We start from the raw sequence: 288,358 nt of genomic DNA, 5'->3' as shown, positions 1-288,358 counted from the left end.
TCATTATGAGGCGGAGGAGGAACTTCTGGAGGATCAATTGGAGGTAAAAGAACTTCCTTTGCAGGGGCAGCATGTAGCAAGAAGACATAGAGGAAGGATCCAAATGTAACATTAGTCACATTTCCTCGAGTAGCTCGGATAAAGTGGTGATCCATCTTGGAGAGGAGGTAAGTACTCCAATCAATAGTTATGCCTTTCAAAATCATTCGTGAAGCTGTAAACAACTCCTTGGAAAGATAATGAGATGGGGATTTTGCAGGCATGAACCTGTCTTGAAGGAATTGGCATAGCTGTTTCCATAGGGGATTGGAAATCATGGAGACACCGACTCCTGACGTGGTAATGACCTTCTTCGGATCAAGAACATCTTGAGTCTGCTTCTGCAACAGCTTCAAAATATCGTCATTGGCGAACAACTGTCTGGCAGCAGGGACAGACTCCCCACGATATGGCAGACCAAGAGCCTTGCCTAGACTCTTCGGTGTCAGAAGAATAGTAGTGCCACGGACTGGACCAAACCTCTTACTGTAAGAGGTTAAAAACTCATCACAAATGGTAGGATCATCTGGAACCAGTGGGAAAGAAAGGCTCACGAACTTGGACAAGCCCGCTTTAGCGACAACGTCCGAATCCAGTAACAAAGAATAATCATGTAAAGCCAAAGGAACATACTGGATCGGGGGAGGAGTACGAAAGGGCACCATTTAGATTGTTACACACACACACCACAAACACAGACAAACAAACAGGATGCCTGCAAAGCAACAGACGAAAACCAAGGATAAGATATCAACCAAGGTGGTAAAACATGACTCGACCAACTATCCCCAAGCAAACCACAGCCTAGAAAAAATTCGACATGACCTCTACACATATGCGACCGAAAGCTTCATGTGATGCAACATTCAAATACCCAAATCCCCGTATCAGGCAATAAAGAAAAGAACTTCACACCGTACCCTTAACAGTATCAAATGGACAAATCAAACTACCAAAAAAACAAACATCAAGACTGAACCATAACTTGACCATCAGTGGCAACTAATAGATTTATACGCGCCCATCCTACGAAGCGAGTTCATTAAAAAGGGGAAATAAGTGCAGTGAGGGGGAAGTAGTTTAATGAATGGTTCATTTTATGAATTATTAAAAAATGGGTGAATTTTTAATTAAGTGTTAAACCTTAACAAGAAAATGGTGGTTCCTTCTTAAAATTTTAATTACAAATTATTAGGTTGGAGCGGTGCATTAATCCGAATCCTGGACTTCGATACCAGACTGAGGTCTCTCAATGCAAATTCATTTATTAAAAATTAAGGTGATGTGGAGCGCTTTTTTGCTAGCGCGTGCTCTTATGACGGCTGGTTCATTGTTATTAAAAATATTAAGGTGCCTCTGAAGCGCACGTAGCGCGTGCTAAGTGAACGGCGGGTTGATTTTAATTAGAAAAAGGTGTGTTTGGCGCGAGCGCACGTGCCATGGTGGTGTTTAGGATTCATGTTAAAAATTAAGCGTGAATTTTGGGGTAGCGAAAAAAATAAAAAATATAAAAGGAAAAATACCTGAAAGTGGGTGTATGTGTATTCAATGAATGCGCATGTCTCAATCCCCAATATGTAGGTCAGCAATCCAAAAAGAAAAACCACGGACTGAAAATAATTGGACACACGACATAGCAAGATTAGTGTATATGAATTTGTTTAGATGACTGATGGCTTATATGTTGTTGTTTTTTTTTTGTTAAAATGTTGTGTATTGTTGATTGTGTATTTTGGTTTTTATGTGTTTTATTTTGTTGTAATGTTTTTTTTCAGTGTTTTTGTTGATCTTTGTGGCAAAATTTTGACAATGAAACACATATAAAAATGTTGAAGATTTTCAGCATCAATCCACCACGTGTGACCAAGGTATCTGGATTTTTCCAGATTTTTCAGCTTGTGTTTGGAATTAAAGAGGATTTTTCATGAATTTAGGCATTTAATGAAGCATTTTTGCCATAAAATAATAATGGAATAAATTGGCACAGCATTTCCAACTTAGGAAATATTCCAAAAATAAGCAAAGAAGTTGATGGATTTTTCAAGAATTTTTCTGCAATTAAATTGGTATTTTTACCAATTTTAATGAATTTTTGCTCATTTTGTATGTATTTTTGAAAGAATTTTTACTTTTGAAATTTTTTTCTGAGATTTTTAGGTTTGAAAAATATTTCAATTGACTACAAAAATATTGGGAAATTTTTAAGGAATTTTTTATAATTTTTTTGGATTTTAATTGATTTTTAATGAATTTTTAAATTTTTAAAAGTATTTTTAGGGTTTTTCGAGTTTGGAAATTAAAAATTTGGTAATATATACTAGGGAATGGATTGCGTGTCAGCTGCGTGTGAACAGCTGGCTGGTGCACACCACCGTACGGACAAGCTAACGCGCGTCCCCACGCGTGAACGGCCCCTAAGCGTGCACAAACCCACGATCACAAACACACACTAATAACTCCGCACACACACACACCTTGCGTGTGACAGGGGATCAGGGCTTAAGAGGGGTTTCTGCGGATTTCTTCTTTGTTTTTTGGTTTGTAGGTCTCCTGCGGGGGGGGGTAGGGGAAAGAGGGTGAGAAGGGGGGCTTATGGGGGGGTGAGTGGGTGGTGTGAGTGGGGTAATGTGTGTTGGTGTGCCTGGGGGGGGAATGGGGGCCTGTGGGGGGTTGTGGGGTGGATTGGATGGGTGGGGGGGAATGGGGGCTTGTGGGAGGGAGGTGTGTGACTGGGGGGGTGTGGGGAATTGGGGGGGGAATGTGGGCTTGTGGGAGGGAGGTGTGGGGTGGGTGGGGAGTGGGGGGAGGAATGAGGGCGGAGACTGGCGTGAAGGGCGGGTGGCAAGGAAGCGACGGGGTAGGCTGGCGTGGCGAAGGCCCAGGCGGATTGGCATGGGCATGCCAGGCGGGAGTGGCGGGGAGGGCGTCCACAGGAGCGGCGGGCGGCGGGGGTCCACAGGACCGGGGGGGGGGGGGGGGGGGGGGGGGGGTTCCACAGGAGCGACGGCCAGGCGAGGGGAGAGGAGGGAGGGAGGAGAAGAGGAGGAGGAGGATGGAGATGAGGAGGAGGAAGGAGAATGGAGGGTACGGGGAGAGAGAGAGAGGGGGAGGAGAGAGAAAAGAAAGAAGGAGAGAGAGAGGGGGTGGTTGGGAAGGGACGCGGGAGGGGGAAATGGTAAAAAAATTTACCGTGACGAGATCGGAATGGCGCCGGGATGTCGGTACAGGGCACGCGTATGCGACCGGGGCATGTGAAGACGTGTAAAATCGAAAACGGGCGCGTTCACGCGCGAAACACGTATAAACAAGGAAAAATTAATATCTCACAAGTCGGCGTCGAAACGAAATGTCGTAAAAACAAAAAGTGTGCAGGACAGCAGGAGCAAGACAAGAAATGTGCAACGAGGGTTCCGGGGGGGTAAAGGGCATTCACATGCAAAAAACGGGTCCAAAAACGCAAACGAAAATTAATATCGAAAGATCCGTGCCTCGGAACGAGGTGCAGGAAAAAGGAAAAATGTGCAGAAGCACGTGCCTGACAATCCTATCACGTCAAAACATGGTTTTGACTGAGATAAGACGTGTTCACATGGGAAAAACCCAAAAAATCGATCTAAAAATGGAATCGAAAATTAATATTGGACGAGCCCCTTGCTGGATTTACATGCAATAAAAATGAAAAATGTCCGCAAGAAGGGGTGGCACAGGGTGGTCATGTTAAAATGCAGTTCCGGCAGAAGTAGGAGTGGTTCACATGCGAAAAATACCAAAAAGACACTCAAAAACACATTTAAAAATTAATAACTAAAAATTCAAAAGTCAAAATAGGGGGAGAAAAAAGGAAAAAGGTGGAGGAAGGCGCGATGGACACGGGTGTCAAATCAAATTGGAATTCCGATGCAAACAGGGCAGGTTCACATGGAAAAATATCAAAAAGACGCACGAAAAAGGTCCCGAAAACCGCAAAATTTAATATTGGACAAACCGTGCATCAAAAGGACACAGAGTAAAAAGGAAAAATGGCAGGGAGAAAGTGGTTGGCAGGGCTATGATGTCAAATCACGGTTCCGAAAGAAGAAAAGCGCATTCACATGGAAAACTGACCAATTTACGCAAAATCCGTCAAAAATTAATAACTCAAAAACCGTACATCGGAACAGGGGTAGGTAAAGAGGAAAATTGGACAGTTCAAAGGGACGAAGAGGGCTATAAAGGTAAATGGGGATGCCGCTGAACGTAGGATACGTTCACGAGGAAACACAGCAAAATGAGAGAGAAAGAAAAATGGAGGAGGAACAGCCCCAAGGGAGGGGTGACAGTGGACGGGTGGGTGGGGAAGGGACCCAAGAGTGTAACAGAAAGTCATGGCATACATGCATGAGCAAAGTGAGGCATATGCAGGGCAGTATGCAATGTAGACACGCAGGGATGCATCCCCACACTTAAAACCTTATCGGACAGGGTGAACTAAGCAACATGGACCTAATACCACATGAAAGACCAACCGCTAATGTCCCCACACTTAAAACATGAACATCACTGACAACACAAGATATAGGGTTAGAAAAACTTGGCCCATGTTGTTGAGAATCAAGATTGACTGTCGATGGCACGTCCACTGTCATTGTCGGCTGCAGTAAGTACCAAGGTTCGCTCCAGCACACGTCCTTCGTGGCAAGGACCACGCGGCAGCACCCAGGGAGGTAGCTGGTTGAATCGCGTCGAGTCGGTGTCGTTGACGAAGGAGAGTCACTCAGCTTACAGCACTCAAATGGGATGAGAGAACAGTCACTCGCCCCATTACTAATATCTCTCGATGAAATCAGGACGAAAACCTATATCTCACACCCGGTTTAGGAAGCGACAAAGAAATGGTGCAGAGGGAGTATGCCAGGGTGCATAGTTGATGGTGCATCAGTGTGTCCAACCCGTCTGGCATAGATGCAAGTAGGAAGGCAAGGGAGCCTTACAGTGCAGTGTACAGAATAGGGTGGCATGTCCTGTGATGATGGCAGAAACCCACCCCGCAGGTGCATAGGAAAAAGAGAACATACCTTGCGCCAAGGGTCATAACGTCCCTCAAATCTCGCCTCTCGGTAATTGATTGAAGAAACTCCAGTCACACTTAGCCCACCCTCTGTCTCACGCTCTGTTGAAAGATACAGAAGGGCAGCCCTTTCCTGAAACCCATTGATGTAATCCTCACGGTCACTTGTGCACAGGTTGTATGCCTTGTGCGCATTTGATGGTGCAACTGTGCATCCCGCTCTGTGCCGACATACGGTGTGAGAAGGAAGGCCAGGGAGCCTTATGGTGCAATGCACAAAAACAAATTGTGCTTTGTGCATTGAGAGGCCCATCCCGTGCGTGCAACGCTTCATTCACACTTCTCACCTCTCATTTGATTTAAAGGGAAAAGACTGGTCTCTCGCCCCACCCTCTGTCTCACTCTCTACTAGATACAGAGGGCAACCATACTCACTTCCCCATCCTATTAGGATGAAAGCTCGCGTCACTCGATTATTTGTCGATAAAGATCGCGTTGTTAGTTGTTGTCATCAGGGTGTTGAAGATGAGGCATACCCAGGGAGGCAGCCAACAAATCTGGTACTTCAATTGTTTGTAGAAAAGATCGTCTGCGAAAGGGGACAGACAGATTGATGAAGTTGCAAAGACAGCGCACCAAGGGAGGTGGCTTCAAATTTCTTTTGGACAATTTTCTGATGGTTAGTTATCCTGAACTGCGGGGTGTTACCACCTTTTCCACAGCCAGCTTCCCGCCCAAGGGTGTTAAACACCTTTTCTTGGAATGAGGCCTGCTATGACAGGGAATTTCTTTCTTTTCTCCCATAACAGTTTTGTTTTTCTTTTTTTTCTTTTTTTCTTATTTTGTTGTTTTTTTTCTCTTTTTCTCCTATTCCCGAGGCTGTCGCCACCTTTTCTCGAAGAATAGGTCGGCATGACAGGGACTGAAGTCCTTTTCTCCCATGACCGATATGTATATTTTTTTTATGTTTCGAATTAGACAAGGAAATGGTAGAAATACCATTTGTCAGAACCAACATCGCCATTGCCGCTGATGGAAAATAGAGGAGAAGAGATCAGGGCTGGAAGGTGGGGTTGAGGAGACAGAGGGTTGCATCCACCTCATCAGGAGTGGCTGAAGAACGGCTATCAGAAGTAGCATCATAAGAGTTACAGTGCCACGCCAACGGGGGAAAGGATCAGGTGACCGTGATTGTCAAGATCCCCAAGGAGGGAAGTACTTCTTCAGGCGATATCCATTGATCAGGAAGGGATCATCAGAGGCATCAACAGTCTGCACTTGGACAGAGCCATTAGGGTTGACAGCAAGTACCTTATATGGGCCCATCCACCGCTGTTGAAGCTTACCAGGAAACTTGCCAAATCGTGAATCATAGGCTAGGACCAAATCACCTTCTTTGAACTCCTTGTGCTTGATGAAGCTGTCATGGTAAGCCTTACGTCGAGCTTGCATGGCTTCCATGCACTGTAGAGCCATCCTGCGAGTTTCGTCCAAACATTCCAAGTGCAGGAGATGGCATTGCAGTGAATGATCGTCCCCCAAACGCTCTTTGATAGCCACTCGCAAAGAGGGCAATTCCAGTTCCACAGGGAAAACAGATTCTGTACCATACACCAGTTGGAAGGGTGTCTGTCCTGTTGCTGCTTTATGGGAGGTTCTGTACGCCCAGAGGGCCTCTGTAAGTCGATCATCCCAATTAGGCAATTGTTCTTGTCAGAATCGAGTAGAGGATGCGATTCATGACTTTGACTTGGCCATTGGCTCTGGGGTAATAAGGAGTGGACTTGCGATGGCGGATCTTATACAGCTCTGTCAACTCTTCCATGACTTTATTAATGAAATGAGTGCCTCTGTCACTTACTAGCTCTAGGGGACTGCCAAAATGGGTGATGATATTCTCGTACATGAATAGGGCCACGCCGTTACCATCATCCCTCTTTAGGGCTTTAGCTTCACACCACTTTGTGACATAATCCGTATATACCAAGATGTATCTGTTCTGTTTTCTTCTGGTGGGTGGATCGATTGGGCCGACGAAGTCGATGCCCCACTTCTCAAACGGCTTCAAAGGAAGAATAGGTTGCAGTGGCATAGCGCTTGTTTTGGTGGGTTTCCCCATTCGCTGACAAGCATCACATCGCTTGCAGTAATCATAGGCATCCACCAGTAACCTGCTAGCAGAGCTTTCCTAGCTGTAGCTTCTCCTGCAAAGTGGCCTCCACATGGCTCGTCATGGCAAGCCTTCAGAACAATCCCAATCTCATCTCCTGCAACACATCTTCTGAGCACTTCATCTTCGCCTTTCTTGTATAGTGCACCACCTAACAGGGTGTAGGGGGCTAATTCTAACATAAGCTTCTTCCTTTCCCAACTAGAAATACGAGGAGGATACTATTGGGTTGCCAGTAGATTGACAATGTCTGCATACCAGGGAGTTACAGTTTCGACCAGGAATAGGGAAGCATTAGGGAGGTTTGGATCATCTTGCTCCTCGTTTGCAGTCTGTGGGATATGCGACAGATGATCAGCCAAAACATGGGAACGACCAGGTTTGGTAATTACCTCAAAGTCGAACTCCTGGAATAGAAGGAGCCATCTCATCATTCGTCCTTTCACGTCTTCTTTATTCATCAAGAAGGACAGGGCCTCATGATCCACATAAAATTTAAAGTGGGTAGACAATAGATAGTAGTGGCGAAACTTCTCTAGGGCAAACACCATTGCCAAGCACTCCAGCTCTGTCATTGTATAGTTCCGTTCCCTATCCGTGACTCTTCAGCTTGCGTAGTAGATGGGTTGATCTAATTTGGAGGGGCCCTTTTGACATAGGACAGCACCTAGCCCTTCAACTGATGCATCAGTGTGTACATGAAACTCCTTCGTCCAATCAGGAGGTTGCAGAATGGGTGCCTCAATCAGACACTGCTTCAGAGTGTTGAAGGCTGTGTCACATTCTTCCGTCCAAATAAATGCTGCATCTTTCCTCAGAAGCTTGTGCAAGGAGGTTTCCTTTGTTGCAAAATGGGCTATGAACCTTCTGTAGTAACCCACGTGGCCTAGGAATCCCCTCAACTGTTTAAGGTTGGTGGGTGATGTCAGAGCTACAATCTTTTCGATCTTTGCAGGGTCTGTTGATATCCCTTGTGCAGAGACAATGTGGCCCACCAGAACTCCAGAAGAGACCCCAAAGATGCATTTGTTGGGGTTGAGGGAAATCCCATACTCCCGGCATCGGTCAAAGCATTGTTCCAAATGTCCCCAGTGTTCACGGATCAAACTATTAACACAGAAGTCATCCAAATATACCTCAATAAAGTCGTGCACATGATTTTGGAATGCGGCCATCGTGACTCGTTGGAAGGTAGCAGGGGCATTGCAGAGCCCAAACGGCATCACTCGGTAAGCGTAGGTCCCCCATTCTATGGTGAAGGTTGTTTTGGATTGGTCTTCTTCTGCTATCTGCACTTGGTTATATCCACTGAATCCATCCAGAAGGGAATAAAGCTCATGTCCTTCCACTGTGTCCAATAGTTGGTCTGTGAAAGGGATAGGAAAGTGATCCTTCTTGGTCTTGGAATTCAACTTGCGAAAATCCACACATATACGAAGCTTGCCATTCTTCTTGGGTACAACCACGATGGGTGAGACCCATTCACTATTTTCCACTGGATAGATGAACTCGGCTTCCAGAAGCTTCAGCAGCTCTGTTTTCACCAATGTGGAATAATTCGGGTTCATTCGCCTCTGTCGTTGCCGTACTGGCTTGGCATCAGGCTCCAAGTCAATATGATGCTAACATATTGTGGGATCAATCCCCTTCAGGTCTTTGTAGGACTACGCAAACACGTCCAAATTCTCTTTCAACAAGTTATACAAAGTTGACAACTCCTCATCTGGTAGGCTGCTACCCACCTTCAAATGGCATTCAGTGCCATCTGCATCCACAAAAGTTAACTGCCTTTCACCTTCTACTTCACGGATGAAGGTCCCACGGACTGCTTCTAGATACAGATCCGACTCCTTCAATGGAGTCGTGTCCTCATCTGATGTCCCACTAGACCCAACTTCTTCTTTTGGTGGAGACTTAGGTTGCCCCTTGAGATGTTGAAATGGGATTAGAGCCGTTTTGGGTTTGGTTTCAAGATTAATTACCTCTTGGCTTGAAGAGTCATCTTCTGATGACGCGTCCAGAAATATCACATAACAGGGACCCTCTGATGCCTGTTGAAATCGTGAGACTGGTGCTTGTTGGCACGGTGCATCATCATCATCTTTTCTTGGCAAAGGTGGGTGAGGGCGGCATGAGCCACTGCTGAAAGACGGCTTGGTCTTCTTTAACCATTTCTTATAAAGATTTTGCATATGAGAAAATCCATTTACCAGACCAAATGGTACCATCGTCATTCTGTCCCACAGCATGAGCTCGTCTGCTTCTGATGCTTTTGGAACTTCTTCTTCATATATATCTTCTTCGGGTGGAATAGACTCTTCCGTCTCGCTTTCATAACCTGCTTCTTCAATATCATCTCCATCCTCTTCGGTCTCTGTCTTTGTCTCTGTCTCTGTAGGAGCTCTGTAAGAGAAGAACAGGTTCTCTGTTTCATCTTCTGCCTCTGTCTTTGGCTCTGTTATGGCCATGTAATAGGGAGAGTAGTACATCCATGCTTCTATCTCACTGTCAGAAGTCATTTCGGAAATCGTTCCAAGTTCAGGCAGGAAGTATTCACCCATTGATAATGGCTTTGCATCTTTTGGGAGTTGGCTTACCGTACCCACTGTTAAGGAACGTGCCACTGTTTTCTTGGGAAGGATCTGTTTGACAGCATCTTCTTCTGCTAATGTTCCATCTGTAGCCTCATTAGGGGAGTCAGAAGATAATTCCAAGGAGGTGGATCCATGTCCTTTTTGAGCACCATATAGCTTCAGCACCACTTTATTGGGTCCTCTACCCAAGGTCAAGGTTCCTTTGAACCAATCCATCCTTGCTCTGGCTTCAAAAAGCCATGGTCTGCCCAGTAATAGGGGGTAGGATGTGCCATAAGAATCTGGCTTCAACACCAGATAGGTTAGCCAATAATCTTTTCTAGCCACTGTAGTCTTCACATATGGGAGAATGCCCAAAGGCTTGATTCTGCTCTGATCCGCCAGTCTGATGAGCCATTGGGTTGGTTGCACACCTTGTAGGCCTAGATCCTTCATTGTCACATCCGTCATAATGTTCACTGATGAACCACTATCAATCAGTGCATTTGCAATAAAGAAGCCTTCTATCCACACGCCAATCTCTGGGGTACCCGGATCTAGGAAGACGTTAGCCACGTCCACTTCTTTTACAGGCTTTGGAGCTTTGTTGGACTTTGTTGCTGTTGAGGGAGCAATCCTTAATCCACGTCTTCTTATCAGTATACTTTTGAACATTTTTCGGCAACTGGGAGACAATATCAATAATTGTCGGAATGTGAGGTTTGGTTTAAAGGTATCTAGATCTCTAACCAGATCGTATTCCTTAATAGGATCCACTGGCTTCTCTAACCGGTTAGGGAATGGGGCGACACCCATTTTTATTTTCCTTTTTTCTTCCAACAGGGACATCATGGGGACTTCTTCTGCCACTTGTGGCACTTCCTCCTTTTCTATCTCCTGGACCTCTGGTCCTGTCTCTGGAATTGTGTCTGTGACTCTCTGTGGCACTGTAGTGCTCTGTACGGCACTGTAAGGCTTTGTTCTGTTCTGTTCTTCTGGTGGAAGATTGAACTTCACTATTCTGGCAAGAGGATTATTTTCTTTTTGGATAGATGGTTCCTTCTTCTTTGCACGCCTGATGGCAGCAACTTCCAATTGCACTAAATTGGAGGTAAGCTCTTGGGCCTTGGCCGGACTATCAGTAGCACTTTTTTTCACTGGGACTGGGCTTGGACAGTCTTTTGCAGTGTGGCCTTCTCCTTTGCATCGACCGCATAAGGGCTTGTAATCTACTGACCTTCTGGGATTTGGATAATTTGGTGAAATGTGTCCCTTTTCTCTGCATATGTAACACTCCACTTATGATCTCTGACCACCGCCAGACTGTCTTCCTCTGTAACTTTGAGAGGGAAACCTCCTTGGACCAAAATTAGGACCAAACTCTCTAGGCTTGGGTCCAATATCCTGTGTTGTCATTTTGGATTCTAGCAAGTTGAATCTTGCGCCTTCTTCCTTCCTTCTCCTATCATGCATCTCCTTTAGAGAGCAAATATCCTCTGTATGGTTCTTCCGCAAACAGTAGGAACAGAAAGCTCTAGGGACTGTTGGCTTTCGTGTACATTCAGTGGCTAAATGGCCTGCTTGATGACACTTACCACACCAAGTATTTGACCGCATCACATCTCTTCCTGCTCCTGCAACGTTGGATATGCTAGTGGTATTCACTTTCAGTGTCTGTAGCTGCTCTATAATCACATCCATCAACTCCTTTTTTATATTTGCAACTGAGTTGGATAAATAATCCTTCAAGCTTTCTCCTCCTGAGGCACTGGCAATAGGGTTTTGAGGAGTCTTTGTAATCACTGCATAAACAGGTTGGGCTGGTGTAGAGGGGTCTCTGTTCTGATTCTGATTTAGAGCTCCTATTTGAACTGTTGGCTGTTGGCTCCAGTTGGTAGGGTTCCACTGTTGATGCTGATTTGGCATTGGAAAATTTGGTTGGGACCATTGTTGTTGTGGTTGAACCATCATTTGAGGCATTGATTGTGGCCACTGTGGATTTGGTGCACTGTACTGTGATACTGGGGGCATCTGTTGGTAGGGGTAGGGGACTGTCCCTGGGACTGCATTTGGTGGGTACATCCTTCCTGGCATCAGAGGAGGTAGGACTCCTCTTCCTGGATTCATCGCCAATCTAGCTTCCACTTCATCGTACAGTCTTGCACCTTCTGTTGCAGCTTGCAATGTGGCTGGTCTTTGCAGCTCCACAAACTTACAGACTTCTGGTTGTAATCCTCTGAGAAACACTCCCTTCTGAATGCCATCATCTAGATTATGGTTAGTCCATCTCTTCAGGATGGATTCCATTCGTGAGACATAAGCTTCTACTCTTTCTCCAGAGGACTGACTTAAATTCATAAATTCCTCTCGCATCCGCTCTTCAAAACCTTCACGCCTGAATTTAGTGAGGAAGGCCAACTTCAGGTCGTCCCATGTGCCAAAAGTTCCTGCTGCTTGTCTCTCATACCACTAAAACGCCGCGCCCTTGAAAGTGGCATGGAACATTGCTAACCAATGCTCAGGGGTTCTGGCATTGTTAGCCACACATGCTATCATAAACTCTGCTACATGAAGATCGGGGTCTTCATTGTACTCTTCCTTGAAAACTGGCAATGGGACTACATTCGTTGGCATGTCATCAATATTTCCAAGACGGATCTGGCTTGGAAATGGACCTCCAGCAGGAGGAGGAAGGGCTTGATGTGCCATTGGGACTTCTGCGAAGAGTTCCGCAAGGGCATCAAAGGCAGCTTCTCCTGCGAGCTCGTTCTCGGCTCTGATTCTTACCTTCTCTCTTCTCACGTACCTCTGGACTCGTTCTAACGCTTGCCTCTTTATTGTGTCATTCATCAGGGGGTTGGCTCCACTATGTTGTTAGTGCTCCACAGAGGGATAACAGAAGGCTTCAGTCTCTGGAGGACTCTCTTGCCAACATTTCTTCTACTTCTTTCTTTTCAACATCTCTGAATTTTGCTTTCATGCCACTGCACAGAGGAAGGTATTCGGTCCTGAAGGTGTCAAAATGCATACGTCTAAGCATTGTGGTGGTGCCATCATCATAGTAATGCCAGCTTCTGATGGTTTCAACAGTGTATGTTGTGAAAAACACTCTGTCTACCAACTTCTAGTGGGTTGCCAATTGAACAAACAGAAGATTATCAGTGCACCAAGCATCCCATGTATCTTGCTGTTGAGCATCCACGAACACATTCCAACTCTTTTCCTTCTTATTTTTGTGAACCTCCACAGACCAAGACTCCTGAAGCTTCTTCACAATCTCCCACTTGATGATGTCTGGAAACTTCTCAATGAATGTCAAATCTTTCATGGATAGTCATTCTCTCTGTTTCTGCTCTTCAGTTCATTCCCAAACAGTTTGCCACCAAGATGCAAGTTTCTGCTGCTTCAACAGGAAGAGGAAACTGTCCACCACATAGAGCATGCATCATGATGGTGATATGTTTCCGTCATTGTGGGATGAACTTCTTGTGGAAAGTGGCTTTGATTATGAGAAATTCTAACTCTTCAGTAGAAGAAGGAACTTTACAAACATCCATTGAATTCTTCTCTTCTTGGCAATGCCATTTCCTTCATTTTCAACCTCTTCTGGTGCTTGTTGATGGCAAGTTTCCTCGGCTGCGCACCAAAAACATGGAGTCCCAAGAGGAACACCAAGGAAAAGGAAATTCTCTTGCAAGAAAATCTATCTTATAACATCAACAAGCTTTTATTTCATTCTTTTTATCATCAAAATAAAGAAAACAGCAATTCTTCACGCAGCATCATAGTAGATATCTCCCACGGATTTGATAGAATCAACCATATTCTCCAACATCTTCACAAAATCCATCAATAGAACAAAGAACACAAAGGAATACACCATCTTTGAATGGAAATCAATCACATATTATTCATCTTCAATGTCTTCATAGATCTCTCTCTCAATCTCTCATATACAGCTACACCATTTTGATAGAATTGACCATCTCTGGCTCTCTCTCTCTCTCTCTCTCTCTCTCCATCAATAGTACATCATCTCCTCACTAAAATGCTCTCATAATAACCCTCCATCCTTCCATACAGAGAGAAAACAGAACAAAACAGAAGCTCAACAGAAGCTATCAGGACCAAACAGAACATATCAGAACATCAACAAAACTTCACATCTCTACTAATATACATCATGAGCTTAATAAAACCATTCCAACCTATCCAAAACACTCTCAAACCACTTTCAAACCAACCAATCGTCTCATAAAATCAACCATTCAGCTCTCAAAAACAACAAAAATCAGCCAAAAAATAGGTCATTTCAACACTCAACACTAAGAGATTTTTAGGCTTTCATGGAAAACTTGGTAAGATAAACTATAAACAAGGTGGCTCAACTAATGGAACTCTTCATGTTGCACTTAAAGATCATCCTGATAACAAATAGGTTCATAACAAAAAAGCTAAGTTTAGGAAATGTTAGAAAAAAAAATTATTTATTGCTATAAAACTATATGAAAAAGTGGTGATCTCAAATACTTCAAAGATCAATTTAAATTTTGCGAAAAAGGCAATGATAGAAGCCTAGGGTAATTAACACTTCCCCCACTATATGTCAAGTAACTTACATTATTATCTATCTTTATTGACTAATTCATGTAATGATTTTCAATTACCTTTCATTTTTTGTTAATTGTGTAGCATTTTGATACAACCATACCCTATATTTTGATCAAGCAATATGGAAGTCTCTCTATCTAGTCAACTCAATGCATGGGAAAATCACATTGTTAGGCAAGGACAAAATATTTCAAATGTACAAGATATGGAGATGGAAGAATCAAAGAAAATGACTTGTTGAAGTCCTTCAATGGTTTTATGGATAAATCTTGCACAAAATCAAACTTAAAGCCATAATCACATATTGTCATATATTATTTTTGGCAAAGACTATACAAATAGTAAACCAAAAAAGAAAAGAGAGATATGCAAACTCCTATGCAATGCAAATATTTTTACAATGGCTATAAACAAGGAAGAAAGAAGGCAAAATATGGGTTTCAATGCAACCCTTGACTTCTTTATGGCTCTAATGAATTTGTTGTATAGGAGACTTTAGTCCACTCAATAAGGCTTCAAAGACTCATAATTTCTGTAGCCTTAAGTATGCTTTAGATCTATTGCACTTCCTGAATGAGAGAGCAAGTAGGATCCTAGAACTCCAAAGTATCCTGCTCTTGATCCATTGTAACCAAGCATATAGCTAAATATGTATGGCTTCTTGTTTCTCTACCAAGGTTATATTTTTCACTTATCTATTGAAAGGCTAAGATCCAATCACCTTGGAAATGACTATTCTTCTATGAACAAACCCTTCTTTTCATAGTCCACAATCTAATCAAGTCTAAGACCCAATCACCTTGGAAATGACTATTCTTCTCTATGAGCAGACCCTTCTTTTCATAGTCCACAATTAAATCAAGGCATGAAGATAAAGTTCAGAAACTATCTTGAAAGTTTTCCCCCTCCACATCAAGAGCTACTAAGAGTGAGCACCATTCATAACCAATCAAATCCGTATCATTCTAACGTGACATTGTAAGGATACCCAAGCAATAATGTTCTCTAAGATTGAAAAGATGTTGAATATCATTGAGCAAGATATATCTTATTTTGTTTATAAGGTAGCTTAAAAACATTGAAACGCAAAAAGAGGATATTCTTCAACATGTGCATTCAAATTTATATATTTTTCTTCTACTGTAATTTTCTCACTCTTAAACAAAGTATCATAAAAAACTTGGACCAATTAATTCCCAATCTCCATTTGGAATATCTCTACCTTCTCTTTAACCTCTTCATCTAGACATCCAGCTTCTTCTCCTTTTTTCTCATGCATTTCTTTTAAAGATGAATCTTCCATATATTGAAGGAAGACAAGAAAACCTAAATCCTTCTCAATAAAAAGATATTGTTGTTGTTCATTGTGATATCACAAGGGTATTTGACTTGAAAATTCTTGAACTCTCCATCGATAAGATCCCACCTAGTAAAAATAAGGGTTTTCCTAGGAGCTTTGGTTGGTTGAATAATATCATTGTAATGCACATAATTTCCGATTTCAAAACTCTCTATATGGTTAATATAATCTTCTTTGTGAACTTGAAGCTTCTCAACAAGAGCCTTAAGAAGATCTTTAAGATTGAAGAGAACATTTAACATTGACCTAATATAGTTGAACTTAGAGGAATTGGTTGTTAGTGGAAAAAATCAAATATTTGATCATCTTTTACCAAATCATAAACCAAAACATGTTATGGACTTGCAAAAATACAACTCCTAGAATTCTTCAATCTTTGAGACATGTACAAACTATTGTATTGAATTACATATTTCAAGTTTTGGTGAACCTTTGCTATTAGCTATTCATTAATGAATTGATGTAGAGGATTAAAATCTATAAAGCTTTTTTTCAACCTTAAAAAATTATAGGTTGTTGTAAAAGCTCAACGTTTAATGTACAAATCTCTTTTGTGAACTTTTTGAGATGTGCTCTTCTAGGTGATGGATCCTTACAAATCTCAATGTTCGATAATTTGTTAAAAAGTACCAAATATGAGTAGTTGTTGAATAAAATATGATTTGGGGCTATTTGCAAAAGCTATCAGTAATGTTTTTCATGTTTCAACTAAAACTAATACATGAACAAAACAATCCATTTTTAAAGCATGTTACTTCTTTTCCATGAGTGTGTTGTAAGAAATATGATATTGGCTTCTAAGTGACTAAGCATTCTTCCTCTATTTTCATATTTCATCTAACATAGGTTTTGCATGGTAAGAGATATCAAAATTTTTCTCAAGGTAATAATGTCTTGAGGAAATAAGGAAGGCAATGAAAGTTCTCAACCTTGCAATTCCAAAGTTCTCATTTGAAAGCCTTTGCAAGGGGATCCATGATATTGATAACCTCAATAGTATAAGGTGGACAAGGATACAAAGTCTTTATAGATTTTTTTCAAGATGCCTACATGTTTGTTACTCATGCACATAGATTGACTCTCGTGCATATGGATCTAGTCATTCTCAAAGAAGGCTGAGATACAAATTTTCTAAGATTCTAGAGCTAGTCCTTTTGACAAATGCAAAGGCATACAATATTTTTAATGTGCTGCCATACATCAAGCTAAAGCTAGAAGAATGCCCTAAAATTCAAGACATTACACATGACTGAGATACAAGAGTAGCAAAAAAGGAAGAAAATGATATAGAAGAACAAGGAGAGAACTAGAGTGAGCACAAGAGGATAAAGTAGAAGAAAAAGAAATTACAAAATACGAATATTTAGAAAAGGAGCTCTTTGATCTACTTGCACGTGTGAATCTAGAAGGTTTGCAAGTAATCACTTTCTACCTGGTGATGTAGACAAGAGGAAGGGTTTTGTAATCTTTGACTAAGAGTGTATTGATATCCTTAAGGACCAAATGAGAGAAATCTATTCTATACCATGATTGGTAAGTAGTTTAGCTCTTCTATCTCAATTTCTAAAAATATTTCGTTTTTCCTTTTTTTGTTTAATTATTTTTATATGACTTTGTTTCAAAGCTCTTTAGAGATATATCGCTAAAGATTGCATTGATAATAAGCGGTGTTATTTTATTAGTTCTCCAAAAAAAGCCCATGAGAATGGCAAAATGTAAGTTGAATTAAATTTCATAGTTTTTTATATAAAGGTGCAAGATGATTGATTGAAGTGCTAAAAAAAATGCTTACAATGCCTTTTGATCTTCTTATTAAGATGGAGCACAAGCTTGTTGTAGTAAGTTCTTGATCAAAATATATTAAGATAGTTGATAATACAAATTGACATAAATAACTTGAAATATTCACTCTTTGTTATTAACTTCAGAGTCCTTATCAAAAAGACAACCATTCATGTGGTTGGAGACTAATTGCAAATGCCAGAAGATTAATTCATTTTATTTTTCTTAATGATGACAAACTTAAAAAGGTAACATCAAAGAAAGTAAACTTTAAGCTAGAGTTGTACTCAAAAGCTAGACCATTGCAAAATAATGGTCACATGATACTCTCTTTATTCAAATGTATGCATTGTTACAATAGTGAGCATGTTTGGTATCTAACAGCAAAGCTCTTAAAGTATATGATCACTAGTTACATCAAGAGAAGCATGTAAGTAAGAAGGTTCACAAGAAACCAATGATGAAGAAGGGTAAAACTTGGATGTGAAAACAAATGTTCACAAAAAAGGCAAGGAGGTCAGGGAGAGTGTGAAAGTGGACAAGGAAGAAGAGCCCAAAGGGCATAAAGGACTCCTAGGAAAAACATGCTCCTAGGAAAAATCCTCACACAAAAAAAAAAGCAATAGCTTTTTTGTATCTCTCTATAAAAATCCATGCATGTAATTATGATGAAAGCAAAGAGAGCTTGCTTCAATATCAATGCCTATAACTATGCTAAAAGTAAAGAGATATTTGCCTCAATATCTTTGCATTGTGCACTCCTCTCTTTTTTTTGAAATATGCATAAATTTCAATAAAATTCTTTCTCATGAAAGAAGTTACATCAATTGTACATGTAATTTTGTTCAACACCTTCATTCGACAAGTCCATCCTTAATGCAAGGTACATGATAATCTAAACTTAAGAATTATAATAACTTCCTCATTGAACCATCTATCAAGATCTCATATAGGATCTTGAGTAAACTCATCAAGATTTTGGTCTAAAGCAACCAAATCACCACCAACATAATACCATTTACTATACTAAAATCTAAGGATGAACTTTTGTGTAGCCATCATGTTTTTATAAGAAGCAATAGAGTCATGATCTATCTTACGGGTTATCTTATCTTATATTCTAGTATCCCAATCTTCATCAACACATTGCGAATCATGATCATGTGCCACTCTTTTCATATAGAGTGTGGCCTTTGATCTCCTTATCTCATCATTGGAAAAGAAGTCCACAAATACATCCATAAGGATAAACAAAAGTGATTTTGCATAGCCTACTTGAGATACTAGGTTTCCATCCTCTTTGTATTGCAAAAAATATTTTGCAAGTATAGTCTTCACTAGTGGTTGGGCTTGGAAAAGACTATTCAAAGCTTGAAATTTTAGGGAAAGAAAATGGGATATTGCATCCCAGTGGCTTTGTACATTTCTTCTCCCCAATAAAACTATTACAAAGCATCAATAACATCAACGATAGACTCAATCGACTGCAATCCCCTAGATGGTAGACATTTACAAAACAAATAAAATTTATCATATTTCAAGCTAGTAGCAAGTTTGAAAAAAAATAAACATGAAGGATCAAGCACTTACAATTAGATCTATGCATTGGAAGTTTGAGGTTCTAGGTTGTAAATATAGCTCTCTATGTATAAACACATGCTATACTAGTGCATTGTTTACATTGCTCTTGCTTGCTCCAAGTCTGAAATCTTTTATTATACCTTTCCAAGTAGAGATAAATGAGCTCTCACAACTTTTCTTTTCCAACATCTTGCCTATCACATGGTGTTGTAGCTATCTTTGCCAATAAAAGTAGAATTCCATTTTTTCATTGTTTTGAAATGATTTAAACCTCAATATGGATGTAATGTGAGAGCTTGGGCACCTTGTTGAAGGTCAATTTTTGTATTAATGGCTAAGAGAGACGGAGGAAAAGGAACAAGACAAAGGAGGAAACTTTGAAGCACCAAACATTTTTATGATTTGAATTTAGATTCAATCATAATTATCATGCAATCATGATTATGACATTAATGTAAAGTGGATTAGACCTATGCCATTAACGTAAAGAGTGTCATTACTATGGTCACATGAGTTTAAAAATAGATATTTTAAATAAAAAATACATAATTATACATGTTTATATGTTTTTAGAAAATCATGTTTTAATTTTTCAATAGAAGTTCCATTATAGATGCTTTACTCATATTGGTCCAAAGCACTCCTCTTTACATCCTAAAAGGCGATTTTAAGACCTCAAACTCCCCTAATGGTCTGGCCTCATGTTGTCTTCTTGTAAAATCAAAGAGCTCTTCTACTTACTCTACAGAAACTCTATGACTAGCTCTACTTTTGGCTTGGTCTGCAGGTCTTCCTCCTAGTCCATTGAGGGACCTTTGATACTTATTGTATTGAGTTTGCAAGTGCTTAGGAATGTGCTTGATCCTTTGGTCCTTCATCATGACTTGTTGTTCATGATTAGTGAGGTAGTCAATCAAATTTTAGATGAGATGTATGGGAGTGCCTTAGAAAGTCTTACCTCTTGTGAATCATTTTGAGTGATTTCATTGCCATTTTTGGATAGGTGAGACTCTAGCGGACCTATCTTATGAGATTGTCTCTAAAATTCATACTGAGTGTTTGATCAAAGAGTTGCCTAAACTTGATGGGCAGAGCAATCTAATCTTGATGGGCTAGGTTGTAGCTAGACATGTCCATAACATCAAACTTTGAAATGGAATTAAGTATAGTTGCAAGAGGTAGTTTTTTGTCACATTGATTGCTTTTTTTATCACTTTGAGTGAATAGACGTGTCTCAATAAATTCTTTAGTTTTTAGATAGTGTTTGGTTTTAGCACAATCTAATTGTGGACAATCTACACTATCTAGTACTACCTTGCATAGCCCAACCATTTGGATGGATCATATGTACAGTGCATGAGACAAATTATTCTACATCACCTTGAGTGGTCTCACAGTCACATTTGGGTTATGAGACAATTTTTAAACCATCTTATTGTCTAATTGAGGCTTCAATTAATACTAATTAGACTAGAATATAAATGGTATGTTTCCACAACGCTAAGTTGCAAAAGTAGAAATACAACTAACTATAGGATGAGACAATTTTTCAATCATGTCAACTAGTTTTGATGACCACCTTGAGCAAATGGACCTATCTCTAGAAATTGTCTCTAACTTTCACATTGTTAGTTAGAAATGATCTTCGTGTAAACTAGAGCAAGCCAATTCTACCTAGCACTATCATGAAATCTCAAACACCAAAATTGGGACCCACATTTGCTAGAAATCCCAATGTGATTACCTTGACAAGTGTGTTGATCACAGTGACTCAAAAAAGTTGATCATTTGAACATCACATTTTTTTAAGATTTTCAAACTCCACACATTGCCTATAAGCTATGGGACAACCCTTGAAAATAATATCTGCCTCTTTTACTCTAGCGGCACACTTGTACAAAATCTAATTTTAGCCAACAAAAATGGGTTTGAACTACAATATCTAGTGAGTTGGGATTGAAGATTAACTAATTGAAAGTGTTTCAAAGAAGTTGTGCTTAGAGTAATGAAATAGTCTTACCTCGAATGTATTCGAATTGAAATTTTTGTTAAAAGGAAAGAAAAACTCAAATAAATTTGTAAGAAATGCACTTTTGGAAACATACATTCAAGTACCAAGATTCCCTAAGATAACTAACCAAGAAACAAAAGGGGATAGAAAAGATTAAATCTCAAAATATAAAGAGAGTTAAGGAAAGAAAGGGAGAGCTAAATAGAACTTAGGAAGCTTAAGAGAGGATAAGACATAGAAGCTAAAAGATACAAAATCAAGAAGATGAAAGCAAATAATAGTAATTGCAACTACCACAATTGTTGGAGAGAATCAGAGTAAGTCTAGAGCTTACTAGTTATACCCTTATGCATACAATCCAAAGATGCCTATTAAGAAAGCTAAGGGTGAAAATGCATACTTGTAACATAATAGTGTACATTTGGCTCTCTATAGAAGCATCTATAGATCCAAAAGTGTATCCTAGAAAGGAAGACCTTCTAAGGCACTCCCATCCCTCTCATGCACATGTATAGATCTAAAAATTTCTCATACAAGAGGGAAAGGATAATTTGCAAGTAAATTTGGCAACAACTATAGGTACTTTTAATGTAGTTAAGGTGTAGACTCCATATATTCAAGCATATTGAAAAAGTAGTTAAGGTGATGCAGAAGACTAGAAAGATGCATGCACTTGTGGTTTTTGGTCCACACATATGCAATAGATTCTCAATAGCTAGACCAATTACTCCAATTACTTTCTTTTCTTTGAGTCATCTCTATTCTCTATACTGAAAGTTCTATGATTGGACATACATGTCAAGAATAGATACTATGCTGATAATCTATGCATGTGGATGTGGTTAGGCAGATGATTCAAAATTTCTAGGATTGCTAGATTATGCTTCTTCTACCTCCCTTAATGCAACTGTGAGTATCTTAGAGATCTTGTTGATGATTTTTTGTAGTTCTCTATCTATGGAAGCCATGGTTCACAAGAGAGGGTTTGCTGCACACAATTTTTGTTCTTTTGAATTGTCTTAACTTTTTTTTAAATAATTTTTTTGCAATCAAGAGTGATGATATGGAAGTTGAGGTGATGATTAGTTGGTTTTGGGTACTCTTCTAACCTTTTTGCAATTAGGCCCCTTTCCAATTGGCAATGCAGACGTTAAGTCCTATCCTAGGTCACTAGGCCTTTCTCTCTATGGATGTATTAGACATGATGTTTCTAACCTGGTGATGGTGAACTTAATATTTTTTAGATCATTTTTAGCACTGAGGTGATTATTTGGCCTTGATAGCCACAAAAGAGCATCTATTCAAAGAGCAAAGTCTCCATTATTTTGATTAAGTTCAATATCCTAATCCACCACTATATTTGTCCTAAACTAGACATGCATGTTCTAATTAGCCATGTCTTCTCTTATTGAAGACCAAAACGGCTTTGTCCTTTTTAAGCTATATTCCTAAACTTAGTGAGAGTTCGGGAAACCAATCAAGAGAGGATTATGTCCTTTATCCTAGCAAAGAAAACAAAATTTTCAACTTATCTACAACAAATGGGACTTTAGATAGACTCTTATGCACATCAACACCCAGTACCTCACTTGGGAAAGTAGGAATTAGATGGACATGGGAGTTTTGATTCTATTTTGTGGGGGAAGTGTTGGATGGTCACCCTAACAATAGTCTAAAGCCCATCTAACAAGGGTCACAACCACCAATTTGGAAAATAATAAATATATGCAATCAACTACTTCACAAAAATTTCACTCCCCACTTAAGAGTAGTCAAAACAACCCCACCTAGAATGGGACCCTCTAGCCCCTCAAGGTTAATTCATATATGATCACACTCCTTCCTACCGCACTCCTTTGTCCTACAAGGTAAGTGAGAAGTCTCTTATTCACTCTTACACCCCTAAAGGTGGAGTATCTCATCCCACACTATGAGTAGCTAGCATCCTTTGAGATGCTCATGACTTGTTGGCTTAGGGGCTCCAACTATCCCTTAAATTAAATCCTTTTCTTGTGTGGCTATAAGAAGCATGTAAAGGTCAATCACACAATTCAAAGACAAGAATAGTCATTCTAAAATATATTCTAATTATTTATAATACTTTTTAAAAAAAACATAACATACACCCTTCTACCTTTGCTTTTTTCTTCATTTTTCCCCCTAATCCTCTTTAGCTATCTAGGGTTTCTTTGTAAGAGTTTTGATTTCCATTGTTCAATTCTAGACAAAAGCTATTTATTAACAACTACTTATTAGTGTATGAAAAGGTAAAACTTAATAATAACAATAGCCATTTTATACCTCGTTAACTTGGTTTAGCCATCCTTTGTCTTATTGAAAGATTGTGACACCAATTCGAGTTCTACTGCCCCCTTGAGTTTTCCTCTTCAATAGGCCGTTTATCAAGATTATGACATCTATTTGGTGTCATATCAACTTTTTCCCGTTTCATCTGGGCCACAATCTTGTTAGTTGAAGTGCTTATGTCAATCGCTACTCCTCAAGCGTCCTCCCTCTCTGGCCCATTTACTGCTTGCTCACCTTCCCACTCACTTACTCACTTCCAAGCTTGTCTACCCTAGCTTGCTCACCTTCCCATTTGCTTGTTTACTTCCTAGCTTGTTTACTTTGGACTTCTGTCCACCTTGCCACATTACAACTTAAGATCATATATGGGAGAGAGTGCGTGTGTGCGTGTGTGCATGTGTGCACAAATGTCCACATTGCCAGTGTATGGCTCATCATAATGAGAAGACCAAAGAGAAAGGGTGGTACTAGTAGCTTGCTTAACAATGCCTTCTCCAAGTATACCCTTCCTCCCTCACCTGTAGCCCTGGTTTGGAATGTGGCTAGCAATTCAATAAGTCCTCACTCTACATAGGCAAGAACATAATGTAGTATGGATTGACATTTCAAGTATAAATAGATGTTGCAAAGGCCTATTATCTAGTGTATTGGCTAGGGCTATGACACTAAAAACAAAGTTTTGGAGCCATGTCAAATTGACCTATTGTAGCAATTGTGCCACAAGCAACTCTTGCATAGCAAATTCAAGTGTAGATTTGTCATCCCTCCCGTGCTTTGTAAGTTCAAAACCATAATAACACTTCTAATCCATAACCTTCTATTTCAAGGTATATAATATCCTACTTGTGTGTGTGCATGCGTGTGTGCGCGCACGTGTGTGTGTGTGTGTGTGGCTTATATTTATAGCCATTAGGTATCTAATAGATAACTACTTGGCAAACTGATCTACAAAGGATGTGGCAACAATAACTTGAGGTTCAAGGGGTCTTGGATATTTGATCCAAGAAAATATTAAACACCCAACAAAATCCAATTATGACATGCCAACATGTAGGAAAATTTTTTGAACATTGGATTTTATCAACATAATTCAAAAGATCCAAAACTTACTTTATTTTCTTTTAAGATTTTCAAAACAATTTAAAAATATGAGAATGTTTGACCAAAATGCTACACATGAAAACACTTAAAACATAACGATGGTGTCAAAGCCACACAAGCAATCAACATCACTCTTCCACCAAGCAATGCATATCAATGCCACAAAGCACAATAAAGCCAAGTGCAACAAGCCATGTTTCAACACATGGATGACCAAGCAAGCAACACAAGACCGATCAACAATTGAAACGAAGAGCAAATTGACAAACCTCAACATTTCATACTACATCAAAAACAATGCAAAATTGTGATAACAAAACAACAAAATGATACTAATCACACAAAGAAACAAAATGAATACAATGAACTAAGTAAGATAAGGAATCCACTAGGAATAATCAATGAGATACAACCAATGCATAATAAGATACCATGCAAAATGTGCTACACTCCCATCTCCCAAATGCACAACCACCATACAATGAACTCTGCAATATCCTCTTCTATACTTGTAGGCACACACTATTGTTAGGCCTACACTACAACCATTAGAGTAGCATACAAATGATACAAACATGAGCACATATGATATGGCAAATAATAACTGTTAACACTAGGGAAATTTTCATTCACTGCATAAGGAAGCTGACACAAGTGTTGAGGCAAGTTCAGGTAAGTATGTTGTGGTTTGAAGAAGAAGTCCATAACATAAACATTGCCGTATACTACTTTGCACCATCCATAGAAAAACTTGCTCCTATTAGAAAGGAATCCCCATACCTTCAATTATAGACTAGAGACGTGCTCGTAACTAAATTTGTCAATTCATCTAATTGCTTAACACATTGGAGTCAACAAAGACCAAGCAGGTTGAAATCTCAATATACGAAAGGCGACTCTTGAATTTTTGAAGAAGCACATGGTATCGCCATCTTCAATTTATTGTCGCCATCATGAGAGAGGTTCACTTGCTTTTTTTTTAGGGATGGAGCAAGTACAATTGACCATTATATGGAATCTCTATGACCAATGCCCACATCTCACACTTCATTGTAACAAACCGACCCACTAGGATTTGCACAATTCAATTATATTTGGCTGCACTCTAGGTGTACACATCAACATACTTACTTTCCTATCGCAAAGAGCAAGTAAAATTGGCCATCATTCGGGCTCTCTATGACTAATGCCTGAATCTCACACTTCATTGTGAAAACCAACCTTTTACTATTTTTATGTCATTTTTTTCTTGAATTTATACACCACAAGAGATCCATGTATGTATCAATTTTGTTCACATTTTAGTCTTAGGAGTCATATTTTCACATTTTTTTCTTGAATTTATACATGACGAGATCCATGCAACAATTTTGTTCGCATTTTATTCTTAGGTGTTGGTTTGTAGACAATCTCTCTCTCTCTTTCACTGCCGAGACACGCATAAAAATTTGTGATACCAGTACTTTATTAAGATGGTTGCACACAAACCTATAGGTATCACATAAGCGAACTTTTGATGGTTGCACACAAACCTATAGGTATCACATAAGCGAACTTTTGATGGTTGCACACAAACTTGGATACCTATTCTGTTAAAATTACATATGGTTGCACATAAAACAAGCAAATAAACAAAGCTTCAACACCACAATCATGATAGAAGCACAAAAAGATATCATCATCAACCTGTGGGAATCCTTGCATGTGCCAAAAGCAGCAACAATCTACAGCAGGAGCTGAGTTGATACCCTTCAGAGTATCATTCTCAGTAACTATGATCTCAATCACTAAACACTTATGATGGCACCCTGTACCAATTCTATGAATACAAGTATCGTATGTGAAGAATTCAGAAAGTCAACCAACTACATCTCCATTTTTCAACACGTTGATCACTCGTATTTTGATTGACAACCATCCATCTTTGACATGTAACAAAACAACTGTACCCTGAGTCCAGCTTATTGCATGTTACAGATGGTGCAATCAAAAGGCTGATTCTACTGTACTACATCAAGAAAAGGCCAGCCTCACATTGTATACTATAGCATGGACTTCTGGTATCAACCGTCGTAACATTAGTCCCATGTCAACTTGAAATGAATGATTTTGAAAATGATAAATTAGAATCCAGTCTTGCGTCTTCCAGATCTGTCATCAGCCATCTCCTAGATTCATCGTAGGAGGGCCAAAGACAAAAAGCTTGACAAAAGCAATAAAAAGAAAGCTTCATCAAGCATGTGGAAGAGAAGGTTATTCATTCTTATTGATACTCAGCAGGTAGAGAAGCTTCCCTGTGCCAAAAGCAGTTGAAGGATCAAACATCAATAATAATCTAGCAAGCATCCAAGTCCCTGCATGGAGGCGGCTTTGGCTCAGAAAGTAATGTCTTCTGGCCTCCTGCAGGAGCTGAGTTGAATCGGTCTGGATGCTGGGTTCCAGGCTGCACAGCAAGACAGCATTTAGAAAATCATTCCACATAACTTTGGTAAGGTCTCAATTACCATCAATAGCACTACTATGGTAAGTAACATGCTCTTAAAACTGTGGAACATGCATTTCACTTGCAACAGCACATCAAGCAACTGCAAGAATCATCAGACATTAAGAGCTTCAAAAGTGAATTAGCTATATTTGCAACCAGAATCCTTCAAAACGTGTAAGGGGCAATTTCAGTAAGATGGCCTCTTTTATTCCTGTGAAAAAAAAAAAGAGGAGGTACAAGTAGGATGGCCAGAGTGTGATTACAGGGTCTGCAGATTCTAGACGTTTTAAAGTGCTTTTGCAGTCAAAGAGAGAGAAAGCCTAATACAAGAAATACTTTCCATTCATATGGTTTGCCTGCATCAACAAGGACAAAAAGCTCCCTCTATTGCCTTAAGTGAAAACAAAAGCTTGTGTATTCTATTACTGTCGTGACAGATCTTCATTAGACTACTCTTGCTGACTCAAAACTAGCTTGCTAAGATACACATATCTATCATCAGCTATGTCTATGAGCCATCCATCTCAATCTGTCAAGACTCCAGAGTTTTTCATCTTTGAAACATGTGCAGATACAAAACTAAAAGATGGATGAACAAAGGTTTGCTTTGCCTCTAAAAAACGTACTGTAGGGATGTGAGGATCTCAGGAACTTTGCCCTTTCTTCAAATTCCATGCTTCATTCAAAAGATATGCAACATGCACAAGAGCTCAATTCCAACCATCATTTTTTTAAAAAGGCATGGCAAGTAGGAAGCTGATACCACTCAAGTCTCTCTAACAAGCATGGGTGTACTCAAACAAAGCCGTTTTGATATTTCACTCATTTAACAAAAAATCAAATCCTACCCAAAGATGAAAGACACCTAAAAAAAGTAAAACCTATCAAAATATGGAAAACTTCAATAACCATATCAGGTACAGATGTGGCAAGTTTCAGAAGTTTTAGAAGTTTGGATGAGATCAATCTTACAGGAGGAGACTCTCCTCGTCTAAGCATCTCCACAATTTCTATCACCCGTTTTGGTGTGAGATCTTCCTGCAGTGCATAAATTTGTTATGAACATCGAGTCGCTGCACTAGATCCTCAGAATCAACAAGTAAAAGTCTTACATAGTAGTTGTATGAATAGCCCTCAGCACCCTTGGTATAATCTGCTACCACGATCATTGGGGCATTGACACAACAACCCTGCACAGGAAAAGTAAGGACTTCTTGCAAGAACATGACACTTCAAAATAATCAGTGCATTTGGAGTTTTGGGTAATGAGGTGGGTATTGAGTTTCTTTGTGGTTGCAGATGTAAGTACCATGCATTCCATTTCACCAACTGAAAACATCCCATCCTTCGTGACCTCTGCAAGAAGAATAGAACATCATATAGCAAAAAGGAGAAACAAACCAATTTCTACATGCCAACAGGCTTGGACAGTACCATTTCTCTCTACTCCCAGATGCTTAAGCAGTGCTGCTTCAATGTCACAAGAACCACGAAGTCTGCATGGTGTGGTCCCACAAACTAGCAAGTGATATTTGCCTACCTGCAAACATTGAAAAACAGACACTTCATTAGATTATCCTGGAAAACGATACGATATTGAGCTTTGGAAATGACAAAAAGTGGTGTAACAGCTTATGCTACTCATAATTTTTCTTCAGAAGTCTGAAACCATGCAAGTGTATATGCTTGTAAAGGTTTAAGTGCTCAACATATCCATCTTCCCAGATTGGGATCCAGTCTTGTATGTTTGTGCTGCTTGGATACCTTGGACCTTATCATTTCACTAAGGCTCAACCAGAACACCTACTTGACAAAGTAGGATTTGACATACAAGGTCCTTAATTCTCTGTTCATCCATTCTATGATGTCTTGCATTGAGCAAAGGAATCCTGATTTCCTCATTAAAGTAACCGTATGATACAGTTACATGGCAGTACACGGTAGTAGATGAAAACCAAAACGATCATCACCAGCTGCTGTTAGAAAACACGTTTCAAAATGCCAAATTCACTTTTCAACTTACATCCAAAAGGAGCAGCTAGTACAAAATGGTAAAATGACTAAACAAGATAGAGCAACTTTCAAAAAATGTTTTTGAACATTTCCCTAGAACAAAATTTCACCATGTATAAACGTTCATGATGATGATGAAGTATAACTCAAATCTGAAGGAAACGGAAAACAGGCTGACACAACAGCCCTTGCACATGTGGTCTGCCCACATCAATGAGGGCACCAAAGACTACCAAAAGAAGGACAAAGAAATCTGAGTAGGGAGACAATAAAGAGGAGATGATGTGGCTGGAAGTGCTGCAACATCAGATTGAGTGAAGGAGAGACTAATCCCAATAAATGAAGAGCAAATGAGCGCCCCTTTCAGTATTTCTTTATCATTATTGAACAAAGAGTGCACATATCACAAGTGACCCATTGTCACAAACCAGCACTCTCTTAATGCCAATGACTCCCATGTGCCTTGCTCTTGAATCAGCCCAGACTAGTCTCCAGCGTGGTGTTATCAATTGATCTCACCAACCTTGACCAAATGCATGACATATTTGTCCACTCATACTCTAACAAGTGTAATGCATATGAATACATAATGTTCATAGTCCAATGACTTGCAAAAGTGACATTCAAGGTGCAAAGCTGGTCCCACACGGTTGCACATTGCAAACAATGTATAAATTATGTATGTATCAGTTCCAAAGCGATCTAATCTATTGTACAAAACCTCAATCCTATTCATGCATCGCTTTGCCCTCACGTTTGCACATCCTATTCACTGTCAAACTTTAAATCTGCATTGCTGCCACAACAAATCAGCATTTAATTTATGCCCAAAAACAAAGGGCAATTGCTATGATCATTGTAATATGCATTCAATGAGGTACTACCTTGCATTCCCCTAATTTTCCCATGCATTTATTGCAATAGAATGGCCACATCAAAGTCCTTTCACACTGAAAAACTGATCTACAAATGCACAATGACCTTGTTGGCTTCAATCTTGGCTTCCAACCAATTGTAGAGTGTTCAAAAATGCACATGAATACTTCAGCTTGCCAAAACCTAAAACTAATAGCCAATCTTTGATCCCAACTTCATGGAGCATTTGCTTTGACAATTGTCCTATATGATCCCCATGCGACTTAATCTCAAAGCAGAAGAGAGGACCTTAGCCTATAATGCTGTAATAACTTGTTTTAATGAGAATTAGGTCAAAAACAAAGGCATACCCTTTTTTCTGTGTTTTTATAAAGCTACATGATGGATTTCCCAAGCGGAAAGGAGAAGACTAGCTGCTATCTTGACTCCATACACGTCGTCAACTTATGTTGCATGGCTGGAAACTGCAATTTCTGTAGCAAAGAACAAAAGAATGGATGTCTCCAAAACTTGTGATTCTCAAATGAGAGAGAGAGAGAGAGACCCCAAATAGCCAAGATGAGCTTTATGAATGAGTAACTAGCTGCTCCTTAATCCAATCTTGTTTTTTATTAAAGGCTAATTAATGCCTTGGTGTTTTATAGCTTAAGTGGACTACTTACTAGGCAAAACTTTCAAATGATTATTGAACCTAAGTTGCAAACTTTCAATTAATGAAAGTTTCATATTGTATATTATTCCTTTTGCCTTGTCCTTGTACCACATAGCCTATACACTAGTCCACTACATTTCTCTATGTCAAATCTTTTATTGCTAGTGCAATGGCCACCATGCCAATGTTGAGGTAAAACACGGTTTACAACTGATTAGCATCTTTAAACAACCCCAAAACACAATTAATGAAAAATGTAAATTTAGTGCCCTGTTCGAGAGAGTTTCAAATTTTAATAGTCCCCCAAAACCCTAATTTTTTGGAACACCCTTCAAATCTATAAATAGACAAGTCGCCCACCATTCAACCTCATCCTTTTGTGCAAGTTTCTCGCTCTACTGTATAGATTTTAACCATCAGCCACCTACCATCTATTGTCCAACCATCACTGACTCCAATCTATCACTATCCAACCTTAGGTGGCCTATTTTCAACCATTGCCTTGTTGTTTGGATATCTCCATCTATTGCATCATCATAGTACGTGATAAGCTTACGTTTTCAACATCTAATGCCACGCGACAGCCTGCTGCTATCCCTCCCACGGCGCAAGTGTTACAGTACCTACGTTTTTGTTGTCCAACAAGCTACTTGCATCAGTACACACCTCCCTTATTGTTGCTGTCACAACTCTATAGAATCAGAATTTGTATTCTTTTTCATTAATTTGTCTATATAATGATTTATTAAATTTATTTCCTTTGCACTAATTACATATAAAGAAAAGTGCATTGGAGCTGGCCACTGATGAGTGTTCACAGGCTATGGTGGATCCACACGGTGGGTTAGAGAAAAGATAGTTCACACTTCCACCTATATGGCCGATTGGGCGCCTGTGACCAGAACTCACGCATATCACGGTTAGACTTGCACACAGAAAAGATTGATGCCTTGAAGTGTGGGCTAGATCCACCAGAACAGACAGTTACAATCAACAAGATGGAATGATCATGAAATGCTTGTATAATGTGCATGTGTGGGCTGAAAGCTTGAAATGCACATTTCTTTGCATAGGAAAGTCACATGAAGATTCTGATACCGTTTTTGCGATGTACGCAGAAAAAGTTTTCATATGACACCCATATTGGGGGGGTCCCTAAATTTTAGGAGCCTCGAATTAGCCTAAAAATGCTAGTCCTAAAAAATAGGGATGTCATTCTAAAAATAGTAAGTTCTGTACTCTGACTGTGCTTACTAAATTTGGTTGTTTCTATTCTTGACAGTATTCAGCCCAAAAAGGAAGGCCATAGAGAAGAGACAAGTGTCAAAACACTTGTCACACAAGTTTCCAAGTGTCCCACCACTTGTCACATCTCATGACATGTGGCTGGACACTTGTCTTGTGCTACTCTACTTTCCCCTTTTGTACTAGCTCTTCCCTCTCCTATAAATAAGAGCTCGTTTTTCTTCATTCAGCATCATTTTTCTTTGCTGTATACTCATGTACAGCACCCCCAAATAGCCAGAAACTGGCCCCATCCATCCCCATCATCATTTCCCACTTCTCCATTATCAAATTTCTCCATATTCCCTCTTCTATCACTGCTGTTTTACAGGACAGCAAGCCTGTAAATTCATTACAGCACCTCCTTCTCAAGCTCTTTCTTCCATTTTAGCAACAAGAAGCAAGCCCTATCCATGTACTACTATTCAACGATGGAGAAAGGCTGATTTCCCCTCTTTCTTCTCTCATATTGTAAAGAAATCAGTTCTTATCATTGCATAATAGATAATGCATGTGTGTTTGTACATCTTTGCATGATCTTGTGAGAGTGAGAATTACTTCTCCTCACTCTCAGGTTGATTGTAACTGAGCTCTTCCCTAAGGGACTTAGGTTGAGCAGAAATACATTCCTTCGGGGGGGGTTTGCCCATCTTCAACCCTCAATCTTGTCTCCATTACTTTTACATTTTCATGGCTGTAATTTTGTGAGTAATTTTCATTTTCAGCTTTAAGTGTTCATTCTCTTTTATATTAAATCTCAAAAACAAGCGAATATCATAATTGTTAAGCATACTACGTTGTTCGGGGCGTTTACAGTTGCCTGACACAGTTCTTTGCCTCCAATAACCAATTTTCAGCCTTCTCTAATGGTACACTGCTACGTTTACCAAATTTCAGTCTCCAACTCCTGTGTTTTAACTTTTGGCAACCAACCTACTGCCAACCTACTGCCCTTCACTATTCAGCACTCTCTCATCTCCGACAACTGGTGGTTAGAGACTGTAATACTTGGGATCTGTCTCCAGTGGACGTCACTCTCCAACATTGCATTGCTCTACCCTTGGGTATTCTATACACTCTTACATTCATTTACAGCATTCGTTCACTTCAGAGTTTTTTCTCTCTGTGTTTGAGTTTTGCGTTTTGCGTTTAGGGTTTGAGTTTTGCTTGTCTCTGTCTGAGTCTTTGTGTTTCAATCTTGGTTGTACATGTTGTGTTTCCTTGGTGCAAAACCTAACATATCTTCACAGCGAAGAGCTAGGGGTACCAGAATTAGAGTTCATTTTAGTGTCAACTAAGACTATAAATAGCCAAGTGAATCAGTGACTAGCCAATATCCTACAACAGAAACAATTGGTAACTTAGTAAGCTAAAAAATGTACATTACACATTAAACCTTAATTTGCTCATTCAAACAATGCCAAATCATATAATGATATAACAATTTAAGTGTCTCATAAGCAATACACAAATTTTGGTTGGCTCCTCACCTATAAATAGATGGAATGCATAGTCAATTGATATCCCTAATTAGTCTATCGTCAATCATTAGCTAGCATCCACTTCTCCACTATTGCCCACACCTCTACTGCTGGATATCTCAATGTGTGGTATGCTCTAAACATCCATCAGCCAAGCAACCTGTAGCCTTTGGGACAAATCTTTCTTTGTGTCCAAGTGCAAAGGCATTCTAACTCGAATATTTGATTTGCTTTCTTATTGTTGAATTTTTGTTTTTTTAACTCGTGGAACCTTAATTACTAATGAACCTACCTATATCCTGCAAAACTCATGCACATTGATGGACTAACCAGAAGAGAGTTCCAATGATAAATCATATGCCCATGACAAAGACAATCGCATCTCTTTTACGGTCATAAGTCTCAATCAAGGCTTTATCAAAAGCTTTAAGGCTTTCACTGCAATGACGACCCTATCACTTCCACATTAGCATTGGCCTCACAATCCTCATCCACTTAAGTTTAGATCAGCCCCAATTGCAACTTCAGCCACATTGCGATATAAGTCAATCGCATGCTATTATGGTCCACTTACTTAATAGCATACTCATCATGCCTTCATAAGGCTTTACTGGCATGACATCTCTCTCAAAGTCTTGTGGTTTGCTATCATTGCATGCTCCATATAAGCATAAGAATGTGCACATCCACCATGTATTCAATGGAGATTTCACCTCATCCAAGCAAGACACCAAAACATAATAGTCCATAGATAGGACCTCAATGCATCTAGTTGTAATGCCTCCTTGCATTCACCAATGAGCTCACGGCAAAATAGATGTATGTATCCCCATGGAGAGTAGTTCAAACCATAGTAACCACAGAAATTTGCAATGTGTTTCATTAGGGGGTGAAAGACAAAACACATATTACTAATAAAAAGGCTTCAACATGCAATGTTTTGCCTATCACATTACTCCAATAAAAGAAATTATCTATTAAAGAATTACTGAATATATGTATTGTAAATGCACTATAATGTTGTTTCATGCGGTATTTCATTTCAAGAACAATCCAAAGGTGAAAGGTTTCATGCTGAAATGCAACAAGTCAAGGATGAAACATTTCATGTTAAAACAAAATGTTTCACGGGGAAATGTTTCATAGTCACCTCAATCTATGACTACAAAGACATGATCTTTGCTTCTTCCCTAATGATGCTAAGCACCCAAACATTCATAAGCACTATTCTCAAGAGTGCAACTTGACCTAGAGATATGTGCTCAAGGATTCACATTGCAATAAAACATCACATACCATATCTTTAGATCTTTATGCTATGATAATCTATCGAATTCAAATTCGTGATGGTACACATTCTACCAATCCCAAGATATAAACCTCAAACATCTAAATAAACCAAGATCCATCCAACACCTTCAAAACCCAAGCACACTTATATTACTGGTTATATGCCTTTGTATGTTGCTCTAACTAACTGTTTCACGTCTCAAAAGTGCTGCATTTTCTACTGTGAGAGTTGTTGATATTGGGATAAAGGCCTGGTTTAACCTCTATGTATAGTACACGCACATTATTTAGCTTTACATGTGAATGCATCCTTACATGCCCTAAGTATAAATACATTTTATTCTTTGCGTACCAACACAATGTTGGTACACTCATATCGCATCGTACTTTCACTCTGCTCTCTCTTTGACTCTCTCACCAACCATCACACTCTCACGCTCGCTCCTCCAACTTTTGTTGCATCCAGCTCCAACAATTGGTATCAAAGCACAAAGTGCACCCTTCCCGAGATCAAACCTCGAGGCAAAAGTCAGTCGAGCAAGAGTCTCGAGCTCTCAGCTTAGAGTGGGTTGTAGATAGACTACACGACAGTCAATAGATGCTAGTCGCTCCACCAACATGTGACAGGATGCAATAGGGCAACAATTGTGGCATACGGTGACAACGCAGCCGCAGGGACAACGTGTCAAGTAGGACAGGACAGTGCGGGCTGCAAGCACGCGACTGGACAAAGGCGACCGGCCAGGTCGCGTGACTGACGTGACAAGCTAGCGGGTCAACGATATGACCTTGTCTATGCTTGGCAGTGATATTCAGGTCAAAAATTGCAAACACTGCATATGATGACCTCAATTAAATTGCGAATTTTGCCAATTTTGCTCTTTTAAGTAAAATTTCTTAACATTGGATCCTAGAAAATTGGGGCTTTTCATGTATTGGCAAAATTTTGCTCAATTGGGTCAGATTGGCTGACATTTATGCAATTTTGGACCTGAAATTTTGGGGATTTGTGCAAAATTTGGTAAATTTCTGCATTTTTGCATGTGTGGTGGTTGCTTCATGTACAAACAACAGAGACTAATTTCTAGTTGAGGAAGAACAGCAGAGTGTTTGCTAGTTCATCTTGTGCTTTTGCATTTCACGGGCATTTACTCTTGTGTTCGTGATAAAATGGCTGCAACTTCTTTCAATTCAAGCATCAAGAGTTTGATGGAAATCAAACAGTTTGATGGTCATGGCTTTGACCTTTGAAAAGACCATATGCAAGGCATTTTGTTCCTGAAGGATTGTGAGGATGCTTTGCAAGAAGATAAACCTGCACTAATGTCTGATGTAGATTAGGCCAAAGTGAATAAAAAGGCTGTGGCTTACATAAAGATGGGTGTCACTGATGACATCTTGTGTAACTAGCCTGCCTTCCGTGGATGGGTGGTAAATCCCTGATTACAACTTAATTACAGCAGCAAACAATTAATGCAAATCGGGGATTTACCACCCATCCACGAAAGGCAGGCTGGTTATATGGTTCCATTGTCATCTAGTCCAATTAGGATATCTAGCTTTCACCCAGGCGACCAAGGTTCAGATCCCAGATTTTCAGATTTGCATTAATTGTTTTCTGTTGTAATTAAGTTGTAATCAAGGATTTACCACCCATCCACGAAAGGAAGGCTGGTTACATCTTGACAGACATTTAAGGGTTTAGATACAGGTTATGCAATATGGGAGAAGCTGAAAACTACCTATGAGATCACCACACCTTTTAATCAAGTGCATTTAATGCGCAAGTTGGTAAATATGAGACTGGATGAGTCAAAGCCTGCAACTGAGCACTTGAGTGCACTTGAGTGCATTTACAAGGATTTTAAATCAGCTCAAAGATGCAAATTTGGACTTTCATGATAAGTTGAGGGCCATTTTTTTTATCATGACACTGCCTGACTCTTGAAAGACCTTGGTGGTTTCACTTAGCAATAACCCCAACCTCTCATATGATGGGGTAAGGGGTTTTATCTTGAATGAAGAAATTAGATGTTTGTCTAGTGGGGAAGGTAGCAACTCAGCTTATAATGTAAGAGGCAAGGCTGAAAAGAAAAATGCAAATGCAGGACAGAGAAATAGGAGCAAGAGCAAAGGAAAGGAAAAGAGTGACATTACTTGCTATCACTGTGGTAGAAAGGGCCACAAGAAACCTGATTGTAGGTATTACAAGATGAAAAAAGAGAGAGAGAAAAATACAGGAGATAAAAAGGAGGATAATAAGACGGATGCGTTTGAGGCAACCAAAGGCAAGGAAAAGGCCAATGTGGCCTCTAGTGTGGTCATAGAGGAGCTTTCAGATACAGAGGCTAATGTATTATGTGCAATCGATTATGATGCCCTTGTATGTCACATGCAAGACATGCAGATTACCAAGACTGATGTGATTGATGCACTTCTGTCAGTTGATGATGGTGTCACTTGGACTTGGATTGTAGGCTCTGGTGTCTCTTTCCATGTAGCTCCTTGCTTGGAGTGTTTTGCTATGTTCAATGCACGCAGTTATGGAAAGGTGTATCTTGGAAATAACCATGCTTACAGCATTGATGGGATTGGCACTGTACACTTGTCTTTAGACAATGGGTAAGAGCTTGTGTTGAAAGATGTCAGATATATATCTGCCATTAAAAAGAGTTTACTATCTGTTGGTCAGCTTGACTTGCATGGTTACACTACATTGTTTGGTGGTGGTTTGTGAAAAGTGAAAAAGGGTTTCATGTTAATTGCAAATGTCACAACTCTATAGAAACAGAATTTGTATCCTTTTTCAAAATTTGTCTACATAATGATTTATTAAATTTGTTTCCTTTGCACTAATTAGATATAAAGAAAAGTGCATTGGAGTTGGCTACTGATGAGTGGTCACAGGTTATGGTGGACCCACATGGTGGGTTAGAGAAAAGATAGTTCACACTTCCACCTATATGGCCCGATTGGGCGCCTGTGACTAGAACTCACGCATATCAGGGTTAGACTCACACACAGAAAGGATTGATGCCTTGAAGTGTGGGCTAGATCCGCCAGAACAAACAGTTACAATCAACAAGATGGCATGATCATGAAATGCTTGTACAATGTGCATATGTGGGCTGAAAGCTTGAAATGCACATTTCTTTGCATAGGAAAGTCACATGAATATTCTGATACCGTTTTGGCGATGTACACGGAAAAAGCTTTCATATGACACCTATATTGGGGGGTCCCTAAATTTTAGGAGCTCCTTAAATTTTAGGAGCCTTGAATTAGCCTAAAAATGCTAGTCCTAAAAAAATAGGGATGTCATTCTAAAAATAGTAAATTCTGTACTCTGACTGTGCTTACTAAATTTGGTTGTTTCTATTCTTGACAGTATTCAGTCCAAAAAAGAAAGGCCATAGAGAAGAGACAAGTGTCAAGACACTTGTCACACAAGTTTCCAAGAGTCCCACCATTTGTCACATCTCATGGCATGTGGCTGGACACTTGTCTTGTGCTACTCCACTTTCCCCTTTTGTACTAGTTTTTCCCTCTCCTATAAATAAGAGCTCGTTTTTCTTCATTCAGCATCATTTTTATTTGTTGTAAACTTATGTACAGCACCCACAGATAGCCAAAAACTGGCCCCATCCATCCCCATCATCATCCCCCACTTCTCCATTCTCAAATTCATCCATATTCCCTCTTCTATCACTGCTGTTTTACAGGACAGCAAGCCTGTAAATTCATTACAGCACCTCCTTCTCGAGCTCTTTCTTCCATTTTAGCAACAAGAAGCAAGCGCTATCCATGTACTGCTGATCAACAATGGAGAAAGGCTGATTTCCCCTCTTTCTTCTCTCATACTGTAAAGAAATCAGTTCTTATCATTGCATAGTAGATAATGCATGTGTGTTTGTACATCTTTGCATGATCTTGTGAGAGTGAGAATTACTTCTCCTCACTCTCAGGTTGATTGTAACTGAGCTCTTCCCTAAGGAACTTGGGTTGAGCAGAAATACATTCCTTCGAGAGGGGGGGGGCGGAGGGGGGGGGGGGGGGGAGGTGTTGGGCCCATCTTCAACCCTCAATCTTGTCTCCATTACTTTTACATTCATGGCTGTAATTTTGTGAGTAATTTTCATTTTCAGCTTTAAGTGTTCATTCTCTTTTATATTAAATCTCGAAAACAAGCGAATATCACAATTGTTAAGCATACTACGTTGTTTGGGGCGTTTACAGTGGTATCAAAGCTTTGGCTCGGTCCTCACCCCAACACTGGTAGTGCTTACAATTATAAGTTTGTTTGTTTTCAGCCCTTGCATTGAGTGCTTGAGCATATTTTTCTTAGAGTCTCAATGGATCAGTCGAGTGCTATCCTTTAAGCCATTCAAAGTCTTAGAGAGGAGAATCAACAAATTCGTGAGCAACTTCTCAAACTAGAAAAATTGAGAATCCCAAAGAATTCAAGGAAAGAAGCCCATCTGCTTCAAGGAGACAAAGCCATACCAATGAAAGGAGCCGATCAAGAAGTCCAACTACTTCTAAGAGGCAGTCACATTCTACTTCAAGACAAAGAAAGAGATCGCGTCGAAGCTCATCCTCTTCTTCAAAGTCATCTGGCGCCTACTCTGATGGACCCTCTTCTAGTGACGAAGAGTCACACCCTTCTCGTGGAAGACCTCATCATCGTCAAAGGCATCGACATTCTTCACCCTCGTCTCTATCTTCATCCCCATCAAGCTTCATCATCTTCAACCTCAAGATCCGGGCATGGACGAAGATATAAGAAGAAGAAGAAGACTAAGTCACTATCTCAACTTAAAAAAAAGATCAAGTTCAGTATGTATGATGTTTCCCGAAATCCTGATCTTCTTCTGAAGTTTATTCGTCAATTTCAAATTTTGTATGGTCGTGACAAGTATAAAGAAAAAGAAAAGATTAAGTTTGCAGCTTTACATTTGACCGACTTAGCCCATACTTGGTGGACGGGGTTGAAATATGATCATGCTGCCCCAAAATCATGGCGGTCCTTTGTTCGCATGATGCAAAGCCAATTTCTTCCTGTTCATTTCAAAAGAGATGTAAAAATGGAATGGGATCGGCTTTGGCAAAGGAAAAATGAGTCACTTGGTGACTATACCAAGAGATTTTGGGAGCTACTTTTGAAGGTTCAACATTTCAAGAAGATCAGCAGTTCGGAAAAGCTTAGGAAGTTTCAAGGAGGTTTGCATTTTAAACTTCGCACTGCTCTTAATCATTATCATTGTGCAAAGGCAAGAAGTATGAGATCCAAGCTGGAGTTTCTGGAGACACTATACCTATGGTAAGCCATATGCAAGTCTCTAGAGCAATTAAGGATTGTGTTCAATGTTGTTTGCTTTATGTCACTGATGTAAAAGACAATATGAATGATGAAAACCAAGAGCGGCTTCAGCTCTTGGAAAAGTATAAAGATTGTTTTTCGGAAGATCTTCCTTATCAGCTTCCCCAGAAAGGCCAGAAGACCATCATATTGATATTATTCCGGGCAGTTCTCCTCCTAATAAAGCACCATACCATGTGAGCCATCCTCAACAACAAGAAATCAGAAAGCAAGTCGAAGACCTACTCAACCGTGGGCTAATTAGGCCAAGTAGCTCACCATTTAGCACAGCCGGAAAGTGCGGGAGTGCATTGTCTCAGGTTGAGACGCCCTTCTCGGTGAAGCAAGAGGGCAGTATATGCCGCGGGATAGAGCTTTAGCTCTTGGCGACCCTGTTTTTTTGATTTGAGGCCATTTCGGGGCCTGTTTTGGAGGCGGAAGTTTTCTGCACGCACTCAGGAAACGTCCCAGTTTTATGCTGTGCAGCCACTATTCTACAGGTCGGTGAATAGTTACTATAAAAATTGCATTGTATGCTTGTGCGCAGAGACTGTTCACCAGTTCTTCTTGTTCAAAAGAAAGATGGCACATTCAGGATGTGCATTGATTATCAAGTCCTCAACAAAATCACTCTGAAGAATCGGTTTCCTATTCGCAAAATTGACGACATTTTGGATCGTCTAGGAGGCTCAAAGGTTTTCAGCCGCATCAATCTAAAGAGTGGTTATCATTAAATTAGGGTAATACCACAAGATGTACACAAAACTGCTTTCCGCACTTCATACAGTCTTTATGAATTCTTGGTGGTTCCTTTCGGATTAACCAATGCACCAGCCACCTTTAATCGAATGATGGAGCGCATCTTTAGAAAGCATCGACAATATGTCGGTACTTTCTTTGATGATATTCTTGTCTTTAGCAAGAATGAAGAGGAGCATTATCAGCACTTGGAGATTGTTCTACAATTACTTCAACAAAATCAACTCTTGGTAAATAGTAAAAAGAGTGAATTTTTCATGCATAAAATAAATTACCTTGGGCATGTCATCTCTTCTGAAGGGATTCAGATGGATCCTGAAAAGATTAAGATAATCCAAGAATGGCCTCATCTTCATGATGTAGATGAGGTGCAATTGTTTCTTGGCTTATGCTCTTATTACCGCCGCTTCATCAAGCATTTTGCACATATGGCTTTTCCACTTCATGACCTTACAAAGAAGAAGACCTCTTTCCAATGGAAGGAAAAAGAGAAGGCAGCCTTCACAAGGCTGAAAACAGCTCTTACTTCTGGACTTGTTCTTATCATTCCAGATTTGGTAAAACCATTTGTGGTGAAAGCAAATGCTTGCGGTGATTGTATTGGTGCAGTGCTAAATCAAGAAGGCCATGCCGTAGCCTTTGAAAGCCGCCGTCTAAATGATATGGAGAAAATGTATGACATTTATGAAAAGGAGCTCTTAGCAGTGGTTCACGCTTTGAAGATATGGAAACATTATCTTTTAGGCAATGAATTCCTTATTAAAACTTATCATCAGAGCTTGAAGTATTTCAAGACTCAAAAGCATTTGCAGGAGAAATATGCAAGATGGGAAAATTTCTTGTCTATGTTTCATTTTCAAATTATATACACTCCAGGGAAACAAAATGTAGTTGCTGATGCACTTTCTAGAGTGCCTCGCATTGCAACTATTACAGTGGCTCATCATGAAGATTTTCAAACGATGAAGAATACTTATGATGAAGATACTGATTTTGCAGCAATTTGGTCAAATTTACAGCAAGGGATTCTCATCCAAATTATTCCATCAAAGACGGTTACCTTTTCATGAACAATCGCCTTTGTGTCACTCTTCCTGCTCGACAAAAGGTGCTTAAAGAAAGTCATGAACCCCCTTATGCAGCGCATAGAGGGAGGGCAGCCACTCTAAGTGCAATTGAGTGCTACTTTTATTGGCCAACATTACGAAGAGATACACATAACTTCATTGAGGCTTGTCTAGTATGCCCAAAAACCAAGTATGATAGGCAGAAGACTCCAGGATTGTTGCAACCTCGTCCGGTGCCCAAAGATCCATGGGAATCTATCACAATGGATTTCATCTCAGGTATTCCAAGAACACCTCAAGGTCATGATATGATTTGGGTCATAATTGATCGATTCAACAAGCAATCATATTTTATTCCATGTCATAAAACATTGAAATCCGCACAAGCTGCAAGTCTTTTCATTTGGCGTGCTTTATTTGAGAATTTGGAAACCACTTTAAAGTTCTCCTCAGCTTTTCATCCTCAAACTGACGGCCAAACAGAGATGATGAATCTCACTCTTTTGGATATGTTGAAAGCTTATGTTAGTGAACATAAGTCACAATGGGAGAAATATCTTCCATTATTGGAGTTTGCTTACAACAATACAGTGCACTCATCCACAAGAAAGCTCCAAATGAAATATTACAGGGTAAAGTGATTCCTCCTCCAATTATTCGCACTAAAGATAAGATTTTTGCTGCTGATGAGTTTGCTTCAGATTTAAAAACAACAATGGATCAAGTTCGAGCCACTATCAAAGTTGCCCAAGAGCGACAAAAGAAGCAAGCAGATAAACGAAGAAGACCTTTGGCTTTTGAAAAGGTCAATATGTCTCGCTAAAGTTTGATAAAAGCAGGCTCAAACAAGGTTCCGGTTAAAATTCATCTTTTCCAAAGCTCTCTAGTAGATACTTTGGACCCTTCAAAGTGATTGAGAAAATAAATGAAGTTTCTTATCGACTTGAGCTTCCTACTCATTGGAAAATACACAATGCTTTTCATGTAAGTTTGCTAAAACCTTACATAGGACCAGAACCAAAGGAACCCATTACTGAAGATCCCCCAAATGTTGAAGAAACAGAGCAACTCTTGGAACCTGAACAGATTTTGTTTCACAAGGATCGAACCACGAAAAGTGGCCTTGTGACTCGAAAATTCTTACTAAAATTCAAGAATCTACCCACAACACATGCACAGTGGGTAGATGAAAAATTCATGAAGGATTACTCAAACATTCTTCAGCCATATCAAGAAGCTTTTCAGCTGAGGACAGCTGAATAAAAGCCAGAGGGCTTTCACAACTCTATAGAAACAGAATTTGTATTCTTTTTCATTAATTTGTCTATATAATGATTTATTAAATTTGTTTCCTTTGCACTAATTAGATATAAAGAAAAGTGCATTGGAGCTGGCCACTGATGAGTGGTCACAGGTTATGGTGGACCCGGTGGGTTAGAGAAGATAGTTCGCACTTCCACCTATATGGCCCGATTGGGCGCCTGTGACTAGAACTCACGCATATCAGGGTTAGACTCACACACAGAAAGGATTGATGCCTTGAAGTGTGGGCTAGATCCACCAGAACAAACAGTTACAATCAACAAGATGGCATGATCATGAAATGCTTGTACAATGTGCATGTGTGGGCTGAAAGCTTGAAATGCACATTTCTTTGCATAGAAAAGTCACATGAATATTTTGATACCGTTTTTGCGATGTACACGGAAAAAGCTTTCATATAACATCCATATTGGGGGGTCCCTAAATTTTAGGAGGTCCTTAAATTTTAGGAGCCTTGAATTAGCCTAAAAATGCTAGTCCTAAAAAAATAGGAATGTCGTTCTAAAAATAGTAAATTCTGTACTCTGACTGTGCTTACTAAATTTGGTTGTTTCTATTCTTGACAGTATTCAGTCCAAAAAAGAAAGGCCATAGAGAAGAGACAAGTGTCAAGACACTTGTCACACAAGTTTCCAAGAGTCCCACCATTTGTCACATCTCATGACATGTGGCTGGACACTTGTCTTGTGCTACTCCACCTTCCCCTTTTGTACTAGCTTTTCCCTCTCCTATAAATAAGAGCTTGTTTTTCTTCATTTAGCATCATTTTTATTTGTTGTAAACTCATGTACAGCACCCACAGATAGCCAAAAACTGGCCCCATCCATCCCCATCATCATCCCCCACTTCTCCATTATCAAATTCATCCATATTCCCTCTTCTATCACTGCTGTTTTACAGGACAGCAAGCCTGTAAATTCATTACAGCACCTCCTTCTCGAGCTCTTTCTTCCACTTTAGCAACAAGAAGCAAGCGCTATCCATGTACTGCTGATCAACAATGGAGAAAGGCTGATTTCTCCTCTTTCTTCTCTCATACTGTAAAGAAATCAGTTCTTATCATTGCATAGTAGATAATGCATGTGTGTTTGTACATCTTTGCATGATCTTGTGAGAGTGAGAATTACTTCTCCTCACTCTCAGGTTGATTGTAACTGAGCTCTTCCCTAAGGGACTTGGGTTGAGCAGAAATACATTCCTTCGAGGGGGGGGGGATGTTTGGCCCATCTTCAACCCTCAATCTTGTCTCCATTACTTTTACATTCATGGCTGTAATTTTGTGAGTAATTATTATTTTCAGCTTTAAGTATTCATTCTCTTTTATATTAAATCTCGAAAACAAGCGAATATCACAATTATTAAGCATACTACGTTGTTCGGGGCGTTTACAGCAAAAGAAACCAAGAAGGGTACTTTGTATTGTTTGTATTGTAAAGCCTTGAATGGCAAGTTTCTTGCAGTTGCTGAAATTTGCAGCTACTTGGAGTTATGGCATAAAAGATTAGGCCATATGAGCCAAAAAGGACTTGATGTCCTTACCTCTCTAAAGAGGGTTGATGGGAAATGCTCTAAACTTCGACTTTTGTAATGAGTATCAGTTTGGAAAGCAAATAAAATTTTCCTTTTTCTCTAGTGTCTCTCGTAAGTCCAATGTCTTGGACTTAGTGCATTCTGATGTATGTAGTACGCATGTGAAATCGTTGGGTGGTGTTGCATATTTTGTCTCATTTATTGATGATTATTCCAAGAAGATTTGGGTATACATGTTGAAAAAGAAAAGTGAAGTGTTTGTTGTTTTTAAAACTTTTCATGCATTTGTGACCTCTAAGACAAGTAGAAAGCTGAAATGCTTGAGAACTAATAATGGGGATGAGTTCACATCAAGTGAATTCAAGTCCTTTTGTGACTTGCATGGAATTAAGAGGGAGCTTATAGCTTCTTACAACCCTTCTTCAAATGGGGTGGCTGAAAGAAATAATAGAACTTTATGTAAAAGAGTGCAGTGCATGTTGTCCACTGCTAATCTCCCTCATGAATTTTGGAAAGAGGCACTCAAAACCGCGGTTCACATTTGCAACCACTCTCCAAACAAGTCCTTAAATAATGGCATCCCTGAGGAGATTTGGCCTGGCAAATCCGCCTCATATGACCATTTACGCATATTTGGTTATGATGCTTTTGTGCATGTTAGAGATGAGCTGAGGAACAAACTTGACCCAAATCCACCAAAGGCATTTTCATGGCCTATGGTGGTGAGGGTGAATTTGGCTACAAAGTGTGGTTACCTCAGTCCAAGAAAATTATTCGCAGCCGTAATGTTGTGTTTAATGAGGCAAATTTGCTGAAAGATACTTTAGCCTCTAATGAAGATATGAAAAATGTGAAATTTCAGAGTTTTTAGCCACCTATTACTTCAAAAAACGAGCCTCATGGTGCTGTACCACAGGCTGAAAGTGATGATCAATCAGTTATTTTTTAGCCAGATGATAATGGACAGCAAATAGGAGTACAAGGAGGTCATGGACAGCAAGATAGGCTTGCTGATTATGAAAATGCAGGTGCTGGTAATGAAAATGAAGGTACTATACAGCATGAACAACATGCTGAAAATGGCTTACAACAGCCAATAAATGCTGAAAATAATAAACTTCCAAATGTAGACCCAATTCCTGAAAATGTTGATCATTGGGTATGTAGGTCTACACGCGTAAGAATGCAACCACATAGGTTTGACCCCTCCTTGCATTATGTGATGCTTACATATGAGGGTAAGCCTCTTACATACAAAGAGGCCAAGTCATGTGAGTTCAACAGTAAGTGGGAGCTAGCTATGCAAGAAGAGATTAAATCTCTATATGCAAATGATACTTGGAATCTTGTGTCGTTGCCGAAAGGAAGGAAGCCTCTTCCAAACAAATGGGTGTACAAAGTAAAGACAATTGATGGGAAAACCAAGTACAAGGTGAGACTGGTTGCAAAAGGGTATGCACAAAAGAAAGGGATTGACTTCCAAGAGGTCTTCTCACCTGTTGTGAAGATGACCACTCTACGTGTGCTTTTTGTTCTCACTGTTGTATTGGACTTACAGTTGTATCAAATGGATGTAAAAACAGCTTTCTTACATGATGACATTGATGAGGAAATCTACATGAAACAGCCCGAGGGCTTTGTAGTTCCTGGAAAAGAGCAGACGGTGTGTAAGCTAAAACGCAGCCTATATGGGCTGAAGCAAGCACCACGGCAGTGGTACAAAAAGTTTGACACTTTTATGCTATCTCATGGGTTTACACGCAGCCATGCAGATCATTGCTTGTACATGAAACAGGATACAAATGGCAGGCCCATCATACTTGTTTTGTATGTGGATGATATGTTGCTAGCTGGGAAAAAAAAGACTAGCTTGGATGCTCTCAAAAATCAGCTGAAATCAGCCTTCTCCATGAAAGATTTAGGGAATGCAAAGCATATTTTGGGCATGAGGATTCATAGAGATAGAATGCAGAAATTGTTGTTTTTATCTCAAGAAAAGTACATTGAAAAGGTACTGGACAGATTTAACATGGCTGAAGCTAACCCTTTTGGGTTACCCTTACCTCCTTATCTTAAGCTTAGCAAAGCCAACAGCCCAAAAGATGACATGGAAGCAAATGCTATGAAGGGAGTCCCTTATGCATCAGCTTGTGGCTCTCTTATGTATGCTATGGTTGCTACTCGTCCAAACATTGCTCATGCAATGGGAGTTGTTAACAAGTTTATGTCAAATCCTAGCAAAACACATTGGGAGGCTGTCAAGTGTATTCTTCAATAGCTCAAGGGTACACAAAGAAAGTGTATTTGCCATGGGCAGGGTGCACTTAGTTTGCAGGGTTATTGTGATACAGACATGGCAAGTGACTTGGACACTCATAGGTCCACTAGCGAGTATGTCTTTACAGTTACTGGTGGGGATGTTTCTTGGTGTTCCAGGTTGCAAACCGTCATTGCACTGAGTACCACTGAAGCTGCATACATATCAGCTACTGAAGCTTCTTAGGAAGCTATATGGTTGAGCAGACTTGCAAAGGATCTCAACATATCTATGGGTACTACAGTTTTGGGATGTGATAGCCAGAGTGCTGTGTATCTGGCTAAGAATGCCATGTATCATTCACGCACAAAGCATATAGATGTGTGATATCACTTCATCAAACAGATTCTGGAAGATGATCAAATCACATTGACCGAGATCAAAACACAAGACAACCCTGCAAATGTTCTCACTAAAATTCTAAGCAAAGCTCAACATGAGCATTGCATCCGACTAATAGGAGTTGGTTAGAGGTTCACATCAGACCTTTAAGTGGGAGGTTATTGAGATAAAGACCCGATTTAACCTCTGTGTATAGTACACGCACATTATTTAGTTGTACATGTAAATGCATCCTTACGTGCCAGAAGGATAAATACATTTTATTCTTTGTGTACCAACACATTGTTGGTACACTCATATCGCATCGTACTTTCACTCTGCTCTCTCTCTGACTCTCACCAACCATCACACTCTCATGCTAACTCCTCGAACTTCTACTGCATCCAACTGAGCTCCAACAGTTGAACCTTGTGTTTGTTGTCTCCACCACTTGTCTTCTATTGCGACCTGTTGAGCAACCTACTTGCTAAGCTAGGCAGCCTGATTTTCTTACGAAGCTGTAAAACCTATGTGCGTTCTGACTATTGCTAACATGGTTTGTGCTGGTACTGTGAAAAAATGCCCTAACACAAAAACACAAATAATACCATATGACAAAGCACACACTAATAGAAGAACACAATTAGGGTTAGGATAACTCAGAGACAATGAACACAGAAAATGAATGAAGTGATATAGATGAAGGCTGAACAGGGCCACTTAGCTGATGGACAGCACCACGAACTAAGATATCCACCAAATGGGTGTGGACAGCAATGGAACAAGGCACCAGCTGAAGATGAATCTGCCAAACAATAGAACAAGTGGCTGAGTAGCTTCCTATTTATAGATGTGGATCTCCCAAAAGTTTGGATCTTTGCTTATGGGAGACAAAAACTTTGGTAATGTTGAGTTTTGGGGCTGTATAAAAAAAAGTTAATGGTCTCACTTGTAATTTGCCTTGTTTAACTGGTAATCTACCTTTGGTAATGTTGAGTTTTGGGGCTGTTTAAAACAGTTAATGAAGGTCTCACTTGTAATTTGCCTTTTTTAACTGGTAATCTACCTTTTCTAGCGCAATATTGTGTCTGGTCACCCAATTGTGAACGGACTGTCCATAAGCCACAAGTGGCTGCCCACAAATGCACCCAAATCAGGTTGTGAAAGTGTGAAAACAGGCTGAAAAAAGACTGAAATGTTCCATTGAATGCATGCATGTGCCTGGAGCATGTCAAAGCTCCCATGTCTTTGTCAGACTCTGACTTACCTCACAACAAGAAGATGACAGCATGACACACTAGTGCTTGCACCCCCTCTCAAATCTTCGAAGAGGTTTCAAACCAAGGACATGAATGTGTTAAAGCATAGAAGACAATGATACACGCTTTGTGAAGATGTCTGTTGCATTGTCTATCGTGGGCATAGTGACAGGAAACGGCCGGAACGGTCCCCCCAGCACGTGGAATCGCCATCCCCGGCACAAAACCGTCGTGGGACACGTTTCGAATTGGTGAAACGTTCCCTATCTGAAACGAGACATGGAACGCCACATGGCACCCACTTACCTTCGGCCGGCCGCTGCTCCCACCCAATCGTCTACGATTGCGCGTTTTGCCCACCTCCTGCGTGCTGCTCCAGCCCGAGATCGTCTGCCCGTTCCTGCCCCCGTGACCAGTCCGCATAGCGCCCCCCGTTCCCTGTTGGCCCATGCCAGTCCCAGCCGCCAGTCCCCCCTTCCTCTCTTCTTTCTTCTTCCTTCTCTTCCTCCTCCTTCCTTCTCTTCACTTCTCCCTTCTCTTCTTTTCCCTGTTGGCCCATGCCAGTCCCAGCCGCCAGTCCCCCCTTCCTCTCTTCTTTCTTCTTCCTTCTCTTCCTCCTCCTTCCTTCTCTTCACTTCTCCCTTCTCTTCTTCCTTCTTCCTTGGACATTCTCCCTTCTCTTCCTTCTTCTCCTCTTCTCTTGAGTCTTCCTTCTTCTCCAAGTTCCAAGTTCTCCATTCTTCTCCTCTTCTCTTCTTCTTCTCCCTTCTCTCCCAACTCTTGAGCGAGTCTTGACTCTTGAGCCTTCTCCCTTCTCTCGAGACTCGAGTTCTCACTTCTCTCGAGCCATTTTTATTTTAATTTTCAGCCTGAAATGGCTTCATCTTCCAGCCCCGCTCGTCAGGCTGGTGGCCGAGGAAGAAGGTCCGATGATTGGTCATGGTGGGAAGAAGTAAATGTTGACCGCCCATTGAGTGGTGGAGGATATCGACCATGGACTTGCAAGCTTTGCCCATACAAGCAAACTAGCGGAGCAAACAAGGTAATCCATTGAGTCGAGCATTTGTATTTCGAACTTTTATTGATTTCAATTTTTCAAAGTTACTTAAATATTAGAATATGGAATACCAATTGCCACTTGTTCCGTTTTACGCATAATCAAGCCCAAGCTCCTCTCCTACATGAGCCAAATTCAAAGGTACAGTTTTGTCCAAATGTGACCTTGGAGAAGCAAAGGGAGCTTCGTGACCGTGTAGCAGGTCAACAAGCTTATCTTGCATCTAGACAACAACGTGTTGCAGTTGACCCTGCAACTTTTGTGACACCATCCCCATCAAATGTATCTAGAGCAGGGTCAGTATCAAAAAGTGCTACCTCCACACCTATTGTAGGCATTGCATCGATCATGGTATTAACAGCACCACATGTTGTACGTAGACAGAGCACGTTTGATGCTAGTTGGGATCCCAAGAAAAAGGAAGAGGTGGATACATCAGTGGCACGTTTTTTTAATCATGACCACATTCAATTTCGTGCAGCCAGGTCAGAGTATTTTAAATTGATGTGCAAGAAGATTAGTGAGTATGGCCCTTCATATTCAATTTCGCGCAACCAGGTCAGAGTATTTTAAATTGATGTGCAAGAAGATTGGTGAGTATGGTCCTTCGTATGTACCTCCATCATCAGAGACCTTACGCACCACTTTGCTCGACAAGGAAAAGTGCCTTGTTGAGCAAGCAGCAGTGACTAGAAAGAGCATGTGGGCTAAAAATGGAGTTTCCTTGATTGTTGATGTGGTTGGAGTGATACACGCAAGCAATCCATACATGGTATGGTTGCTTATTCTCGTGGGGAAATGTATTTAATATCTTTGCATGATGCATCGGGGACAGGAAAGTCAGCAGATGTACTTGCAGCAGAGTGGATTACAGGTATTGAGCTTATTGGCCCAGAGCATATTGTGGGATTTGTTACAGATGGAAAGCCCGCAAATAGGGCAGCACGTGCTATTATCTAGGGATATTATCCGCATATCACAGTTTCATATTGTATGGCTCATTGCTTAAACAACCTACTAAAGGATATTGATAACCTGTCATGGATCGCACATGTCATAGAGCAAGGAGCTCAAATGGTTAGCTTTGTTTTGAATCACCGGTTTCTTCGCCATCACTTCTCTTTGAGGTCGAAGAAGACACTCTTAAAATACTCTGATATTCCATATTTGCCTTTAACTTCTTGATGCTAGGCAGATTAAGAGAATGCAGTGGTACCTTGAGGCAGATATTTCTTAGTGATGAGTTTACCTCATCAACATTGGCAAATACTCCTACAGGTATCTTATGCTTGGAGAAAGTAAATAACTCCACTTTTTGGGATGATGTAAAGTGGATAGATGCTATGGTATCACCTATTGTACATATATTGAGGGTTAAGGATGCTATGCAACCTTGCATTGGCAAGGTATATGAGACTATGGATAGGCTGAATGAAAAGTTGCAAGAATTGGCACCAAATGATGAGGCGTATGAGGAGATACACCATTTAGTTGTGACGAGGTGGAACTCCTATAGCTCACCCATACATGCAGTTGCATTTGTTGTGGATCCTGAGTTCCAAGGCAAGGGTCAGGAAAATGACACTGAGGTTATGGATGCATGGAGACTTATATTGTCTCGTCTAGTGCTTGATCATGGCACTAGACGAAAGATCATAGATCAGTTTTCATGTTATAGAACCTTTCGAGGTTCTTTTGGTTGTGGAGATGCACAGGAGAATCCCTTTAAGATTGGGGTAGCTTTGTGGTGGGAGGACTATGGTTCGGATGGTCCTAAGTTGCAACAACTAGCCATCCGTATTTTGAGTTAGTCAGTTAGCTCCTCTTGTTTGGAGCAATTGTGGCATACATATACTCACATTGCTTCAAAGAAGAGGAACTGTCTTGGTGTGGAGAGAGAAAACGATCTAGTATTCGTTAGTACTAATTTGAGGATATTATGTAACAGTATGACAACAAAGCCCGATCCATTCACAGAGTGGGAGATGCAACAAGAAGAGGAGACACATATTGATGCTGAGGGAGATGCAGCAATTCATGGTACACATGATGATGAGGCTAGCACTTCAGGAGTAGCTAGAGCAACCTCAGGTCATGATGATGATCTTTGATTTAGTTTACTTATCATGAGTCTCATGATACATGACACATGTACATTGTATATGATATTATTATCATTGATGACATTGTGACACTTGGGCTGTTGACAGTTGTGCCATGTCGATATTATATTTGTACTTGAGTCTTACAGTCTTGCAGTTGAACAGGGCGCCTAAAGCAAAAGAGGAAGGGTGAAGGCAGCCACGAGCCACGAAGCACAATGTCCTTCTAAAGGGGTATGAGGGTAGTGGAAGGGGCTGGTGAGAGAAGGAAAGTGGTGGCGGTGACCAAAGAAGGTGGTGAAGAATGACTAAAGAGAGGGTGTGGAGTAGTGAAGAATGAATGAAGTGGCTGTCTATTTATAGGCATAAGCTGTCTAGGGTGACACACCACTGTGTAGACACCCACTAAAAAAGTGACCAAAATGTGAACACCAATCCTTTTTGGGACAGTCAATGTGAAACTCTAAATGAAGTGTGGGAACTGAAGAAGTGGTTTCTCGACACCCTCTCGTAGGCCCAAAAGGAGACGAAGAAAGAGAAGTGAAGAGAGATACGATGAAGAAGAAGAGGATCGCAGAGATCCAAGAAGTCCACCTGAAAGGGTAACCTGTAATAAGCAACAATAGATGGGATGAACTATAGAACCTAACTCCACCTCGGGAGAGAAGCCACTAGCTCCATAACTCCATGCTGAAAGGAATTCAAAGGCCTCGTCACCAAGTCATGGCTAAACCTCCAAGGCCCCGATCTAGGCAGTCTCTAAAGATCCTGGGTATCAATAGGAGAAATGACTGCTCGAGGACAGCCATCCCCAAACAGTAAATGGTAGGTGACGAACTTCAACACAACATCCTTGCTCACCACTACCTTGCCAAAATCATGGTCATTGAGATAGTAGCTCCTCCTAATTTAAATGCTTGAATATTTCTTTGCATGTACATAGGGTAACGGATAGGTATTCTTGGAGGGAGGAGAGCTTCAAGGATAATTGTGGGAGAGGGGTACCAAAACAAGAAGAAGAAAATCCACCTGTAGAGACACCATCAAAAGAAGGGTCCAAAGAAGAAATATCTTTATCAAACAAAACATCCCGGCTCACCACTACCTTGCCAAATCATGGTCATTGAGACGGTAGCTCCTCGTAATTTAAATGCTCGAGCATTTCTTTGCATGTATGTAGGTATCATACCCAAACATACGAAATGGGCAACAGAGGGCTATCACCCAAAGGCCTCATAGAAAGTCACATCCTGCAATCCAGTAGTCAATGACCTGTTTGTTGTGAATGTGAATAACCATCGCCACAACCTCAGCCCAAAGGGTATGGGACATCCCTTTGTGCTCAGACCATCTCCAACATGGTTTGATTCTGTCCCTCCACTAAACCTTCTCAATGGTGTGTCTACATTCACAAACTCCATACAAATGACATGTTAACCAAAAAACTGTCAAACTCATAAGATCCAAATCCTCCACCGAGATCAGCTTGGACTCCACAAACATTGGATATGGACTAGGTATCCACAAAATTTTCCAATCACAAAATCTGGAAAAGGCCTCAAATTTGAGCTCCAACAAGTAAGCCCAAATATACCTCAAAAGTCATCAGCCAATAGCTTTAGGTACTTGGCCTTGCCCAACAAGGCAGTGTGCATGGGGTCACACAAATCAGTATGGAAAAGCTCCAAAAGTGTAGAAGCCTGTCAGATAGACACCTTGGGCGTAGGCACCCAATTTTGGTCGTCCCTCAAACAGCTAGGATAAATAGATGGAAATCTGGAAGGGAGCTCCGGCAACCCCTGCACCATACCTTTCCTGTTAGCCCGCCAAATAGCATTGAAGTTGAGGTGACCATAACAGGCATCCATAAAAGCCCAAGCTCCAATGAACAATGGGATGCTAGGGCAATGAACTTATAAAGTATCAAAACGCTTACAGTGAGCCTAAACTGAACAATTTGCATCCAGCTGCAAGTGCAAAGACAGTGATCAAGGACACACCCAGCTTAATTAGTTTTTTAGCTGTTAAATCTCAATGTGGGCCAGCCAATAGAGAAGTAACTTACTTTAGTCCTGTTGAACATAGAATAGAAGGTTGCCACTTCATACACTCGAATAGGAGCCATCCCAAGAATCTCAGCTACCTGTATACATACAAAGAATAAATTGCATCTCAGTTACATGCCTACTGATTGATATTCAAACGACTGTGTATTGACAAAAAGGCATTAGCACCTTGTTCATTGCAGATATAGGCAACCAACCTCCATGTTGCTGCTGGGCAAGATCCAGCAGAGGAATTACTGCTGATTGCTTATAATTTGCTGGATAGTGAGACATTAATTCTCGAGCCTGCAAGTTGAGTTAGCAGGCTGTCAGTTCACAGTGGTTTGTAACCCAACAGAAAATAATAGTAAGAATAATTTCAATAATGACAATACCAATGGTAATACTGCACAAACTTATAAACCTGCAAACAAATAACAAGTGATACTGGAATTTGGGACCAAATGCAAGACATCCTTATTATGGTAAAAGGCCTCAAACTATGATCAAACATGAACAATTTGTACCTGATAGGCTTTGTACTTTGCAAGTCTTTAGAGATTGCATCAGTCTTTAGCTGTATCCCATAAAGATGGAGTGCTCTGACAAGTGTTATTGTCTTTTTCTTAATGTAAAGTGATGTTTAACGATGAGCCACCAAGCTAGCCTAGTCATAGGAAGGGCAACTTTTCGGTGAACATGAAATACCCATTATATGAGCATATGATCTGCCTAATATTTGGCTCGAATGCGAAAACCTGGCTGACCTAACATGTAGGGCCAGAAATATGGCTAACCTGACAAACTGGGGAAAATGCCCAGTTAAACATGACCAGAAAACCATAGGCTCTGGACGAGGGCAAAACTGGCCTAGATATGGAGCCAGACATATCTAAAGTCAACATCAAAGTAGTCGAACGCAAAAGTGGCTCAAGTCCATTTTAGTACATTTAAAACCCATATTCACATGATTGGATGATATCTCCCCAAATGAAAAGGTCATGAATCTTTTTATGAATTATGTATGCAGGAAAACTTTTAGCAATTATGACATAACACCAAGATTCCATCATCTTCCAACAACAAAGATCTCCTGACTGGTCACTTAAGCATGCATGACTTATGCCATTTTGGCACAAACTATTATTTATTTTTACCTATTGCGATCCATGGTACGGTTGTTGACATATCAAGTCATTAGGTGCATTGTATTACATGATTCCTATTTTGATCTTCATTTAGAGCCCCAAAAGGGATTTATTTGTATTATCAATTAGCATCAGTGCACCACCCAAGACAAGTCAAGAGCCACCCTAGACAGTTCAGCGACTCATGTGCCTATAAATAGGGCATGGATATTATTGTCTGTTCACCCCCAGCACTCTCACATCATTCCTCACTCCTGCTTATTTATTATTTATTAGTTCATTCACTCCATCACAATTTCAGCCTCAGCCATCTACGACTACTGTCCACTGTCATAACACAACAAAAAAAGAATGTATATCCTTTTAACATATTTGCATAGTCAATTATTCAATAAATTTGTTTCCTTTGTCATTACTATATATCTAGAAAAGTGACTTAGAGTTAGCCATTGATGAATGTTCATAGGCTATGATGAATGTTCATAGGCTATTTGCATAGTCAATTATTCAATAAATTTGTTTCCTTTGTCATTACTATATATCTAGAAAAGTGAATTAGAGTTAGCCATTGATGAATGTTCATAGGCTATGGTGGACCCACACAATGGGTTAGAAAAAAGATAGTACACACTTCCATCTATACGTTGTGACCAAAACTCCAACATATCAATGTCAAACTCGCATACAGAAAGAATTAATGTCTTGAAGTGTAGGCTAGATTCGCCAAAATGGACGGTTATAATCATCCACATGGCATGATCATGAAATGTTTGTACAATGTGCATATGTAGACTAAAAGCTTAAAAAACACATACTTTGCATAGAAAAGTCATATGAAGATTCCAACATTGTCTTTATAATGTACTCGAAAAGAGTTTTCAAAAGATACACATATTGGGGGATCCCTCAATATAAGGAGATCAGTAAATTTTAGGAGCAAACACTAGTCCTTAAAAAAATAGGTATTGACATTCTAAAAATAATAAGTTTTGTGCTTTGGCAATTCTTATTAAATTTGATTGTTTCTATTCTTGATAGTTTTCAGCCCAAAAAGGAAGGTCACACAAGCTTACAAGTGTCCCGCTACTTGTCACTATGAAAATATGCTAGGGTTTGCACAAAGAAAACATAGAATGTACAAACACCATTGAAGCATAATAACTCAGATAATAACATAATAAACACAAACCCTAAAGCAAAAACACAAACACAAACAGAGAAGAAAGAGAACTTTGAAGTGAATGAATCAATGCTATAGATGAATGAAAGAATGTACACAATACTCAAGGGCAAAGCTGTCCAACATCCAATGGCTCTTGTGGGAGCGAGTTGAGGGAGGTCAAGTGTCAATGTGTGTCATCCACGGGAGACAAATCCCGAGTGCAATAACTACCAATCAACAGCAGGAGGCAACATCTACAAGCTGTTGAGACAAGGCAACAGCTGTAAATGACTGATTTTCTTCAGTTCTTTGCATCTACAAGCTGTTGTGGCAGGGCAGCAGCTGCATTTGACTGATTTTCAGTCATTCTTCACGACAAAACTCTAAATTTGCTCTCTCTACAGCTTTCACTCTCATCTCCCAGCCATTTCACAGCCTTGCTCCGAAGATCTCAGCATTTGGACACTTGGAGACTGAGAAATTTCAGATTTCTCTATTGTAAACCCTAATATGTAGCAGGAATTAGGGTTTAGCAGCAGCCTCAAGAATCGTGCCAAAAATTGGAAGCTCCAAGACTTGGATTGAACAGGGCTGAAGCCGTTTTTAGCCTACTCAAGTGGAGGGACCAGCAAAAAATTGAATTTGGGCATTTTCCATTTCCATCAAAGCGGATGAAGGCCAATTGATTGCCCGAATCAAGGGGCAAATCAGATTAAAGACTTGCTCGTGATTTATCACAGCAAGGGGAGTTGGAATACCGAAAGGGATTGGGAGAATCCCATTGTAAATAAGCTTATTCTTCAATAAAGACGAAGTGGCCAAAGGAGAATCACCCTTCCTCTTCTACTTTAGGTGCATTGTTCTAGCATTCGGGCTTGCACTTGAGTATCTTCCACCTTGCGTCACCGTCATCTGCTTGGCATCAACGACCTTCTCCTTCAAGCTCCACCTTCACCTGTATTTTTTAGTCTGTAGGCCTTCTCCTTGCCCATAGTCAACATCTCCAGCTTAGCGTCAACATCCTAGCCTCTGGCAATAGTCTACACCACCTAGCATCAATGATTTCATCATTCATCTATCACAAGGGCTGCTGGAACATGCGTTTTGCAGGCTAGCTCCTCCTCCGTCACTTGGCGTCACTCGTTAGTCATAGAGGTTATTGAGACTTGCGTTTTTGCAGCCCAACTCCTCCTCCATCTCCTAGCATCATCATCTACTTGGCGTTTCACTGCTTGGCCCACTCCCGACATCAGAGGACTGTGGTCCGCTCCATCAACTGCCCGTGATCATCTTCCACATCTCCCACACCATTAGAGGAGTGCGGCTGCTCCCTCCACAATGGTATTTCACCTTCTAATGATTACTTCAATAGCCCACTACCTGAAGGATTACATTTCGCTCCCTTCACTGTGCAAATTTTCCATAGGTACTACCGCTTGACTCAAGCAGGACAGTGCAGTTATCTTTTGAGAATTTGGCTCCGCTATATCAGCTTTTCTTCTCATAGCATGACTCAATGCATCATCACCATGCCCTTCTTGTGTTTCTTAGTTTCTCTTCTCTCTCAATATTTGCCGCACACTCTGTGTTACTCCTCGCAAACCCAACTATCTCTCTACACTGTCGCTTATTTTGATATGGTATCAAAGCATGCCTATTATTTTTGGCATGGTATTAGAGCACAAGAGCTCAAAGATCTAAAGATCCTATTTATCAGAGAAGGCAAAGACAGGTTGCAGGTTCGGCATCATCTATTGATTTCCCCCTTCATTTCCGAAGCATCACCAGGAGACAAAGATACCCTTCTCTTCCTCTCCGACCCACCCACCCTTTTATAGGTTGATACTTCACTGCTATGAATTCTCCATAGACAGATGGACAGACCATTGGGTGCTCCTCTTTTGGCATCATCGAAACCCCCATCGATGCTTGCCAACATGGACCTTTGCTCCCTACCCCGCCGGAGTATATGCATCTATCCCTAGGCACCCATGCCACCTCTCCCTTTTGGGCCACGACCATTGGGTGCTCCTCTTTTGGCATCATCGAAACCCCCATCAATGCTTGCCAACATGGACCTTTGCTCCCTACCCCGCCAGAGTATATGCATCTATCCCTAGGCACCCATGCCACCTCTCCCTTTTGGGCCACAAACTCCAAAGTTTATTTTGCACCGACTTTCAACTTTTTATGCTCAAGGCAATCAGAGCCATCCATTGTGCACTAAGCTCTTTTGAGTCACACGAAGATCAACTAGTACCACGGCCATCCGATGTGCGCTAAGCTCTTTTAAGTCACACGAAGATCAACTAGTACTACGGTCTTCTCGCGACCGCTACAATGTGCTATAAAGGTTGCTTCTACTTCTAGGGTTTCAAGAATGCCACTTGGACCATGGCTCCCCTAAGAGACAATGATTGTTGAATACCGTCCCCTCGACAGTCCGCTCCTTCGAGACAGAATGATTATTCCACACTCTCCATTACTTCAGGTCCACCGTTTGCTCCACTAAGAGACAGTGATTGTTGCCTATCCTTGGCTCAACCTGTCACAACTCTATAGAAACAGAATTTGTATCCTTTTTCATTAATTTATCTATATAATGATTTATTAAATTTGTTTCCTTTGCACTAATTATTAGATATAAAGAAAAGTGCATTGGAGCTGGCCACTGATGAGTGGTCACAGGTTATGGTGGACCCACACGGTGGGTTAGACAAAAGATAGATCACACTTCCACCTATATGGCCCGATTGGGCGCCTGTGACCAGAACTCACGCATATCAAGGTTAGACTCGCACACAGAAAAGAATGATGCCTTGAAGTATGGGCTAGATCCGCCAGAACAGACAGTTACAATCAACAAGATGGCATGATCATGAAATGCTTGTACAAAGTGCATGTGTGGGCTGAAAGCTTGAAATACACATTTCTTTGCATGGAAAGTCACATGAATATTCTGATACCGTTTTTGCGATGTACACGGAAAAAGCTTTCATATGACACCCATATTGGGGGGTCCCTAAATTTTAGGAGCCTCGAATTAGCCTAAAAATGCTAGTCCTAAAAAATAGGGATGTCATCCTAAAAATAGTAAATTCTGTACTCTGACTATGCTTACTAAATTTGGTTGTTTCTATTCTTGACAGTATTCAGCCCAAAAAGGAAGGCTACAGAGAAGAGACAAGTGTCAAGACACTTGTCACATAAGTTTCCAAGTGTCCCACCACTTATCACATCTCATGACATGTGGCTGGACACTTGTCTTGTGCGTTTTTCTTCATTCAGCATTATTTTTCTTTGCTGTAAACTCATGTACAACACCCACAGATAGCCAGAAACTTGCCCCATCCATCCCCATCATCATCCCCCACTTCTCCATTATCAAATTCCTCCATATTCCCTCTTCTATCACTGCTGTTTTACAGGACAGCAAGCCTGTAAATTCATTACAGCACCTCCTTCTCAAGCTCTTTCTTCCATTTTAGCAACAAGAAGCAAGCCCTATCCATGTACTACTATTCAACGATGGAGAAAGGCTGATTTCTCCTCTTTCTTCTCTCATACTGTAAAGAAATCAGTTCTTATCATTGCATAATAGATCATGCATGTGTGTTTGTACATCTTTGCATGATCTTGTGAGAGTGAGAATTACTTCTCCTCACTCTCAGGTTGATTGTAACTGAGCTCTTCCCTAAGGGACTTGGGTTGAGCAGAAATACATTCCTTCGGGGGGGGTTTGCCCATCTTCAACCCTCAATCTTGTCTCCATTACTTTTACATTTTCATGGCTGTAATTTTGTGAGTAATTTTCATTTTCAGCTTTAAGTGTTCATTCTCTTTTATATTAAATCTCAAAAACAAGCGAATATCATAATTGTGAAGCATACTATGTTGTTCGGGGCGTTTACACAACCTGAGCCTCATCTTTCCCCACCCTGGACTACTCAAGTTTGAGAGGCCACCTCTAGGAGTTCTTTGATATCTTCAATACCCCAAATACCTTCTTTAGTACAACTGACAGCACTTTCTTTGTCATCAAATGATTTGGAGTCTATGATCCATGAGTTTTTAGATTTCCTCTCTAATAGAGGGGGATTCAGAGGAGGCTATACTCTCTGTCCTTAGAGGGGGCTTCTACTTGTTTAGCTTCAGAGGGGACCCTTGCACCTCCAACCTTAGGGGGGACGCCTCCTCATCATGACATTCGTCACCCACCCTTTACTCTTTTGAGATGGTTGTCCTCCAGCAATCATTTCTCCTATTGATACCCAAGATCTTCAAAGACCACCTAGATTGAGCCCTTGGAAGTTTAGCTGCGACTTGGTAGTAAGACCTTCAAATTCCTTCCAACATGGAGTTACAGAGCTAGTAGCTTCTCTCCCGAGGTGGAGTCAAGTTCTATAGTTCATCCAGCCTAGTATTCCTTACTACAGGTTACCTTTTAGGTGAAAATCTTGGATCTTTGGGATCCTCTTTTTCTTCATCGTATCTCTCTTCACTCCTCTTTCTTCATCTCTTTTTGGGCCTCAGAGGGGATGTTGAGAAACCACTTATTCAATTTGCACACTTCATTTAGGGTTTCCAACTAGCATTTCCAATAAGGGCTAGTTTCCACATTTTGGCCACTTTTTTAGTGGACGCCCACACAATGGTGCACCACCCTAGACAACTTATGCCTATAAATAGGTAGACACTTCATTCCTTCTTCACCACTCTCATTCTTCACAACCTTCTTTGGTCACCACCACTTCCCTTCTCTCCCCAGCCCCTTCCACTACCCTCGTACCCCTTCAAGAGGACATTGCAATTTGTGGCTCATGGCTGCCTTCACCCTTCCTCTTCTGCTTCAAGTCCTATTCTAGTATCAAGCCTTGTGTTTAAAGCATCTTCCACCTAGCATTACCATCATCTACTTAGCATCAACACCCTTTGTGAAACCAACTTCCTTCTCGGATAGGATGGTAAATAACCTGATTTTACACTAATTATAGCAAGCATAAATTTTACATAAACTGAAAATGCAAACATTACCACTTTAATCTTGGACATTGGACACCCTGTTGGCCCCAAAATTAGCATCCCTTGTGGTATTTCTTTATCTTATATTGCAAATGGAAGGAATACAACCAAGATCCTCTGATCTCCTCTACTAATCCAAGTGCCTCTTGCTATCAAAACTGACCAACAAGCCTCCAAACCGCCCCCTCTTTTGCTTCGGGATTGGCCTTCACCCTGCTCCTTGAAAGACAAATTCAGCCCCAAATCTAATATTAGTTGGTTGGCCTCTTGAATCTCCCTGAAATTCCTTAATTTTAGCTACTGGAATTTAGATCCTTTGCCCTCAATTTTGAGAGGGCATCCCTAAAGCATCCCGAGGTATCTGTTAAAACCCTAATTTTTACTGTAGATTAAGATTTACGGCTCAAATTGCTGAAAATGCTAAGATAACTCGAAAAATGACTAGGGGATAAAAGGAAATGCTGTAGAGAGAGAAATTTCAGAATCCATTGCAAGAAACGCAGAAAAACTACTATTGCTCTACTCATATGGCCATGAAAGCTGTCATCTATAGCTTAGGACCACCAAAAAGACCATTGCCCCCTCTTGTATGCTATCATCTGCACCAACAAGATCTTGGGCTGCTATCACCTTCTCCTAGAGAGCTCCAAACTACTATCACATACTATAGGGTTGATCTCTAGTGGCTGCAAATCACATTAGCAATCTCTCCTCACTCTCTAGAGAGTTCCAAACTACTGCCACATGCTATAGGACTAATCTCTAGTGGCTGCAAATCACATTAGCAATCTCTCCTCGCTCTCTAGAGAGTTCCAAACTACTGCCACATGCTATAGGACTGATCTTTGGTGGCTGCAAATCACATCAATAGCCCCTCCTTGCTTTCTAACAACCTCCTTCTCTCTCACAATGGCTGGAATAGACTTCCACCAACCCCTAAAAACGTTTTTTCTACTTGCATGGACAAGTTTTGCCAAGCGGCAGCCTTCTAATACCACTTTCCAGCATTATCCAACTTATTAAATTAATTTTCAAAATATTATTTATGAAAATTAATTTAGTAATTATTGTAGCATTCAAAAAATTAATTTCACTACTACAACCTGGGTTTTTACAGCCCAACTCCTCCATCTCCTTGCATCATCATCTAACTAGCGTTTCATTGCTTGGCACGCTCTTAGTATTAGAGGACTGTGGTTCGCTCTCTCGACAGCTAGTGATCATCTTCCACATCTTCAACAGCACTAGAGGACTGCAGTCCACTCCCTCTAAAGTTGTCTTTCACCTTCCAGTGATTACTTTGATAGCCCACTGCCTCAAAGACTATGTTTCGCTCCCTTCACTATATAGATTTCCCACAAGTGCTGCCATCTAACTTAGACAGGACAATGTAGCTATCTTTTGAGCTTCAGCTCCACTATATCAGCTTTTCTTGTCATAGCATGATCCAATGCATCATCATCATGTTCTTCTTGTATTTCCGAGTTTCTCTTCTCTCTCAGTATTTGCCGTATACACTTCGTGTTATTCTCCACAAATCCTATTTCCTCTTTGCACTATCGCTAATTTTGACATGGTATCGAAGCATACCTATTATTTTGACATAATACCAAAGTATATCTATTATTTTTTTAAAAAAACTATTGTGAATAAAGGCCTCACCAATTTTACCTATATACTCGTATAGAAGGCCCAAAGTACTCCCCTCCATATCAGTGATGCACAACGTAAATAAAAATGAGATTCTTCAACTATGTCTCTATCTCAATCCACCAATTCTCATCCAAAACATTACACATAAAAGCAAAAGCTTTTGGAAACTCTCACTCCATGTGAGGCACTCCTAGCATGCAATGGTCTATATCAATTTTGAACAGACCCATATCAACCTCTCCAATACAATGAACATATAAGCAAATCTAGTAGTAGAGAGCTTTAATAGCTTAAGTGTGCCATTGGCTTGAAACATGCTAGTAATGGATAGTCTCTTCTTTACAAATCTCACCATGCTTGTTGTTGTCTTAAATATATCATCGGCCCAAGATATTAGCCCAACATCTTCAATGAGCATGTCAAGGCAATGAATACATATGAAGTCCATACAATGCTAGGGAACTCATCCTCAAGCATATATCCCCTGGACACACAATTCCTTCCATTATCTGTTACCACCTATACCACATTTTGGACTCCTATGTCCATTATAACTTGTCGCATGTGCTCTTAAATGAAAGCTCCTTGGATAGTAAGACCTGAGACAACAGAGGTATCGATGGTCTTAATAAACATGGCGCATTTGCATAAAGACACCAAAACATTATATCCATTCCTTCGGCGTATATCCAACCATGCATCACATAAAATTGTACATCCATATTTTACCCGTGTCTCCTTCAAGAGCTCCAATTAAGTCTCTATGGATGCTTTTTCCTTTTGAAGCTCTCGTGTGCATAATGCATCTACTAATGGGCTATCCCACTAACACCCTATGCAACTCACTATCCTGATTATCGTCTTCCATCAATGTGTAGTGCCCACATTGAAAGAGATAGCACACCGAATAAATAAGCATATGAGCTTCCTAGTTGCCTTCACAATAGTCTACCTTTGAAGTCTTGCATGGACACTTGAACCATATAAGGAGCCCCTTTACCCACCATCACTAGAAGATGGCAACGAAGTCCTTTGTGCACTAGGACCCAATACGAATACAGATGCATCTCTTTTTAATCGGCCACTGACATCTCCAATCTGGCTAGCACCACTAGGCTCGCTAGCCTCTCCTTGCTCCACGTGTGCTTCATTACCCATATATGGTGTTGGATGAGAGGATTCATCCTCTTGTAGCTCAATCCCCATAAGCTTTCAACACCAAAGATGGAGACCTACCATTACTTCTGTTGGCACATTTTCGCTAAGCCCGATATCCTTATTGGGAACACACATCCAAGTGGTCTTTCACACAAGTTACACTCTCTAATTTCTCCAATCCACAAGCGACGTGGCTCCAAAATGGATCTGGCGCTATGATTAGAACTTATAAACTCTCGGCTTCAAACTTTTGGACTTGAAAGAAGAAAAAGGATGGAAGTTGAAAGAGCTTTAAGACATAACCTTAAGGTTAATAGCCTAGGTAATGGGAATTTGAAAAAAAGTTAAGAACTAAGAAGAAGAAGGTTGAATGAGGAGGAGAACTAGGAGGATGGAAGAATAATCAAGAAAAAGAATAATGAAAAAAGAAGAAAAACTTAGAAGGAAAGAATAAAGGAGAATAACTTAAAAGAAGAAAGGAGATGAACTTAAAAGGAGAAGGGGAAAATAATAAGAAGAAGAAAAGAAGGAATTAGAGGTGGAGTCAAGAGCTCTAGGAGATAGTGAGGCTTAAGCAAAAGGAAGAGACGATTACGAAGAAGACAAGCACAAAACTAGACGAAGATGCGCTTTCTCTCAAGATAGCCCAATCTGCCCCTCCACCACAGGGTGTCGAAACCCCGTTTACCCATCCCTGTTTAGGTTTGAAACGGCTGTTCCATTTCAAGGGAACCGAAAGGCCATTTCGAGGTACTATGCAAGGGGTAGAAAATTACACTACCTCCTTGGAAAAGACCCCCTCTCAACCTCCTTGGAGAGGCACTAGCATTCCCAAAAGGGCCCGAGGTTAGGAATGGAAATCCAATTCAACTTTGATATGAATACAAGATCCTTAGCTAGGGATGAGATGATTTTAGGTGTGGATCTAAGACCTTAGCCTATGAGAGACAATTGTCTGTATGGCTCGATTTTTTGTAAAAAGTACAAAACGTATTCTTTTTAAGCAAAAAGTCATGGTATCTTTAGCAAAGTGGTAAACATGATGTGAGGGTGTGAGAGACAAACCATCGACATCGAAACATGATCCATATTTAGGGTCAATGAAGGAAGGCAAAATTGGGTCTAAATATGGAGGTGATTCATTTCCACTCCTTGTTTCCTTCAAACAAGGAGATGACTCATCAACATAAGATAGGTATTCATGGATTTGAGCAATCAAGAAGGGTGGTCAAGTGTGCAAGAGAGAGACTCCCCACACAAGAAGACCAAAGGACAGAGTAACCCACTTGTAGATATATGTAAGACACAATGATAAAGGGTGGTGTTCACACTAGACAATGTACCAAGGTGCAAAGCAATATACTTCTGAGTATCTAGTCATGGTTTAAAACCTTCATGCGCATCAAATGTAATTTATGCTAAGATTGGATAACCTATTTTAGGCCTAAAGTAAGGATCTAGATTGAAAGAAGAGGAATCTAAAAGGGAAGTAAATGTGAGAGAAGGGTAGGAAATGTAAAGATGAATGGGAAGCACCAAACTCATACTCAAATGAAAGGATGAAAGATTTCTTTGTGGAATTTCTCTAAACATAGAGTTTTCTTCAAAACCATACTCGTACCAATCTAGGTCTCCATAGTGACTTATAGTTGGTTCCTACATAACAAAAGGAGCAGTATAGACAAAATCAAACTCACACAAAAATGGATTGTACCAAGCTACCATTGGCCTTGATTATGAAGAGTTTAAACTTTCAACTATCCCAAGTGGAAAGTCTTTTCTCAACTGAGAGGTGATCAATCTCATTAGCAAGGTGTTCCAACTAAGATATACCTTGTAAAGGAGTATGAGACGAAAAAGACTTCGGATTTTGTGAGTGATCCCTGTAAGAAAGGTCAATAGAAGAAGCGTTCTCCTCCAAATCAAGACCATAATGCCTCCTCAAGGTTTCCATTGAAGGAGTAGCTGAAAAAAGCATTAGAGGATCTAAAGATGGAGACATTTAAGCCACATGAATCAAATACATGTCGTTTGTGTATCTCACACAAAACCAAGCTCTCCATGACAACCATAGGATACTCTTTAAAAGAGCATCATCTCTGATACCATGTGAAGATATGCTAGGTTTTGCATTAAAAAAACACAGAATGTATAAACACAGCTAAAACACAATAACTCAGATAGTAACACAATAAACGCAAACTCTAAACACAAAATGCAAAAAACAAAAACACAAACACAAACAGAGAAGAAAGAGAACTCTGAAGTGAATGAATCAATGTTGTAAATGAATGAGAGAATGTACTCAATGCCTAAGGGCAAAGGTTGCCCAATGGTCGGTGGCTCTCATGGGAGCCGGCTGAGAACAATATCAATGTATGTTGTCCACAAAAGATAGATCCCGAGTGAAATAATCACCAATTGGAATAAAGGCTGATAGAGAAAAGTGTTGAAAATAAAAAACAACCAATTGTAAATGCAAACACAAATCAGACCAATGTTGGAAATGAAAGGGCAACATGCTAGAAACCAAGATGCAGCAGTGTCTGGGGCTGGAACTGGTAAACACAGCAATGTAACCACCTAAAGATAATGGCAGCTGGTCACTTGCAGCTATGAGAGGCTAGGCAATAGCTATAGACTATGTAGTAGTAGTCATTAGGGGCTGGACAGCTAGTGGAAGAGGGCTGACCGCTAAAAAATGCGAGACAAGGATGGGCTAAATGATACGAAGTCTGCCTATTTTTAGATGCAAAAGGATCCTCCCAAATTAGGGTTTTGCTTATGGGACACAAAGACTCTAGGGGACCACACACCATTTAACGAAACTTTTGATAATTTACATGTTTTTGGGCTGTTTTAAAGAGATCAATTTATAACACATTTCTAGCTCAATAGTTACACCTCATGACATGTGGTTGGACACTTGTCTCATGCTACTCCACTTTCCCTTTTTGCACTAACTCTCCTCTTTCTCTTATAAAGAGAGCTCATTTTTATTCATTCTATACCAATTTTCTTGTCTATAAACTCTTGTACAATAGTTGAAGATAGCCTCAAATTGGCCTCATCCACCTCCATCGTCATCTTCTACTAATCCAAAATCGAATACCTCCATATTTCCTCTTTTTTTACTCTTGGTTTTTAGGAAGCAGACCTATAAATTCATTACAACCCCTACTTCTCAAGCTCTTATTCCATTTCATAAACAAGAAGCAAGCCATATTAATATATTGCTGATTAACAACGGAGAAAGGTTGATTTTCCCTCTTTCAACTCTCATCTTATAAAGAAATTGGTTGTTTTTTTTTAAATAGCATAGCAAGTGATGCATGTGTAAATATACATCTTTTACCTGATCTTGTGAGAGTGAAGTAATTCTTCTCACTCTTAGGTTGATCGTAACTTAGCTCTTCCCTTCGGAACTTGGGTTGAGCAAAAATACACTCCTTTTTTTAGGGTGGAGCAGGGAGGAGTGGGGCATGGTATTTTTGTTAGCAGTCATGTTTGTCATGCCTTGTCATCTCCTGCCTCTCAGCCTCAAATGAGAACATTTAGGACATTAGGAGCTTTGACATGTCTATCGTGTTTTGATGGGGGAGGCTAATCACTCTCAAGTGGCTATCTGATTGCATTTCTACGCATTTCCTTCAATTGTCAACATCCTATATGCATTTCTAGGTCAATTTCTGCATGTCTCAATTTACCTCCACCTGCCAGACATTGTTTATGTTTATCGAGATTTTTTTGTGGCCACCTATCATTTATTTGGCATTTTTCCAATGCAACCATTAGTAAATGTTGGTCTGACCAATATTTATGGCATTTATTGTTACAAGTCGGCCAGTTTAGGGCATTTATGGCTATGTATAGCTTGCCCATCCAACACTTAGCAAATTATCTCGTTCAGTCTTCGTCCTCTCCCACAGATCCATACTCTAACACTCCTCCTCTGTGCTTGGTATTGCCGTCATCATCAATCTGATCTGGAGCCCTCACTAACGTTGTGGGTTGCGTGCAAGGACTGATCAATCTCCTTTCACTTTCTCATTTGTGTATCAGCATTATTCCTTGTTCAGTGTAGATTTCATTCTTCTTTTCTTGTAATCTCTCTCTCTTCCTTTGTCTCTATGTTTTTGTTCCCTTCCGTTGCGCACTCTCACATGGTGTCATTATCTGAGAGAGACACAAAGTACCTTATTCTTGCAGAGGAGGCCATCCACATCTACATTTGCTGCAAACACAACCTTTTGTGGAGTACCTCTGTAGAGGCAACATCATTTAGCATCTAGGCGTCAACTTTCAATGCTAGGCATCCACCTTTTGCCACCAATCAACTGTCCTAGTGTGGAGGAGACCTTCTACAATGCCAAACGACAGTGTTTGATCAGCATTTTGTGGAAACGCAAGCTTCTACCTACAAGCAACAACTCCCTTGGCTAGGAGACTACTTCTACCATCAAGCAAAAGAATCTACAACATTTTGTGTTTTTTGCAGCTACTTCTTGGCAAACAACAGTTTACTTCCCCTAGGCAGACCTTCTACATCGAGATCTCTACATCCTAGCTGAATCCTCCTATTTCAGGGCTGTCCATAAACAAACGCAACTTTTTGTGGATATTTGCATATATAAACAAAGATTTTTATCAACAATTCTTTGCTAGCTTAGAGGATGAGATCTCTATTCCTTCCTCTAAAAGACCAAGAGATTTTCGTGCTAGTTCACGCGACAAACGAAGGTTACCTAGCCCATTTGTTCAAGAACCCTCTCCTCCCCGTTCTCTCCATTTCATATGCTTTCCATGGCACCCTCTATACAAATGCCTATACTCCCTTCTTTACCCAAAGAGGACCAACTTAATGGTCCAAACTACCACTATGGTCGTGTAAGGTGGAGTGTATCCTTCATACCTTCGATCTTTGGGAGTTTGTTACCCACCCTATTCCCCATCCCGTGGAGGATCCCACAGTTGGATCATCGATGGATCATGCGGCCTTGTGGCAGGATTATGTCCTAGTGCATGTGTACAGGTTGCGAAAAGCAACGGACGCGTGGACAAAACTTGCTTCTTTATACCATCAAAAGACATTTGCCCACTGGATTACTCTCAAGAAGAAATTACAGATGCTCATTGTCGATGATTCTCTATCTATGAAGGATCATATCAACAGGTTGAAGGACATGAGGGATGAGCTTGTGTCCCTTGGCAAGATGATCTCTTCAGAGGATTGACTCAGCTACCATCTCCCCATTTGAGATCCTCTACACCAGCCTTATCACATCAAGGACCCGTGAGAAGCTTCTATGGGAGGAGCTTGACCCGCCTGTTTTGAAGCATGACGAGCACACCAAAGAGGTAGCCAGTGGATCCACCTCCATCAAAGCTTGGAAGTGGTTATAGCAGCTTCATGGAAATCCCTAGAAAGAAGCATTGTGAAGTAGAGTGAATAACATCATGAGATACTTGAATGGCACTAAAGCCATGTGGATTTGCTTTGGAAGGAATGATGCATCTATCTTTGGTTATGTCATTGTAAATTTTACAAAAGTGTAAACTCCAAGAAGTCTATGATAGGAATTGTTTTTCTGTTTATAGGAGGTGCAGTTTCATGGATCACTCAATTACAGCCACGTATAGCCTTGTCTACCACTAAGGCCAAATATATTGCTGCCATTGAGGCATGCAAGGAAGCTATATGGCTTACTCATCTAGTGGGAGATCTAGGCATTGTAGAGGAGAGATGTCTATTTTACATAATGATAATTAGAGTGCCATCCAGTTGGCATGGAATTCTATCTTTCATGAAAAGACAATGAACATAGAGATGAAGTATCATCACTTCATTAGGGAAGGCTTAAGGACAAGTGGGTTTAGCTTATCAAAATTCACATAGATGATAACTTGCAAATTCATGAGGAAGAGTTTCTCTTCTGAGTGCTTTGCATATTGCGAACTACTAATGAGCATTGCATAGCATCTTTATTGGATTCTTCTTATTACTGCACATGGGGGGCAAGCTCTTGACTCAATGTGATCACTCTACACCTTCCCCAAAAGTTCAGCCTGCATGTGCGTGTTACTTTGCACGTGACTGTATAATTAAATGGTTTGTCCATAGGCTGGTTGACTGCTGTTGCTACAGCCAAATGCTGTTACTGTGCCTACCCATTACATCTCCTGCCAGAGGTGCCACCTGTGTCCATGCTCTTGAACTACCCATCATGCCTATCAGCACCCAAGACAGATATTCGGATACTTTTCGACATCAACTTGAGTGTCTAAAAGGACATAACCTTCGAAGAGAACACAAATTGATTTAATATCGCAGGCTACAACATGAAAAACTGCAATTTGAAGTGCACAATAAATTTAGAATTACATACCTTGACCATGTTTGCTTCTGTGAAATCCCAAGGAGCATCGGGGTTGTTGTCAGGTGTATTCTTGTGCTGAAAACATACACAGAGAGAAAGAGAGAGAGATCATGTCAAAAAAGCATGCAATACATCATGAATGGATGGAGGGAGTAAGGATCCAGGCAATGTGGTCGTACAATGTTCAGAGCGGTGGAATATGGCTCCGAGAAAAGCCTATTTGCTCGCTGGACCTGCGATTAACAGAGGAATCACGGATAAAGAAAATGAGGCGGACGACAACAGAGAACATCACAGTGAAAAACACAGAAACAGAAGAGCATATTACTGGAGCAAGATTAAGGGTAGCTCTTTAGATGGAAACCTGTGCAGAAGCCGGGAAATAATTATGGGAAGAGGAAGCGGACGCCCTCCTGGCAATGGCCAAGGCCTGTCCCAGACGGCGGCAAGCCAGCATTTTGGCAGCGTCCGAAGCGAAGACGATGTCCCCGATTAGAGGGCCTCCATTAACGTTCAGGACTTCAAAAGCCAAGAGCCTCCATTAACATGCACATCGGACCAACAATTGCCTTTGAAGGAACCCCTTTTTATGGTTTTTGGGCCAGTGAATATATATTTACATATTTTATATTTTATATTTTATATTTTCTTATTATTTGATCTGATTAAGCTCTCTGCCTAGGGGGGAACTACTAGATTTCGATTCCTAATTCGATCATGTCGTGTGGAATTCGATTCCAACTGAAAAACTAGTGGATTTCTTGCATCCATATGATGTGCTATGAGGGTGTCAAATAAAGTGCTAGCAATGGCATTGCATTTTTTTCTCCACCCAATTGTTTGATTGGGCTCCATTCTAACCTCCTTTAGTGGAGAAAAAAATTTCGCCCATCTTGATGCCATGGAGCCTTACCTACCAAACGAAGTTGACCTTTTAGGCTTTGAATCTTCTCAATCTCATGCACCTACCCTACCATATGGTTTAGTTGCTCATTAACACCACTAATTCAAGGATTTTGAGAGAGACAAACAGCTTGGGCACTCAAGGGATTCCATACCTAAACCCATCAACTTCATTGTGTGTCACATCAATAGCACATCCCTATCTAAATCCCATATGTACTAAATTAGAGCCTACCAAAGTTACAAGCATAGCCATGACTATTAGCAAGATGTGTTGAGCTCTCATGTGGAATGATTCCCAAGCCCTACCTACATACAAGAGAGAGAAAGGTCCATCATGCTTTAATAATACCATCCCTTAATTAATTGGCCCTCTCTCCGTGTCACAACTTTCTTACCGAAAGTTTAGTTGAAAGGTTGTATGTGCCCTGAATGAGAAGAGGGAGGGAGGGATATGTATCAATGTGTATAAGATGTCAAATGGAGATATGGATGCAAATATAGATACATCCAAAACTCAAGGAACCATCATCTATCTTCACGAGAAAGAAACATAATTGAAAAACCCATCTAACAAGCAATATGATAAACTAAAAAAGAAAAAACTAGGGATTTGATACAACTACCATACATGGCAAAGGTAATAATGAACGTAGAATTGAGATGAAAATTTGTGGAGGCAACGAGAGGATCAATTTAATATCATGATGTCCCTCATGAGTCTATCCTATATATATATATATATATATATATATATATATATATATATATATATATATATATATATATAGAGAGAGAGAGAGAGAGAGAGTGTGTGTGTGTGTGTGTGTGCGCGCGCGCGTGCATATGTAACGTGTCTGCCCCTCAAATTGCGGGACACGTCTTAGCAGCCCATCAAGAGATCAATCTAGAAGACGCCGCCCGGCACTCCCAAGGAGTGACATGGGGTTTGCCAACTAGGGTCTCTCGAGTCTGCCTCGCAACAGAACTTATTTGGTCGTTCCCATTAGGATCGACCCGAAGTCTGGGTTCCTAGCAGTCAAGTCTTCCTAACAGCCTTCTAGCATCGGTCGACAACCGCTCCACTTTGCGTAGATACAACTGGACCCAAGCAGACTCATACCGCACTTGGTTCAAAGAGAATGGGAAACGAGAGGGAGGTATCGCTCAACCTCTCTGCCAGTAGGGCATAGTCCCATTCCGGTCCCCTAAAATGGTATGAATCAGGGTTCTAACCAACATTGTCTAAGGTCATCGTTCGACTTTTCCTAACATTTCTCGTTAACATTTCCTTTGAGGAAAGCTCTCGGCTAACCGAGACCACCCTGCCGTAGGATGGACCCGACGGTCACATCCACCAGGCTTCCCTCGGGGGTTGTTTTAGTTATCTAATTACCTACCACATTATGTTCGACACATAAAAGCAGCTTCCTTAATTAACCCGTTAATCACAGGTTCCTTTACGTAATTTAGGGCACAAACACGAAGACAAGATAAAACAAGATCAAACACTTCCTTAACTTATCTTCAGATTAATGTTTGTCTCCTGCCCGTACATGAGAATTAAGTGTCCCTTTCTGCCTCCACAAAAAAATCCTTCCGTCTCCTGACAATAAAAACCAGAAGGTTTATCCTACCAAGATTCTGCCTTGTAACTAGTATCAAGGCCTCAAGATCCCATCTCGAGTCACATAGAACACTTGTGTAGGGTCCGGAGGCATTGGGATTTATGGCCAGAGCCCCCCCGGCACCCAAGCATCCTCCTACGCCAAGTAATTTCCACAGAGAGACCTCTCGCGGCGGGTTCGGTCCACATTCCCAGCACGGATTCATAACCCCCTTAGTTAGGGTTTGGCACTTCGCGGGGGGTAGCTAGCGCCATCCTTCCTTAATTATCCCTTTAGAAAATCAACCACTGTTGAAGCAACCAAGCTTAATAGCATTTACTAGGGAAAACATCCCTTTTGTTTCCATGGCAATCAGTCATCTTAGACCCGGCCATGCAATCATCAATCACAAACAACTTGGATTAGCATCCAAAACCACATCAAGCAATTACCTTGCTTATGCTCCACCTATCCTTAGTAAGATTCTCTCCTCTTACCAACACAACCAGTCGACATTCACTTGGAGATACCCTTTTCAACCAACGAGCATAACTTGGGTCAACAATCCATCTTTAACAAGATCAACCTTCGTTAAAACCATTTCAACAGTTCCAAGTAACATGCTTAGCATAAATCAACTATCCTAAAGTTCGCTCTCCCCCTTGGGTTAGGGCTTTGCAAGGTCGATTTAACAAATTCCTTTTACTAGAGTTGCCGGAGGCTTGGTGGTATTCATGTCTCCGCTTGCATTGGATATGTTCATAGCTTCGTTTGCAACTTCAGCACTTGTGCTCCTTGTAACTCGTCTCTTGGGTGCTATCCTTGTGTGTTCCTGGTCTTGCAACCCTTGAGGTAAATTGACCGCTCTTGCCCTGGCGGAAGGAAGTGGTATGCGGGTTCACAAGGAATCTAAGACCAAACAATGTGACTTCAATATGCATAATTCTTCTTCTTCTTTTACCCTCTCCCCAATTTGTTTTCCATCTATCTCACCCTCTCCATCTCATAGTCTTCTCTCCCTCTCTCTTTCTCTCTCACTCTCCCTATATCCTTCCCTAATTATCTTTCATTTCTCTCTATCTCTCTTCTTCTTCTTCTTCTTCTTTTCCTCTCTCTTCCTCTTCTTCTCCTCCTTTCTCCTTCTCTCTTTCCCTCTTCTTCTCCTTCTTTCTCTCCCTTTCTCTACTTCTCCTTCTTTCTCTCCCTTCCTCTTCTTCTTCTTCTTCTTCTCCTTCTCTCTCTCACTTCCTCTTCTTCTCCTTCTCTCTCCCTCTTCCTCTTCTTCTTCTTCTTCTTCTCATTCTCTCTCTCTCTTCTTCTTCTCCTTCTCTCTCTCTCTCTTCTTCTTCTTCTTCTTCTCCTTTCCTCTCTCCTTCTTCTTCTTCTCCTCCTCTCTCTCCCTCTTCTTCTTCTCCTCTCCTCTCTCTCCCTCTTCTTCTTCTCCTCTCTCTCTCTCTCTCTCTCTCTCTCTCTCTCTCTCTCTCTCTCTCTCTCTCTCTCTCTCTCTCTCTCTCTCTCTCTCTCTCTCTCTCTCCACAGGAAAGCACGGGAGGGTGCCGCTGCTTGCGTAAGCTGGAGGGGGGGGGAGGGGAGGGAGGACCTGCCGTCGAAGCTGGAGGAGGGGGCGCGTTCAGTGAGGAAGGGGGGCCCATGTTGCAATCCGCAACGGAGGGGGGGGGGAAGGGGTGACGAGCACATGGGGGCCTGTTGCTGTCGCAAATGTAGAGGGGGGGGTGCGACGATTTATAGGAGGGGGAGGAGGGTGGCATGGCCGCCACCCCTCCCACCTGGGGGGCTGCATGCCCCCTATTTACTGCACTTCACTCCCTCTCTCTCTCTCCCCTCGGCGGGGAGAGGGAGAGGGATAAAAAAATTTAAATTAAAGTTAATAAAATTTAAAGGGGGGTTCCTATGGGGGGAGGCACAGGGGGCACACAGGGGGGGGGATGTTACATCCTCTCCCCCTTAGAGGAATCGAGATGTCCTCATCTAGAGAGAAATTGGGGAAGACAAGCACTGATGGGGCTTATGACCTATGGGTTAAGACCCACCATGTATCCGTTATGCTACTCTTAATGTTTCAAGTAGTGCATTCATATTATTTGAATTGACCATACATACAAGAGTAGGATTTATTCTCAATTGTGTTACATATTGATTAAGCTTCTAGGAATTTTAGTCCTCCTAATAAGGTTTAGTGAGCTCTAGATCTTCGTCTTCATCTGATTCGTCTATATATCCATAGACTGCACCTATGTAGCTTCGTTATCTTGGAGGCTCAATGTCTTTTGGACTTAGATCAGGGCAGTCTACTTGGATGTGCCCTAGCTCATTACAATGGAAGCATTGACGGTAGGGACATCTCCTACGGATGTGCCCTATTTCTCCGCACGTGCGGCATCTCTTATCCTGATCTCCATAGTCATCTTTGCTACAATTGCCCAATTTAAGTCTTGGACGATTGGATTCGCTCAGAGTAATGAGTCTTGCAAGTCCGTTGGGCGCATCGATTCCAATCGAGTGTTTATGGGTGGATTCAACCGAACACAGAATTTTGACACCTATTGTGTCATATCCATTGGGGGTGCATACTTTAGGAGTGAAATGAACTTCGAATAATATGCTTCAAGGGATAATCCTAGCTGCTTCAAGCCATAGAATTCATTCATCTTTTGTGTGCGGTAGGCAGGTGGCAAATACCTCCCTTGCACAACTTCCTTAAGCTTATCCCAAGTGATTGTCCCCTCAGAGATTGCTTGGTCTCTGCACCACTGTTTCCACCAAAGTCTCGCTTTGCTTGTAAGCTTAAGTTTGGCGAGAATAGCTTGGTTACAAGGTGCAGTTCCTGCTGCCTCAAAATAGTCCTCCATGGACTCAATCAAGATCTCGGCGTCAGCTTGAACAGTCCTTCCCTTGCCATCAAACTCGGGTGCCTTAATTTGCTTGAGAAGAAATTTCTTCTCTTGCATGTCAGCATTCGTGGGTGCAGAAGGTGCTGACAATCAAGCCATACCACTTAGGTTATTTCTATTTAGGATATGTCTATGAACCAAACATTAATCAATCATGTATAATTATGAAGTTTTGCTTTGATACTAACTGTAACGTGCCCACCCCTCAAATTGCGGGGCACGTCTTAGCAACCCATCGAGAGATCAATCTAGAAGACGCCGCCTGGCACTCCCAAGGAATGACACGAGGTTTGCCAGCTAGGGTGTCTCGAGTCTGCCTCACAACGAAACTTATTCGACCGTTCACACTAGGATCGATCCGAATTCCAAGTTCCTAGCAGTCAAGTCTTCCTAACAGCCTTCTAGCATCAGTCGACAGCCGCTCCACTTTGCATAGATACAACTGGACCCAAGCAGACTCATACCACACTTGGCTCAAAGAGAATGGGAAAGGAGAGAGAGGTATCGCTTGACCTCTCTGCTCGTAGGGCATAGTCCCATTCTGGTCCCCTAAAATGGTATGAATCAGGGTTCTAACCAACATTGTCTAAGGTCATCGTCCAACTTTTCTTAACATTTCTTGTTAACATTTCCTTTGAGGAAAGCTCTCGGCTAACCGAGACCACCCTGCCGTAGGATGGACCCGACGATCACATCCACCACGCTTCCCTCAGGGGTTGTTTTTGTTATCTAGTTACCTACCACATTATGTTCGACACATAAAAACAACTTCCTTAATTAACCCGTTAATCACAGGTTCCTTTACGTAATTTAGGGCACAAACACGAAGACAAGATAAAACAAGATCAAACACTTCCTTAACTTATCTTCAGATTAATGTTTGTCTCCTGCCCATACATGAGAATTAAATGTCCCTTTCTGCCTCCGCAGAAAAATCCTTCCGTCTCCTGGCAATAAAAAACCCAAAGGTTTATCCTACCAAGATTCTGCCTTGTAACTAGTATCAAGGCCTCGAGATCCCATCTCGAGTCGCGTAGAACACTTATGTAGGGTCCGAAGGCATTGGGATTTACGGCCAGAACCCCCTTCGACACCCAACCATCCTCCTACGCCAAGTAATTTTCACAGAGAGACCTCTCGCGGCGGGTTTGGTCCACATTCTTGACGTGGATTCATAACCCCCTTGGTTAGGGTTTGGCAATTCGCGGGGGGTAGCTAGCGCCATCCTTCCTTAATTATCCCTTTAGGAAATCAACCACAGCTGAAGCAACTAGCTTGATAACATTTACTAGGGAAAACATCCCTTTTGTTTCCATGGCAATCAGTCATCTCAGACCCGGCCATGCAATCATCAATCACAAACAACTTGGATTAGCATCCAAAACCACATCAAGCAATCACCTTGCTTATGATCCACCTATCCTTAGTAAGATTCTCTCCTCTTACCAACATAACCAATCGACATTCACTTGAAGATACCCTTTTCAACCAACCAAGCATAACTTGGGTCAACAATTCATCTTTAACAAGATCAACCTTCGTTAAAACCATTTCAACAGTTCCAAGCAACATGCTTAGCATAAATCAACTACCCTAAAGTTCGCTCTCCCCCTTGGGTTAGGGCTTTGCAAGGTCGATTTAACAAATTCCTTCTAGATCCTTTAAATGAACTAAGTGATTTCACCTTGACCTATTTTGGGTAGAAGATCAACCCATCTTAAGCTCTTTAATGGTGAATACATGCAATTCTACCTCTATTTAAGAATTCAAGATGCGTGAGAAGAATCTAAATTCTGGTACAACCTGGATATGAGCTACAGTTGCCGGAGGGTTGGTGGTATTTATGTCTCCGCTTGCATTGGATATGTTCCTAGCTCCGTTTGCAACTTCAGCACTTGTGCTCCTTGTAACTCGTCTCTTGGGTGCCATCCTTGTGCGTTCTTGGTCTTTCAACCCTTGAGGTAAATTGACCGCTCTTGCCCTGGCGGAAGGAAGTGGTACACAGGTTCACAAGGAATCTAAGGCCAAACAATGTGACTTCAACATGCATAACTCTTCTTCTTCTTTTACCCTCTCCCCAATTTGTTTTCCATCTATCTCACCCTCTCCATCTCATAGTCTTCTCTCCCTCTCTCTTTCTCACTCGCTCTCCCTATATCCTTCCCTAATTATCTTCCACTTCTCTCTATCCCTCTTCTTCTTCTTCTTCTTTTCCTCTCTCTTCCTCTTCTTCTCCTCCTTTCTCCTTCTCTCTTTCCCTCTTCTTCTCCTTCTTTCTCTCCCTTCCTCCTCTTCTTCTTCTTCTTCTTCTTCTCCTTCTCTCTATCTCTCTTCTTCCTCTTCTTCTTCTCCTTCTCTCTCTCCCTTCCTCTTCTTCTCCTTCCCTCTCTCTCTCTTCTTCTTATTCTTATTCTCCTTCTCTCTCTCTCTCTCTTCTTCTTCTTCTTCTTCTTCTCCTTCCCTCTCTCCCTCTTCTTCTTCTCCTTCTCTCTCTCCCTCTTCTTCTTCTTCTTCTCCTTCTTCTTCTTCTTCTTCTTCTTCTTCTTCTTCTTCTTCTTCTCCTCTCTCTCTCTTCTTCTCCTTCTTCTTATTTTCTTCTCTCCTCCTCCTACTCTCTCTCTCCCTCTTCTTTTTCTCCTTCTCCTTTTCTTCTCCTCCTCTCTTCTCTCCCTCCTCCTCCTCCTCCTCCTCCTCCTCCTCCTCCTCCTCCTCCTCCTCCTCCTCCTCCTCTTCTTCTTCTTCTTCTCTCTCTCTCTCTCTCTCTCTCTCTCTCTCTCTCTCTCTCTCTCTCTCTCTCTCTCTCTCTCTCTCTCTCTCTCTCTCTCTCTCTCTCTCTCTCTCTCTCTCTCTGTGTTCACGGGAAAGCACGGGAGGGTGCCGCTGCTTGCGCAAGCTGGGGGGGGGGACCTGCCATCGAAGCTGGAGGAGGGGGTGCGTTCAGTGTGACGAAGGGGGGGGGGGGGTGCTGCAGTCTGCAACGGGGGGGAGGGTGACGAGCATGAGGAGGCTTGCTGCTGCCGCAGACGCAGAGGGGGGGGTGTGACGCTTTATAGGAGGGGGAGGAGGGTGCCATGGCCGCCACCCCTCCCACCTGGGGGGCTGCATGCCCCCCACTTATTGCATTTCACTCCCTCTCTCTCTCTCCCCGACGTATTGTCGACAAGGAGAGGGAGAGGGATTTAAAAAATTGAATTAAAGTTAATAAAATTTAAAGGGGGGGTTCCTATGGGGGGGTACGAGGGGCACACAGGGGGGGATGTTACAGCATAATAAAACTCACATTCAATTTTATTGTCAGAAATAGGGAAAATGATAGAGGGATGAAGAATGTATGTACAGACACATGTGTGCATAGGCTTGCACATGCATGTGTGTGTGTGAGCATGGTACAGTGCACATTCACATCTATTGTACAAGTACAAGGATGTGGATTTTTGACTCAAATTTCTTCTATAGCACATGAACATGGATTTTGATTGTTTTGATCCATGAAGGTCTTAGATATAGCATTTGGTATAAAGATCTCAATTATTACTAATTACATTCATGAGTTCTCAGTTCCAACAATTGTAGTTCATGCATCATGCGCTCATATTAAAGGACCAATTACCTTTATGAATTAGCCATACAATCATTTCATGCTTTATCGATCCTTCTTATGTCTATCCGAGGATGAAATAAAAGTTGTACATAGCATATGGTATAAAGATCTCAATGACTACTAATTGCATCCATGAGTTTCTGAATCCAACAATTATAGTTCATGGCCATGCCAAGGATGTCACTAAGCTTTTAGCAAATCTAACCAAGGATGTAATAAGCTTATGGAAAAAGAAGAATACTTTCAAGTACTGATTTTAATGGCAACATCAAGAACAAACAAATGTAGATCTTCCCTTTTACATGCTTGAGATGGTTCAGAAAGCAAGGTGCAACATGACTTCATCGTCAAACCTTTAGAGCAACTAGATGGAAAGATACAACATTAATCATTAGGCCTAACTTGGGTGCATTGCCATCATTTAAATAGTGTGCAATATCACGTGTCATAAATGTGGAATGATAGGTTGGAAGGTTGGATGAAAGAGTAGCATTTATTATGGGTGGGTAGTGTAGCATGGTGATGCCCAAATGGTATGGGTACTAGCATGGATATTGTCAAAGTTGAACACTGTAGCATTAACTTACCTTCTAGGTAAGTCAAAGCTTGATGAAGTGCAATTGATGATAAGCCTTTTGCTAACTTGATTTGGTGGGTCTCTTCATAATGGATTATGACTTGAGATGTAGGAAATGTGATCACAAGGTGCAAACAAATCAACAACTTTTTGATGGAAGAGAGGTAAAAGAGATTATGTTCTCTATGATCTCCAATACCTACAATTAAAACCTCACATGTAGTTGTGATGAAGGGGAGTGCTAATTGATTGTTCATAGGAAATGTGTTGTTGTATTAGGAGATGCATCTAATGCTACACAAGATAAAACCTCGTAAACCACACTCAAGGACCCAATATTTGTATATGTTGGACTATTAATATTATGGAGCATATGCAATTATGTAGTTAATATATTTCTATAGAAGCATGCTTCTTTGGTTTCCTTCTTATCATGGATCATTGAGTGTCTCTAACTTGATTCTTTGGTTCAAGATGGAGCCAGTCGATTGTGGTTATTGAGTGTCTCTAACTTGAGGACCCATAAGTGCAATGTAGTGAGCATGTATACTTTTTCTTTTTGCTTCCCCCCCCCCCCCCCCCCCCCCCCCCCCCCCCCCCCCTCCCCTTTTTTTGCATGTCTCATATGGCATCATTACATTAGGCCTTAGCCTTATTTGCGTGGGGCTTGGAGCACAAAGACTAATAATATTACAAATTGGCTTGCAAGTATAAGGCACATGAGTGCATACATGAGAATGATTACTAAAATAATATTGATATTAACCATACAATCCAAAGGTGGTTGTTCTAGTTAATAATTTGTGTTAGAAAGCTTTATGATGCCATTATTTTTGCAAAAGAACTAAGATCACTCTATTGCTAGAAGTGAGCGCAATGATGGAAGTGTCAGAATCTAAGGTAATAGACTACACAAACACATGAGAAAGAGGAACACTACATAGAAATAAGAATGTCGCAAAAGAACTCATACAAAAGAAGTGCAAGTGGTTTTACATGCATTGAAGTGCATGCTTTACATGAAGAAGAAAACACTCCTTGCTACCCATAAATCCACTCTAAACTCGAGTTTGGATGATACTCAAACCTTTTCTAGTGTTAGAGAGTCTAATTCTATCAATAAATGCATTAAAATTTCTATTTGAAGCTCATGATCTTCATGGATAGTATGTTGCACTATTTTGCCCTATTTTGGATAGCAAAGACACTTCAAATATCACTCCTAAAACCCTACTTCAAGTCCTTTTGTCATAAGCTTTGATGGCTTCCCCTTTTGCCTTGTCTTGGGAGCTTCATGTTGAGTATAAGAAGCATACATCTCTCCTTCCCAACCTCTGCACATTTTTTCCACAAGCAACGTGAAAAATTTATGCCAATTTTTTATCTTTTTGGGTGTCCATGAGACCGATTTCACATAAAACTCACACTTTTCTCCTTCTTACCCTAGAAGAATGCTCAAGAAATGGAATCCATAAACCAAGACAAGAGATAATACAACTCGATAGAGCCGATTATCGACTGATGTGGATAGACTAACATTGACTCCCTCTTTTACGTAAGACCTACAAGTAATAGAGTATGCATTGAAGTGTTTAAGGAGGAGGAAGCCCTAACCATAAATAGGCAACAATCATGAACAAGACATCTAGATCTTGAGCCATTAATAAATCAAGTTGACTAGCAATAATATCACCGGCTTGCCATAAAATAGGTGCCAAAGATACAAGCAGCCACATTACTAATAAAGAAATGTGCCTAGCTCACAAATATAACACAAACTCGCACATGAACTAACTAATATTCTAACACACCTCACTCAAATCATGGGTGATATAGTACAATACAAGATATAATGATTACAAGTCATCATAGTACATATAACATGACACTTAGATAAGACCACAAATACTCAAGCAATGGGTGTGCAAGATCAAGGTGCCTTTAGAGAGAACCAATGTGATGTCAATCATACTACCTCCTAAAAACAAAAAGGAATAATAGTAGCTCTCTATCTCTGTCAACAATGCCTATCTAGTAGCATATGCAACCACCATGTCAACAATGCATCTACAGTAGTATATATGACCATGGAATCTTAGCCTTCAACTAGATTACCAATGTGTCCTCCCATGTGAGCTCGAACTAGGAGCAAATCTTGCTCTCTATCAAGAAACAACCCTTCATGAACTTGGATGTTAATCTCAACTCCTATATTTCAAATCTTGCCAAACTTCATTAATGCAAAAGGGAAGCCCCTTGCTGGGTTCTTTGCACTTGTATGGGAAGTACAGATGAGGCTCAATCGCCCCATCTCCATCTCCATCTCACATTCCCTTCATGGATGTAGAAGGGTAGCCCCTCTCTAGGTCATTTGCACTTGTATGAATTTTATAGATGAGGCTCAATTGCCTCGCCTCCACCACCCTCTCACATTCTCTTCATCGATGCAAAAGGGAAGCCCCCCTTCAAGTCCTTTGCATTTGTGTGGAAAGTATAAACAAGGCTCAATTGTTCCATGTCCGCCACCCTCTCACACTCCTTTCATCAATGTAGAAGAAAATCCCCTCTCGGGTCCTTTGCACTTGTATGGAAAGCACCAGTGTAATCCACTATATGTATACCCTCTATATCACATGCGTTCAATGCTTATTTATAAATATCCTTATCTATGAAATTTCCCTTGATAAAACATAACCCTTTTCTAACCCCTTTATATGGGACCCTTCTGTATGTAAAAAAATGTGTAAAAATAGTATTTTGAAAATCCCTTATGTTGAACCCATGTGATACATGCATATATTTATGATTGACCTCCTCGGGGGAAAGCATAGACGAGGCTCAATTGCCCCACCTCTACCACCCTCTCGCACTCCCTCTTTGACACTAGAAAGTCATGAGGGATGACTACATCACCAACATTAGAAGGTAGTAGAGGAAGGGGCTACTATGCCCTTCCAACCCTTTTGTGCCTTGGTCTCAGCCTTGGCCAAAGGATTTGAATTAGAGTCAAGGTAGCATGAGGATGACAACTCATGGGAAGATTCTGTATCTTGCTTCCTCTCCTTCCTTCTTCTTCCATGAGGCTCCTAGTTTCTTTTAATCCTTATGAAGATGGCCCTTCTTACCATAATGATAACATTGGACCTTCATATTTTTCTTCCCATCACCCCTCTTTGAAATTGCAAAAGCTTCCTTAAGGCCACTGTATTGAAATGGAAGCCTATCCTATAACCAGAAAGATGCCTCATAATTAAGCAAAATGGAGAATATACGAGTAAAGCTGACGAGGGTCAATGATATCAAGGCTTGTAAAGCTCCATCAAACCATGGAGGGAGCTTATAGAGTATAATTCCCACAAGAGGAGCCTCTAGAAGGGTGGACTACATGTGCCTAAGTGAATCCTACACTTATGTAACGTGAAGTAGAAAACTCATAATAGTATCCTTTGCCTCGAACTTCATTTGTGAAAAATGTAGTGTTGATCACCAAACAAGAGTGAGAAAAGATATGAAAGATGAATACAGACCGAAGCAACTAGATAAGGATCAAATGTGACAATTACAACCTATAAAAACTACCATCCAACTTGCAAGAGATGAAAGAAGAAGAAGAAAATGTTTATGTTCAAATGCCAGAGAAAATAAGCATTAAATGCAATTGTCTACGTCAAAAACTAGTTGCTTTAGCAAAACGCAAAGGGCAGGTGAGAAGTCAAACAACTATAGTAGATAGAGGTTGTGTACATTATAAATAGGTTACAAAAGTCAGGGAGGATCAACATTAGTGGAAGAAGAGGCTGGACCTACAATATCCGAAAACAATACCATGAACTAACATGGATGTTTGATACGATGTCAAAACTAGGTGTAGTGATGGAAGCATGAGAAACTATATGGAATAGGTTGCATAAACACGAGGGAGAAGAAGAATATCGCCAAAAAGAAGAACACTACAAAAGAGCTCAGAAGAAGAATGCTGGAGAAATGTAATCCATAAACAAAAACAAGAGATAATATAACTTGGCAGTGAGTCACCAGCTAATGTGGGCATTGGCACTAGCTCCCTCTCTCCCTTAGGACTAGCAAGTGATGGAGTATGCATTGAAGTTCTTGAGGAGGAGGGAGCCCTTGCCATAAATAAGACACAATTGTGAACATGCCAACCAGATTTGAAGCAATAAATAAATTAGGTCGATGAACAATAATATCACTAGGCGACCAAAAAATAGGCACCAAAAATATAGGCTACCACATCACTTATTAAGAAATGTGGAGAGCCCACAAATACAACACAAACTCACACAACATGAATTGTCTAATTTGCTAACATCTATTAATGTTCCCAACAATATCTTTAAGCATATTGAAGAAGCATTGAGCAACTCATCTTATAGAAATTTAAAATTGGAGGTGATGGATGAAGGAATTAAGCAACCCGTGTGCTTTTTTCCTTGGTTGCCTTTTTGTTAAAGGTCTATTGTAGGATGGTTCTTGGCATCTTTAGACTCGAATTGTAGAGCTAGGGAATCTAGGATGAAGAGCCATTACAACCACACAAGAGTCTACAAGTGTTAGTCTCTATGAGAGCTCAACAATGGGACATTGCATGGAGACTCTTTTTATTTCAAGAGCTCAATACCAGATATGACTCAACTACCTCTCACTTAGTTCCCTTGTACTCTTGCTCCAAACCATTTAAGCTTCCTCTCACACCCCTCATGTACAAAGAAAGCCGAAGATCTAAAGGTATAGTACACTTACCTAATTATCTTCCATCACATTGTAGTTCGAAAAGCATGGAAGGCACAGTGGTTGTCTTCACGATTCAAACATATTCTCCAAACCATTTAAGCTTCCTCTCACACCCCTCACGTACAAAGAAAGATAGAGATCTAAAGGTATAGTACACTCATCAAATTATCTTCATCACATTGTAGTTTGAAAAGCATGGAAGGCACATTGGTTGTCTTCACGAATCAAGCATTTCTTCTCAAGCTATTGCCTTTACTCCTTTGCATTTGCCCCATTGGGACTCCACTAGATAGAGACTTATTATTTCAAGGGCTCAATAAACTTATGACTCTACTACCTCCTACCTAGTTGGCTTGTACTCTTGCTCTAAATGATCTAAGCTTTCACTCACACCCCTTGTGCATAAAGAAAGCTAGAGATCCAAAGGTGTAGTAGACTCAACTTTTTACATTCACTATGTTGTAGTCCATAAAGCATGGAAGGCTCATTGGTGGTCTTATGATTTAAGCATCGCTCCTAAGTTGCTCCCTCTACCCCCTTTGTGTTTGCACAATTGTTGCTATGATGCCAAGAGAAGAAGATAGAGAAGAAAAGGACGGAGACAAACTTCACCCTCACTTGGCCTCTCACTCAACACACACACACACACACACACACACACACACACACACACACACACACACTCTCTCTCTCTCTCTCTCTCTCTCTCTCTCTCTCTCTCTCTCTCTCTCTCTCTCTCTCTCTCTCTCTCTCTCTCTCTCTCTCTCTCTCTCTCTCTCTCTCTCTCTCTCTCTCTCTCTAGTAGAAGAGTAGAAAATCAAAAGTTGCATACACAAGAATGAGTTCTCTATTCACTTTCACATGTTACATAAATCAAGGTTAGGGCTTTCACTTTTGGTTGCACACACTACCCTTTTCCACTAGGCTAGTAGAAGAGTAGAAACTCAAAAGTTGCATATGCAAGAATGAGTTCTCTATTCACTTTCACACACTATATACATCAGGGTTAGGGCTTTCACTTTTGGTTGTGCACTCTACCCTTTTCCATTGGGCTTGTGACTGGTCCTTCTCCTTTATGCATGCACTTTTGCTGTTGTGGACATGGTTTAGGTAAAAGTAAATAGAACGCTACCCTTTTCCATTGGGCTTGTGAACAGTCCTTGTCCTTTATGCATGCACTTTTGCCATTATGGACATGGTTTAGGTAAAAGTAAATATAGAGATCCCTGTAACCTTTATATCCATTGTGGGTCTTCTAATGTAACCTTCAAAATTATTTTGCACGAGTGAACCCAACTATCACTTAATATTTAAAAAAAATACAATGTCACTAATGAATGGTGCCTAAAATAATATCTTAATCTCATTAAACTTTACGTGACTTGGCAAAATAAAAATTTCACCCTCGATCAGTCTTCTTGTACTTTGATTTTGGCTTCCAACTTCTCTTCAGAAACTTCTCTCTTGTAGGTGTTAACATAGGTAAATATTAAGGAAAGTGAGTGGAAACTTGCACACTCCTAGTTGAGACCATGAGTTGAAGCAATTAAGAGGTCCTTCCATTCATTTTATTAGTGTCAATGTGGTTCTCGTGCCATGTGTGCTCATTAATGGTGTAAGTTGTGCATGTTTCACTTGATGGCACAATAATAATTGTGCTTGTGACGTGTTCAATGTTGTGTTTATGCATACTACCTTCACGGGTCTTTGACCATTCTTTGCAAACAATTAGTGATGGCTCCTACAAAATTATCATCATTTTTTTTTCATATTCCAACACCAAACCAAATCTTCAAGTGCAATATGTGGTTAAATAAAATATTGGTTTTGAAGGCGAATTGGGTGTGCAAATTTCTTCGACTTTGGTACAAAATTATCATCTATGTTTTTCATATTCCAACACCAAACAAAATCTTTAAGTGCAATATGTGGTAAAATAAAATATTGGTTTTGAAGGCTTTCTTGGGTGTGCAAATTTTTTTGTCTTTGGTTAAGGATTTTATTTGTTTATGTGGGCATTAGTTTGAATCCTTTATTTATTTAAAACATGTTTGGGAGTCTTATGAGTTAAAAAGCCATGGATTAAATTTGGGATTACATTGAAAATTTGGGAATCTATCTAAAATTTTCAACTTGATATTTAGCCACGCAGGGTGAGCTATAAAATCTATGCATATTCTCTTTTAGGTATACTTAGCCTTGTAAATCTTCTCTATTGAAATCTCTAAATACATTTTGAGTTGTGCTCTCTCAAGCTTCTTCTTCTCCAAGTTATGTTCTTGCATTCCTATGTAACCACATATCCAATGTGGAATCAAGCTATCTTCTAATTATAATAATCTATAGCTTCCAGTAGAAAAACTAATTGGTGAGACAAGATACCATAATCCATAGCCATGAAATGAGCTAAGAAATTGTGGCCATGTCATTTATTAGAGCAATACACATGGCACAAAGAAATCATGGCTGAAATTAAAGAGGATACAAGGCAAAGCACTTAATGAGGCCAAGAATCATGCACGAGAATCATCGTCATGCTAGATGAACATGAAAATATACCTTCATGTTAGGTGGAAGCTCCAAGATCCTCAAAGTATGAGACTACAAATAATTTTATACCTTTTATAACAAACCCTAATTCCTAGGTTTAGTTAGGCTAAAACGCTACATTACAAGCAACGAAGGAAAAAAAAATCAACTGAGAAAAGGAAAATAGAGGAGGTAACCAAGATTGTGGAGGAGAGAAAGGAGGAGGTTAAGAAAGAATTTTTAAAAAGTCAACCTCTAGTTGTAACTATAGGTAGGATTGATGGTTTATCTTCAAAATCAATTTGTGTAATGTTGACAACTTTGACAGCAAGGTCAGGCTTTAACACTCCTTGTAGAACTTGCTCCTTCCAATGGCTCTTTCTTTGCAAGGCACATACTAATTCAATGGCCATTTTTCGAGGAACTCATTCTTCATCCCTTTCCCTTTTTGTGCTTCCTCTTCTAACTCTTTTCTACCCTTGCCAAGGCCATGCCTATAGTGTTTCATAGCCATGTGAAGGCTAGCTTCAATTGTTCATGTTCCTAGTGGATTTCTTCTACTCTTTATGAGTTCTTTCTCTTACTACTAAAAAGAAGGAAGAGACCCAAATCACACCTAGGATTTTGGAACACTACTAGCCGCTGCCTCCTCCTAGTCTTGTGATAGCAAAAGATGCACGAGAAAACAAGAACACAATGCAAGACAAATAATTGACTCCAACAAAATGAGAAATTAAAAATATGCTTGCACAAAGCTACGAGCTTGTTAACATAGGAGAAGTTGTTTGATGAGGCCATAGTAAAGATAGTTGCAACATTGCTTGTCACATGGGAAGAGAAAGAACACATCTTTAGTAGATGTGAATGATCACTGAGAAATTCACATATTTAGTAAATGTGAATGATAATTAAGAAATTCACAAAGACCCTAATTGAACCTACAACTATCAAGGTCTACCTCATCACCTTCTATTAGCGTAACATTCTAAAAACTAGCAACAAGGATATTTTAGGCTTGGAAACAAGAATTAAATCTAACATCACATCCTTATGAAACTGGTATGTATGCATCCTTAACCAAATGTGTATGAAGCAAATTAATGATCTATGTGAAACAAATCCTTTTTAATACAACCCAACATACATAATGCCAACATTATTTAGGCTAATTGCAATAGTGCACAAAATTTCATTTTTCAATGACTCTTGTGGGTTTCATGCCTTGATCTTGTGAGGGGGTAGGGTGAGAGCTGTGTTTGTGCTTTGTTGTGTATTTTGTTTTGTGATAGCTTGATGCTTTTTATGGTTGTTATTTGTGCAGATCAGTGCATGGATTCGATAGACTGAGTCGCCCTATTTTGTTGGTTGCCAATGGGAGCGGAATTTAAATGCCTAGGACATGCCAAAAAGGAGGGGAATGATGCAAAATTTACGTGGAATTTAGAGCCCATAGAAGCAGAAACGTGTATTTGGCAATATTAAGTGATCGTGGAAAATGGGAATGCAAATTTTGATCCTTGTGGTGGTTGTGAAATTTTCATAAATTTTTTGACTTTTGGATCAAAGCAAAACAACTTCCAGGCCGTTCAGGACCTCAAGTTGGACACATGAGATTTTTCAAATCGTGAATCAATCACCGGACGGGGATGAAGCGGAGGCCAACATCTGAAGGGTTAAATAAACGACCAAGATTTTAAAAGTAATGGCCAAATTTTTGACAAAAGGGGGGGGGGGGGGGGGGGGCTGCTGCAAATAAGCACCCAATCTAATCATGGCAATGGAATCTTCAAATTTTTTGCTCCCAATCGCACGTTGTATCGTGGAAAATGGTTGCCCGATTTGAAATGTCAGAATCTAGTCTTTCTCTCTCCTCCCTCTCTCTCCTCTTAGTGCTTGTTTTTATGCATCAATCCATGAGAGAAGAGGGTGGGTTGATTTGAGAAATTTTGACTGGGAGATGATGTTGGAGCATAGATCAATGTTTGGCGAAGCGTTAGCGGCTGCTAATAAGCATCAATGGCCTTCCAAATACAAAATACATGTAAAATAAAGCATAATTTTATGAGTAAGTGATAAATTTTATCGTTTTATGATAAATCTCGGTTGCAAATGGTTGAAAATGGTTGTTCTTGATTGTCAATGATATGTTTTATAAGAAACATTAAGAAAATCAACAAGAAGTGGCCGTCTATTAATTTTTTCTATAAACTCGTAAAATTGCGATTTTAAGGTAAATCATGGATTTTGGGAGTTTTGGTGTGTCAATTATGTTCGGATGGGATAAAAATAATTTTTAGTAAGTCTAATCAAGTCACATCAAAAATTTAGGAAATATCAATATTTATTTATAAATAAATAGAAAAATAGAGAAAAATATAAAAAATAAACTTTTATGCTTTAAAAATAGAAAAAATTAATATGTATTCGTGGATGTATGGTATGACTAAAGCATGAGGCTTAGCCTCAACCCCGTATTTATGTTGAAGTGAGTATTTATCATTTCTTATGAAGAAAAATATATCAAAATGCTCTCTAAACCTACCACCGAATGCACAACCCTAAACAGTAGGGAGAGGAGGGAGTAATAAGTTCGGATTATGTGTTGAAGCTAATTTTTTTCTGATACACTTTGCATATAGGATATGTGTGGTTTGAGAATCAAAGAGTTCAGTAGCACGAGCATGCTCGATGCTAACCCTATGCAACGCAATAATTACGTTTAGAATGAAAGCATGAAAAGAAATGGTTTCGCACTGTCACAATGCTATCTTAAATGAATAAAAATGGTTGACTATGAATCATTCACAGTTGCATTGCATTCAACACATGGTATCATCTTGGATGTGTGGCAATTGTCTTCATGAACATTGACCCATATTGAGAGTGAGGTATCCCAAGCCCGTAGGGCTAGCGATCTATTTCCTTTGGGGAGTGTTCAGTGAGGATTATCTTTTATCTCTTGGAACGATTGATTAAAAGAGAGGATTATGTGTCATACGTGCTTTCTATGTTCACAATGCATCTCGGGGCCAATCTCCTGGAGGTGTAGGAGAGCAGTAGTGGGGCCACAACAATTAGCTAAGGGGTGCTCCTTGCGTTTGTTTTAAATGGTTTATAACACTAACATGTGTAGGGGTTCCCTGTGAGGAGTTTGGGAAGGATTATCCATTGGATTACGAGTAATACAAATACTTATTTATTTAGATCAGTGTGTAGCCTTCGAACGATCCTAGCCGCGAGGCGGGGTGTTTTGGTTGAGTATAGAGGCATGACTAGAGCCTTAGAGCCACTGTCAGGCCCGTTTTAGGTTCTGACATAGAGACTCATAGCCCAACAAGGGCAAGTCTCACTCTTGTGGGCAATCTCATAGTAAGTCACACAATCATAAGTCCTCTTTGACATGCCATTATCATGGGTAGCAGGGTCAAATTAAGCCACAATGCCATAAAATGTGCAATGATATGAGTAATGAGAAAGGCAAGGGGAAAGTATAGGAAAATGCAAAATCCACTGAGATTATACCTAAGCCCAATGTGATGATATAGGAGGTTTGATGCTACTCAGTTGACTGATGCACAATTCGCTTACTCCTTATATTGGCTTCTTGATTCAAGGGGCTTCATTTACCATACAATTGTAGGTTCTATTGGACTAGGGAATAATTTTGCATTGGATATCATTGGCATAGATGATGTTAGACTTGGTACTGGTAGCTTTGACAAAAAGCCTTATTTCAACTTGACAGTTGGATGATGACAAGTACCATGTATCTTTTGGTGATTCTTCATGGAAGATCACTCGTGGCAATCTTGTTTTTGCTAGAGGTGCCAAGGTTGGTAGCTTCTACCCTTTGCTTGTTTCTAGGTTTGTTGACCATGTATTGGTTGTGATTGATCTTTCACATGTATCTCTATGGCATTGCCACCTTGGACACATATCTTTGAAAAGGAATGAAAGTATTAACCCATTTACAATATCTTCTATCATTGGATTACTCTTGTTTTGATTCATGTGATGATTGTCTTTATGGCAGATAGACTCGTAATTTGCATAAGAAGTCTAGTTTTACACGTATGGGTGAGCCTCTGGCTCTTCTTCATTTCAACGTTTGTGGCCTTGTGCCTTATTAGTCCTTATGTGGCTTGAATGATTTTGTTACATTCATAGATAATTTTTTCCATAAGTTTTGGGCCCATCTCATTAAGTAGAAATCAAGTGTTTTGCCTACATTTTAGTACTTTTTTGCCATGGTTGAGAACCAATTTGGGTATAGGTTGAAATACCTATGGTCTGATAATAGGGGTGAATATGTATCTAAGACTTTTGAGCAACTAGATGAGAGGGGTATTAAGAGTCAATTGCCCACCTAATATACTCCACCCCAAAATGGTATTGCAATGCATGAACAAAGCCATTCAAGAAAGAGCCTGTGGTGGTATGCTTAGTTAGAGGCTTATCGCAACACTTTTGGGCTAAGGCAATCACTATTGCCATGCATCTCATTAATATATCCCCATGTATCACTCTTGGCGATAGCGTTGTAGATGAGGTATGGTCTAGGAAATCTCCCTTGTATGCATACTTGTAAGTCTTTGGATGTTAGGTGTTATGTCATATTCCCCAAAACAAGCATAATAAGTTGGATCCAAAGTTTGTCAATTGCATCTTTCTCAGATTTGGGGATGCAAGTGAAATGGGCTATGGTCTTTGGGATCTGTAGGCTTGGAAGGTTCTCTGTGCAGCCATGATGTTGTAATATCCCCCCCCCAGTGACTCCCGTGCTTTCCCCCCCATGCGAACCTCCCCCCCTTAGAATTCTTAAAAAAGTACACAATTTTTCTTACTCTCCCTCCCTCTCCCCCTGCCGTGTGCATGATGGGGAGAGAGAGAGAGAGAGAGAGATAGAGAGAGAGAGAGAGAGAGAGAGAGAGAGAGAGAGAGAGAGAGAGAGTGTGTGTGTGTGTGTGTGTGTGTGTGTGAGTAAGAGGTAGAGAAGGGGGGCATGCAGCCCCCCAGATGGAGGGTGGCACCATCTCCCCCCCCATAAGCCACCTCCCCCTCCACCATATAAGGCAGTCCTCCCCTCCCTCGTTGACGACAGCAACGTAGCCCCTCCCTTGTGGTGATCAACAGCTCCCCCTCCTCCACCTCGTCGTCAATCCGTAGAGCCCCCCCTCCGTGCTAGGCCACAACCCTCGTGATTAAATAGGCGCAGCCCCCCTTGGTTCGGGATCTCAGCGTAGCCCCCCATCATCATCATCACGAGGGAGAGAGAGAAGGAGAAGAAGAAGGAGAAGAAGAGGGAGACAGAGGAGAAGAAGAAGAAGAAGAAGAGGGAGAGAGAGAAGAAGAAGAAGTAAAACAAGAGTGAGAGAGAAAGAGAGAGGGAGAGAAGACTATGAGATGGAGAGGGTGAGATAGAAGGAAAGGAAATTGGGGAGAGGGTAAAAGAAGAAGAAGAGTTATGCATGTTTGAACTCACATTGATTGGCCTTAGATTCCTTGTGGACCCTCGTACTACTTCCTTCTGCCAAGGCAAGAGCGGTCGATTTACCTCAAGTGTTGCAAGACCAAGAACACACAAGGATGGCACCCAAGAGATGAGTTACAAGGAGCACAAGTGCTGAAGTTGCAAACGGAGCTAGGAACATATCCAATGCCAGCGGAGACATGAATACCACCAGCCCTCCGGCAACTATAGCTCATATCCAGGTTGTACCAAGATTTAGATTCTTCTCACACATCTTGAATTCTTAAATAGAGGTAGAATTGCATGTATTCACCATTAAAGGGCTTAAGATGGATTGATCTTCTACCCTAAATACGTAGCCATGATTAATAAAGGTCAAGGTGAAATCACATAGATCATTAAAAAGATCTAGAAGATAACTGTTAAAGTTGTTCCTTGAGCAACCCTAGATCCCAAGGGGGAGAGTAAACCCTAGGGAGGCAGTATATCAAGATTGAAAATGATTTAAGTAGGGATAAGCTAAGTTCCAATGCAACGGTGGCTTAAGGGACTTGTTGAAATCGTTTACCATTGATGTTTCTAATGAGGGTTGACCTTGTTTAAGATGGAAAAGAGGTTAGTAAGCAGAGTGGTTACATGCTAGATTAGGAAGGGATGTTTTCCTAATTAAAGGATGTTAGGCTGGTTGTTTCAGCTTGATTGTTCCCGAAAGGATACTTAACGATTGGCTGTGGTTTTGGATGAATATCCAAGTGATTATATTTTCATGGTGGGAACTGTAAGGATAAATTACCATGGGAACAAAAGGGATGTTTTCCCTAGTAAATGTTATTAGGCTGGTTGCTTCAACTGTGGATGATTTCCTAAAGGGATAATTAAGGAAGGATGGCACTAGCTACCCCCCGCGAACCGCCAAACCCTAACCAAGGGGGTTATGAATCCACGCCTAGAATGTGGACTGAACCCACCACAAGAGGTCTCTCCGTGGAAATTACTTGCCGTAGGAGGACGCTTGGGTGCCAGGGAGGCTCTGGCCATAAATCCCAATGCCTTCAGACCCTACACAAGTGTTCTACATGACTTGAGATGGGATCTCGAGGCCTTGATACTAGTTACAAGGTAGAATCTTGGTAGGATAAACCTTCGGTTTTTTTTTTCGGGATACGGAAGGATTATTTTTGCAAAGGCAAAAAGGGACACTTAATTCTCCTGTATGGGCAGGAGACAAACATTAATCTGAAGATAAGTTAAGGAAGTGTTTGATCTTGTTTTATATTGTCTTAGTGTCTATGCCCTAAATTACGTAAAGGAACATGTGATTAACGGGTTAGTTAAGAAAGCTGCTTTTATGTGTCAAACATAATGTGGTAGGTAATTAGATAACTAAAACAACCCCTGAGGGAAGCGTGATGGATGTGACCGTCGGGTCCATCCTACAGCAGGGTGGTCTCGGTTAGCCGAGAGCTTTCCTCAATGGAATTTATTTGATGCGAACGTTAGATAGACAAGGACCTTAGAACTTGTAAGCTAAAAACCTGATTCATGCCGTTTTAGGGGACCGGAATGGGACTATGCCTTATGGGCAGAGAGATTGAGCGATGCATCCCTCTCATTTCCCATTCTATTTGAACCAAGTGCGATATGAGTTTGCCTTAGTCCAGTTGTATCTACACAAAGTGGAGCAGCTGTAGACCGACGCTAGAAGGTTGTTAGGAAGATCCGACTACGAGAAACCCGAATTTCAGGTCAATCCTAGTGGAAACGGCCGGATACTTTTGCGCAGGGCAGACTCGGGAAGACCTAGATTGCAAACCCTATGACATTCCTTGCGAGTGCCAAGCGGCGCTTTCTAGACTCTCTTCCCGATGGGCTGCTAAAATGTGTCCCATTAGCGGATGAGAGGACACATTACAGTTGGTATCAGAGCAAACCAACGAGATCCAAGGATTACAAGGGGACTTGATGGAGGAAAATAAAGGAAATAAGGGGATAGTCAAGGGAAGTTGAGTGGAATAGAGCAGTGTTTTTTGTTGAAAACATTTCTTTACTCACCTATGGATGCTGGGTTGCAGAGTCACGAAGCATGGAGCAGGATCTTGGTGTTCTAGGTCATGTTCATGATTGCAATGCATGCTTCAAATTATCGTCAAAGGCTTGGCATGATGGATATTCTGGACCACATCTATAACCCTTTACCTTTGTATGCGGAGCGGAGATGGATGGGGGACTCAGGAATATACTACATAGCAGCCCATCGACTCACGTACCTTCAGACCAACTTGAAGAGAATCAAGTGGATGGAGGATTTAAAGATCATGAAGCTATTCATCTTTGTTGAAGCTTACGTAAACGCAACTTCGGTCGGCAAGTCAAGCAGAACAAGTATGTTTATGAAGAGGTGACCCGGGTGATCTCTGCCGATAGGATCAAAGTGTTAGGGTGCTATGAGAAAAAAAGGTATCAAAGGAAGGGATACCCCAAGCTTCCTATGACTTACCGTTTCTTGAAAATCCATGACCCCACTCCATATTATTATTCTGTCCCTGTAGCTAATTGTAACACAATCCTATTTTTCCCAAACTGATGTATCAATCAGCTTGTCCTACTTATCCAAAATAAATGGACTCAAAGGGTCATGCCCTCATGAATAAATAAGACTTTTTACAATTGTCTATCTTGATCGTGAATGTTAGCTAAGGTGTTAAGTGATTAAATCACTTGGCTAAAAGCTGTGCTAGTCGTATTAACATAATATGGGGAATGTGTGATAAGATGTTAAGATAAAGAATCTTATTGCCCAAACGCAACCCCAAGCGCAGGTTCCAAGTCTGACTCCTACACTAAGTCCAGCTATGGTTCAAGAGAATAAGTTCCTTCTCAAACAAATCAAGCCACCCGAGTTTGATGGCAAAGGAAGGACTGTTCAAGCTGACACCGAGATCTGGATTGAGTCCATGGATGACTATTTTGAGGCAGCACGAACTGCACCTGCTAACCAAGCCATGCTCGCCAAACTTAAGCTTACAGGCGAAGTGAGACTTTGGTGGAAACAGTGGTGCAGAGACCAAGCGATCTCGGAGGGGACATTCACTTCAGATAAGCTTAAGGAAGCTGTGCGAGGGAGGTATTTGCCACCTGCCTACCGCACACAAAAGATGAATGAATTCTATGACTTGAAGCAGCTAGGATTATCCCTTGAAGCATATTATTCGAAGTTCGTTTCACTCCTAAATTATGCACCCCCAATGGATATGACACAACAGGTGTCAAAATTCTGTGTTGGGTTGAATCCACCCATAAACACTCGATTGGAATCGATGCGCCCAATGGAATTGCAAGACGCATTACTCCGAGTGAATCCAATCGTCCAAGAACTTAAATCTGGCAATTGTAGCAAAGATGACTATGGAGATCAGGATAAGAGATGCCATATGTGTGGAGAGATAGGGCACATCCATAGGAGATGTCCCGACCATCAATGCTTCCATTGTAATAAGCTAGGACACATCCAAGCAAATTGCTCGATTCTAATTCCAGAAGACATTGAGCCCCCAAGAAAACGAAGCTACACAGGTGCAGTCTACGGATATATAGATGAATCAGATGAAGACGAAGATATAGAGTCCAGTAAACCTTATTAGAAGGACTAAAATTCCTAGAAGCTTAATCAACATGTAACACAATTGAGAATAAATCCTACTCTTGTATCTATGGTTAATTTGAATAATATGAGTGCACTGCTTGAAACATTAAGAGTAGCGTAGTGGATATATGGTGGGTCTTAACCCACAGGTCGTAAGCCCCATTAGTGCTTGTCTCCCCAAGTCTTCTCGAGATGAGGACATCTCGATTTCTCTAAGGGGGAGAGGATGTAATATCCCCCCCTGTGACCCCCGTGCTTTCCCCCCCACGTGAACCTCCTCTCCCCTTAGAATTTTTAAAAAATTACACAATTTTTTTTTACTCTCCCTCTCTCTCCCCCTGCCGTGTGCATGGCGGGGAGAGAGAGAGAGTGAAAAAGATGTAGAGAAGGGAGGGGCATGCAGCCCCTCAGATGGAGGGTGGCGCCATCTCCCCCCCCATAAGCCACCTCCCCCTCCACCATATAAGGCGGTCCTCCCCTCCCTCGTCGACTACAAAAGCATAGCCCCTCCCTCGTGGTGATCAGCAGCTCCCCCTCCTCCACCTCATCGTCAGTCCGCAAAGCCCCCCCTCCGTGCTAGGCCACAGCCTTCATGATCAAATAGGCGCAGCCCCCCTGGTTCGGGATCTCAGCGCAGCCCCCATCATCATCGTCACGAGGGAGAGAGAGGAGAAGAAGAAGGAGAAGAAGAGGGAGAGAGAGGAGAAGAAGAAGAAGAAGAAGAGGGAGAGAGAGAAGGAGAAGAAGAAGAAGGAGAAGAAGTAAAAAAAAGAGTGAGAGAGAAAGAGAGAGGGAGAGAAGACTATGAGATGGAGAGGGTGAGATAGAAGGAAAGAAAATTGGGGAGAGGGTAAAAGAAGAAGAAGAGTTATGCATGTTTGAAGTCACATTGATTGGCCTTAGATTCCTTGTCGACCCTCGTACCACCATCAAAGAAGTCACCCTAAGTGGTGGCTTGAACTACCTAGCCAACTTAGGTCAACTGAACCAGGAACTCCTACTAAAAGCGAGGACTCCTATAGCTTGGTCAGCATATATTTTCATTTTATGCTATTTTTCCTTCCAGATTTCATACTCGGGCACATAAAAAGGAGGGAGCTTAGCGTAGTGACCCAAGGAGAGCAAGGCATCGGCCTTAGGTCCTGACTTGGTACCATGAGGCGACACTTAAATCTTTGTTTCTTTCGCTCACTTTTATTTTCACTCCAACTTTCCTTAAGAATTTTCCAACTAGATGCCACCCCTAGGAAGACAAGGCATCAATCGTCCCTAGAAACCTACCAAGCCCTCGTGAGGCAGTGATCAACTACGCTTACGATTTTTTTATTTTCCTTTTTTTTTTTGGTTTCAAGGGTTAGAATCCCTTTTTACACACCTTTGTATTTTGTTATATTCCAAGGATATTCAAATTTTTCTATTCTTTCTATTTTGGCAGGCTTTTCTAACTACTTCACAACTAACAAAAGCTCCTAGAAATAGCTACCTAGCGGCTCTAGTAGAACCGGGTCACTAGGACTACCTTCTAAAACAATTCATAACGATGTCTTGATAGGAGGTAGGTGGATCTCCCTAAGGCACACCTAACCTAACCCTAGGACTTCATGCCTTGATTGCCGATCCCTAACAAAAGAAAAATTTTCCACTATACATAAATACATATAGCACACAAAGAAAATACTCATAAAGGAAAAATATCACATTGACTTAGCCATAAGAAGCTTGTGCACAACAAGAGTCTCCCCCAGGTTCCACGGAATCTGTATAGCATAGCACTAAAACAAACCATTGACCACACCCGCACTAGAAATACACATGGTCCTCCTAGCCTAATGAAATATAGCACTTCATTATAGAATAACCAACCCACTTGGCCTAACGGAATAATTCATGAAACAACCATTCAACAACATACTACTGAAACAAACCCTTGGTCCCAACATAACTCTACTAAAACATAAGCTAATTGAGGGCTCCTCTGGCCCTACACTAAGTGCATCAGGCTATTGGCTAACCCCTTTGCATAAATAGCAAGGGGTGTCTGACGAGTATGATAATAAATGATCCTACGTGTCCATGACAAAATAGAAAGGTGATCAACCGCCACCTGACTCACAACCCATACCAACCAATGACGACCAAAATAGCAAGTCTATCCAGTGTTCTTGTTGGGATTGCAATGGGTTGCACCATGATGACTGTATTCACTAAGGGTCCCTAAACGATGGGAACTATTACTCCACTCGAAGTGGGTTGGCTAACTGGGAGAGGGGAAATACTAGAACTTCCTCCTCCTCCTAAGGACCTAGTTTGATGGTCTTTTGGGTCTATTTCACTGCCTTTTGGCATATACTAATAACTTGGTTCTTATCGACTAAGATTCAAACGCCGCTACTTATTGGTTGCTCCTAGCAAATGCACCATCTATCGGGACCTAAAAAGGGCCTGACATTGGCTCGAATGCTCTAGCCATGCCTCTATGCTCAACCAAAACATCCCATGGCCTCACGGTTAGGAGCAGTCGGAGGCTACACACTAATCTAACTAAGGAAGCATTTGTATGGCTCATAGTCCAACAGAAACCCTTCTCAAACTTCTCACAAGGAGCCCCTACACATATTGGTGTTATACACCACGTAAAACAGACATAGAGAGACCCCTTAACTAATTGCTATGGCCCCACTATGGCTCTCCTACACCTCCATCGTTGAGAGATCGGCCTCGAGATATGTCGTGAATGTATAAAGCATGTATGACACATAATCCTCTCTTTTAATGAATTGTTCACTCCCCAAAGGAAACTGATCACTAGCCCTACGGCTTGGGATACCTCTTTCTCAGCATGGGTCAATGTTCATGAAGACAATTACCATGCATCCAGATGATACTATGTGTTGAATGTAATGCAATTGTGAATGATTCATAGTCCTCAATCATTTTTATTCATTTGAGATAGCATTGTGACAGTGCGAAACCATTTCTTTTCATGCTTTCATTTTAAACATAATTGTTATGTTGCATAGGGTCAACAACACCGAGCATGCTTGTGCTACTAAACCCTTTAACTCTCAAACGACACATATCATATATGCAAAGTGCATCAGAAAAAAACCAACTTCAGCATGTAATCCACTATTATTACCCCCTCCTCTCCCTACCGTTTAGGATTGTGCATTCGGTGGCAGGTTTAGATAGTGTTTTGATGTATTTTTCTTCATTAAAAATGATAAATACTCATTTAAATATAAAGATGGGCCTAAACTAAGACTAAGCCTCGTGCTTCAGTCATACTATACATCCACGAACACATATATAATTTTTCCCTATTTTTAAAGCACAAAACTCTATTTTTTATTTTACTCTAATTTTTTGTATTTATTTATTGATAACTACTGATATTTTCTGATTTTCTTATGTGACTTGATTAGACTTACTTAAAATTGTTTTCAATACTTATTTCATCCCATGCGACCAAACATTATCACAAACTCAAAGTAAACCGTACATCTCATAAGCATGTACATCATCGATGTAAAAGATCTCAAGAGCAACTACATAGATCTACCAAATGCACAAATTGACCACAAAGAGCAAGTACGCTTAGTACATAACCACTATGCATGTATACATAATTGACAAACTGCTAACAAATGTAAGTGCCAATGTCCAAAGCATATGGAATTAAATCGGTCCACAAGTAGAAGTAACTATATCAAGTAGCATACATGACAACATAGACATAAAACAAGAGAACCCCAATGTCTCAAATAGCCAAGCTTTGCTAATTAAATACAAGCATCTCCCACTAGAAGTGAATCTTCAATGATAAATGAGTACACCAAGCTCAACACATCAAGCATATAGCATTCAGTTATCCAGACTGTATCAAATATACAAGAGCAATACATTCAATAAGCCTTCAACCCGCGAGTGAGTAATCATTGAAGCAACTATCCAAAGTCCAAGTACATCAAATGTAGCACAAATCTAAGTATCAAAGCATGTCATAACCATATCGGTCTCAAACATTAATGCTAAGTATCAGTATGTATATGTGGCATACCTAAATAACATCAAGACACAATAGCCATAAAGTTTCCCTATGAAATAGCTTGTTGTCAAAATTGTAACATCAATGAAAAACCCTATCAAATTTGAGCCAAGCAGCTCAAAACATCTCAAGAATCACTTCAATACATCCTCCAATGGTCTAGCATCAGTACATGAAATATATGAGCATAAATGAGTCCCGAGTAGTGAAAGTATGTTGCCCTAGATCTATATACAACAAGTTGCTATGTGTTTATAGCCAATGGCTAACAAATGCCACCCCAGGGGTAGCTCAAATAGGCACCTTCAATGCTAGGGAGGAAACTAAAGAATTACCACCCAAGGGGGAGCTCAAATAGGTACCTTCAATGCTAGGGAGGAAGTAAAGAATTATCAAGTACTGGAGCTCAAGTATGAGCTAAGGAGGATGATTAATGGTTGTTACAGATCATGGATATAGGCTATGAGAGCAGGCACAAATAGGCCAGGTATGGTTGAATGGGTTGCTAGCTATATTGAGCTTAAAGCTCACTCTTCAATGGTCACTGGACTCCAAAGCAAGCCCTTGGATGGACTTGAACCAAGCTTTGACAAGTGTGGAACAAGCTGAGGTCAATTCACACCTTGAATGGATGAGTCTATGGTTGCCATAAAACCTTGAGTAAAAGCTTTGAGTCTAGGATGAAGTTATTGATTAATGACGCTCATCAAATGCTCGCTATGATACCATTTGAAAGATGAGTAGAAGGTGGAAACATGAGCAGAAGCAAGAAGAGAGCAAGAGCTATGGAGGTTCAAGCAAGGAGAGACCAATGTGTGGAAATTTCAATATGTGACCTATCTTCCCTTATTCTATTTATCAATGATTGGATTGTACATTAGTTGGACATCAAAACTACATTTACGCCAAGACAGGAGCGGTCGATTTACCTCAAGGGTTGCAAGACCAAGAACGCACAAGGATGGCACCCAAGAGACGAGTTACAAGGAGCACAAGTGCTGAAGTTGCAAACGGAGCTAAGAACATTTTCAATGCCAGCGGGGCGAAGACATGAATACCACCAACCCTCCGGCAACTATAGCTCATATCCAGGTTGTACCAAGATTTAGATTCTTCTCATGCATCTTGAATTCTTAAATAGAGGTAGAATTGCATGTATTCACCATTAAAGGGCTTAAGATGGGTTGATCTTCTACGCTAAATAGGTAGCCATGATTAATAAAGGTCAAGGTGAAATCACATAGATCATTAAAAAGATCTAGAAGATAACCGTTAAAGTTGTTCCTTGAGCAACTCTAGATCCCAAGGGGGAGAGTAAACCCTAGGGAGGCAGTATATCAAGACTGAAAATGATTTAAGTAGGGATAAGCTAAGTTCCAATACAACGGTGGCTTAAGGGACTTGTTGAAATGGTTTACCATTGATGTTTCTAATGAGGGTTGACCTTGTTTAAGATGGAAAAGAGGTTAGTAAGTAGAGTGGTTACTTGTTGGATTAGGAAATGATGTTTTTCTAGTTAAAGGATGTTAGGCTGGTTGTTTCAGCTTGATTGTTCCCGAAAGGATACTTAAGGATTGGTTATGGTTTTGGATGAATATCCAAGTGATTATATTTTCATGGTGGGAACTGTAAGGATAAATTGCCATGGGAACAAAAGGGATGCTTTCCCTAGTAAATGTTATTAGGCTGGTTGCTTCAACTGTGGATGATTTCCTAAAGGGATAATTAAGGAAGGATGGCGCTAGCTACCCCCCGTGAACCGCCAAATCCTAACCAAGGGGTTATGAATCCGCGCGGGGAATGTGGACTGAACCCGCCGCGAGAGGTCTCTCCGTGGAAATTACTTGGCGTAGGAGGACGCTTGGGTGCCAGGGGGGGCTTTGGCCGTAAATCCCAATGCCTACGGACTCTACACAAGTGTTCTACGTGACTCGAGATGGGATCTCAAGGCCTGGACACTTAATTCTCCTATATGGGCGAGAGACAAACATTAATCTGAAGATAAGTTAAGGAAGTGTTTGATCTTGTTTTATCTTGTCTTAGTGTCTGTGCCCTAAATTACGTAAAGGAACCTGTGATTAACGGGTTAGTTAAGAAAGTTGCTTTTATGTGTCAAACATAATGTGGTAGGTAATTAGATTGCTAAAACAACTCTCGAGGGAAGTGTGGTGGATGTGACCATCGATAGGGTGGTCTCAGTTAGCCGAGAGCTTTCCTCAATGGAATTTTTTTGATGCAAACGTTAGATAGACAAGGACCTTAGAACTTGTAAGTTAAAAACCCGATTCATGCTGTTTTAGGGGACCGGAACGAGACTATGCCTTACGGGCAGAGAGGTTGAGCGATGCATGCCTCTCGTTTCCCATTCTCTTTGAACCAAGTGCGGTATGAGTTTGCCTTGGTCCATATGTATCTAGGCAAAATGGAGCGGCTGTAGACCAACACTAGAAGGCTGTTAGGAAGACCCGACTATGAGGAACCCGGACTTCAGGTCGATCCTAGTGGGAGCAGTCGGATACTTCCGCGTGGGGCAGACTCGGGAAGACCTAGATCGCAAACCCTATGACATTCCTTGCGAGTGCTAGGCGGCGCTTTCTAGACTCTCTTCTTGATGGGCTGCTAAGACGTGTCCCACAAGCGGACATATTACAGATGTTATCTTTCATGAGGATAAGATGCATATGAGACTAGAGTAGGTGATTGAGATACATAGAGTGATCTTTTAGGAGGAGTCTCCTGTTACAATATACCCAACCTTGGTAAGACCATCTACATAATTGTTGATGAGATGAAGTGGCCCTATTCTGCATGTTTAAGATATTGGATAGAGAAGATAGGTCATACAAGCCCTACAACTAGTTTTGAGACATTGTACTAGAGCTTCATGTTCTCTTGATTGCAATGATATGTTATGCCATGGTGATAGACTCTACTGAGTCATTTACCTATGAGGAGGCTACGCATAGAGGTGATTCTCATTCTTGGGAGAGACCTATGCAATCTAAGTTTGATTTGCTATAGAAGAACCATACATGGGACTATTTTCCTTGCCTAATGCAAAGCATGCATTGCTATGCAACTGGGTATATAAGTTAAAGAGTACCCATGGTCACTCTAAGCTAGTATATAAGGCCAGATCGTTCGCAAAGGGCTTTAAGTAGAAAAAAGAGGTTGATTTTGATGAGATCTTATCTCCTGTGTGACAAACATGACTACCCTATGCTTAGTCTTGGCCTTGATTGCTTAGTTAGATCTAGATCTTTATGAGATGGATGTCAATGTGACCTTTTTACATGGGGACTTGCATGATGGATGTTAAGATGGCCTTTTTACATGGAGACCTACATGAGGATATTTATATGCAGTAGCTTGAGAGCTTTGTGGAGAAAGGCAAGGAACACCTAGTGTACAAATTAAAGAAGAGTCTTTATATGCTTAAGCAGGCACTTAGGGAGTGGTACCATAAGTTTTATGCTTTCATGCATTCATTGAGGTATTCTCGTAGTGATATGGATTTGTGTTTATGCACAAAGAAGGCCCGTGATGATAGCCTTATTATTTTGGTGCTTTATGTTGATGATATACTTATAGGTAGGAGTACTCATGCTAAGCTAGATGCTTTAAAGACTTAGCTCAAGAAGAGCTTTGAGATGAAAGACATGGGACACGTGTCACACATACTTGGTATGCACATTATGCGTAATTACTCTAAGGGACATTTCTACTTGTCTTAGAAGGAGTATATAACCAAAGTACTTGAGCGATTCCATAAATAGGATGGTGAGCCTATTAGCTATCCTTTACCTTCTTATGTAAAGGTTAGTGAAGCTGATTGTTTGCAATCAGATGATAAGAGGGTTAAGATGGCTAAGGTTCCCTATGCATCAATAGTGAGCAATTTGATGTATACCATGATAGCCACATAGCATTTGCAATGGGAGTTGTGGCATGTTGTATGGCTACGCTTGGTTGGTGAGATTGGGATGCTGTTAAGGGTATCATGACATACCTTGAAGGCACTAGAGATATGTGCATTTGATATAGTACCCATAATACAAGAGTCATGGGTTACACTAACTTAGATTATGCAATATATGTCTATAGTAAGAAGTCCACCTCTGGGTATTCTTTACCTGTGCCGGAGGTGCTATATCTTAGAGGTCAAGGGTATAGAAATACATGACCTTATCTACTATTGATTGAGTACATATAACCATTGAGGCTTGCAAGGAGCCCTATGGTTAGGTGATTTGGTCATAGGTCTTGGTATGACTATTACTCCTACATTGCATTCAAATTCGATTAGTGCCATTCAATTGGCTTGTAATTCAATCTACCATGTAACATCTAAGGATATTAAGATGCATTGTCACTTCATTAGGGAGGTGGTAGAGGACAAGTCCATTGAGCTTGTAAAGATCCATATGAATACAATTCTTGTAGATTTGGTCACTAAAAGTCTCCCAGTGGAATGGTATGCCTTCCTTAGGAGATTGATGGGCATAGGATGAGGTGATGTCCTCATCCTATTGTACTCTATGTATATATCATACTTTTTCTTTTTTTAAAAAAATACTCCTTAACTGAGGCACATTTGCCTTTAAGTGGGAGGTTGTTGGGGGTTAAAGGTCACTTGTACCTAGCTGTATACATTTACTTGTATACAAACTCGCATACCTATACACTGTAGGTGCCGAGCACCCATCATTGTCACTTTGTTCTTTTTTCTTTTAATGGCAAATAGAATGAGGAAAGGTATGTCACACATTGTGATTATAGGTACGGTTTGGTAGAAAAGGTAGAGAATTGGCATTGTGTACATCTTTGGAGTTTCATTTGTAATTTTATACTTTGAGGATCTTGGACCTCCCACATAGTATGAATGTGTGTCTTCATGTCCATCTAGCACGATGGTGAGCTCTCATGCATTATTCTTGGCCTCATTAAGTGCATTGATCCTTTGTCTTATACTCTCTTTGATTTTAGCCATGGCACGGTGGATTCCATGAGATAATGGTGGATTCCGTGAGGTTTTGTGGTGGATTTCATAAAACTATATTTATTTGCCAGGGCTCATACACAAGGTGGATTCTTTGTGTGAAAAGTTGACGGGGATGCTTGTCCTTTTCGGACGTCACGTTAATTTAATGTGCAAGTGGGTGATTCCATAGCGGGTGATTCTGCAAAATACATATTGAAATTAATGGACGTTTATGAGTTTAGAGTGCACCCTTGTATTAAATTAAGGTTAGGATAGAGTTCCAACCTATTTATTTATTTTGTAGCTGAAGACTGCTAGGTATTCACTTTTGTCAGTTTAATTTTATTATTTTCTAACAATTGTTAATGTTTCAGTTGATGTGTAGAGCAGGTGGCAGTGGCGATGGGAAACACCGGGCGATAGCATATATTCAAGTTATTTAGAAGAAATTATCATTTTTGATGGACGCGCATCTTAGGCGTGGTGCTAATATTTATTTTGGTGCGCTTATTTATTGAAGCACTTGACATATATTTATTATTTTGTATGCGCATGGACACACAGTTTAAATATTCATTATTGGACATTGTATTTGGGCAGCACTGCTCGACTCTTGGGCCGCCCAACCGCTTTATTCTTTATTTAGACAAAACCAAACATAAAAGCTAAAGCATGCTAATTGTAAAATTGAGATATTTTTTAGCTTGGAGATGAATACATTATTAAATACATGCTTTGTGGAGCTCTCACACAAGGCATGGGAGGAGATTGTACCCAATTGGCCTTTTTGCCTCATGTTGTGCAAGTCTATTCTTTTGAAATTTGAGTTTAAAGTAGAGTTCTTTGTTCTTGGGACCTTTTGGCGCTCGCTATGTACGCATACAGCATCCGATTTGCACATCAGTGGTATCAGAGCGAAGCTAAGATCGAGGGCTTCCAATCGCTTACCATCTTGCATGAAGGTGAAGTTGGTGGAATGAATAGGCTCTACAGTCAGTCTCATGACAATCCGTCAATACCAGTGTATTCCTGGCATTGAAGAACCCCTGCTGCGCTGTTGGATCGCGAAGGACAAGTCTCTAACAGTGAAGGACCACGTTCCAAGCTCCTTCATTAAGTCATTTTTTCTCAAAGAAGAAGATAAGTCAATTTTCATTAGTTGGAGGTTAAAAAGGTTAGTAAGCTTATTAAAAATCTTAATCCTAATCAATCTAAGAAATTCCGGCAGTAGTACGTCCTTCACGTATCAAAAATGGGGAGAATATCCTCTCGACTTGCGCGCAGTGAAACAACTAGTTGAAGCTTTTTAGTTGAAAAGATTAAGTCAAAGGCTAAGCTTTAATATAACTTAAAAACCTTACTTCACTAAATCTCTTCCTCTGTGGTTGTTCCTATTGCCATACTCCCAATTTAATTTTACACTTCTCTGCAAGTCTCTGTTCACACCCGTGCTGTGACAGAGATAATTTCCAACAAGTAGATTGCTATACGCAATCTTCATGTGCAAAGAATTCGTCGAAGAAGGATTTCAAAAACTTCCATATCCGCCAAGAAAAAAGATTGCTAAAAGACATTTTAAAAAAAAGGAGAGAGCAAGCCTTGTAAAACCCGACTTTGAGCTACACTCATCTGGCTAATAAGATTTCGAGTGTGTGAGGTTGTTTGAAATTTTGTAGGATGACCGATCACTACAAGGTATAGGCCTTATACCGAAGTTAAAAGTGACGAAAATGTAAATAAAGAAAATTTCCCCCGTTGTCGCAAAAAGCGACGTTATTGGCGACACCATAGAACAATCGGTATTAGTGTCGTTATCAAGGTCGCTATTTGCATCGGCAAATAGCGATGTTGATAACGACCGATGCAAATAGCGACGTTGATAACGACGCTTTGCGACGCTAATAATGACACCAATAATGACGTGTGCAGGTAAATTTGCGATGATAATAGCGATGGTAACATGGATTTTTTTTTTTTTGGTGGCAGGGTAGCATGCTTTATTTGGGCCATACAAAATAGTTTCTGCACTTTGTGTACAATGCTCGTGTAAATAAAGACAAAGTGTACTTAAATCATAACACTGATACATGAAATAAATACATGATCGCATAATGAAAGCGATTGGTACAATCATGGCAAGATATCACTATTACATAGAAAATGTCTACACAGATCATGTGACCAAAAAAGAAGGGTGTGTGAGCTCCAGGGATCCAAGGGCGAGCTATAGATCCTCACCATCTGAAAGCTCGTCCCGCCATAAAGAAGCATCGGACGGACTCTACAAAAAAAGAAACAGCTACACATCAGTCCACCATACAATAATGCATTCTAATTAAACATGGTAACTACGGACAAGAAAGATGAGTGACTTACAGGGATATCGCGTCCATACAATCGGTCAATCAATGCAGTGAGACCATGCCTCTTTGCATATCGAGTCTCAAGGCCGGTCGGATCGTGATTTGTGATGGAGTGCTGTAAAGGAAACAAAATACTAAAAATATTAGAAACATGATTGTCAGTACAAAGGATATTGCAAAAAAATAAGCAAGCAAAACAAAAGAAAAACTTACAAAGTCCTCCAGATATGTTGTGTGGCTGCCACTCCCAAGATGATGGACCACTCCGGCCTCTAGTCGTGCCCTCGCCACCTCACGCTGCTGACTCCAACGTCCTAGAGAATTTGTAGCCTCCTCCCTTAGTCGACGTAGTCATTTGCGTCTAGCCACTCGGGCTTTGTAACCCCACTCTTGAATGCCTTGCGTGCGTTCGATCGTCTGTGTGACATATATGCACGCATACACTCCATCATCCAGCCCGTAGAAAACCTATCTATTGTGGCTGGTACTGGAAACTCATAATGCAAGGATGCTACTATGTAGTCCTTGCTCCCCTCTGGTATGTTTTTCCAATGATCCAAGACGTTGTGCCGAAAAACTTGTTGGCACAACTCTCTCATGTGAGCCATCACTCTCCTCCCCTCATCATTCATGATGATGGCTCCTGACCTATCATCTACAAGGTAGGCATACCCCTCAGGGGTATGCCTAAGATGGGTCCTCTCCCTCCTGCAACAACGCTCCTGGGCATATCTAGGAGACCCCTGTACATCTGGTGTACCGACCGAGGTAGTATTTATTGGAGTAGCACCCATAGGGGTGCCACCTGCGAATGACTGAGCAAAAGCCGGAGTGACTGGAGTAGACTTCTCCACAGGTGTGACAAATCCCGGAGGTGATGCAACTCCAGCAGAACGATGAGACGGAGACATCGCGTTCGTGCCTCCACAGCAACCACCTGAGTTACGCTCTCTAAAACCGCTACAAGAGCGAGGAGTAGCACATGTATCCCGAGCCGACCGTGGGCTCACTGCATTCGTATCTCTATAGCATCCCCCTGACCTTGAAGCACTCCCTCCGTCTGGCCCAAGTCTGGGCCCAAGTCTGGAGCATCGACCTCGTCTACTCGAAGTTGAAGCATCTGATTTCACCAAAGTAGATCTAATAGAGCGGCTTGACGATGTCCGAGATAGCTCCTGGTCCACCATGTCTCTGAATCTCGCCATCTGATCTGGAGACATGCACGTGAAGATATCATGCAACTCCTCATCGCTCATCCCTCGACTCATCCTGATGATCTAAGTATCCACAAAGGTCACGTGCACATACAAAAAATGATGTTAGCATAATCAATTTAAATCATACAAAGCACGGTAATATAAATCTTAAAAAAGTGATCTTACTTGAAATGCATATCTTATGTACCCTTATAAGCGATTAGTCAACGAATTGAGTAAGTGGATGCTCCAAGTATGAAGTATCATATGGTCCCCTGTCAATCTCTTGACACAACTTGGCATAAACTGGAAGGTCGATAGACATGTCACCACAAAAGGATGAGTCTACCTCATTCTCAAAGAATTCTTGGACTCCTGTATTTCCATCATTGTTACCCGATGTTGGCTCCTTTATATGCTCCAAGGTTTTGGTGGCCTTCACCCCTTGCAATATCGACCCCTCTATTTGCATATTGTCATCATCTATGCTCGGGACATCGCTTCGATCATATACTCTCACACTTCGGGGAGCTAAAGGTATAACATATCACTATCGAGGTGGAGGGTTTGGATAGAAGATAACCTGTTCACAAATACGTACGAGAGAGATTTAACTATTGTGACATGTACCATGTTGTAATACAATTAACAAGCAAAGGAGTTCATGCACCTGTTCACAATGGGCCGGCAACACAAAGGTGTCGCGTAAATCCGTCCATTTTTTTTCGAAATATATTTCAAGAAATCTAGATGGACCTCATCGAACTGTTGCTCCAGCTCCTTCAAGTAGCATTGAACCACTGCATATCGAATAGTATCATGGAGAAGCTATGGTAATCCACCGTAACAATACTTTGCAGGTTCCCAAAATACTCCATCTAATCTATAACTGTGTTTGGATCCGTTGCTCGTCGTCGGCTCTCTTGCTCAAACCTTGCCATGTTACCACAATCTGTTGTGGAGCGCATTTTGTCAATACGCTCCATGCGAAAATGTCGCCCGCATGACCACGCTGCACTATATATTTTGTACTATACATTGAAACACTCAATTAGTTGTCGCATATAAAATATAGATACGAGAAATCCTAAACACATCATCACCTTTGGACTACATCCCCTCGAGAATTTCCACTCCTCGGTTGAGACCTCCACCCCTTCGCAAGACTCTGCGGTCAAAGCTCCATACAACCATCGCGTTGACATAAACCGTGGCATCTTCTCCATGCCCTCGGGATATCGAATCGGTCGATGGCATGTACTACGTCGAAATTCAGATCGTGCTTCCTCTCGATCTTGCCTAGCTTGCTGGTACCTGGTGAGCCATGTCTCCATAGAGGCATGGTGCAACATACAAAAGCGATTGCAGCATCCATTCTTTTTTCTACCCCATTTTCAACCACCACATTTCCGGTTAGTCTATCATCGTCCTTCAGCGAGGACCATAGCATACTATTGTCTGGATCCACCGTTGGTAGCCATTGTGAAATATGCACTAGCGCCTTAGACACCAACCAACCTTCAGCCATGCTACCTTCTGGCCGAGCTCGTTGTCGCACAAAGCCTTTTAGGATTTTCATGAAGCGCTCCAAGAAGAAAATTCATCACGTATGGATAGGTCCAACAATCTCCGCTTTATCTACAAGATGCACAAGAAGGTGGATTTGTATCGTGAGCATGCAGGTAGGTAGGTATTTCTCAAAGAGACAAACCGTCTCCACTGCTCCTCGCCTCGCGGATTCAATAGAGGACATCTTAATCTCCTTCTGTGAGATCCATTGCACTAAAGTCGCCCCGCGTATTTCTAGCGTAGGGTATATTGTGATCGCAATCGGTAGTATATTGCCACAAATGAGAAAGCATTATGAACAATGACTACACTCCAAATAGCAAAATGCGCAGGCCACTTACAATCCATTCATAGTACAAACTTGACATATTTTATGCCAATCATGGGATTTTAGCCCTGATAATTGGTTGTCTTTAGAAAACACAGACCTGAGAGAACACATCATACCCGTCGGAGTGCGGATAGACTTGACTATTTGCTTCACAATGCGCTCTTCTTTAGTGGACAAAACCCAAGGAGCACGAGATAGCTGCACACGACCATCAGCACTCGACTGCGGCCAAAGTGCCTCCATCTTGTCTACCTCCAAATCCATTTGTGCCCTTATAGTATCTATCTTTCCTGTGATGTGGTCCCATAGCAAGCTGCCCACATTCTTGAAAATATGCATGGGTTCCAACAAGTGGTTAATCTATAAGTAGGTCCAATATGGCAACTAGTAGAAAACTGAGAATCGTCGCATTTTGTTTGGATGTGACTCCGCATGGACCATTTTCAGCTCGTACCAGCTTTGGACATTCATACATATTGGAGGTCGTCCAAGAAAACCTTTCTTGAGTTCATGGCCCTCTGGCAAGAAAGTGGCGTGTCCTTGATATACCATCTCCTTCATAGTTCGTGACCTTTGGGAGTCTAACTGCGGCTCACACAATGGACATGCATAATAACCTGAGGTAACCAGACCTGTCCCAACACCTCTATCCAGTGAATACAAACTTGAACGAGCTATGATAGATATTACCAACGAGAACGGAAGCCTATTTACTTGAGCACTCTCCGAATCCCGAAAAGTCATGCATTGTCCACATGAGAATGGCTCGAATATTGGCAAACCCTCGACCATCACGCTTACTCATATCTTGCACGGTGACCCCCTCCTCCCACAAAATCTTAAGCTCATCGACTAATGGACGAAGATACATATCCATACTTTTGACTTTGTAGCGGCTGAGGACGAGTAAGCGAAGGATGAGATGCCATTTCTTCGTAGAAATCCATGGAGGGATATTGTAGTTGACAAGGACTATAGGCCAAACACTGTAAGAAGTTGAGTGCATACCAAATGGGTTCACGCCATCCATTGCAAGACTGAGCCAAAGATTCCTTGGCTCTCGAAAAATCCTGGGAAGGTAGAGTCAATGTGGCTCCATGCATGTGAATCCACTGATATTTGTTGAACTCTATATATGGACCTATTCTACAGATGCCATGTTATCAAGCTCACCATGCCGGACGTACGTACGAAACATGTGGTTTATGCAGGGGATAAGCATAAAGTGTCTAAGAACTTTTTGAGGGATGGTTTGCCCTTGCAAGTCTTGTTGATACCTGTGAGAACCACACTTTGGACATGTCTCCATAGTCTCGTATTCTCCTCGAAACAGTATGCAATCGTCGATACATGCATGGATGCTATTGTAGTCCATGCCAAGCTTTCATAAAACATGTTGTGCAGGAATGCTTAGATGAGATACGACGGATGGCCCTATAGTGCATGGAAACCACTCAAGCGCGACGGAAGGCCTATCATGACAGTTTCATCAAGCACAAGGAGTTAAAAGAAGGTGATCTTGTCCTCCTGGCCTATGATTCGAGATTTGGCAAGTTTCCTGGCAAGCTTCAACAACGGTGGATGGGCCCATACAAGGTACTTGCTATTAGTCCTAATGGCTCTGTTCAAGTACAAATAGTTAATGCCTCTGATGATCCTTTTCTCATCAATGGCTATCACCTGAAGATGTACTTCCCTCCCAGGGGATCTTGACAATCACAATCGACCTACCCTTTCCCTTTTGGGCATCGCATTGTCCTTCTCGTCATGCTTCTGATAGCCCTTATGATTCTCCTTATGAGGCGGTCTCGTTCTGCTACCCCTTCGTAGAAATATCTCAACCCGACATTGTTCTCTTCTCGTCTGATCCAACAACGATGGTGAGGGTGGTCCTGACATATGGTATTTTTACCATTCTCTTTCTTTTATAAAAAAACAAAAAGAAAAGAAAAAAAGAAAAAAAAAACAAAAAGAAAAAAAATAAAACTGTTATGGGAGAAAATGAAGAAATTCCCTGTCATAACAGGCCTCGTTCCAAGAAAAGGTGGAAACACCCTTGGGCGGGAAGCTGACTGTGGAAAAGGTGGTAATACCCGGCAGTTCAGGAGAGCTGCCTCACCAGTAGAATCTTTCTGGCAAGTAATTTGAAGCCACCTCCCTTGGTGCGCTATCCCTGCAATATCAGTCCGTCTGCTCTTCTTAACAGACGCCTCTTCTTACAATCATTGAAGTATGAGACTTGTAGGCTACCTCCCTGGGAGCATCACTAGAGAGCTTTATGAGTGTGAATGTCAACAAAATTCTGTGGCTCAAGACAAAGATGATCACATATGTCATTCTATCATTCCTTGAGATGGCACATGCCATCAAATTCTTGACATGGCAAAAAATGGAAGAATTTGCCAATGCAATTAGTGGTTTTGAAGTCACCGCCCACTCTTCATTAGACCAATAATACATTTGCTTAACTCTGTCTAATTATCTACTCACCACCACACAAAGCACATTAGTATCCTTCTATCTATCTACCGGGCATAATGTGACTAATACTACACACGTGTTCGTGTAATCAGTCATAGATTATGCGACAAATAGATACAATCTACAATATATCAAAATCATCTAAATTTTGTAAATTATTCCATAAATAAATATAATTCTATAACATTTTTAAAATAAAGGTTTGATCCATCCTAGTTCTTTCCCGTTTTGTGCACTTGTCCTTTTGGTTGAAAAGGAAAATGAAACTTATAGAATGTAAATTGATTATAGAGCATTAAAAAAAGTGACTGTTAAAAATGAGTATCCTATTCTTAGAAATGATAATTTATTAGACAAACTTAGGGGGGGAAATTTTTTTAATAAGATAGATCTCAAATCAAGATATCATCAAATCCATATGGATTGATTTGATGTATTTAAGACTGTATTTAGGACACATTTTGGTCACTATATATTTATTGTTATGCCTTTTAGTCTAACAAATCCATTGGGTATGTTTGCATTGATGATGAACAAAACTTATCTAGATTATCAAGGCTTTATTTTTTTTATAATATACTTGTTTTCAATAAATAAAAAAAAGAATATAAGAAACGTCTTGGAATTATGTTTGATTTACTACATAAAGATCATTCCTATATGAATCTTGATAAGAGTTTATTCTTTCAAAATCAAATTGAGTAATTGGGACATATAATTTCTATTGAAGGTATGACTATAAACCCTAGGAAAATTCACACTACAAAAGATTGACCTATCCCTAAGAGTGTGCATGAAGTTAGATCTTTCCTTGGATTAGTAGGTTTCTATCATAAATTTATTAATTTTTTAGTGGTTACTTTAACTGTGTTGAATAAATCATTGTTTTTCGATGGGATCCTAGCCCACATAAATTTATTGATATCTTGAATTATCTTTTGACCCATGCACACATCCTTTAATTGTCAAATTTTCTCAACCTTTCTCTCTTATAGATACTGATGCTAGTGGTTTAGGCACATGTGCTATTTTAATGCAAAATGATCATCCCATCACCTATGAAAGTCAAACCTTTAACCTTTTGAACAAAATTACAGTACCTATTATAAGAACTATTGGATGTAGTGCATGCATTAGATATCTAGAAACATTATCTTACGGGATTCAAACTTCGTATCAAAATAAATTGGAAAGCCATCCAACACTTATGGAATCAATCACTTATCTTTGACCATCATAACAAATCGGCTTCTTTTATTCAAAGCTTTCATCCAATGCTCTAATATCAACTTGGTTATGCTAAAATGGTTACATACGCATTGATTCATAAGCCTATACAAAATATTGTATCTCATCATTGGCATGGTTTTGATCAAATTAAAAACATGTATTATTCATAAGATTAATAATAATGCATTAGATTGGGCATTCCTCCTCATTTATAAAATTGCAATTCATTTCACATTCATTTCTTGAAATCTTTTAAGGGAACTCCACCAATGACTATAGTAGATAATCATCCATTTTTAGAGGGACACTAAAATTTTAATACTCAAAGTTATTATTGACCATGACCAAACCACAAGAATGTTAATCCACAATGGTTCACAAGACAATGCTAACTCTGATCTAATAAATGTCTACCACTCACATTCACATTAATATCCGAGACACATAGATTTGTCACACGTAAGGTAGTAATCCATGAAAATCCATGGCTAACTTAGCTTATATATACAAATTCTTCACTTTGCGGCAATACATAGATGTTTGGTTTTCCTCGTTGATGTAGTTTAAATTCACCACATGAGGTAGCACTAGCAAATGGCTAATCACCCATGTAGTTTTGTTTGTTATCTCATCAATTGAGGCCAATTTCTTTTTAACCCTCAACGAAAGTCATAGAAGTTTTTAAAAGAATAATACGATTTTATATTTATTTTGTAGATGCATGGCACATGAGTGGGATACTAGTTGCATTGTGCTTGGTAGATGGATGGCAAGGAACTAATGTATTTTTTGTTGTGGTGAGTAGATTATTAGAAGGAGTTATGCTGATTAAATACTTTAAGGAAGCACATTTAATGCAAAAAAATTATTGATAGTTATGTGCTTCATAGGAATTATTATATATTTCAGTGCTCATTAGCATAAGGGCATTGTATGCACCTATATGTGATTTTTTTACTTGGATACAAATATTTTTTGAGGCTTAGAAAGGCTTGATTATTATTTTGTAAGTCTTAACCTTAGGTCTCTTGCATATCCTCTTAACTCAAGATAGGTTGTTATTGTTAGGCTAAAATACAATATGTACACAATCTTTTAGGATTCGCGGAATAAAAACTTGTGGCTACAATCATTTCCTTAAGAAGGTAGGAACTCTAGGATATGCACACAATCATTTTCTGGGATTCACAGAATAAAAACCTAAATGTACAATCGTTTCCTTAAGGAGGTAGGAACTCTACAATATTATCACAATACTTTTGCATGTTAGGGATATGTATTAAGTCCTTTTATTTATGGTTTGATTCTCTTCAACCGTTTATGGAAAGAGACAAGTTCTAAATCTACCCAAGGAATCTTTGGACCCACAGACCTCAAGATTCAAAGATGACTCACCTTTTTCTCAAGTTGTGACCCACTTCTAAGGCAATTGGACTCAATGAATAATTCACATAGGATAGGAGCACACAGATAGTTCCCTACTAAGCACGCCATAGTATAAGAGTTGCACCACCAACTTTTGCTATCAATTTGTATACCATAGGAACTGTAAAATATTACACGGCACAGCGAACAGAATCTGAGAAAGAGATAGAGAGTACACAACAGATAAGAGGAGAATCAGTAAATTCTTTAACTCCAAACAACTGATACAAAGATGGCTCTGTCCACCCGTGAGCTTCCACTGTGTGAAGCTTAGATGGCGATCTAGACAGAAGATAGGTGAAGAGCTTAAGGCTAGCTGGAACAACAACTCTGACTGGGTGAAAGATGAGTGTGTGATGGCTACGAAGGGGTTTAGCTTTTATAGCCTGCGAAGATCGTTAGGTCGGCCTGCTGACCGCCTACCATATGAGCCTCCACTAGTCGGCCAGGGAATATTCCAGGGAATATTCCGTTTACCATCGGGCCGGGCGTGCTGCCCCTGGACCCCTTTTAACTCCCTTACCACGCAACTCAATGCAATGTGCCTCGAGTTGCTACCAACTTAACCTCTCTGTCTAACCCAAAGATTAGACCCACAATGGTCACCTTTTTGCCATCCGGTCACATAGACCTCATCTGATATACAAGTCAGGACTCCACCAATGTCCGGGCTCACACTTGGCTTGTCCTCATAATGGGGGCCTTACAACTTTGAGCACCATGGATCATTGATAGCACCTAATGAGGGTGGGGCATTGATCATATCTAACACCCCCCCTCAATGTCCACCCATAGGTGAACTATCTCCCAAGTCTCTGAAGATGAACTTGAAGCAGATCCTTCGTAAGTGCTTTGGTGAAGATATCTGCTCCATTCTCCTCTGTTGGACAGTAGACCAATTCCACTATCCCATCCTCCATAAAATCACGCGCATAGTGATACTGGATCTCTATATGTTTGGTGCGTGCATGAAACACTGGATTTTTGGCAATGGCGATGCAACTCTGATTGTCACATCTCAGCACAGTTGGTTCTTCATCCTGCACTCCCATATGCCATAGAATCCTTCTCAACCATACGGCCTCACATGCAGCAAAACAAGCTGCCTTGTACTCTGCTTCGGTAGAAGACAATGCCACTGTTGGTTGCTTCTTACTAATCCAAGAGAAAATTCCTGAACCCAAAGAGAAACAATAACCAGAAACTGACTTCCTGGAATCAATGTCTCCTGCCCAATCTGAGTCACAGTTCCCCACAAGAGAAGTTCTGAAACTGTATGTGATACCATAGTCAAGAGTTTTCTTCAAGTATCTGAGCACCCGCATCCCAGCCTTCCAATGACTCTCATGAGGTTTGTTTGAGAACCTGCTCAAAACACCAACAGCAAAACTGATATGTGGTCTGGTGTTACACAAGTAGATCAGACTGCCGACCAACCTCCTATACCTCCCAATGTCTGCTAGTGCTGATGTATCCTCGACGGATAACTTTGCATTCACCTCCATAGGTGTAGCTATCTCCTTGCACTCCGTCATGCCAAATGCCTTCAAGATCTCCCATGCATACTTCTTCTGAGAGATGAAGATCTTTCCTGGCTCTTGCCAGACTTCAATCCCCAAACAATAGTGCAGCAAGCCCAAGTCTATCATTTCAAACTCAGAACTCAAAGCCTTTCGAGTTTGGTTGATCATATCTTCATAGTCACCTGTAATAAGAAGGTCGTCCACATATAGGACAATCACTATAGACTTTTTACCATCCTGTAAACATACAAGTTAGCATCTGAGGCACATCTTTTGAAGTTTAGGTTTAAAAAGAACCTATCTATCCGCTGGTACCATGCTCTGGGGGCTTGTTTCAGCCCATACAATGCCTTCTTTAGTTTACACACTTTGTTCTCAGAATGGGGGGCCTCAAACCCTGGTGGCTGAGCCACGTACACCTCCTCCTTGAGGTCACCATTTAAGAACGCTGACTTAACATCCATTTGGTACACTGGCCACTTCTTGTGGGCAGCCACTGCAAGTACTGTGCGAATAGTGGTCATTCTGGCAGTTGGGGCAAATGACTCTTGAAAATCAAACCCTTCAACTTGTGAAAATCCTTGGGCAACCAGTCTAGCTTTGTACTTTTCTAAGGTACCATCAGCCTTGTACTTTACCTTCCAGATCCACTTGGTGCCAATAACCTTCCGCTTTGCTGGTCAATCCACTAGCTCCCAAGTGTCATTCTTCATTATGCTGTCATACTCTGCCTGCATAGCATCCTTCCATGATGGATCTGCAAGTGCTTCTTCTAAGTCAGTTGGCTCCTTTACTTCTCTCATAATCTCAACCATCAAGGCCATATTGACTATGTGAGCAGAAGCCCTCCTTTGCTCCTCTATTCTCTGAGACCTCCTTGGTCCGTCTGCCTTCTCCTCAACAGATGCAGGCATAGGATTATTGTGGTCATAGAGCTGCTTCACCCAGCGCGGCAATGGCTTTTCCGATGGGGTGATGTCAGGTTGGTGAACTTTTTCCTCATCATCTGAAGATGATGCTTCCTCCTCCTTAAGGATAGGGATAGCTCTCGGGACAGGTTCATAGTGGACTACTTCTTCGCTTGATGATAAAGTGGAAGAACTTGCCTTCTCCTCCTCCACTGTATGTGGCTCCTCCTTGAACACCACATCACGACTCGCGATGATCTTCTTTGCCTCTTGGTCATATAACTTGTAAGCCTTCTGCTCATCACTATAACCCAAGAAGATACATTTTCTGCTTTTTGGTTGTAACTTGTTTCTCTTCTCATCTGGAACATGTGCATAACATTCACATCCAAAAATTCTGAAATGTGAAACAAATGGTTTCTTACCAGTGTAAGCCTCATGAGGTGTTTTTCCCTTGAGAGCCTTTGTGTCGCTCCGATTTAGAATGTAGACTGCAGTATTAACAGCTTCAGCCCAAAAATGGTTAGGCAATCCCTTGCCCTTTAGCATGCATCTTGCCATCTCCACAATGGTACGATTCCTGCGTTCCACAACACCATTCTGCTGAGGTGTATGAGGCGTCGTCAATTGACGCTTGATCCCTTTGCTCTTGCAAAAGCCTTCAAACTCCTTTGAGTTGAACTCACCACCACCATCTGTTCTAAATTTCTTCACACTTTTCCCTGTTTCATTCTCAACAAGTATTAGCCATTCTTTAAACTTACCAAAAGCTTGAGCCTTATCACGAAGGAAGTACACCCACATCTTCCTACTGTAGTCGTCGACAATCAATATAAAATAAGAAGATCCCCCCAAGGCCTGTGTAGGCATCTTACCACACAAGTCAGTATGCACCAACTCTAGAGGAGCCTGTGCTCTATTCTTGCTTTCTTGTGGAAATGCCTTTCTCTGTTGCTTGCCCATCATACAAGCTTCACATGGTTCCTTCAATTCAGTTATTGTAGGTAGGTGAGCAACTATACCTTGCTTTTGCATCTCCTTCAATACTGCAAATCCGATGTGTCCAAACCTTTCATGCCAAAGCTTACTTGTGCCCACTCCAGCGGTGGCTATAAGAGCACTTAGCTCATACAGGTTGTTCCTTCTTTCTCCTTTGCCAACAATTGTGCCAGCACTATCAATAATTTCTGCACCTGTCTTCTTGAACCTCACTTCATGACCAAGATCACTTATGGCAGCAACTGATAAGAGATTTCTCTTGATTTCGTGAACATACAACACATTTGAAAGCTTTTTGACTTCACCATTTGCAGCAACAAAAGAAATAGTACCTGTGCCCGCAGCAGGGCATTTAGCATCATTTCCAACCGTCACAGTGATGGATTCTTGTAGAGGCTGTATAGAATTGTATAGACCTTTCTTGTTGGTCATGTGACGGGAGGCCCCACTATCCAACACCCATGAGTCAGTGGTAGATTCTTCTTGCGCCGAGGAGCACACTTCCTCAATGGTCGCCATGAATAATTCCAACTTTGCTTCAGCCGTATTGGCTGTCTCTTTCCCTTTACTTTTAAGGGTACCATTCTTTTCATCTGCCTTCTTGACACGACAATCTGCAATTGCATGTCCTTTCTTCTTGCAGTAGAAGCACTCTCCTTGAAACTTCTTCTTGCCGCCCTTCTTCTTTTTGTCACCATCATTTTTGGTGGAGGAGACACCTTTGCCTTTTGCATTGGCAGAGAATGCAGCATCTCCATTGTTGCTTCCTTCTCGGGCTTTCAGCCTCAACTCCTCCTCCATTACTAATGCACAAAACTCCTCAAAAGTCAAAGCTTGAGCTCTCACCTGAGTATTAAGGGCAGTTACTAGTCCATCAAACTTTTGTGGACAAATCCGAAGACACCTCCGAGCTAGCTCTTTGCTAGTCTTTTGTATCCCAGCGCCAGCCATCTGGTCGCGCACATTCTTAATCCGAGTGATGAATGCTTCAACCATCTCTCCTTCAGCAAACTTCTCCGCTGCTAGTTGATTCTCCAAGTTTTGAATCCTTGTTTGGTTTCGTGTTTCATACTGACTCCTTAGTACATTCCAAGCCTCTGACGCTTTGGTTGTATGCTGAATCAGAGTTAAAACACTGTCAGAACAGCTTGTAACTAAGGCACACAATGCATCTGCATTCCTTTGTTTCCAAGCTCGTAGAAGATCTGCATTCGAAGGAATCATCACACTAGGATTTGATGGGTCGGGGGTAGGCTGTGGTTCTGCGTCAGTCCCCAGCACAGTCTCCAGAAGCTCATAAGAATCAAGGATAGTTGTAATTTTGAACTTCCACAAGGTGTAGTTTGTACCATCTAACTTGCCTTTGCTGAAGGTTGGTGGACGAATCCTCAGTGTTTGAATAGCCAGTACAGTAGCACCACCTCCTACACCGCTTCTTGATGCGCGAGAACCGCTTCCCGAAGTCGACATCGTTTCTCTTTGCTGTTGAAGCCTTTGCCTCTTACACGCTCTCCGATCTCTAGAGCCCCCTGGGCTCTGATACCATGTAAAATATTACACGGCGCAGCGAACAGAATCTGAGAAAGAGATAGAGAGTACACAACAGATAAGAGGAGAATCAGTAAATTCTTTAACTCCAAACAACTGATACAAAGATGGCTCTGTCCACCCGTGCGCTTCCACTGTGTGAAGCTTAGATGGCGATCTAGATAGAAGATAGGTGAAGAGCTTAAGGCTAGCTGGAACAACAACTCTGACTGGGTGAAAGATGAGTGTGTGATGGCTACGAAGGGGTTTAGCTTTTATAGCCTGCGAAGATCGTTAGGTCGGCCTGCTGACCGCCTACCATATGAGCCTCCACTAGTCGGCCAGGGAATATTCCAGGGAATATTCTGTTTACCATCGGGCCGGGGGTGCTGCCCCTGGACCCCTTTTAACTCCCTTACCACGCAACTCAATGCAATGTGCCTCGAGTTGCTACCAACTTAACCTCTCTGTCTAACCCAAAGATTAGACCCACAATGGTCACCTTTTTGCCATCCGGTCACATAGACCTCATCTGATATACAAGTCAGGACTCCACCAATGTTCGGGCTCACACTTGGCTTGCCCTCATAATGGGGGCCTTACAACTTTGAGCACCATGGATCATTGGTAGCACCTAATGAGGGTGGGGCATTGATCATATCTAACAGGAACTTTGTGACATTGGATTATTAATTATATGAGGTCATTGCCTTGTAAAATATGGAAAAGTGAACAAAGGAATTGGGAATTCTTGTCTTGTTATTATTAAATGATTACAATTTGTTTTGGAAAGCAAAAAGTCTAGTTGAACACAAATGCACAATTAAGTCACGTTGATCACATTGAAGCACATAGTTCTGAAAATAAAAAATCTTGTTAGCACATAAAGTCACTACTAATTAGCACATTCAATCACACATTGCTTGAGAAAGGAAAACTATGTTTGCACATTAGGCTCACTTATCACATAATTTGTAATGCTAACAAGAATTGCTTGATCATTAGAAAAGGAACTACTTCACATAAAGGGCTAAGAACAAGAAGGAAAATAAATCTCATCATGATACATATGGCCACTCAATGGCCTGAACAAACACACCAAGAGATACCACAAGAAGGACAAGCTAAGAGAAAAAAAATATTGGAGAGATAATCAGAGCCACGACACAAACCTAGGATCAAACATCACTATCTACAAAAACTAAAAAGATCTAGGTGTCAAAGATATATTAATCGATGTAGTAGTAGAGAGGAGACTTAAAGACCTCTTGCTAGGTTTATGTAGTCATAATGGCTAGATAAGAAAAGAAAAGAGGCTAAGCTAGAGCAAGTGTAATGGATCCTAAATATTGTGGGAGGAATTAGAACTAAAGAAGGTGCGAAGGAGGGTGGACCATCGAATTCTAATATTGCCTCCTCCAAACTTCTAAATGCCAATCTTACCCCCTTTGAAATTCTATCAAATGGTTTTTGGATATGATAGCAATAGGAAAGAGTAATGCTATTCTAGACACCTCTACCTTATCAGGGTTGGTAGTGACACCCAATTCATGAATCTAACCAAAGATTCCTAGAGTCATGAAGTAGGTTGAAAAGTAAAGAGATGGAGATGATTCTTACGACTTTGTTAAGTAGTTTGAGCAAGTTTATGAGACTTACAACCTTCAAGTTGTTGACAAAAGAGCACAAGTTTGTGGCTTATATCTAAGTGAAAAAGGTTAAACTTAATTTACTAGCCTAGACAATGCTAGGAAAAACAACTTTAACATGCTCAAGTACTTGTTCATCATAAAAGATTCTCGAAAGTAGTATAGGCTAACAACCTCATTGTCAAACTCATGAATATGTATCAAAAGAACAAAACAAAAATATGAGATTATGTTTGTATGTGCATAGTCTCTACAAGAGAATTCTTGCCTCTACTGAATGACTTTGCAAACAATTATGTCAACACCCTTCATAAATTGGATTAAGAATAAGAATTATATAAAGCTCTAGCTAGTAACTCCAACCTGTGCAATGACGTATTGGCTAGTGTGTTTGAGGAAGCCATAAGGGTCAATGCACTATTTAAAGAAAGGAATTCCAAAGCAATTCAACCTACAATCATATAGATCATCACCATCAATAGAGTGAGAGCTACCATCTCTAGCAAGCAGAAAAAACCTGAAGTGTAAAGAAAGGGAAAGGAAGTGGATCTATTGTAAGAGATGTCAAAAATCATAATAAAGATTTTTAAGCTCCAAGAATCCTTGAGATGATCCACAAGACCTACTATGCAATGGGTGCATTGCAGAGGTAATAACCTTCTAGCGGCCTGTCTCTCGAACCTTGACCTTAATTATAGGCTCAGTCAATTAGCCACCCTACAAATTATCCAAATGTGAGTGAGAGGAAGTTGCCAAGTAAATCAAGGAGTTGTTAGAGATAGGTTTCATTGAGTAAAGAAGAAGGATGGATCTTTTAGAATGTATATAGATTACAAAGATCTAAACGAGATCACTGTGAAAAATAGGTACCCTATTCCTAGAGTGGATGATTTGCTAGATGAGCTCAAGGAAGCTAAGTCCTTTACAAAGATTGACTTGAGGTCAAGTTACTATTAGATCTGTATGTGAGAGGGTGATGAGATCAAAATGACATTTAGGATTAATCATGGGCTATATCATTTCATGGTGATGCCATTTGGACTAACCAATGCCCCAACCACTTTTTAGAGTTTGATAAACAAAATATTATAGCCTTTTCTCTTCAAATTTGTTCTAGTGTTCTTGGATGATATACTCATTTATAGAAAAATATTGGAAAACCATCTTTCATATATGAGGAAGGCATTTGAGTGCTAAGACACAAGATGATGACCCTAAGTAGGTGCAATGTGTCGAAGATTGGCCAACACCTATAAACACTACTTCTCTTAGAGGATTTATTGGTCTATCATCATTCTACCACACGTTCATAAAGCATTATGCAACTATAGTAGCTCCTTTGACTAATAGATTGAAGAAGGAAGCTTTCTTTTGGGATGCCATTATAGATAGAAGCTTCAATCAGTTAAAGAAAATCCTCGCTTTTGCTCTTATCTTAGTATGCCTATACTTCTCTAACGAGTTTACTATATAGTGTGATGCCAGTGGCAAAGGCATAGGGGTTGTATTATTATAGGACATAGTGTCATTTCCTTTTAGAGTCGCAAGTTTTCACATAAAGAATGGATATAAATGTGTATGACCAAGAGATGTTGGCTATACTCAATGTGATCAAGAAGTGGCACCACTACTTGTATGGTAGTTGGTTTAGGGTCAAGAGCAATCACATGGTCCTTAAGTACTTCCTTACTCAGCAAGTCTCACTCTTAAGTAGCGTAGAATGCGGGCATATAAAGTTTTAGCCATGAACGAGCTTCATAGTGATAAAGTTGAAGAGCTACAAGAGACTTACCTTTTGGATGAAGAGCTCAGCCTATACATTTTAGAAATTATAACAAGGATTAACAGAGGAAAACTAACATTTTTAGCTTAATAATGGCCTCACTTGGTTTAAAGATTGTTATTCCCTCTTCTTCTCAATTCAAGTTCAAAATTATAGAGCAGATATATTCTTCACCCACAACTCGACACTTAGGTGTATTCAAGACCTATGATAAGATCTCCAAGAGTTTTCACTGGAAGGGATTATGAAAATATCTAAAAGATTATGTCACAAAGTGCATTCTATGCCAATAGAATAAGGGCAGTAGTCATAAACCAAGTGGTTTGTTGGAGCCAATTTTCCATTCTAAAAGGAAAGTGGATAGATACAACCATGGATTTTATTACTAGTTTTTCTATGACTAAAAAGGGATGGAATAGAATCTATGTGGTATTTTATGCATGTAAAGATGCAGTTTACTGCATCACAGGGTGGCTACTCAGTTCATGGAGCAGATCTTTAAGTTTGGAAACCATAGGGATGGTTGAAGGCCTGAATCTGGCCCGGATGAGTTTTCTTATCTTCAGGGGTCTTTTGCCTCATCCATTTCCTATCATTAATAAGCCATAAAACGGAGTAGTACTTTGTCATGTCCATAATCTTAGCCATTGTAATAACTTCCCAAATTTGTTTTTGTGGGCAAAAACCTTAAGGAAAAGATGGAATGTAAGAAATTAGGAAGAGAAATTTAGTTTTAGAGAGTTTGATTAATAATACCATGTCACACTGCCATAGATATATAAGGTGTTAAGATTGTAATTTTTCATCATTCCATTAATACAAGATTAATGTTTCTTCAACTTATCTTCTTCTCATAGCTTTCATGGCTTCTCTCACCTCTCTCCTATTTTTCTAGTATTTCCCTCTCCTCATCACTCTTTCTCTCTCCTTTTTCTCTTTCTTTTGCACTCTTCTCTCTCACTTCTAGTCCTCTACTTGATAGTTACATATTCTAAATTCCGTTATTGTCTCGTCCATAGCAAAGGTTCTTAACTTCACCTTCATCCAAACATTCTGCATATTTTTATGGTATGATTGTACAATTTTCTACTCTCTAAAACAATGCGCCCTTATGATCACAAGGTATAGTTAATTTTCCACTAGTTATATTTAGAAATATCATCCCCATTTTCACCTATAGAATGTAGGTATTGGTTACTATATGTTATCATTTGTCCTATGGATCACTCCACAATCTTGGGATTTAGATATTACATAAGCCATCAATTTATGATTGGTTAGTGAGTGTGAGTGAGTATGAGCGAGGGATAAGTGAGGTGTGAGTGTGAGTGAAGGATAAGTGAGATGTGAGTGTTAATGAAGGATAAGTGACATGTAAATGGTGTTATGGGTATGAGTGAGTGTGGATATAAGTGAGTGAGTATAGATATGAGTGTGAGTGAGGATGAGTGAGTGATGAGTGATGAGTGATGAGTGATGAGTATGAGAGAATGAGTGTGAGCGGGTAGGGATGAGAGAGTGAGAGTATGAGTGAGTGAGGGATGAGTGATGAGGAATGAGTATGAGGGACGACTATGAGAGAATGAGTGTGAGTGAGGGATGAGTGTTCCCCTCTCTTGTCTAGATTACAATTGTATTGCCATTAGCTACTGTTTGAGGAATCAACCACCTTCGTTTCTCTAATCCATTCCCTAGTCATCACGTCTTACACTCTAATGATTTTTCTTCCTTTCTACAGGGGACCTTTCTTTCTAATGATGACTTATGATGCTAAGCTCACATCTCTACTCTACCTATTTTTTCTTGATCCTAATTCTTGAGAGACTTTGCCACCTAATGCCCACATGTAGGGGGAGGGGGCAAGCCAATTGTTTGTGTGGTAACTCATGAGAGGAGGTGGGCAAATGTACAAAAGCATATGGAGAACAGCATGGGGTGTGTTTATTAGTAAGTGCTGTGATAGAGGAGGTGATGCCAAGCTGGCGAATGGTGATAGACAAGTGGCTTAAGGCATTTGGAAGAGGGGGGAGGGGGTATGTCATGGTGGAGAGAGGGGTGGGTGGTTGTTCTTAATGAGGAGATGTGGGGGGAAGGAGGTGAGCTGGCAAGGCAGCATTCATGTTGAGAGGGGAGGTGGGAGGATGGTGATGTAAGGTTTTTTTTTCTTTTTGGGGGGGGGGGGGGGCACTCCCTCCCTTTAAGTTACCCCCTCTTCCTAAGATATAGGGTTTTCAAATAAATTAATTATTAACCTAAGTAATATTTAGTAAATACTAGCCTATAACTTAATTTCCTATCCTGGTTTAGAAGTAAAAGTTTTGTCAAGGGAATTCGTGCATTTAAAATTTTATTTTCTTTTTGACATGCTATGAAGCTTTACACAAAGGTTGTTACCTATCCAATGGAGGCCCAATATATTACATTCTCTTCTCATTAGAGAAATCAAGATGTCTTCATCTCCAGAAAACAAGAGTATTAACTTTTTGGGAGCAAAATTCATTTCATTTAGTTGTATTACATTCTACTCTCATAAGCTTTTTACAAGATACATGGGGAACTTCTCAGGGGTTTTGGATATGTCACATCTCAAAGGGTTGGTTGACTATATGGTTTGCATAGGATGGCAAATTTTTGTGTTGCACCACATGCTTCATTTTTGTGGCTCTTTTTTTTTGTTTGCCTTCCATGTTCTTAAGAAAGTTCAAGGCATTTGGACATGTCCTGACTCATTGCATTGGAAGCATCAATGATTGGAACATCTCTTTCATATGTGCCCCAATTCACCACATTCAAAGCATTGTGGATAGCTAACTTGTTCACCTAGCTTGTTTTAAGATAGTCTTCTTGCCCCTTCCATAGGATAAGTACTATTTTTGAGGTTGGGTTGTACCCCACTAAATCTTTCCAAGGCTTATCTCTAATGAGAGAGCCTTCCACGTTGGTGGGTCTCATTGCTTGGAGTCAACCATTGAAGGTTGGATTTAGTCCCTACCAAAAGCATGCAACCTATTGGGTCATGGACATGTGGATAGCATACTTTTGCAATGTGACAAAAGCAAGATAGTAATCCTCAAGATTTAGATCTTATCGCTTCAAGCTAAAGAAGCCATTCATCTTGAGGTTTTGGTATGAAGAAGATAGGTATCTACCTTGCATAATAACCTTGATATGTTCCAAGGTTTGGAAAGTCTCAATGACTGCCGTGTCATGCAACACCATTGCTTCTACCAAAGAGAAGCTTCTCATGTAAGCCAAAGATGGGTGATCATCAAATTAATTTGCAGCACTAGTACTTATTATGGAGAAGGAGCCTTCCATAGACTTGTGTAAGCTTCTCGTGTAAGCCAAAGATGGGTGATCATCAAATTAATTTGCAGCACTAGTACTTATTATGGAGAAAGAGCCTTCCATGGTCTCCCTCTGCATCAATCTCTATCTTGGTTTTTTGCCCTTGAATTTGGGCAATTTAACTTGCTTTACTAGAAATTTCTTATCTTGGAAAAACCTATAACTAGTTTGAGGTACCTCACACCATCATAATTTTCAATTTTGCATTAGTTTTTTAACTTTTTGGCCAAAATCTAATATTAATTAATCAATGTTATATTTTACTTTGATACCATGTGTAATGAACCTATCCCTAGAGCTAAGATAGGGGTGAGGACATTTGGCAGTCACTTTGACACCTCTCCTAAGCAACACCATTCAAGCCCCTTAGGATTTAGAAACTTAGATGGTCAAGTGACTTCTGACTCTACCACGTAGCAAGATGTCTAGCCTCAACCCACTAGGATCAGCTTGAGGGACCTAAGATCTAATAGTCTCTGTATGTATTCTAGCATTTAGCCAAGAAGATCATGCTGTAATTAATCAAGGCTTGTCGAGAGCAAATTAATCACCCCCCTTGGCTCAAAGAGAATTAGAGATAAGAGGAAGTTGGGCTCGACCCCTCTACCTATAAGGCACAATCTCAACTTCGTCCCCCTAAAATGGTGCTTAGTCAAGATTTAAGACCTAACCCTAGGAAGTCATTCAAATCCCTAGGAAGTCATTCTTTAGATCTATTCCTATTTCCATCTCTTAAAAAGCACCCAAGTAATTGGGTCCACCTATCCATTGTGTCATCATGGATGACCATCCACCAACTTTCCACACACACACTTGGGTACCCTTAATTATTTAATTAGGCCTACCACACTTGAGGGGAGTAGAGAAGGAGGAGGGTGGTGAAGAGGGATGTGGAGAGTGGAGGACGAGACACCATTAGTAGGAGGTGGGACAAGCAATGTATGCATAAGCAAGTTGAGCGAGTGCTTCTAAGGGTAGGATATCATCTGAAGTAGCAACTATGATACGAATGTTGCAAGGGGCAGCATTCTCAAGTGGGTTCTTCAATGGGTGTGGCTATGCCTACAATGTTGGCATGACAGACCATCGACAGTGGTGGTGTTGGGTGCTTAGGTAGTGGGCAAGCATGGGTATCTTCATCAAAGTAGGCTTGGTAATGCATGTGGTGGGGGCGGTCAACTGCCCCACACACACACACACACACACACACACACACACAAGGGAGGGGACAACTAGCAATCTATAGCTCAAAATGAGTTGCGGCAAAAAGGAAAAATATCCCATTCAAAGGGACTACTAGGACTAGAGTGTCAAAAGCAACTTTTGGGCATGAAATGTGGGCATTCATATGGAAACCAACCAAAATCTAGTAAAAAACACGTGATCAACTTCAAAAATTAACAATTAAAGATTTGTAATTGGAAACAAAGTGTAGTAAAAAGGAAAATTATGCCGTTCAAAGGGACAAATGAGGTTAGGAGTGATGTGTCTCTCAATAAAGAGAGGATTTTGAGTGTCCTCCTTATTGGTTAAGGATACCATTCATTTTGCTTGATGACATGATTGCAACCTCAAGCATTGATGGCCTCTTCTATAAAAGCAACTAGGACGGATGTTTTTCACATCAATACACCAAGTTTTACAAATGTTTTTCATCTAGTTTTTGGTATGATGGTTCAAGGAATCTCATGCAATTGAGTTATCATGGTAACATATGACCAATTTTTGCATAGAAAGAATGTGTACATTGCAAAGTACGCACTCATTACCACTCATTTCCATTGTAATGCAAAGTTTACCTTTCATTCTACTCTATTTCTTCAAGTGAACGATTCCCTGTGTACTATAAGCTTGGCAAATCTCAAATGCTATGGGAAAATCCTATTCAAATTATTTTTCCATTGGTTTATAAGCCAACCTATCAAAAGGTAAATGTTTGGATGAAGTTAAATCAAATAGGTTCATCAAATTCCATGTTTAAGTATAATTTAAGTTCAAACCAAGCTACTCAACTAGTATAACCTCCACATGCTAGCAAAAAGCCAAAACCAACAAATGTGGCTTGAGAATCATCTCCATATGTGAGGCCATGCATTACTTTCCCTAATACAAATCAAACTAGGACATTATTATTTCATGTTGTGAAAAGTAGAGGTGTGTTAATCCAAAGTTAGTTAAAAGTACTATGTATCCCAATCATTGAGTTTTGTTTAAATAGAGGAGGCCATGGGATGTATTATCAAAGTTTTTTGGTGTCATCTTCCAAACAAGCATCAATTGAGATGTCTTCATTTCATCAAAATCACTTGATGTAAAAACTAGGACCCATGTTTGTTAGAGCCACATATATGTAGGAGATTGCATTTGGTATAGCTGCACAATTCCATGCCCTTGATCCCAATACTTTGCCTCTTGATACACCCACCAAACATCTCTGTAAAAATAATATTGTGTTAGCATTGCTTGTGCTAGTTCAATGGCTAGTTGATGAGATGAGAAGTTGGCATAAATAACCTTTATCTTTTTATTATTTCTAGTAAAGGTCAATATGTGTGATCCAATGGATGCACAAATGTGTAAGTTTGATGCATGCATGCTTCGTGTGAGTAGATCAAATTCATGTTTCATTATCAAACTACTTTTAATGAACCCTCCCTTATGTTAATCCACAACAAAGTCTTGAATTTCACCCCACCAATATATAGTTTTATTACATATTGATTGTTCAATAAAGGTAGTGGCAAAGGTGTTTAATCACAATCTCACTAAATGGTTAAGTTACATGCTACGTTAATTCACTATTAATTGGACACAAGTACTAGTAAATGCATTTAATAGCAATCTCAATAAATTTGTTGAGTCACATGCTAAGTTAATTTATTATTAAGTTATGTGCTAAGCTAATTCAATGTAGAGTACCTGTCATTTTTAAGATCTTTTAATGCCCATGAAGTAGTCTATAGTTTTGGTAGGCTAGCTTAATGTTGGCGAAATTACCAAAATGCCTCTATGGTTTATGAACATTCCTAAAAAATGATCAAAATATCCTTGGATGTATAATTTTTTCAAATTGGTCTAAAATTCACCTAGTCCTTTCATTTTTATACTAGCTAGTCTGGTTGACAAAAGCTAACCATGTGTTGCATGGTTTGTAGACTTGCAAGGCTCAACACTTTTGTGAGAAAAGGGAAGCAATTATGTAATGCTGCTTTCTTTGCTCATAAAATAAGAAATCACGAGCTTCACACATAGCTCCCTATGTAATGGTGTGTAAAATCCCACCAATCTCAAGAGGCCATAAGTTATACTTTTATAATGGTCAATTGATTTTTTAATGTTCAAAGATAACACATTCTAAATGATTGATTAATTGAATTGAAGTCATTTTAAAATAGAATTTAAAAACTAATTTAGTTTTTTCAAAATTTCACTACATCCACTAATTATTAAATACCATGGCCTTGTGGCAATAGAGAGAGTGAGTCTACCACACACACACACGCACGCACGTGGGATACTTTGTTCAACATCATATCACAAAGCCTCAATGTTTCCTTGCTTTCACATTATGCATGCACCACCCAAATATCAAGTTTCTTTACCTTATTTCTATGAGTCACATGCAATTGAGATCTCCCTCTCACTATCACATAGTAGATACAATATCTGTCCATATCAATTGTAAAATGAGATAAGCCATAATAGTCTTGAATTTGGTTGAGGGCTTGTGTGTGTGCCCTTGTGTATGCTATCTTGCATTAATCTGTTGTCCAATGTATCAAAAAGTAAACGTTTGGATGAAATTGAATCAAAGGGGCAAATTAGGTATCATTTCTAAGTCTTGTGCAACCTCAATATGGTAGCAACATAGAGAGAGAGAGAGAGAGAGAGAGAGAGAGAGAGAGAGAGAGAGAGAGAGAGAGAGAGAGAGAGAGAGAGAGAGAGAGAGAGAGAGAGAGTGTGTGTGTGCATTAGGTTACTAGAAGGTTCAAGGTGCTTTTGGATGTGGGGAAAAAACATTAAAAAGGGACAAAAAGAACATATTTAGCTCAAGAATCATTTTCCATATACAAGGAAGTATTGAAACTAGGACATTCTCACTGCATGTTGTTAAAAGAAGTAGGGGTACTACTTTTTCTTTGTTCTTGTTCTTATCACGCTCATTGACTTTGAGTTTGGGACAATCCTTTTTTTCATAAATAAAGGCCTAAGCAATTGAAGCCTAACTTCTTCTTATGCACTCTTGCAAGCTCTTTGTTTGAGAGTGGCCCTCTAGCCCCTTTGGGATTCTTAGTATTCTCCTCTTTGGATGTTTCATTGAACTTTCTCATCCCTACTTATGTTGATGCAATGGTTGAGCATACAAATACATATGCTGATGTTTTTCTATCTAAGATATCATCAAAAATCTGTGCACTCTTGATAGCTTCTTCTAGTGTTTTAGGATATTAATGTTGAAGTTAATTTAAAGCATTATATTTCCCAATCACTAATTTTCCTATAAAGATAGGAGACAATGGCATACATTGTCTCTGTTTTTCAGCAATTCTCGCATGGGCCCCATCTTTCAAACAAGAATTGATTGAGATGCTGTCATTTCACATAAATTACTTGACATAAACTAGGACCCATCTTGTTAGGATTCACAGATATGTAAAAGATTGCATTTGCTATTGTGGTAAAATTTCATGCCCTTGAAATGCGTTTCCACGGTGGAAAATAGTTTTAAGGGGCGGTGGCGAAGTGGTTTGGGTGTGGGTTGAGTTGTAGTGGTGAGTGAGTTCAAACCATGCCAATGGGAGTGCATCCGGAAAGTATAAAACATCTCCACACTTCTAAGATTCCCGTACATGAAAAAGGACTTATTTAATTGATTTCTCCTACGGGCCTAAGACGAGCTTTTGAGTCCTGGAGGACGAGGACTCAATCTTTACAATCCGGCTAACACATCCACACGACACTTACTCTGACATTAACAGAACCGAACATTCGTACAGATACTCGCGCGTATATATAGAGAGAGAAGTTTTGTGACTACCTGCATTGCTTTCTACCTGTCTTTGTACACAGAGAGAGAGAGAGAGAGAGAGAGAGAGAGAGAGAGAGAGAGAGAACATGCTGAGACGGCCTCTCGCTCCTTCTGCAAAATGCACTCGATTGTTTTGTCCCGGCAACCGCTCCATTTCTACCGACATCTCCATCAAGGGCACCAAATTCCTCACTGAGAGGTTCCGATCTTTCAGTAGCCAAGCTTTCAATTATTAGAGATTAAAAAACTAACCTGAAATTTCAGCTTCAGCTTTAAAAATTTACTTCTATACTGAGGGGTAATTTTAAGGTAACACTTTTGAGTTTTTGGAGAAAAGAAAACTCTATTAATAACATCTCCGAGAAAATCCCCTTGGGGTAATTACAAAGTATAAGGAACTTTGGAGAGAGTATCTAAGTGCATCACCTATACTTGCTTACTATTTATAACTTAATTGCATATATGTATATTCACTCTAGGGCATACTTAAGTCTTGTAAATCTTCTCTATTGATACCATTGAGTACACTTTGTGTTAAGTAATGGCAAGCTTCTTCTTCTTCAAGCTCTGAGTGTAATTTTGCAACCCTAAATCCAACAATTAGTATCAAAGGGGTCTCTAATCTCTTAGGCACAGTTCTCAAAACCCTTTGCTTCATCTGCTTCAATTAGGAAAAAGATTTGGCTAGCATTTGCGAGCGGACCAATACTGCAGGTGAGCTTGTAGGTCTTGGCAATGCGGCTTTAGATTTTTGGTTTCGGGCTTCATTTGCACCATTGCTAATATTGCACAGGCTGTTTCATCCCTTTATGCAGAATTTTGATAGTGACTGGTTTTACAAGTAAGGGCTTTTACAATCTACTTTGTGCTGTGCTATATAGCATAGGTTGGTTTTGTATAAATAGTTCTCTATACAAGTAACTTTTGCATCAAGTGTAGTCGATGGCCATGGCTGGCAACAACTGTGAGAGTGTGCAATGGAAGAGAATCATGAACACGGAGAGAAAGAGAGAGAGAGAGAGAGATAGCAAGAGACAAAGGAAAGAAATCTGCACTAGTTGAAGAAGAATGCTGAATAAAAAGGAGAGGATTGATCAGTCTTGCACACAGCCCAAGGCGTTAGTGAGGGCACTAGATCAGGTTGAATAATGATGATAGCACCGTTGACCTGGACGTTGACAATGATGGAGAGTATGCAGCCTGCTGTCCATGCCAGAGAAGGAGAAGACTGCAGCCACTTGACAGAGTACTTGTGAGGTGGAAAAGTGAGTTGATTGCCCCAACTTGCCAGTCAGCTATAAATAGCTGACAATCTCTAAATTTGCCCAACCAGCTATCAGGGGCCACAAAAAATCTGGCCGACTTGCATTAATTGCAGTTGACAGCAGCAAAAAAATGCAAAAATGCTGATGTGGCCTCCCTGAACAAAATTGCGGCATGCTAGAGGAAAATGGTTGATTTGTAGGGCAGCACATATTGGCATGTGGCTGGCAAGCAAGCCCGCTCTTTGTCAAATGAACAGCCCATCACGAACCTAGATGTCAATCCTAGCTCCAGGACTTGAACCCGCTAGACTTCAATCAATGCGTCAGGGAACTCCCTCTCTAGATCCTGTGCATTTGTATAGAGGTATAGATGAGGTGTGGCTGCCCCATCTCACCACCCTCTCACACTCCCTCTTTGGCACTGGAGAGTCATGAGGGATGTCGTTATCACCACCACTAGAAAGCAGTTGAGGAAGGGGCCATCACGTCCTTTCCGTGATCCGAAGAAGCTGATTCTTTCCACGCCTTGGACTTCTCCTTGGCCGGAGGATCGGAGTCTGAGTGTGAGGCAAATGATGACTCGTTGCAGGAGTCCACATCCCGCTTCGTCTTCTTTTCCTTCTTCTTCTTAGAAGCTACTAACTCTTTGCAGTCCTTCCGTAAATGACCTTTCTTCCCATAGTGGTAACACTGGGTCTTCGACTTCTTCTTCTTTGAACCCCTCTCTGAAGTTGCAAGAGCCTCACTAGAACCTGATGAAAGCCTCCCCTGTAATTGCAATGATGCCTCATGCTCAAGCAACATGGAGGTTATATGTGTAAAACTGATAGAAGTTGATGATGTCTATGTCCTCAAAGCATTTGCTACTCCATCGAACATTGGAGTGAGTTTGGAGAGTATGAGTCTAATAAGATGAGCCTCTTGAAGAGTAGACTGCATGTGTCGAAGCTGGTCTTGGATTTGGGGCACACGAAGTACAAAAGGTTGGATAGTCCATCTCAAAAGTCACCAAGAGCTCTTGTACATATCTCTACCGAGAGATGAAAATCCCCCTCCGAGTCTGATAAATCTCGTGGCTCAAAAAGAAATGGAGAAGTCCTAAATCCATCGTCTCGAACTTCTAATGTAGGGCTGCCTTCGTCTCTTTGACTTAGTCTAGAGAAATGAATCAATCTTCTCGTTCCAAGCACACAGAGCCTGCTTCAGGCCATACAAGGCCTTCTTCAACGTGTAAACCTTCTCATCTGAGGAACCAAAGCCGGGAGGCTGCTTTACATAGATCTCCTCCTTCAAATCACCATTCAAGAAGGCCGACGTCACATCCAATTGAAAGACATGCCATATTCTATGATTAGCCAAGGCAAGAACAACATGAATAGTCGCCATATGAGCAGTAGGAGCAAAAGTATCATGGAAATCACCACCTGGGCGCTGTGCAAAACCTTTAGCAACAAGGCGAGTCTTGTGCTTGTCCAAAGAGCCATCACTATGGTACTTGGTCTTGAAAACCCATTTGACACCAATCACCTTCTTATGAGAGGGATGAGGCACAAGGTACCAAGTGCCATTCGGCTCAATAGCCTCCAACTCGGCTTCCATCGCTTTCTGCCAATGATCTGACTGTAAAGTCTCCTTCACTAATGTAGGCTCTCTATCTTGCATAACACGGGACATCAAATAATAGTTAGAGCAAACAAGCTCCATAGTATGTGTCTGGTGCTGTCGTGACCTCTGTGGTCCATATTGCTGTTGCCACTCCTCAAGGACCCCCTCGATGCCTGAATCTCGGAGCGTGTCAAGGGCCCAATGAGGAGGAGGCCAAATCTTGCCTTAGCGCTTTCCATCTGCTAAAGTGTTTGGAAGGTCCACCATCAATGGAGGACTAGGTGGTAAATCCAGTGGTTGGGTAGTAGGCTTCTCATCCGAAGAAGAGTCCTCAAGAGACACAGGCTTGAGAGGAATAGTTGCGCTGGGGCCTAGCTATCACTGGGATCTCCAAGTACAAGGTGATCCTCACTCCCCTCTGGGGCTGGAACCTCCATGAACTGAACATTACAGCTCGTGTAGACATCTTGCTTAATAGGATTATATAATCGGTAGCCTTGAGATTGCGAGCTATAGCCCACAAACACCTATCTTCTGGAAGGTGTTTCAAATTTGTTACGTTGTGTCTTTGGGATGTGAACATAAGCATCATAGCCAAAAACCATGAAATAAGAAACATCGGGCTTTGATCCAAAGTACGCCTCAAAAGGTGCCATACCAACAACAACAGAAGTAGGAGAACGATTAAGGATGTGAACTGAAGTAGCCACAGCCTCAGCCCAGAGACACTGAGGTGTCTGACGATGCTCCATCATAGTACGGGCCATCTTGATCACATTGTGGTTCTTCCTCTCCAAAATACCATTCTCCTGAGGGTTGTTTCTATTGGCAAACTCTTGGTGTACGCCACAATCTGCACAAAACCGAGCAAACTCATTAGAGACAAATTCTCCACCCTTATCCGATCGTAAGGTCTTCAGCTTCCGCCCCGATCGGTTCTCCTCAAAGAGCAACTAATCCTTGAAGTTGGAGAAAGCCTCCGACTGCAGCTTCAAGAAATAGGTCCATGTCATCCTGCTGTAATTATCTATAATGAGTATGAAATACAAACTCCATCGATGGGATTCCGTTCTCATTGGTCCACAAAGATCTGTCGAAACAAGCTCCAAGGGTGCTGAAGACCGCCTCGAAGCCTTGTTGGGAACAACATCACGAGTCTGCTTCCCACGGATGCAGGATACACAAGGCTGCTGACTCACCACAATATATGGCAAACCTCCAACAAATTGGTCCTTAGATGCCTTTCGAAGGTATTTATAATTGAGGTGACCAAATTGAGCATGCCAAAGCTCGGACTGAGTTTGGGAGGTTAGAAAAAGAGAAGTTAGGGTAGAAGAAGACCACAACTTGTAGACTCCATTTTCCTCATAACCTGAAGAAAGAACCGCTCTCGATCCTCCATCAAGAATCCAAAAAGAATCCACATTAAATTCGACCAAGAGGCCGAGGGCACAAATCTTGTGCACCAAGAGAAGATGATACCCGAAAGCCGGCACATAAAGTACCTCAGATGCATGGACACCACCACGCCTATCTGAAATAAGATGCATGTTTTTCCATCCCTAAATAGGAATAGACAAACTGTCTCCAATAAGAATTTGACCATGAGAAGGCCGCAAACGAGTAACACCTGTTGAAGAAGGAGTCATGTGCCTAGAGGCACCACTGTCAACAATCCACTCTTGAGTAAATGGGGAGGTTAACACAGCATTAGAAGCTGGCATAGTCGAATCCTCAACCACCTCCAAATGGACGAAGGTAGCTGATGAGGGAGCAGGCACCGCTTTGGAATCCTTTGAAGATTTCTCATTCTTCTCCTTCTCCTTCTCCTTCTCCTTGTTGGGGCAATCCTTCTTCTAGTGACTTGTTTTGCCACAAATATGACAAGTAGACTCCTTGTCTTTGTTCTTATTAGATTTATCTTCCTTCTTCTTCTTTTGGTCCTTCCTCTTCTTCTGAGAGGATTGACCAACCAAAGCTTCAGATTTCGAAGCATTGGTTCCTTTCAGTTGTTCCTCTTGGTCTAAGACCATAGGAACCAACTCTTCCCACCGAAGAGTCTCAGACCACCCTGAAGCAATCAAGTCGGATTAAAAACCACTAAAGTGAGGTGGTAACTGTGAAAGGAGAGTTATCACCATGTCTTTAGAAGTGATCACCTTCCTTGTGTTTTGAACTTGCATCTGAAGCTGCCTGAGCTTGTTGATATACTCCCCCATGGATGATGACTTGTTGACACGCATAGTCCTCATTTGCACTTCCAAAGACACACGCTTCATGACGATCATCCGATTATACATCTGATCCAACTCCAGCCATATCTCCCTAGCCACCGTCAAATGCTCTATATGAGAGATAAGAGCTATAGTACATGAGAGAGATAAAAACGAGCGAATGCGTGCATTGAGTTTATCCCAATGTGCTTGAGCCTTTGCCAACTCCGCCTTCTTATTAGAAGAGAGTTTGGACTCGTCTGGCAAAGAAGGACGGTTGATAGCCTCTGTAACAAGCTTTGCCAAATCATAGGACTCCAATATGGCAAGCATCATGACCCGCCAGATGCGGTAGTTCTCACCATCGAGCTTTTGATTTGAAGGAAGAGCCAGTAGGACGGCACCTTCCAGGTCCATGATCAGCTGAAACTCTGTCTTGGCCTTAGAAGACATCTTCACCTACAATGCTTGCACAAAACACAAAAAGCAGTCCCCTCTGACTGTGAAAATACAGCCTACTAGGGCTGAGGTTCGCTTGTCTCGTTCCTTCTTCACCCACTGGAAGCAATGAAAAGGTAAAATCTGCACTTGAAGGCCAAAAACGAAGCCTTCTTTCTCTAACAGCAAAAAACAGCAGCAGCTTCAGTAAATCTTCTCTTTTCTCACACGCCCACGCTCACCTTAGCCTTGTTTTGATGCGCAGCCCACCTGCTCGCACTTGAACGTTGAAAACGCAGCCTTGTGTTGCGTTGAAAACTCCTCTTCAATTAGGTCCAGTCCTTCAATGCTCTAATACCATGTTAGAGTGAAGCAATGCAGAAGCAAAAGACCATGACAAAGAGTGAACAGAGAGAGGAGAGAGAGAGAAAGAGACAGTGAAACACAGAAAATCTGTAGTGAAGAATGCTGTATAAGGATGCAAAATTATACATGGATGCATAGAAAATATCTACGTATGTCTCCACCTTGAGGATCTCGATCTCTGTCTGCTCTGAGAGCAATCTCCGCAGTTAGCAGGCTGAAATCTGCCAGAGACAATGTGACAAGACTGTTGGAAACTCAGTATTTTAAAGGCTGAAAATACCTAAAATAATCAGGTCGACTGCATTTAATGCAACCAGCTGCAATTGGACTGTCCAACTGTTGCCGTGTGGCACTACTGACGTGGCCACAAGAAATGACTCTCAACAGCATGGCCGCCCCATCTCATCACCCTCTCACACTACCTCTTTGGCACGGAAAAGTCGTGAGGGATGACCTCATTACCACCACTAACAAGCAGCTGAGGAAGGGGCCACCAAGCCCTTCCCAAGACCTGAAGAAGAAGGTTCCCGCTTCACCTTGGTCAGAGGATCTGAGTCGGAATCTGAGGCAGATGATGACTCATTGGAGGAGTCTGCATCCCGCTTCGTCTTCTGCTTCTTTTTCTTCCAGGAAGCCGCTAACTCTTTACAGTCCTTCCGTAAATGACCTTTCTTGCCACAATGGTAACATTGGGCCTTCGACTTCGTCTTCGAACCCCTCTCTAAAGCTGCAAGAGCCTCACCTGAACCTCCATAATGTGTTGAAAGTCACCCCTGTAGTCGCAAAGTCGCCTCATGCTCAAGCAACATCGAGGACATATGAAGAAACTGATAGGAGTCGTAGAGGACTGCTCCGTAAAGCATTCGCTACTCCATCAAACTCTAGAGGAAGCTTGTAGAGTACCGTATCAACAAGATGTGGCTCTGATAGGGTAGGCTGTATAGTCCGAAGCTGGTCCTAGATCTGGGTAACTTGAAGTAGGAATGATTGAATCATATCTTTGGTTTCAAAATTCAATTGTTGGAGCTGGCCATAGAGAGTAACGGCCCTCATGGTGGAAGGAGCCTCGTACATCAGCTTCAACTTTGATTATACGTCTGAAGCTGTCCTGCAGGAGGTGACCGCTGGTAGGACTTCTTTGGAAATACATCGAAGTAAGGCCGAGTAAGCACGGGCATCATCCGAATCCCATGTAAGGACTGCTTCCTCATGGTTGTCTTCATCAAAATCAGTTGGAACAGGAGAAGGCCATTGAGGAGGTGCAATAGCTCCGCAAACCGCGTATCATAACTGCTTCTGGATGAACCAGGCCTTCATTACCGCACTCCACGTGTGATAATCAGGTCTATGGAGCTTGTTATCAGTGGATGTGCAAAGAGGAGCCATGTGCAGAGGATTTAGAAGAGAAGTAGAGAAAATAAGGTACCATAACCGCTTCTGGATGAACCAGGCCTTCATTACCACACTCCACGTGGATAATCAGGTCTATGGAGCTTGTCATCAGTGGATGTGCAGAGAGAAGTCATGTGGAGAGGATTTAGAAGAGAAGTAGAGAAAATAAGGTAGTTGGAGAGGGAACACAGCCAAAACATGAGCATAGACTACAAAAAGCAAGAGTTCACATATAGTATAACCCAAAATCTGACCAAAATAAGACAAAGGTTGTTGCAAAAGGTTAAAAAATCAATCAAAAACTGCCAAAAACAGGAAAAACGGCCTGATAATGCAAGTGCCCAGCAAGGAGGAGATGGAGAGGCACCATAACGCAGGTTGAAACGGACACGCAGGCTGTACGGATGCTGGCGTCAGTAAAAAACGCGGGTAAAACAGGTTGCTTGGTTGGAGCAGTGGTCACCTATCAACAAGGGTGAAAACAATCCTGAAATCAGCAAGAAAGCATAGTAGGAGCACTAATCTTGAAATCTGATACCATGTCAGAAGTGGTGCAGAAATGGAAGCATAAACATGTGCTGAAATAAATTGCTGAACACAAGATAAAAGAAAAGAAAAAAAGAACACAATATAGATGAGAACTCAGATGTATGCTTGGGAAATGGAATCCATATACCAAGACATGAGACAATACAGAAGCAATGTGAGTCATCGGTTGTGGGGGCACTGGCACATACTCCCTCTCCCCAAGAACTGTTAGGTGATGAATGAATGTGGAGGAGAGAGCTTGAGAATATATAGGCCAAATAAATGCCATAAAATATGACTTGTCAAACAGCATTAAATGCTGGCCAACTGGCTGCAAATAATGTCAAATCCCAATAAATACTGACAAGTAAAATGCCTAAAATATCTATGGTGCCCAACCCGTTGTACCACATGCACAGACTCCGGTATGAACTGACTAATTCGCTAACATCAGCCCGCTCAGTGCCCATTGTTTTTTACACCCCAAACTGGAGGATATCTGAGTTCGTGGAGCTTTGTTGAGTGCTGCCCCTATTGTTTGGGTGTAACCTTCAGCTTGGCGACTTGTTTTCTCTCCAGGTTCGGCTGTGTTTATTGTCACATGCTGCCACCTAGATTATTGGAGCTCTTCCTTATCGGTTGTCAGCTGATTACCCTGCATTTTCCTGCTGCCCAGGTCATCCAGCATCCAAAACATCACCTATAGCTGCTGGTTGACTTCAATGGAGTTGGGAGTGTTACATTTTCTACCATACTGAGCTGCCGTGCAGGTTGACTGCTTGCTGAGGTGTTTTTTGGCTGTTGACGTCATCATTGTCTCAGCCAGATCTGTGTTGTACTGGTTGGGAGCTGTCTATAGTGTCTATTTCCCTCTCAATCATCATTCGACACATCCAGACTGCTCTTGCTACTCTCGTGGGAGTGGGTTGAGGGAGGTGTTGATGTGTATCATCCACTAGGGACAGATTCCGAGTGCAATAACCACTAGTTAGAGCAGAGGCTGATGAAGAAAAGTGCCGAAAACACAAATTGAGCTGGTGTAGATGCAAACACAAATCAAGCTGATGCTGCAAATGGAAGGGCAGCAGGCTGGAAAATAGAATGTAATAGTCTTTGGGGCTGCAACTTGTAAATGCAGCAATGTAACAGCTTGAAGATGATGGCAGTTGATGATTGGCAACAGGGCAAGGTTGGATGACAATTGTACACCATGTAGCAATGGTCCTTGGGGGACTGGACGGCTAGTAGAAGAGGGATGATGGCCAAAACTTGCAAGATAAGGATGGTTTGAATGGTGCACAGCATATCTATTTATAGATGTAGAAGGATCTTCCCAAATTAGGGTTTTGCTTCAAGGACACAAAAACTCTCTAGGATTGCGCACCGTTTAATGAAAATTTTGGTAATTTACATATTTTGTGACTATTTTAAAGAGCTAATTAGATTGTAATGCATTTTTGCCGCAACACCCTCTCTTGGGCTCAAAACTGGAACCAAGAAAGGACTAGAAGAAAAGCTCAAGTCCATTTTTACTTCAAGGTGTCCCACCCCAAAGTAGCCAAGGTATTAGACAAAGGGTGCATGTTGGCTGCCTAGTGGCCTACCAAAACTATAGAGGCGATGGTTAGAAGAATGAAGGTGAAGATGAAGGAAAACTCTTGAGCTTCCATATATTGTGCCATTGCTCCTTTTGTTGCACATCCTTCTCTACTATTTTCATTTGGTATCAAAGCAAGAGTGCAGGATCAAATGCTTGGATTCAAAAGGGCGTTGAATCGAGGTCTACATCGAGTTGAAAGCTTTCTATCCACAATTAAATTAGGTACTAATATTCAACAAATCCACCCAAAAGAGGTACATCGGATTGTACACAAACACAAATAGAGAGAGAAGAGAAACTCTAAAGTGAATGAATCAATGCAGTAAGTGAATGTAAGAGTTTATAGAATGTTCAAGTGCAAAGCTGTCCGACAGTTGATGGGTGTGGTGGGAGTGGACTGAGGGAGGTGTTGATGTGTGTTGTCCACCGGAGATGGATCCGGAGTGCAATAGCCACCAGTCAGAGCAGAGCTTGATGAAGAAAAGTGCCAAAAACACAAAAAGGACTTGGTGTAGATGCAAACAAAAATCACCCTGATGTTGGAAATGGAAGGGCAGCAGGCTGGAAACCAGAATGCAGCAGTCTCTAGGGCTGGAACTCATCAATGTCACTACTTGAAGATAATGGCATTTGATCACCAGTAGCAGTGGGAGGTTGGGTGACATGTAGACTACATAGCAATAGTCGTTGGGGGTTGGACATATAGTGGAAGAGGGCTGATGACTGAAATTGGCAAGACAAGGTTGGGCTGAATGGTGGGCAGCCTATCTATTTATAGATGTAGAAGGATCCTCCCAAATTAGGGTTTTGCTTATGGGACACATAAACTCTCTAGGGTTGTGTACTATTTAGAAAAGCTTTTGGCAATTTACATGTTTTGGGGCTGTTTTAAATAGCTAGTCAGTTTGTAAGGCATTTTAGCCCAACAAAACTACCAACAACTCACCTAAGTCGGGACTGGAGAGAGGCATGTCTTGATCGTGGCAACAAATTGGTGAGGAAGCCTAACTCTCAGCACCATTCAAGGAGGTACTATCCATCCAGTATCTTCATCTTAGCTTAGTCCCATGGCAAGGTTGTATGTACATTTGTGGTTTGTATAAGTCACATTCACTCATTGTTGGTCCTGATGTGGAAACTGACTAGAACTCGAAGTCACTCTAGAGACCTACGGGAGTACTAACATTAAATTTCAATAGAGGTTCTAGGAGCAGAAAAATTTAGATATGTATACCTGGTTCTTTGAATCTTCAACCCTTTTCCATCTAGGTCTTTCATCTCTAGGTTCTTTTTTTTTCCCTAGGCTTGCTTAGTTCTTTAGGTTTTAGGTTAGCTTATCCTTCTCCCCCTCAAGCATGTACCTCTTTGCCTTTCTTTGCTTTGCTATCGGGAACATCACCCATGCATTTTCGACTTCCCATTTTCTTGCAAGTGAGTGCCACTTTGTACATGCTATTGTGTTGGGAATTCCCCTCATGCATTGGGCAACTGGCCACTCAAATGCAAGGATATTCATGCCGGGCCTATGTGGTGCCTATCTTTTGTTCTTTGGCTACTCAAATGGTTCACCCACCCTTATCTAGTTAGCCTCTCTACACCAATATTGGATCTGCTACGCATGTTTTGCCCTTGCATGTTAGACACTTTGGGGGTGTATTCCTCACCCTTGTTCTTGTCCCATACTCAGCAGTCACACTAGCAATAGCCAAGAAGGCCTTCGGTAATAGGATATACTTCAATGGATTGAACTTCATGCCTTGGTTGAACCTCATGCAAGAAGTGCTCAAGTTTTAGGGACTTGGGGAGCTAGTGTTTGGTTTAGAGACTATGCCCAATCTCAACTTGTTCACCCTGATCTACTCAAGCTGTGGAAGGCTTGCAATGCTGTGACTGATGTTGAGTTGATGTAGGTACTTTTACTTGAATTTCATTCTCAATTACAACATTTTCTCCTTGCATTAGATCGTTGAGTCATCTCAGTGATCCCCATGCAGCTAGAGATTGAACTCGGCACTTCAATCTTGACCGTGAACTTCTAGAGTTTCCATTAACGAAGGGATAATCTGAAAGTTAAGTTGGCTGAATATAGGTGTTTACTCATGAAGTTTTCCACTGCTGGCTCATCCAATGCAGATGACAATTAGGTCACTTCATTTCTAAACAAGCTGCCTCCCATGTACTTCAATTTTTTGCAACAAGTTATCTCCTTGTCCACCTTGCTGACCTTCTGTGAAAGTGAGTATCAGCTCCTGCACACATGGTTCCAAGACCAAGTCCATAAGAAGGCTACTTCTTCTCGTCTATCTTCTTTAGAGGGGGATTTGGTTTTCACTGCTTCAAAGGCATAATCTAGGGATGGCAAGAACTGTAAAGAGTGGAAGGCAAGTCTTACAAGGGATGACTTCTCTTCCTTGACAGAACTAATCTTCTGACCTTCTTGGCAGAACATTCTGAAAAAGAATAGCTGTTATCAATGCCTTGGTCATGTGAACTAGGAGTGTTGTTCTGAGGCCCAATGTGACCCACATGACCCAGTGGAGAACTATTTTGATATGTTATTTACAGACAGATCCCTCGGTTGCCTTTAAGCCCCCGAGGCCATATGGTCTCCCTCTCCCTTATGGGGACTTACAATGTGTCCGTGGTCCATGAGGCTTCACCCACTCAATAGGACTTCCCTTGGCAGAGAGGTTGAAGGGAGAGCTAGGTGGTGGTCCTATCCTTAGGCTAGCTTCTTCTTAGACCCCAGTAGGCAGTGAGTAGTGGAGGAGTAGAAGGTGCATTTCTCGCAAGGCATCACCAGAGGTGGAGAAATGAGGCAGAGAATCTGACATGCTATGAGGAGTAGCACTCACTCATTCCATTTCCCAGACACACCTATTAGATGCAGCCTTTTCTAGAGTGAAGGGTATGGATGTTATCCTGACACATAGTGTGACCTTTGGAGAATATAGGTACTAACAATGAAGCTCACTTGATCGCTGGAAAAATGGTTGGGTGGCTGAGCAAACAGGTTGATTGTGTGTAACATGGTTTGAAGCACTGAATCTTGTGTGTGATACTTCTTAAGTGGGCATGATTGTTAGCCTGAAGGGCTTTTGACTTTGCTGCTCTGGGTTTTGTGATTTCATATTCAGGACATGGGATGCAATTATCATTGGTGGTGGTCACAATGGGCTGACCAGTGCTGCATACCTTGCTAAAGCAGGTCTAAGGGTTCTGGTACTTGAGAGGCGGCCAGTCCTAGGTGGTGCTGCTGTTACAGAGGAAGTAGTACCAGGTTTTAAGTTCTCGAGAGCAAGCTATCTACAATCTCTCCTTCGACCTTCTGTTATTCGGTCAGAATATTACTCATTTTGGACTATGATTGCCAAATGAGTGCCTTCTTTTTAATAGATGTAACCACATTCTTGTTTTCTTCACAACATTCTAGTTTTTCAGGGACCTTGATCTTTATAGACATGGGTTGAAGTTGTTACCAAGGAATCCTTCTTCTTTCACACCCACTGTAGGCGGACAATACCTTCTAATGGGTCCTGATCCTGCATTGAATCATTCTGAAATTTCAAAATTCTCAAAGCATGACGCAGCTTCGTATCCATTGTAAGGATTTTATTACAAAGGCTTCTTTGGTTTTATTGATTTCCTTATGTTCACACATTTTTAAACTCTGTAAGGTTTTGTACTCAGCTGCAATGTCACATGTGATGTCTGTGCTTTGAGGATTTTGTATTGTTAACATTCAATATAGCCTTTCACACAAGCTGCAACCATATGTGCACGACTAAATTGCCAAGAGTTTTCATTTTAGGCTGCAGTAGCATGTAATGTGTCTTGATAGTGAGAGGGAGGGAGAGTAACATTAATGTGTTTAGAGGCTTAATATCTATAAAACAAAACAATGTATTTTTCATGATATTGTATCACATTTGAACAAGCCAAAACAAAAAGAAACTTTTTTGTCCTTTGCAAATAAAGGTGCGGCTAATTATATTACTTTGAAGAAATTACACTGAAGTACAAGTGCTCAATAGTCTAGTTGGAACTAGATGCCAAACAAATCAAATTTTTACATGGTCTCTTAGGGTGGTCTAGGGAGAATGGGAAGAGAAGCCATGGTGGGGGTTAAAACATTACTGATGGTTGCCACCACATAACTTGCAAAACAGGCTATAATGACCCTAGGGGTGAAGGAATAGTGGGTGAAGTTCCTATCGATGCTGAGATTCTCCTTGAAGTTGTTCTCGTTGGCCATGAAGGGAGTGGATGATGGATGGCCAAATTTGCACTAGAGTGGCATATACTCAGAGGTTTGTCAGAGTGAAGCAATGCGGAATGCGAATGACCAAGACAAAGAGTGAACAAAGAGAGAAGAGAGAGAGAGAAAGAGAGTGAAATGCAGAAAATATGCAGTGAAGAATGCTGTATAAGGATGCAGAATTATACACGGGTGTAGAGAGAATATTTGCTTATGTCTCCACCTTGAAGATCTCAGTCTTTGTTAGCCCTGAGGGCAGTCTGCACAGTTTGCAGCTTGAAATTTGTGGGACACAACTAACTGAGACTGTTGGAGAAAAAGCCTATAAATAGGCTGAAAAGTAATGGCCAAAAGAATGCAGGTCGGCTGCAATTAATGCAGCCACAGTTGGAGTCTGAATGTAGGCTGTTGAGAAATGTGCAATCACATCCATCATAGCCTCTTTGTATGGGACAAATAAGGCAAAGAAACATACAGCAAATAAAGCCTTATACTAGGTCATGTATGCACGGTCTATTAAAACCATGGTTGTTGAATACCATGGTCCCTTTCCACCTATCTCCACCTACCAATACCACCTACTGTAAGCCTATAAAAGGCACTCATCCCCACACTCATTCCATCAGTTATTATCAATTAGTTGTACTTGCATTATGCTTGGATATTCCTGGCATGCAATGGTCCGTATTAAATTTGGATGAACCCATATCAATCTCTCCAATACAATAAACATATAAGTAAATCTAGTGGTAGAGGGTCCAATTGTCCTAAGCTAGGTAGGTAGTTCACAGAGAGAGAGAGAGAGAGAGAGAGAGAGAGAGAGAGAGAGAGAGAGAGAGTAGCATAGAAGAGTGAGAGAGATAGATAGAGAGGAAAAGTGAGGGATTCAACAAAGACAGGGTCATGCCCAAATTTAAGAGGATTAAGACACTTCATCTCATCCTTCTCCTTGAGAATTGCATTGCTCCACAAGTCACTCTCCTCGTTGTATCCATCTACTATGTAATTCAACCCCAACTATCTATATCAACCTCTCCCAAAAATCACATAAAAAACCTTCAACTTGTCATACCTCCTCTTTTATCTTACCATCAAGCTCACCCTCTATAAAGTGACATTTTCTTCTTACTCAACTAGACTCTACACTTTCTTTGAGATTATTTTTCTACCTTGACAAGCCTTGACTTAAGAATTCGAAGCCCTTGAAGGCTTGAAAAAGACCAAAGGATAAGCGAGACAAGAAATGAGCTCCAGATGTTAGGATGAGCATTGAACATGAGAGCTCTCTTCATAGGAATTTGTCATTTAGTCAAGAGGTTCCAAGGTGCTAGGGGGATTCTATTTCTTTTAGATTATGTTCGGACTATCCCTTGTGGATATTTATGCCCTTCAAAAAGGATATTCTCCCGCAGCTTTGCGATCATAAATCCCGGCCTCGATTGCACAATGCGGATGGGAATTTTTATCATGCGTGTGGGGTAGCCACTTAGCTACTGTCATTAGTCGACGCGGGAGATGATTTTGCACAGTTTTTACGCGGGTGTGCGGTGATCAAGTCCTATAATATTTTTGGGTGGAAATATTACAGCATGGCACTGGATTTGGTAGGCTTTCCCATTCATGGACAAGAATCACACCGTTTGCAATAATCATAAGCATCCTTATGGAGACAACCTACCTTACCAAACATAGAATTAAGCTTGAATGGCTCAATTCTTGAAATTTAATTCATAATATCATTCCAACAAATCTAATGTAGTGCTAAAGTTTGCATAGTAGGTGGTGTGATGTATGTATTTCCATGTTAGTATGATAAATCATGGGCATGTGTTAGGTAATCTTCTGCAAATTAGGACATAAATGATGATGTGGAAGGTCAAGTATTGGACTAGTGTGACTTTGTAGACTACGAATATTATATTGTGGTAGCTTATTACTATAGACTCTAGATGTTGTAGATTACAAATATTATATGGTGATAGCTTATAACTGTAGGCTCTAGATATTAGCCATCACATTGGTGGAGGCATTTTGGCCTATAATCTTACTCATCCTTTGGACTTAAGATGTGCTTGTTTATGTTGCTTGAATTTAGTGCAAGGAATTCATCTCCTTATTAGTTGCAATTTGGATATATTGTTGAGATCTACATGAGAGTTCTCCCATGTTTCCATCTCCACATATGCTACCTCTATCTTGTTGCAAAAGGACACATGCCCAATCTCCTATGAATGAATCATTGCATAGCCAAGGTCATTCTAGGAGTATGTCATAGTCAATGCCCTTCATTAGTACTAGGGTCATTAGGGGTGCACTTCCAAGATTTGCACTAACCACTCTCATAGGTTTTGGCTTGATCCATTGGGAATAGTTAAGTTCTAGTGCATGTTCTCTATAGGTGGGTCTCCCCCCAAGATTTCGAGCACTTGGCTATTGACTTTGTTGAGTCAGACTCCAACTCTTGTGTCTATAATTCATTTTCTCATAGTATCACCTATAGCTAGAATAAGAAGCATTTTATTGTGTTCAACCCCTTCTCAAAGATGCTAACTCCTAGCACTCCTAGGGTCCTACTAGGATTAGTTATTATCAATCATGCTTGGATAATATTAGTTGTTCTTCTTTATCAATATTATGATTGTCTATTTGCTCATCAGTGATCCTCCATAGCATGCATTCTTAGTATTTTAACATAGGCCACGTGGCACCTAGCCAACTGCCTGCCACGTGGTGTCTACCTGTCTGGGAGATGAAATCTTGTGCATTGAAAGAAGATGGTACCCCAAAGCCGGCACATAAAGTATCTCGGAGGTATGAGCACCACCACGTCCATTTGGAATAAGATGCACGTTACCTCGTCCTTGTATAGGAATAGACGAACTATCATCAATGAGAATTTGACCATGGGAAGGCTGCAAATGAGCTACATCTGTTGAAGAAGGAGTCATGTGCCGAGAGGCACCATTGTCCTTCTTCTAGTGATCTGTTTTGCCACAAATGTGACAAGTAGACTCCTTGTCTTTGTCCTTCTTACATTTGTCCTTCTTTTTCTTCTTTTGGTCATTTCCTTCTTTTGAGAGAACTAACCAACCAAGGCCTCTGATTTGGAATCATTGGTTCCTTTTAGTTGCTCCTCTTGGTCCAAGACCATAGGATCAACTCTTACCACCCACCACTGAAGAGTCTCAGACTGCCTTGAAGCAATCAAGGTGGACTAAAAACCACTAAAGCGGGGGGGGGGTAAATTGTGAAAGAAGAGTTATCACCGTGTCTTTAGAAGTGATCACCTTCCTTGCGTTTTGTACCTGCATCTAAAGTTGCCTCAGCTTGTTGATATGCTCCTGCATAGACGATGACTTGTTGACACTCATAGTCTACATTTGCACTTCCAAAGAAACTCGGTCATCCTATTGTATATCGGATCCAACTCTAGCCATATGTCTCGGGCCACCGTCAAATGCTCAATATGAGAGATAACAATTGTAGTACATGAGAGAAATAAAAATGCGCGAATGTGAGCATTGAGTTTGTCCCAATGTGCCTGAGCCTTTGCGAACTCCACCTTATCATCACTGGAAGAGAGTTTGGACTTGTCTCAATAAGATGGACAATGAATAGCCTTTGTAACAAGCTCTGCCAAATCATAGGACTCCAAAATGGCAAGCATCATAACCCGCCAGATGTGGTAATTCTCGCCATCGAGCTTTTGATCTGATGGAAGAGTGGGTAAAATGGGTACCTTCCGGCCCATGATCACTTGAAACTCTGTCTTGGCCTCAGAAGATATCTTCATCTACAATGCCTGCACAAACACAAAGAGCAGCCCCCTCAGACTGTGAAAATACAGCTGGCCAGGTCTATGGTTCATTCATCCCACTCCTTTTTACCCACCGAAGGTGATAACAAGGTAAGGTTTGCACTTGAAGGGCCAAAATGCAGCCTTCTTCCTTATCTAATAGCAAAAAAGAGCAGCAGCTTCAGGAAATCTTCTCCTTTCTCACATGCCATGCTCGCCTCAGCCTTGTTTTGATGCACAACCCACCTGCTCGCACTTGAACACTGAAAATACAGCCTTGTGTTGCGTTGAAATCTTCTCTTCAGATGGGTCCACCCAGTCCTTCAGCGCTCTAATACCATGTCAAAGTGAAGCAATGTGGAAGCGAATGACCAAGACAAAGAATGAACAGGGAGAGAAGAGAGAGAGAGAATGATGGTTGGTGGTCTTCCGCTTGCTTTGGCTCTCTCCAAGCGACGAATCTCCAATGGCCACTGTTTCTTTTGCACCACTGCTGTGGAATCCGCCCGCCACCGATTTATTTCTTGCCCCATCGCAAAGAAAGTCTGGTTATTTATGTCGGCCGTTTGGCAAGGAGTGGTTGGTTCCACCCTGCGCCCCTTTGATTGGGTTTTCGGGCAGCCCAAATACCCTGCTCCTGCACAGCCACATATGAAGCTCGTGTATCATTTTCTTCGATATTGGGGCTGCTGGCACAACTGGACCGTCCGGAATGCTTTTCTTTTTGACTCCGCCTATAATATTCAGCGGCATATTGCCAGGCTTAAGGGCCTCTTGTATTGGCAGTTGGATCTTATGGTTTATTTTGGTAAAGGAAAGTGAACTAATGTGTCTAATTTGCTTCATTACAAACCATCCCTTCTCAAAGATGGTTTTGTCCTCAAAACTGAAGATAATGGGGTGATAGACAAGTCATTAACGAAACAAATCATATCGATGAAGATCCAAAAGAATGTAGAAGCACTTTCCATGAAGAAATCTCATAATGAACCTGAAATATTGAAATGACTGCTTGCTGCCCAAACTGGGCTGAATTCGTAAAACTGCCATAAATTTTGATTGGAGTGTTCAAATTGAGTGTTTGAAGTACACAACCTAAGGCATCAGCCCATACCATCAAAACCACTTTTTGGTGTTGTAAGGCTATTTAATTCCTGATAGAAAATTCACACAGCAAGCTGTCCACTGTCCTGTAACTGCAATAATCCCACTATTTTGAAGGAATCATGAAGCCCTAGAGAGGATGATTGAATATGCTGAGGAATTAGTATTGCAAGTGTTATTTACAACCCACCAACAATGAAAGTCACTGAAGTCCAATATGCCTCCAAGGTCAAATGGATAGCCATAAAATAGTCATCACAACCATAACTTCCCTTTGTAGAAAAATATATCCCATCATTGCCTCCCGGGTCAAATGGAAACAAGGAAGCATCCTCATGATCCCCCAGATCAAATGGGAAGACAAGGCCATCAATTGAGAACATGTCATTTGAAACCATAGATTGGTGTACGGCTTCATTAAGCTCCTTTACATGTCCCTCTCAATTACTACATTCACTCGGTCATTAGCATGATGCAGGTTAGAAAGGTGATAGGCATCATGATCAACTTTAAAGAATTTGTAAGTCTCTCCATCTTGGACTTTACGATCCACTTCCTCTTTAGCCTCTTCAACTTCCTCTTCATTATCTGGAAACTCTATAACTAGCATCACTTTAGCATTCCTTTTCTTGCATATATCTTTATGATTAGAAGATATTGGTTCAATACATCTATAACATAAGCCTTGTGCATGTAATCCTCTAATATCATCACTGGTTAAGTGTTTTCCTCGAATGACATTATGTTGGCCACTATGGCTATCATACTTCTCATGATAAAACGGTTTTTCATAGTCATGACCACGTTCATTTCTACTAGCATAATGTTGAAGTCCAGGAAATAGTTGATCATCATCATAATATTGACTATGGGATGGCTGATCATCATAGAAATACTGATCAACATGCTGCCCATGTTCACTGGTATAATGCTGCTCATATCCAAGATCATAATCATATACATGTTGCTGCCCATTCATGAACGATTGTCCATTCGTATGCATATCAAAAGCGTTGAAACCATTCTCAATTCCTTGTAGCCTTCCCACATGATTCTCATTCATGGAAGAGTGTCCAAAATAACTGCAAGGGTGTCCTTGCTTTTGGGGCTGACCATAAACATAATGATTGACATGTTGTTGCTGTCCAAAAATTTTATGACCATTACTTGCATGCTGCAACTCAATGGTGTTCTCATCATTGTCATATGCATGTTGTTGGTTATACCTGTTAAGAAGACTGCTAGGGTTTACACTGAGGACACATAGAGTGTACGACCATGACAAAAATACAAAGACACAGACAGAAACAGAGGGAAAAACTCAAACCCTAAACGCAAAACTCAAAACTCAAACACAAAAACTCAAACACAAACAGAAGAAGGGAGAGAGAACACAACTCTGAAGTGAATGAATGCTGTAAATGAATGTAAGAGTGTACAGTGTGCTCAAGGGCAAAGCAATGTCGGAGTGTGACGTCCATCGAAGACGGATCCTAAGTCTGTGACTACCAATCGGAGTGTAGGAGTGCTGAATAGTGAATGGCAGAGGGCTGGTCACCAAAATGCAGCAGTTTGGAGGCTGGAAACTGATAAACGTAGCAGTGTACCACCGATCGGGGGCTGGAAACTATGCAGAGTCTGCTGTAAACAGCAGGCTGAAACAGTGTCTGAGAGTGTCAGGGCCTGCAATGCTGAAAACGCAGGCTGGCTGACCCTGGCCTGGGACAGTTTGGAGCAGTCGCCAGCAGCTGAGAGCTGTCGCCAGCAGCTGAGAGCTGTCGCCTATAGCAATGGACAGGCTGAAGATGATGTGGCTGCAATCGATGATGGTTGGACAACAGATGGAGGCGGGTTGCAGGCTGGAAACTGGGCATCGACAGCAACATAGGGTGTGTGGGCTGGTGTAACCTGCAAACAAGGATAATTACTGAATGGGGGCAGCTTGTCTATTTATAGATGTGGAAGGGTGCCCCAAAAATTAGGGTTTCCATTAAACTTTATTGAACCGCCCCCCGTTTTAAAGTTTCCACTGAACTCTCTCGAACTGCTCCCCGTTTTAGGGTTTTACTCTAAAAGAGCATTTTTAGTGTGTTTTGGGGCTGTTTAAGAGGCTAATCAGCAAGTAACGCATATTTTAGCTCAACAATACCAATGCTCATTGTAGTATGTACTCACGATACCTTGCATATTCTTCATAATCTTCATGATAAGCATGCTGTTTGTTTACATAGTATACTTGTTGTTCCTGCATAACTGCTCCAAATGCATAGAAAAATGGTTGCTCATGTTCTGAAAATAAGAGCTCTGGCATATCTCCATCCAAAATCTTCATCATCTTATGACAAGATTTATGTTGTTGGTTAAACCTACCATGGAGACTCCCACCCATACGTAAACAAATTCCACAAAGATTAGAACCTACATCTTCAGTGTAGTCCAAACAACGGTATCGATCACCTACAATACGATACATCCCATAGTCATTGCAACCACATCCAACATGAAGAACTTTTGATTGACCATTCATGAGATCCTCCAATGTGCATTGAGATAATCGTCCCTGGGAAGGCTGTTGGATAAGGTGCTGTTGAGGATGTTGAGGTTGAGGATGGGGCTGAGGCTGGGGCATAGGCTGATGGGGCTGCATATTGGGTTGTTGAACAACATGTTCCTGCATAGGAAATGACTGAGTTTGTAAATATGGCTGTGGTGTTGCACCTGACATTTGCTATTGGGAAGCTTGCTGCTGCTGAATCTGCATTTGTTGATATTGTTCATATGGCTGCTGATATTGTTCATACTGTTGATAGTACTCTTGATACTGCTGTTGATACCATTCATCAGCTGCAGGAACACTTTGCTGTTGTACAGCAGATTGAGGTTGCTCTTGACTAAGTAGTTGGGCAACTGGAGGCTGCTGCAGTTGCATGCCAGCCCTTGAGCAGTTGGAAATTGTTGCATTGCACCCTGTGGCTGGGGCTGGGGCTGGGGCTGCACATGCGTATGCATCTGGGGTTGGGCCTGGGAATGGGCCTGGGCCTGGGTTGCTGCCACTTGTTGTGCTTGTGCCTGCGGTTGAGCTTGTAGCTGAGGCTGAGGTTGTGCCACTGTTCCCGTGCAGGTCTGAGCATGCTCTTGGACTTGAGAAGTTGGATGCTGCCCAACACTTGAAGCTTGATGCAGAGATGCAGCTGAAGTATAAGCTCTCTGCTGCTGAAGCATCATGGAAGTTCCTCCCATCATATGCTGTCGTGCATGCTGCTGTTGTGCTGAACCTTGTTGAGAATATTGTAAGGACTGTTGTGAATATGCAGGAGGCTGTTGTGTATATGGTTGTGCCTGTTGACCATAAGGTGGCTGTTGCTGCAAAGATCCCGCCCAAATAAGCATCAAGGCTGCTTCCAATTGTAAAGAGAATGCCACCCAAGCCTTATTGTAAAGACTGCTGTGAATATGCAGGAGGCTGTTGTGTATATGGTTGTGCCTATTGACCATAAGGTGGCTGTTGCCGCAAAGATCCCACCCAAATAAGCATCAAGGCTGCTTCCAATTGTAAAGAGAATGCCACTCAAGCCTTCCAAAGCTATTGCTACCATCAACAAATACTTGAGCTCGACTTCAAGAAGGTTGATGCTCCTATAATATGACCCTTGAGTGCAACTGCTCAGCCTTATATTGCCAAAGCATCAGTAGGCCCTAACATGAATAGACATTTTGTGCAGCTAATTTCTTCCTTATCCCTTGCAGATTTAGCTTTGCTTCAAAGAAATGCCACATTATGCCCTTTATTCTAAGCCAAGGTAAAAAGACTTCAGGCAAGAATGGACTTGTTGTGATCTTTATTTGAGCAGTTCCAGGAATTTGTTTCTCCAGATCACTCCTTCTTTGTGCATTATTAGCAACATAAGTTGGCCTTTTATATTAAACTTTCCATGATGGATTTGCCTCTTCCAAAAGATGGTTGGACTGGAGCTTGGTCTTGTGATTTGTTAACTGAAGTGGCCAAAATGGTTTTTGAGGATTTTGTGACTACAAATACCATGCTTATGTCTGACATGTACTTGCGAGGTGACTTGTTGATGTATGCTGTCCAAGAACTACCACTGAAGCCAATTTTCTGACATGTGTTGATAATAGTGAGCTTTTTCAACTTTCTCCAACTAAGTTGGCCAGCAACATCCATGTTTGACCTCCATCTTGCTTGCTTGCTCTCTCTCTCTTCATTGTATCTACAACTGTACAATTGAATATTTCATAGTCTCCCATGAATTCTTGCATCTTGGAGATCTCATTATAGATTTGTTTTCAATATCAGGAAAAATATTTTTACCATATAGTGATTTGGTAAGGAGTGGCCACATCATTGAAATTGGACCTCAATGCAAGATATATCATCCTTGCTCTCTTGCACAAGAGAAACTTCTGTAAGTTTTTTAGTTACTGCTTCAGGATCTGTAAGCTTTTTAGCTACTACTTTAGGATCCTTTACCTTCCAGATTAGATTGACGGCTTCTTGATTTTCCATAACCTTCCACAATCCATCACTTGCCAAAATAAGAAACTCATCAGTCTCATCAAGTTTCATGTCATGAACATCTGGATCTGACATCAAATGCACTCTCAGATTCTTATCTTCAAAGGCATAGGCTACAGCAAGTTGTCCATCCAGTCGTGGCACATCACCTAGAATTGTTGTAACAAAACCTCCCTTGTTTTCAATGATTCTTCTTTTTGTCTTTGGTTCATGATCCACTAAAAGCTGAATTGCATGTCCAGCTTTGCATAGAACAACTTTGGAATCACCCACATTCACAAAAATGAACCTTCGACCATTAACAAGGATGGAAGTAATAGCTGTAGATCCACCGAGCCCCAGATCAGGAGCTTTTTGCAGAATGACTTGATTTGTGATTTCGCAGGCTTTGTGGATAGTTGCCGTTGGATTCTTCCCAAACTCAGACTATGCTATTATATTATCAAAGAGGTGACTTTGCAGGTAATGAGGTACATCACGTCTAAGATGGCCGATCCTTGCTCTTGAGCTTGACTTTGCAACTGTCGTTAGGTGCGTTTAAATGATCACCAACAGACGATGTCTTGTCTCGCCTATCTTTTGAGTGAGCTGTTGTGCCTCCCCCCGGCATCCGACATCACTTGTAACCTGTTGGTACTGGTGATGCACAAATCTCCATATTCCAATGCCTTCAACTTTCAGGAGCAGTGGTTGTCTCTACACGACAATATATTGCACTAATAGATGCTTGACTAGGTGCAAACATCTGGTGATGCGCAAATCTCCATATCTCAATGCCTTCAACTTTTAGGAGCAATGATGAACATGAGCTACTTTAGGACTGAAATTCAGAAACGTATGCCTGCAGAATGACATACCCTTGGTATATGAAAAGATTGCCAAGACAGTTCTTGCAAAAGTTACAAAACGGGACTTCTGCAGAAGGATTGCGAGCTTTCCTGGCCTATGATAGAAAAGAACCCCATTAGCTACAACACTTCTGCATTTTAGGAATGCAATACCGAGCAAAGGTCAAAACCACAGAGCATGTTGCATCGCCAAGAACCTGCGGCATCTTTCCGATGGTTGCTGAAGGGAAACGAGTAAAAGTCACTGTTACTCTCTGGTCATCCAGATTGAGTATTCAATTAATGCATCAGGGTTCACACAGCTCATTGTCCATAGACTCTCAGAATAGGCATCCGATTGCGGGACTCAATAGCTGCATCATCTCGTACAACTGATGGCAAGAAATGATGGTCGCGGATAAGGTGGGACTACTGCCTCTGGCCATAATCGAAGAAGAAGTAGAAAACAATGCTCAAAAAGAGGGAAAAGAAAAATACAGGAACCGACTGCTATTATCACAGACCAAAGAAGGCACAGAGACCGCAGGGCACAGAGACCGTGAACCATCCTATGTCACCTCTCCTTCTTCAGCAACTTCTTCAACAGCCTTGACCTCTCCTACTTCACTACTCGATCTTCAACAACTTCTTCTCTATCTCTCTGACTGCTGTAGATGAGTCTGCGCTATCTGAATGTGAATGTTGTCTCAGGAACGGCCTTTCTCTTCAAAAAGTTCTTTTGGACTTCACATTCTTTCGATCAGCAAGGCACTTGAAAGTTAAAATGCAGTAGCAAGAAATCACTTTGGAAGACAGCTTTGATGATGTAGTTGCATGTTTTGAAAGGTTTGAACAACAGATGGAAAGAAGTGAAGCCTATAGCCCTATTCTTGAGCCGCTCATGGATTGTTTATTGGCTTCATAGTCAAAGCGGTACTCTAATTGATCCTTAGAATGCAAGGATTGATGCTGCAGAGGTTTAGAGTGGAGATATTGCCATACAAGAAAGATCCAAGGTAAGCATCTTCCATGGGAGAAGAGAATAGACCTGAAGGAGAACAGATTCTTCTTTAAGAAAAAGTAATGAAGCTTTTTGTCTTCTCTAAAGTCTTGAGGACTCCATTTTGTCCATCTTGCCCAAATTTTGGTTAAAAATTTGATCACAACTTGCCAAAATAACGCCATTATCCACCACTGGATCATGCCAAGAACCTCCATCTTGGTCACAGTTTGTGACAGATCTCCATGTTTGACCATGGTTATAAAGGAACTAACTCCTGTGACTAAATTTGAACTGTGGTTTTCACTCCCTAGTTACTGCAACTAAATCTAATGCATGAAAATGACTTCTGACAGGATCTAAACTAATGCTCTGATACCAATGTAAAGGTCTATTCTACAATGAAAATCAATAGAAAAACTAATGAACTGAAATAAGAAAATAACAGGAAATAACATGAGATCCTTCAATCATGGCCATGCCATAGACATCTTCCATTATACCATAGCACAACGTAGCCATGAAAGCTGAAATCAAGATACAAGAAAACAAAGCTTGGTACTCACCCCAAGATGGTGATGAACAAGAAATCTCAAGAAAATAGTGTAAGTGTCAAAAAGCTCCCTACATTAGCACTTCTTGCCTTTTTATAGTAAACCCTAGTACCATCATGGCTAAGGTATTTACATGGTTTATTTTGGTAAAGGAAAGTGAACTAATGTGGCTAATTTGCTTCATTACAACCACTCCAGCCCATTTGAGGTCAGTAATGTGCAGCTTATGGCAGCTCTTTGCACTCCTTTTGAGGTGTCTGATGAGCACCACTCCAGCCCGTTTGAGATCAGTAATGTGCAGTTCAAACTTCATGGCAAAGGACTGCTGCACGTTTTGTAAGGGCAATAGGTGGCATTATATCAGCTTGCAATTTTTCAGATCTCTCTCTCTTTTTCTGCAATCTTCTCTTGCCACCCCTTTTCTTTCTGAAAGCCTGAGAACTCCCTCATTTCTGGGGGTCCTCAGCCCCCCCCAAGTCTATGTTTTTGCATCAAACCCTTCTACATGTCCTGCTTCATCTGCATTTTGCAGTTTCCACTTGTGTTTTGCAGGCAAGCTTTGTGTTTTGTATCTTCCATCTTTGTATTTCCAGATTTCTGGCATAGATAGCTTCCGTGTTCCTCCTAAATATCAAGCTGACTGCACAACTGCTCCACGGCCTGGAAGAGATCCATCAAGTTTGTCTTGAAGATGCAGCAACGTTGAGGCATGATCAAAGGCACAGTCCTGATGTCTGAGAATGATATTGCTGGCCAAAGAAGTGGCATGTTGTGAATCAGACAGCTCTAGCTGCCCTCAGCTCACTCATTTTGAAAAAGCTTTAGCCAATAAACAGTAGACTTCTCACTCTCTTCAGAGATATTTGAAGGATATTGGGACAGACAATCTCCCCTGTTTCTAGATTACAGGAGCAACTTTTTGATTTCAATGCTGAAAGACCTAATTTGTTTGAGCAAGTACAAAGTTTCTTGACTGTAGGGACAGCTTGAGAAGGTTGACAAGGCATACATCATCTTGACCTAACTTATTTTAGTAGTATAGAAGCTTCTTGGTTTGTTGGGGCAGCATGAGAAGGTTTGCAAGGTCTTCAAGGATGATGATATGTGGACTGCGCTATGCAAAACCTTCTGGATTTGTTCCATTATTCAAAGACTACCATCAATTTTCAAGACAAATGCCCTCAGCTCACTCATTTTGAAAAAGCTTTAGCCAATAAACAGTAGACTTCTCACTCTCTTCAGAGATATTTGAAGGATATTGGGACAGACAATCTCCCCTGTTTCTAGATTACAGGAGCAACTTTTTGATTTCAATGCTGAAAGACCTAATTTGTTTGAGCAAGTACAAAGTTTCTTGACTGTAGGGACAGCTTGAGAAGGTTGACAAGGCATACATCATCTTGACCTAACTTATTTTAGTAGTATAGAAGCTTCTTGGTTTGTTGGGGCAGCATGAGAAGGTTTGCAAGGTCTTCAAGGATGATGATATGTGGACTGCGCTATGCAAAACCTTCTGGATTTGTTCCATTATTCAAAGACTACCATCAATTTTCAAGACAAATTGTCGAAGTTTCTAAATTTTACCCCATGCTATAGAAGGAGATCAATGGTTTCATCCCTTTGAAGAATGAAGGGACCCTTATGTGGTTTATGAGCCACAATCTGAATGCTTTACATGTGGTTATTGTGGTCGAAATGGAAATAGGGGCTTATTTGTGATCCATTTCATCTAATCACCATACTTGAACCCTTGGTGGCTCCATCCCATAAAAAGGACTTAGGGGCTTATTTATGATGCATTTCGTCTAATTTTCTAATCACCACACTACTATGGCATTAGTTAATGGTATGGGACATTAGTCCTTTGCAATGGGAGATTAAGTTGATATGCTACTGGTCCTAGGCTTGGGGGTGAGGCCACATTTGCCTTATGGTTGGGAGGTGAGACTGATATCCACCCACCTCTTTATACTTCTTTTTATCATTTTACTCTCTGCAAAGGGATGATTTAATCATCAAGTAAATTAGAGGAGTCATAATAAGTTACCAAATTAGGAACAGTAGTGCCAAGGAAGTGGTAAGCTCATTTCCCATCTTGTTCTGCAATCACATTCCCTTAGGGTGAAGCCATAGGAGACTTTTCTTTAGAAGTCCATAATGAAAACGATGGCTATAGTACTTTAAACGAAAACAGCTTCCCTCAGAAATTGTAGTCGTAAACTCAGGTTATCTCATTATCAAATTCTATTAGGGTATAATTCTGTAGGAAATCGTATATCCTTTAATATGGATCAACCTTGTAGCACTTGGATAAATATCATGTAAGGTTGGTATCATAGCCATTTGTTCTATTTCTCCTGTATCCGATAGCTAAAAGTAAGGTACACATTCGGATGTCTTACCAGAACTTTGCACCGTTTTTGCTAGCAGGTTCTTTTTCTGTTTAAATGACATGTAAGCTATCTTCTCCATCTGATATTCTTGCTAAAAACCATGTGAAACTTGTATTGATGTCTTGCAGATATGAAGAGAATCTTGAAAAGTTCTGCAGTTTTATAGAACCATTGATGGATTCAGTGCCGGCTGAATCCAGAGGGGATGGATTCATTGTCAAGTTGCAGGATGCCTTCACCAGGACACTTTACTGGAGCAAGATTTTCAAGCGGATACTTTCATTGGGTCATATGGGGATAATGTGAGGTTAATTCTATACTGTAGCCATTAAACTTCAAAAATTTATACAAGGGCAAACATGACCCTGCAAAGTCCATAGAAAATTTTAAACCAACACTGTATCATGCCTGAAATCCTTGTGCACATTAGCTGGTGGTGACTTGGAGCTAACACTCTCAACTGCTTATCTGACATGGGCACCTCCTTTGCTAATGTGCTCATTAATACTTTATCCTTTATTTTTCTTTATGTGGAATTGTGTATTTGTGTTCGTGTACGAAACTACTGTGATAGTTCAGTTAGGTTTCAACATTTGAGTTAACAATAATGAAGATAACGGTTTTACATAACAAGATATTACTGTGAAATATGTATACATAACTCAGTCGTTGATGTGACATTTTTTTCTGTAGAGTAGGCATCCTTGAGTGAACTAAAGTCATATTCAAGCAGCTTTTTTGGTGCACAGTTATCTGATGCAAATATGTCAGCATAGACAGAATGAGCATGTAGAAATGTATCTGTGCAAGCATATATGCATATATGCAATTATGTGATACACATAACATGTAAGTGGACAAGCGTCTGAGTTTCAGCATTGCATGGGCTAGCAAGTTACATGCTCAGCTTTGCTGTAAACAAGCTCTATACAAATCTATTATGCTGTAAAAGTTCTAGTTGTTTGTTTTTAATTTATTTTAAATAATTAATAGAATCAAGGAAGTTTTAACTGTAAAAAAACTTTACCATGCTGCACATTCCAACCTTTCATTTTAAAAATTTTGTACTGCCAGTGACTTGATGGAGTTCCTCACTGCCCCTGCATCAAAAGTGCTGAACTACTGGTTTGAGGTAAGGTTCTATGTTGAAATGCAACTTGAGTGAATGCATGATTGGGCATGGGTGTGTGCCACAAACACACATCTTCCTACCACACAAAACTCTCATCTTGTTCTTATTCATCTTCTTCTCTCTCACACACACACACACACACACACACACACACACACACACACACATGTGTGGACGCACGCACGTACGCACATATACATGTGCACCTGTGCACATGCTCACACGAATACTTGCATGCACGTACACACATCATGTAAAACCACTGTTCAATATATCATTAATGCACAAATGACATGGACATCATTAAAATGTATATTCCAAAAAATAAAAGTTAGTGGTAAAACATAATTATACTAGACTTATCTGTGTCACCCAACTGACAACTATCACACATGTACACACACACACATGCACATGCACACATATGTGCACACACAGGGAGGGGAGGTATAGAGGGGGAGGGGAACAGTTACCTTTTCTGAAAGTTATTTGTTCTCAAGTTGTTAATCTTCTTGGTTGCTGAGGAGTTTGGATCAAAACTGTACATTTCCAGTCAGATATCTTGAAGGCTACTTTGGCAACTGATGCAGTGATAGGAAGCATGGTAAGTCTTCGCTAGCAACTAGCTTATTGCTGTAAGTATCCCTTTATCTTGAAGATGGTATGATAACTAGAAAAACTGCTGAGAACCATAAAAGAATCTGAATTTCCTGTGGAAATACTGCAGTCCTTTGCATGCCAAGAGTCATGGTTGATTTTGATGAACTACTAGATGGTGTAATGCTGCCAGACAATAAAGTATCCACTTTTCTGTAATGTCTGTGCACCAAAGCAGACCATCTGAATCTCTTGGATTATCTTTGATTGCCAACCCATAAATTTCTCTGAAAAGTTTGCATTTGCTCTTTCTTTAATTTTGATTCTGCTCAAGTCAAACCATTATTGCTTTGATTCTAGATTTTGGCATTTGAGTGCAATCACATTAGCATAGCCTTTTACTTATAGAATATAACAGTAAATTGAAATTTGACAGCTTAGAAAACTCCCTCACATCTCTACCTCTTTCATTATTTTCTATTTTCTTTCTATCTCATCATTTTGCTATTCTCCCTGAGGTAAGTCATCCTTTCAATGGGCATGAGATCCAGTAATTTCCTTATATCCAAGTATCCTCTTCATTATCACCATCACGAATGGCAATATGAGCAACTTGCAAACAACTAGCCAATGGGCCAACCCCATAATCACCACCAATGCTCACCCCAGAGAGCAAGCGATCAACATGTGTCAGGCAAAGCAAGCTACTATCCCCAACAACCAAGACAGAGAGCATGAGAAGCTGAGGCAGCCTGTGAGTGCAAAGGCAAGGGGGAGGGGAAAATTGAAGCAAGAAAGTTATACTGAGATACAATAAAGGCCTAATTGACCAATGCCATCAAATGTGGTATGATAGTACTGCATGATCCCCATGTTCTTCTCTTTTAACTTCTTAAAGGCATTTTGTTTGTCTGTCTCAACAATTATATTAAAATCCCTTGGACTCAGAGTCACTTACTGCATCTTCTTGGCAATTTTAAACCAGTTCAAGAAATAAAATGTCAGTCTTCCAGTGAACCGTGAGGCACATGATGGAGATTATTTATACCCCATTGTGTCCAGGAGGTGATGAGATGATGTGGTCATAGTTGTCAGGTACGAAAAGTACGGTACGATAAAATGCGGTACTAAATGGTACCTTAAGATTTTATAAGGTACGGTACGATATTAGTACGGAAAAAAATTTAACTTCATTATTTTGAACTATAGATGATAGAACAGATGTTAAGAGTCTAAATAGCAATGCTATTGGAGTATATAAGATGAATACTTGAGGGTAACACGCCAAAACCTCTATGGCATATGCCGCATGCGCAACATGCGCTACAACTTACAAGTACATACATAGGAGTGGATACATCATACATGAATGATCATACAAATAAGAGGCATGTATGCTTGAGAGAGAGAGAGAGAGAGAGAGAGAGAGAGAGATGAAATGACATGAGATGCTTTATTAACGTCTACAAGAGGCCAAAATGACCTGTGAGACCAACAATTACCAAACAAGCCACCAAAGGTTTTGGTAAAAGATTTATGAAATTTGTTATGGTTTTGTTTGGCATTGCTAAGGCTAAAGCAGCTATCGATGGTACATTCACTAATTCGTGTACTCTTAGAAGGTACATTAGGCCAAGCTATCCTCTGGCCTAGTTTTATTAGCAATGTGTACTAATGCTTTGGGTTGGGTGGTGCAAAATGAGTTGTGAACAAAGGTAAAATCAATCGGTACATTGCACATGTTTGTGAGCATTGCTTTGGGGCTTTTGATACCCCTTCTTTTCAATTACGACCATGCCATGGGGAAAAACACATTTAATTGCACCATCTTGATGCCCTACCAATACTATTCCTCCCTTAGCACTACCACTCTTGTTGCTATGGACATGAATGGCTTTATGGACAAGACTTATTTTAATGGGTCGAGTTTTACTACTTGGTCTAACCTAATGCAAGAAGTGCTTGAGTTCAACATCTTTGAGACCTAGTAGTTTGTTTAGGGCTTATGCAGAAACCTCGATTAGCCCATCTTGACCATATTTGTGAATGGAGAGCTTACAATGTTACAACAAATGTCGAGTTAATACGGGGGTTAATTCTTGAGTTTCACTTCTAGTTATAGCACTTTCCCCTAGTATCCAGTGGTTGGAGTCATCTCCTTGACCACTATGCAATGAGAGATCAAACCCAACATATTAATTTCGATTATGAGTTGTAGGAGTTTGCTATAAAGGAAGGGGATGATTTGAAAGTCAAGTTGGCTAAATATAGGTGCTTACTTGCCGAGTTCGCCACGACTAGCTCACCGAAGTTAGATGACAATTAGGTCACATTTTTCTTAAACGAGATGCCTTCTAAATATTTCCACTTTATGCAGCACATCATTGTGTTGCCCTGATTGCTGACCTTCTATGAGTTTGAATGCTAGTACTTGTGCTATGTGAGGCCACATGTCTAGTCCATAAGTTCTCTTTTCCATTTTCTTTTTTAGAGGGAGCTTTGGTAACCACTTCTATGAAGGGGGATATCAAAGGTGGCAAGAACTCTCAAGTTGGGAAGACAACTCAAACTAAGGGGTGACACCTCTTCCTCTTATGTAACCAAGGAAACTAAAAAAACAAAACCCATATGGTAGCAACTCCCTAAAGAGAATAGGTTTTGTACAGATAGCCAACAATTGGGCCATGTAGACAAGGAGTATCCTGCTAAGGCCTAGGGTCTACTAGCTAAGAAACCACAACAAGCTGCAATTGCATCTAGTGGTACTTCCCTTGGATAGTCGAGCAGGGCTATGCCCCCAACTACTGCACCACCGGCTCCTTGTGGCACGCATGTTGGTGGATATGTAGCATATGGACAACGCTCTCCTCCCCCGCCATATAGGTCTCTTGAAGGTTTCAAAGAGTGATATTCTAATTCCATTGCATTAGATTTTCCACTAGTAGCACTTTTTTGGATCCATTCCAAGGTCTCCTCTTGCACCCTCGCCTAGGACCACTTCCCTACCTCACCATGAGTTTCATTGGCAAAGACTTGTTGGTGGCCGTGTGTGCTAGTGGTCCCACACTTAGGCTAACACCCTTAGGATACTCTAGACTAGTCTAGCTTTTACTTAGTACTCTTTGCTCCTTAGACCAATGAGTTGGGCCCATATGCTAATGTGTCCTTAGGCTTTTTAAGCTTTAGGATTTCCTTCATTTGTCTTTAACTGCAATCCCAAAATCTAACATTCCCACATTCGGCACTCTATTACTCTTTCATTTTAGGTTTACTTCTGTTTTGCTTTGAAGCATCTCACTATGAAGCTTTGTTTTTGCAAATTCTAATCTCTTTTGTAGGGTTTTGTATTTTAGTCAAAGCTCACCGTTCCTTTATGGCTTCATCTTTCTTGGAGACTTGCTCTTCTACAAGCATGGAGGCTTTCCCTTTTGAGGCGGATCTTGCGACATCTCTTGATGCTATTACTATAGTAGTTTCTTCCTAGCTCAACCAACTAAAGTGTGTCATCCTTATCCTTGATCATGGTTCTCTTCACAACACAAAGCGGAACATCTCTATAAAAGAGTGTTTGGGCAAGCAAACAATTTTTCCATGAGGGACATTGTCCAAGTAGCCCCTCATTGCATGCACATTCTCATCATGTAGCATTTATCTATGCATCTCATTGTGCGAAGTATCCCTGAGCGGATCCTGAGCTGTCTCTATCGGTGGCTTTCTTATCACCATACCTCTTTAGCACTTTATTCTTGTCAGAAGTGGTGCAGTGATGGAAACATAGACAAGTGTTGAAATAAATTGTTGAACACAAAACAGAAGAGAGAGAAAATAGAAGACTGCAAAAGAAGAGAACTTAGAGATGTGCTTGGGAAATGGAATCCATATACCAAACATGAGACAGTTGCATATAACTGTGAGTCACTGGCTACATGGGCATTGGTGTCAACTCTCTCCAATGGGAAGTTCACCTGAAGAATGATGATGACTATATGAATGAGGAGGAGGAGCCCAATAAATAGGCACAAAATAGGACATATCCAGCAGCTCGTTGGCTAGCATAAAATGCCAAGCCAATAAAATGGCTAAAATATATATAAAAGTGCCTAGCTCATTAGGCATACACAGACTCACACATGAGCTGACAATCCTGCTAACACTCTCTCTTAGATCATGGGTGATATACAATGATACAATTAATGACTCATCACAGTCCATACAACATAGAACCATCAGAGGAGAACCATGGATACCCAAGTAGTGGGTGATCAAGCCACCACCAAGGTCCCTTGGAGAGAACCTGATGTTGATGTTGATTGTACTAGCTCTTGAAAATAGAGAACAACTATAGCACATCTTTGTGTACGTCATCAATGTCTCAGAGTAGCATACAAGACCATCCTTTCAAAAATGCCTTTGAACATATGTGACCATGGATTCCTCGCCTTTGGCCAATAGATCGCCAAAGTATCCCCTTATGTGAGCACAAGACTAGGAGCCAAGCCCACTCTATGTCAAATACTAGCCCATCATGAACTTGGATGCCAATCCCAGCTCTAGGGTTTAAACCTACTTGACTTTAGTCGATGCATGAGGGATATCTCTCTTTGGAACTTGTGCACCTATATAACTGTATAGATGAGGCTCAACTACCCCATCTCACCACCCTTTCATACTCCCTCTCTAGCACTAGAGAGTCATGAGGGATGACTACATCACTTGGACTAGAAAGCAACAGAGGAAGGGGCTACCAAGCACTTCCCTTGATTTGAAGAAGTGGTGGTCAAAGGATTAGAGTTGGAGTCGGAATCTGAGGAAGAGGATGACTCGATAGAGAAGCTATATCCTGCTTCTTCTTCTTCTTCTCCTTCTTTCGTAGGGTTGCTAACTCCTAGTCCTTTCGAAAGTGTCTGCTTACCATAGTGATAACACTGGGCCTTCGACTTCTTCTTCTTGTCACCCCTCTCAAAATTTGTAAAGGTCTCATTGGAACCTCCATAATGAGATGGAAGTCTCCCTTGTAAATGCAAAGATGGCTCATGCTCAAGCAAGATCGAGGACGTATGTATAAAGGTCACATGTGTAGATGATGTTTGCACCCTAAAAGCATTTGCCACTTCATCAAACTTCGGGGGGAGCTTGTAGAGTACCGTTCCCATGAGATGTGCATCTAGAGGGGCAGACTGCATGTGTCGAAGCTGGTCTTGTACTTGTTTAACATGGAGCAAAAATGATTGAATGGTGTCCTTCGGCTCAAACTTCATTTGTTGAAGCTGGCCATAAAGGGTCACTGCATGCATGGTGGAAGCCTGAAGGTTCCTTGTAGAACATTTGAAGCTTCAACCATACTTCGGGAGGTGTTCTACAAGAGGTAACTGCTGGTAGAATTTCTTTGGAAATAGACGAAAGCAGTGTAGAATACGCACGTGCATCATCCGAATCCCATGTAAGCTTAGCTTCCTTGTGGTTGTCTTTGTCTTTGTCTCTGTTGTCTAGTGGCTTGTCTTCTTTGCTGCTCTTGCTCGTTCCTCTTGCGAAGCATGGGTCCTCCCCCTCATCCTAAAAGGAGTGTGGGCGAGGCCTAGTAGTCCATGTCCTTTGTTGCATCTTGGAACAATCTGCTGCAAGGTGGCCTACCATCCTACAGGGGAATGCCTGTGAGGCCAGTGTAGTGTCTTGTAAAGCATAAACTCTCCATGCATTGATGGGAGCTTGATGGCTTGAGGAAGGAATCCCAATGTTGAGGTAGGGACCGTGGGTGTTGAGGGCATTGCTCTGTCACGACATCTATGGAGGTCTTGCCTCGTTGAATTTTGCGCCCAAAAGCTCTGCGAATTTGGGCTATATGAGGCAAGAAGTACTCATCGAGGCCAGTAAAATGTACTGCAATAGGTGTACCATCCCAGAGTATGGAATAATCCTTGCCCACTATCCATCTATCCAAGAAGGAAATTGCAATCCGAACATCTATGGGCTAGTGGCAAGAACCACTACAAATTGCTTTGTTGTGCTAAAGCTAACCCTGAAGCATCCTTTCTTTAATAGGGTTAGTTTTATAGCTCTTGGCTGTGCTTCTAAGATCTGCCTGTGTCATGTCTTTCAGTGTGTGCATTGGTGGTCTATCACCTACCAGTTGCCATGCCAAAGATGATGCCTCCAAGGCCACTACTCTATCTCTAATGTTGAGCTCTGCATTAGGATCAAACCTGATTTGTGGGGTAGTGTTGCCTGTGGGATCAGTGGGGGCTACATTGGAGTCTCCAAAGGTAGAAGAGGGACCCACCACTATCGCAGGATCAAGTTTTCTCCTTGCTGTGTTGTGGGTTCTTGTGTTGCTGAATTTTCGGGGTTCTGCTGGTCTTGTGGTGACTCTTGTGAGGAAGGAATGAACGACGAGGAAAGGGTGGAGGCATCGGATGGAACAATGCTTCTAGGGCGGGGGCAGTAGAGGCAATTGATGGTGCAGGACAGCTATCGATGGCTGGGCACAGGAGCAGTCCAGGAGAGGAGGGTGTGAACTGCTCAGCAGGTGGCTGAGGAGGGCAGAAGCATGTGTCTGTTCAGCAGGTGGCTGAGGAGAGCAGAAGTGGGCGAGTACAAGACCGCCGGCTGAGCTGAGGAGGGCAGAAGTGGGCTGGTAGAAGACTGGCTAGGCTGACAGGCAGGGAAAAGGTAGGCGAGCAAGAGGCTGTGGCAGAATGGTGACCTAGAAGGCAAGATGGTGTGGACAGAGGCAGTTAGGCATGGCAGACAGCAAGATTGTTTCAGGTCAACATCATGCAATTTAATGTTGTTGAGGCATTAGTAAGTCCAAATGGCATCACTAAACATTCATAAGAGTCAAATGTTGTCCCAAAAGCCATCATTGTGCGAATCTTCTTTTTGAATGTGTATCTCCACTCTTCAAATCTAAATTGGCTGGATGTCGACCTTCCTGCCCCTTATCTCAGGGTCATACTCTTGCATGATGTCTGCCCAATGAGGTTGTCTACCAGAATAAGAATATGTATTAGACCATTTCAGGTATGTTTGCTAAATGGTTAAAGTATTTTTCTAGGTTTCCTTGGTTGGTCTATTTTCTTTACTTTTTATAATGTTCAAAGTTCTTTGTAAAGGTTTCATAGCAACTTCTTTATAAAAGTGATTCTCTCTAAAAATATCCAATTCTTTTGTGGCTATAACAACTATCACATCGATAGGTGTTTGTGTTAATGGGCATTCTTAGTTTGTGAAGTCTCAATGGGGCTCCATTTTGCAGGGGAGTGTACATTCTCCAGGAAGTGGCTATGTTTTGTTGCATCACATTATGGGTGAAACTGATGGTGTGCGAGGAATCTGGTCGTAAGTAAAAGACTTGTTTAGAGTGACTTAATGATTTTTTATTCTTGAAGTGCTCCTGGAAAGGGGATTTTAAGAATCATCTCTTTTTTATGAATATATGCTACTTTTGAAAGGCTTGCACGTTCTCTGTTTAAGTGGTTTTATGGTATCCAAGGTATGTTGAAGGAGGTATGGGGGGTGTATCCAGTGCCATAGGCAAAGCTGCAGTGGAAGCTGGAGCTGTTTTATTAACAAATGCGGAGGTTGCTTTCCTTACTTATATTTCACAAGTTAAAGAACAAATTTTGTGCTAGCAAAATAATTTTCATGGTGCTCTTGTGATGGCCAAAACTATTATTTATGAGACTGAAGGCAGGTACATAGCTTGATCTCGGAAATACTTACTGCCAAAGATGCATTCTTGCAACGTTGTTGCATGTAATCTGCATCACTTAGTCTGTTTAAGAGATGGATTAAAGCATACTTACAGAAACATTCATACACTGAAGAGGCACGAACAAAACATTGAGGCACCGGCTTTCGAAAGTGTTTCAATATTCTTGTTCAGATTATTTACGTTGCAAGGGGCAGGGCTACTGCATCCCTAGCAAGTCATTCTAGAGGCTGTTTCACTTCTCCCCTGACCAACCTTCTTTCCATAACATTCACAATTTTGGTTGCAGATTTTCTCTCTTTCTTCCACTCACTTCAGATGTTGGTGGATCATCCTCAAAAAATTAGGATCAGCAGACCATTGCTTCTGGTGTTGTAACACAATCTGCACCCTCTCTAAGGCCACATCCCTGAAAAACTACCTAGGTTAAAGTGAAAATGGTGGATCTAGAGGAAACACTTGGAATGTGAACTGGCAGCATAACCTCTCAACAGTGAGCATGCACCATGCCAAGTTAATGGGCAAGGTGGCTGACAGTTGTCCAAGATGAAGGTATGGCAAGGTCAGCCACCCACCAAGTGAACTTACCATGTCCTGTAGCATGGCTGGAGTGTTGCTCCAGTGGCACTGTGGATCAGCTCCAGCAAGCTTCAGAAGCATGGAAACAGGGCCTTGTACTTCTACTTTTTGAGGAGGTTTCAGCTTTAACAACTCCAAGAAGCGTGCCTCTTGCAGCCAAAGCAGTTACTGTCAAGTTGCTTTTGCAGAGCGGGTACTTTGGTGGCTCTTGCAACAGTTAACACTTCTTGTGTCTACTTTACTGAACCGTGACAGGGCTACGGAAGCAGTTACTCCTAGGTGGCTATCCTGGAGCTTTGGCCCGCCTGACTAGTCCCTCTTAGTGGATAGGAATGCCTTAGCAGCATATGTAATGTATGTGAAATGAGCAGTAGAGCAGCATTGTATAGCTTTCAGTGTGTAAGGTCTTGCTAAGGTTTTGCTATAGCCACTTGATTACGGGGAAAAAAAAGAGAAACTGAATAATATTTGGCTTAGATGGGACTCATATTGAATAGAAGATAAAAGATGTCACAACTCAATTCTACCCTAGTGGTAAGCCACTTGTTTTATTAACCCATTGACCCGGGTTCACATCTCCCTTTTTTAACACCTATACTAAATGACCAGAGCGTAGAACCTGAACCCAAGACCTTCTGGTCACCACGCATTCAACTTAAGCAATTGAGCTACACCTATTTGGTCTTATTTAGTCTTTTTTTTTTTCGGAAAAGGTAATTGTATTAATTACGAAAAAAGGTACAAGTTTGCATGATTACAAGATACACGATGGCTCTACCCCATCATGTGTACACACTGACTCTCTACAAGAACCAGACAACCAAAGAGTTACAAAGTCATGGCAAAGACACAGAGGAAATTGCCATATGCCAGGGACGTAAGTCCTCCTGAGGGAGGATGTCAGAGTGCCGAAGAAGATCTATCTGCCAAGACAAGAGACTTTTAAGCCGCGCAATATGCCGCTGAACATTAAAGGCGGAATAAAAAAGAAAAGCATTCCGAATGGTCCAGTTATGCCAACAGCCCCAATATCGAAGAAAGTGAAACAAAATCTTCATGTGAGGTTGTGTCGGTGTGGGATATTTGGGCCGCGCAAAAACCCAATCAAACGGGCGTAGCGAGAAACCAACCACCGCTCGCCAGACGGCTGACAAGAATGACCAGATTTTTTGAGAGATGGGGTAAGAAATAAAACGATGACGGGCAGATTTCATAGTGGTGGTGCAAAAGAAACAGGTGCCGTTGGAGATTCGACGTTTGGAAAGGGTTGAAGCAAGCGGAAGACCACCAATCATCACCCTCCAAAGAAAGACCTTATATTTGAAGGGTGTCTTGTTCAACCAGCACTCCATCACCGTTACCCTCCACCATGACCTGGATTTATGCAATCCCCATAGAGTATTAGCTTTAGTAACCAGCCATTGATGATCTTTAATCAGAAGATGATACATCTGGTTAGCTGAAGCCTTTTCTAAATTGAGTCGGCCTGCAAAGTCCCAGTCCTGCCAGGGACGATCTGTAGCAAGGGCAGGAAAGGGTTGTCTGCTCTGGAGCACCATCAAAAGCTGTTCCTATAAATACCTGTATCCACGCGGGATCCTAAAAAGCCTCCTGGCGGTACGAAACAATATCAACACATTGCGACTGGCAAGGGTGGTATCCGCTACCGAAGTTAAGCCCAAACGTGCCATGCGGTTGAATTTTGGTCGAAGCTCATGTTTACCTTCCCACGAAATTAACCGCAAGACTGCCAACAGTTCCGATTGAAAAGAATTAGTAGCTAAGCGATCCTCCGCTGGATGCCACTGCACCTTCCGGAGGACCTGTCTCCATGAACACACTAAATGGGCAAGCAGAGATGAAGAAGAACTGGCGAAGCGAGAATCAACATTAAGAACATGCCACCAAGAACCCCGGATTTGACTGTTACCATGCAGAAGCCCGTGATCCTCAATAAAATAACGGGCTATAACAACCCATGGATGATGATCCGAGCACATGGCGCGAAAAAGAGACCAACGGAGCGCCAGCATATGAGTTTGGGCATCTAAAATAGCCCCTCCACCCATGCGTTTGGGGGTGCACGCATGCGACCAAGAAATCCAGGAAATGCCTGCATGCAAAGAATCCTTCTTCCATAACATGAAACGAATAGACTGAGTAAGAGCATTCAGTGTAGTAGTAGTCCAGGGCAGCAATGGCAAGAAATATGTGAGCATTGGCAACATAATTGTCTGGGCTACTTTGAGGCGAACAGGGAAGGGCCAGGCCAAAGACTTCCAATACATAAACTTAGCCGCCAGTTTCTGTGAAATCCACTGTAGTAGTTGCTTTGGGGGAACATCAACACCCAAAGGGTACCCAAGATGCCTGACAATGGAGCCACGGGGAAGAACCAGTCCCTGCCAGTCCAATGATTGCAAATCCGACTCCGTGCAGCTGAGAAGGGCTGATTTCAAAGCGTTGATGCGAAGACCGGAAGCTTGACCAAAGAGAGCCCAAACATCTAATGCTTTGCGAAGGTTATCCTTGTCCGCATGTAGAATCATAAAGCTGTCATCAGCCAAGGATTGACTAATGAAGTGCTGTCCAAAGGGAAGCAACAATCCAGCCAACTGAGAAGAAGCTGCCATGTGAGATAACATCGAAAGAACTGGGTGAGTCGCAAGGGCAAAGAAGAGGGGACTCAAAGGGCACCCCTGTCTAACAGAGCGGGCAAGGACAATTGGCTTGGTAACGCCTCCATTCAGCATGACGCGCGAAGACGCTGCATCACTGATAGTGTAGATCAGACGAGACATCCGAGCACCAAAGCCCATGGTAGACATAAGTTCTGCAATGAAAGACCAGTCCAGATAATCAAAAGCCTTTTCCAGGTCCAATTGAACCAGTACGACCTGCTGATTAGAATGCCTTGCATAATCAATCGCCAGTTGCGCATTTAATACATTGTGCAAAATGTTTTTGCCCTTAATGAAACCATATTGGAGAGGATGCATAATGGCAGGAAGATGCTTATGGAGCCGGTTCGCCATTACTTTGGAAAATATTTTATACATAGAACCCCTCAAAGAAATTGGACGCCATTGTTTCAACATGGACAGCGAAGGAACTTTTGGAAGCAGTTTAATAAGACCTTCTTTCCATGAGGACGGCATGATCCCCATTTCCCACACCTGCTGAAACAAAGCCGTCAATGGTTTCGCGAGCTGGGTGGCAAAAAACTCAAAGAACTCATTGGTGAGACCATCCCAGCCAGGACTTTTATCCTTGGGCAAGTGTAACAGAACGTCCATAACCTCCTCCTCACAAATATTTGCCTCCAGAGTAGATTGCATTTCCTGCGGAACTTGATTGCGGACCAGATCATAAAAAACTGAACGAGCATGAGCAGTTTGGCCTGAAGGAGGAGAAGTGGAACCAAGAAGGTCGAGGAAATAATTCCTACACATATCCACAATAGTCTGCGGATCAAGGACCATTTGCCCGTCTGCATCCTGGAGTCTAGTCATATTCTCGCGAGCAGGAGAGGCATGGAGAGCTCGAAAGAACTTATGAGTCTGACAAGCACTATCTTGCAAAGTCTCTGTCAGATGTTGCAATTTGACCTGCTAATAAGATTTTAACTGAAACTCTTTACTAAGATCAGCCAGACGCATTGCCAGTGACTGCAGAAATACATCATCTGGAGTGTCCACCAGCAAAGAATGAACCAACGCCAGGAGATCCTCGGCTGCTTGCCGACGCTGTCGAGAAAGAGAGGCATGATGAATCCCATACTGCCGAGCAACCCGCTGCACATTAGAGAGCAATCTTTCAAACGAAGCAGTGCCCTGAGATGAGAAATCCAATAGGAATCGATCAATCAATTGCTGCATATAGCCCAGAAAGATTGCATGCTTCAAATAAGATGAGTTAAAACGCAAAGGGAGTCTATCCAAAAATTGCTTGAAAGGTGCAATGGGTTGTGCAAGGAGCTCAAGCTGGAGAGGGAAATGGTCCGACAAGGCATATTGTTGCAACACTTTCATTTCGAGCATCTCAGGAAGGAAATCATCATTCTGCATGATGTAAATGCGGTCTAATCGTGACCATGTTGTAGCATACTGGGCAGAATGGAAAGTAAACCCTGTAGAAGAAGGGTGCAGCCAGGACCAGAGATCTTGCTGAAGAACGGTAAGAGCCAAGTCCTGCCATATACGACGTTCTGGCGCATCCATTACCGAATGCTCTGATGTGGACTGTGAAGAATCAACACACATATTGAAATCTCCCATAAAAAAACCCGGTCTGCCAAGAGACAAGGAAGTCTGCAGAGTATGCCAAAGCTCCCGGCGAGCTAAAGGATCATTCGGAGCATAGAGGCCAAGTAACCATAAGATCTCTCCTTCGAATAAAACTTCAATGGCCACAAAGCGGCCATGTACATCATTCTTAATAAGAACCGGCTGATATTTTTCATGTACAATCATAAGCACCCCAGAATACTGCCTGGCATGTGTCCCTGCATAGAACAAACGAAAGCCATGGCAATCCACAACTTTTCCTGCTTCACCGTGACTCTTGTGCTCAACAGCACACAGGACATCCCACTGATTCTCATGCAAAACAGTCCATAGGGCATGTTGCTTGTGGCGAGAGCAAATCCCTCGCACATTCCACGTGGCGATCTTCATGTGTATTCCAAAGAAAATCAGGTACGAGGCACAGCTTGCCTCGATTTGACATTTTCTGCGAGAATGTCCAGGACTCCGTCATCCAAAAAGTCGGCTAACACAGCAAAAGAGTTTTGACGACCAGCTTTGGATGGCATATCCGCTGACTTGGAGTTGGGACGGGGATAACGACGATCCCATGGGGTAATGACGTTACCTTTAGTATCAAAAGCTAGCTTAGCAGGTGGACCCTTTAGACCATCCAAATACGCTCTCCTAGGTGGCTGTTGACGGGGAGTAGAAGAAACCATAGCAGGAGCAGAGTGCTCTGAAGACAATATTTCTTTCCTGCGCATATACGTACGCATGGGATTTGGTGAGGCAGTAGGCACAGTATCCACCATGCCAGCAACAAGCTTGTTGCTTTTTTCGTGCGTACATCCACCCAGTCATCGCCACGGGAATCCAAACCCAAGACCTGTTGTTTCCCTTTGTCCAAGACTTGAGTTGGCTGGGTGGCATCCTGCGACGGAGCATCACACACCATGTCTTCCATAGGCAGCGCAACATGCTCAGCATCTGAAGTGTGGTGCTTCTCTGGGCATTCGGCCATGAAATGCCCCAATTTTCCACACAAAAAGCAATGTCCTGCAAAGTTGCCCCATTTCAAACGAAAATGTAAAGGATGCATGCCAGAGCAATTGATACGTAACCACGCAGGCCTTTTTCGAGCAGTGTCCCATAACATGCACAGACGGTTGCGATCCATGGCCCTAAGGCTTGGGGGGACCAGAATAGTGCCCACAGCGGCCATGGCGTCCTTTAACAGTGGTCAATAAATAGCCGGACAATTTTCCAGTTCAACCCACACAGGGCATTCACGTTGCAGCAGGCGCTGAAAATCTGCCATTGGGCGCCATGGCACAATATGGACCAGACGGCGATCAACGAAAAATGGCAGTTTAGACAGGAGAGCAGCACGGTGCGTCTCAGATTTCAACAGCACTTCAAAAAACCCCCGGGGCCCAATAAAAATTTCTTCAACACATTCCCCTTGTAGCAGACTTTGCAGCCACTGGCGAATACGTGAAAGGAGTGGGATCTGACCAGTGAAGAAGAGTATCACCGCACGTTCATAAAAAACTGAAAAGGAGCGCAAGACATGTTTCGGGTCCACAGTGGCTTCGAGAACATCTTCCGTTGCAGAGTCGGAAAAGACTTCCTGATTATGTTGAACGTAATCGCCGAGTAGAGTGTTGGAAAATTCCAGCAAATGCTCCCAGTCAACATCCTGAGAGTCCACAGAATCCGAAGCAACCTGAGCATAGGAACAATCCTGATGATCCATTGTGTTAGCCGAGGTATGCTTAGTACGTTTGCCCGCAGGCTGGAGGTCAGAAGCAGGCGGCATCTCCTCTGTGCACGGAACCATATCTTCTGGTTCCTCCGTATCAGAATCCGGACCAAGAGCTGCCACCGTTCGGTCTATAAAATCCAGATCCAAGCCCGCCATCTTGTATCAGTACGTATGCCGGTCAGAGGCCGATTGAAGAGCACGGGAGGCAGAGACACGCAGGCCTCTCTCTCTCTCTCTCTCTGTGCAGATTCTGCACAACTGCAAATCCAGGTTACAGCAGGGCTGCAGCAACACGACTGCCTGCAAAGTCACATAGAGTGCACAGAGTACAGTAGTAAATGGGCAGGATCAGAATTTGGTTCATCGAGCTGAAATGATGGTTCCTTTCGTTGATGATCAAGATTAGGGTTTCCTGCAACGTGGCGCTGGCGCCTATGCAGATCAAGAGGAGCTCGATCAGGTGAACCATAGACCAGCAGGGCGTTCGAAATCGATGGGCGTCTGCAACGTGGCGCAGCAGGAGATTGCCTGAAGGCGAGGTCCAAGCGACTATCAGGCGACTAATGGCTCGTCCCTTCAGTAGGCTCAGCAAGCGAGATGTCGAGGGAAGGCTTGACGTGAATGTTAGGGCAGAACGAGCTCCACGCAGGTCCGAGGGGAGATCTCCCACAGCGCGCAGGGCAGGAGGCACGTCGCCAGGTCACGAGGGAGCTAGATCCGCCATCGCGTTGTTTCAGCTTCTCTCTCTCTCTCTCTCTCTCTCTCTCTCTCAGAGCCAGTGGAGATGATCATTCTCTCGCTCTCTCTCCAGTCTTATTTAGTCTCTCTCTCTCTCTCTCTCTCTCTCTCTCTCTCATTAATTCAGTGTGTGTGTGTGTGTGTGTTTTCTGTGTATAAGGGTTCATTTAGTCCCTAGTCATGGCTTTGGTGCTGGGTACTAGCTCAATCAAGCAGTCCCAGTGCACGACACTCTGCACACTTCGGTACTCTCTGCATCACACTCTGAGATTGCCTGACATGCACCCATTAATTTTGCTATAGAATTTTCCAAGCTCTGCTCTAGCAAGGCTCCAGTGGGCCTAGCAAAAGAGCGAGCATACTACTTGACACGAACTTGCACACTTGGAGTGACCATCTTCTTGCTGTGGTCTAGCCCTCTAGACTTATTCTTTGCCATCAAGTTTCTTGCAGACTTGCCAGGGTGCCATCTTCTTGCCATGGTCTAGCCATCTAGACTTTTTCTTTGCCATCAAGTTTCTTGCGATCTTGCCAGGCGCATCATCTTCTTGCCACAGTCTAGCCCTCTAGACTTCTTTGCCAACCACCCATTCTGGCAAAACCAGAGTCGATCCAAGTTCCTTGAGCAAACCTACAGTCAAGCCACCTCTAAGGTTCTTTATGCATCGTTGTCACCATTCTCCTAACGATCTTGGTCCCTCCAAAGTCCAAGCCTCTTCTACCCCATTCTTAAAAGATGACTAGCAATGTGTCTGGTAGTTTTGAGGGTGGTAATGCATTAGGACATAACTTTGGAGGTGGTGACAGCCTAATGCTTGTTGTCCAACCTCCAGCCCCAATCTAACTATAGATCCTGCACAAAGTCTTGGCAAGGATTACCAAATCTGGCATTCATAGGGTCAGTCAGTCTTTGAAGGTTTAGAAGATCATTTGCACCACTTCAAGAGCGCATACTTAAGCCATGGATTGGTTAGAGAAGATGCCTTCTTACTCCTCTTCCCCTCTACTTAAAAAGGGTTATTCCCCTCTACTTAAAAATGGTTTTCTTTAACAAATGGTACAATCAATACTCGGACAACCATCTCCTTGATTGGCAAACCCTCAAGGGGCGCTTCATTGAAATTTTTCTTCTAGGTAATGGCATACTAGAAAAAGTCAACAATTTAAGTTGCAAAGATGGGTAAATAGTAGCAAAGTTCAAATCTAGAGTCAAAGTCTTGGTGATGAGGCTTCCTACCTATCTATGAGACTTCTTGATCCACAAATGGGCCATGAGAGCATTGTCCTCCATTGCCCAATAAAAGATCCAAGAGATCCTTGAGTCTCTTGCCACCTTGGAACATTCAACAATTTCAATAAGTAGCTGTAAAGCTAGAGAATACATGTAGTCTATCCAAATCATAGCTATAGGGAACATGGATAATTGCAACAAAAAGTAGCATGATGAACAAATTGAGGAAGAAATGAGAATCCTCAAGGATTGACATAAGCAAGGAGGAAGAGTCCACCTTGCTTCAGGCTTCAACTAAGGAAGGAAATTGAAGATTTGAAGGGAAGAAGATTGCCGCATCAACAAAACTATGGTGTACTTCTTGCAACAACCTTGGGTACCAGATTGTGTATACAGAACATTTTATAGTTTTTGCCAAACATCAAGTCACACAAATCTAGAGTATTACTATTTGAAAGTGTTTCACAAGTTTAGTAAGGAAGTGGTTTGAGTAATCTGAATTATGGTGCCTCTATCTCTAGCTACTTCCAAGGCCCTACTAGTGTAGATTGAAGAGGAGCGACAATGCCACTTGGATCGAGGTCATACATGAATTATGGAGATCTACTTATATTAGTAACCTCTACTATCCTATTATGGCCTTTGCATCCAACATGCCCCTAAATCGCATGTTGCAGCTCCATTATATCTTGCTCTAGCACATCTCCCCCACCCTTCAACTCCCTGGACCTCACTCAATCATCCATTTATTTGCATTATCTCCTTGTCAACAATGTCCTTGTTCTGTAATTATCACAAAAGAGATTACCCCAAGAAAAAAAGGCTTCATTTAACTTGATGAATGTGTGTTTTGGTACACAAGCTCAATGTTAAGACCGTTGGACACAACCCTTATTATTTCAAGGGTACGACACACAGAGTCACATGACTATCTCTAGCATACTTACACTCAAATCATAACAATGAATCAAGATCTACCATTTGCAAACAATAAAATGAATCGAAGCTTGGGATGTAGTGAGTGTACTTACCTTACTTGCCTCATTATAGTCCTGATACCTTGATAAATGATGCTCCATGATCCACATGGGTCGCTCCAAGCTTATGTTCTTGCTTCCATTCTCACATAGGCCATGGAGAGGAGTTGTTGATGAAGAGGTACAGGAGAAGTAGAGAAGAAAGACAACTTCTCGTTTCATGTCTCTCACACCCTCAACCTCACACTCACACTCAACTCACAAGTAACCATGTAGGGATGGAGAAAACGGGGGGTTGGGGGGGATAGTAGAGCTTCACTCCTTGTTCCTTGCTCTTACACTCTCACACACTCTCATGCTCTCTGTCTCCCTCACTTTCACACAATGAGGCAATATAGTAGCAAGATGATAAAGGAATCAAATTTGCACACACATGTATAGTCTTTTTCATAATATCTCACCCTTTTTATACACAATTTTTAGGGTTTCTCACCCTCATGGGCATCTTGCCTATTTCCCTGGACCAAGATCGGCGGTCATCTCAAGTTGCATGCATTACACACAGCTTAAATCTTATCCCTAATGCACATTTTAACTAGTGCATCTAATCTCGTGGCTTTATTGTGCAACATAACTTAATTGTGGAATGTGTCTCATCACAAAAATAATAGTATAACTCCTTGTTGCATGTTGTATATAGTAGTTCTCATGGCACAAAGATTATCCACCGAAAAGTATATTGTACTCTTTTTCCCAATCTTGCATCTTGTTGGATATTGTAGTTAACATTATCCCCTCCCCACCCCCCCTTCTGGATGAGTGGCACTCATGTTGAAGGGGGCATGTTATAACTTGCATTGAAGATGTGGAATATTGGGACAGTTGTCAATGAAGAAGCCCTAATAGAGGAGTGGTAAGTGCTGTTAATGAAGGATTGTTACTAACGGTGGGGTGGATCGTGTTGAAGTTAATGCTGGCTGGTACACTAGCAAATGATGAATGAAGAAACTCTAGCTCAAGGATGGAGAGGTGATGGCTGCCTAAAGATCAATGGTAGCACTATAGAAGAAGAAAAAATAGGTCTTGGAATGACAATATACGGGCCATTGGTGTTGAGGGGTCTTTAGTGGGTTCTTGGAGAAAACCAAGTTGTGCTTTTCCCAAGGGGTGTGTCTAAGTTACTCGTGGAGTGACTAGTGTACATGTGAGTGAGATTGGGAGATGGGTCGATTTTTAGGTAAACTAGGAATATTGTCCCACACTTGAGGACCAAGTTGTTGAGAAACCATTTCTACAGTTCATTAGCTTCAGTTAGGGTTTCGCATTGACACACCAAAAAGGGCTGGTGCCCTCATTTCTGGGCAATTTATTAGTGGGCGCACACATCAGTGGGGCGCCAACCTAGATTGAGCATGTCGATTTATAGGCCACCTCTTCACACATTCATTACTCACTGTTCATTCTTCACCTCTCTCCTTCTGTCATCAGATACCTCTCCGCTGCTCCCACACCCCTTGCAGGAGGACATCGAGGTTCATGGTTGGTGGCTTCTTCCTCACCATCTCCATCACCATGCTTGCGTTTTGGAGTCCATCATCTGCTGGCGTCATCCATACACCTTGGCGACAGCTCACACACCCTAACGACCATCCCTATCAGCTGGTGTCAGTTTTCCGTCATCATTTGGGCATTCCTTGATTGCGATTCAGCTTCTGGAGGCCTTCTCCCAGTCAAGCATCACTTCCCCACAGTTGGCGTCTTCCCCAATAGGCTCTACACCTTGCATTTTGGCCCTCTAGCCATTTGGCGTCAGTCATCCTCAGCTGGCATCATCTTCTCCAAGCTCTGCACATTGCGTTTGATCATCCTGGTGGCTTCTGCTCTGACTGGCTACCTCTACGGTTGGCATCATCATCTGAGCTGCTGGAGTCTGCGTTTGGCATCCTGGCCCCCACTTCCATCATTTGGCATCTGTGTTTTGCAGCCCAGACTCTCCTCCTGGCATTAAAGGACTGCGTTCTACTCCCTTGATATCTGGTGCTCACTCTCCTCCACTCAGATGGCATCAGAGGACTGTGCTTCGCTCCCTCGACAGCTGTTCTTCACCTTCAGCATACATCTTTGATATTCCTACTGCTGGAGGACTGCATTTCGCTCCCTTCACTGTGCAGATTCCCTACAGGTACTGCCGCCTGATTCAGACAGGACAGTGCAATTATCTTCTGAGCTTCGGCCTCACTGTATGAGCTTTTCTCATTATAGCATGATTCAGTGCATCATCATCGTGTTCTTCTGAGTTTCTTTTCTTTCTTAATGTTCGCCGTACACACTTTATGTTCCACCCCGCAAACCCTACTATCTCTTTGGTATGTCGTTTTTCTCAATATGGTATCAGAGCCGGAGGTACTCAGAGAGCTTCAAAGATCCTATGCATCAGAGAAGGCAAAGACAGGTTGCGGGTTTGGCATTTTTTTCTAACTACCCCCCATCTTCCGTTGCATCATTGGGAGATATCCTTCTCTTCTCCCACCCTCCCTCCCTTTTATAGGTTGACACTTCGATGCTATGACATCTCCACAGGTAGATGGACATACCACTGGGTGCTCCTATTGTGGCATCACCGGACACACCACTGCTGCTTGCCGACTTCGACCTAAGTCAATAAGACACATCCAATGCGCACTAAGTCCTTTCGAACACATGGAGGATCGATTGGTGCTACGACCTCCCGGAGATCGTCACAATGCCCGGCAGTCTTCTCCCCCTTATTTTCAGGTACAATGGCTTCCATGACCTACGGCTCTGCAATCTGCTCCCTCAAGAGACAGTGATTGTTTGATACCGTCTCCTCGTCAGTCCGCTCCTTTGAGAGACAGCGGTTGCTCGACTCCTTTCTCTACTTTGGCTCCCCAGTTTGCTCCACTGAGAGACTACGATTGTTGCCCACCTCTTGCTCATTTTGAGCCCCACCCTTCCCCACCCTTGACTACTTAGGTTCGAGAGGCTACCTCTGGAAGCTCTTTAGCACCCCAGATACCTTCTTCGGCACAATCGGCGGCACTTCCTTCGTCATTAGACATTTTGGAGTCCGTGATCCATGAGTTTTTGGATTCCCTATCTATTTCAAAGGGGGATGTTATTTCTTTGCCCTCAAAGGGGAAACCTACTCCACATGACGTTCCTCACCCATCCTCTATTTTCTTGGGGTGGCTGTCTTCGAGTAGTCATCTCTTCTACTGATACCCAAGATCTTCAGGTACCACCTTGATCGGGACCTTGGAGGTTCAGCCGTGACTTGGTGACGAGGCCTTCGTCTTCCTTCGAGCATGGATGCACGGAGCTAGTTGCTTCTCTCCCGAGGTTGAGTTTCGGGGTCTCCAATTCACTCTGTCTACTGTTTTTTACTACATGTTACCTTTCAGGTGGAAATCTTGGATCTCAGGGATCCTCTACCTCTACCTCCTATGCATTGCATGATTTCATCATCTTTGTACTAGAGTGCTTGGGCAAGTGAACAATTTTCCCACGAGGGACACTGTCCAAGTGGCACTTGATGCATGAGCATTTTTCAGCATATAGTATTGCATCTCTTCGCTCCTCTTTCTCTATCCCTTTTTGGGCTTGAGAGGGGGTGTGGAGAAACCATTTCTTCAGTTCATCACCTTCAATTAGGGTTTCGCACTGACAGTCCCAAAAAGGGCTGGCGCCCTCATTTTTGAGCACTTAATCAGTGGGCGCCCACATTAGTGGGGCGTGCCACCCTAGACTGATCGTGCCTATTTATAGGCCACCTCTTCACACATTCATTACTTATTGTTCATTCTTCACCTCTCTCCTGTCATCAGATACCTCTCTAGTGCTCCCACACCCCTTGTAGGAGGACATCGAGGTTCGTGGTTGGTAGCTTCTTACCATCTCCATCACCCCGCTTGCATTTTGGAGTCCATTATCTGCTGGCGTCATCCATACACCTTGGCGACAGCTCACATACCCTGTCTACCATCCCTATCAGCTGGCGTCAGTTTTCCTTCATCATCTGGGTACTCCTTGCTTGCCTTTCAGCTTCTGGAGGCCTTCTCCTAGTTAGGCGTCACTTCTCCAACAAGCTCTACACCTTGCGTTTTGGGCCTCCAGCCATCTGGCATCAACCATCCTCAGTTGATGTCATCTTGTCCAGGCTTTGCACATTGCGTTTGATCATCCTGGTGGCTTCTGCTTTGACCGGGGGCCTCCTCTACAATTAGCGTCATCATTTGAGCTGTTGGAGTCTGCGTTTGGCATCTTGGCCCCCACTTCCATCATCTGGCATGTGCGTTTTGCAGCCCAGACTCTCCTCTTGGCATCAAAGGCCTGCGTTTTGCTCCCTCGACAGCTGGTGCTCACTCTCCTCCACTCAGACGGCATTAGAGGACTGCGCTACGCTCCCTCGACAATGTCCTTTACCTTCAATATACATCTTTGATATTCCTACTGCTAGAGGACTGCGTTTTGCTCCCTTCACTGTGCAGATTCCCTACAAGTGCTGCCGCCTGATTTAGACAGGACAATGCAGTTATCTTTTGAGCTTTGGATCCATTGTATTAGCTTTTCTCATTATAGTATGATTGAATGCATCATCATCGTGTTCTTCTGAGTTTCTTCTCTTTCTCAATGTTTGCCATACACACTTTGTGTTCCACCCCGCAAACCCTATTGTCTCTCTGGTATTCGTTTTTCTTGACACAAGTTGGTGTAAGGTTCTATTGTGTGGCGTAGATCTTAGGGTGACAAGTCATGTGAGCAAGCTCGAGATGTCCTACACTTGATGTGCCCTAAGGTTGTATTGTGGGGGTGAGGGTTAGGGGGTTAGGAATGAAGTTGACCAACCAAGGCCATCGATGTGTCTAACTTAAGGACTGCCAGGTAGAGCTCAAGACTTCAAGAAGTCTTTTATTATTATTATTAATTCTTTTCTTTTTGTTGGAAATGCAATCCACACTTGCTAGAGAAAACTAGTTTACTATCGGTGCAGGGGTGATGAGTTGAGACTAGGTTTGAATCCTAGGCCAAATGGAGGAAGGTTTCCATATTTGGATAGACTAGAGGTCATCTATAACCTTAAGGTTTTGGGGGCTAGATGGCTAGCGCAATTATGGGAAACTTTTGGTTAAGTGTGCAGTGGCATGAACAATATAAGGATGGGTAACCTCCTAGGAAGGGGAGGTACAAGGGCCCCCACCCAGTTTCTAACTTAGTATGAGAGCTCAGGTTGTTGAGCTTGGGTGGCACTAGGACCTCAACCAAGGTGTGGCTTGAGGGGGGGTGCTGGAAATGCAATCCACACTTGCTACAGAAAACTAGCTCACTATCGGTGCAACGACAATGAGTTGAGACTAGGTTTGAATCCTAGGCCAAATGAAGGAAGGTTTCTATATTTGAATAGATTGGAGGTCATCTATAACCTTAAGGTTTTTGGGGCTAGATGGCTAGCCCAATTATGGGAAACTTCCGGTTAAGTGTGCAATGGCGTGAACAATACTAGGATGGGTGACCTCTTGGTAAGGGGAGGTACAAGGGCCCAACCAGTTTCTAACTTTTTTCATCTTTTTTTGTGACTTCCAGGCAGAGCTCAAGACTATGAGAGGCAGGAGTGTCCTTTGGACCCATCCCAACCAGTTTCTAACTTTTTTCATCTTTTTTTGTGACTTCCAGGCAGAGCTCAAGACTATGAGAGGCAGGAGTGTCCTTTGGACCCATCCCTTGCTAAGGAGATATTCCTTAACACACTCTTGAAGTTGCAATGAAGACTCGGGAAAGAATGGGTGGATGCATTTGGCAAGCTTACTTTCCACCATACCTTTTAGCAATTTTGTACAATAGGTAGACAATAATGAGGCTCGTACATGGAGTTGCTTCATTGCCACTCAATTCATGCATTTACATCATTGAACAACGGTAAAAGTCCATATTCATAAGGTGTGATTGGCTATTACAAGAGCTTGAGATAATTGCAAATAGTGATAAAGGAAGAATTTGGGAAGTTGCTAAAGTCTTGTACAATGTGGTTGAAGGAAGGCCCTAGATCCAAGGGGTGGAATAAGTAAGTGTTCTTAGCATGAGCAGAATATACATTTGGAATCTTTGGAAAGTTATATTTTCCATGTTCTCTTTCATTGTAATCACTACCATGTCTTCGTGGGTAGGGACAATGTAGCGGATATTACTGCTCATCTTGGTGCAAGTACAATAGGCATACCATGTTTTCTAATCAGATTTGAGAATGGGGTAGCACCACTCTGGTTGCCTTGGCTATGTATCCCTAGGCTTCTTCTTGAGGTGATTACCTTTACTTCCGTAGGTGTGGCAAGATTTGAGGAATTAGGTCTCTAGATCTTATTGGTTGAGCCACTTTTGTGCCATGTTTTCCCTTGTCTTGATGAGTAATTGTATAGTTCGCAAGGAGAGGGGTCTTACGAAGATCATTGGGATGTTTGGCCGGTGCTTTTCTTGGTACCCTCACACAACTTCTTCAAGGTTCCCATCCTTTTCTTGTGATAGGATCGGTGGCAAGAGTGGGTGGTCTATCACTTTTTGAGATTGTGCCCTCAAGGTCTGCACTATTGCTTCATATGTCTCTCTTTTTATTGAGTTAGCCAAGAAATCTTTGACATTCCTCAGCAATATTACACTTTTGGTGCAATTATTAGAGCCCTGATGAATTCTCGAGATTTATGATATTGTTTATGGTGGGAGAAGTGGTATATCATAGGTTTTGGGGCACCCATGTCGTAATTTATAAATAGCCTTTTTATTGTTTATTTTGATTACTGGCCAACCAATTTTGTGGTAGGACAACTCCTTTGTTTTTGTCTATAAAAGGAGGGAGTGTGGCCATAGTCATTCATTCATGTACTTGTAGATTTTTGGTGTGGAGAGTGGGAGCTTCTGGAGTGTGTGAACTAAGGTAGAACACATGTAAGAATTATTAGATTAAAGGGAATAGGGAATCTCCCACTGGCTGCATCAAGGGGAAAAGTCCTATACAATGGCTGAGCGAAAATTCAATCAGGATGCTGAAAAAGCAAGGTAAAATTATAAGGCAAAAACATGTGTAAAAATTAAATAGGAAAATTCCCAGGCTGGTTGCATCAAGGGAAAAAGTCCTATACAATGGCTAAGTGAAAATTTAATTAAGAGGTCTATACTGTCAAGACATGTGATGAAATGATTAAGAAAGGTGCCAGAGTCCTAAGTGGCAAGGAATGCATTGCTTCTCTCATGTGTGCTCTTTGAAAGCATCTCTGAGGTTGAGGCAGCCTGATGTTGTATGACATGTCTGCATCTGACCATGCAAATATACTATGCAATAACTCTGTAAGGCTAGGAATGAGGTTTGATCTACGGCAATGTCCATTACTGAGTTTCTGAGAAGTCAGGAGCTTGGTTCACCCGTGGCTCAGGACTGAAGATGACATCACAGATTGTCCCCTGAGCATCCTCATAGCCCTAAGCTGGTTCTCTGTTAGTGACCTAGGCTACCGCTTTCCAACTTGCTATCATCTGTGCATGAATGCCCTTGAAGACTATCCGAAGGCCTTCCTCTAGACCTCCTGGGCTGCAAGACAAGCCCAGTGTCTGGGTCTACATTGCTGCACCACATTTAGAACATGGAGTTGGAATCCTACCAAAAACTTTCTATGTTCTGTTCTAGTGGTGCATCATAGCTTTCAGTGGCAGCTGGCTAGCTTGCACAACACTCTTTCCCATGTCATCTTTGCAGAGACCCTTGGAATAGACCTTACCATTGTTCATGGTGTTGCATGCATGCTCAACATGCATGGTTCAGATATTGTGAATTTTGCTTTTGGGCAGAGATTGTGTCTGCACCATTTCCTAGTGGCTTTGATATCCAACAATGACTTTCGCTAGGCTATCATGGCGTACATGCCATCCTGCTCATCAGGATCTGAAACCAATCTGCACTAAATTATTCTCTGTAGGTCTTCGAGGTTGAAGTATATATTTAAGTGTTTTTCATTTAGGATTGAGGTTTGTTTGATTTGGTTAATCTTTCAAATAAAGGTATGCTCAATAAATGTGTAAGATGTGATGCAGGTGACGACTTTGTTGTTGAAGGATGGTGAATCAAGATCCATTGTTAGAGGGGTAAGATTCTAGGATGAAAACTGATTTTTCAAGTGGTTAATTAGTAATTCTCCATAGATTAAGCATGCTCAATGTTGTAGATATCCTCGTTAACTCTTCAAGCCAATTATACTTGAAGTAGGAGGATGCATGTCTTTTAGCTTATAATCCTTGAATGACTCTGCATATCTGGCCTGTCAAAGTAGGAGGGTATGCACTTGTACACTGGACTAATGTTTTGCAATGGATCAGGCCATCTTTGTTATTGTGCTAATTTTGATTTGTATATGCAGGTTATTTTGTCTGATGGTACTGAAGTAAAGGCTAAAGCAGTTCTATCTAATGCCACACCAACAGTCACATTTCTGGTAAAGCTATATTTCTTACCTTTTTGCAACTGAATGAAATAACCTTATAATGTTAGCTTTCACTTGAATATCAAGTTTGGAAACTCTTTGGTAGGCATGCAATCAGGTCTTGAGCATGTTGGTTGAGTAAAAGCATGTTTTTCTTTAGTCCTTTCGTGTCTCATCGTAGCAAAATCGTGCAGAAATTGGTTCCTGAAAATGCGCTTCCAGAAGAATTTCTTAAAAAGGTCAAGCTCATTGATTACAAATCTGTAAGTCCTGAAGCCATTAAATAGATGTTTGTGATTTTGTGTAATATCATTTAGTGCTGTATCTTTGAACTATTATTAAAGTTTGAAATCTGCTGATCTTGTTCACTCCAGTTTTGGAAGGAAATTGTCTTCAAAATTTTCAATTTGGAATGGGGATTTGTCGGCAAATCAGATTTTATGCCACAAAAGTGAAGTTCAAGCGGGTCAAATCAGTTGTCAGCCCTTCAGAAAAGTAGCTGGATGGTTAGGTCAACTCCCATCTGACTAAAAACCCATATTTTGACCAGCAAGGTGCCATATATACTCACAAATGTTGCCAATGCTAAGATTTTCCTTTTGGCAATGCTATATTGACCACTGTTTATGCCCTCTTGCATTTGCTGTTAGGCGCCCCTAATCATGCGCATTTTCTAGAAGGTATTTTGAAGTTGAGCTTAGCATCAAGAACACACCATACTAAAAGATGCCTATGGATAATGTTGCATTTCCACCAATCAACTGCTTCTGTAGCAGTTTTGAGATGTTGGAAGCCAAAGCTGACGGGCTTCCATGAAGGGGGCACAAATACACAATAATTTTCTTTTGAAGGCTTCTTCCTTGGCTAACAATGTTGAGAAACAGTATCCCTCCAGCTGTGTAGTATCTTATATGTCGGGTGTGTGTGTGGTAGAGACCGGATATGTTAAATGACGGGTCTAATATACTGCAAGTGATGAAAAAGAAGAAAAGTAATGAGATAAGGAAGGAGAAGAAAATAAGAGCTATGGAAGTTGGAGAAGAAGAAACTTGTGTGCACTCTTTTTCTTTTCATAATAGGTAATTTTGTAAATTACAAAAAGTACAAGATTACAAGATTACCAAATGTAGGATGGCTCTAGGCCATTGAGCATAAACCAGATACAACAAACTCAATAGATATTCTTTGAGGCATCATGATCAAAGTACAAAGGCACTAGATGGGCTAGAGGGGGGCTGAAGCGACTGCAACATGCCAAGAAAGCAAATCCTGACTAGGGGAAATATTTGCCAACTCAATCAAGTCAAGCTGCCAATGAAGAAGTCTTTTCAAGCGGAATATATGACTCTGCACTCTTGATGAAGCATCAAAGGGAAATGCATTCCTCATAGTCCATATGTGCCAACAACACTAGAAATGTAAGAAATGAAAGAGCACTTTCATGTCAGCTTGCCCAGGATCCATGAACTTGGAATATCCAAAGACCTATTCTTTTGGAAGCATCAATACCCCAACCACTTGGGACCAAATGGCCAATAGTAGTGGAGGTCTTAGATAATCAGCTCGTTTCCATCACTCTTCATGGACTACTATAGTCATATCAAGGTTTTGCCACCACCTTGCAGTTGGTAACTATGGACAACCAAGCTACCTGCAGTTGCGACCAGCTTGTGTCTGTTTTATTGCAGGAGGAACAAAGCCGTCTCAACGGCAATGCTACCATGGTGATCGAACAAGCCTTTTCTACCCACCATTGTGGAAAAGGTCAAAATCAAGTGAAGTTCAAGCATGTTGATAAAAAACCAGCAAATATCCATTCTGATAATTCATCTTTTTCACCAAATAATTCCTCCAAGATACCTTCCCATACTGGTCCAATCCCATGGGTACATCCAACAAACCAAAGAGGTGCAATTATTGTTGAAAGACAGGGCATGACATCATTGAATGTCATAAGCACATTGCATCGGAGAAGAAAAAGAAGGAATCCAGTCTTGCTGTCACCAATGAGATTGCCAACCTCGCCAAGCACAACTTCTGCGTCACTGGGCAAGTAAGGAACCGATGGTGGGGGGTTCCTATAGATGTCTAACAAAAGAAATAGCAACCATTGGAAATCCGCTGCTTGGAGAGTGCAAAGGCAAGAGGAAGAGCACTAATCAACATTCGCCAAATGAAGACCTTGGGCCTGAAAGGGGTTTTGTTAAGCCAACCTGTTATTACCATAGATTTCCACCACCCTTGAACTTTCTGGAAACCCCAGGTGGTGTTGCCCTTTTAAACACGCCATTTCTTATCATGTATAAGCAAGTGGTATATCTGATTGACCGAAGCACGGCCCAAATGCAGCCGACTATTAATCTCTCCCACACACACAAATTTTGTGTACTCTCTACCATGCACACACTACCACACATGCACTTGCTAGAGTGTGGTATCAGAGTGCCATTGTGGGCACAAGGAGTTCATGGATAAGAAGGTTTAGAGCTGCGAAGGAGACGTGTGGAGCTTGGGCATAGAGAGATCGAAGCCATTGGAGCACGGAGCAAGATTGGAGCAAGGGGGAGCTACATTAGCAACAGAGAAAAAAGAAAGAGAAAAAGGAGTCACATAGGATTGTAGAGCAAGCTACAGGCTCAAACAAGCAAAACAGGTAAAGTCATGGTCATTTGGACTGCTAGATCCCCCTGCACTGTTTTGGTCATAACTTTCACATATGTACTCTGTTTTTGGAGTTATTGTGCTAGAAATAGAGAGGAAAGTGAGCTCTACACATTTAAGGAGTTACAGAGCTGACTGGAGTCAGTTTACAGGGTATCTGAATAGGATTTGCAGAGCTATGTTTGTAGATGACAGTTTACAGGACATCTCTGTCTAGTCCACCAAAACTGCAATAACTTTTTCTGGTATGATTATATGAGTTCTAGCATTACAGATTTTGAAGATTTGGATTGTGAAGATATTGTTTAGATTATGTGATTATTTGATTTCGAGATATGCATCAGAAGTTATAGCTGTTCGAAAATAGGGTGCTGCGGCTGGAATTTTTCTACAGGTGTAGAGCATTTTGAGCTACCATCAGAAGTTATAGCTGTTCAAAAACAGGGTGCTGCAGTTGAAATTTTTCTATAGGTGGAGAAGCTGCAAGAGCTGCAAGGAGCATTGTGCATGCTCCACATTGAATGCATAGTTTGATGCTGTTGGTGTGTTGAAGCAGTTACAAAATTTGCCATTACTGATTGGAGGTTGGAGCTTGGCACTTTGTGGATTTGGTACATGCCATTTTGTAGGATTATGTGCATGAGCATTATGCAGAGTGTGTTGATTGCTTATGGATCATTCATTGCTCATCCTATCAGTGCATTCGAGTCTTGTTGGACACTCTCATTGCATCATAGTCCGTGGTGGGCATTATTTACATTGATCAGTTGGATGTTGCAATATGCTTTGGATGCTATCAGTGACATTGTGGATGTCTATTTGAGGATTTCTGGCGATTTTGAGGGGTTGATGCATTTTAGATGTTTGACAATTTTTAAGAAGAGACTCAATAGAAAGTTTGACAGGATATTGTGTTTGCAATCATGGGAAAGAGCTCATCTTGTGTCACATAGATTGTGGGAGACAATTTGACAAAGGATAATTTCAACATGGTCTTTCAAAATGGAAAGCTTCATCATGGGCAAAGGTTTATGAGACTTGATTACAAGAGAAGATATATGCGGAGAGCCTAGTGAAGAGCCAAAGAAGACCAATTTTGATGAACATAGAGCGTGGTTGGAGGAGGTTGCAGAATATAAGAAGTGGGCAGAGAAATCATGCAAATATCACATTGGATTTCATTGTGCTAGAGAATAAGTGATCTTGCACATTAAAAATCCATAGACACCTAAGGAGGCTTGGGACATCATTGTGTGCATGTATGGCACGAGCATAGAGGCTTGAAAGATACAGTTGAAGCAAAGACTACATGGTATACGGAGAGGCAATAGGTCTATCATAGACTATGCTGCAGAAATTAAACAAATAGCACAAGATTTGGCTAGCATTAATTCACCAGCAGAGGATGATAATTTAGTTTTAGTGACCTTGAAACGTCTAGGTCCGCAATACAAGACTGTTGATACTTCCATTTCAGTGCGAGGTCACAAGCTAGATTTTGAGGAGTTGGTTAGATTGTGCATGAGTGAGGAGGTGAAGCTTTGCTTGGCCAAGCTTAGCACATCGGGTGTGGTAGCTCTAGCAGGGACCAAGTTTTATATTCCCTTGGATGGGAAAGTCACAGTGGTGGTAGAGGCTCAGGTAGAGGCCGTGGTGGTCGTGGAGATACTTATGGAGACCATGCATATAGCTATGGAGACTATGACTTTAGAGGTTGGGGGGGAGCACAACCCCATGGCTTGGTGGGGGCAAGTTTAGCTATTCTTAGCATGATAGCAAATGTAACTATTGTGGAAGGTGATGGACATTAACTGGTGGGCTGGTGCCGAGGTCCCACACTTGAGCATTATCTTTCGAGCCCCTCCACAGTGGAGGGCTCCGAGGGATGTGATTGAGTGGCCCCTGGCACAGGCGGCCCGTTTCTACCAGTGCACGGAGTCACGACTCCAGCGTGGCTGATAGATGCACTGATTGTACCACCTGGAGCATCTATCACCCCTATGGTCCGGTCGAGGGCCACCATAGGGGACTGGAGTTTGCCGTCCAGACCTGTGGCAAAGCGTACCTGCATGCCCCATAGTTTCTCATCCTCATCAGCAGCTTCTACACCGAACAGATGTCTGTTTGGTCAGTCGCAGGTTTCCCCATGAGCTTACATCTTGTATCTTGGAATGTGAATAGCCTCCACTACAGTGGGGCACGTGGATCTAGGAAGTTGATTGTTTGGCAGGAGCTGCAGCCTGCCCTTGCTGGATGGATCAACCTTTTACTTTTAAAGGAGCACAAGCTCACCCCCTCCCAGGCCCAGCGGGTAGGGAAGGTACTCTCGGGCAGCTCGCACACTTACTGGGAGCATGCCATAGGTGCCCACGGCAGGAGTGGAGGCGTATGCACCTCTATTGGCTGGAGTCTCACCGCCTGCGTACGAGACCACGGGACAATAGTGGCAGGGAGGGTTCTATGGATCAGACTAGATATTGGGGACTCTTGCCTGGGAGTCCTCAACGTCTGTGCCCCTATGGAGGTTAGGGCACGCAGCAGGTTCTAGGTGGAGATCGCGAATGGACTCCTAGAGGTGGACTCCTGGTTTGTTGGAGGAGACTTCAACAACCTGGAGGCTTTGGAGGACCAGTAGGGCAGAGGCAGAAACTATCAGGGCATGACCGGGGAGGAGCAGGAGGCATGGGAGGTATTTCTATTGGCAATAGGTGAACATGATGCCTGGAGAGACCCTACCTTCCATAGGAGGGAGAGGTCACTGGACTTCTCTTGGGGATACAGGCGGCTAGGTGGAGTCTTGCTGGAGTGGTTGGATAGGTTTTATGTGGGAGAGTGGGGAGGCTCTCGTGGGGGCCAGATTGGGCAGTTTGCGGGCACCACGTTGTCTGATCACTACCCGGTTCTCTTGACACTAGATCCCCCAGCATTTGCCCTAGACACTCGATCTTGTCGGATCCCTGACTCGATCTATAGAAGGGAGGAGGTGACGAGGCAGATAGAGCAGCTCTGGACTAGGGAATGGGGCAGGAGGGACCGGATCGCAAAGGAGGTTGTAGAGGTCCTAGCCGAGTCGAGCAGACTATGCCAAGAGGTAGCCATACAGGCCAGGCACCAGAGCTAGGAGGAGGAGAGAGTGCTTCGGCGGGACCTTGCAGCCACGCAGAGATTACTACAAGAGGCACCACGGGACCCCACCCTGCACGCACAGGATGTGAGAGCGCGAGCAGCCATTACTGGCCTAGAGGAGAAGCGCTTTGAGTTCTCTTTCTGCACCTTAGCAGCTTTTTGGGCGCGGAAGAGGGACACGATGTGCAAAGAGTTTTTTCAAGTGCACCAGCCTCGCACCTCAGGAGTGCAGATATGCAGCCTTTGAGATCAATATGGGAGGACTCGTTCAAGCCCAGACGAGGTGATGGAGATTGCCATTGACTACTACAGGTGTCTTTTCCAGGAGGAGACAACCTCAGCTAGAGGACAGAGATGTAGGCAGTAGGTCTGGGATCACATCCCGTCCCTTGTCACAGAGGAGATGGGACGCCCCCTCCTAGCCCCCTTCACAGAGAAGGAACTAGAGGAGGCTTTCCATACACAGAACGGGCAGAAATGCCCAGGAGAGGATGGCCTCTCTAAGGCCTTCTTTACTACCTACTGGGAAGTGGTGAAGGACCCCCTACTGATGGCCTTCCAAGAGATCTCTACTTCAGGACAGATGCTAGGGAGCATTTCGGCAGGCCTCATCAGTCTTCTCCCAAAAGGGGGAGACCGATTGGAGCTTTCCCAATGGAGACCGATCACCTTATTGTCAGTGGCCTATAAGGCACTGGCAAAGATGATTGGTAGGCGACTACGCCCCGTGTTGCCAGACATCATCCATGATACACAGACATGCTTTGTCCAGGATAGAAGTATCCTAGACAATGTATTCACCTTCTTTGAGGCGACAGAGTGGGCTCAGCACAGTGGGCAGAGACTGGCCGTACTACTCTTGGATTTCGAGAAAGCTTATGATAAGGTGGACTGGATTTCCTAGAGGGCACCATGGTAAGGTTGGGTTTCCCCTAGGCTTGGATTCTCGGGGTCGCTGCACTTTATAGATCGGCCACTAGCAGGGTTCTCATAGGTGGTAGGTGAGGGGAGGAGTTTCGGCTAGAGAGATCGGTCCGGCAGGGCTGCCCCCTGGCCCCGTACCTGTTCCTACACTTTGCAGAGGCGATGTCTAATTTCCTCAAGTCCCGTGTGAGCGGGTTACGCAGCCTCCGACTTCTAGTGAGAGAGGAGACTGAGTTGCTAGACTCAGAGTATGCAGATGATACAACACTCTACATAGAGGACGATGAGTTGATGTTGGAGAGAGTGAGGCTGGCTCTTGAGGTGTTTTGTTCTGCAGCGGGAGCGAAAATCAACTGGCGAAAGTTGGTTGGTTTCCTCATAGACCCGGACTCTAGCACGGAGTGGGGCGTCCACCTAGGATTTAGATGGGTGAGCAGAAGGTAGACCATCCAGTACCTAGGGTTCTAGGTGGGACTCGACATCACTCCTGCCTAGCAGTTTCTTCCGGTCCTTGACTCTATTCGGAGGAAGCTGACTTACTGGAGCACAACTCGCCTCTCACTAGCCGGCCGAGCCCTGGTGGTTAATGAGGTCCTCCTAGCGACGGCTTGGTACATCGCCTCGTGTTGGTGCTTTTCCTCATTCTGCGTAGTGCAGCTTTGCCACCTAGTGCGGAACTTCCTTTGGTTTGGGTCTGACGGCTCTAGGGATTCCCGGGCCAAGGTGGCATGGGCGACCATCATACGGCATCGGTCAGAGGGAGGCCTTGGGATCATAGACCCAGAGTTTCAGAGTAAGGTCGTCTTGGGCAAGCTAGTTGTCTGCGGCCTCACACTGGGAGGGCAAACCTGGAAGGTTCTATTGCAGGAGGGTCTTTAGGATTGTAGACCGAGGCTTGGCGGTGAGTGGAGGCCGTCCCTGAGATGGATTTTCACTTCAGCCCAAATCACCCCCCCTAGATTACCTTTCCTATGCAGCTTACTCCGCGTGTGGCAGGGTCTCCGCAAGGCCCTAATCCAGAGCCCCCCAGGCTGCTAGGAGGAGATAGACCGTCAGCCGGTGATCTGGAACCCCCAGGTCAAAGATCGGGAAGGGGCACAGATTGGTGAGCGCCCCCACATCCAGTGGGCTGGTTGGGAGGCCGGTCCAGCTCGTACCATCAGGACATGGCGGGAGGTGTACAGGATGGCGGACGAGGAGGAGCTTCAACGAGTTTCAGGCTGCCAGAGAGGAGCGGAGTTGAGGCGAAGGGAGATAGACGCAGCAATACTTCCGGAGTGGCTTGCTCCCCTGATACAAGTGCCGATAGAGCTTGGGCAGGTATGGGCCACCAGGTTTTCACCAGCATGCATCCCCCTATAGGTAGCAGGTAGAGTGGGTGGTGCCCCGCAAGGGACTTTCTTCATCGTTCAGGAGGGGGGGCGTCTGGCCCTTGACAGAGGGCAGCAGGATGAGGGGATAGCTGCCCTTTCATGGAGGAGGATTCGGGTGGTGGGCCTTTAGGGGAAGACATGGCGATTGGACCCCTATGTTTTCTGGAAGGAGCTCAGGGAGTGGTGTCTTTGGATTTGGGAGGGCAGACCACTTGATGAGCTAAAGTGGGATCCAGGAGAGTGGCTATGGCCGACCACCACTGCAGGCGCCATGAAGCCACCCAGGTTCCTAGAGTACACTGCCAGGATTGGCAGACACGTACTGATGCAGGAGGATATGGATTGGGCGCTGTCACATAGCAGACATTGGGTGGAGCATAGCATCATGAGGCCGTTCCGATGGACCTTCTGGCGCCGCCTATAGGATAGCTAGCGGCCAAGGAGGGTATCGTACTTCTTATGGCTGGTGGTACATGGAGGCTTGGCGGTGGGAAGCTGGCTTGCCCAGATGCAAAAGGAGGGAGGTTGTAAGCATTGCTCGCAGCAGTCTCTGGAAACCCCAAAGCACTGCCTTTGGTCATGTGAGGAGGCGCAGCTCGTGTGGAGGGGAGCATGCTGCATCCTCCGCCATACAGTACCCAGCCTTGGTATTATCTCATGGGGTGCCTTCTGCTGGCAGGCAGTCCAGCCAGGGCCGTCACCTTCTGTATGAGGCCGGGATGCAGAACACGATATTCATCATTGAGGCAAGATCGTGCGTAGTGGTCAGGTTGGAGGCTCTACCCATCCGCCAGGTACTGGAGCCCACAGCAGACCGCTCTGAGGTATGGGAGATCATAGGGAGTCTTACTGGATGGCATATCTGGAAGGTGCGGTGTCAGGAGACTTTCGGTGGAGAGAAACTTTCAGCACAGGCGACCCTAGCTGAGCTCTAGACCTCCATCATCCACTCCCTCCGCGGCTGTTGGGATTAGGTGCAGGGCGAGTCCAGGGTTCATCAGGAGCTCCGTGGCCACTTTATGCATACCTGGGGCGGCCAGGACCTGTTTTTCATGATGTAGGCAGGCAGCCCCAGATGGCGATATACGCCCCCCCCCCCCCCCCCAATGGCTTCTTGCCCCCATTCCCCCCAGACCACCCTGAGAGGCGTGTAATCATGATGTATTTATGTTTCAGCTCCAGCCAGTTTGTCGAGCATGAGCACTCCGTTGTAATCAGTTTCTTTGAGTAATATAATCGGCCACATTTTATTTGCAAAAAAAAACTATTGTGGAAGGTATGGCCACTATGAGAGAGTGTGCTTTCACAAGTACATGAAGCTGTTGTAGGCATCAAGGCCATTATGTAGGATATGTGTATGGCTACTCAAGAGAAGCGGGTTTCAATGCAGGACATTTGTTTGCCATGAAACATGTTATAGGTAGAATACATGTAGTTGTGCATGGGGTTATTGTGGGTGTGGGTCTAATACACTTAGCCTTTGAGTGAGTTATCAACTAGATAGCCAGGTTTTTGGCTAAACGCACAAAACAAATTCTTTCTAGGTAACTAATGCTAGAAGGGTCTTTATGATCTTTTGACTTCACCACTTCAATTTTCCTTCAATGAAAGAGATCATTGGCATAAGATCATGGTCCGTGTTTAGGATCAACTAGGGAGAGTGGGGCTGGGTCTAAATGTCTAGGGGATCCCTTTTCACTCCCTATTTTTGTCAATGGAGGGGACTCATTAGCACAAGAGAGGGGTTTGTGCGGTCAAGCAACTACGCAGAGTGATATAGTGTCCTAGAGGTAAATGCCTCACACGATCAAGCCAAAGGACTTAGTGTGACTCACTTGTGGGTATGTGGGAGGTGCATAGTGTATAGGCGGCATCCCGATAATAAAACACTATGGCACAAAGTGGTACACCTCCAAGTGTGTAATGATGGCCTAAAGCCTAAATGCAAGTCAAAGACAATGTGTGCTAAGACTAGATACACTATAGTAGGTCTAAAAGAAGGGCACAAAGGTAATGGGTACAATTCAGACCAGTACCACATTTGGATCTCCACAGTGATTAGGAGTCCATTCTTGCATGACAAAAGGAGCAATATAGACACGATTTGGATCGCATAAAAATGGATTGCACAAGCTTGCCATCGGGCTTGCTTGTTAAGACTATAGACTTTCAATTGTGTCCTGAGTGGATAGCCTTTTCTCAAGTGAGAGGTGATCAGTGTTGTCAACCGAATGCCCCAATTGAAAAGCACATTGTAAATGGATATGAAATGAAGAAGAGATGGGCTTCAGTGAATGATCCCTAGAGAAAAGATTAGTAGACAATGTCCTCCACATCAAGACCACAATGCCTTAATAGGGTCTCCATTGAAGGAGTGATCTAAGAAAACATTAGAGGATCCCAAGATGGAGTGGTTTGAGCCATCGTGAGTTAGTGCATGATGTGAAGTATAGTCAAGAACAAACCATGCAATTCACAATAGCCTCATGATACTCTTTAGAACCGCACTAGCTCTAATACCATTTGGAGATATGCTAGAGTTTGTAGTGAGAAAACACAAAATGTATGAACATGACTAAAACACAATAACTTAAGACCTAAATGCAAAATGCAAAATACAAAATGCAAAAAAGATTAAAAAACGCAAAAGAGTAGAACTCGATGAATAATGCTGAATGTAAAGAATGAATGTACACAATGCTCAAGGGTAGAGCAGTCCAACAGCCAATGAGTCTTGTAGGGGTGGGCTGAGGGAGATATCGATATGTGTTGTCCACCAGAGATGGATCCTGAGTGCAGTAACCACAAGTTGGAGCAGAGGGTGATGTAGAAAAGTGCTGAAAACTCAAAAACGACATGCTACAAATGATGACCAGCAGTCAGCGGAACAGCAAAAACATAGGCTGATGTTTGATGGTGGCAGGGTTGGAAGAGCTCGCGGCACCAAGGCAAATTGGGTGGCAGCTGCAGCTGCTGGAGGACATGGTGCTGAAAATGCAGGTATAGCAGCACTCCACCAGATCAGGCCGGCAGTGGATGGGTGGCTCTGACAACAGCAAATTGATGGTGTCAGCAGGTTGGGAACAGACACAGTCCACTGGCTGATGAAGGGTAGGTGTAGGGCATCCATGGCAGCAGCTGGAGATGGAGGGCAGCAGCCAATTGAAGAAGATGGCAGCCACTGAAGGGGGAAGACTGAGAATGCAAGGGATGCAAGTGACCTAGCACACTCTATTTATAGAGATGGACCAACCAAAATTGGGGAGTTTGCATATGGGACACTTAAACTCACTAAGTGTATTTGAGTTTTGGGGCTGTTTTATGAGCTAATGAAGGTTTAGTGTGTAATGCACCTTTTCTAGCTTAACATTATACTCTGTTATCTCGCCAGTGTTGCGTGATTTTTCTACATGTTCCAATCGTTTGGGGAAATCTCTGATACATGGTGTTACATGTGTCATACATCACTTTATGGGTGTTACCCGTGCTACATTACACTGGTCTTGCAGGACAGTGCTTTGCGTGCAGGATGGTAGGCCACCTTGCAGCAATTGCCCTAGGATGGAGCAGAGGAAATACAATACTAGGCCTCACCTGGGCTCCTTTTAGAATGAAGGGGGAGGGCCCTTGCCTTGCAGGAGTGAGAGGCAGTGGCAGAGGTGATGAGTTGTTAGAAAAAGGAGAAGGCAGAGACAAAGACAGGGAGAGAGATAGGGACGAGTAGCAAGTTGAGAGATGATGGATAGTTGTCTCCAACTAGCAATATGTAACCATACCAGCAAATTGCAAAGGATCCTCATATAGTGGCATGAGAGAGAGAGGTAGCTGGAGCATCATTGGCAGCATTTCAAAAGGAGTATGAGACATGCCCAGGATGTATAAGATGGGTGGCGGAGAGGATGTATGCTGCCAAAGCAGAGAGAGGTGCCATGAAGGAATTCAGATCGGAGTACATATTCCGTGTTAGAGCTGATTTAGGTACGAGACAGGGTTAATAGAGACTTCTTGCGTACCAGAAGGCCTGGACAGAGTCTCTTGCATACCAGAGGGCCTGGACACATGGCACATGGAATCAGAATACTCAGGCAAGCAGATGGATCCCTATGGTATATGTTAGAGGAGGACTGCAAGAAAAAGGGGGGAGGGGAGAAGCTGCCTTTAGGGGAGGGAGGGAAATGCAGAAAAGGATGGCGAGAGAGCAGGCTGGCAACAGAAAGAGGCTGAAGCAATAGACAGAAAAAGACAAGGGGTGCAGTAGTCTGAGGGGTAGGCAGGAGAAGGGTGGAAGGAGCTGAGAGGCAGTGCACAGGTCCTAGGAGGCAGCATGCAGACCAGGGAGGTGAAACTGAGGCTGAAGGGACTGAGGAAACACAGGTACATTGGCTGGGGAGAAGGTAGAGGTGGATGAAGAGGGCTGGGGGGCAGCATGCAGGCCAGGATGGGCGGGAGAAAAGAAGATTGGCTGGCAAGGTGTTAGACTCAATCAGCTAGCCAGCGGGGATCAGTGGAGCACCTTCACATGATCAGCACAAATGTCTCTAGTCTACAAGCCAGCCTTCAATTATTAAGCATTATGGTCCTTGAAAGTTGTAGGTTATGATGAATTGTAGTGGTGAAGAAATGAGCCATGTGCTTGACACATCACCACCACAATCCCTCAAAAGAGAGGGAAAAGCAAAACCAAGAAGTGGGAAAAAAACACTCACATTTTGTTTTCCTGATACTACCTTAGTAGTTTTAGATTTTATCCTAGTACTGTAATATAGATGCAAGTTCTTAACTGCGTGCTTGATTAAGTTTCAGACATATTTGTAGAGAGAGCATATTTTGCGTTCTTCTGAAAGGCCACTGAATGTTTGATTTTAAACAGGTAGTTTAGAATTTTCACTTCTACGGCAGACCTCATCTGTCTGATTGTCAGACCATGACCTTTTGTTTTGAAACCTTAGAACTCATGAAGTGGGTTACTTTTAAATGCTGTTTAGGAGACTTTGACTATGATGAGCTGCAGGGTACTACGAAGTTCAATATTGCTGTGGACAAGCTTCCCGACTTTCTTTCATGCAAGAACAGAAGCAAGGACCCTGGGCCCCAGCATTTTGGCACCATCCATCTAGGTGCAGAAAGGTGACTTTTAACAACATTTTTGCAGACTCTAATACATAGATATTCTCATTTCTAGATGCTACAGGATTTCCAAAGTCGTGACTAAGATATCAAATGCAGAGAATGGTTCAGGATATGAAAATGAGCATTATTTGCTCTTGCTCTTAGTACTTCTGTATATGTAGATACTGCCAGTTTCATTTCTATGCCCTTGTATCTTTTCTCTCAAGAAAACTAATAAACATATTGTTTTGTCCTTATTCATCTGAAGGACTAGAGCAGGCAGTGAAGGTTCATTCTGACCAATGAGGCTCCCAGGTTAATTTACTTATTGAGGCCCTTCATGTTACCACTGTCCCTATGCCATGGGAGCTCCAAAGATCACATGAAGTCCCGATCTGTCTTAAGTCATTGCAACTGGAAAACTTTGTCACATCAAATAACTTTTGAGTATCCATTCTTTCCACAACCACCAAAGGGCGCTCCATCCAAGTAAAATGGGTCATCCATCTTTGGGGCTTCCAATCTGTCTAAAGGGATGCTTAATGTGCAGAACTTTCATTTTTTCTCTCTCTCTCTCTCTCTCTCTCTCTCCAAACCAATAAACCTAAAGTCTTTGCACTGTCTCTGTGAGGGATGCATTGTTTAAGGCTGTGAGGATGCTGTCCTCTATTGCTACGATATCCACTTGTTCCATGTGATCCGAGAGTGATGGGTTAGCATGTAAACTCATCATCTTTAGCCATTGAGTTTTAGATGATAGATTGTTGGTTTGCCTCCCATTTACAAGAGGTAAATTTTGAATCAATAATGCTTGTGAGAGCCAGTCTCGGCTTTTTTTGATAGGTTGGGAGACTAGTCAAACATTGGAGGTCATTGGTAGAGTATCATGGCACATTTGGAATGTAAGAGTAGGAAGAGATCGAAGCTCAACTGAGAGTGGAGTAGACAGTGCAGAGTGTGAGAGCACAACACCCAATGCAATAATCTGAAGTGTAAGGTGCAAGTACAAAGTACAACCCTTAAACCTTAGGGTTGTAAGAGGGTGTTCACAACCAAAGTGTGTGAAAGATGATAAGTGCCTAAAACTGTGTAACATAGGGCACATAAAATAAAAGGAATAAATCTAGAGGAAAAAACCTCTCGTACGGAGAGGAAAAAGTGCCCCAGTGTCCTATTGAAGATCACTGACACTCCTCTGTGAGCGTAAGCATGAGTCAAACCCAAGAAACCCCCCTGGAGTGAAGAGTGATCAAGATACAAGGGTCATTCAGCAAAGGAGATCAAATTTAAAGCATTGTGAAATGCTTCAAATTTGTCACGAGGAAGAGCTTTGGTGAAGATGTTTGCCACATTACTGATGGCAGGACAGTAGACAAGGTTGCTATCACCTATATGTAGTCTCTCTCCGATAAAGTGATAACGGATCTCAATGTGTTTCATGTGTGCATGAAACATTGGGTTTTATGCCACTGCAATGGCACTTTGATTGTCAGTGAACAAAGGAGTAGGCTCCGTGATAGATACATCCAAATTAGCTAACAAGCGTCTAAGCCAAACACATTCAACTGTGGTAGTGAAAGCTGCCTTGTATTCAGCTTCACATGATGATGTGGCAATAGTGGATTGTTTGCTAAGCCAAGAGATGCAAGATGAGCCAAGAAAGAAACAATTGCCACTAGTGGAGTGACGAGAATCATAATCATCGGCCCAATTAGAATCACTGTAATAAGCATGTAAGTGCAGTGGTCCCCCCTTGGCATAAAGCAATCCAAGAGTCCTAGTACCTTGCAAGTAACAGAAAATATGCTTGACAGCTTGCCAATGTGGCATGTGTGGTTGATGCATATATCTGCTCAAGGCTGAAACTGCAAACTGTATGTCCGACCTAGTGTTGCATAGGTAGATAAGACATCCACCTACTAGAGTATATCTATGGATATCAAACAAGTCACTGTCATCGTGCAATGACAACTTCAGTCTAGATTCCATTGGTGTACAAACTGGCTTACAATCCTGTAAGCCAAATCTCTCAAGAAGTTTACCAATGTATCTCAACTGTGACAATCCAATGCCTCTAGCATCATAAATGAACTGAATGCCCAAGTAATAGTACAAAGGCCCCAAATTTGACATCTCAAAAGTTTGCTGTAAATTTTGTTTGAATGCTGAAATCTGATTAGCATGTGTCCCTGTAAGCAAAAGATCATCAACATATAGACATATGACCAGCAAGGATCCCCCCTCTTTACATACATAAAGGGTAGACTTTGAGGAGCTGTTTACGAACCCTTAGCTGAGTAAAAAGGCATTAATCTTTGCATACCAAGCTCGAGGAGCTTGTTTGAAACCATATAAAGCCTTTTGCAGCTTACAGACCAAGTGTTCAGATCTCCCAATTGCAAAACCAATGGGCTACTATACATACACTTCTTCTTGAAGTTCCCCATGTAAAAATGTAGTCTTTATATCTAGCTGATTCATAGTCCATCTATAATGGGCAGCCAAAGCAACCATAGACCCAATGGTAGTCATTCGGGAGGTAGGAGCAAATGTCTCCTCATAGTGAATGCCTTTCTTTTGTGCGTAGCCCTTGGCCACAAGCCTGGCCTTGTATTTGTCAATGGATCCATTTGCATTCCTTTTCAACTTATAGACCCATTTTATACCAATGGCTTTCTTCCCGATAGGCAAAGACACTAAATCCCATGTTTAATTCTTTATGATAGAATCAAACTCAGCTTGCATTGTTGCTATCCAATGCACACTATGTTGTGCATCCTTAAAACATTCAGGCTCCTCATCATCAAATGTATTTGTTGCCATAGCAAACTCCATGGATGTGCACCATCATGCATATGAGCTTGCATTCTAGTACGACCAGCAATAGGAGCATCCAAATGACCATCTTTCATAGTCTGCAAATACCATCTAGGCATTTGTCTAGTCTCCTGATTGTGTACAAGCTCTTTTTGAATTTCAGATTCAGCATCTTGCTGAATATTCAAGTTAGCCATGTTGATTTTTTGCATTACCTAATGGAGCAGCTGGCTGAACATTAAGTGCACTTGTTGAAGCTCCAGCTGTATCATGGAAAGAAATGGGCAGCAGCCCTTCAAATACATCATGGGCAGCTTGACATGTGTCAAAACCAGCAAGGGGTTATTCTGCTTTTTCATCGAAATCCATATTCCTACTAACAAATACCTTTTTAGAGACAGGATCATATAATCTATATCCTTTGCTCTCACTATTGTACCCCACAAAAGTGCATTTGATAGCCTTGTTGTCCAACTTCTTCTTGAGTACCTTGGAAATGTTTGCATATGCAAGACAACCAAAAGTACAAAAATGCCCAACAAAAGGTTTCTGGCTGTTCCAAGCCTCAAAAGACGTGATATTCTTTAATGCCTTGGTGGGGCATCTATTCAAGACACGGCAAGCACACATAACTACTTCCATCCAGAAACTGTGTGGCAAGCTCTTTGCTTTCAGCATACATCTGGCCATCTCCATGAGTGACCGATTCTTTCTCTTTGCAAACCCATTCTGGTATGGAGTATAAGTAGTAGTGTATTTTAATGTTCCACGGCCTATTGGACCCCCCCCTCCCTTTTGTCGTTGTCGACAACAGGTGGCAGAGGGGGGGGGGGAGGGGGGAGAATGGAGGAGGAAGTCAACAAGGAAGAGGATGACGTCGGGGAGGGCAGCCGAAGCTAATTGGAGAGGAGTCGTCGTGGTAGTAGAGGAAGGAAGTGGACGACGATGAGTGAAGATGACGATGACGGGAGAAGACAAGAAGATGACTGATAATAACGAGGGGAGGGAGGCCACGTGTGCCACCTCCCTCCCCCCCCCCCCCCCCCCAATCGCAATGAAAAAAAAAGGAGGCCACGTTACCTCTTGCCCCCCAATTGCTGCCGGCTTGAGAGAGAGAGAGAGAGAGAGAAAGTTATATTAACGTCTACAACAGGCCAAGTTGGCCTATGAGACCAAAATGTTGCATACAAATGTTTGGGAGATTTCAAAAGTCCCAGTGAAGCTAACATTTATGCTATGTTGAACTAAATTGAGTAGGTACAAAATGATATCTGGACTAGATACAATCTAGAGGTACTCCCAGTGCGGTGTGGAACTGCTCCTGGGGCGTTCATCCTAAGATGTCCCGCATGGGTCGATCTAGCATGGAGAGGCTAAAGCGGTGGGGCAGGGCCCTCCGATGGCGGCGTAGTATCCCTTGTATCTTCAACCAGTGTCTTCTGCGGGGACGGGGGCCGGCGGGGCGTGGGCGCCGGGCTTTACCTCTCGCTGTGGCTATTTCTAAGGTGGTCCCCGGGGGTCGGGAGGCCGGTTGGGCTGGTGAGGGCTCGGTGGTGGGGAGGGTAGCTGGTGTTTGGTAGAAGTCGTTGAGTGTGCGTTGGTTGGTGGCTCCTTGTCTTTGCTTCGTGGTTCGTAGGAGGTGGTCTCTGTGGCGTCTTATTTCCAGTAGAAAGAGCCCCAGGCATCTCATGTCTTTGAATTCCATCACCTTGGAGAGTGGTCCGAATCCTTCGCTGAATAGGTAGTGGAAGCGTCCCCGGATTTCGTAGTACATTGGGCATCTACAGATATAGTGTTCCTCTGTCTCTGGCTCGAGATGGCAGAGCTGACAGATTCGGTTTTCTGGGGGGAGGGGGTTGGCCCCGTATCTGCCCGTTTCGACCCGTAGTTGGTGTGAGGACGTGCGGATCTGTCCGATGGCACTTCTGACCCCGTGAGACAGGTGTGTGTCCATGTAGCTTGGGCGAGTGATGAAGCCGTCCGGGGAGATATGTAGGAAGTGTTCTCGGTAGAAAGCCTTCTTGGTTCCTAGTTCCGACGAGAGAGAGAGAGAGAGAGAGAGAGAGAGAGAGAGAGAGAGAGGCGATGGCGACCTGCTGTGACCCTTCGGTTGTGGCGACTTGACAACGTGCGCTGTCTCTGACGCCCCGTCGCCTGCTTTGGACGCCCTTCGCGCCGCCCTGCCCTGTCGCCCTTCGCTGAACCCTGCGCGCCGCCCTGCCCCGTTGCCCTTTGTTGCCCCCTGCGCGTCTGCGGCAGCCGCTGACGACCCGTTGCCCTGCGTCGTCCCCTGCGCGCCGTCGTGACCTGCCTGCGTGTCGCCCTGCCCTGCCCTGCGTTTTTTCGCCGCCCTGCCCTGCGCGTCGCCTGGCCCCTTCCCCCAGGGCAGCGCAGGCTCGACTGGACCCTGCGTGAAGCTGGGCCCTGCCAAACGACTCTGCGCAGGATCGACCTCACCTGACCTGTGTCCTCCTATACACACACACAGAGAGAGAGAGAGAGAGAGAGAGAGAGAGAGAGAGAGAGAGAGAGAGAGAGAGAGAGAGCCGCGTGAACGAGTGCACGCCTGTTTGCCTGTGGTCTCGTGCTTTACGTCCGCGTGCAGAGCTAAGGCAGCCGAGAGCGAGAGAGAGAGGATCGCCTAGACCTGCGCGCCGCCTGGAGACCCATCTGACAACTGTCGCCTGACGACTTCTTCAGAGAGAAGACAGCAATATGGCGGGCCTGGCTATGGATTTTCTAGACCGGACGGTGGCAGCCCTTGGCCCTGATTCCGATACAGAGGATCTGGAGGATATGGTGCCGTGCACGGAGGAGATGCCTCTGGGTTCTGAACTGCCGCCTGCGGGCAAACGCTCCAAGCATACTTTTGACGAGCCAATGGGTCCTCAGGAACGTTCCTATGTGCAGGTTGCCTCTGATCCTGTGGATTCGCAGGAGATTGACTGGGAACATTTGCTGGACTTTGCCAATACTCTGCTTGGCGATTATGTCCAGCATAATAATGAAACTTTTTTTGACGCGGGAATTGATGACGTGCTGGAAGCCACGGTGGACCCGAAATCTGTCTTGCGGTCCTTCTCGTTGTTTTATGACCGTGCCGTTATACTTTTCTTCACTGGCAGGATCCCAGTGCTTTCACATATTCGCCAGTGGATGCACCATTTATTGCAAGGGGAGTGTGTTGAGGAGATCTTCCTTGGACCTCGCGGCTTTTATGAGGTGCTGTTGAAATCGGAACCACATTGAGCTGAGCTCCTGTCCAAGCTGCCATTATTCTTTGATCGCCGCTTGGTCCATGTTGTACCATGGCGCCCTATGGGCGACTTCCAGCGTCTGCTTCAAAGAGAATGCCCGGTGTGGATGGAAATGGAAAACTGTCCGGCGGTCTATTGGCCATTGTTGAAGGATGCGATGGCAGTTGTGGGTACAGTGCTGGTTCCCCCAAGCCTCAGGGCTATGAATCGAAACCGTTTATGCATGTTATGGGACACGGCCAGGAAAAGGCCTGCGTGGCTTCGCCTCAATTGTTCTGGCATGCATCCTTTGCATTTTCGCCTGAAATGGGGCAACTTTGCAGGACACTGCTTTTCATGTGGTAAATTGGGGCATTTCATGGCTGAATGCCCTGAAAGGCAACCGTCTTCCGAGGATGCGCAGGTTGTGCTGCCTAAGGATGACATGGTGCTTGATGCCCCGGCACAAGAGGCCCTTCAGCCGCCTAATGTCGTGGATAAAGGCAAACAACAGGTCCCGGGTTTGGATTCCCGTACCACACTGGATTGAGGGACGTCAAAAAAAAGGTAAAAAGTTGGATGCAGGCCTGGCCGATCCTGGGCCTAATGCTTCACAGGATTCCGTGCGCACTTATATGCGCAGGAACGAAATGTTCACTTCACAGCAGGCTGCGCATACTATGGCCCCGTCTGCCCCCCGTCATCAGTCTACAAGGAAAGTCTATACAGACGGTCCCAAGGGCCCACCTGCTAAGCCGGCGTTTGATACAAAAGGTAATGTGATTACACCCTGGGATCGCGTTATCCCCGCCCCACTCCCAAGGTAGTGGATTTTCCTTCTATCTCTCAAGCAGGTCGCCAGAATTCATTTGCAGTATTGGCTGATTTTCTGGATGAGGGTGTCCTGGATGCTCTCGCGGAAAAGGTGAAATCGAGGCAACAGGCGCCTCGTTCCTGACTTCCTTTTTTTGAAGATATATGAAGATAGCCACGTGGAATGTGCGAGGCATTTGCTCTCGCCATAAGCAACATGCCATGTGGACTGTCTTGCATGAGAACCAGTGGGATGTATTGTGTGCAGTTGAGCACAAAAGTCACGGTGAAGCAGGAAAAGTTGTGGATTGTCATGGATTCCGTCTGTTTTATGCAGGGACACATGCTACGCACTATTCGGGCGTGCTGATGATTGTCCATGAGAAATACCAGCCTGTTCTTGTTAAAATTGATGTGCAGGGCCGCTTTCTGGTAATCGACGTCTTATTTGAAGGCGAAATTTTATGGTTGCTGGGCCTCTATGCGCCGACTGATCCCGCATCCAGACGGGATCTTTGGTCGACTTTGCAGGGCTCGATGTCACTTGGCCGACGGGGGTTTTTGATGGGAGATTTCAATGTGTGTGTTGACTCTTCTCAGTCCACTTCAGGGCATTCGGTAATGGATACGCCGGAAAGCCGGGTGTGGAATTCCTTTGCTTTATGCGTACTTAAGCAAGCTCTTTGGTCGTGGCTCCACCCTTCTTTTTCAGGGTTTACTTTTCATTCCGCCCAATATGCAACTACTTGGTCGCGGTTGGGCTGCATGTATATCATGCAGGGGGATGATTTTCTTCCCGAGATGCTGGAAATGAAGGTCTTGCAGCAATATGCGTTGTCGGACCATTTCCCCCTCCAGCTTGAGATGCGGGTACAACCTATTGCACCTTTTATGCAGTTGCTGGATCGGCTCCCTTTACGTTTCAACTCCGCTTCTTTGAAGCATCCAATTTTTCAGGGCTATATGCAGCAACTAATTGAGAGGTTCTTATTGGACTTCGCCTCTGAGGGCTTGGTTTCATTTGCACGGCTGCTCTCTAATGTGCAGCGGATTGCTCGGCAGTATGGGATTCATCATGCCTCTCTTTGTCGCCGACGTCGACATGTAGCAGAGGACTTACTGGCTTTGGTGTTGGGTATTTTACTCACGCCTTACTTACGCCTACGCTCATATGGGAGTGTCGGTGATCAGTAGGACACTGGGGCACTTTTTACTCTCGGTAGGAGAGGTTTTTTCCCCCAGACTTATGGTCTTATTATCGTATGTACTTATGTGCTTATGTTACACACATTTAGGCACTTAGTGTGTGTCGGGTGTGAACACCCCCCTACAACCCTAAGGTTTAAGGGTTGTACTTTGTACTTTCAGATTACACTCATTCAGTCTATTCTCTTGGGTGTCGTGCTTCAACTCTGTCTCTCTCACTCTCACACTGTCCACTGAATCTGGCTGTATCTCGATCCTCTGCTCTCACATTTGGTATCAGAGCTCAGCTCTGAACTCAGCTTCTGCCTGCAGAGTGCAAGTCTGCAGTCTGCAGCCCACGCCAGTCCTGCTCCAGGCCGCTGACACACAGCTCCACGCAACGTGTCTCTAGCGCACAGGGTCTGATGCTGCCTGACGTCAAACCTTGTCAGACGTCACGTCAGCACAGGTACAGCCTGTCGTCAGTCCTGTCATCAGTCAGGCGCTGTTCCTCAGCGCTGCCTCAGCACAGGTACACCTTGTCGTCAGCCTCCAGCGCCAGTTCAGCGCAGCTCCCCAATACCCTGCTCGTCAGCAACGTCAGCGTCAGCGTCGTCAGCAACGTCTGCAGTCCGTCGTCCGCCAGGGCCCCGTTTCGTGCAGGCGGAGTCAACGCCTGCTCGCGACAGTCCTACCTCGCCGTTTTTGACCACGCACGACTCGCGACCTGCCTGCCCGCGTCAGATTCGCACAGCCCGCCAATCTGCCTGCCGCCGTTGTAAGCTCCACGTCAGCCAGTCCGCCCACCCGTCAGACGACCTGCTCCACGTCAGTACTCTGCCACACGCCCAGGTAAAATTTTCAAAATTTTTATTATTTCAGCCCAGAATAAAATTCTGGAAGCGGCGGTTCACACGCGGTTGGCACAGATCTACTAGAAAAATAAATTTCATGCAAATTTCTGGACTGAATGGTCAGAAATTTTGGGGCTTTTGTGTATTTGAAGGACAGATGCATTTAAACTGCTGATACAGTCACAGAACGACTGTTTTTGACAGAAATTTTGGCAAAAATTTTGGGGATTTATTCATAACAGTGTTGCATTGCACTGTTTGCACCTTGGGAAGCGTGCAGTAAAGGACAGTTTTCTGACAGAGTACGCCCTTGCACATCAATTGCAGAAACGTATTTGCTGCAATTTCTGGAAATTTGCAGATTTCCAGTTCGTACTGCTTTGACATTGCTCATTTTGTCTTTGGAGATTTGTCATCATGGCAAATCAGGGAGGTGATGTTTTTACGTATGTATCCAAGGAGGACAGACTGGACGGAAACAACTATTCCCTTTGGTCATTTATGATGAAAAATGTATTAGTGGCCAAGAATTTATGGGATTATGTCAGTGGAGAGGAAACTCGGCCGGGAGTTGTAGCTCCCGCTACTCCTCCTCCCCATGGCGCACGTGGACAACGTGGACCTCAGCCCGCTCCACCTCAGCCACTTCCTCCAAGAACTGCAGCTCAAAAAGCTTGGGATACCCGTGATGCACAGGCCTTGTCGGTGATTGCTCTGGCAGTTCAGCGGTCCATCATACCTCATATCCGTTCGGCATCTTCTTCACGAGATGCATGGTTGACTTTGGAGCATATGTTTGCAGGAAAAAATAAGACACGGATCTCTTTCTTGAAGAAAGAGTTGGAAACTCTGAAGATGCATGAAGGTGATTCTATGCAGGATCACTTAAACAAGATTCAGGACTTGAGGGAGCAGCTCATGAATGTAGATGAGTATTTTTCGGATGCACAGTTGATATCCACCACCTTGAATTCCCTACCTCCTTCGTACTTGTCTTTTCATACTGCATTGAACCTCACAATGAGGATTGCTGAGCACCCACTCACTTTTATTCAGATGGTTAGCTTGCTTCTAGAGGAGGAGCAAACACGGAAAAATAGTGGTGTGGATGCTATAGTCTCTGAGCAGGCTTTTGTGGCAAGACAGAAAGGCAAGAACAGCAAGGTGAAAAATGCTCCACAGAGTTCTGGCACTTCGGGCACATCGCAGAATCAGTCACAAGGGGGGACGCAAGCAAAGAAAGGAAAATGTCATTATTGTAAGAAGCCCGGCCACTATATCACTGAGTGCAGAAAGCGCATTGCCAAAGAGAAGAAAAAGGAGTCAGGAATGTCTGTTTCTACTACTCCTTCCACTGCTAGTGAGTCCGCGTCCTTTGTTGTGGACCGGGACTATTGTTTTTACACTTGCAGTTATGATATCTCTTGGGCCGATAGAGCACTTAGCTCTACAGAGGATGCTGACACTTGGTTCTTTGACAGTGGTGCTTCTAGACATATCACATCTTGCAGAGATTTGTTTGCTTCAGTTAGTGCACCTCCCGTTGGGAAATCGGTACAGTGTGCCAATAATGCATCATACCCTGTTCGTGGTATTGGGGAGATTCAGCTCACAGCCATTGATGGCTCTATTCTCCGCCTGCAGGATGTTTTGTTTGTGCCTGGAATAAAGAAGAATTTGCTTTCTATTTCTTCTTTGGCACGTTGTGGTATGCAGGTCACTTTTGATGATGACCGTTGCATGGTTCGAGAAAAAGAATGCATGACATTGGTCTTGACAGGATCTTTGTGTTATGGTTTATATGAGTTGGATGCTCTTTCAGTAGATCAGTCAGCATACTTGACATCCACTCTTACTCCTGCTATGATACAGGCGGAGTTATGGCATGCTCGTTTAGGGCATGTAAACTTTGGCAGCTTGATGCTTTTACAGCGTACTCAGATGCTGAATGGCTTACCTCTCTTGGAGAGACCTCCTGGCACTTATGCGAGGGATGCATTTTGGGGAAAATGCATCGTTTCTCATTTCCTCGTGATGTTGCTTTCAGGGCAACAACCAGATTGGAGTTGGTGCATTCAGATGTATGTGGGCCTATGCATTACCCCATGGTTTTTGGGCAGAGGCTGTTATGACAGCCGTTCACTTGATCAATCGGTCACCAAACAGGTCTTTGGGGGGGGGGGGGGAGTCCCTCAGGAAGCGTGGTCGGGCAAGCCACCTTCTTATGCTCATTTACGAGTGTTTGGCTGCGAGGCTTTTGTGCACATTCGTAAGGAAGACCGCAGCAAACTGGAGCCAAAGTCCGGGACCATGTCATTGGGTGGTTGTTATTATTTTGTGACATTCATTGATGACTTTACACGTTTTTGGCTGGTCTATTGTTTGAAAAAGAAGTCAGAAGTGTATGATGCATTTTTGGCTTTCAGTGCACTTGTTGAAAACCAATCTGGATGCCACATTAAGACTCTCCGTTCGGACCGAGGGGGGGAATACATGTCCTCTATGCTGAATTCTTTTTTGCAGCAGAAGGGCATAGTACATCAGTATACTACAGCTTATACTCCACAGCAGAATGGGGTAGCAAAGAGGAAAAATCGGTCACTCATGGAGATGGCCAGATGTATGCTGAAGGCAAAGAGCTTGCCTCATAGTTTTTGGATGGAAGCAGTCATGTGTGCTTGCCACATTTTGAACAGATGCCCTACCAAAGCCTTGAAGACCATCACACCATTTGAGGCTTGGAACAGCCGTAAACCTTCTGTTGGTCACTTTCGTACCTTTGGGAGTCTTGCCTATGCCCATATTCCACAGGTACTTAGAAGAAAATTGGACAACAAGGCTGTTAAGTGCATTTTTATGGGATATAGCAATGAGAGCAAAGGCTACAGACTCTATGATCCCGTTACTAAGAAGGTTTTTGTCAGCAGGGATGTTGTTTTTGATGAAAAATCAGAATTATCCTTGGCTGGTTTGGACACATATCAGGCTGCCCGTGATGTTTTTGAAGGGCTGCTGCCCATTACTTTTGGTGATTCAGCTGGAGGTTCACAAAATGAACCTAATGTTCAGCTAGCTGCTCCTATGGAAAGTGCAGAAATTCAGCCATTGGCTGATCGGAATACTCAGCATAATGCTGAAACAGAAATTCAGCAAGAGGTTGCACACAGCCAGGATGCTAGACAGCTACCTAGATGGTATTTGCAGACTATGCAAGATAGTCCTTTGGATGCACCCATGGCTGGTCGTACCAGAAGGCAAACTCGTTTGCATGATTCAGCATATACTATGGAGTTTATTATGGCAGCAAGTACTTTTGATAATGAAGAGGCTGAATGTTATGAGGATGCACAACACAGTGTGCATTGGAAGGTAGCCATGCAAGCTGAATTAGATTCTATTACTAAGAATCACACTTGGGATTTGGTGTCCTTGCCATTTGGGAAGAAAGCCATTGGAACAAAATGGGTCTACAAATTGAAAAGAAAAGCAGATGGATCCATTGATAAATACAAGGCATGGCTGGTAGCTAAAGGCTACGCACAGAAAAAGGGCATTGATTATGAGGAGACATTTGCTCCTACTTCCCGTATGACGACCATTAGGTCTATGATTGCTTTGGCTGCACATTATGGTTGGACAGTTCATCAGCTAGATATCAAGACTGCATTTTTGCATGGGGAACTTCAGGAGGAAGTTTATGTACAGCAGCCCATTGGTTTTGCAGTTGAAGGCTCAGAACATTTGGTATGCAAGCTCCAAAAGGCACTATATGGTTTAAACAAGCTCCTAGAGGTTGGTATGAAAAGATAGATGCTTTCTTGCTTGGTCAGGGGTTTCTAAACAGTTCATCTGAGTCTACCCTTTACGTATGTAAAGAAGGGGGATCTATGCTGATTTTATGTCTTTATGTTGATGACCTTTTGCTCACTGGAACACATGCTGATCAGATTTCAGCATTCAAACAAAATTTGCAGCAAACTTTTGACATGTCTGACTTGGGAGTTTTGCATTACTACTTGGGCATCCAGTTCATACATACTACTCGAGGTATTGGGTTATCACAGTCAAGGTATATTGGGCAGCTTCTTGAGAAATTTGGCTTACAGGATTGCAAGCCAGTTTGTACTCCCATGGAACCTGGACTGAAACTGTCATTACATGATGACAGTGATTTGTTTGATATACATGCATATGCTCCTGCAGTTGGATGCCTTATCTATCTATGCAATACTAGGCCGGACATACAGTTTGCAGTTTTAGCCTTGAGCAGGTATATGCATCAGCCACGTATGTCACATTGGCAAGTTGTCAAGCGTGTTTTCCGCTACTTGCAGGGTACTCGTTCTCTTGGGTTGCTTTATGCCAAGGGGGGACCACTGCATTTACATGCTTACAGTGATTCTGATTGGGCTGGTGATTATGATACACGTCACTCTACTAGTGGCAATTGTGTCTTTCTTGGCACTTCTTGCATTTCTTGGCTTAGCAAGAAACAATCCACTGTTGCCACATCGTCATGTGAAGCTGAATACAAGGCAGCTTTCACCACCACAGTTGAATGCGTATGGCTTAGACGCTTGCTAGCTGATTTGGATGTATCTGTTACTGAGCCTACTCCTTTGTTCACTGACAGTCAGAGTGCCATTGCAGTGGCACGGAACCCAGTGTTTCATGCTCGCACGAAACACATTGAGATTCACTATCACTTTGTCAGAGAGAGGCTACATGCAGGTGATATCAGCCTTGTCTATTCTCCTACCACCAGTAATGTGGCAGACATCTTCACCAAAGCTCTTCCTCGTGACAAATTTGAAGCATTTCGCGATGCTTTAAATTTGATATCCTTTGGTGGCGGATGATCCTTGTACTCTTGATCACTCTTCACTCCAGGGGGGTTTGTTGGGTATTTTACTCACGCCTTACTTACGCCTACGCTCATATGGGAGTGTCGGTGATCAGTAGGACACTGGGGCACTTTTTACTCTCGGTAGGAGAGGTTTTTTTCCCCAGACTTATGGTCTTATTATCGTATGTACTTATGTGCTTATGTTACACACATTTAGGCACTTAGTGTGTGTCGGGTGTGAACACCCCCCTATAATCCTAAGGTTTAAGGGTTGTACTTTCTACTTTCAGATTACACTCATTCAGTCTATTCTCTTGGGTGTCGTGCTTCAACTCTGTCTCTCTCACTCTCACACTGTCCACTGAATCTGGCTGTATCTCGATCCTCTGCTCTCACATTTGGTCCGTTCCTTGCTCGTGGATTCCCCAGAGGATGATTTTCTGCTGTCACTGGAAAGGCGTTTGGCCCATCTTATTCAAGTGTTTCAGTTGAAATCTTATCAGCAGGCCAAGCTGCATAACTTGACTGACACATTGCAAGATAGTGCCTGCCAGTCTCATAAGTTCTTTCGCGCCTTGCATGCTTCTCCTGCTGGCGAAAATCTGACTAGACTCCAGGATTCGGAAGGTCGCATGGTCACTGATCCGCAGACCATTGTCACTATGTGCAGAAATTATTTTATGGAACTTCTTGGTTCTTCTCCCTCGCCTTCTAGCCAGGCTACGCATGCCCGCTCGGTCTTCTATCATCTGGTCCGCCAGCAAGTTCCACTTGATATGCAAGCCACTTTGGAGGCAGATATTTGCGAGGACGAGGTTCTGGATGTTTTGTTGCACCTGCCTAAGGATAAAAGTCTTGGTTAGGATGGTCTCACTAATGAATTCTTTGAGAACTCGGCCACGCCCTTAATGCTGACTCTCGATTTTCCAGTCCCTCTTCCTCTTTGTTACTGCACTTGGTCGGCTCTTGGAAAGTGGTGCTCCAAAAGGCCCGTTGGCATCCAGTGGGGGACCGCGTGCAGACTAACTCCTTTCAGCTGGAATTGTTGGCAGTATTGAGATTACTTTCCTGGGAAGACAAACATCAGCTCAGACCGAGGTTTAACTGCATGGCCCGTTTAGGTGTGACTTCGATTGCGGATGCTACCCTTGCCACTTGCAATGTCCTCGCATCATTTCGGACTGCTAGGAGACTTTTCAGGATCCCGCGCGGATACCGTGGTTTATGGGGAAAGCTTTTGTCGGAGCTTCAGGGTAGGCAACCCTTTCCTGCCCTGGCTGTGGATCGTCCTTGGCAGGACTGGGACCTTGCAGGCCGGTTGAGTCTGGAAAATGCCTCTACTAATCAGGTGTATCATCTTCTCATTCAAGATCACCAATGGCTGGGTGTGAAAGCTAATACTGTTTGGGGACTGCGGAAATCGTTGTCATGGTGGCAGGCAACGCTGATGGAGGGCTGGCTGAATAAGGCACCTTTCAAATGCAAGGTCTTTCTTTGGCGGGTAATGATTGGTGGTCTTCCTCTTGCCTCGGCCCTTTCCAAGCGTCGAATCTCCAATGGCAATTGTTTCTTCTGTACCACTACTGCGGAATCGGCCCGCCATCGTTTTCTTTCTTGCCCGCTTGCCAAGAATATCTGGTCTCTCTTGTCGCAAATCTGGCGCGCAGTGGTGGGGTCCTCACTATCTCCTTTCGACTGGGTTTTTGTGCGCCCAAAGTACCCCACACCGCCACAGTTACATATGAAGATCTTATTTCGCTTTTTCAGATACTGGGGATGCTGGCATATTTGGACCACGCGCAATGCTTTTCTCTTTGATTCGGCCTCTAATGTACCGAGACATATTGCCAGGCTTAAAGGGCTCTTGCATTGGCAGCTAGATCTCATCCGGCACTCCGACTTGCTCCCTCGGGAGGATTTGCATCCTTGGCATATGGCAATTGCCTCTGGGTCGTTGCCATGATTCGTGTAACCTTTTTAGTGCATTAGTACGGGGATTTCCCACACATTGGCCTAGGGCCCTCGTGTCTCTTGTAATCATGTAATCATGTAATCTTGTACCTTTTTTCCGTAATTAATACAATTACCTTTTACGAAAAAAACAAAAGAGAGAGAGAGAAGAGAGAGGCTTGAGCGATGGCGGATCTGACTCTTGACGAGTGAATGTGTCTTTCTACCCTGCGCCCTGCTTGAGTTCTCCCCTCAGACTTATGCCGGGTCCGTTCTACCCACTCGTAACAGTGATCAACGTCTGGCCTTCCTGTAAATACCTCGTCAACCCCTGCTACTTACTGGCTGCGACCTTCCTTTCAGTGTTGCCCTGTTTCGCGAGAGAGAGAGAGTGAGAGACTGCGCCTGTGCGTGTGCTGCTCGTGTGACGAAGGATTGCGTGCGTAACGCTGCGCCCCTGTGGGACTGCGACCTGTGAGCCACTAGCTTGCATCTCAGCTGCCTGCCGCCTTTTCCTGAAGCGATTGGCACAGAGAGAGAGAGAGAGAGAGAGAGAGAGAGAGAGAGAGAGAGAGAGAGAGAGAGAGAAGAGGATGGAGCTCCTGCGTCGTGCCGCCCTGCCATCGCATGATATGGCGCGCCCTGCTGTTGTCCTCATCTGCGTCGTCGCCGCTTGACGCCTTGCCAGTCGTCACCCCCGTTCGCGCCAGCCCAGTCGTCGCCTCTGTTCGTCGGTAGGTCGCGTTTGTCCACCATCGTCGAGGGCTGCATCGACGCCTGGTTCTGACCGTCGTGCCTGCTCCCGGAGCTGTCCAGACGCCCTGTTTCTGCCGCCCTATCCACGGTAGCCTACCCCTGACGCCGAGAGTCAGCGGATCCGCCGTGTCTCCTGCCTGTCTCGCTGAATCGTCTGCAGCCGCCCCGTCAACTTCACCTCTGCTCGGTTCGAGGCGCCGCCTGCGTGTGCTCCTCCTTTCGTGCAGAGGCGCCCAGCTCCTGTGAAACCCTAAACCTGACCTTCGTTAGAGAGGCAGCGTCCGGGATCGCGTGCCCTCTGCTCTATACACAGAGAGAGAGAGAGAGAGAGAGAGAGAGAGAGAGAGAGAGAGAGAGAGAGTGTGTGTGTCGGTCAGTCCTTCGAGATCAGTTCGTCATACACGATGGCTGGTTTGGATCTGGATTTCCTAGACCAAACGGTGGCAGCACTTGGCCCGGACTCTGATGCTGAGGAACCCGAGGATATGGTTCCGTGCACTGAAGAATTGCCCCCGGGTCCTGACATCCAGCCTGCGGGCAAACGTACCAAGCACACCCCGGAAGAGATAGGCGTTACTCCGGATCGTTCCTATGCGCAGGTTGCTTCCGATCCGGTGGACTCTCAGGAGGTGGACTGGGAGCATCTGTTGGAATTTGCCAACACTCTGCTTGGTGAATATGTTCAACATAACTTGGAAGCCTTCTCTGCCTCTGCTCCAGACGATGTTCTGGAAGCTACCGTCGAGCCAAAAACTGTCCTACGCTCCTTTTCGGTATTTTATGATCGCGCGGTGATCCTCTTCTTCACTGGTCGAATCCCGCTGCTTTCCCGTATTCGCCAATGGCTGCAGAGTGAGATACAAGGGGAATGTGTTGAAGAGATTTTTGTTGGATCCCGGGGTTTTTTTGAGGTCCTCTTGAAAACAGAGACGCACCGTGCTGCTCTCCTGTCTAAATTGCCTTTGTTTTTTGATCGTCGGTTGGTTCATGTGGTTCCATGGCGCCCGATGGCAAATTTCCAGCGCCTCCTGCAACGTGAATGCCCTGTGTGGGTAGAAGTGGAAAATTGTCCGGCTGTTTATTGGCCGCTATTAAAGGATGCTATGGCCGCTGTGGGCACGGTTCTGGTCCCTCCCAGTCTCAGGGCTGTGAATTGCAACCGCTTGTGCATGTTATGGGATACTGCACGGAAACGGCCTGCCTGGTTACGCCTCAATTGCTCTGGCATGCATCCGTTACACTTTCGTTTGAAATGGGGCAATTTTGCTGGCCATTGCTTTTCCTGTGGACAGTTGGGGCACTCTATGGCTGAATGCCCCGAGCAACAACACGTTTCAGATGCCGCTCATGTTGCTCCGCCCATGGAAGATATGGTGTGTGAAGGTCGCTGGTCAAATGGAAGTCGTCGGGCTATCGGAGCGGGCGAACAGGACGCAGGTTGCTGACGTGCCACAGGCAGGCGACGTGCCACAGGTGGCGCTGGAGATGTCTGCGCCTGTAGCTGGAGAGTTGCGCGCTGGCGTGAGAAGCTGCACGCTGGCAGACTGACGGGGGCAGGGGCACGCTGAGCAGGCGTATGGCAGAGAGTGGCGCTTGGCTGAGATGGCGGCGCCTGCAGGTGCAGCGGCAGCACGCAGGTACAGGGCGAGACTAATGGGGGCTGGCGAACAGGATCAGGTGTTGCTGGCGGGCAGACGAGCTGTAGGTCGATTGGGCAGAGCTGGCGGGGGCTGCAGACAGCAGACTGAAGACTGCTCTAATACCAAATGTGAGATGGAAGGATCGAGGTGCAACTGAGAGTTCAGTAGACAGTGTGAGAGTGAGAGAGACAGAGTGAAGCATGACACCCAAGAGAGTAGAGTGAAAGAGTGTAACCAGAAAGTACAAAGTACAACCCTTAAACCTTAGGGTTGTAGGGGGTGTTCACACCCGACACACACTAAGTGCCCATAAGTGTGTAACATAAGCACATAAGCACATACGACAATAAGACTATAAGTCTGGGGGAAAAAACCTCTCCTACTGAGAGTAAAAAGTGCTCGAGTGTCCTACTGATCACCGACACTCCCATATGAGCGTAGGCGTAAGTGAGGCGTGAGTCAAATACCCAACAGGGTTCAAATCCATCACAGAAGAGGCAGTGGTACCGCCCTCATATGTCATAGGATATTGTGCATCTTCATATGTAGTGCTCCTCCGTCTCGGGCTCTCAACCACAAAGCTAGCAAGTCCTATCCTCTGCTAGGGTATTTTTCCATCTGCCTGTCTCCATCTGAAGCCTATGTGAGGAGGTGCGAATCTGTCCGATAGCAACCCGTACAGTATGGGAGAGATGGGTGTCCATATATGCTGGCCGAATAGTGGAACCATCATCAAAGAGACACAAGAAATGAGAGAGAGAGAGAGAGAGAGAGAGAGAGAGAGAGAGAGAGAGAGGAGATCGCGATGGCGGGAGGAGAGCCCGTCTGACCTGCCGCCGCCAATCTGACCTGCGGGTCGTGATCGCGACCGTTGCCTGTCGCTGCTGTCGCCTGTCAGACCTGCGGGACCTGTCGCCTGTCACGCCTATCTACTACTGCCCCATCTCGTTGCCACCTCGCAGACGCCTGCCCTGACGCGATCGTCCTGCTGTCTGCTGGCCCTCCTGCTCGCGTCCGTTCGTTTTTGCAGAGGGGCTGATCTCCTGCTGTAACCCTAATCGTGACGAGGTGTCAGACGAAGACTATCTCGTCCAGATTCGCGCCGCCTGAGTAGCGCTGTGGCCGCCCGCTGCTCGCTCACGCACCCTTGGTCAGGGGTTCACCTGCGCGTGCCTGACCTATTGATGCAGGCGCCTACCTCTTGTGCCTACTCCCGCGGCTTTCGCCTGCCCTGCTGATCTGGGACTCACCTGCTCGAGTCTGCCCGCTTCTGTACCGGCGCCCAGTTGCGGCCCTGTGGTTGTAGCCCTGTGGTGCCCTGGTTTTGCAGGGCTGCGGATTCTGCACACAGAGAGAGAGAGAGAGAGAGAGAGAGAGAGAGAGAGAGAGAGAGAGAGAGAGAGAGAGAGAGAGAGAGAGAGAGAGAGAGAGACCGTCCTGCTGTGGAGACCGCCCGGCCTGTGTTTCGCCTGTCTGCCCCTGCACGGAGACAGAAAAAAGGGAAAGCGAGAGAGCCGGCAAAACAGAGGGTCAGTCCTCCTTCGAGATCAAATCATCATATACGATGGCTGGTTTGGATCTGGACTTCATAGATCAAACAGTGGCAGCACTGGGCCCGGATTCTGATGCGGAGGAACCTGAGGATATGGTTCCGTGCAACGAAGAGATGTCCCTTGGTCCCGACATCCAGCCTGCGGGTAAACGTACCAAGCATGCTTCGGAAGAGATAGGCGTTTCTCAGGATCGGTCCTATGCCCAGGTTGCTTCGGATTCGGTGGACTCTCAGGAAGTGGACTGGGAACACTTGCTGGAATTTGCAAACACTTTGCTTGGCGATTATGTTCAACATAATCAGGAAGCCTTTTCTGACTCTGCACCTGAAGATGTGCTGGACGCCACCGTGGACCCAAAAACTGTCCTACGCTCCTTTTCGGTATTTTATGATCGCGCTGTGATACTTTTCTTCACTGGTCGAATCCCGTTGCTTTCCCGTATTCGCCAGTGGTTGCAACATCTGCTACAAGGGGACTGTGTTGAAGAGATTTTTGTTGGCTCCCGGGGTTTTTTTGAGGTCCTGTTGAAATCAGAGACGCACCGTGCTGCTCTCCTGTCGAAACTGCCTTTGTTTTTTGAACGCCGGTTGGTTCATGTGGTTCCATGGCGTCCGATGGCAGATTTTCAGCGTCTGCTGCAACGTGAATGCCCGGTCTGGGTCGAGGTGGAAAACTGTCCGGCTGTTTATTGGCCACTATTGAAGGATGCCATGGCCATTGTGGGCACTGTTCTGGTCCCTCCCAGTCTTCGGGCTGTGAATCGCAACCGCCTGTGTATGCTATGGGACACTGCCAGAAAAAGGCCTGCCTGGTTACGCCTCAATTGCCCTGGCATGCACCCATTACACTTTCGTTTGAAATGGGGCAATTTTGCAGGGCATTGCTTCTCCTGTGGACAGTTAGGGCACTTTATGGCCGAGTGCCCGGAACAGCAACACACTTCCCATGAGGGCCATGCTGTGCCGCCCATGGAGGAGATGGTGTGTGATGCCCCATCGCTGGATGCTACCCATCAGCCCCAAACTTTGGCCAAAGGTAAACAACAGGTTGCGGGTCTGGATTCTAGCGCCACTAATTGGGTGGAAGTACGTGCAAAAAAAGGCAACAGGGTTGTTGCGGCCATGGAGAACAATGTGCCTACTACATCACAGATTCCATGTGTACATACATGCGCAGGAAGGAAATGCAGTCTTCTGAGCGCTCGGCGCCTGCTATGGTTTCCTCTGCCCCCCTTCATCAGCCCGCCAGGAAAATGTCTTCGGATCGTTCAAAGGGTCCCTCTGCTAAGCTGGCTTTTGATACCAGAGGTAATGTCATTACCCCATGGGACCGTCGTTATCCCCGTTCCATCCCAAAGCCAGCAGATATGCCGTCTACTTCCAAATCTGGCCCGCAGAACTCTTTTGCAGTGTTGGCAGATTTCTTGGACGAGGGAGTCCTGGACATTCTTGCTGACAAAGTCAAATCGAGGCAAGCAGTGTCTCGTTCCTGATTTTGTTTTGAGTATACATGAAAATCGCCACGTGGAATGTGCGTGGAATTTGCTCTCGGCACAAGCAACATGCTATGTGGACGGTGTTGCATGAAAATCAGTGGGATGTTCTGTGCGCTGTTGAGCACAAGAGTCACGATGAAGCCGGAAAAGTGGTAGATTGCCATGGCTTTAGAATGTTTTATGTTGGGTCACAGGCCATGCATTATTCGGGTGTGCTCATGATTGTCCATGACAAATATCAGCCTGTTCTGATTAAAAATGATGTTCATGGCCGTTTTTTGGTAATTGAAATTATATTCGAAGGGGAAATCTTATGGCTACTTGGCCTCTATGCTCCGAATGATTCCTTATCTCGTCGGGCGCTTTGGCAAACTTTGCAGACCTCCTTGTCACTTGGCAGACGGGGCTTATTCATGGGGGATTTCAATATGTGTGTGGATTCCTCCCAGTCCACATCGGAGCATTCGGTGATGGACACGCCGGAAAGTCGTATGTGGCAGGCATTGGCTCTTGATGTCCTTAAGCAAGATCTCTGGTCCTGGCTACACCCGTCCTCTACAGGGTATACTTTCCACTCTGCCCAGTATGCAACAACATGGTCGAGATTGGATCGTATATATATCATGCAGAATGATGATTTTCTTCCTGAGCTGCTCGAAATAAAAGTATTACAGCAATATGCCCTATCGGACCATTTCCCTCTGCAGCTTGAGCTGCTTGCACAACCCATTGCCCCGTTCAAGCAATTTCTGGCGAGACTCCCTTTGCGTTTCAATTCGTCTTACCTGAAGCATGCCATCTTTCAGGGCTATATGCAGCAATTGATTGACAGATTTCTCTTCGACTTCTCTTCTCAAGGCATTGCGTCATTTGAACGATTGCTCTCTAATGTGCAGCGGGTTGCTCGGCAGTATGGGATCCACCATGCCTCTCTTTGTCGGCAGCGTCGCAAGGCAGCCGAGGACCTGCTGGCTTTGGTTCGTTCTCTGCTGGTGGACACTCCGGATGATGCGTTTCTGCTCGCACTGGCCATGCGAGTGGCGGATCTTATTAAAGAATTCCAATTGAAATCATATCAGCAGGCCAAACTGCGGCATCTGACAGAGACGTTGCAAGATAATGCATGTCAAACCCATAAGTTCTTTCACGCTCTTCACGCCTCTCCTGCTCGGGAGAATATGACCAGACTCGAGGATGCAGAAGGTCACCTTATCATGGATCCGCAGACTATTGTGCATATGTGCAGGAATTATTTCTGTGACCTTCTCGGCACCACTTCTCCACCTTCAGATCAAATCACTCAGGCCCGTTCGGATTTTTATGACCTGGTCCGCAATCAGCTACCGCAGGACATGCAAGCTATTATGGAGTCCGATATTTGTGAGGCAGAGGTTATGGACGTCTTGTTACATTTGCCCAAGGATAAAAGCCCGGGTTGGGATGGTCTCACCAATGAGTTCTTTGAAGCTTTTGCTACCCAACTGGCGAAACCATTGCAGGCCTTGTTTCAGCAGGTGTGGCAAACCGGGATCATGCCTTCCTCATGGAAAGAAGGCCTTATTAAACTGCTTCCAAAAGTTCCTTCGCCATCTAGGTTGACACAGTGGCGCCCCATTTCCTTGATGGGTTGAATGTACAAAATCTTTTCCAAAATAATGGCGAATCGGCTTCATAAGCATCTCCCGGCCATTGTGCATCCTCTACAGTATGGTTTCATTAAGGGCCGAAATATTCTGCACAATGTATTGAACGCTCAACTAGCTATTGATTATGCAAGGCATTCTAACCAAGAGGTAGTACTGATTCAACTGGACCTGGAAAAGGCTTTTGACTATCTGGATTGGTCTTTCGTCGCTGAACTTATGTCGGCTATGGGCTTTGGTCCCCGGATGTCTCGTCTAATCTACACCATTAGCGCTGCGGCGTCTTTGCGAGTCATGCTGAACGGAGGTGCTACTGAGCCGTTTCTACTTGCCCGCTCTGTCAGACAAGGATGCCCTTTGAGCCCGATATTCTTTGCCCTCGCGACACATCCAGTTCTTTCCATGTTATCCCATATGGTAGCCTCTTCTCAGTTGGCCGGTCTGTCGCTTCCTTCAGGACAGCACTTCATTAGCCAATCCCTGGCGGATGATACTTTTATGATTTTGCGGGCGGACAAGGACAACCTCAAGCGCGCATTGGATGTTTGGGGCACCTTTGATCAAGCCTCCGGCCTTCGCATCAATGCACTCAAATCAGCCATTCTCAGCTGCACAAAGTCGGATTTGCAGTCGTTGGACTGGCAGGGTCTGGTTGTTCCTCGTGGCTCCATTGTCAGGCACCTTGGGTACCCTTTGGGTGTCGACGTCCCACCAAAGCAGCTTCTGCAGTGGATTTCTCAGAAAATGATGGCTAAGTTTATGTATTGGAAATCTCAAGCCTGGCCCTTCCATATTCGTCTCAAAGTGGCCCAGACAATTATGTTGCCAATGCTGACATATTTTTTGCCATTGTTGCCTTGGACTACTACGACTCTCAATGCTCTCACTCAGTCTATTCGCTTCATGCTATGGAAGAAGGACTCATTGCATGCAGGTATTTCCTGGATTTCTTGGTCGCATGCTTGCACCCCTAAACGCATGGGTGGCGGAGCTATTTTAGATGCCCAAACTCACATGCAGGCTCTCCGTTGGTCTCTCTTCCGCACCATGTGCTCGGATAATCACCCATGGGTCGATATAGCCCGTTATTTCCTTGAGAGCCATGGGCTTCAACATGGCAATACCCAAATCCGGACTTCTTGGTGGCATGTTCTTAATGCTGAGTCGAGGTTCTCCAGTTCTTCTTCGTCGCTGCTCAATCATTTGGTATGTTCCTGGAAACGGGTCCTTCTAAAGGCTCAGTGGCATCCAGCAGAGGATCGCTTGGCTACGAATTCTTTTCAATTGGAATTATTGGCGGTCTCGCGTTTACTTGCATGGGAAGGCAAAAATGAGCTTAGACCACAATTCAACCGGATGGCTCGTTTGGGCTTGTCTTCGGTCGCGGATGCCACCCTTGCTAGTCGTAATGTGCTTATATCTTTTCGTACAGCCAGGAGGCTTTACAGGATTCCGTGGGGATATAGGCCTTTATGGGAACAGCTTTTGCGGATGCTCCAGAGCAGACAACCCTTTCCTGCCCTTGCTTCAGATCATCCCTGGCAGGATTGGGACCTACAAGGCCGGCTGTCTTTAAGCAAAGCTTCTGCTAATCAAGTTTATCATATTCTGATCAAAGATCAACAATGGTTAGTTACCAAAGCCAATGCTTTATGGGGCTTACGAAAATCCCGGTCCTGGTGGAGGGCAACTGTGATGGAGGGCTGGTTGAACAAGACCCCCTTCAAATGTAAAGTATTTCTTTGGAGAGTGATGATTGGTGGTCTTCCGCTTGCGTCGGCTCTTTCCAAGCGACGAATCTCCAATGGCAACTGTTTCTTTTGCACCACTGCGGTGGAATCAGCCCGCCACAGATTTATTTCTTGCCCTGTCGCAAAAAAAGTCTGGTTCTTTTTGTCGGCTATTTGGCAAGGAGCGGTTGGATTCACCCTGCGCCCCTTTGATTGGGTTTTCGGACAGCCCAAATACCCCACTCCTGCACAGCCACATATGAAACTCATGTATCATTTTCTTCGATATTGGGGCTGTTGGCATAACTGGACCATTAGGAATGCTTTTCTTTTTGACTCCGCCTATAATGTTCAGCGACATATTGCGAGGCTTAAGGGCCTTTTGTATTGGCAGTTGGATCTTCTCCGGCATTCTGATTTGCTCTCTAGGGAAGACTTCCGTCCCTGGCTTATGGCAATTTCATCTGCCCCCTTGCCATAACTTTGTAACTTGTAGCACTTAGCCCCTCTTCACATGATGGCCTGGATTGGCGTCATGTATCTTGTAATCAAGTTATCTTGTACTTTTTTCCGTAATTAATACAATTATCTTTTACGAAAAAAAAGAGAGAGAGAGAGAGAGAGAGAGAGAGAGATGGCGACTCTGCTCGTGACGACGCGTTTCCTGCTGCCGCGATCTTCCCTGCACCTCTTGTTCGTCTAGGGCAGCGCCTCCACCCAGGTTCGACGGTGCACACAGCGCGCGCGAGTGAGAGAAAGCGAGAGTCCGTCGCCTGTTCGTCGCCTGCTCCTGACGCCTCGTCTGCCCGTCGCCTGCCCGTCTGTAGTCCCGCCTGCACGTCGCCTGCCCGTCCCTTGCACTATCTGCACGTCGCCTCGTCTGCAGTCCCGCCTGCACGTCGCCTACACGTTGCCTGTCCGTTTGTCCTCCCGCCGGCTCGTGACGTCCCTCGCCAGCTCGTCGCCTGCTACTACTGACGCCCCTCGCCTGTCACGTTGCGTGCCCCGTCGCCTGCCCCGTCGCCTGCCCCGCCGCCTGCACTATCGCCGGTCTTTGAAGCTTTGCGCCTGCGTTTCGCCTGCGCTTCGTCCTTTCGCCCTGCGCGTTAGGGTTTCGGCTGCCGCCTGGCCCCTGCACTGCGACTCCGACTATCCCCTCGGTCATCGCCTGCCCGCCCCGTGCTCCACCCTCCTGCCCCTGCACTGTTAGAGTTGTGTCCTGCCGCGCGCTCTCCTTCGAGATCAGATTGTGATACACGATGGCTGGTTTGGATTTGGATTTCATAGACCAAACGGTGGCAGCACTTGGCCCGGATTCTGATGCTGAGGAACCTGAGGATATGGTTCCGTGCACCGAAGAGATGCCCCCTGGTCCTGACATCCAGCCTGCGGGTAAACGTACCAAGCATACTTCGGAAGAGATAGGTGTTCATCAGGATCGTTCCTATGCTCAGGTTGTTTCGGATTCTGTGGACTCTCAGGATGTTGACTGGGAGCATTTGCTGGAATTTGCCAACACTTTGCTTGGCGATTATGTTCAACATAATCAGGAAGTCTTTTTTGACTCTGCACCTGACGATGTTCTGGAAGCCACCGTGGATCCAAAAACTGTCCTGCGATCCTTTTTGGTGTTTTATGATCGCGCTGTGATACTCTTCTTCACTGGTCGAATCCCGCTGCTTTCCTGTATTCGCCAGTGGTTGCACAGTTTGCTGCAAGGGGAATGTGTTGAAGAGATTTTTGTTGGGTCCAGAGGTTTTTTTGAGGTCCTATTGAAATCTGAGACGCACCGTGCTGCTCTCCTGTCTAAACTGCCTTTGTTTTTTGATCGCCGGTTGGTTCATGTGGTTCCATGGCGCCCAATGGCAGATTTTCAGCGTCTGCTGCAACGTGAATGCCCTGTGTGGGTAGAAGTGGAAAATTGTCCAGCTATTTATTGGCCGCTATTAAAGGATGCTATGGCCGCTGTGGGCACGGTTCTGGTCCCTCCCAGTCTCAGGGTTGTGAATCGCAACCGCTTGTGTATGTTATGGGACACTGCAAGGAAAAGGCCTGCCTGGTTACGCCTCAATTGCTCCGGCATGCATCCGTTACACTTTCGTTTGAAATGGGGCAATTTTGCAGGACATTGCTTTTCCTGTGGACAGTTGGGGCATTTTATGGCCGAATGCCCGGAGTAGCAACACACTTCAGATGTTGGCCATGTTGCGCCGCCCATGGAAGATATGGTGTGTGATGCTCCGTCGCTGGATACTATCCACCCGCCCCAAGTTCTGGCCAAAGGTAAACAACCGGTTTCGGGTCTGGATTCCCGTGCCACTGATTGGGTTGAAGTACGTGCAAAAAAAGGCAACAGGGTTGTTGCTGGCATGGAGAATACTGTGCCTACTACCTCACAAGATTCCATGCGTACATATATGCGCAGGAAGGAAATGTTGTCTTCCGAGCGCCCTGCTCCTGCTATGGTTTCCTCTGCCCCCCGTCCTCAGCCCGATGTTGGCCATGTTGCGCCACCCATGGAAGATATGGTGTGTGATGCTCCATCGCTGGATACTATTCATCCGCCTCAAGTTCTGGCCAAAGGTAAACAAAAGGTTTCGGGTCTAGATTCCCGTGCCACTGATTGGGTTGAAGTACGTGCGAAAAAAGGCAACAGGATTGTTGCTGGCATGGAGAATACTGTGCCTGCTACTTCACAAGATTCCATGTGTACATATATGCGCAGGAAGGAAATGTTGTCTTCCGAGCGCCCTGCTCCTGCTATGGTTTCCTCTGCCCCCCGTCCTCAGCCCGCCAGGAAAATGTATTCGGATCGTCCAAAGGGTCCACCTACTAAGCTGGCTTTTTATACCAGAGGCAACGTTATTACCCCGTGGGATCGTCGTTATCCCCGTTCCAACCCCAAGTCAGCAGATATGCCGTCTACTTTCAAATCTGGTCCTCAGAACTCTTTTGCGGTGTTGGCGGATTTCTTGGACGAGGGAGTCCTGGACATTCTCGCGGACAAAGTCAAATCGAGGCAAGCTGTGCCTCGTACCTGATTTTGTCTTGAATACACATGAAAATAGCCACGTGGAATGTACGAAGAATTTGTTCTCGACACAAGCAACATGCCATGTGGACTGCATTCTATGACAATCAGTGGGATGTCCTGTGCGCTGTTGAGCACAAGAGTCATGGTGAAGCCGGAAAAGTTGTGGATTGCCATGGCTTTCGCTTGTTCTATGCAGGAACACAGGCCATGCATTATTCGGGTGTGCTCATGATTGTCCATGACAAATATCAGCCTGTTCTTATTAAAAATGATGTTCATGGCCGCTTTTTGGTGATCGAAATTTTATTCGAAGGGGAAATCTTATGGTTACTTGGCCTCTATGCTCCGAATGATTCGTTATCTCGCCGGGAGCTTTGGCAGACTTTGCAGACCTCCTTGTCACTTGGCAGACGGGGCTTCTTCATGGGGGATTTCAATATGTGTGTTGATTCTTCCCAGTCCACATCGGAGCATTCGGTAATGGATGCGCCAGAAAGTCGTATGTGGCATGAGTTGGCTCTTGCTGTTCTTAAGCAAGATCTCTGGTCCTGGCTACACCCGTCTTCTACAGGGTTTACTTTCCATTCTGCCCAGTATGCAACAACATGGTCGCGGTTGGACCGTATTTATATCATGCAGAATGATGATTTTCTTCCCGAGATGCTCGAAATAAAAGTGTTGCAGCAATATGCCTTGTCGGACCATTTCCCTCTGTAGCTTGAGTTGCTTGCACAACCCATTGCACCTTTCAAGCAATTTCTGGAGAGACTCCCTTTGCGTTTCAACTCGTCTTACTTGAAGCATGCCATCTTTCAGGGCTATATGCAGCAATTGATTGACAGATTCTTCCTAGACTTCCCTTCTCAGGGCACTGCGTCATTTGAACGATTGCTCTCTAATGTGCAACGGGTTGCTCGGCAGTATGGGATCTATCATGCCTCTCTTTGTCGGCGCCGTTGACAGGCAGCGGAGGACCTGCTGGTTTTGGTTCGCTCTCTGCTGGTGGACACTCCGGATGATGCATTTCTGCTCGCACTGGCCATGCGGGTGGCTGATCTTATTAAAGAGTTCCAGTTGAAATCATATCAGGAGGCCAAATTGCAACATCTGACGGAGACGTTGCAAGATAGTGCGTGTCAGACCCATAAGTTCTTTCGAGCTCTCCACGCCTCTCCTGCTCGAGAGAATATGACCAGACTCGAGGATGCAGAAGGCCACCTTATCCTGGATCCGCAGACTATTGTGCATATGTGCAGGAATTATTTCCGCGACCTGCTCGGTTCCACTTCTCCACCTTCAGCCCAAATTACTCAGGCCCGTTCGGTTTTTTATGACCTGGTCCGCAATCAGCTTCCGCAGGACCTGCAAGCTACTATGGAGTCAGATATTTGTGAGGCAGAGGCTATGGACATCTTGTTACACTTGCCCAAGGATAAAAGTCCGGGTTGGGATGGTCTCACCAATGAGTTCTTTGAGGCTTTTGCTACCCAACTGGCGAAACCATTGCAGGCTTTGTTTCAGCAGGTGTGGGAAACGGGGATCATGCCTTCCTCATGGAAAGAAGGACTTATTAAACTGCTTCCAAAAGTTCCTTCGCCATCTAAGTTGACACAGTGGCGCCCAATTTCTTTGATGGGTTCAATGTACAAAATCTTTTCCAAAGTAATGGCGAATCGGCTCCATAAGCATCTCCCTGCCATTGTGCACCCTCTCCAGCATGGTTTCATTAAGGGCCGGAATATTCTGCACAATGTATTGAATGCTCAACTGGCAATGGATTATGCAAGGCATTCTCATTAGGAGGTAGTACTGATTCAACTGGACCTGGAAAAGGCTTTTGACTATCTGGACTGGTCTTTCGTTGCTAAACTTATGTCTGCTATGGGCTTTGGTGCTCGGATGTTTCGTCTAATCTACACCATTAGCGCTGCGCCGTCTTCGCGAGTCATGCTGAACGGAGGTGTTACTGAGCCATTTATCCTCGCCCGCTCTGTCAGACAGGGGTGCCCTTTGAGCCCTCTATTCCTTGCCCTTGCGACACATCCAGTTCTTTCGATGCTATCTCATATGGCAGCCTCTGCTCAGTTGGCCGGACTGTCGCTTCCTACAGGACAACACTTCATTAGCCAATCCCTGGCAAATGATAGCTTTATGATTTTGCGTGCGGACAAGGACAACCTTCGAAAAGCATTGGATGTTTGGGGTCTCTTTGGTCAGGCGTCCGGCCTTCGTATCAATGCGCTCAAATCAGCCATTCTAAGCTGCACGGAGTCGGATTTGCAGTCCTTGGACTGGCAGGGCCTGGTTGTTCCTCGTGGCTCCATTGTGAGGCATCTTGGGTACCCTTTGGGTGTTGATGTTCCCCCAAAGCAGCTTCTGCAGTGGATTTCTCAGAAAATGGTGGCTAAGTTTATGTACTGGAAGTCTCAGGCCTGGCCCTTCCATGTTCGCCTCAAAGTAGCTCAGACAATTATGTTGCACCGTCCTCGATTTTTCTAAATCATTTGCTTTTTTCTTGGAGGCTCATTCTTTAGAAGGCCTGTTGGCATCCTGCAGAGGATCAAACTCCTTTTAATTGGAATTGTTGGCAGTGTCACAATTGCTCTCTTGGGACGAGAAATAGGAGGACATGCCCAAGTTCAATCGTATGGCACGTCTGGGTTTGTCTTCTGTTGTAGATGCCACTTCGATCAGCTATGGGGGGACTGATATCTTTCCATACAGTGAGGAGAATTTTCCAGGTTCCTTGTGGATACCGCAATCCACGGAGTGAAATTGAAAGGTTGATGCAGTCTATGCATCCTTTTCTTGCACTTGATTCGGATTTACCCTTGGCAAGATTGGGATTTTGCTAGTCATCTTTGGCTTCAAATGGCTTCAGCTAACCAGGTGTATTATCTCTCGATTAAGGACAAGCATTGGCTGGTTACTAAAGCCAATGTGATTTGGGGCATGCATAAATTCAAGGCTTGGTGAAAAATGACAATGATGGAAGGATGGTTGAACAAGACCCCGTTCAATTGCAAGGGCTTTCTTTGGAGAGCGATTATTGGTGGGTCCATTGTTTCAGATTGGGGGCTGTTGGCATAATTGGATCACCTAGAATGCTTTCGCGTCTTTGACTCTACTGTGGGCGGCCAAGGATAGCCAAACTCAAGGGTCTTCTACACTGGTAGTTAGATCTTGTGCAGCATGTTGATCTTCTCCCTAGGGAGGATTAAGCTCCTTGGCATACAGCAATCTCTGCTGCTTCTTTGCTGTGACCTCTGTACTCTTTTAGTTATTTGATCTTCTATAAAGTGAGTTTATGCACGGTAGCCCAGAGCCATCCTGTATCTTGTAATCATGTAATCTTGTACTTTATTTATACTTGATACAATTATGTATTATGAGAGAGAGAGAGAGAGAGAGAGAGAGAGAGAGAGAGAGAGAGATGTGGAGGCTGCTTATTGGGGGTCTTCCAACTGGGGATGTGCTGCATGCCCGCAAGATCTCTGCTAGTCGTCGTGTATTCTGCACTACATGTGATGAGACATTGCTTCATCTCTTTGTCTCTTGCCCTGTTGCTCGACAGATTTGGAGTTTTGATTCCCGTGTGTGGTCCTCCAGCAACTCAGCACTGGATATCAGCTCGTTCGTGGATTATGGGAAAGATGACCTCTATGTCCTCTTTGCATTCAGATTATTCCTGCCTCTTCCATTTCCTTAGATGGACAGCCCTGTGGCATATTTGGTGTACTCGGAATGCCTTTATTTTTTATTCAGTATTGGGCATCCATGGTCATGTGGCCCATGTTCATGGTTTAGTGTTATGGCAGATCTCCTCTATGGTGTCAACTGATCTGGTGCTTCCTGACATTATTGCTCTCTGTCTGGATATTGTTCGTCTGCTCCACACCAGCTGTCCTTTCTGTGTGAGATTTCTGTGTTAAGAGTCTTGGTAGAATTTCATTTGTGTCTGTTTTTTCTTTGCTGACCTGATGGTCTGATGTAAATATTTACTACTTAATTCAACTATCTTCATGAAAAAAAACAAAAAAGAGAGAGCTGCAATACTGATATAATGTAAGTCACTGTTTTCCAATGTGTTGCAAAATTGATAAGAGTGAAATAAGAAGGGTAGGAGAGCATGTTTTTCTTATATTTTCTGCCTCTGTTTCATACAAATCTCCACAGCATGGATGATATTGATGCAGCATGTGAAGATGCAAAGAATGGATTGCCATCAAGTAGGCCATTGATTGAAATGACAATACCATCCACCCTTGATAAAACAATATCTCCTCCAGGCAACCTCTTCGTCCTTTTACTGTTTCACTACAATATACAACTCAACTCAACAGTAACAAGCACAAATGTACCACCAAAGCATCTGCACATTGTTTGCACCATTTAAACTCCAGTATGATTGACAGCTGTGTGTGTTTGTGAGAGAGTTGGAAAGCAACAACTTGTTCACCAATGAACAGTTAAACTTCAATTGCAAGTCATTAACTTACATGTAACGCCTTTAAAGGCTTTTCCTCAGATTGAGATGGCTTCTCAAATATTTAGGGTTTTGTTTTGTTTTCTTTCTTTCCATGATTGGCTTGTCAATTTGGTTGAGAAACATTTGGAGTATGAATGTTACATACAGGGCAGCATGTTGTTAATCTTTTTGTTCAGTACACCCCATATGACCTGAAGAACGGAAGCTGGCAAGATTCTTTTATCAGGGTAAAATTTTTATTCTGTGCAGTTTAACTTCCGATTCATAAGAGAAATGCTTACTATGATGACTTATCAAGCTATCCTTATAGCACAGTGGTGATGATAGCAGGACCATAAGTTCTGAAGCTTAATGTGTGTAGTTAGGACTTCAGAACCAACAAATATGGCTAATAGCATAGGCTTAGGCCATATTTCCTGTAGAATGCTGCATCCACAGTTTGATTATGGTCTCAACCCTTCCAAGTTAAAGTAGCTAGTGCGTGTTTTTTTCCTGTGCAGACACATTTCTCTTACATCTAGTCTGCAGGAATCATTTGCAAAGCGCTGCTTCAAATTAGTAGATGAGTATGCTCCAGGTTTCTCATCATCAATAATTGACTATGAAATGCTGGCTCCTCCAGATCTTGAAAGAGAGTTTGGTCTTACAGGTTTGCCAATTCTCTTATTTTATTTCTTAGATTAGAGACATGAATAGGATATTCTTCTGAAATGATTTCGACAGGTGGCAATATTTTCCATGGAGCAATGGGAATAGATGGTATATTTCTCTTTCGACCAGTTAAGGGATGGTATGCTTTTTATTATCTTTTGATCATCTTGCTCTAATTCTTGAGACCTTGTGATTCGTGCTGATGAAACAAAATAGTATGCTGAATACTATGTTCGACCCACCTTAAACTTCTCGTTGTCTATGTTTTAAACTGTCAAGTATTCTTTTCATGGTATCTGAAAGGGGAATATGAGGCAGATGTGGTTTAAACTTATTTGGCCAAGTGTGGAAAACTGCTCAACACATCCAGACCAAAATATGACACTCCAGACATTCCACATCTCAGCTTATTAAATTGTATCCCAAACCGAGGATCTGTCAAATCCAAGGTAGTAGAATTAGTTTATGACTTCGTAGTATCCAAGATATAAAAATTTTGTTGAGATTACCCATCAGAACAGGTGGGCAAATAACGGTGCCAATGAGGCCATACAAGGAAAGGAAGTTGAATACAGGCAGGGAATCCACAAATTTAATCCTACATGAATGTATGAGCAATGCTGAAATGTGTGTCATCTTTGTACTGTAAAACAAAGGCTTCCTTTCCATCAAAGCTCTCTTATGTTACAAACTTGCAATAATAACAGCATTAAAAAAGCATGGTCTAGGAAATCTATATGCATACAGAACACTTGCCCGATAGACCTTGCAACCATCTTCCTACAGATGCAATAATAACAGCATTGAAAAATCATGGTATGGGAAATCTATATGCAACCATGCTTCTACAGATGCAATGGGTGCGTTAACTTGTTTGAAGTTAAGCTGCTAGCAAGTTCTGAATTGCTTTTGGGAGAAATCAAGAAATAAAGTATTAGTGAAAACACTCATTCAGCAAGGAGTACAGCTTGTAAAGCCTCACCACTATTGACAACAAGCTTGTACAACCATGATCATGACAAGTACTAGAGGAAATGAAAGACGACCTCAACATGCCTAGCCAAGGTATGAACAAGCAAGCTGTTTTCAATATTAGCGAGGAGGATGAAGATCTTTAGACTCTTTAAGTTATGTAAGATTGACGAGTTGAGTTGAAGAGTCTTGGATTGGCGAGTTTGTTTTGAGAGGTTGGGTTTGACAGCTTGACAAGTTGGGTTCGATAAGTTTTGATTAGAGAGTTCTTGTTGACAAGTTGGGATTGACGGTTTGGGCTAATGTTGACAAGTTTGATCTTGCCTTAGTAGTTCCAGTTGATGATTTTAGTTGACTTTTCCCATCAACAATTTTTTATTGGTAAGTCAATGTTGAACAATTTGGGCTGACGGTTTCACGTTGAGAAGTTTGTGTCAGCAGGTTTTCATGGACAGCTTGATCTTTTCAAGTTTCCTTTGGCGAGTTCCTACTAACAAGTTCCCTGGACAAAAGCATGTTGACATGTTTACTTTGACAAGACCCCGTTGACAAGTTCACAATATGTAGTCTGTAGAAAATCCACCTTTTACTATGTCTTCACCTTTACTGGAGGTGTTGTTTCTTTGATTGTCCAGGGTCCAAAAATCCATGGTCCTCTCTACTATCGAGGCTGTGTATGTTGCAACAATTGAGGCTTATAAGGAGGCTCTCTAGCTAGGCCGTCTTAGACCTTGGTATTATTGATGTGGCTAGGCTTTCTGGCTAGGTATTATTGATGTGGTCCATACATTGTATTTGGATTCTATGAGTGCTATCAAGTTACCATCTTCCATGCGAAGATGAAATACATTGAGATGTGTTACCGCTTCATCAGAGAGGTCATTGAGGATAGGCATTGATCCCATTCTATTTGAAAACATTATTGCTATGATGCTTAGCTGAATACAATTTCAGCACTAAAGCAAAGCTTGTGACCTTCAACCAGGTGCCTTGGACCCACCAATTTGAGGAAATTGATGGTATCCCGGTAATGGAACCTTGAAACCAGTCTTCCTTCTTGGAAAGGGTGGTCAAGACTTGATTATGCACTTAATTACAACAATCAAGAAATTCACAAAACTGGAAATACAAACTTTACCGTGCAATCTTGGACATTGGACAGTTTGTTGGCTCCAAAACTAGCGCCCCTTGTGGTATTTCTTTAATTTTTATTGCAAATGGATGAAGTACAGCTAAGATCCTCTAACCTCCTCCTCTAATCCAAGTGCCACTTCTCTCACCGCCACAATCCACACACAGACAAGGAGTACTGATTGATTGAGCCATTCAGCTTGGCTGATCCAAACATCCTAGGCCTCGACATAGACACCGACAACGCCTTCATAGGCGGATACAAGGGATTATTGCTTGGGGTAGAGCTAGGCCCTCCATACCTACATGAGATTGTACCATTTGGAGCTCATTGTTATTAGATAGAGGGGATTATTGCTTGGGCTAGAGCTAGGCCCTCCATACCCACATGAGATTGTACCATTTGGAGCTCATAAGGAAGTATATGTACAGCGGCCCATTGGTTTTGCAGTTGAGGGCTTGGAACACTTGGTCTGCAAGCTAAAAAAAGCTTTGTATGGTTTGAAACAAGCTCCTAGAGCTTGGTATGCAAAGATAGATGCTTGTTTGCTTAGCCAAGGGTTCATAAACAGCTCATCTGAGTCTACCCTTTACGTATGTAAAGAGGGGGAATCCATGCTGATCATTTGTCTTTATGTTGATGATCTCTTGCTTACAAGGACACATGATGATCAGATTTCAGCATTTAAACAATATTTGCAGCAAACTTTTGACATGTCAGACTTGGGGTCTTTGCATTATTGCTTGGGCATTCAGTTTATACATGATGCTAGAGATATTGGGTTATCACAATCAAGATACATTGGTAAACTTCTTGAGAAGATTGGCTTACAAGATTGCAAGCCAGTTTGTACACCAATTGAACCTGGACTTAAACTGTCATTACATGATGGCAGTGATTTGTTTGATATACACACATATGCTCCAGCAATTGGATGTCTTATTTACTTATGCAACACTAGGCCAAATATACAGTTTGCAGTTTCAGCCCTGAGCAGATATATGCATCAGCCACACATGTCACATTGGCAAGCTGTTAAGCGTGTCTTCCGTTACTTGCAAGGTACTAGATCTCTTGGATTGCTTTATGCCAAGGGGGGACCACTGCAGTTACATGCTTACAGTGATTCTAATTGGGCTGGTGATTATGATTCACGTTACTCCACTAGTGGCCATCGTTTCTTTCTTGGCTCGTCTTGCATATCTTGGCTTAGCAAGAAATAGTCCATTGTTGCGACATCGTCATGTGAAGCTGGATACAAGGCAGCTTTCACTACCATAGTTGAATGTGTATGGATTAGATGCTTGCTAGCTGATCTGGATGTATTTGTTACGGAGCCTACTCCTTTGTTCACTGACAGTCAGAGTGCCATTGCAGTGGCACGGAACCCAATGTTTCATGCACGCACAAAACACATTGAGATACATTATCACTTTGTCAGAGAGAGGCTACATGTAGGTGATATCAGCCTTGTCTATTGTCCTACCACCAGTAATGTAGCAGACATCTTCACCAAAGCTCTTCCTCGTGAAAGATTTGAAGCATTTCGCAATGCTTTAAATTTGATCTCCTTTGGTGGCGGATGATTCTTGTACTCTTGATCACTCTTCACTCCAGGGGGGTTTATTGGGTATTTCACTCACACCTCACTTACGCCTACGCTCACATAGGAGTGTCGGTGATCAGTAGTTTACACTCTTTCAGTCTATTGTATTGGGTATCGTGCTTCACTCTCTACTGTCTACTGGTTTTCTGTGCTGAGCTTCGATCCTGTCCTTCCTCACAGAGGCAAACAAGAAAGCAGAGCCTTAAAGGCATGAACCGGCCTATAAGTCAATTAGAAAACCAAGGGATAGTGATCTAACAAGACATAGTGTCATTCCACCCACATATCAATCACTGCTGGAAGAAAAGAATCGCTCTAACAAATGTATATCCTATCAAGTTTGGCCCAAGTATCTAGATACTAAAGAGAGTGATAAGTATATCCAGACTGTAAAGGATGCATCCAAGACCACACATCTTGTTTCAAAGACACAGCTGGCAGTGCATCCCAAGCCTAACGCTCAGGACCATCCATGACCGAGTAAGGTGAAGTCGCCTAATCCATAGATACGCATACATTAAAATCATCTATAATAAAACCTTGACGAGCCATGGAAAGGCAGTGCAAGTCATCCCAAATCTTACAGCGCTCCGGAGCAGTAGAAGAGCATACGCGCCCACTAGCCACAAAACCTTAGTCTCATATGTGATTTCCAGCATCAGAAATCTGTTGTGAGCATCCTGAGAAACCAAGTATGGTTGCAAGGAAGATCTAACAACCAATGTAACTCCAAATTTATTTGGAACTTGTCTACTAAAAAACATTGATAATCCTTATATACATAATAAGAACCTGGCAAAGTATGTTGTTTGTGCTCCACAACAAAAAAAACATTCCAATTACCAGCAAAAACAATTCTCCACAACCGATACTGCTTACTACCAAAAGAAATGCCTTTAACATTCCGTAAAGCAAGTCTCATGATAAACAAAAAGAGAGAGAACTACTAAATTACCGCTTTCCCTTTAACATCCATAGCTTTAGTAGCCTGAAATCTCTCTATCTCACTACGGATTACATCCACAAGATCCACCCTTTGCAAACTAGCACGAGAAGCACGAGAAGGAATTGTTGTTGTTGAGAACGGAAAACATATCAAGGAGGCAAAAGCCTCCCACGAGCATCAAAGTGCAAAGCAAAATCAAAAGGGCTTTTATCAACCACACCAACTGCAGGTACACATGAAGATTGAGGTTTCATGTAAAAACCTCTACCTCTACGTTGAAAAGTCTGAGTAACAAGATGAGGAGATGGGTGAGCAGGAGTGAAACAAGATTCCTGTTGAGCATTGTGTCTAACCACAATGACCCAGGAATCATCTTGAGGAGACAGATCCCGACTAGCTAAATGCGACTCACGCTCAATACCAACCCGGGAAACATCCTTATTTCCATTATCATGTCCATGTAGGCCAAGTGGCACAAGAGAAGCAACATCTTGCTGTTGAGTCAAAGACTTGGGATCACACTCTTGCATATCCATGTCAGGGTCCAAAGAACGCTGCAAAACGTGTGGGCTTCTATCACATTCATAAATAAAATGGCCCAATTGGCCACATCAAAAGCAATGTTTAGCAAATGTCGCCCATTTGAGCTCAAAACCAACGTCTGCAACCCAAGGACCTCAAAATGAATTTTAGTAGGCTGAGGTTTCCCAATGTCCCAAAGCATACAAGCCGTGTTCCTATTACGAGAGGCCAAACGGGGCTTCACTAACACCTCGCCAAGGGATCTCAAAACCAAAGGAAGAAATCTCCAAAAGATGTGCAGGAAAACTAACCACCTCCACCCAGATTGGGCATGCCTACATAAGAACCTCCCGAAACTCAGCCATAGGCCTCCACAAGACCATATGGACTAGCTAACCATCCAAAAACAAAGAAATACGCTGCATAATGTGAGCACTCACATCCAGAGTACAAAAAAGGACCTCAAAAAACCCCTTCGGTCCATCATAAATCTCTTCCACAAGAGGAGTCTGCACCTGCCCAAGAAAATCATCATGATGCACATCATCACTCACAAGCATGGACTGCAGCCAAGCGTGAATCCGAGCAATCAAAGGAGTCATGCCTGTAAAATAAAGGATGGCTGCCCTCTCATGAAAGGCAACAATCTGCTGTAAAACTAGCTTAGTTCCCATGATGGCAACCACATGATCCCCTTCTGGAAAAGAGCTCGCTTATTCGTCTATGAGCAAGAAACACAAATATCTTGCTAAGGCAAATCCAAAGCACACAAAACCAATTCATCAACTGTCATCTTACGGCGTTTTCCCATCTCATCCCCTTCCATCAACTGACCAGAATCCTCAGCCAAAGAGTCACCATCCAACTCAACCGATTCTTTCTCATCCGCATGCCCAATATGCTGGTCAAGAAAAGCCACATCAATACCACTTGACACCTGCATATTAACCATAATAAAAGCCCAACCTTTGTGAGTGTTGCGCGAAATAGCAAACGTGACAAGCACTGTTAGAGATAATTACTGCAGATCTACACATGATTGGAGCTCAAATTTGAAGGTCAAACAGTGAGTAACACCTTGTCTATTCACACACCCTAGGTCAAAAACAAGTCACTTTCACTATACACAACAGAAGAAGAGCAAAGCGCCATCACTGTACAAACGCCCTGCTCAGAATTTGGTCTAGATCCCAAATCATCTTGCTATAAACATGCAATCGGGTGACTATGGTTTTAATTGTCTTGATGTTTTTGCGAAGGATACATTATCGCCAACGGCAAATATGGTCCTCATCGTGATTACAACTTGGTTCTTTGCTTTTATCGCTTGCACACACACAGACTCTCTCTCTCTCTCTTTTTGTAAAAGGTAATTGTATTAGTTACGAAAAAAAGTACAAGTTTACTTGATTACAAGATACATGATGACACTAAGCCATCATGTGAAAAGATTCCAGTACTAATAGTTACAAAGTCATGGCAAAGACGCAGAGGAAATTGCCATATGCGAGGGACGTAAGTCCTCCCGAGAGAGCATGTCAGAATACTGGAGAAGATCTAGCTGCCAATACAAGAGACCCTTAAGCCTAGCAATATGCCGCTGAACGTTATAGGCGGAATCAAAAAGAAAAGCATTCCAAATGGTCCAGTTATGCCAACAGCCCCAATATCGAAGGAAGTGAAACACGAGCTTCATATGTGGCTGTGCCGGAGTGGGGTATTTGGGCTGCACAAAAACCCAATCAAAGGGGCGTAGCGAGATACCAACCACCGCTCGCCAAACAGCTGACAAGAATGACCAGATTTTCTTAGCGATGGGGCAAGAAATAAATCGGTGATGGGTGGATTCCACACTAGTGGTGCAAAAGAAAGAGTTGCCGTTGGAGATTCGTCGCTTGGAAAGAGCTGAAGCAAGCGGAAGACCACCAATCATCACCCTCCAGAGAAAAACCTTATATTTGAAGGGTGTCTTGTTCAACCAGCCCTCCATCACAGTTGCCCTCCACCATGACCGGGATTTACGCAATCCCCATAGAGTATTCGCTTTAGCAACCAGCCATTGATGATCTTTAATCAGAAGATGATACACCTGGTTAGCAGAAGCTTTGCCTAAATTCAGCCGGCCTTCAAAGTCCCAATCCTGCCAGGGATGATCCGAAGCAAGGCCAGGAAAGGGTTGTCTGCTCTTGAGCACCATCAAAAGCTGTTCCCATAAATGCCTATATCCACGAGGGATCCTGAAAAGCCTCCTAGCTGTACGAAACGATATTAGCACATTGCAACTGGCAAGGGTGGCATCCGCGACTGAAGTTAAGCCCAAACCAAATGTGCCATCCGGTTGAATTGTGGTCGAAGCTCATGTTTACCTTCCCATGAACGTAACCGCGAGACTGCCAGCAATTCCAGTTGAAAAAAATTAGTAGCTAAGCGATCCTCCGCTGGATGCCACTGAGCCTTCCGGAGAACCAGTTTCCAGGAACATACCAAATGGGTAAGCAGCGATGAAGAAGAACTGGAGAACCGCGAATCAGCATTAAGTACATGCCACCAAGAACTCTGGATTTGGGTATTGCCATGCAGAAGCCCATGATCTTCAAGGAAATAACGGGCTATAACGACCCACGGATGATAATCCGAGCACATGGCGCGGAAAAGAGACCAACGGAGTGCCAACATGTGAGTTTGGGCATCTAAAATAGCCCCTCCACCCATGCGTTTAGGGGTGCAGGCATGCGACCAAGAAATCCGGAAAATACCTGCATGCAAGGAATCCTTCTTCCATAGCATGAAGCGAATAGACTGAGTAAGAGCATTCAGAGTCGTAGTAGTCCAGGGCAGCAATGGCAAGAAATATGTGAGCATTGGCAACATAATTGTCTGGGCTACTTTGAAGCAAACATGGAAGGGCCAGGCCTGAGACTTCCAATACAGAAACTTAGCCGCCAGTTTCTGAGAAATCCACTGCAGAAGCTGCTTTGGGGGAACATCAACACCCAAAGGGTGCCCAAGTTGCCTGACAATGGAGCCATGAGGAACAACCATACTCTGCCAGTCCAATGACTGCAAATCCGACTCCGTGTAGCTGAGAATGGCTGATTTCAACGCATTGATGCGAAGGCTGGATGCCTGACCAAAGAGAGCCCAAACATCCAATGCTTTGCGAAGGTTATCCTTGTCCGCACGCAAAATCATAAAGCTGTCATCAGCCAAGGATTGACTAATGAAGTGCTGTCCAGAAGGAAGCGACAATCCAGCCAACTGAGTAGAAGCTGCCATATGAGATAACATCGAAAGAACTGGATGAGTCGCAAGGGCAAAGAAGAGAGGGCTCAAAGGGCACCCCTGTCTCACAGAGCGCGCAAGGACAAATGGCTCGGTAACGCCTCCATTCAGCATGACTCGCGAAGACACCGCAGCACTGATGGTGTAGATCAGACGAGACATTTGAGCGCCAAAGCCCATAGCAGACATAAGTTCAGCAACGAAAGACCAGTCCAAATAGTCAAAAGCCTTTTCCAGGTCCAATTGAATCAGTACGACCTCGTGATTAGAATGCCTTGCATAATCAATCGCCAGTTGCGCATTTAATACATTGTGCAGAATGTTTCGGCCCTTAATGAAACCATATTGGAGAGGGTACACAATGGCAGGGAGATGCATATGGAGCCAATTCTCCATTACTTTGGAAAAGATTTTATACATAGAAACCATCAAAGAAATTGGGCGCCAATGTTTCAACGTAGACGGCAAAGGAACCTTTGGAAGCAGTTTGATAAGTCCTTCTTTCCATGAGGAAGGCATGATCCCCGTTTCCCACACCTGCTGAAACAAAGCCTTCAATGGTTTCGCCAGTTGGGTAGCAAAAGCCTCAAAGAACTCATTGGTGAGACCATCCTAGCCAAGGCTTTTATCCTTGGGCAAGTGTAACAAAATGTCCATAACCTCCGCCTCACAAATATCCGACTCCATAGTAGCTTGCATGTCCTGCGGAACCTGATTGCGGACCAGGTCATAAAAAACCGAACGGGCCTGAGTCGTTTGGGCTGAAGGTGAAGAAGTGGAACCAAGAAGGTCGAGGAAATAATTTCTACACATGTGCACAATAGTCTGTGGATCAAGGACCAGGTGGCCTTCTACATCTTGGAGTTTAGTCATATTCTCTCGAGCAGGAGAGGCATGGAGAGCTCGAAAGAACTTATGAGTCTGACACGCACTATCTTGCAAAGTCTCCGTCAAATGTTGCAATTTGGCCTGGTGATACGATTTCAACTAAAACTCTTTAATAAGATCAGCCACTCGCATTGCAAGTGCTAGCAGAAATGCATTATCTGTAGTGTCCACCAGCAGAGAACGAACCAAAGCCAGCAGGTCCTCCGTTGCTTGTCGACGCCGCCGACAAAGAGAGGCATGATGGATCCCATACTGCCGAGCAACCCGTTGCACATTAGAGAGCAATCGTTCAAACGAAGCAGTGCCCTGAGAGAAGTCCAATAAGAATCTATCAATCAATTGCTGCATAAAGCCCTGAAAGATTGCATGCTTTGAATAAGACGAGTTGAAACGCAAAGGGAGTCTCTCCAAATATTGCTTAAAAGGTGCAATGGGTTGTGCAAGCAGCTCAAGCTGCAGAGGGAAATGGTCCGACAAGGCATATTGCTGCAACACTTTCATTTCGAGCATCTCAGGAAGGAAATCATCATTCTGTATGATGTGTATGCGGTCCAACCGCGACCATGTTGTTGCATATTGGGCAGAATGCAAAGTAAACCCTGTAGAAGACGGGTGTAGCCAGGACCAGAGATCTTGCTTAAGAACAGCAAGAGCCAACTCCACATATGACTTTCCGACGTGTCCATTACCAAATGCTTCGATGTGGACTGGGAAGAATCAACACACATATTGAAATCCCCCATCAAGAAGCCCCGTCTGCCAAGTGACAAAGAAGTTTGCAAAGTATGCCAAAGCTCCCGGCGAGATAAAGGATCATTCGGAGCATAGAGGCCAAGTAACCATAAGATCTCCCCTTCGAATAAAATTTCAATCACCAGAAAGCGGCCATGTACATCATTTTTAATAAGAACAAACTAATATTTTCCATGTACAATCATGAGCACACCCGAATAATGCATGGCCTGTGTCCCTGCATAGAACAAACGAAAGCCATGGCAATCCACAACTTTTCCGGCTTCTCCGTGACTCTTGTGCTCAACAACACACAAGACATCCCACTGATTCTCATGCAAAACAGTCCACATGGCATGTTGCTTGTGGCGAGAACAAATTCCTCGCACATTCCACGTGGCTATTTTCATATGTATTCAGAACAAAATCAAGTACGAGGCACAGCTTGCCTCGATTTGACTTTTTCTGCGAGAATGTCCAGAACTCCCTCATCCAAGAAATCCACCAACACGGCAAAAGAGTTCTAAGGACCAAATTTGGAGGTAGACGGCATATTTGCTGGCTTGGGGATGGAACGGGGATAATGACGATCCCACGGGGTAATGACATTGCCTTTGGTATCAAAAGCCAGCTTAGCTGGTGGACCTTTTGGACGATCCGAATATACTCTCCTAGTGGGCTGAGGACGGGGGGCAGAGGAAACCATAGCAGGAGTAGAGTGCTCTGAAGACAACATTTCTTTCCTGCGCATATAGGTACACATGGAATCTTGTGAGGCAGTAGGCACAGTATTCTCCATGCCAGCAACAACCCTGTTGCCTTTTTTTGCGCGTACTTCAACCCAGTCAGTGCCACAGGAATCCAAACCCGAAACCTGTTGTTTACCTTTATTCAAAACTTTAGGTGGGTGGATAGCATCCTGCGACGGAGCATCACACACCATATCTTCCATGGGCAGCGCAACATGCCCAGCGTCTGAAGTGTGTTGTTGCTCTGGGCATTCGGCCATAAAATGCCCCAATTATCCAGAGGAAAAGCAATGTCCTGCAAAATTGCCCCATTTCAAATGAAAGTGTAAAGGATGCATGCCAAAGCAATTGAGACGTAACCAAGCAGGCCTTTTCCTTGCAGTGTCCCATAGCATACACAACCGGTTGCAATTCATGGCCCTTAGACTTGGAGGAACCAGAACAGTGCCCACAGCGGCCATAGCGTCCTTCAACAATGGCCAATAGACAGCCGGACAATTTTCCACTTCAACCCACACAAGGCATTCACGTTGCAGCAGATGCTGAAAATTTGCCATTGGGCGCCATGGTACAACATGAACCAAACGGCGATCAAAAAACAAAGGCAGTTTAGACAGGAGAGCAGCACGGTGCGTCTCAGATTTCAACAGTACCTCAAAAAAACCCTGGGGCCCAACAAAAATCTCTTCAACACATTCCCCTTGTAGCAGACTGTGCAGCCACTGGCGAATACGGGAAAGCACTGGGATTCTACCAATGAAGAAGAGTATCACAGCGCGATCATAAAACACTGAAAAGGAGCGCAAGACAGTTTTCAGGTCCACAGTGGCTTCCAGAACATCTTCAGGTGGAGAGTCAGAAAAGACTTTCTGATTGTGTTGAACATAATCGCCAAGTAGAGTGTTGGCAAATTCCAGCAAATGCTCGGAGTCAACATCCTGAGAGTCCACAGAATCCGAAGCAACCTGAGCATAGGAACGATCCTGATGATTCATTGTCTCTTCCGAAGTATGATTTGTACGTTTGCCTGCAGGCTGGAGGTCAGGACCAGGAGGCATCTCTTTAGTGCACGGAACCATATCCTCAGGTTCCTCGGTATCAGAATCCGGACCAAGCGCTGCCACCGTTTGGTCTATAAAATCCAGATCCAGACCAGCCATATTGTATCACTGCGTATACCGGATAGAGGCCGAGTGAAGATCTCACGGGAGGCAGAAACGCGCAGGCCGCTCTTCCTCTCTCTTTTTTTCGTAATCTTCCTCTCTCTCTCTCTCTCTCTCTCTCTCTCTCTCTCTCTCTGTGTGTGTGTGTGTTGTCTGTCTCTGTGTACAGGCACAGATCAGCTCTTTGATGTGTGCAGGGTTGCATTCGCGTGCTACCGAGTGATGGCCCTCTTTCTCTAACTCGGCACAACAAACTGCACAGGGCAGACACCCACGGACAGCAGGTGCAGCAAGCCGTGCTCTCAGTACTGTGCTGTCTCCTTCCAAGGCTCGCGATAGGACAAAGCGCAGCTCTGCTCTACGTTGTATGTCAAAGGCGCCTCATAGGCCCGCAGGCATACAGTGCGCCATGGACAGCATCATGTTTGACGAAAAGCGACTGTGGTCGAAACCCTAAAATGCACAAAGAAGCAAGCAAGAGCAGGCTGCGGCTAAGCCTGCGCTCTGCGACCACAGGCTTCAGACGGCAGGCGTCAGTAAACCAGGCAGGGAGAGGCGGAACAGGCGGCCACAGACGAATACAGGCGAGTGGGTCGTCAGGCGGAGCAGGCAGGCGGTCGTCAGGCGGGTGGGTCTTCAGGCGCGCAGGCAATCGTCAAGCGGGCGGGTCTTCAGGTGCGCAGGCAGGCGTCAGGCAGGCGTGAGGCACGCAGGCAGGTGTCAGGCGGCAATCAGGCGTGCGGGCAGTCGTCAGGCGGCAGGCATCAGGTGGGTCTTCAGGCGGTAGGCTTCAGGCGCGCAGGTCTAGGCGACAGACTCTCTCTCTCTCTCTCTCTCTCTCTCTCTCTCTCTCTCTCTCTCTCGTAAAAGGTAATTATATTAATTACGAAAAAAAGGTACAAGTTTACATGATTACAAGATACACAAGGGCTCTAAGCCAACGTGTGGAAAATCCCACTACGAAGCCAGGAAAAAGTAACACACGTCATGGCAAAGACGCAGAGGAAATTGCCATATACCAGTGAAGTAAGTCCTCCCGAGGGAGCAAATCCGAGTGCCGAATGAGATCTATCTGCCAATGCAAGAGACCTTTAAGCCTAGCAATGTGTCTCGGTACATTAGAGGCCGAATCAAAAAGAAAGGCATTCCAAGTGGTCCAATTGTGCTAGCATCCCCAGTATCGAAAAAAGTGGAATAAGATCTTCATATGCAACTGTGGTGGTGTGGGGTATTTTGGGCGCACAAAAACCCAATCAAAAGGGGTTAGTGAGAACCCCACCACCGCGCGCCAAACCTGCGACAAGTGCGACCAGATATTCTTAGCGAGCGGGCAAGAAATAAATCAATGTCTGGCCGATTCCATAGTAGTGGTGCAGAAGAAACAATTGCCGTTTGAGATTTGACGCTTGGAAAGGGCCGAGGCAAGAGGAAGACCACCAATCATCACCCGCCAAAGAAAGACCTTACATTTGAAAGGTGTCTTATTCAACCAGCCCTCCATCACAGTTGCCTTCCACCATGATTGAGATTTCCGCAATCCCTATACAGTATTAGCTTTAACACCCAGCCATTGATGATCTTTAATGAGAAGATGATACACTTGATTAGCAGAGGCCTTTTCCAGACTCAACCGACCTGCAAGGGCCCAGTCCTGCCAAGGACGATCCACAGCAAGGGCAGGAAAGGGTTGCCTGCTCTGAAGCACTAACAGAAGTTGTTCCCATAAATCACGGTATCCACGCGGGATTCTGAAAAGTCTCCTGGCAGTACGAAACGATGTGAGGACATTACGACTTGCAAGGGTGACATCCGCAACTGAAGTCACACCCAAACGGGCCATGCGGTTGAATTTTGGTCCAAGCTCATGTTTTTCTTCCCATGAAAGTAATCTCGAGACCGCCAACAATTCCAGTTGAAAAGAGTTAGTATGCAAGCGGTCCTCCGCTGGATGCCAACGCGCTTTTTGGAGCACCACTTTCCAGGAGCCAACCAAATGCAGTAACAAAGAGGAGGACGGACTGGAAAACCGAGAGTCTGCATTAAGGACATGCCACCAGGAGCTCCGAAGTTGGGTATTGCCATGCCGAAGCCCGCTGTCCTCAAGAAAATAACGGGCTATAATGGCCCACGGGTGATGATCCACACACATGGCGCGAAAGAGAAACCAACGAAGTGCTAGCATATGAGTTTCGGCATCCAAAATAGCTCCACCACCCAGGCGTTTGGGGGTACATGTATGTGACCACGAAATCCATGAAATACCTGCGTGCAATGAATCCTTCTTCCATAACATAAAACGAATGGGGCGAGTGAGAGCCTTCAAAGTAGTAGGAGTCCATGGCAGCAATGGCAAGAAATATGTGAGCATTGGTAGCATAATTGTTTGAGCCACTTTGAGGCGGACATGGAAGGGGCACGCTTGCGACTTCCAATACATAAACTTAGCTGCCAGTTTTTGTGAAATCCACTCCAGTAAACATCAACACCCAACAGGTACCCAAGGTGCTTGACAATGGAACCACGGGGAACCAGCCCAATGACTATAAATCAGACTCCGTGCAACTGAGAATGGCTGATTTGAAGGCATTGATACGAAGACCAGAAGCATGACCAAAGAGCGTTCAAACATCTAATGCCTTGCGAATGTTGTCCTTGTCCGCACGCAAAATCATAAAGCTATCATCAGCCAAAGATTGGCTAATGAAGTGCTATCCCAAAGGAAGAGACAATCCGGCCAGCTGAGTAGAGGCTGCCATTGAAGATAACATTGAAAGAACCGGGTGGGTCGCTAGGGCAAAGAAGAGAGGACTCAAAGGGCAACCCTGTCTCACCAACGTGCAAGGACAAATGGCTCTGTAAACCCACCATTGAGCATAACTCGCGAAGAAGCCGCAGCACTAATGGTGTAGATCAATCAGGACATCCGATTACCAAAACCCATCGCAGACATAAGTTCTGCAATGAAAGACCAGTCTAAATAGTCAAAGGCCTTTTCCAGATCCAATTGAATCAATACCACTTCTTGACTAGAGTGCCTGGCATAGTCAATAGCCATTTGCACATTTAAGATATTATGCAGAATGTTGCGGCCCTTAATGAAACCATATTGAAGAGGATGCACAATAGTTGGAAGGTGCTTGTGGAGCCGATTCGCCAGCACTTTCGAAAAGATTTTATACATCGAACCCATCAAAGAAATTGGTCTCCAATGTTGCAACATTGACGGTGAAGGAACCTTTGGAAGCAATTTGATAAGGCCTTCTTTCCATGAGGGCATGACCCCTGTTTCCCAAACCTGTTGAAACATAGCCGCCAATGGCTTCACCAGTTGGGTAGCCGAGCTCTCAAAGAATTCATTGGTGAGACCATCCCAACCAGGACTTTTATCCTTAGGTAGGTGTAACAAAACATCCATAACCTCCTCCTCACAAATGTCTACCTCCAAAGTAGTTTGCATATCGAGTGGAACCTGATGGCGGACCAAATCATAGAAGAGAGAGCATGCATGCGTAACCTGGTCAAAAGGCGACGGAGAAGAACCAAGAAGATCCAGAAAATAATTCCTGCACATATTGACAATGGTCTGCGGATCAGTGACCATTCGACCTTCTGAATCCTGGAGTTTAGTCATATTTTCTCAAGCCGGAGAAGCTTGCAAGGCGCGAAAGAACTTGTGAGTCTGACAAGCACTATCTTGCAAATTGTTAGTCAAGTTGTGCAGTTTGGCCTGCTGATAAGATTTCAACTGAAATTCTTTAATAAGACCAATCACACGTTGCACCAGAGATAGCAGAAATTCATCATCTGGGGAGTCCACCAGCAGTGAACGAACCAAAGCCATAAGTCCTCCGCTGCGTGTCGACGCCTCCGACAAATAGAGGCATGATGGATCCCATACTGCCGAGCAACCCGCTGCACATTAGAGAGCAGACGTTCAAAGAAAGCCAAGCCCTCAGAGGCGAAGTCCACTAAAAACCTCTCAATCAATTGCTGCATATAGCCCTGAAAGATTGGATGCTTCAAATAAGACGAGTTGAAGCGTAAAGGCAGTCTATCCAGCAACTGCATAAAAGGTGCAATGGATTGTGCAAGTATCTCAAGCTGGAGAGGGAAATGGTCCGACAAGGCATATTGCTGCAAGACTTTCATTTCTAGCATCTCAGGAAGAAAATCATCATCTTGCATGATATACATTCGGTCCAGCCGCGACCATGTAGTTGCATATTGTGCGGAATGGAAAGTAAACCCTGTAGAAGAAGGGTGGAGCCAAGACTATAGATCTTGCTTAAGTACCTTAAGAGCAAAGGCATTCCACACCCGGCTTTCCGGAGCATCCATCACCGAATGCCCTAAAGTGGACTGAGAAGAGTCAACACTCATATTGAAATCCCCCATCAAAAAACCCTTTCTGCCAAGTGACATGGAGCTCTATAAAGTCTTCCAAAGATCCCGTCGAGATGAGGGGTCATTCGGAGCATAGAGGCCCAGCAACCATATGATCTCTCCTTCAAATAAAACTTCGATTACCACGAAGCGGCCCTGTACATCATTTTTAATAAGAACACGCTGGTATTTCTCATGGACAATCATAAGCATGCCAGAATAGTGCATAGCATGTGTTCCTACATAAAACAAGCGAAACCCATGGCAATCCACAACTTTTCCTACTTCACTGTGGCTCTTGTGCTCAACCGCACACAAGACATCCCACTGATTCTCATGCAAGACAATCCACATGGCATGTTGCTTATGGCGAGAACAAATGCCTCACACATTCCACGTGGCTATCTTCATATATCTTTAAAAAAGAAATCAGGAACGAGGCACCGCTTGCCTCGATTTAACCTTGTCTGCTAGAATGTCAAGGACACCTTTATCCAGAAAATCAGCTAACACTGCAAAAGAATTTTGACGGCCCGCTTTAGAGGTAGATGGAATATCCACTGTCTTGGGAGTGGAACGGGGATAACGACGATCCCAGGGTGTAATCACATTACCTCTATTATCAAACGCCAACTTAGCAGGTGGGCCCTTTGGACCATCTGAATATACTTTCCTCGTAGACTAATTACGGGAAGCAGAAGGAACCATAGTACGCGCAACATGCTGTGAAGAGACCATTTCTTTCCTGCGCATACACGTGCGCATGGAATCCTGTGAAACATTAGGCCTAGAATCCACCAGGCCAGTGTCCAACTTTTTACCTTTTTTGGGACATGCCTCTAGCCAATCATTGCTACGGGAATCCAAACCCAGGACCTGTTAATTACCTTTATCCAAAATATTAGGTGGCTGGATGGCCTCCTGTGACGGGGCATCAAGCACCATGTCCTCCATAGGCAGCACAACATGCGCATCATCTGAAGACGGTTGCCTCTCTAGGCATTCGGCCATAAAATGCCCCAATTTTCCACACGAAAAGCAGTGTCCGGCAAAGTTGCCCCATTTCAAGCGAAAGTGCAAAGGATGCATGCCAGAGCAATTAAGGCAAAGCCACGCAGGCCTTTTCTTGGCCGTGTCCTATAACATACACAAACGGTTTCGGTTCATGGCCCTTAGGCTCGGGGGAACCAGCACCGTTCCCACAACGGCCATGGCATCCTTTAACAATGGCCAATAAACAACCGGACAATTTTTCACTTCAACCCACACCAGGCATTCACGTTGAAGCAGGCGCTGAAAGTCTGCCATAGGGCGCCATGGCACAACATGGACCAAGCGGCGATCAAAGAACAATGGCAGTTTGGACAGGAGCTCCGTCCGATGCTTCTCCGATTTCAGCAGCACCTCATAGAAGCCTCGGGGCCCAACAAAGATCTCCTCAACACACTCCCCTTGTAGTAAATGGTGCAGCCACTGGCGAATATGGGAAAGCATTGGGATCCTACCAGTGAAGAAGAGTATAACCGCACAGTCATAAAACACCGAAAAAGAGCGCAAGACAGTTTTCGAATCCACCGTGGCCTCCAGAACTTCTTCAGTTCCTGAGTCAGAAAAAGCTTCATGATTATACTGGATATAATCGCCAAGCAAAGTATTGGCAAACTCCAGCAAGTGCTCCTAGTCAATCTCCTATGACTCCACTGAATCAGAGGCAACCTGCACATAGGAACGTTCCTAATGATCCATTGTCTCTTCGGAAGTATGCTTGGAGCGTTTGCCCGCAGGCGGAAGGTCAGAACCAAGAGGCATCTCCTCTATGCAAGGAACCATATCCTCCGGTTCCTCTGTATCAGATTTCGGACCAAGGACTGCCACCGTCTGGTCGATAAAAGCCATATCCAGCCCAGCCATGCTTCTGTCCTCTCTCTTTGTTTCTCACTCGCTTGCTCTCTCATTGGCGCTCACACACACACACACACACACACTCTCTCTCTCTCTCTCTCTCTCTCTCTCTCTCTCTCTCTCTCTCTGTGTACAGGAGCAGATCAGCTCTCTGATCTGCGCAGGGTTGCAGTCACGTGCTGCCAGGTCAGGGTTCCCTGTCTCTATTGCTGCCCAACAAGATGCACAGGGCAGGCACCCGCAGGCAGACGCCGTGCAGATGACTGACAGGGCAGCAAACGAAAGGCGTTCAGTCTTTAGGCGTCGACGGGGCAACAGGGCGTTGCACGCTGACGCAGAGGAAACGACCACAAGCGGCTCAGGCGGGCAGTCGTCAGGCGAGTAGGATCAGGCAGGCATAGGCGAACACGGGCGGAACAGGGGGGCAATCTCCAGGCGTCGACGGTGCGCTCTGACAAGGCGCGCAAGTCTACGCAACAGCAGGGGCAGGGCGCGCAGGTCAAGGTGATGGTAGGACTAGGTGACGGCAGGTCTAGGTGACGGCAGGAGCAAGGCGCATAGGTCGAGGCGACGGCAGGGGCCAGACGGGCGCCTCTCTCTCTCTCTCTCTCTCTCTCTCTCTCTCTCTTTTTTTTTCGTAAAAGGTAATTGTATTAATTACGAAAAAAATACAAGACTACTTGATTACAAGATACATGACGACAGTCTACGTCATCATGTGAAGAGGTTCTAAGTGCTACAAGTTACAACTTCATGGCAAAGATGCAGAGGAAATTGCCCTATGCCAGGGGCGTAAGTCCTCCCTAGAGAGCAAATCAGAATGCCGGAGAAGATCCAACTGCCAATACAAGAGGCCCTTAAGCCTAGCAATATGCCGCTGAATATTATAGGCGGAGTCAAAAAGAAAAGCATTCCGGACGGTCCAGTTATGCCAGCAGCCCCAATATCGAAGAAAATGATACACGAGCTTCATATGTGGCTGTGCAGGAGCGGGGTATTTGGGCTGACCGAAAACCCAATCAAAGGGGCGCAGGGTGGAACCAACCACTCCCTGCCAGACAGCCGACATAAATAACCAGACTTTCTTTGCGATGGGGCAAGAAATAAATCGGTGGCGGGCAGATTCCACAGCAGTGGTGCAAAAGAAACAGTGGCCATTGGAGATTCGTCGCTTGGAGAGAGCCGAAGCAAGCGGAAGACCACCAACCATCATTCGCCAAAGAAAAACTTTACATTTGAAGGGTGTCTTGTTCAACCAGCCCGCCATGACAGTTTCCCTCCACCATGACCGGGATTTACGTAATCCCCATAAAGCATTCACTTTGGTGACGAGCCATTGATGATCTTTAATCAGAATATGATACACTTGGTTAGCAGAGGCTTTGCTTAAAGTCAGCCGGCCTTGTAGGTCCCAATCCTGCCAGGGATGATCTGAAGCAAGGGCAGGAAAGGGTTGTCTGCACTGGAGCACCCTCAAAAGCTGTTCCCATAAAGGCCTGTAACCACGAGGGATCCTGAAAAGCCGCCTGGCTGTACGAAAAGATATAAGCACATTACGACTGGCAAGGGTGGCATCCGCAACGGAAGACAAACCCAAACGGGCCATCCGGTTGAATTGTGGTCTGAGGTCCTGTTTACCTTCCCATGCAAGTAAACGGGAAACTGCCAGCAACTCCAATTGAAAAGAATTAGCAGCCAAGCGATCCTCCGCTGGATGCCACTGGGCCTTCTGGAGGACGTGTTTCCAAGAACACACCAAATGAGTGAGCAGCAACGAAGAAGAGCTGGAGAACCGCGAATCAGCATTAAGAACATGCCACCAAGAACTCCGGATCTGGGTATTGCCATGTTGAAGCCCCTGGCCCTCAAGGAAATAACGGGCTATATCGACCCATGGATGATGATCCGAGCACATGGCGCGGAAAAGCGACCAACGGAGTGCCTGCATGTGAGTTTGGGCATCTAAAATAGCTCCGCCACCCATGCGTTTAGGAGTGCACGCATGCGACCAAGAGATCCAAGAAATACCTGCATGCAATGAGTCTTTCTTCCATAGCATGAAACGAATGGACTGAGTAAGAGCATTGAGAGTCGTAGTAGTCCAGGGCAACAATGGTAAGAAATATGTGAGCATTGGCAACATAATAGTCTGGGCCACTTTGAGACGAACATGGAAAGGCCAGGCTTGAGATTTCCAATACATAAACTTAGCCACCATTTTCTGAGAAATCCACTGCAGCAGTTGCTTTGGGGGAACATCCACACCCAAAGGGTACCCAAGGTGCCTGACGATGGAGCCACGAGGAACAACCAGACCCTGCCAGTCCAAGGAGTGCAAATCGGACTCCGTGCAGCTGAGAATGGCTGATTTGAGTGCGTTGATGCGAAGGCCGGACGCCTGACCAAAAAGGGCCCAAACATCCAAGGCTCTTCGAAGGTTATCCCTGTCCGCACGCAAAATCATAAAAGTATCATCCGCCAGGGATTGGCCAATGAAGTGCTATCCTGTGGGAAGTGACAGTCCTGCCAACTGAGAAGAGGCTGCCATATGAGATAACATCGAAAGAACTGGATGTGTGGCAAGGGCAAAAAATAGAGGGCTCAAAGGGCATCCTTGCCGGATAGAGCGGGCAAGGACAACGGGCTCAGTAACACCTCCGTTCAGCATGACCCGCGAAGACGCTGCAGTGCTGATAGTGTATATGAGACTAGACATCCGCGGACCAAAGCCCATAGCAGACATAAGTTCAGCAACGAAGGACCAGTCTAGATAGTCAAAAGCCTTTTCCAGGTCCAGTTGAATCAGTACGACTTCCTGATTGGAATGCCTGGCATAATCAATTGCCAGTTGAGCATTCAATACATTGTGCAGGATATTTCGGCCCTTAATAAAACCATACTGTAGAGGGTGCACAATGGCCGGGAGATGCTTATGGAGCCGATTCGCCATTACTTTGGAAAAGATTTTGTATATTGAGCCCATCAAAGAAATTGGGCGCCACTGTGTCAACTTAGATGGCGAAGGAACTTTTGGAAGCAGTTTAATGAGGCCTTCTTTCCATGAGGAAGGCATGATCCCCGTTTCCCACACCTGCTGGAACAAGGCCTGCAAAGGTTTCACCAGTTGGGTAGCAAAAGCTTCAAAGAACTCATTAGTGAGACCATCCCAACCCGGGCTTTTATCCTTGGGTAAGTGTAACAAGACGTCCATAACCTCTGCCTCGCAAATATCGGACTCCATAGTAGTTTGCATGTCCTGCGGAAGCTGATTACGGACCAGGTCATAAAAAGCCGAACGGGCCTGAGTAATTTGGGCCGAAGGGGGAGAGGTGGAACCGAGAAGGTCATGGAAATAATTTCTGCACATATGCACAATAGTCTGCGGATCCAGGATAAGGTGGCCTTCTACATCCTCCAGTCTGGTCATATTTTCTCGAGCAGGAGAGGCATGGAGCGCTCGAAAGAACTTATGGGTCTGACATGCACTATCTTGCAAAGTTTCCGTCAGATGTTGCAATTTGGCCTGCTGATATGATTTTAACTGGAAAGCTTTAATAAGATCAGCCACCCGCATGTCTAGTGCAAGCAGAAATGCATCATCCGGAGTGTCGACCAGCAGAGAACGAACCAAAGCCAGCAGATTCTCTACTGCCTTGCGACGCTGTCGACAAAGAGAGGCATGATAAATCCCATACTGTCGAGCAATCCGTTGTACATTAGAGAGCAATCTTTCAAAAGACGCAGTGCCCTGAGAAGAGAAGTCCAAGAGAAATCGGTCAATCAATTGCTGCATATAGCCCTGAAAGAGTGCATGCTTCAGGTAAGATGAGTTGAAGCGCAAAGGGAGTCGGTCCAGAAATCGCTTGAAAGGTGCAATGGGTTGTGCATGCAGCTCAAGCTGCAGAGGGAAATGGTCTGACAAAGCATATTGCTGCAACACTTTGATGTCAAGCATCTCAGGAAGAAAGTCATCATTCTGCATGATATACATACGATCCAGTCGTGACCATGTTGTTGCATACTGAGCCGAATGGAAAGTAAACCCTGTAGAAGACGGGTGTAGCCAGGACCAAAGATCTTGCTTAAGAACAGAAAGAGCCAACTCATGCCACATACGACTTTCAGGAGCGTCCATCACCGAATGCTCCGATGTGGACTGGGAAGAATCCACACACATATTAAAATCCCCCATGAAGAAGCCTCGTCTACCAAGTGACAAGGAGGTCTGCAAAGTCTGCCAAAGCTCCCGACGAGATAACGAATCATTCGGAGCATAGAGGCCGAGTAACCATAAGATCTCCCCTTGGAATAAAATTTCAATCACCAAAAAGCGGCCATGAACATCATTTTTAATAAGCATAGGCTGATATTTGTCATGTACAATCATGAGCACCCCCGAATAATGCATGGCCTTAGTCCCTGCATAGAACAGTCGAAAGCCATTGCAATCCACTACTTTTCCGGCTTCACCGTGACTCTTGTGCTCAACAGCGCACAGGACATCCCACTGATTTTCGTGCAATACCGCCCACATGGCATGTTGTTTGTGGCGAGAACAAATGCCTCGCACATTCCACGTGGCTATTTTCATGTGTAGTTAAAACCAAATCATGTACGAGGCACCGCTTGCCTTGATTTGACCTTGTCAGCAAGAATGTCCAGGACTCCCTCGTCCAAGAAATCCGCCAACACAGCAAAAGAGTTCTGAGGACCAGATTTGGAAGTAGACGGCATATCTGCTGGCTTGGGGTTGAAGCAGGGGTAACGACGGTCCCATGGGGTAATGACATTACCTCTGGCATCAAACGCCAGCTTAGCAGGGGGACCCTTTGGACGATCTGAATACATTTTCCTGGCAGGCTGATGACGTGGGGCAGAGGAAACCATAGCAGGGGCAGCGCGCTCAGAAGACAACATTTCCTTCCGGCGCATATATGTACGCATGGAATCTTGTGAGGGAGTAGACACAGTATTTTCCATGCCAGCAACAACCCTGTTGCCTTTTTTTGCTCGTACTTCCACCCAATCAGTGGCACAGGAATCTAGACCCGAAAGCTGTTGTTTACCTTTAGCCTGAACTTGGGGCTGGTGGATAGTATCCAGTGACGGGGCATCACACACCATATCTTCCGTGGGCAGCGCTGCATGGCCAACATCGGAGGTATGTTGCTGTTCCGGGCATTCAGCCATGAAATGCCCCAACTGTCCACAGGAAAAGCAATGCCCTGCGAAATTGCCCCATTTCAATCGAAAGTGTAACGGATGCATGCCCGAGCAATTAAGGCGCAACCAAGCAGGCCTTTTTCTTGCAGTGTCCCATAGCATACACAAGCGGTTGCGATTCACTGTCCGGAGACTGGGAGGGACGAGAACAGTGCCCACCGCGGCCATAGCATCCTTCAAGAGTGGCCAATAAACAGCCGGGCAATTTTCCACTTCTACCCATACAGGGCATTCACGTTGCAGCAGACGTTGGAAATCTGCCATTGGACGCCATGGAACCACATGAACCAACCGGCGTTCAAAAAATAAAGGCAGTTTAGACAGGAGAGCAGCACGGTGCGTCTCTGATTTCAACAGAACCTCAAAAAACCCCCGGGAGCCAACAAAAATCTCTTCAACACATTCCCCTTGGAGCAGACTGTGCAGCCACTGGCGAATACGGGAAAGCAGGGGGACTCGACCAGTGAAGAAGAGTATCACAGCGCGATCATAAAATACTGAAAAGGAGCGCAGGACAGTTTTTGGGTCCACGGTGGCGTCTAGAACATCTTCAGGCGCTGAGTCGGAAAAGGCTTCCTGATTATGTTGAACGTAATCGCCAAGCAACGTGTTGGCATATTCCAGCAAATGCTCCCAGTCAACATCCTGGGAGTCCACAGGATCCGAGGCAACCTGAGCATACGAACGATCCTGAGGAACACCTATCTCTTCCGGAGTATGCTTGGGACGTTTACCCGCAGGCTGAATATCAGGACCAGGGGGCATCTCTTCATTGCACGGAACCATGTCCTCAGGTTCCTCGGCATCAGAATCCGGGCCAAGTGCTGCCACTGTTTGGTCGATGAAATCCAGATCCAAACCAGCCATCGTATGACAATTTGATCTTGAAGGAGGACTGACCCTGTCTCTCTCCCGCTCTCTCTCTCGCCCGCTGGTCTGTACAGATGCGCTGTCCAGGGGTGTATTCTGCAAAGACAGCTAATAAAAGCTGAGCTGTACCTGGCACCGTGCAGGGGCGGAAGGTCGACGGGACAGGCTGAGGTGCCGGGCAGGAATCCGTGGAGGTCAAGGGACAGGGCAGCAAGGGCGACCGTGGACAGGGCGTTTAAAGCAGGGCGTCAGAGGCGGTGGTGGACAGGGCGCCAAGCGAAGAAGGCGGCGGCAGGCGTAGGGCGTGAAGAACAGGTCGCGATGGATGTCGTTAGCGGCGCAAGGAACAAGCACAAAGAAGGTCGAGGAGGCACAGGACTGCAGGCGACTGGGCGGAACGCGAGCAGCAACTGGGCACGTCAGCGACTGGGCGGGACGTCACGCCGGGCAGCAACAGGGCGGAACACGGGCGCTTCGAGGGAGAGGGACACGACTTCACGCTGCGACAGCGCAGATGAAGGGGACAAGCGGGCGCGCAGGATCAGGCGAGGGCAGGACGGCGCGACGCAGGGACGTCATCGTCAGATCTCGCCTCTCTCTCCCACAAGACTCTCTCTCTCTCTCTCTCTCTCTCTCTCTCTCTCTCTCTCTCTCTCTCTCTCTCTCTCTCTCTCTCTCTCTCTCTCTCGTAATGGATGTTATATTTATAAAGTACTAAACAACAAAAGAGTTACAAACGTCATGGCAAAGACGCAGAGGAAATTGCAATATGCCAGGGAAGCAAGTCCTCCCGAGGGAGTAAGTCAAAGTGCCGAATGAGATCTATCTGCCAATGCAAGAGACCTTTAAGCCTCGTAATATGTCCCTGAGTATTAGAGGCTGAATCAAAAAGAAAGGCATTCCGAGTGGTCCAATTGTGCTAGCAGCCCTAGTATCTAAGAAAGTGAAACAAGATCATCATATGCGATTGTGCCGGTGTGGGGTATTTGGGCCGTACAAAAACCCAATCAAAAGGGCTTAGCGAGAAACCAACCATTACTTGCCAAACTGGTGACAAGAGTGACCAGATATTCTTAGCGCGAGGGCAAGAAATAAATCGATGACGGGCCATTCCACACTGGTGGTGCAAAAGAAACAATTGCCGTTGGAGATTGGACGCTTGGAAAGGGCCGAGGCAAGGGGAAGACCACCAATCATCACCCTCCAAAGAAAGACCTTGCATTTGAAAGGTGTCTTGTTCAACCAGCCCTCCATCACAGTTGCCTTCCACCATGACTGAGATTTCCGCAATCCCCATACAGTATTAGCTTTAGTAACCAGCCATTGATGATCTTTAATCAGAAGATGATACGCCTGGTTAGCTGAGGCCTTTTCCAAATTCAGCCGACCTGCAAGGTACCAGTCCTGCCAGGGACGATCCGAAGCAAGGGCAGGAAAGGGTTGTTTGCTCTGGAGTACAAGCAAAAAGTTGTTCCCATAAATCACGGTATCCACGAGGGATCCCTAAAAGCCTCCTGGCTGTACAAAACGATATCAACACATTGCAACTGGCAAGGGTGGCATCTCCAACTGAAGTCAAGCCCAAACGTGCTATGCGGTTAAATTTTGGTCTGAGCTCATGTTTGCATTCCCAAGAAAGTAATCGCGAGGCTGCCAACAATTCTAGTTGAAAAGAGTTAGTATCTAAGCGGTCCTCCGCTGGATGCCACTGAGCCTTCTGGAGAACCAATTTCCAGGAACATACCAAATGAGCAAGCAAGGATAAAGGACTAGAAAACTGAGAGTCTGTATTAAGAACATGCCACCAGGACCTCCGAATTTGGGTATTACCATGCACAAGCCTGTGATCCTCAAGAAAATAACGGGCTATAAAGATCCACGAGTGATGATCCAAGCACATGGCACGAAAAAGAGACCAATGAAGTGCCAATATATGAGTTTTGGCATCCAAAATAGCCCCACCACCCATGCGTTTGGGGGTACATGCATGCGACCAAGAAATCCATGAAATGCCTGCATGGAAGGAGTCCTTCCATAACATGAAACGAATGTACTGAGTAAGAGCATTCAATGTAGTAGTAGTCCAAGGCAGCAATGGCAAGAAATATGTGATCATTGGCAACATAATTGTCTGAGCCACATTGAGACGAACATGGAAGGGCCAAGCCTACAACTTCCAATACAGAAACTTAGCTGCTAGTTTCTGTGAAATCCACTCTAGTAGTTGCTTTGGCCGAACATCAACACCCAAAGGGTACCCAAGTTGCCTGACAATGGAACCACGGGAAACAACCATTCCCTGCCAGTCCAATGACTGCAAATCTGACTCCGTGCAACTGAGAATGGCTGATTTCAAAGCATTGATACGAAGACCAGAAGCATGACCAAAGAGCGTCCAAACATCTAATGCTTTGCAAAGATTGTCCTTGTCCGCACGCAAAATCATAAAGCTGTCATCAGCCAAGGATTGACTAATGAAGTGTTGTCCAAAAGGAAGAGACAATCTAGCCAAGTGAGTAGAAGCTGCCATATGAGATAACATTGAAAGAATCGAATGAGTCGCAAGGGCAAAGAAGAGAGGACTCAAAGGGCAGCCCTGTCTCACAGAGTGTGCAAGGACAAATGGCTCGGTAACACCACCATTTAGCATAACTCGCGAAGAAGCCGTGGCACTAATGGTGTAGATCAAACGGGACATCCGAGTACCAAAGCCCATAGTAGACATAAGTTCTGCAATGAAAGACCAGTCTAAATAATCAAAAGCCTTTTCCAGGTTCAATTGAATCAATACCACCTCCTGATTAGAGTGCCTTGCATAGTCAATAGCCATTTGTACATTTAAGACATTATACAGAATGTTTCGGCCCTTAATCAAACCATATTGAAGAGGATGCACAATGGCAGGAAGATGCTTATGGAGCCGATTCGCCATCACTTTGGAAAAGATTTTATACATGGAACCCATCAAAGAAATTGGTCGCCAATGTTTCAACATTGATGGCGAAGGAACTTTTGGAAGCAGTTTGATGAGACCTTCTTTCCATGAGGAAGGCATGAACCCCGTTTCCCAAACCTGCTGAAACATAGCTGTCAATGGTTTCACCAGTTGGGTAGCAAAAACCTCAAAGAATTCATTGGTGAGACTATCCCAACTGGGACTTTTATCCTTGGGCAAGTGTAACAAAACATCCATAACCTCCGCCTCACAAATATATGTCTCCAAAGTAGTTTGCATGTCATGTAGAACCTGATTGCGGACCAAATCATGGAAGACTGAGCGAGCATGAGTAACGTGGTCAGAAGGTGACGGAGAAGAACCAAGAAGATCTAGAAAATAATTCCTGCACATATTGACAATAGTCTGAGGATCAATGACCATTCGACCTTTTGAATCCTAGAGTCTAGTCATATTCTCTCGAGCAGGAGATGCATGTAGAGCTCAAAAGAACTTATGAGTCTGACAAGCACTATCTTGCAAAATTCTCAGTCAAATTTTGCAATTTGGCCTGTTGATAAGATTTCAACTGAAACTCTTTAATAAGATCAGCCAAACGCATCGCCAGTGGTAGCAGAAATACATCATCTGGAGTCTCCACCTGTAGAGAACGAACCAAAGCCAGTAAGTTCTCCGCTGCTTGTCGACGCCGCCAACAAAGAGAGGCATGATGGAACCCATACTGCCGAGCAACCCGTTGCACATTAGAGAGCAATCGTTCAAAAGAAGCATTGCCCTCAGAGAAGAAGTCCAATAAAAATCTATCAATCAATTGCTGCATATAGCCCTGAAAGATTGAATGCATCAAATAAGACGAGTTGAAACGCAAAGGGAGTCTATCAAGAAATTGCTTAAAAGATGCAATGGGTTGTGCAAGCATCTCAAGCTGTAGAGGGAAATGGTCCGACAAGGCATATTGCTGCAACACTTTCATTTCCAGCATCTTAGGAAGAAAAGCATCATCCTGCATGATGTACATGCGGTCCAACCGCGACCATGTAGTTGTATACTGCGCAGAATGAAAAGTAAACCCTGTAGAAAAAGGGTGTAACCATGACCAGAGATCTTGCTTAAGTACAGCAAGAGCAAACACATTTCACACACGGCTTTCCGGAGCGTCTATCACCGAATGCTCTGATGTGGACTGTGAAGAATCAACACACATATTAAAACCCCCCATCAAAAAACCCCGTCTGCCAAGTGGCAAGGAGGTCTGCAAAGTATTCCAAAGTTCCCGGCGGGATTAAGGGTCATTTGGAGCATAGAGGCCAAGTAACCATAAGATCTCTCCTTCAAATAAAACTTCAATCACCACAAAACGGCCATGTACATCATTTTTAATAAGAACAAGCTGATATTTCTCATGTACAATCATAAGCACACCAGAATAATGCATGGCATGTGTCCCTGCATAAAACAAGCAAAACCCATGGCAATCCACAACTTTTGTTGCTTCACCGTGACTCTTGTGCTCAACAGCACACAAGACATCCCGCTAATTCTCATGCAATACAGTCTACATGGCATGTTGCTTATTGCGAGAACAAATGCCTCGCACATTCCACGTGGCTATCTTCATGTGTATTCAAAAAGAAAATCAGGAACAAGACACAGCTTGCCTCGATTTAACCTTTTCTGCCAGAATGTCAAGAACACTCTCATCCAAAAAATCAACTAACATGGCAAAAGAGTTCTGACGGCCAGATTTAGAGGTAGACGGAAATGGGGATAACGACGATCCCATGGGATAATCACATTACCTCTAGCATCAAAAGCCAACTTAGCAGGTGGGCCCTTTGAACCGTCCATATATACTTTCCTAGTAGGCTGATTGCGAGGAGCAAAAGAAACGAGAGCATGAGCAGTGTGCTCTGAAGACAATATTTCTTTCGTGCGCATATACGTACGCAAGGAATCTTGTGAAGCATTAGGCACAGTATCTGCCATGCCAACATCAAACCTTTTACCTTTTTTGGCACGTACATCTACCCAGTCATTGCCACGGGAATCCAAACCCGAAACATGTTGTTTACCTTTATCCAAAACTTTAGGTGGCTGGGTTGCATCCTGTGACTGAGCATCAAGCACCATATCTTCCATGGGAGGCAAAACATGCTCAGCATCTGAAGTCGGTTGCTTTACTGGGCATTCGGCCATAAAATGCCCCAATTTTCCATACGAAAAGCAATGCCCTGCAAAGTTACCCCTTTTCAAACGAAAGTGCACAGGATGCATGCCAGAGCAATTAATACGTAACCAAGCAAGCCTTTTCCGAGCAGTGTCCCATAACATATACAAACGGTTACGATTCATGGCCCTTAGGCTCGGTGGGACCAAAACAGTGCCCACAGCGGCCATGGCATCCTTTAACAGTGGCCAATAGACAGCCGGACAGTTTTCCACTTCAACCCACACCGGGCATTCACGTTGAAGCAGGCGCTGAAAATCTGCCATTGGGTGCCATGGCACAACATGGACCAAATGGCGATCAAAGAACAATGGCAGTTTAGATAGCAAATCAGCACGATGCTTCTCAGATTTCAACAGCACCTCATAGAAGCCTCAGCGCCCAACAAAAATCTCCTCAACACACTCCCCTTGTAGTAGACTTTGCAGCCACTAGCGAATATGGGAAAGCACTTGGATCCTACCAGTGAAGAAGAGTATAACAGCACGTTCATAAAACACTGAGAATGAGCGCAAGACATTTTTCGGGTCCACAGTGGCTTCCAGAACATCTTCAGTTCGAGAGTCAGAAAAAGCTTCATGATTATGTTGGACATAATCGCCAAGCAGCGTGTTGGCAAACTCCAGCAAATGCTCCCAGTCAATATCCTGAGAATCCACAGAATCAGAAGCAACCTGAGCATAAGAACGTTCCTGATGATCCATTGTCTCTTCCGAAGTATGCTTGGAGCGTTTGCCCGCAGGCTGGAAGTCAGGACCAGGGGGCATCTCCTCTGAGCAAGGAACCATATCCTCTGGTTCCTCTGTACTGCCACCGTTTGGTCGATAAAAGCCATATCCAGATCAGCCATGCTTCTCTCTTCTCTCTCTCTCTCTCACTCTCTCACTCTCTCACTCTCTCTCTCGCTCGCTGTACAAGGGCAGGGCAGCTCTGTGATCTGAGCTCAGACCTCTCTCTCTCTCTCTCTCTCTCTCTCTCTCTCTCTCTCTCTCTCTCTCTCTCTCTCTCTCTCTCTGTGTCCTGTCGACAACCTCTGATGTCAGCAAGGACAGGGCCGTGCTGCCGTTACCTCCAGTCTACCAAGCAGCACGATCACAAGAAGGCTGGGCGCAGGACAATTTGGTGAGTGCCAGGCGTGAACGCAGGTAACAGAAGCCAGGGGCGCAGGCACGAACGCTGGATGCTAGCTCTCGCTGAGGCAAAGGAGAAATCCGTTGGCCCTGTTCTGTCGCACGAAATAACGATCTGTTACCTGTGGCGAGCTGACAGGCAGCTGATAGGCGAAGGCGCCCAAGTCAGATGGCGACGGCAGGGACCCCAACACGCAAGGCGAACGGGCGACGATGGCGACCAGGACCCGCAGGTCAGACAGCTGACGGCAGGGTGAGGCTCTCAGGCAACAACATCTTTTTTTTTTTTCGTAAAAGGTAATTGTATTAATTACGAAAAAAATACAAGATTACTTGATTACAAGATACATGACAACAATCTAAGCCATCATGTGAAGAGGTTCTAAGTACTACAAGTTACAATGTCATGGCAAGGACGCGGAGGAAATTGCCATATGCCAGGGACGGAAGTCCTCCCTAGAGAGCAAATCAGAATGGTGGAGAAGAGCTAACTGCCAATACAAGAGGCCCTTAAGCCTCGCAATATACCGCTGAACATTATAGGCGGAGTCAAAAAGAAAAGCATTCCGAATGGTCCAGTTATGCCAACAGCCCCAATATCGAAGAAAGTGATACATGAGCTTCATATGTGGCTGTGCCGGAGTGGGGTATTTGGGCTGGCCAAAAACCCAATCAAAGGGGCACAGGGTGATACCAACCACCCCTTGCCAAACAGCTGACAAAAATAACCAGACTTTCTTAGCGACGGGGCAAGAAATAAATCGGTGGCGGGCGGATTCCAAAGTAGTGGTGCAAAAGAAACAGGTGCCATTGGAGATTCGTCTCTTGGAAAGAGCTGAAGCAAGCGGAAGACCACCAATCATCACTCTCCAAAGAAAGACTTTATATTTAAAGGGTGTCTTGTTCAACCAGCCCTCCATCACAATTGCCCTCCACCATGACCGGGATTTACGCAATCCCCATAAAGCATTCGCTTTAGTAACTAGCCATTGATGATCTTTAATCAGAAGATGATACACTTGGTTAGCAGAAGCTTTGCTTAAATTCAGCCGGCCTTGTAGGTCCCAATCCTGCCAGGGATGATCCGAAGCAAGGGCAGGAAAGGGTTGTCTGCTCTGGAGCACCCTCATAAGCTGTTCCCATAAAGGCCTATATCCACAAGGGATCCTGAAAAGCCTCCTTGCTGTACGAAACGATATAAGCACATTGCGACTGGCAAGGGTGGCATCCGCAACCGAAGACAAGCCCAAACGCGCCATCCGGTTGAATTGTGGTCTAAGCTCATGTTTACCTGCCCACGAAAGTAAACGCGAGACTGCCAGTAATTCCAATTGAAAAGAGTTAGTAGCCAAGCGATCCTCCGTCGGATGCCACTGAGCCTTCTGAAGGATGTGTTTCCAAGAACATACCAAATGAGTAAGCAGCGATGAAGAAGAACTGGAGAACCGCGAATCAGCATTAAGAACATGCCACCAAGAACTCCGGATTTGGGTATTGCCATGCAGAAGCCCATGGCCCTCAAGGAAATAACGGGCTATATCGACCCATGGATGATGATCCGAGCACGTGGCGCGGAAAAGAGACCAACGGAGTGCCTGCATGTGAGTTTGGGCATCTAAAATAGCTCCGCCACCCATGTGTTTGGGGGTGCACGCATGCGACCACGAGATCCAGGAAATACCTGCATGCAATGAGTCCTTCTTCCATAGCATGAAGCGAATAGACTGAGTAAGAGCATTCACAGTCGTAGTAGTCCAGGGCAACAATGGCAAGAAATAGGTGAGCATTGGCAACATAATTGTCTGGGCTACCGTTTCCCACACCTGCTGAAACAAAGCCTGCAATGGTTTCGCCAGTTGGGTAGCAAAAGCTTCAAAGAACTCATTAGTCAGACCATCCCAACCCGGACTTTTATCCTTGGGCAAGTGTAACAAGACGTCCATAACCTCTGCCTCACAAATATCTGACTCCATAGTAGCTTGCATGTCCTGCGGAAGCTGATTCCAGACCAGGTCATTAAAAACCGAACGGGCCTGAGTAATTTGGGCTGAAGGTGGAGAACTGGAACCGAGAAGGTCGCGGAAATAATTCCTGCACATATGCACAATAGTCTGTGGATCCAGGATAAGGTGGCCTTCTGCATCCTCAAGCCTGGTCATATTCTCTGGAGCAGGAGAGGCGTGGAGAGCTCGAAAGAACTTATGGGTCTGACATGCACTATCTTGCAAAGTCTCTGTCAGATGTTGCAATTTGGCCTGCTGATATGATTTCAACTGGAATTCTTTAATAAGATCGGCCACCCGCATGGCCAGTGCGAGTAGAAATGCATCATCTGGAGTCTCCACCAGCAGAGAGCAAACCAAAACCAGCAGGTCCTCCGCTGCCTGTCGACGCTGCCGACAAAGAGAGGCATGATAGATCCCATATTGCCGAGCAACCCGCTGCACATTAGAGAGCAATCTTTCAAATGAGGCAGTGCCCTGAGAGGAAAAGTCCAAGAAGAATCTGTCAATCAACTGCTGCATATAGCCCTGAAAAATTGCATGCTTCAAGTAGGACGAGTTGAAACGCAAAGGGAGTCTCTCCAGAAATTGCTTGAAAGGTGCAATGGGTTGTGCAAGCAACTCGAGCTGCAGAGGGAAATGGTCCGACAAGGCATATTGCTGCAACACTTTTATTTCGAGCATCTCAGGAAGAAAATCATCATTATGCATGATATATATGCGGTCCAACCGCGACCATGTTGTTGCATACTGGGCAGAATGGAAAGTAAACCCTGTAGATCCTACCCATACCCTTAGATGTAGATAGTTCCATAATGCAATGCATTGAATCCACAGTGGCCACCATAGACAACAAATCATGGTGCAATGAGGGTGCAATCACCACAAAAATGGCCTCAAACAGTTCCCCCAATGGTGACTCAACAACAATGGTGGAACCCTACCAACTAGAGCCAACAACCACTAGTCTCAATAGGATCTTTGAATCAGAATAAGACGAGGGGCAGAGGAAACCATAGTAGGAGCAGAGCGCTCGGAAGACAACATTTCCTTCCTGCGCATATATGTACGCATGGAATCTTGTGAGATAGTAGGCACAGTATTCTCCATGCCAGCAACAACCCTGTTGTCTTTTTTTGCACGTACTTCAACCCAATCAGTGGCACGGGAATCCAGACCCGAAACCTGTTGTTTACCTTTGGCCAGAACTTGGGGCGGGTGGATAGTATCCAGCGACGGAGCATCACACACCATATCTTCCATGGGCGGCGCAACATGGCCAACATCTGAAGTGTGTTGCTGCTCCGGGCATTCGGCCATAAAATGCCCCAACTGTCCACAGGAAAAGCAATGTCCTGCAAAATTGCCCCATTTCAAATGAAAGTGTAACGGATGCATGCCGGAGCAATTGAGGCATAACCAGGCAGGCCTTTTCTTTGCAGTGTCCCATAACATACACAAGCAGTTGCGATTCACAGCCCTGAGACTGGGAGGGACCAAAACCGTGCCCACAGCGGCCATAGCATCCTTCAATAGCGGCCAATAAACAGTCGGACAATTTTCCACTTCTACCCACACAGGGCATTCCTTTTTGGACTGAATACTGTCAAGAATAGAAGCAACCAAATTTAGTAAGCACAGTCAGAGTACAGAATTTACTATTTTTAGAATGACATCCCTATTTTTTAGGACTATCATTTTTAGGCTAATTCGAGGCTCCTAAAATTTAGGGACCTCCCAATATGGATGTCATATGAAAGCCTTTTCCGTGTACATCGTAAAAACAGTATTAGAAACTTCATGTGACTTTCCTATGCAAAGAAATGTGCATTTCAAGCTTTCAGCCCACACATGCACATTGTACAAGCATTTCATGATCATGCCATCTTGTTGATTGTAACTGTCTGTTCTGGCGGATCTAGCCCACACTTCAAGACAGCAATCATTTCTGTATACGAGTCTAACCCTGATATGCATGAGTTCTGGTCACAGGCGCCCAATCGGGCCATATAGGTGAAAGTGTGAACTATCTTTTCTCTAACCCACCGCGTGGCTTCACCATAACCTGTGACCACTCATCAGTGGCCAGCTCCAATGCACTTTTCTTTATATCTAATTAGTGCAAAGGAAACAAATTTAATAAATCATTATATAGACAAATTAATGAAAAAGGATACAAATTCTGTTTCTATAGAGTTGTGACACAGAGTGCCATTGCCCTTGTAGGCAATCCGATCATCACACCACGGATATGGCATGTGGGAGTCCACTTCCACTTTTCTAGAGAACAGGTTAAGCTAGGCACTATTCGCTTAGAGTTTGTGCCTTTATCAGATAATTTTGCAGATATCTTGACCAAAGCGGTCAACTGGCCGGTTCTTCAGTACCTACTACCCAGGATCGGCTTGGGTACACCCTCCCCTACTTCTTCAACTTGATGGGGAGAGAGTGCTTTCCTCTTGCTTTCCTTTCTAGTTTGAGAGGGGACGCCTTCTACTCTTGATCGTGACAGTGATGATGCTTACAGTTTTTAGACATTACATTCACTTATTCTTTTGTATTGTATTATGGGCATTTGTACTTCATCCGCATTGTCAGGATGACCTGATTGTAAAAGGGCACTTGGACAAGTGAACAATTCCCCTGCTAGGGCACTGTCCCTGTGGCATCATTGCATAGCATATTGCATGAGCATGACATCTTGCATCTCCCTTTGCATTACCCCATGCATTGGCATTTTATTCATGTAAACATGCATCTGTGCGCATTTATCCCTTTTCGGTCTTTTAGAGTGGTCGACTTTAGGATCCACTCGTAGCATAACACATGGCAGTTTTTCCTAAAGGCAGTTTCCCTACTCTTGCTTGCTTGCTTGTTTTGCTTGTCTAAGCCCACCATCCTCTTTTTTGCCTTTCCACATATTCACCACATGATTGGCACATACACACGCTTGTTCTCATCCTTAGGCACTTATCCGAGTCAATGCGAGGGATTGGTCTGCTAGTTTTATGTTTGACTTGGGTTTAAAACTCTCTTTATCTTTTTCTATCTGTCACTTAATCAACCGCTATCCCTATATTATTTATGTATTTTCAAAATATTTCAAAAAAAAAAATCCATTGATTCAATCCGCCTTTGTAGGACTTGGTAGGCCCTTGGGCAGCCGCCGAGCACCCTTGGTCCGATACCCTAGCCTCTCTGGGGTGATCACTTGGGCTCCCTTGGTAAGATAACCATCGACTCTGTAGTCTTGGTAGGCCACTGGGCAACGGACGTGCATCTTTTGTCCGATACCCTAGCTGCTTTGGGGTAGGACACCTTGGGGTAAATCAAAAATTAGGCTGGCCTACTTTTCTTGCCCTATTTTGGGCCTGAGAGGGGGTGTTGTGCTAAGAATTGCTCTTAGTCACTTAAACAACCCCGAAACATGCTTATTTAGGCTTATTTTAGCCAAAACGCTAAAACAGGGAGCGAATCGAGAGAGTTAAGTGGGAGAGGATCTAGAAACCTAATTTTCTATAAATTGGCAGCCAGCCCTCCACTCTTCCCCCAATCTCGTTTTTGCAAGTTTCAGGTATTATCAACTTGCTGCCCACACCCTGTTCACGGAGGACATCTCAGCCCTTGCTGTCCATCACTGTTTCCTACAGTCTAGCGCCTGTTTCAAGTCCTCCACATACTGATCGCTGTTGTTTTTGACTGGCGACTGACTGCTGATCATCTGCACTGCTATCGTACAGCTTGCCACATCAACAAACTGTTGCATTCGTAGGCCCCAGCTGCCGCCCTGACAGTTTTCTCTCTCCTGCTGCAGTCGCTACAATTTCTCTCTCCTGCAGACTGTCCTGCCTGCGTTTTTAGTCTTTCTCTCTCCTGCAGGCTGTCCTGCCTACGTTTATAGCCTTTCTCTCACCTGCTGCCTGCATTTTTAGTCTTTCTCTCGCTTGTTGCCTACGTTTTTAGTCTTTCTCTCTCTTGCAAGCGGTCCTCCCTGCGTTTTTAGTCTTTCTCTCTCCTCACTGTTGTCCGCATCAGATCTAGCTTCTCACTGCTATGTTTGTTGGTGTTCGACATCCGGAGGCTGCCTTGCTGCGATTCGGGATCCGTTTGGAGTACGACACTCTCCAGCTCATTACCCCTGCTCTGATCCTAAAGATACAGGAGTTCGAGGTACAGTATTCATTCACTGCCTAGTGTGTTTGCTGCATGAGCATCGTATTATTAGTAGTCATATCATTTCATTTATTAACCGTGTTCATTGTCTCTGAGTTACCCTAACCCTAACCCTAACTGTGTTCTTTTATCAATCTGTGCTTTGTCATACGGTTTTTATTTATGCTTCTGTGTTAGGGTATTTTCTTTATAGTTTTCACATAACTATGCCTCTTTAAATATCAGAGGCTCACCCTCATCAGTCAACAAATGCAATCCAAAGATGGCTGAAACCTCTGTGGCTGCCTTCTAACACGTGTAGACCTTCTTACCCAATGATCTGTATTATTAGGCAGTGGGCCTACATCATGAGGAATGTGCACACCATCACCAAGTCGCTGATTTTCAGCATTTTCTTGCTGCTGTAATCTGTTTTCAACATGTTCTTCTTGCTGTCCTATTTCATCTTGTGCATTTTCTGGCTGTAGCACAATAGGTTGCGGCTCATTTTCAGCATCAAAAGGGACAGAACTTTCAGCTAATGGCTGTTGAATGGCTGGCTGTTCATGCTGAAATTTGGCCTTCTTTTTGTCAAGATCACCATGTATAGCATTTTTCAGCAACTTTGCCTCATCAAATACTACGTCTCGGCTGCGTACTATCTTCCTGCCCTGAGAAAGCCAAACTCTATAACCCATCTCTTCCTCATCTCCATATCCCATGAAGATACCCTTGATGGATTTCATGTCTAGTTTGGTCCTCTGTTCTACAGGTACATGCACAAAGGCATCACAACCGAAGACACGCAAATGGTCATATGAAGCAGGTTTGCCAGACCAAACCTCTTCAGGACTGCCATTTTCCAATACACGATTGGGAGAGCAATTGCATACATGAACTGCAGTTTTAAGAGCCTCTCCCTAAAATTGCTACGGAAGACTAGTTGTGGACATCATGCATTTGACTCTCTCACAAAGTGTGTGATTAAATCTTTCAGCCACGTGATGCAAGATTATAAGGGGCTGTCAACTTCCTCTTAATGCCATGCATCTCACAAAACTTGTTAAATTCATTTGAGACATACTCACCCCCATTATCTATTCTTATGGCTTTCAACTTAAGCCCTTTCTGTGTGATAACAAAAGCATGAAACTTTTTAAAAGCATCCAACACTTCCTTTTTGCTCTTAGGTACATACACCCATGACTTTCTATTGAAATCATCAACGAAAGTGACAAAGTAGCGTGCACCCCTATACGAATTAACAGGCATGGTGCACACATCAAAGTACCCTTTAGCATCAAGCTACCCAACTGATAGTAGACTTTTCTTTATGCCAGGTATAAATCTAACATCCTGCAAAATCAGCTCTTGGCCATTTTCAAGGGCCAAGTGAATGATGCCAACACCCTCTATCTCACATGCATAGTTATTAGCCAAGTAAACCTTGCCTAGGCAACCTGCAGTGTATTCAAAAAATGACTCCAAAGAGGGAGTAACATGAAAAGAGGCACCATTGTCCACTATCCATAATTGTGACAGCCTATCATGAACTGAAAGTAAGGCATCAATTTCCTTTTTGGTGATGTGCATATCACTTGTTGCTGCCATAATATCTGCATCATTACATGAGGCTACAACAAGTATCTCTTCAGTGTCATGAAGCTCTTCAATGACAACACTAGATGTAACATTTGCCTTTGCAACTTCTTTTGAGGAAGAGCTATCATCACTGTATCTTTCTTTCTTGCTCTTTCTTAAAGTACCAACAATTGGGCTATTTATGCCCTTTATGCCCACACTGATAGCATGTGACATTCTATTGTTTGCCATTGCTTTTGCCTCTGTTTTTGCCTTTATTGGTTGCATTACCCCTCTTTTCAGACTTGCCTCTTACACAGTAAGGTGAGCCACTGCTTTCACCACTAGACTTTCTTTTCATTTCTTCATTAAGAATTGAACCTCTAACACCATCAAAATTCAAAGCGGGGTTGTTGCTAAGTGACACAACAAAGATTCCCAGCTGTCAAGCAAAGTCATCAATAAGAAAATAGCTTTCAATTTATCATCGAAAGCCGCCAAACCAGAGTCCTACAACTAACTCAAAACTCCTGTGAAAGTACTCAAATGCTCAGATGTTGGCTTAGACTTATCCAACTCCATATTCACAAGTTTACGCATAAGATGCACTTGATTCACAAAAGTTGTATTTTCATAAGTGTCCTTAAGCTTTTTCCATATAGCATAACCTGTATCAAGACGCTTAATGTCTATAAGTACATCATCAGACACTACCATCTTAATATATACAATGGCCTTCTTGTTAAGTCTAGCCCAATCCACATCTGTCATAGCTACAGGCTTAGTCTCCAAGAGAGCATCTTCAGAGTCCTTGAGAAACAAAATGCCTTGCATCCTATCCTTCCACAAGTCAAAGCCAATGCCATTAAACCTCTTGATTTCAAAGAGGGATTTAGTATCACTGCTGCTAGGAGCATTTGCAGCCATTTTTCAGCAATACACCAGAAATTCAATGCTACAATTTATGATAGCAAAAAAAATGAGCTGAATATTCAGTTGATTTAAGCCCAAATTTTCAGTAAATAATAGCAAGATTCAGTCCAAGTACATGTACAGCAGTAGAACAAATGACTTTCAGCAATATGACTGCAATTTCAGCATACATTAAATGCATACATCACTGCCAGGTAACTCCCACTTCAGCAATATCACCAAAAATACATCTACAATAACCCCAGATCTGCAAATGATCACTAAGACTGTTGCAACATGAATAATCAGCAATATATCAACTCAATGGGAGCTGGCCAACATGTGTATTGCATATATATGTGCTCGTATCAACTTCTAATACACAAAACACCAAGAAATCTCTACAGTTTCTCCAAAATCGCACAAGCGGGAGATAAAAATGCTCAAATCACTCTACTTATGGCAACAAGATTGCTTCAACAATATTCCCAAAGTGCATTTCACGCATCAACTCCAAAATCCACAGATTTCAACAAAAGCCCTAAAATTTCACTATGAAATCTGCCCCAATCGCATTAATACATGTTCCGAAGAGCATAAAACAGGCAAATTTAGCAAATTTTCACGAATTTTTGCAAAAGCCCCAAAAATTTTGGGCCCAAGTGTGCATGAATGTTAGCCAGTTTGACTCGGCTAAACAAAATTTCACCAATACAGCAAAAGCCCCAAATTTTATGGGTCCAATGTTGAGAAATTTCACTCAAATGAGCAAAATTTCACTAAATTTGACGAAATCCCCAATTTAAACGCGCACAATGTCTGCAATTTCTGACGCTGCCTCAATTATGCATGAACAGCACTAAATCTGAAAAGCCCCAATTTTCTAAGCCTAAATTTGCACAAATCTGCGCACTATGCTTGCACACGCGAACACCCGAAAGAGAGGAAATAAAATAACCCAAAATTTCTGATTTAAAAAAATGGGGCCGTTGACCTATCCACCTAACAGGCATCAGTCCGTTCAGCCCCGTGTGCCAATCGTGCGACCCATCAGTCGTGTGGCTTGGAACCCCGCCGGCGCCTGTTGACTGTCCAGTCATGCACGTCTGATCCCTGGCCTTGTTGCCACGCGCTGATCAGGCCGTCAGTCCCCATCGAGCCGTCCATTTGACGTGCTCCTCGGCAGCCCAACTGATTGACATGCCTACAGTAGCAGTGTCGCCTCTGCAACCTAGCAGCCGTCAGTCTGTCAACACGCGCCTTGTACTGGTCGTCTGTGCGACCTGTGTTGATCGCTTCTCCTTAGCTCTTTACTTCAGCTCAACCTGATGCATGTGCCGAGTGTTGTCTGTTGGCTGGATTCTGTGTCACGACCTGTGACACTCTTGAAAAGCGCGAATGTTGTAACCAACAACTTTGATACCAATTTGAAGGGGGAGAGTACACAATGGAGTGCGAGATAGAGGTATGAGGAGCAGAGTTCAGAGTTAGAGAGAGTGAACGCAAAGATAGGTGTACCAGATCGTGATGGTACACAAAGAATGAAAGAATGTATTTATATGTTAGGGTACAATAAGGTTGTGTTCACACCTATATGACTATATACACGGAGACGAATGGGACTTTACACCCAACAGCCTCCACTGCTTTAAAGTGGATGGGGAAGGAATCTTGAGCAGCAAACAACTAATTGCAATTTTCCAATTTGCAATCATCAATTCAAATCCCTAAACTTGCTAATAAAGGTGAGTCAATAGATCCTTAAGCTGATCCACATTGGCTGAAAACAACTCATTAGGGAGGCCATCCGGGCTATTCCTATGGGGTAAATGGCATAGCATTTCCTCCACTTCTTCCTCTATGATATTTGCTTCCATCAAATCCCTCCATTCAAGCTTGACTTGATTTCGAACCAAGTCACAAATGTATCTTCAAGTAGAAAGAATAGAACCAGGAAGAACTTTCTGTGGACCCAACAAGGATCTATAGGATTCAAGGCACATTTTGAATAATGGATGCAGGCTCAACAACCATTTCGCCTTGCTAGTTTGTCAATCACACAATATTTTCCCAAACATATATTTGACGCAAACGAGTAAATAAGTGACGATTTTGGCAATTATTATCATGCAAAGCATCTAGATGAGCTAGCAATTTGAACTTAGCATATTATTCCTCTTGTAGAGCTTGAACTCTACCTTTCAACCATTCAGAACATATGGCCAAATCATCAAAGTTGTCCCCAACATGTTGCATACTAAGCGAATGTCCCAATAAAGAGTGCAAATATTGCAATTCAGCTCGAAGAGCAGAGGCATGCTGGATACCATACTATCTGGACCAAGCATGTGCATTATCCCTAAAAGCAGGCCATGCATCAATACCCCTAAACAAAACCCGGGTGCTGAAACGGCCAATCAACGGATCATTCAATAGAAAGGATTGATTTCCACAAAGGCAAGCGGGCAAGAAGAGCTTTGAAGGCATGCACCGGCCAATGAGTCATGTTCGATACCAAGGGATAGTGATCTGGAAGGATATAATGCCACCCACATTTCAATCTCAGGTGGAAGGAAAGAATCACTTTGGCAAATGTGCATTCTATCCAGTTGAACCGAAGTTTTGAAATGTTGAAGACATCGGTATGTAAAACCTAATTCATAAGGATGTAACCACAACCACATATCTTGTTTCAAAGCCAAGGCAGCCACAGCATCCCATGCTTGACATTTGAGGCCATCCATAACAGAGTGAGGTGAGGTCACCTGTTCCATAGATACACAAGCATTAAAATCACTCATAACAAGCCCTTGATGAGCCATGGAGAGAGACTACAAATCCTTCGAAAGCTGATGACAGTCTCAGGTTATATTAGATGCATACACACCCACCAACCACAAGGCCTCCCCCTCAAACATAATCTCCACCACTAGGAATCTACCACGAATATCCTAGCAAACCAATGAAGGCTGCAATGAGGACTGAGCAGCCAACATAACTCCCGATTTATTAGGAACCCAGCCACCAAAAAATACCATAAAGTCCTTATAAACATAGGTGGAACCCAATGAGTGTTGCTTACGCTCTATTGCACAAAAAACACCCCAATTATTGGCAAAAACCGTCCTCTATAGCCTCTACTGCTTGCTGGCCAACGAAACCCCTTTGACGTTCCATAAGACGAGTTTCATGATGAACTTAGAGGGAAAGATCTACTGGATCACCTCTTTCCCTTTCACATCCACTAATTTAGTGGCCTGAAATTTCTGCATTTCACTACGAAACACATCCACAAAATCTACCCTCTACAATCCAGTAATCAATGCATGAGGGGGCAACTAATTTTGCTGAGCATGGGGTGCATCTCCGGAGGGCAACAACCTACCAGGACCATCAAACCTCAAAGTAGAATTTGTAGCACCTTTACCAACCACTCCAGCTGTAGGTACTCGGGAAGATTGTGGTTGAGGTTTTGAGTAGAATCCTTTGCCCCTGCATTGAAAAGTCTATGTGATATTATTATAGGCCAAATGCGTTGGAATTGAACAAGCTTTTTGCTGAGCATGACATTTGACCACAAAACCCAAGGAGCATCCTTAGCCACGTGATCCTGTCCCACAGAACATGACTCAGCTTCAAGCCCCACCTGAAGTGAATTTGCATTAGCATTCCCCTGCTGACCTGAAGGTGCGGGGAAAGGAATAGACTGTTGCGGCACAGCTTGGGGTTCACACTCTCGCATATCCACCTCAACATCCAAACCGCACTGCAAAACTTCTAGAGCATGATCACATTCAAAGACAAAATGACCCAACTGGCCACATTTGAAACAATGACCTACAAAAGTTTCCCATTTTAACTCGAAAACCAACATATGCAATCCTGGTTCAGAAACAGTCATATTTGTAGGTTCCTTCACTATCTTTCAGCATTTGCTGGCTTCATCGCCTTCAGTATCTTGGGGGATGTTCTCAGGCCAAGACTCCTCATTCGAATCCGAATCATCTTTACGTTCTATCCCAGCCAAGTGCTGATCCAAAAAATCGTATTGATGCCACGTGAGGTCTCCATCACTCCCTCGCTGTATTTAGCTCTGTTTCAGAGGTTATGACAAATTTGTCGGTTGCTGTACCACGAGACTTTTCACAGCAGGCCTCATGGAATGAAGAATTGCACCACAGATTGTCTGTTTGTACTGGAGCTCAGTTGAACAGGGAGTTTGCAGGTGTGCTAGGCACGCCTGTCTGCAGGACACAAGACTGCAGGGTCGCAAGGGGGAACTCCGGGCACAACTCTCAGCATTTAGGGAGGCTGCAGATTCAGGTGTCAGGTGTAGAAGCACACAGGCTATGTTCATCCCTTGCACTGTTTCGTTGACGGACTGCAGGTACAGGGCATAAGTGTGCAGGTCACTGGACAGCCAGGTGTCTCTCTCACAGCTTTTCCTCTGCATGCACCAGGAACAGGACAGCAGGCGTGCGGGGCAGCAGGCCAGACCCCGCATTCACACAACCTCAGAGATTAGGGTCTCACTCTCTCCGTCTATGTCTCTCTCTCGCTCTCTCGATGTTGTAGGCAGGCGGCCTGCGCCTGCATGCTGCAGAAACCAGGTGGCAGGCAGGCTGTGTAGTGGGCGGACAGCGCTGTAGGCCCACACAATCACCAAGGGACTGGCATGCAGATCAGAGAGGATGCAACTGTAGCAGAGACGAGCACTTAGGCAAAGCCCTCTCTCTTTTTTTTTTCGTAAAAGGTAATTATATTAATTACAAAAAAAATACAAGATTACTTGATTACAAGATACATGACGACAATCTAAGTCATCATGTGAAGAGATTCTAAATGCTACAAGTTACAATGTCATGGCAAAGATGCAGAGGAAATTGCCCTATGCCAGGGACGTAAGTCCTCCCTAGAGAGCAAATCAGAATGCCAGAGAAGATCCAACTGCCAATACAAGAGGCCCTTAAGCCTGGCAATATGCCGCTGAATATTATAGGCGGAGTCAAAAAGAAAAGCATTCCGGACGGTCCAGTTATGCCAGCAGCCCCAATATCGAAGAAAATGAAACACAAGCTTCATATGTGGCTGTGCAGGAGCGGGGTATTTGGGCTGCCCAAAAACCCAATCAAAGGGGCGCAGGGTGGGACCAACCACTCCTTGCCAAACAGCCGACATAAATAACCAGACTTTCTTTGCGAGGGGGCAAGAAATAAATCGGTGGCGGGCGGATTCCACAGCAGTGGTGCAAAAGAAACAGTGGCCATTGGAGATTCGTCGCTTGGAGAGAGCCGAAGCAAGCGGAAGACCACCAACCATCATTCTCCAAAGAAACACTTTACATTTGAAAGGTGTCTTGTTCAACCAGCCCGCCATCACAGTTTCCCTCCACCATGACCGGGATTTACGTAATCCCCATAAAGCATTCACTTTGGTGACGAGCCATTGATGATCTTTAATCAGAATATGATACACTTGGTTAGCAGAAGCTTTGCTTACGGTCAGCCGGCCTTGTAGGTCCCAATCCTGCCAGGGATGATCCGAAGCAAGGGCAGGAAAGGGTTGTCTGCTCTGGAGCACCCTCAAAAGCTATTCCCATAAAGGCCTGTAACCACGAGGGATCCGGAAAAGCCGCCTGGCTGTACGAAAAGATATAAGCACATTGCGACTGGCAAGGGTGGCATCCGCAACTGAAGACAAACCCAAACGGGCCATCCGGTTGAATTGTGGTCTGAGGTCCTGTTTACCGTCCCATGCAAGTAAACGGGAAACTGCCAGCAACTCCAATTGAAAAGAGTTAGCAGCTAGGCGATCCTCCGCTGGATGCCACTGGGCCTTCTGAAGGACTTGTTTCCAGGAACACACCAAATGAGTGAGCAGCAACGAAGAAGAGCTGGAGAACCGTGAATCAGCATTAAGAACATGCCACCAAGAACTCCGGATCTGGGTATTGCCATGTTGAAGCCCCTGGCCCTCAAGAAAATAACGGGCTATATCAACCCATGGATGATGATCCGAGCACATGGCGCGGAAAAGCGACCAACGGAGTGCCTGCATGTGAGTTTGGGCATCTAAAATAGCTCCGCCACCCATGCGTTTAGGAGTGCACGCATGCGACCAAGAGATCCAGGAAATACCTGCGTGCAATGAGTCTTTCTTCCATAGCATGAAACGAATGGACTGAGTAAGAGCATTGAGAGTCGTAGTAGTCCAGGGCAACAATGGTAAGAAATATGTGAGCATTGGCAACATAATAGCCTGGGCCACTTTGAGACGAACATGGAAAGGCCAGGCTTGAGATTTCCAATACATAAACTTAGCCACCATTTTCTGAGAAATCCACTGCAGCAGCTGCTTTGGGGGAACATCAACACCCAAAGGGTACCCAAGGTGCCTGACAATGGAGCCACGAGGAACAACCAGACCCTGCCAGTCCAAGGACTGCAAATCCGACTCCGTGCAGCTGAGAATGGCTGATTTGAGGGCGTTAATGCGAAGGCCGGACGCCTGACCAAAGAGGCCCCAAACATCCAATGCTCTTCGAAGGTTATCCCTGTCTGCACGCAAAATCATAAAAGTATCATCCGCCAGGGATTGGCCAATGAAGTGTTGTCCTGTAGGAAGCGACAGTCCTGCCAACTGAGAAGAGGCTGCCATACGAGATAACATCGAAAGAACTGGATGTGTGGCAAGGGCAAAAAATAGAGGGCTCAAAGGGCATCCTTGTCTGACAGAGCGGGCAAGGACAAATGGCTCAGTAACACCTCCGTTCAGCATGACCCGCGAAGACGCTGCAGCACTAATAGTGTATATGAGACTAGACATCCGTGGACCAAAGCCCATAGCAGACATAAGTTCAGCAACGAAAGACCAGTCTAGATAGTCAAAAGCCTTCTCCAGGTCCAGTTGAATCAGTACGACCTCCTGATTGGAATGTCTGGCATAATCAATTGCCAGTTGAGCATTCAATACATTGTGTAGGATATTTCGGCCCTGAATAAAACCATACTGTAAAGGGTGCACAATGGCCGGGAGATGCTTATGGAGCCGATTCGCCATTACCTTGGAAAAGATTTTGTACATTGAACCCATCAAAGAAATTGGGCGCCACTGTGTCAACTTAGATGGCGAAGGAGCTTTTGGAAGCAGTTTAATGAGGCCTTCTTTCCATGAGGAAGGCATGATCCCCGTTTCCCACACCTGCTGGAACAAAGCCTGCAAAGGTTTCACCAGTTGGGTAGCAAAAGCTTCAAAGAACTCATTAGTGAGACCATCCCAACCCGGGCTTTTATCCTTAGGTAAGTGTAGCAATACGTCCATAACCTCTGTCTCAGAAATATTAGACTCCATAGTAGTTTGCATGTCCTGCGGAAGCTGATTGCGGACCAGGTCATAAAAAGCCGAACGGGCCTGAGTAATTTGGGCCGAAGGGGGAGAGGTGGAACCGAGAAGGTCATGGAAATAATTCCTACACATATGCACAATAGTCTGCGGATCCAGGATAAGGTGGCCTTCTGCATCCTCGAGTCTGGTCATATTTTCTCGAGCAGGAGAGGCATGGAGCGCTCGAAAGAACTTATGGGTCTGACATGCACTATCTTGCAAAGTTTCTGTCAGATGTTGGAGTTTTGCCTGCTGATATGATTTTAACTGGAATGCTTTAGTAAGATCGGCCAGGCGCATGTCTAGTGCAAGCAGAAATGCATCATCCGGAGTCTCGACCAGCAGAGAACGAACCAAAGCCAGCAGATCCTCTGCTGCCTTGCGACGCTGCCGACAAAGAGAGGCATGATAAATCCCATACTGCCGAGCAACCCGTTGCACATTAGAGAGCAATCTTTCAAAAGACGCAGTGCCCTGAGAAGAGAAGTCCAAGACAAATCTGTCAATCAATTGCTGCATATAGCCCTGAAAGAGTGCATGCTTCAGGTAAGATGAGTTGAAGCGCAAAGGGAGGCGGTCCAGAAATCGCTTGAAAGGTGCAATGGGTTGTGCAAGCAGCTCAAGCTGCAGAGGGAAATGGTCTGACAAAGCATATTGCTGCAACACTTTAATGTCGAGCATCTCGGGAAGAAAGTCATCATTCTGCATAATATACATACGATCCAGTCGCGACCATGTTGTTGCATACTGAGCCGAATGGAAAGTAAACCCTGTAGAAGACGGGTGTAGCCAGGACCAAAGATCTTGCTTAAGAACAGAAAGAGCCAACTTATGCCACATACGACTTTCAGGCGCGTCCATCACCGAATGCTCCGATGTGGACTGGGAAGAATCCACACACATATTAAAATCCCCCATGAAGAAGCGTCGTCTGCCAAGTGACAAGGAGGCTTGCAAAGTCTACCAAAGCTCCCGACGAGATAACGAATCATTCGGAGCATAGAGGCCAAGTAGCCATAAGATTTCCCCTTCGAATCAAATTTCAATCACCAAAAAGCGGCCATGAACATCATTTTTAATAAGCACAGGCTGATATTTGTCATGTATAATCATGAGCACTCCCGAATAATGCATGGCCTGTGTCCCTGCATAGAACAGTCGAAAGCCATTGCAATCCACTACTTTTCCGGCTTCACCATGACTCTTGTGCTCAACAGCGCACAGGACATCCCACTGATTTTCATGCAATACCGTCCACATGGCATGTTGCTTGTGGCGAGAGCAAATTCCTCGCACATTCCACGTGGCTATTTTCATGTGTAGTTAGAACCAAATCAGGTACGAGGCACAGCTTGCCTTGATTTGACCTTGTCAGCAAGAATGTCCAGGACTCCCTCGTCCAAGAAATCCGCCAACACAGCAAAAGAGTTCTGAGGACCAGATTTGGAAGTAGACGGCATATCTGCTGACTTGGGGTTGAAACGGGGGTAACGACGGTCCCATGGGGTAATGACATTACCTCTGGTATCAAATGCCAGCTTAGCAGGGGGACCCTTTGGACGATCTGAATACATTTTCCTGGCGGGTTGATGACGGGGAGCAGAGGAAACCATAGCAGGAGCAGCGTGCTCAGAAGACAACATTTCCTTCCTGCGCATATATGTACGCATGGAATCTTGTGAGGGAGTAGACACAGTATTTTCCATGCCAGCAACAACCCTATTGCCTTTTTTTGCACGTACCTCCACCCAATCAGTGGCTCGGGAATCTAGACCCGAAACCTGTTGTTTACCTTTGGCCAGAACTTGGGGCTGGTGGATAGCATCCAACGACGGGGCATCACACGCCATATCTTCCGTGGGCGGCACAACATGGCCAACATCGGAGGTATGTTGCTGTTCCGGGCATTCAGCCATGAAATGCCCCAACTGTCCACAGGAAAAGCAGTGCCCTGCAAAATTGCCCCATTTCAATCTAAAGTGTAACGGATGCATGCCCGAGCAATTAAGGCGCAACCAAGCAGGCCTTTTTCTTGCAGTGTCCCATAGCATACACAAGCGGTTGCGATTCACTGTCCGGAGACTGGGAGGGACGAGAACAGTGCCCACCGCAGCCATAGCATCCTTCAACAGTGGCCAATAAACAGCCGGGCAATTTTCCACTTCCACCCATACAGGGCATTCACGTTGCAGCAAACGCTGAAAATCTGCCATTGGGCGCCATGGAACTACATGAACCAAGCGGCGTTCAAAAAATAAAGGCAGTTTAGACAGGAGAGCAGCACGATGCGTCTCTGATTTTAACAGAACCTCAAAAAACCCCCGGGAGCCAACAAAAATCTCTTCAACACATTCCCCTTGTAACAGACTGTGCAGCCACTGGCGAATACGGGAGAGCAGCAGGATTCGACCAGTGAAGAAGAGTATCACAGCGCGATCATAAAATACTGAAAAGGAGCGTAGGACAGTTTTTGGGTCAACGGTGGCGTCCAGAACATCGTCAGGCGCTGAGTCGGAAAAGGCTTCCTGATTATGTTGAACGTAGTCGCCAAGCAACGTGTTGGCAAATTCCAGTAAATGCTCCCAGTCAACATCCTGGGAGTCCGCAGGATCCGAAGCAACCTGAGCATAGGAACGATCCTGAGGAACACCTATCTCTTCCGGAGTATGCTTGGGACGTTTACCCGCAGGCTGAATGTCGGGACCAGGAAGCATCTCTTCGTTGCACGGAACCATATCCTCAGGTTCCTCGGCATCAGAATCCGGGCCAAGTGCCGCCACTGTTTGGTCTATGAAATCCAGATCCAAACCAGCCATCGTATGACAATTTGATCGTGAAAGAGGACTGACCCTGTCTTTCTCCCGCTCTCTCTCTCGCCCGCTGGTCTGTACAGATGCGCTGTCCAGGGGTGTACTCTGCAAAGACAGCTAATAAAAGCTGAGCTGTACGAGGAAGAAGGCTAGCAGGCAACGGCAGGGCTGAACCGTCAGCCACAAACTTGCTGCGAAGCAGGGGCGACAAGAGATCGGGCACGCAGCCGAGGGCGATGGAGCCTGCAGACGGGGCCTGCAGACTAGGACGACGGGGCTCAGGCGGCAGGGCCTGCTGACGAGGGCGGAGGGCCTGCAGACGAGGGCGGGGCCTGCAGACGCAGGCGGAGGGCCTGCAGACGAGGGCGGGGCCTGCTGACGAGGGCGGAGGGCCTGCTGATGAGGGCGGGGCCTGCAGACGCAGGCGGCGGGCCTGCAGACGCAGGCGGCGGACCTGCAGACGATAGCGGACGGGCGCATAGCCTGCAGACGATAGCGGGACGGGCATGAACCAGGGTAGACAGGCACGAACTAGGGCGCACGGGCGCGAACGGGCGTGAACCAGGGCGGACGGCCGCAGAGCCCGCAGACGGCAGTGGGAGGAGTCAGGCGACGGAGGCGATGGGCCAGACGGGCCAGACGGGCTAGACGACGGAGGACAGGTCGCGCCGCATCGCTTCTCTCTCTCTCTCTCTCTCTCTCTCTCTCTCTCTCTCTCGGTGAAACACTCTCTCTCTCTCTCTCTCCACAAAGCCCTCTCTCTCTCTCTCTCTCTCTCTCTCTCTCTCTCTCTCTCTCTCTCTCTCTCTCTCGTCGTGCTATTGAATGACTACCCTAGTGGTAAGCCATTGTATTATCAATCAATAGACTCCCAGCAGCGTGTAGGCCGATTGGTAACAAGGATGTGTGAGTTTCAAGAGGTCTTAAGCCAAGTCCTAGAGACAGCTCGAGGTTGGTCTACCCGTATGGGGCACTACATGTGGTACCTTAATGATATGAGAATGCATTACAAAAAACTTCCACAGACCTAGGTCCAAATCTTCCTTTTTGTATTTCTTCTAGTAGATGACAATGCAGATGTAGGAATTGAACTCAAGGCTTTCTAGTCACCATGTATGCAACCTTCCAACTGACTGACTCTGTGTGTGTGTGTGTGTGTGTGTGTGTGTGTGTGTGTGTGTGTGTTCTTTATGGTTTGTTGCCAGTACAGTAATGCCTTGCCGCATTGCTCATATTGGAAGGACTTATAATTAAATGAATCAACGGCATTGATTGTATGTGCAAAACTATGAAGTGTCTCGTTCCTGTTCAGAGAGTCTTACTTGCTTCTGGAATTCTTGAATATGCAGGTCTGGATACAGAACACCCATAAAAGGTCTGTACCTATGCGGAGCAGGTGCACATCCAGGAGGGGGTGTCACAGGAGCTCCAGGTCGCAATGCTGCAATGGTGGTGGTTCAAGATATTGCTTCTCTTCAATCAGAATAAAATTGCTCATCTGAGATCATAAAGACCTGCACATCTGGGCATTTCAATTATTCGAAATCCAAGCATTTTCCCAAAGAACCTTAGGACCATAAAGATGTGTTTCAAGATAGCACTTTGGGGGGTTGGTTTTGGTAGGAAAGTAAGGTTTTCTTGTTTACCCGAAGTTTTGTGTTCATTTATGTTGCACTTAACATATCAATCACATGACTAAGATGTATTATTGATCTTTTGGCTAATGAGTGACTTGAGATGAGTAATCTTCTTGGCAACAGGTTCAAGTGTGGCAACAGGTCTTTGGATCAATTCCCTTCAATTGCAAGACTCCCCCCGACTGGCTTCTTTCAGGGTTTGGGCAACATCCCAACTCTCTAATGAAATGCCAAAATGCACGCATTACAAACAGAACATTGCTGGCTTAAGAAGAGAGGGACTTACGTTGTATACCAAAAAGTAAGAGTCTATGAGATTATCTATTTGCTCTTTACCTCCATTTCATTGCACCAACAAAAACCTGAGATTTAGTATCAGGTGAATGGCAAAATGTAGGAAGGGGGAAAAGCCCTCTGAGGCTGAGAACAGAAGAATTAAGATCTTCATAATCAGGGCATTTTAGTCAATAGGATTGGCAAAACCCCATAGAATCTAAAATCTTGAAGGTTCTTGGATCAACTGCCAAAGAAGTGTTCTGTAGAGCACTGCTCTTAAAAGGATCCAAAAACAAGATGTCAAACATAAATTTGTCTTCTTTTAATGATCTACACAACCACAAATATTCCAGGATGAAGCACTGCAATGCCAAAGAAGGCTCTCTAGTTCCAGCACCAGCAACCTGACATGTAAGGCTATCAAGTTCAAAAGAAACAAATGCCATATACCAGCTTGTGTAACCGCTAGGCATATTGGAATCTACCATCAAATCACTTTGGTTTCAAATTGCCTAGTGGTGCAGATTTTGTCTTTTAACTCGTGTATAAAATAAAGAACTTGTTCAAGGGGACTTGTATTAGCCATTCAGGTCATTGATGCAAGACTTTACTAGTGATAGAGGTGTGTGTATATCAACCATGTCATTTTCTACACCCTTATTAGTTGCCAAGGGAATTGATCCAAGAGGAGTGATTTTCTGCAATCTCATTTTTCTCTATAACTAATGAATACCATTTTTTAAACTTGATCCATGCAATATGTTTCCACCTTATACTCAGATAATAAGATTGACAAATTTCCTAACATAGAATGAGATTTTTATCTTTGCTAGTGTTTCCAAACAACAAAATGGTCAAACTAACCTCTAAGAGGTATTGTACCAAGAAGATATTGAGAAAGATCATAAAAACCACCACCTAAAATGTTTTTTTGTGTTTTCATAATTTGGATCAAGAATTCAGGTAAAAGAACTTGTTGTGTATTGGACATTTTCATATCTCATCACTAAAATGCCTCTCAATTACATATGCTCCAAGTGTCCAATATTGTAAGGTCCCCAAATGGGAAGTCATGATGGGCATTGGACACTAGTAGGGTCCCACGTTTAGACATTGGAAAGGTTCTAAGCTTGTAGATGGTTATGAGTTGGCTTATTTGGGCTCGATCTTTAGGTTAAGTGGAAAAGAGTTAATGAAGGTAGTGAGATTGTACACCAAGTGATGAGTTAATAATTGCAACTACCAAGTGGGCTGGAGTTTTAAAGCCAATTCAACACTTGGGTAAAGATGAGCATAAAGGATTAAGTAGGAGAGTTATGAAGTATGAAAAAAAAAAAGGTAAAGTTACCAAAAAAATACCAACTACAACAAATAACAATTTTTTAAAATGGAAGGTATCAAAAATAGCAATTGAAGTTTGAAAGCTACAAATAATAAAAGACAAAGTAGAATCAAAGATTAGTGAAATAATTTTTGAAGATGTATGAGGCCCTAATATCTCTATAAATGATATATCTATTTTATATTAAAGGCTCTTCTCTCTCAATGTGTTGTCAAATTTAAGATGCATATAATATTTAAGAGAACATTGTCAAATTTAAAACACACGTAGCATGTGGAGAATGCATTTTGTCAAAAGCTAAGTACGCCTCTTGTACAAATTATAAAATCTTGTGACAAAAGTTTAATATCATGCAAGTTTGTGGGCATCAAACTATGTCACATGCTAATTAGAAAAATCCCAAGCTACGAAGGCCTTAGTTAAAGGTCGAGCATTGTAAATGGACATGAGAGGAGAAAGAGCGATTTAGATATCCATCTAAAAACAAACCCTATGTATGCAATGTATAAAATGATTAGAGAGCTCATTATTATATCTACAAAATAGAGAGCTTTTGGTTTATATTTTTCTTCTCCTTTTAACTCCATAGCTAGGGTAAGACATTAAAGCTTGAGAGTGTGTGTCCAAGGAAGAGAAGCTCTATTTCTCTTCTTTTATATTCCCTTTCTTCTATCTTTTTTATATTTCTTTCATTGGCAATGAAGGTTGCACTTGAAGGGAGATGATGGTAGGGGAGAGAGAGAGAGAGAGAGAGAGAGAGAGAGAGAGAGAGAGGAGCACATAGGGAACTCATAAGGCTATCAAGAACTTTTTTTTAATATCTAGATTACAATGAAGGAAGGTAAGACTTGGTGTGCTCACTACAAAGGAGCTTCTTGAGCTTTTTGCTTGTTGGGATTGAGGTGTAAACCCCATCAGTTCAATTATGTCACCATGAGCAAGGGGGTATGCTTTGTGGTGCTTTCTTTTCCATCATGGTGGAATAGGAGGCCATGATTTTTTTTAAGGGGATTGAGTGATCCATTGTTGTCACTTAGAGAAAGCATAGCTACTTCAAAATACATATACACCTAGAATATGATTAGAGTAGAAAGGATCGAGAAAGATTGAAAGGAGCACAAGTGAGAACAACTAATTTGAATTAGATTCAATTTATGGTTGTTTTTCTTCAAAAAAACAAAGCTATAAACATCAGCCTCAATAATGTGTAGATAGCTAGTAGGTACTCAAAATCTAGTATTTGCTTTGCATCAATTCAATTTGTTCAATGTTTATCAAGCCTTGAGAGACTTGTTGTGTGCATCTTTAATTTTCAAAAAGAGGACAAGAGTTTAAATTTTGAGCTTATTCATTTATGGAATGAGGAAAATGCAATTGCTTCAATGGAAATCTTATTGTTGGAGTTTGCCAAAAATAAACTTCAAGTAGTTTAATATATTCTTGAGGTATTTGTAGCTACAATGAATTGAGGATTGCTTAGCACTTATTCATGCATCAGAACCTATCATTGACTTACACTAGGCATCAAACTAGTACTTGATTGCACACATTTTGAATGGGAACGCTTGAGAATCAAGAGCTTGGATCATTATCAATTTGGAAAGATGCAACAAGATTACATCAAGAGTTTATTGGGTTGCAAGTTACATCTTTTAGAGTCA

General features: G+C 43.4%; 2 protein-coding genes and 1 pseudogene across 5 annotated transcripts; 1 reads left to right on the top strand and 2 right to left on the bottom strand.

Moving 5' to 3' along the window:
* Positions 1 to 26,241: 26,241 nt before the first annotated feature.
* Positions 26,242 to 70,894, bottom strand: LOC148022952 (NADH dehydrogenase [ubiquinone] flavoprotein 2, mitochondrial-like). The gene is made up of 10 exons (XM_087695878.1): positions 70,687 to 70,894; positions 70,502 to 70,555; positions 70,332 to 70,397; positions 53,992 to 54,108; positions 53,823 to 53,900; positions 28,502 to 28,607; positions 28,377 to 28,423; positions 28,180 to 28,257; positions 28,040 to 28,105; positions 26,242 to 27,025 (listed from the first exon to the last, which is right to left on the bottom strand). Exons 1-10 carry the CDS (start codon positions 70,777 to 70,779, stop codon positions 26,918 to 26,920), a joined length of 813 nt encoding a protein of 270 aa, XP_087552004.1. The 5' UTR covers positions 70,780 to 70,894; the 3' UTR covers positions 26,242 to 26,917.
* Positions 70,895 to 132,539: 61,645 nt separating this feature from the next.
* On the top strand, positions 132,540 to 286,062 carry LOC148022950 (FAD/NAD(P)-binding oxidoreductase family protein). 4 transcript variants are annotated; one of them, XM_087695877.1, is made up of 17 exons: positions 132,547 to 132,905; positions 145,251 to 145,451; positions 145,555 to 145,716; positions 160,708 to 160,881; positions 161,654 to 161,711; positions 162,265 to 162,315; positions 169,561 to 169,643; positions 169,798 to 169,885; positions 187,648 to 187,698; positions 187,971 to 188,045; positions 188,228 to 188,296; positions 201,129 to 201,244; positions 232,955 to 233,067; positions 233,415 to 233,494; positions 233,796 to 233,916; positions 233,991 to 234,057; positions 284,792 to 286,062. In XM_087695877.1, exons 1-17 carry the CDS (start codon positions 132,793 to 132,795, stop codon positions 284,928 to 284,930), a joined length of 1,761 nt encoding a protein of 586 aa, XP_087552003.1. In that variant the 5' UTR covers positions 132,547 to 132,792; the 3' UTR covers positions 284,931 to 286,062. The 4 variants fall into 4 exon arrangements, 1 of the variants encoding a protein (XP_087552003.1); XR_015693569.1 differs by lacking the exon at positions 284,792 to 286,062 and having other exon boundaries at positions 132,548 to 132,905; positions 232,955 to 233,494; positions 233,768 to 233,916; positions 233,991 to 234,018; XR_015693571.1 differs by lacking the exon at positions 284,792 to 286,062 and having other exon boundaries at positions 132,540 to 132,905; positions 201,129 to 201,234; positions 232,975 to 233,916; positions 233,991 to 234,018.
* On the bottom strand, positions 155,632 to 156,859 carry LOC148022951 (putative protein phosphatase 2C 10 pseudogene; annotated as a pseudogene).
* Positions 286,063 to 288,358: the final 2,296 nt, after the last annotated feature.

Source organism: Lygodium microphyllum, chromosome 16 (genome assembly GCF_053477565.2).
Source record: "Lygodium microphyllum isolate KBCC chromosome 16, Lygodium_microphyllum_v1.1.10, whole genome shotgun sequence".
Classification (NCBI taxonomy): Eukaryota; Viridiplantae; Streptophyta; class Polypodiopsida; order Schizaeales; family Lygodiaceae; genus Lygodium; species Lygodium microphyllum.
The sequence above is the reverse complement of the archived record's forward strand: the minus strand, read 5'-3'. Positions and strand labels throughout refer to the sequence as shown.

What these genes read in the sequence shown, in the direction of transcription:
- LOC148022950 (XM_087695877.1), top strand. Translation starts at nt 132,793, where the DNA reads ATGCTGAGACGGCCTCTCGCTCCTTCTGCAAAATGCACTCGATTGTTT. An exon ending in ATCCATCTAGGTGCAGAAAG is followed by an intron (nt 201,245 to 232,954) that starts GTGACTTTTAAC and finishes AAATCTCCACAG; the next exon opens with CATGGATGATATTGATGCAG. An exon ending in AAGAGAGTTTGGTCTTACAG is followed by an intron (nt 233,917 to 233,990) that starts GTTTGCCAATTC and finishes TGATTTCGACAG; the next exon opens with GTGGCAATATTTTCCATGGA.
- LOC148022952 (XM_087695878.1), bottom strand. Translation starts at nt 70,779, where the DNA reads ATGCTGGCTTGCCGCCGTCTGGGACAGGCCTTGGCCATTGCCAGGAGG. An exon ending in ATTTCCCGGCTTCTGCACAG is followed by an intron (nt 70,556 to 70,686) that starts GTTTCCATCTAA and finishes TGTTAATCGCAG; the next exon opens with GTCCAGCGAGCAAATAGGCT. An exon ending in TTGGTGAAATGGAATGCATG is followed by an intron (nt 28,258 to 28,376) that starts GTACTTACATCT and finishes TTTCCTGTGCAG; the next exon opens with GGTTGTTGTGTCAATGCCCC.